The sequence below is a fragment of the Prionailurus viverrinus genome, chromosome C2 (genome assembly GCF_022837055.1).
Source record: "Prionailurus viverrinus isolate Anna chromosome C2, UM_Priviv_1.0, whole genome shotgun sequence".
Taxonomy (NCBI): domain Eukaryota; kingdom Metazoa; phylum Chordata; class Mammalia; order Carnivora; family Felidae; genus Prionailurus; species Prionailurus viverrinus.
The window spans coordinates 75,730,136-76,018,493 of NC_062569.1; the positions used below are offsets into that span (position 1 = coordinate 75,730,136).

At 41.4% G+C, this 288,358-nt stretch overlaps 4 protein-coding genes across 15 annotated transcripts; 1 reads left to right on the forward strand and 3 right to left on the reverse strand.

Annotated features, from left to right (window-relative positions):
* Nucleotides 1-6,326: 6,326 nt before the first annotated feature.
* Nucleotides 6,327-122,838, forward strand: YEATS2 (YEATS domain containing 2). Of its 3 annotated transcripts, none has more exons than XM_047874250.1 (31): nucleotides 6,327-6,511; nucleotides 28,645-28,762; nucleotides 32,345-32,442; nucleotides 32,990-33,082; nucleotides 36,366-36,611; nucleotides 38,997-39,112; nucleotides 50,453-50,614; nucleotides 55,741-55,852; nucleotides 61,862-61,906; nucleotides 64,629-64,809; nucleotides 69,076-69,315; nucleotides 70,951-71,109; nucleotides 72,745-72,848; nucleotides 74,471-74,578; nucleotides 75,094-75,276; nucleotides 83,068-83,326; nucleotides 86,358-86,519; nucleotides 88,662-88,834; nucleotides 89,615-89,773; nucleotides 93,146-93,322; nucleotides 96,230-96,413; nucleotides 103,576-103,704; nucleotides 104,195-104,293; nucleotides 111,623-111,725; nucleotides 112,620-112,693; nucleotides 114,465-114,544; nucleotides 115,658-115,859; nucleotides 117,401-117,627; nucleotides 118,777-118,851; nucleotides 119,582-119,655; nucleotides 121,078-122,838. In XM_047874250.1, the coding sequence occupies exons 2-31, from the start codon at nucleotides 28,663-28,665 to the stop codon at nucleotides 121,184-121,186; spliced, it is 4,233 nt and encodes a 1,410-aa protein (XP_047730206.1). In that variant the 5' UTR covers nucleotides 6,327-6,511; nucleotides 28,645-28,662; the 3' UTR covers nucleotides 121,187-122,838. The 3 variants fall into 3 exon arrangements, with proteins under 3 accessions (XP_047730206.1, XP_047730208.1, XP_047730207.1); XM_047874252.1 differs by lacking the exon at nucleotides 6,327-6,511 and adding an exon at nucleotides 6,640-6,705; XM_047874251.1 differs by lacking the exon at nucleotides 6,327-6,511 and adding an exon at nucleotides 16,972-17,065.
* A 1,145-nt stretch (nucleotides 122,839-123,983) lies between these two features.
* Nucleotides 123,984-131,810, reverse strand: MAP6D1 (MAP6 domain containing 1). Of its 2 annotated transcripts, XR_007155494.1 has the most exons (4): nucleotides 131,423-131,810; nucleotides 126,670-126,787; nucleotides 125,513-126,166; nucleotides 123,984-124,558 (listed from the first exon to the last, which is right to left on the reverse strand). XR_007155494.1 is itself a non-coding variant. In XM_047874255.1 (3 exons), the coding sequence occupies exons 1-3, from the start codon at nucleotides 131,797-131,799 to the stop codon at nucleotides 126,086-126,088; spliced, it is 576 nt and encodes a 191-aa protein (XP_047730211.1). In that variant the 5' UTR covers nucleotides 131,800-131,810; the 3' UTR covers nucleotides 123,984-126,085. The 2 variants fall into 2 exon arrangements, 1 of the variants encoding a protein (XP_047730211.1); XM_047874255.1 differs by having other exon boundaries at nucleotides 123,984-126,166.
* Nucleotides 131,811-135,249: 3,439 nt separating this feature from the next.
* PARL (presenilin associated rhomboid like) lies at nucleotides 135,250-186,244 on the reverse strand. 2 transcript variants are annotated; one of them, XM_047874253.1, is made up of 10 exons: nucleotides 186,100-186,244; nucleotides 173,149-173,344; nucleotides 172,521-172,661; nucleotides 169,878-169,926; nucleotides 156,434-156,529; nucleotides 155,254-155,403; nucleotides 153,505-153,575; nucleotides 139,320-139,421; nucleotides 139,083-139,180; nucleotides 135,250-135,577 (listed from the first exon to the last, which is right to left on the reverse strand). In XM_047874253.1, the coding sequence occupies exons 1-10, from the start codon at nucleotides 186,222-186,224 to the stop codon at nucleotides 135,466-135,468; spliced, it is 1,140 nt and encodes a 379-aa protein (XP_047730209.1). In that variant the 5' UTR covers nucleotides 186,225-186,244; the 3' UTR covers nucleotides 135,250-135,465. The 2 variants fall into 2 exon arrangements, with proteins under 2 accessions (XP_047730209.1, XP_047730210.1); XM_047874254.1 differs by lacking the exon at nucleotides 153,505-153,575.
* Nucleotides 186,245-205,484: 19,240 nt separating this feature from the next.
* On the reverse strand, nucleotides 205,485-286,627 carry ABCC5 (ATP binding cassette subfamily C member 5). 8 transcript variants are annotated; one of them, XM_047873946.1, is made up of 30 exons: nucleotides 286,475-286,627; nucleotides 282,010-282,193; nucleotides 262,018-262,175; nucleotides 261,671-261,826; nucleotides 260,849-260,996; nucleotides 255,694-255,927; nucleotides 255,360-255,533; nucleotides 254,436-254,583; nucleotides 251,339-251,487; nucleotides 250,839-250,946; nucleotides 246,421-246,777; nucleotides 243,346-243,417; nucleotides 241,064-241,188; nucleotides 240,869-240,941; nucleotides 237,788-237,991; nucleotides 236,794-236,937; nucleotides 234,344-234,446; nucleotides 231,477-231,661; nucleotides 230,947-231,093; nucleotides 230,511-230,640; nucleotides 228,910-229,063; nucleotides 228,697-228,825; nucleotides 226,334-226,520; nucleotides 224,958-225,047; nucleotides 222,773-222,962; nucleotides 218,883-219,042; nucleotides 211,642-211,720; nucleotides 210,307-210,420; nucleotides 209,552-209,716; nucleotides 205,485-206,941 (listed from the first exon to the last, which is right to left on the reverse strand). In XM_047873946.1, exons 2-30 carry the CDS (start codon nucleotides 282,136-282,138, stop codon nucleotides 206,840-206,842), a joined length of 4,314 nt encoding a protein of 1,437 aa, XP_047729902.1. In that variant the 5' UTR covers nucleotides 282,139-282,193; nucleotides 286,475-286,627; the 3' UTR covers nucleotides 205,485-206,839. The 8 variants fall into 8 exon arrangements, with proteins under 8 accessions (XP_047729902.1, XP_047729904.1, XP_047729905.1 ...); XM_047873948.1 differs by lacking the exon at nucleotides 286,475-286,627 and adding an exon at nucleotides 284,328-284,437; XM_047873949.1 differs by lacking the exons at nucleotides 260,849-260,996; nucleotides 261,671-261,826; nucleotides 262,018-262,175; nucleotides 282,010-282,193; nucleotides 286,475-286,627 and adding an exon at nucleotides 256,376-256,478.
* Nucleotides 286,628-288,358: the final 1,731 nt, after the last annotated feature.

The window sequence follows — 288,358 nt, forward strand, 5'->3', positions numbered from 1 at the left end:
TAATCACTTATTTTTAACTGCCTGAATGTAATTCCCAGGCACTAACAACAGTTTGCTTGGGGCTGTAAGGAAGTGAGATTCTCATTTAAGAAGTCTAATTAGTGTCTGCAACCTATAAGGGAACGTCATTACCTTAAGGGCTCTGGGGCTCCACTCATGTTAATTTTAGGAAGGGTGGGTGGATTTCCCAGGGAGTAGGCCAGGATACCTGAATCTCCGGGTCAGAAATTAGCAACAATTTTCCACCTGAGCCAGCTTCTGCCTCAGGCAGAATTTTGAGTTCACCATCCTTTCAGACTTTCCTTGTTTCCCTGATTGCTGCTTTCAGTCTGCCCATAGGGCTCCTTGCCACTGGAGCCTTGCACAAAGCTGTTTGGCACTTCTCCCAGAGTAAGGCCCCTCCAACTATCCTGGGTCAGTGTCAATGCTCTTGGAACCTACTTGACAAACTTCAGTAATAGTTTTTTTTTTTTTTTTTAATTCATACTTTACATTAAACATCCATATCTGCCATTTTCCTCCCACACTTTTACTGAGTAAGAGACCAGTGAGCAACCTAAACCACCAACCTCCCTTTCTCTCTCTCTCCTTTCCCACCTTTGCTTTTCCCGCTTGAGAGGCCATAAGACCCCAAACTGACTATATTTTTTTCTGAGACTTGAAAATAAGTGTATTGTCAAGATCTCCCTGATCTCAGCCTGATTTAAATAAAACTGTTTGAAATTTAAAACTTAGGGGCGCCTGGGTGGCGCAGTCGGTTAAGCGTCCTACTTCAGCCAGGTCACGATCTCGCGGTCCGTGAGTTCGAGCCCCGCGTCAGGCTCTGGGCTGATGGCTCAGAGCCTGGAGCCTGTTTCCGATTCTGTGTCTCCCTCTCTCTCTGCCCCTCCCCCGTTCATGCTCTGTCTCTCTCTGTCCCAAAAATAAATAAATGTTGAAAAAAAAATAAAACTTATTTAACATTTTAGTTGCCGTGGCTCTATCATTTTAATCTTATCTACTTGAGAATAAGAGATCACCTCTGAAGTATGATTGTATCAGAAGCATGGAAACATAGGTAAGAGTTTCTCATACATATTTAATCTGAATATTAACCTGTTTTTACCAGTTTTATCTGATCAGATAACATACAGAAATTTCACAAATGATTTAAAAAAATTTTTTTTCAACGTTTATTTATTTTTTGGGGGGACAGAGAGAGACAGAGCATGAACGGGTGAGGGGCAGAGAGAGAGGGAGACACAGAATCGGAAACAGGCTCCAGGCTCTGAGCCATCAGCCCAGAGCCTGACGCGGGGCTCGAACTCACGGACCGCGAGATTGTGACCTGGCTGAAGTCGGACGCTTAACCGACTGCGCCACCCAGGCGCCCCCACAAATGATTTTTAAATTCTTACACATAGAAGTTAGACATCTCAATTTTAATATTTTTAACTTTCTACTCGGTATAGAGAAATAATTCTCTAACATCAGAAAACAGCAGCGCAAGTAAAACAATAAAGGGCAACTGACACTCAGTATGGAATGGGGGTGGGCAGGAAGACAATGGGGAGTGATGGGACCATCCCCTGAAGGCCATAGGGTTTCTCTAAATGGGACTGCAGCTTTCCAGCTGCATCCATGGCGTGGCAGCTAAGTTCTCAGACCCTGGTGCCAGACGGCCTGGGTGTGCAACCCAGCTCCTCCACTTCCTAGCTGTCCGACAAGTTACTCAACCTTTCTGGGCTTTAGTTTTCTCTTCCTTAATAGAGAGGAAGAAGAAGAAAGTTGTTATTTAGATTAAATTTGTGATGTGCTTGGAACACTGCTTGATACATACATAGTGTTAGCTAATATCTGATTATAGCAAGGTAGGTCCAGGTTATACAGCTTCTGGTTTTTCACAGAAAGAGAAATCCAGGTTATTATGTGAAATTTCTCAACGTTCAGAGTGTTGGCTTGTTTAAAGCAAAGTGTGACATTGTAGGCTATGACTGCGCAACCCCTCTAAACTATACTTTTCTTAAAATTTTATTTAGTTAACATACAGCACAATATTGGTTTCAGGAGTAGAATTCAGTGATTCCTTACTTACACACAACACCCAATGCTTATCCCAACAAGTGCCATCCTTAATACCCATCACCCATGTAGTTCATCTCCTCCCACCTTCCTCCATCAACCCTCAGTTTGTTCTCTATTGTTAAGAGCCTCTCCCCCCAACCCGCCGCCACTTTCCCATATATTCGTCTGCTTTGTTTCTTAAATTCCACATATGAGTGAAATCATATGGCATTTGTCTTTCTCTGATTGACTTATTCTGCCTAGCATAATACATTCTAGCTCCATCCATGTCATTGCAAATGGCAAGATTTCATTATTTTAATGGCTGAATAATATTCCATTATATATTATATATACATATTACATATAATACAAACACACAACGGCTTCTTTATCCATTCATCAGTCGATGGACATTTGGGCTGTTTCCATAGTTTGGCTATTGTTGATAATGCTGCTATAAACATTGAGGTACAGGTAACCCTCCAAATCTGTATTTTTGTATCCTCTGGGTAAATACCTAATAGTGCAATTGCTGGATCCTAGGGTAGCTCTATTTTCAGTTTTTTGAGGGACCTCCATTTTGTTCTCTAGAATGATTGCAGCAGTTTGCATTCCCACCAACAATGTAGGAGGGTGCCCCTTTCTCCGAATATTTGCTAACACCTGTTGTTTCTTGTGTTGTTAATGTTAGCCATTCTGACAGGTGTGAGGTGGTATCTCATCGTGCTTTTGATTTGTATTCCCTGATGATGAGTGATGTTGAGCATCTTTTCATGCGTCTGTTAGCCATCTGGATGTCTTCTTTTATTTTTGAGAGAGAGAGCAAGTGGGGAGAGGCAGGGAGAGAGGGGGACAGAGGATCCGAAGTGGGGTCTATACTGACAGCAGAGAGCCCGATGTGGGGCTCAAACTCACAAACTGTAAGCTCATGACCTGAGCCAAAGTCGGATGCTTAACCAACTGAGCCACCTGAGTGCCCCTTTCTAGATGTCTTCTTTGGAAAAATGTCTATTCATGTCTTCCACCCATTTCTTAACTGGGTTAATTGTTTTTTGGGTGCTGAGTTTGAGAAGTTCTTTATAGATTTTGGATACTGACCCTCTATCCAATATGTTATTTGCGAATATCTCCCATTTCATAGGCTGCATTTAGTTTTGTCGATTGTTTCCTTTGCTGTACTTTCATTGCAATCTCACCAACTCTCACCAACTACCTGTTAAATGGTATTTTGACAGCACCACCCACCAGTTCTCCTCTGAGCCCCAGGGTCCTATGTAGGGATGCCTGTTTCATCTTGTCAGGGGAATACTTAAAATGTCCCAAAGGGAATTATTGATTCACCCAATCCCCAACACACAAAATCTGTTCTTCCTCCACTGCCCCTCTTCTCAGTAAATGGCACTCAGCCATCTCAGCAAATCCACTGTTTGCCAATGCCAGAAACCTGGGAGCCACCCTCCATTTTTCTCCCTTCTGATCTTCTCCTCCCAGGCCTACCTCCACTTGTGCAGGTGAATGCGGGCTGAAGAGGCCTGGCTAAGGAGGGGCCTGAAATCCAACCTCCAGCGTACAGGACTGTGTCTGCCTAAAGGATTGGGTCGGTTTTTCTTCGTGCATTTGACTTAGCAGAGTTCAGTCTCTCCCCAATTCATTACCAAGTCTCTTGGTATTTTGTCCACAATTCTTGAATCTATCTACTTCCCTCCATCTCTGCTGTTCAGTGTAAGCCATCTTCATTTTTCGTCTGGGGGACTCAAATTGCTTTCTAACTGTCTAGCGGCTTCTTTGTTCACACACCCTTCCAGTCATCCCCACCCATTCGCCAAGGTAAGCAATCTTTTTAAAAGGGCAAATAAAATACATTACACCCTGCTTAAAACTCTTTAATGACTTCCTGTTGTTCTTATGGCAAAGATCAAAATCTTAACACCATCTCCTGTGTGATCTTGCTCCCAGCCTCATCTCCAGCCATTTTACTCTTGCTTAAGTTACCCTGGGCTTTCTTCTAACCTTGTCTTAGGCATTATTATCATGCCCAAACAGCTTCTACTGCCTTCAGGGTTTCACTTAATGTCTTTTCAGGGAGGTCTTTTCTACCTCCATATTAAATGTGCTCCCTCTGTGCTGTGCTGTCTTCACTATGCCCATTTCCTTTATAGAGCTTATCTCTGTTATGAAAATGTGCACACTGAGTGCATATGTGTAGAAATTTGTAGCTATGTTATTTCTTATTAAATGAGGCAAACTTTTTTTTCAGAGGCTGTCATTGCTCTTGGGGACTGGGCTGAACTTAAACTTGCCAGTTAAAGTTATCTGGTCTTAAAAGATCTCATTTGAGGTAAATATTCTGTCAGCTTAAAATTGCAGTCCTGCCAGAACTTTCCCTTCCACACCTTGACTTCCCAAGATGGCCTGCAAGATCAAAGGGAAGGTTAGAAGCAGTGGCCAGAGGGGTCTCAGATCTGTGTGCAGAGTTAAGAGCTGTAGCCAGGGTCCTCACTGGCTTCTGCTCCCTAGTCACTCCTGATCACCACAGCCCTGAGGTTGTTGACTGGCAAGCTCGTGATCTATTGCTTCAGCACCTTGAAATTCAGATGTCTCACTTTCTCACCCCAGCCCCTCCAATCCCTGCTCCTTTCATCAGCTGACTTGGGAACCCTTTTGCTTTTGCTGGAGGCTTCAGCTCTGCTCATCCTTGGGGTCTTAGTCACATTCTCCAGCCATTCCCTGCCATTCAATCCACCACTGCCCCTGGCTTAGGATCACCTAGTCCCTGGCACATTGTCCCATGCATGGCTCTGAACCATGCTATTTTGCCTGTCAGGGAGCATCGAGAGAAGTCTGGGTTTCTGGCACACCATCTGCAAGGTGTGGACAACTAGCAGCATCATCCTTTCTCTCCCCAATACCCCTACTCCTGAGCCCTGCTCAATGTGAGACATTTGCCAGAATTGTTCAGCCTTCTAAGCTGGGCTAGGGGAAGTGGGTTTCTAGCCCCACCCAATCCCCAGTCAGCTATGCCCCTTTCTCAGGGTTAGACCTCAAAATCAGGGGAATATTGACCCATTCATGCTGGCCTCTTACCCTACTTCTTTCTCTATGAAATTTATTTTTTACCTCCCCAATTCCTATTCTCTCTTTGGGTCTTAGCTTCAGGATAAGAGAAGCCTTTCCTGGCCTTTGAGATCAGATTGTCTGTAAATTTCACAAGGGCAGGAACGGTTTTGTTCCTTTCTGATCCTCGGTGCCTAACATAGTGCTTGGCAGACAGTGCCAGAACAGAAACGCAATAAAAAATTTGCTGAACAAATATTGTCAATCTGTCTTTACCCCTGATAGACTTTAAGGTCAGGGGGCCAGGGGTGACATGTTATAAATCCCTCAATTTCCTTATCATACAGAGTTTTGGAGTCAGTTCCTGGTCCTATTAACTCATTCCATTCAACAAATACTTTTTTAGTGCATGCCACATGCAATGCACTGGGCTTGCTATTGGAGATAAAGGAGTGAACTCTTTAAAACATTTTTATGAAACATTAAAAATTGATAACATATGTAAAGTATAAAAAATTATATAGGAAACTCTCTCTAAACTTATCACTCAGCTCCAGTGGTAAATCTTTACATAGTGACTTGAACAGATTGAAGGGGAACAGAAACAGATCCCTGGACACCGGTTGGGCGGCTACAGCAGTCTTGGGCAGGAGATGATGGGGTCTGGGGTAGGGCGGTACAGGGAGAAAGAAAAAGGTGGGCTCAAAAGATATTTAGCAGGTAAACTATACTTGATGGATTGTCACTCACTAGTTGTGTAAACTAGTTAAATCCCAACCTTTTGGAGCCCCAATTTCTGCATCTGTATCATAGGTTAGTAATAACTATTGTTATTTGTATCCCTAGCACCTAGCACAAAGCTTGGTACAAGATGATACACATACACAAATCATAGCTACTGTTACTACTGTAGAAGCTTCACATATGCCGGCAGAAGGAATATTCTGTCAAACTTGAGGCTGGAACTTGCCATCTTCTAGGGAGGAAAATGATAAATGATGATGGTGCCTTTGCCAGAACCAACATCCATACTCCCCAGGCAGTGCGGCAGCACCGGCCGGGATCAGAGTCTGGGCCACCGCCAACCACAGCTCCAGCCCGGCCAGCCTCGGCCCCAGCACCAGCTGGAGTCCTGGCCCCGCCCACATCTCTGCAAGTTCCGCCCCGGGGGCCGCGCGCGCGCGCGCGCGCGCCGCCGCCGCGCGCGTCCCGCCCCGCCCCTGCTGCTGACGTGCGGGGCCGAAAGGGAGGGACGGACGGGCTCCGCCGAGCCTTGTGCTTCCGCGGGCTCTGGGGTCGCTGGGGCCTCGTGGCGGGGCGGCTCCGCGGAGCTTCGCCCGCTTTCGCACCTTCCTCGTGTCCTCTCGCGGCGCCCAGCGGGCCCTGCGCTTCGGCGGGAGACCCGGCAAGGGTGAGTGTTGGCGGGAGCGGGTTCCGGCCGGCCGGGCGCGCGCTCCGCTCTCCCGGGCATTGTCTGGGCGGGGGCGGCGCGGGCACGTGCGCTCCCCTCCCCCACCCGGCTGGCCGCGCGGTCCCGGGCGGAGCGGAGGGGGGGAGCGAGTGACTGCGGATGGAAGAGGACCGGAGGGGCAGGCTGGTTCCGCGGTGAGTGTGTCTGTCGGAGGAGTCTTCGAAGCGGCAACCTGGGATTTGGCTGTGTGGGGGGGTCCTTTTCTAAGGGGCACAGTGCTCTCTGCGGGGATGGGGTCCCTTGAGCCCCAGTGGCCGGAGCTTTCAGGATGTTAAGCTTGGTGGCCTGTGATGGGATCGGAAATGAGATTTGGCTCCGGTACCAGCAAGTTGTGGATCTACCAACAAGAACGGTGAAATCTACCTCCAACCTGTCGCCATCCTTACCGCCCCCCTCCCTTGTGAAGCAGGAGTGGGATTTAAAAAGGTTGGAGGATCTTCCAGGGATATGCCCGAGTTAAAGCACCAGATGTGTGAGACAGTGCGAGGTTAGAGTGGAAAGCTTGGGAAAGTGAGTACTTGGAAGAAAGACTGGTTCGGTGGGTTGTGGCCAGATTGCAGAAGACAATGAATGAGGTTTATCTCGTAATCTTTTTTTCTGTTGTGAGTGTAATTATGTTATAAAATAGAAAGTAGAGGAGGAAAATATCACCGATAATCCCATAGCCCTGACACATCATTCTAACAATGTTTGTTTGCTAGTATTTTCATCTAAGCTTATAACAGTTACAGTTAGAGTTTACCTAAATTTTCCATTTTCTTTTTTCCTTAAGGTGTAAAAATGCGATGTAATACACAGTATTCAACAATATCATTTCCTCTTAATAAGCAAGTATTCATCATAGAAAAGTTTAAAAATACAAGCGAAATGAGGAAGAGTATTCATAGTTTTACTGCCTAGAGATGTTATTGTATATTTTTGGTTGTGTATATTCTTTCAAAGATAGGAGCAGATAATGCCCTGATTAGGAATTTAGTTTTCATAGGAATCCTTTGAAGGTTTTAAGAAGGCAGGTAGCATAATATGACTGCTATGTGGAGGAAGAGGGCAAGAGTGAGGAGCTGGGAGATCAGTTAGGAGGCTGTTTGCAGTACCTTGGACTAGGTCCATGGCAGGGATGAAGAGTAGAAAGATTTGAAAATATTTTGGAGGTAGAATGAACAAGACTTGGAAGTGGATTGATGAGGGAATGGGAGAATTCTTTGCTTTTTAAAATATATATATATCTATTTTTTAATTAAGTAAACTCTGTGCCCTACGTGGAGCTTGAACTCATGACGCTGAGAGATCGAGTCGCATGCTCTACCAACTACTCACTGAGCCAGCTGCATTCCCTGAGAATTCTTTGCTTTTTGGTATTTGTTTTGAGCAACTATGATAAATGGTGGCATTTACTGAGGGAGAAGAATGGAACAGAAGTTTGAGGTGGGAAAAATCATGAGATCTATTTTGGGTGTATTAAATGTGAGATGCATATCAGTTGTGAAGTTGGTAGTTGAGGAAGCAATTGGGTGAACAGGTTTTGATCTCATGGAAGAGAGAGCCAAGAGCTGTTAGATAAAAATTTGGAGTACTCAGTACATAGATGATATAGAAAGGTATAGACTGTATGAGATCACCAAGGTAAAAAGTATAGAGAAATGAAAATTGGCACTTGGTCCCCCCAGTACTTCAAGATGTAGTAGAGGAAGAAGATTGAACACAGGACAGAAGAAATAGCCAGTGAGGTAGGTGGTGGGGGGGGGGGGGGGGGGGGAGGAGGTAGGTAGGGGAGCAAAAGACTGGTGTGATGGAAACCAAGAAAAATAAGTTCACAGAAGACAGAGAATTGGTCCATCCTTGCTTCTGAGATGTTTAATTGGTTTTGGAGGTTGTTGGTTTGGTCACTGGTATTACTTTTTTTTTTTTTTTTTTTTTTTTAATTTTTAAGTAATCACACTCAGCATGGGGCTTGACTCACAACCCAGAGATCAAGAGTCTCATGCTTCACTGACTGAACCAGCCAGGCACCCCTGGTCATTGGTATTATTATTATTATTTTTTAAACGTTTATTTGTTTTTGAGAGAGAGAGCATACATATTGCAAGCGGGGGACGGTCAAAGAGAGGGGGACAGGATCCCAAGCTGGCTCTGCACTGACAGCAGCGAGCCCGGTGTGGGGCTGGAACTGACAAACCGCAAGATCATGACCTGAGCTGAAGTCACTTATGTTCAACTGACTGAGCCACCCACACCCCCCCTTTGTCATTGGTATTATTATCCAGTGTTCTAGAAGTAGGAGGTGGAAACTAGATTGGAATAATTGATTGCGGCTTGAGTAAGTGAAGATAATGAGTGTGAATTACAAAAACCTGGGCCTTCTTCAAGATGCCTTATTTCCATCTGCTCCACAACTAAATTCGATAGGTGAAAAATGGTGTCTTGTTTAGTATTTTATTCCTTGATTACTAGTGTGTTTCAAAAATTTTTCACATATATTGGTCATTGGTGAATTTCTGTTTCTGTCCTGTATCTTTTTGTGTTTATCACTTTTGGGAATTGATTGTCAAGAGTTCTTTTAGATATTGAAAACATGTAGTTTTACGTAGAGCTTGCAGAATTTCCCCCTTAAGTATTTTTCCTTTCTGGGAATAAATGAGTTTATTATATATGCTCCATCAGGAGAGACATGTCTGATCCCAAGTTAATACATGGTTAACTTCTATATATGCTTTTTTTTTTCAATTGTAAAATACACATAGCCTAAAATTTACTACCTTAACCATTTTTAAGTGTGCAGTTCAGTGGTATTAAATCCATTTGTAACAGTGTGCAACTATCACCACCATTCATCTCCATCACTCTTTTCATCTTGTAAAACTGAAAATCTATACCCATTAAACAATAACTCCCCATTCCTCCTTTCTTCTAGTCCCTATAGCAGCCGCCATTCTTTCTGTCTTTGTGATTGATTTTAACTACATTAAGTACCTCATGTAAGTAGAATCATACAGTATTTGTCTTTTTCTGATGGGTTTATTTCACTTAGCGTAATGCCCTCAAGATTCATCCATGTTGTAGCATATGTCAGAATTTCCTTCCTTTAAAAAAAAATTACATATTTTAATTAATTAAATCATTTTTATTTTTTTAAGTAGCCTCTATGCCCAGCATTGGAGCCCAATATGGGGCTGAACTCAGGACCCCTGAGATCAAGAGCTGGCCACTTAACTGACTGAGGCCACTCAGGTTCCCCTATTTTAACTAATTTTTATTCCAGTTGACATACAGTGTTATATTAGTTTCAGGTGTAGGATATAGTGATTCAACAATTCCATACATCACCGTGCTCATCAGGACTAGTGACTCCTTAATCCCTATCACCTACTTCACTCATCCCCTCACCTCCTCCCCTCTGGTAACCATCAGTTTGTTCTGTATAGTTAAGGGTCTGTTTCTTGGTTTGTCTCTCTCTTCCTCTCTTCCCCTTTGCTCATTTGTTTCTTAACAGTTTCACATGAGTGAAATCATAGGGTATTTGCCTTTCTTTGGTTTATTTCACTTAGCATAATAACCTCCAGGTCCATCCATGTCCTTGCAAATGGAAAGATTTTATTCTTTTTTATGGCTGAATAATATTCCATTGTGTTTATATATATCACATTTTCTTCATTCATCAGTGGACATGGGCTGCTTCCATATCTTGGCTATTATAAATAATTCTTCTATAAACATAGCGGCACATGTTTCCCTTTGAATCAGTGTTTTTCTTTTAGTAAAGAACTTTCCTTTTTTAAGGCTGAATAATATTCCAGTGTATGTCTATATCCCATTTTATTTCCCCATTCATCTGTTGATGAACACTTGGGTTGCTTCCATCTTTTGGCTCTTATAAATAATGCTGCTAAGAACATGGGTATACAGATACCTCTTCAAGGTCCTGCTTTTAGTTCTTTTGGTTTGTATATACCAGGGGTGGAATTATTGGATCATACAGTAATGCTATTGTTAGTTTTTTGTCGAACTACCACACTTTTCCATAGTGGCTTGCACGTATATTCATATATTCCCACCAACATTGTACAAGGGTTCCAGTTCACATTCTTGCTGACACTTGTTTTCTGGGGGGTTTTTTTGTTTGTTTGTTTTTGATAGCCATCCTAATGGGTGTGAGGTAATAATCTCACTGAGGTTTTGATTTGTACTTTTTTCCCTAATATTAGTGATGTTGAGCATCTTTTCATGTGCTTATTGGGCATTTGTATACCTTTGGAGAAATGTTTATTCAAATCTTGTCTATTTTAAGTCAAGTTTTTGTTGCTTTGAGTTTTACTAGTTCTCTCTATATATTCTGGATGTTGATCCCTTATTGAATGTATGATTTGCAAATATTTTAGCTTTCTGTGAATTGTCTTTTTACTCTGTTGATAGTGTCTTTTGATGCACAAAATTTTTAAATTTAAAAAAAATAAATTTTTTTTTCAACGTTTTTAATTTATTTTTGGGACAGAGAGAGACAGAGCATGAACGGGGGAGGGGCAGAGAGAGAGGGAGACACAGAATCGGAAACAGGATCCAGGCTCTGAGCCATCAGCCCAGAGCCTGACGCGGGGCTCGAACTCACGGACCGCGAGATCGTGACCTGGCTGAAGTCGGACGCTTAACCGACTGCGCCACCCAGGCGCCCCAAAATTTTTAAATTTTCATGAAGCCCAGTTTGTCTATTTTTTTTTTTTTAAACCTGTGCTTTTGGTGTCCTATCTAAGAAATCTTTGGCAATCCAATGTTGTGAAGCTTTTAACAGTTCTGTTGTTTTAAGTCTTATATTTAAACCTTTGATCCAGGGACGCCTGGGTGGCGCAGTCGGTTAAGCGTCCGACTTCAGCCAGGTCACGATCTCGCGGTCCGTGAGCTCGAGCCCCGCGTCGGGCTCTGGGCTGATGGCTCAGAGCCTGGAGCCTGTTTCCGATTCTGTGTCTCCCTCTCTCTCTGCCCCTCCCCCGTTCATGCTCTGTCTCTCTCTGTCCCAAAAATAAATAAACGTTGAAAAAAATAAAATAAAATAAACCTTTGATCCATTCTGAGTTAATTTTTGTATGTGTTGTTAAGGGTCTGACTTCATTCTTTCACGTGTAGATATTCAGTTTTCCCAGCACCATTTGTGGAAAAGACTATTCTTTCTCCATAGAATGGTCTTGGTACTCTTGTCAAAAATCATTTGACCATATATGCAAGGCTTTGTTTCTGGGCTCTCTTCTCCATTGGTCTGTTTATTTCTGTTTATGGCAGTACCAAACTGTTTTGATTACTGTAGCTTCTAGTAAGTTTTGAAATCAGGAGTGACTTCTTCAGTTTTGTTCAAGATTGTTTTGGTCAGGGTCCCTTGAAATTCCATATGAATTTCAGGATGGGTTTTTCTATTTCTGCGGAAAATGTCATTGGGATTGTGATAGGGATTGCATTGAATCTGTAGATGGCTTTGGGTCATACTGAGTTTTAAACAGTATTTTTCAATCCGTAAACATGAGATATGTTTCCATTCAGTTGTGTTGTATTTAATTTCTTTCAGCAATTTTTTATAGTTTTCATTGTATTACTCTTCGACTTCCTTGGTTAATTCCTAAGTACAGTTGGCCCTTGAACAACATGGGTTTGAATTGTGCAGATCCACTTATATGTGGACTTCTTTGGATACAGTATAGTACTGTAAATGTGTTTTCCCTTCATGATTTTCTTAGTTTTTTCTCTAGTTTATTTTATTGTGAGAATACAGTATATAATACTTATACAAAATATTTGTTAATTGTTAATGTTATCGGTAAGGCTTCTGGTCAACAGTTGGCTGTTAGTATTTAAGTTTTGGGGGAGTCAAAAGTTATACATGGATTTGACTGTGTGGGGGTTGGTGCCCCCAATGCCTGCATTGTTCAAGGGTCAACTGTATTTTATTCATTTTGATGCTGTTATAAATGGAATTGTTTTTGTAATTTACTTTGCAGATTTTTTAGTGAGTATAGAAATGCAGCTGATTTTTGTGTGTTGACTTATATCCTGATGTTTTGCTGAATTTATTACAGTTTTTTTTGGTGGAATATTTAGGGTTTTTACATATAAGATCATATCCCTCCATATTAAAAACCCTTCGTATTCATTCATTGGATACACTATAATTTGTCATCGACTACTACCAATTTTTTATTATAAAATATACAGGAAGAGGAGAACTAACACTTAAACTATAGATCTGTAAGTGCAGCTCACATATGAGTAAATTGAGAGCAGTTTCTTAGGATAGATTTCTCAGAAAGAGGATTCTCTTCTTATTTAACCAGAGATTTTTATTTGAATTTTCACTGCCAATCCTTAAATTCACCCCCATCTCCCTACCTTTAATCCTGGCCCCCTTTTATCCTGTTTTCCACAGTGCTACCAAGTGGTGGCTGCTACCAAGTGTTTTCCACACTGCTACCAAGTGGTGGGTACATTTTTCCCTCAGAAAACAAGGCTTATGAAGCAAATTGTGCCTGTAACATCTGTTTTGTGGGAGTTAGGAAAAAAAAGTTTCTGAAGGCTGGAGTGCATTTCATGGATGAGTTGGAATTTAATTGGATTTCTTGAAAGTCGAATAGCATTTCAGTAAGCAAGAGAGAAGGTAGAGGTGAATATGAATCCATTGAAAGGTAATTGTGAGATGTTCAGGCATGAGATGTTCAGGCATTCGAACTTTGATGACTGCAGACAAAGAGAGGTAGAACTAGTTCTCCAGCCAAGGATTGTTTATTCTGTTTATCTGAAGAACGAACTGTGGGGGTGCATGGGGATGGGGGAGATGTGTTATGTGTTGGTAATAAAGGCTGAGGGTGAGGAGAATGCCAAGGGGAGTTACTCTTGATTTGTATGTTTTTAGTCATTGAGTTAATGAATACATTGGTGATTGTTCTCTATTTTGTTTATAAAAAATTACTTTGAGGGTACATATATTTTTTAAAATTGACTTATTCACTTAATGTAAAATTCACCATTTTAAAGTGTATAATTTAATGGTTTTTAGTATATTTACAAGGTTGTGCAACCATTACTACCATCTAATTCCAAAGTATTTCCATCACCCCAGGAAGAAACCCCGTACCTATTAGCAGTCAGTCCTTGTTCCCTCTCCCCTCATCCCCTGGCAACCACACTGAGTCTATGGATTTGCCTGTTTCTGTACATTTCATATAAATAGAATCATATAACACATTGCCTTTAGTATTTGGCTTCTTTCACTTAACATGATACATTCAGTCTGTCTGTGATATAGCATGTGTCAGTACCTCATTATTTTGCTTAGTAATACTCTCCTGTCTGAATATACCCCATTATGTTTGTCCAGGCATCAATCCATGGATATTGGGTTGTTTATACTTTTTCGCTATTGTGAATAATGCTATTATGAACATTTAGGTGTAACTTTTTGTGTGAACATGTGTTTCCAGTTCTCTTGGATATATACCTAAGAATGGAGTTGCTAGGTCATATAGTAAATCTGTTTAACTTAAAAAAAAATTTTTTTTTTAAAGTTTATTTATTTTTAGAGAGAGAGTGCAGGAGGAGCAGGGAGAATCCCAAGCAGGGCATGGAGCCCCATGTGGGGCTGGAACTCATGAACCATGAGATGACCTGAGCTGAAATCAAGAGTGGACATCTGACTGACTGAGCCACCAAGGCACCCCACTTTTTTTTTTTTTTTAAGTTTAGGTTTTATTGTTTTTGTTTTGAGTTATCTCTACACCCGATGTGGGGCTCAAACTCATGACCTGAAATCAAGAGTTGCATGTCCTTCCAGGTGAGCCTGCCAGACACCCCAGTTCTGTTTAACTTCTTCAGGAACTGCCAAACTTTTCCACAGCAGCTGCACCATTTTACATTTCCACCCACAGTGAATGAGGGATCTCATTGTTTATACTTTGTGTGTTTCTGGCAGACTGTATTCGAAAGTTTTATGTTTTTAAAGTGTCATTGAGGTACAATTGGCATCTACAGACTGCACAAAATGTGTAATTTGGGAAGGTTCAACTTATTTATACACCTGTGAAACCATCACCACAATCAAGATAGTAAAGATGTATCATCCCACAAATTTTCTTTTTTAAATGTTTATTTGTTTATTTTGAGAGACAGGGAGAGTGTGTGTGTGTGAGCAGGGGAGCTTCCTAATGCATGATGTGAGCATTAGTCTTCCTAATGTTGATTACCCAACTGATGGCTCTGCCCCTTTGTAAATGCACATATAGCATGCACTCATGTACTTGGGGAAGGATAATCTGTAAATAGATTTTTGTTTAAGGTTAATGTATATTGGGTTTGTCTTTTTTTTTTTTTTTAACGTTTTATTTATTTTTGAGACAGGGAGAGACAGAGCATGAACAGGGGAGGGTCAGAGAGAGGGAGACACAGAATCTGAAACAGGCTCCAGGCTCTGAGCTGCCAGCACAGAGCCTGACGCAGGGCTTGAACTCACGGACTGCGAGATCATGACCTGAGCCGAAGTCGGCCGCTTAACCAACTGAGCCACCCAGGCGCCCCTGGGTTTGTCTTTTTTAAGATTTTATTTTTTAATTTTTTTTTTTTACATTTATTTATTTTTTGAGAGACAGAGACTAGAGCACAAGTGGGGGCGGGGCAGAGAGAGAATGAGACACAGAATCAGAAGCAGGCTCCAGGCTCCAAGCTGTCATTACAGAGCCCAACACAGGGCTCAAACTCACAAACCGTGATATCATGACCTGAGCCGAAGCCAGACGCTTAACTGACTGAGCCACCCAGGTGCCCCAAGATTTTATTTTTTTTAAGTAATTTCTACACCCATTGTGGGGCTTGAACCTACAATTCCAATATCAAGAATTGTATGCTCCACTGACTGAGCCAGTGAGGTACGCCATCATTGTTATTTTTTTTTTTTAAATGTTTTTATTTATTTTTGAGACAGAGAGAGACAGAGTATGAGCAGGGGAGGGGCAGAGAGAGAGGAAGACACAGAATCTGAAGCAGGCTCCAGGCTCTGAGCTCAGTCAGCACAGAGCCCGATGCGGGGCTTGAACTCATGGACTGTGAGATCATGACCTGAGCTGAAGTCGGACACCCAACCGACTGAGCCACCCAGGCGCCCCATCATTGTTATTTTTTATAATGACTTTTGAGATCTAATTCACATACTGTAAAATTCACTGTTTACAGTGTAAAACTCTGTGTTTTTTCTTTTAGTAGATTCACAAAGTTGTGCAGCCATCATTATATCTGGTTCCAGAAAATTTTTATCAGTAGGTAGATTTTTATAAATAGTTTTTTAGACTAGAGAGTGTTGATTTAAAGAAAAAACCAGTTTCTAAAAAATGTCCCCTTTTTAAGTTGCTTGTTTCCTTTTAAGAATCTCAGCTTCACATGGAAAAGCATGAGACTTATCCCCATAGAATGTGTTGTCGTTGTCCATTTGAAAACTCCAGTGAAAAATCCCTACTTAGTGAAGTGTGCAAGATTTGGCTCAGTTTATGTATTCTCAGTGACTGTGTCCAAGAGTTTGACACAATCTTGATCTGGTCCAGTCCCTTCCTTTTTCAACCTGGAATTGTAGACCAGCTTTGTTTCCTTTTGCTTCTTTTGGAAAAAAAAAAACTTTTAGGGCTTCACAATTGAAACAGGATTCTCATATGAAATCAGCTGTCATTTCAGACTATTCCAGTGATCTTTGTCTGAAAGTGACACCAGGGAAGTCATTGGAAGGTTATGTACCCTCCCTTGTTTCTTTCTCTCTTTTTTTTTTTTTTTTAAGTTTATGTATTCAAGCAGTCTCCAACCAACTGTGTACTCGAACCCATGACTCTGAGATCACGAGTTACATGCTTCTCCAACTGGGCCAACCAGGTACCCCTATATGGTGTCTCCCTTCTGTCAACTTAAGAATTTGCTTTAAGTATCTCAAAACCTTTAAACAGCTCATGTAGGTCACTCTGTCCAGAGAAAGTGTATGTTGAAGTCCTGGAGTAAAGGAAGGGTAAAGCTTCCTAAGGCCAGCTCTCCAGTTGTTGCACTAATGGATAGAAGCAGTGGCATGGATACTTTAGAATAGTTGTTTTATTCTAGATTTTCTTTCACGTTGCTTTGCACATTGGAGACCAAGTATTGGCCTGCATGAATCCTGGGGCTGACCTTTATAGCAACTTATATGGTCTTTAGCAGTTTCATTTATTAATGGAAAGTATGTGTTTTTGACCTGGAAATATATAATACTTAATATAATTTTTTTTGAGCTCAGCTATCTAGCTTTTCCATTTTGCTCAGCTCTTTACATGTCATACTGGGAGATATCCCTGGGCACAAGATCATGTTCCAGGGACTTTTTTTCTTTTTCTTTTTCTTTTTTTTTAATAGGCTTCGTGCCGAGTGTGAGAGCCCAACACAGCGCTTGAACTCATGATCCTGAAATCAAGACCTGAACTGAGATCAAGAGTCAGATGCTTAACTCACTGAGCCAGCCAGGTGACCCTTATACTGGGAATAGCCCATGTCAGTATGATGCCATGAACTGACCTCCCATCAGCTCCCCACCATTCTGGTCCAGTGTAAAATTGTGATCGTTTTTACTTAAAAGACCTTCCCCCCTGCCCCCATACCAGATGAGTTGAAGAAACAGTAATTATGTTGACCAAGAAATGAGAGTGTATTCAAATGGTCTTGTGTAAAAGATCTTAGAACAATTAGGATACAGAATTTTTGTCAGTACCAACTTAAATCAGAACCGAATCTTCTCCCTTTTAGATTTCCCTTGATCTGAGTCTTTTGTATAAGCTACTTCAGATTGCTTGTATTGTGGAAAAAAAAAAAAAGCATGATTTTGGGGAGAAAATTATTTGTGTATATTTTCAGTTACCTTTGTCAGTGAGAGATGACAGTTCTATGACTAATCTTCAGAAGAAAAAATTTAAGTTGACATTGAAATATATTTTGATTTTTAAGTTTATTTTTTTAGCACCCAACATGGGGATCGAACTCATGACCCCAAGATATGAGTTGCATGCTCTTCTAACTGAGCCAGCCAGATGCCCCTTTATTTTGATTTTTTTGATAAGACTTCTTTATGCAAATGATTTTTCTCAGTATAGCTTTTTTTTTTTTTTTTTTTTTAATTTTAGAATGTTAAGCAGGCTCCATGCTCAGTGCAGAGCCTGATGAGGTGCCCTATCCCACAACCCTGGGATCATGACCTGAGCCAAAGTCAGGAGTTGGGTGTTCAACTGACTGAGCCACCCAGGTGCTCCTAAAAGCTGCTACATTTAATTCCCAATATATAATTTATGAAATGGATCATATATACTTGGATTACTGAAAGTTAGTGGCATTAATATATTCCTGAAGGTTCAACATTAGACATGTGCATTGCAAATCACCTTGCTTCTGAATCTCCTAAATACTTTGTTTATTGCTGGTAATGAAAGCTTCTAGGGGTGCCTGGGTAGCCCAGCTAAGCGTCTCACTTTTGATTTTGGCTCAGGTCATGATCTCACAGGTTCATGAGGTCCAGCCCTGCCTTGGCCTCTACACTGATAACGTGGAACCTGTTTGGGATTGTCTCTCTCCCTCTCTCTGCCCCAACCCTTGGCTCATGTGGGTGTGCATGAGCACTCTCTCTCAAACGTTAAAAAAAAAAAAAAAATAAAATAAGTCGGGGCGCCTGGGTGGCTCAGTCGGTTGAGCATCTGGCTTCGGCTCAGGTCATGATCTCACGGTTGGTGAGTTCGAGGCCCATGTCGAGCCCCACGTCGAGCCCCACTCCGGGCCCTGTGTTGACGGCTCAGAGCCTGGAGCCTGCTGTGGATTCTGTGTCTCTCTCTCTGCCCCTCCCCTGCTCATGCTCTTCCCTATCTTGAAAGTAAATAAACACTAAAAAAAAATTAAAAAAAAAAAATAAGTCTAGTTATTTTTCTATTTTTTATTTTTATTTATTTATTTTTTCAACGTTTATTTATTTTTGGGACAGAGAGAGACAGAGCATGAACGGGGGAGGGGCAGAGAGAGAGGGAGACACAGAATCGGAAACAGGCTCCAGGCTCTGAGCCATCAGCCCAGAGCCTGACGCGGGGCTCGAACTCCCGGACCGCGAGATCGTGACCTGGCTGAAGTCGGATGCTTAACCGACTGTGCCACCCAGGCGCCCCATATTTTTCTATTTTTTAAATACCCTGCTGGATTGGATTTGTGTCTGTGTTCACTAATGAAAACTGGTCTGTCATTTTTCGCTGCTGATGCCTTTGACCACATCTTCTTAGGTTTAGAAATATTATGTTCTCTTTGTTGCTAATTTTAAAATACTCTTATTTTAATTTTCTCTTTGAGCCATGAGTTATTTAGAAGAGTATCTTGTTGGGGCACCTGGGTGGCTCAGTTGGTTAAGCATCCGACTCTTGGGTTCCGATCAAGTCATGATCTCATTCGTGAGTGCATGCCCCACACTGGGCTCTGTGCTGGCAGCGCGGAGCCCACTTAGGATTCTCTCTTTCCCTCTCTCTGTCCCTCTCCTGATTGTGAGCTCACTCATTCTCGCTCTCTCTCTCTTTCTCTCAAAAAATAAACAAACTTAGAAGAGTATCTTGTTCTCCATATCATAGTGAGTTCTTGTTAATGATTTCCTATTTAATTTTGTTAGGATCAGAGAATATGGCTGTAACATTTCCATGTTTTTAACATTTATTCATTTTTGAGAGACAGAGCATGAGCGGGGAAGGGGCAGAGGGAGAGGGAGACACAGAATCTGAAGCAGGCTCCAGGCTCTGAGCTGTCAGCACAGAGCCCGATGTGGGGCTTGAACTCATGAACTGCGAGATCATGACCTGAGCTGAAGTCGGACACTCAACCGACTGAGCCACCCCGGTGCCCCATAACATTTCCATGTTTTGTAATAATTGTGACTTTCTTTATGTTCTATCTTATGTTTCAATTTCAATGAATTTTTATAGATATTTTAAACAGTATTCTCTGTTGTGTTCAGAACTGTATGTAGCTGTTAAATCTGGCTTGTAAATTGCATTATCTGTATACTCTGTATTTTTATCTGTTGTTTTCTTGATCTTTTAAATTTCTGAGAGACATATGTTCTGATTATTTTGTAATGATTGTGATTTTTCTTAAATTGTCCTTGTACTTCAGGTTTATTTTGTATGTTTTGATGTTTGATGTCTAGTTTATGACATTTTTATGATTGTGTTCTTTAGTAACATAATCTTTATTATATTAAATGTTTTTTTGCCTTAAATGATTCTATTTGTTATTAACCATGCCATGCCAGCTATCTCTTCATCTGGATGTGCTTGTGTATAATAAATTTGCACATCCCTTTATTTTTAAAATTTAGCTATAATACCTTTGGAAATGTAACATTATCAAATAGATTTGTAAGTATTAGGCAAGAGTGATGAAAGTTACTGAAGGCTGGTAGGTATGTTCCCTTGGGTATTCATATTTTGGCATATATTTAAGTTATACCTTTATTTATTTAGGAAATAATTTATTGTGAGCTTCCAGGAACTTTGGAAGGAGAACATGGGGAAAGCTGTGTTGAATAGTATGATTAAGGAAGGCCTTTGATAAGGTGGGCATTTGAGCCTGAGATCTAGTGAAGCTAACCTGGGGAAAGAGCATTCCAGGTAGAGGGAGCCTGAAGTCCAAAAACCCTAAGGAGGGGCACCTGGCTGGCTCAGTCAGTAGAGCATATGATTATTTCAGGGTTGTGAGTTCAAGCCCCATGTTGGGTGTAGAGCTTACTTAAAAAGAAGCCTGGGTGGCTCATTTGGTTAAGCGTCCCACTTAGGCTCAGGTCATGATTTCATGATTGGTGAGTTCGAGCCCTGTGTTGGGCTCTTTGCTGACACTGTGGAGCCTGGAGCCTGCTTCAGATTTTGTGTCTCCCTCTCTCTCTGCCCCTCCCCCCTCATACTCTGTCTCTCTCTCTCTTTCTCTGTCTCTCTGTCTCTCTCTCTTAAAAATAAACGTAAAAAAAATTAAAAAAACAAACAAAACCAAAACCAAAAACCCTAAGAAAAGATTGAGGTGTATTTGAGGAACAGAAAGAAAACCAGTGTGTCTTGATGCTAATGGTGAAGGATGGTGAGGGAGGTAGGGCCCAATTCATGTAAGATCTTGTAGGTCATGGTAAGGAGTGTGATTTTATTCTAAGTGTTGTGGGAAGCCACTGGAAGGTTTTGAGCAGGGGATGACATGATGAGATAAATATTTTTATAGCCCTTTTGTAAGTTGAGCTGTAATTTATACAGTGAAATGCACAGATTTTAAGTGTACTTTTGGGTGAATTTTCACATTGCTTATGCCCATGCAACCCATACTCTTATTAAGATAAAAAATTTTCTCTGACACCAGGAAGTTCCTTTATTACTCCACCCAGTCAGTCCCCACCACCAGCACCTGAACAGCTACTCTCTTTTCTTTCACCATAGATTAGTTTGTTCTAGAACTTCGTATAAGTGGAATCATTCACATATGTACTCTTGTGTCTGGCTTCTTTTACTTGCCAAGATGATTTTGAGATTCATTTCTGTTCTTGCTTAGATCAGGAGTTCATTGGGTATACACAATTTGTTTATCCATTCTCCTCTTTTTTTTTTTTTTTAAAGTAATCTATATGCCCAACATAGGGCTTGAAATCACAGTCCCAAGATTAAGAGTTGCATGCTGTATTGGGCCACCTGGGTGGCTCAGTCAGTTGAGCGTCTGACTTCGGCTCAGGTCATGATCTCACGGTCTGTGAGTTTGAGCCCTGTGTCGGGCTCTGTGCTGGCAGCTTAGAGCCTCGGGCCTGCTTCAGATTCTGTGTCTCCCTCTCTCTCTGCCCTTCCCCCGCTTATTCTCTGTCTCTGTCTCTCTCTGTCAAAAATAAATAAACATTAAAAAAAAAAAAGTTGCATGCTGTATTGATTGAGCCAGCCAGGTACCCCTCCAATTTTTTTTCCCCGTTTTGTTTTTTACAGACATTTTCAAATGTTTCTTTGGCTAATAGAGAAGAATGGATTGTAGATTCTCTCTTTCAGATATTTAATAAAGAAACATTGGTTGTCTTGTTTACAAAGGGGAAAACATTTTGTTTGAAATGAAGAATTTAGAAAGGATAGGGCCAAAGAATGATAAAGTCATTATTAACATCTTAGAAACATCTGTCTGTATGGAATCAGGTAGAAAATGATTGTACTGCTCCTCCCTGGCTCCCCTTTTAAATCAGATGTGAAAAGTTGGTCTTGAGTGAGCACAAAATTCAGGGTTCTGATGAGATTCAAATGCATGAGGATCATAGAATTTTATATTGAGAAGATACCTCACAAAGTACATTGCAAATTTTTCAAGGACCTTATTTATAAGATTTTACTCCTTTCCCCAGAATTGGCCACATCTTGTAAAATTATTTGCAAGACAGGATTGTAGGACTGGGTATGCTGTGACATAAGAACTAAGATCTTTTACTAAGAATTTCTGGTGACTGTATTACATAATTGTATTTTTAATTATACAGTTTCATTTTAAAATTATTTTTTCTTTCATATTTAAAGATAGAACATTACCAGGTTCAGTTTTGCTTTTGGTCTTTAACTTTTTTCAAGAACTCAGACTTGTTATTTGAACAGGTATGATAGGGTAGTTTTGCTTTCTTACATTGTATGTAGGGGAAAATATGTATTTTTTTTTAAGTTTAAATTGACATCATTTACTTGTGTGTGTGTGTGTGTGTGTGTGTGTGTGTGTGTATGTATATTTTTATTTTGAAAGAGTGTGTGTGTAGAAGTCGGGGAGGGGTAAAGAGAGAGGGAGAGAGAATCTCAAGCAGTCTCTGTGCTGTCAGTGTAGACCCTGATGTGGGGCTTGATCTCATGAACCCTGAGATCATGACTTGAGCTGAAGTCAAGAGTTGGGTGCTTAACCGATTGAGCCACCTAGATCCCCACTTTTTTTTTTTTTTAATGTAAGCTTTACCCTCAATGTGGGGCTTGAACTCAACCCCAGGATCATGAGTCACATGTTCTACCAACTGAGCCAGCCAGGTGCCCCAACAATGTTTACCTTTTTCTTTTTAATCCAAAATGTGTTTATTGCTGAGGTACCTGGGTGGCTCAGTCGGTTAAGTGTCTGACTCTTTTTTTTTTTTTTTTTTTTTTGTGAACCTTTTTTAAGGTTTATTTATTTTGAGAGAGAGAGGGAAAGAGAGAGAGAGAGAGAGAACACACATGGGAAGGGCAGAGAGAGAATCCCAAGCAGCAGCTGCACTGTCAGTGCAGAGCCCGACGTGGGACTCAAACTCACAAACCTCAAGATGATGACCTGAGCTGAAATCAACAGGTGGATGCTTAAGTGACTGAGCCACCCAGGCACCCCTAGATTTCTGACTCTTGATCTCAGCTCAGGTCATGATCTCACGGTTGGGAGTTCAAGCTCTGCATTGGGCTTTGCACTGGGTGTAGAGCCTACTTAAGAACAAAACAAAACAAAACAAAATGTGATTATTGGGATTGTGTTCCACTCATCTTGGTTCAGGCTGCTTTTAGTGCTGCTTCCATCTGAAGGAGCAACTTCCTGTAACCTTGCTCTTCCTCCTGTAGGCTTGCAAAGGACAGTGGAGCAGCCAACACACAAAACCTACCGTTTGTGCATGGCTAAGAGGATGGTGATTTTGTAGCATGCTTGGCACTTCACATCCATGACATAGGAGTTGGGGCTCTGAACCAGGTGCTTCTTGTGCTTCCTCCTCTCTTCCGGGAGTGATGAATAGAGGAGGTCCTTTGTGAGGAGTATGTTCTTATGGAGAGGTCCTCCCCGCTGGAAAGACGTTCACTTTTTATAATGAGTCTGTTTCAGTGAGATAAAAATTCTAAATTAGAGGAATCAGCATTATGTATGTTTCTCTATGTTTCTGTGTTTGGCGTTGGTCCCATGGTATGGAGAAAATCTTTTCTCAAAGTCAAATTATAAACAGTAACAGATTTTTTTTTTTTTTACCAGTTCACATTTACCATCTCCTTATTCTTTTAGTTTCATCTGATTCAAAACCAGAGAAAATTAGTAGGACATTTTGTTTCTAAGTTGAATCTGATAATATCTAGCAACTGTTCATAATTTTCTTTTCATAAATCTCAAAGTCAGACAAGAATCCAAAACTTAATATGACCATGGGTCATTTGTTACACATTCCATTCATGCATTATTACATCATGGTGAGAGCATGCCTCAGCACTTGTGCCTAGCTTAGCTAGTGTATACTTGAATGTGGCATGTGTATACTTTAGTATTGTTCTTGCTAGACAGAAGCAGACCTGAATTATTAAAAAGTTCCCAGTGTGGACCTAAATCTTCCTAAACATGTTTTTTGGAGGCCCAAATTTATGCCCAAATATGACAGGAAAAGCTTTCTTACATAGGCTGCATGAAATATGAATAACCTTGGCAGCACAGGTTAACTCATTGGGGGTTTCTTCCTTACCCACCCCAACCTCTCTACAAATTCTTCTCTTTTTTCCCTTCTGTTTCCCCAGTTTTAGAGCAAAAGTGAAAGAGTTTTGCTTTATCGCTTAAGTGAAGGTGAAATAAAATATTGTTTTCTTCAAGGATCCCCAGCCTTTCTGGGGAGGAGCCGCAATTACTCTTGGGAAGTAGGAGGAGAATATTCAGATTATGAAGTCCATAGAATGGATGAGTGAAGATGATGCTGGACTCACTCATCTTTACAGAATAATCCCATAAGGCTCTGGCAAGCTGTAGGAGACAGGTGGTCACCAAGGAAATGGTGTGGTGCAGAAACAGATTTGGAGATCTGCTGGGATGTGTCTGTCTGTGCTTCTAGGTTTATTGGAGAATAGGAGGTGTGTTTTTTCCCGTCTGCATTAAAGAAGAAAGAATGAGGTTTATTGATTTTTAGGAATGTATTCTTTTGTTTTTAGAATGTATTCTTTTTTTATTAAAAATTTTTTTAATGTTTATTTTTAAGAGAGAGAGATAGTGTGTGTGTGCACAGGCAAAGGGCAGAGAGGGTGGGGAAGACACAGAATCTGAAGCAGGCTCCAGGCTCCGAGCTGTCAGCACAGAGCCGGACATGGGGCTTGAACTCACGAACTGCGAGATCATGACCTGAGCTGAAGTCGGATGCTTAACCGACTGAGCCCGACCCAGGCACCCCTAAAACAATTTTTTTAATGTTTTTATTCATTTTAGAGAGAGAGAGGGAGCATGAGCAAGGGAGGGAGAGAAAGGGAGGGAGACACAGAATCTGAAGCAGGCTCCAGGCTCTGAGCTATCAGCACAGAGCCTGACTGAGGCCCAAACTCAAGAACCTCGAGATAGTGACCTGAGCCGAAGTCGGCTACTCAACTGACTGAGCCACCCAGGTGCCCCTAGAATGCATTCTTCATGTAGTGACCCAAGGTTTTTTTCAGGTTGTCTAAAACTAGTTGCAGACCAAATGCGACCTTCTTCTTACTTTTCAAAGAAATGTTTTATTATTATTATTTTGTTTTATTTTTTCTTAGTAAGTTCTACACCCAAAGTGGGGCTTGAGCTCACAACCCTGAAATCAAGAGTCGCATGCTTTGCCATCTGAGCCAGCCAGGTGCCCCATTATGTGTCACTTTTTATAAACTTTTTTTTTTTTTTTTAATTTTGTTAATGTTTGTGTTTTGAGATAGCGACAGAGTGCAAGCAGGGGAAGGGCAGAGATAGAGGGAGACCCAGAATCCAAAGCAGGCTCCAGGCCCTGAGCTGTCAGCAGAGAGCCTGATGTGGGGCTCACGAACTGTGAGATCATGACATGAACTGAAGTCAGAGGCTTAAACCAACTGAACCACCATGTGCCCCTATAAGCTTTAAAAACAGAAAATAATAGTTGGATTCAGGGCCTCTATAAAAGTAAAGATTCATTTATGGCCTAAATTAAAGCAGTTATGTAATGATAGTGAACAAACATTAAATGGCTTGATTCAGGATATTTATAAATGCTAAAGATTTTTGAACATTTTTAAGCTTAGTGATATTACACAAGGTAGCAATTACAGGAAAAATGATCTCTTAGATCTAGGTTTTAAATATATATCATTACATAATGGGTCTCTCTCCCATCTGATTCAAGTAAGCCTGTCTCTGGGATGGATGAAAGAACTGGACTAAGCTAAGAAACTTTTTTTTTTTTTTTTTTTTAGGAAAATATTTTTAAGTAATCTTTACACCCAATGTGGAACTCAAACCCACAACCCTGAGATTAAGAGTTAAATGCTCCACTGACTGAGCCAGCCAGGCACCCCTAAGCCAAGAAACTTTTAAATTGTTATTTCTATTTTAACTGAGTCAAAATTTTTGGGTTAATATTTTATTTTTATTAATTTTACTTTGAAACTTTTTATTACCTCAAGGCACCTGGATGGCTCAGTCAGTTGAGCATCCAACTCTTGATTTTGGCTCAGATTGTGATCCCAGCACTGTGGGATTGAGTCCCACGTCAGGCTCTGTGCTGAGTGTGGAGCCTGCTTGGAATTCTCTCTCCCTTTGCCCCTTTCCCCTGCTCACACTCTCTGTGTAAAATAAACAAAAAACAAAAAACACACTCTTTTTATTGTCTCAATAAATACATATTGTGTATTTTTCTTTTGGTTAGGTAAATAACCATTAGCAGTAGAACACAGGTCTGGAAATCAGGGAGCTCTTTCTTTTCTGTGTCATGGATTATGCTCTATGACATGGCAACTCATGTAACCACCCTAGACCTGTTTTTTTTAATCTGTATACTGTATCAGTAGGCCCTTGCTGCCCAGTAAGGGAGTCACTAGGCACAGGTGGTACTAAGCCTTTGAAGTGTGGCTAGTCCAAACTGAGATGTGCTAGAAGTGTAAAATACACACTGGATTTTAAAGACTTAGCACAAAGATAAGAATGTAAAACTTGGGTACATTGGTTAAGCAAAAATATTATTAGAATTAATTTCACCCATTTCTTTTTCCCTTTTTTTTTTTAATTTTTTTTTTCAACGTTTATTTATTTTTGGGACAGAGAGAGACAGAGCATGAACGGGGGAGGGGCAGAGAGAGAGGGAGACACAGAATCGGAAACAGGCTCCAGGCTCTGAGCCATCAGCCCAGAGCCTGATGCGGGGCTCCAACTCACGGACCGAGAGATTGTGACCTGGCTGAAGTCGGACGCTTAACCGACTGCGCCACCCAGGCGCCCCCCCCCCCCTTTTTTTTTAAAGTAATCTCTTTGAGCCCAATGTGGGGCTCAAACAACCCCGGAATCAAGAGTTGCATCCTTTACTGACTGAGCCAGCTAGACTCCCCTCTTTTTCATTTAAAAAAAAAAAAAATTTTTTTTTAAGTTTATTTATTTTGAGAGAGTGAGTGAGCAGGGGAGGGGCAGAGAGAGAAGGAGAGAGAATCCCAAGCAGACTCCTCGCCTGCAGCACAGAGCCCGATGTGGGGCTTGAACTCACAAACCATGAGATCATGACCTGAGCCGAAACCAAGAGACTTGGTTGATGCTTAACCAACTGAGCCACCCAGGTGCCCCTCTTTTTCCTTTTTTTAAAGTGACTGCTAGAGAATTTTAAATTCCATACATGGCTCACATTATATATCTTTTGGACAGTGCTGATGTGGACAGCATTTCCTAAATCAACTCATGAAATATTAATAAATGCTCAATGAAACACAGTTTAGAAGGGGAACAAGGTCCAGTAGAACTTTTTGCAGTGATATAAATGTTCTCTATTTGCACTGTCCAATATTGTAGCTCTAAACTACTGACGGCTATTGAGCACTTGAAATGTGGCTAGTTCTGAAATTGAAAAATTGAAATGTGAAGAAAGGAACTGAATTTTGAATTAACTTTATTTTTTTATGTTTATTATCTTGAGAGGGAGGGAGGGACTGAGCGGTGGTGGGGAGGTGGGGGGAGGGTGGGCAAAGAGAGAGTGAGAGAGAACAAGAGGGGAAGGGGCAGAGAGAAGGAGAAACAGAATCCCAAGCAGGCTCTGCACCCTCAACACAGAGCCCTATGTGGGGCTTGAACCCACAAACTATGAGATCATGACCTGAGCCAAGATCAAGAGTTGGACACTTAACTGACTGAGCCACTGAGGCACCCCTAACTTTATTTTTTTTAATTTTTAAGTTTACTTAACACCAAATAGCAGCATATGGGTAGTTGCTAATGTATTGGGACAGTGCAGACCTGGAAGATTTATGGGATTGTTTTACTCAAAGACCTGTGTACATAGGACTTGTTTACCAGATTGCAAACTTGCTGTCTTAATATAAGTCTGTGTTTATTATGAATAATGATAAATGATCAATATTATTGAGTACCTGTTATGTAGCAGACACGTTTAAGTAGCAGAAAGAGGATTTGTATGATAAATTATTTATTGAGAGCTTAACTATATATATTGCTCATTTTTTTAAGTTTAAGAAATTTTTTATTTTATTATTTTTTGAGAGAGAGACACACACACAGAGTGTGAGCGGGGGAAGGGCAGAGAGAGACGGAGACAGAGAATGTGAAGCAGACTCCAGGCTTTGAGCTGTCAGCACAGAGCCCGGCGAGGGGCTCAAACCCACAAACTGTGAGATCATGACCTGAGCCGAGGTCAGATGCTTAACTGACTGAGCCACCCAGGTGCCTCTCATTTTGTAATATGGTAGATGCATTGTGAATTCCAAAGCTATTTGGGCTTTAACCATGTTGTCATCAGAGTCTGGTTTCTTTCCTTTCGTTATGAGTGCCCTTCATTGAAAGACTGGCCCCTTTTAAAAAGCCTGAGTAGTGTGCTGCCTTGTTAAAGGATTTTCTCTTGAAAGGCAAACCTATGCTTTCTAACAGATGATGATGACTTTTTTCCTTAAAGTGAACCTTTGAAGGTAGTTAATGCTCTTGACTTTAACAGGGATATGTACGTGTTTACAGAGACTTATGAATTATCAGAATTATGTAATATTTATTCCCTTTATATATGTGTATACATGTATTTATAAGTACTAGCATCAAACAGTTTATTTATTATTACTTGTTTATTTATTATTACTTCACAGTGAAGAACGAATGTCGTGATGTCTGGAATCAAGCGGACAATCAAAGAAACCGACCCTGATTATGAGGATGTATCTGTGGCCCTTCCAAATAAGCGGCATAAAGCAATTGAGAATTCAGGTAGAAATTCACCTCCCTTAGGAAATTATTTATTTCTTTGTTGAGATCTGCCTCCCTATAAGATTTACAGAAACTAAAACAAAATGCATTTCCACTGCTGTATATAATTTGAAGAGGGATTAGTTAAGTGCTCTGTTAATAGCAATACGCCATTTGTGACATAAGAGGCCAGGAAGACAATCAGGTAGACAGTGAAGTGTCAGTAATGAGACTGGCTGTAAGTTTTAGTTATCGTTGTGTGTTAGGTATAACCATAAAGTCCTATAATATGTATACTGCAGTGTGGTAGATGATTATAGGTGGTACATTGGGTTAAGTTTTTTATTGTAATTGTTGCATATTATTTTAATGTCTATTGGAAAGATGATGGTCTCATCAAACTTGTAATTTTGTGACTACTTTTGCTTAGGATGAGGCTAAAATAATGTAAAAATATTAATTGTGTTAATTAGGTGTTTCATAGGGTTCTCAGATGTGGTGTAGGTAACTTAAAGGTGGTATACGAATGATACATATTTGAGAAATAGTGATCTAGTTTAACTCCTGCACTTAGTTGCCAGTAGTTAAGGGGCATTAAACTACTTGCCCATATGGTTGAAGAGCAAATCATCAACTGTGTGTAGCTACCCAGAATGTTTTAAGCTCTCTCAGAAAAAGTTGCTAAATTTGAGTTATTTTATTTTAATTTTTTTAAATGTTTATTTTTGAGAGTGAGAGCGTGAGTGGGGGAGGGGCAGAGAAAGAGGGGGACAGAGGATCCAAAGTAGGCTCTATGCTGACAGCAGAGAGCCCTATGCGGGCCTGAACTCACAAACCACAAGATCATCACCTGAGCCAAAGTCGGATGCTTAACCAGTTGAGCCACCCAGGTGCCCCTGAATTTGAGTTCTTAAATTATTGCTGAAATTCATTACCGTTTATTTAAATAGTAAGTCCATGTAAGTTAACATTTACAGCTGGGTAAAGAAGCAGCCAAGTCATAAAGTGTTGTAGCTCCACAAAGATTAGTGCTGCTAGAATTGAAGTAGTGAAAGAAAATTCCTGTCTCTCTCAGTGCAGTCAAGTCATATGTACCACAGAAAGTCTTTGTGGACCAAAAATTATCAAATTGAATTCCAAATAATGAAACCATTTCATTCACTTCAACCTTTCCCCTCATTCAGTTGTAATTTTATTTATAAGGAAAAGTCATTTCCTTTCTGTAATAAGCCAAATAAATGTGAAACTTATATCCATTACTCAAATGCATCACATGGCATAACTTTTTTTTTTTTTAAAGAAAACTAAGAGTAGGAAAAACTGATTGTTTTAGTAAACATCATAATTTCAGTTTAAATCTAGTGTAAGTTCCCAGATACTCAGCCTAAGCAGGGATGGTTTTTTCTTACTGAAAGACAGTTTGCTACTCTTCTTTTTGATGTCCATACTCTCTGCCTAATCCCAAGCCATGTTTTTATTTTTCAGAATTTTTCTCAAAGTAGATTTGGTAGGATGCTTCCCTTTGCTTATATTGTTTTGTTTGTTGTTTGTGTTTTTATTTATTCCATGAAAGGGATAATTTAGAAGCGTTTCTTTCTGAGGAGCTTATGATAAAATAGCCTTCAGTGATCACAGTTTCTGACTTTTCAGCCTTCCCTAAGAGTATCTGGTGGTTTCTACAGACGGGGACATATATATAATAATACTAGAAAATACTTTTCTTTTTCATGATGAGAAATATCAGTCATTTGCTTCCATGCAGACATATCCACAAGAATGCTCTCTTATTCCATTACTAGTATACATTGAAGTTTAATGGCAACATTGAAGTTGCCATATAATGGCATGTTTTACAATGAGAAACTGATATGCCCATCAGAGTATCCAAATTTTCTCTGCAATTTTTCATATACTTCAAAACATGGGTGAACATCATTTTTTCATGTTAAACACAGAATCCTTTTGCAAAATTCCAGGTTTTTTTTTCTTTTTGAAGATTTTATTTTGAAGTAATCTCTCCACCCAAAGTGGGGCTTGAACATAATTACAACCCCAAGGTCAAGAGTTGTATATTCTGTTGACTGAGCCAGCCAGCTGCCCCCAAATTCCAGGTTTTTCAAGCAGTCATTTGGCTCTTTTTTTTTCTCTTGTATCTGATATTTTAGACTCTGAGTTGCATATTATTTTGAGTAGTCATCATCTGAATTCTATCACATTTAGAGGCATTTTCTTTTCTTTTTTTCTTTCCTTTTCTCTTTCTTTGTTTAAGTTTTTATTTAAATACCTGTTTAATTTTCTTTTTTAACGTTGATTTATTTTTGAGACAGAGGCAGAGAGTGAACGAGGGAGGGTCAGAGAGAGGGGGACACAGAATCTGAAACAGGCTCCAGGCTCTGAGCTGTCAGCACAGAGCCCGACGCGGGGCTCGAACTCACGGACTGCAAGATCATGACCTGAGCTGAAGTCGGCCGCTTAACCGACTGAGCCACCCAGGCACCCCTAAATACCTGTTAACACATAGTGTAATACTAGCTTCAGGAGTAGAAGCATTTTCTTTACTTTTGAATTCTTTATTTGCTTATTCCTTTATGTAGTTGTGATCAGAAACTGCTGAATTGCTTGCCATATCCTTCTCTACAGAAGGAAGCTACATGCCTTTTTATGAACTGCTCTTATATCACAGACTGCCTCCCCTCTAGCTAACTGTATTTTCTTTGTCCTTGGACTGTGGTTTTTCACAGGTCAACAAATGTTTCTCCTGGAATTTTAATAGATTTCATTTTTTTTCCCCAGTAATTTTATTTTGATACAATTCCAAACAGAATAATTGCAAGGAATACTTGCATGTCTTTTATCCAGATTAATTTGCCAGTTGTTTATATTTTTGCCTTATTTGATTTATCAGTCTTTCCCCCACCCCAAACACACACACACACACACACACAAACACGTACACAGTCGCACAAATGCATGCATTCAGGTATATATGCACATCATTCTTTTTAAATCGTTGGAGAATAAGTTGGACACCTGTAAACACAGTGTTATTTCCTAAGGAGATTCTCTTATGTGATCATAGTACTATTATCAGAAGCAGGAAATTTTAACATTCATCCATTACATTGTGTAACCTATAGTCCATATTCAACACTTGAATAACAGGGACTAGCTGTCCCAGTATTGTATTTTATAACGGTTTTCCCCTCTCCAGGATCCAGTCCAGGATCACACAGTGCATTTTGTTGTCATATCTCTAATCTCCTCAACCTTTCTGTCTTTCTTGACTCTAATATTTGAATCATATAAGCCAGTTACTATGTGGAATATCCTTCAGTTAGGTTTGTTTGATGTTCCCTGTGATTAGATTTAGCATTTTTCACCAGAACGGCATAGAGTGATGACATTGCATTATGTTAGAAAACACATGAGGTCAGTTTGTCCCTGTATTAGTGATGTTAACTTTTCATCATTGATTAAGGTGACAGCCACTAGGTTTCTCCACTTAGGAGTCATTGTTTCTGGGTTTGTTCTGTTGCATGCTGACTTAAATCAAGACAGTCACTGATTAATTAGACCTTGGATTATTTTATGTTCTTTTTGCAGCTCGAGATGCTGCTGTGCAGAAGATTGAGACTATTATTAAGGAACAATTTGCACTTGAAATGAAGAATAAGGAACACGAGATTGAAGTCATCGACCAGGTATAATGGTGATAATGGTGATATATTTAAAAAATGGTGATAAATTTAAAAAAACAACAAAGCTATTGCAAAAAAAATCTATACATGATGAATTAAAAAAGATCTGTTGAGATAAAATTATGTTTTTTTTCCCTTTGCCGTTCTTTTAAAGAGTTTTCTCATTCTGGAAAAAAGGCATTTTTTTTTTTTTCTATAAATGAAACTGCAGGAAAACATAATGAAAAAAAATTACCTGAAATTCCATCCCAAAACATAATTCTTCTTTGCTCTTGTGCCCAGTTTCTTTATGGACGTTTCTCAGTGAATATGCATATATACCCACAGATGTTCATATTAACATGTCTATATTCTCTTGCAAACATTGGCTTTTGTCATTCTTTTCAATCCTTTGCCAGTTTGATAGGTAGAAATAGTCATGTTTTTGCTTTCCTTTGCTTATTAGAGAAATTGAACTTTTGGTCATTTGTATTTCTTATTTTATGAAAATTTTTATAGTGTATCTCTTCTGTCATTTCCATTTTTTTAATGAGTTAACATTTGTTTGTAGCGATTGATTGAGGCAAGAAGGATGATGGATAAACTTCGTGCCTGCATTGTTGCCAACTACTATGCTTCTGCAGGCCTTCTAAAAGTTTCTGAGGTAAGTTTTCCTCATATACAATCATTTCTGGCCATCCATATTTGTTGTATGAAGGGGAAATCAGTGTTAATGTGAAATTCCTGCCTTTGAAACGTATCTTGTATTGGCCTTCAGAATTCAAGAAGCCTCGCCTCCCTTCCTGGGAAAATACATAAACTGTCAATAATCCCAAGTAACATTTTTGCCTTTTTATTTAATCCTTTTCCAACTAATATTCAGCACTGTTGCTAGGATTTGCAGATACAAAGTTGAATGAGACCCTGTTCTTGCCTTATTCTTCATTTGGTTATGGTTGGCTTTGGAGCAAATTATAGGTAGATTGATTTTCCTAATGAACAGCAATTTGTAGTTTCAGTATATATACCTTATTCAGGAAACCCTGATTTTTTTTCCCCCAGTCTTTATGAAAAATTTCAAGTACACTGAAGAGGTGAAATAAACACCTGTTTATGCATGCTTAGATTCCATACTTTAACATTTTGCTTTATTTATTTTTCTCTAGAACATTTGAAAATAAGTTCCAGGCATCATGACACTTCACCCCTAAGTACTTAAATCATTTATTTCCTAAAGGACATTCTTTTGTGACTTCCTGATATTATTTGATAACCAGTCCATATTCATATTTTCCCAGTTGTCCCCAAAATATCTTTTAAAGATTAAAAAAAAATTTTTTTAATGTTTGTTTATTTTTGAGAGAGAGAAGCGTGCACGCACACACAAGAATGGGGGAGGGGTAGAGAGAGAGGGAGACAGAATCTGAAGCAGGCTCCAGGCTCTGAGCTGTCAGCACAGAGCCCGACGCGGGTTTCGAACTCATGAACTGTCAGATCATGACCTGAGCCAAAGTTGAACACTTAACTGACTGAGCCACCCAGAGCCCTGTCCCCAAAATATCTTTTAAAGCTTGTTTTTGACACGGGATCTAAGATTCATGGGCTACATTTGGACGTTTTGTTTCTCTAGACTCATTTCATCTAAAATACTTCTTTTACCTTTTCCCCATGATATTGACTTATTTGAAGAGAATAGTTCATTTATGTTTATAGGATATCCCACATTTTGGGTTTATTATTTTTTCCCCTTGGGTTATTCCTTCATTCCCTCTATTTTTTTGCAAACTGGTAGTTGGGTCTAAAGATTTGATTAAAGTTAGAGGTTTTTGGCAATAATACTTCCTAAGTGATTCTGTATACCTCATGATTATATCACATCAGGTGACATAGTAATCAGGTTGTCCTATTGTTAAAGATATTAAGTTTAACCACTTAGTTAATGTGATTACCACTAGATTGGTCCAGTTATAAAGGAATGGGGATAGGGTTCAACTGAAACAGAAGTTCTTGTTTGACAGTTTGATAATTTCAGCATAACTTTTCGTTTTTCATTTTAAAATTCCTTTTTCATAAGTTTTCTCAGATCATTCTCTTGGACAGTACTGGCTCAGTGAGAATGGTGGCAGGGCTGGGGAAGGTGTGACGGCATACTGCTTTCTTTGCATTGTTCCCCATGGTTTTTACAGATAAGAGGTGCTGTGTTTTGGCTTTCATGTCATCCTTGGAGCTTAGGGTACCTGGCATTGGTGGTACTCCTGACATTGTCTTGGAGAAATCTGAAGCATTATTTGAGTTTAATCTTAGGTAGTTGTTTCTTCTAGTTTAGGAATTTCCATAATGCATATTAGAGCCTAAACTATTTTTTAACTTTTTTTTCTAAATGTTTATTTTTGAGAGAGCACATGCTCGAGCTGGGATAAGACAGAGAGGGAGACATAGAATCCACAGCAGACTCCAGGCTCCAAGCTGTCTGTACAGAGCCTGACGTGGGGCTCGAACCCACGAACCATAAGATTTACGACCTGAGTTGAAGTCAGACCCTTAACTGACTGAGCTACCCAGGGGCCCTGAGCTATTTTTTTAGAGCTATCATAACAAATTACCACAAGCTTGGTGGCTTAAAACAAGAGGAATTTATTATCTGATGATTGTGGAGACTAGCAGTCCTAAGTCAGGGTGTTGGCTGGACCATGTTGTCTCTGAAGGCTGTAGGGAAGAATCCTTCTTTGTCTTCGCCTACCTTCTGACAGTTGCTGGCAAACCTTGGCATTCCTTGACTAGTGGCTACATCACTGTAGTTTCTGTATATCTTCACATGGATATTTTCCCTCTTGTGTATCTTCTTAGTTTCTCTCTGTCCACATTTCCCTCTTAACTAGGTAGGCCCTAAAGCAGTATGATTTCATCTTAACTTGATCATATCTGCAAAGAGTCTATTTCCAAATAGAGTCACCTTCAAAGTTCAGGGTGCATATGAATTTTTGGGAGATGCTCTTCAATGCAGATTTTAAAGTCATTTCTTATAAGCTAGCAGCTGCATGGTATGGGGCTTGTAGTTATTCTGTCTGAAGAGGTGGTTGTCCATTTAATGTTTTGTTGCCTTTTTTTTTTTTTTTTTTTTAAACCATTAGCAGTTCTGAACTGTTATTTGGTGGTCTAGAAGTACACTGATTTTTTTTTTTTGCTGTTCTGATTAGGATTTATTCAAGGATATTTAGGTGTATTTTTGTCTATTACGATCTGCCATTTAATTATTTTTAGTTTGCTGTAACAAAATACATCATAGCTCTAAAAAATACCCTTTATTATTGAGATTCAGCAGTTTTGTTGCTTTGAAATCCTAGTCTCTGACTCCTTTTCTCTCACTAAATGATTTTAATAGCATGGTTTTTAAAAGCTGTGCTGCCTAGGAACTGTAGAGTGAATCACATTATAACAGAGTACACTGTATTTTGTATCCAAGTAACAAGATACACAAAAATATTCCAGGCTTCAGTACTGGTCTGATAGCAAATATATGTAAGTATTAATCATTTTACAGCATTCTATGCTACATTTTACTCCTGTGTGGGAGCCATTTTACATACACATTTAAAAAAATCTTTATGTCTCTTACAGGAATGTTTTATTTAGACAGTTGATGAGTTTGTGTTAAAGCATTGTGAGACTAATTTTTTAAAAGTCAGATCTTACTTTTTATATGTTACTACCTATTCACTTTGATTTCTCATTTTCATAGAACTTGCATTTTTAACTTTCAGTGTTAGGACCTTCACACAATTATTTATCACTTTCTAGTTTTTGTTTTGTTGACCCAGACCACGTTAAGGAGCTTGGACTTCGTTTTATGGGTGTGGGGAGACTTTGAAGAATTTCAAGCATGATCCCTAAATAGATAAGGTTTTAGAAAGATTAAAAGTTTAATTTGCTTGCTTTCATTTTTGCAGGGATCAAAAACATGTGATACAATGGTTTTTAATCATCCTGCTATCAAGAAATTTTTGGAATCACCATCTAGGTCATCCTCTCCTGCCAATCAGAGATCAGAAACACCATCAGCCAATCATTCAGAAAGTGATTCTTTATCTCAACACAATGACTTCTTATCTGACAAAGACAATAACAGCAATATGGATATAGAGGAAAGACTCTCAAACAACATGGAACAGAGACCAAGTCGAAATACTGGAAGGGTATAGTTGGATGGGTGGGAGGGAGTCAGAGGAGAAGGGAACTAGTATTTTCTAAGTATGTATTATTTCATTTTCTCTTCATAAGAACCCTAGGAAATAAGTCAATTATATCTCTTTTGGAGATGGGGGAGCCGTCTTGAAGAGGTTAAAGTTCTGTTTGCCCACAAGTATCAGAATTGAGAATTAAACTTAATTAAGCTGAGAATTAAACTGAATCAGAACTGTGTACCGCACAACTCCTAGATGCCATCCACATAGATATGAGAGAAACCTTGAGGAATTGGCAATTCTGTGACCTTGTCCAAAGTCTTTCCATTCTGTCATGTTTTATTTTCTTTTCAGCATTTTCCTTTGTGGAACTTTAATGCTTTAAAAACTGGGGGAAACTTGACAAATAATAAATAGAATTGAAAACCATTTATTCTTCTTTGATCCTGCCAGTTTCTTATTTGAGTTCCTGTATCAAACTGCTCTGAATTTCTCGGTATATATAATATTTGGCTATAGAGCCCTTACTGGATGATTTTCCTAGCCAGGGGTTCTGTGGTAGAGGAAATCTCCAGGTTGCTTTTCACATACTCAGACATCAAGGATTTTATTTATTTATTTTTTCAATTTTTTTTAACGTTTATTTATTTTTGAGAGCCAGAGCACGAATGGGGGAGGGGCAGAGAGAGATAGGGACACACAGAATCCGAAGCAGGCTCCAGGCTCTGAGCTGTCAGCATAGAGCCCGATCAATGCAGGGCCGGAACCCACAAACTGTGCGATCATGACCTGAGCTGAAGTTGAACACTTAACTGACTGAGTCACCCGGGTGCCCCAGATTTGATTTATTTTTGATAAAAATCAAATTAAAATTTTCTGATTGTGAATCTGTATGTGTTCATTGTTGAAAAATTTACAGGAAAGTAAAAAACAATAGAAAAGTCATTCATGATGCCACCACCCAAAAATGAAAACTCTTAATGTTTGGATTTACTTGTTTCTAACCACTATTATTTCTGAGCAAATACTGCATTTTTTTTTTTTTTTGTACGTGTGTGTGGTTTTTCTAAGATTTTTTTTAATCTCTAAACCCAATATGGGGCTTGAACTTACAACCCCAAGATCAAAAGTCATATACTCTACTGACTGAACCAGCTAAGCACCCCTTTTTGTTTGTTTTTGTTTGTTTGTTTTTATATGTGTGTGTGTATTTTTTAATGTTTTATTTATTTTTGTGAGAGAGGGAGAGTGGGGGAGGGGCAGAGAAAGGGAGACAGGATCTGAAGCAGGCTCTGTGCTGACAGTGAGCCCCATGTGGGGCTCGAACTCACAAACTATGAGATCAAGACCTCAGCCGAAGTCAGATGCCGTTTTTTGTTTCAATTAAAAATAATTTAGGTAATACTGGTCATAGGATTTAGAAACTTACCATCTTGTATGTAATATACATGCTCATGTTTATGTAACAAATATTTAGTGTTTACTACATATGTACCAGGCACTTCTCTGAGAACTGTACAAAACAATCATGTGGCACAGGTACTGCTATCTTTATTTTTTATTATTTTTTTTAGATTTTCTTTTTTTAATGTTTATTCGTTTTTGAGAGACAGAGATAGAGCGCGAGTAGGGGAGGGGTAGAGTGAGAGGGAGACACAGAATCTGAAGCAGGCTCCAGGCTCTGTGACAGCAGTGAGCCTGATGTGGGGCTCAAACCTTGAGATCACAACCTGAGCCGAAGTCGGGCGCTTAGCTGACTGAGCCACCCAGGCGCCCCTGATTTTTATTTTTAAGTAATCTCTATACCCGATGTGGAGATCAAACTTACAACCCCAAGATTAAGAATCTCATTCTCTACTGACTGAGCCAGCCAGGCATCCCTGTTATCTTTATTTTATTAATGAGGAAATTTTGATAGAGAAGTAATTACACAAAATTTCACATCTGGTAAATGAAGAGTCAGGATTTAAAACCTGGCAGTCTATCTCTACAAAGTTTAATCATGTCTATGTTATTTCTCATTGAAAAAATTTTGATTATACAAAAGGTTGAAAAGAAAGTAAATTCCATTGACCTTTCCCCGTTTCCATTTCCCAGGAGTAACCATTGTAATAGTTTCTTGTGTATCCTTCCATATCCTATTTGCATATACGAAGCAGAGGTGTATGACTGTTAAAAACACACATACATATGGAGTTATAGTGAACAAGCATAAACTATGCAAAAGATCAAGTAAAACTACTCTTTAATGCTCTGAGAGGTACCACAAAGCCAGAGAATGTGGTAATTAAAAAAAAAAATCTGAGTTACTCTATTCATACCTTCTGTGATTTTGTGGTTTCTGCCTGTTGGAAATTGTCCACATTGAAAGTAAACATTGATTGTGATTTCTTTCAGGACATTGCTAGTATTACTGGCTCTCATAAAACAGAGCAGCGGAATGCTGATCTTACAGGAGATGAGACTTCACGTCTTTTTGTAAAGAAAACAATAGTAGTGGGCAATGTGTCCAAGTAAGTATCCAATTGAATTCTCCCATTTTCAGCTCTCCATTTATGTTAATACTCTTGCATACTTTTATTATTATAGTATTACTGTAGGAAGAGGCCTTAAGGATTTTTTTTTCCCCCAAACTCTTTGTTGTTTTAAAAGTAAACTGAGTCTAAAGACTTGAAACTCTTGCTTCAGGGTGTCTGTTAATCTTTGACATAGAGTAAAATTGTGCTTGGTAAAAATTTCTAAGACATGAGCTTTTATACAAATGGAGTGTTATTTTTTTTTTAAGATTTTATTTTTAAGTAATCTCTATACCCAACTTGGGGCTCAAACTCACAACCCCAAGATTAAGAGTCTTGTGCTTCACCACCTGAACCAACCACGCACCCCATATACAAATGGCGTATTTTATCAAGTTTGTTAGTGTGGATAAATTGGAAGAAGTTTTGACTTTTTATGATCTATGAACTAGTTCTATTTTCAGGGGCCTTAGCTAATTGCTAAAAATATTTGTTGCCCAAATTGAAGTCTTTTAAATTTTTAACAAAAAATTGCAGAGCATGTCTTGAAGACAGAATTTCTCCAAGCTGAGGGGCTAGCTCTTTAACTATGATTATGGTTATATATATGATTATATGTTATATATACTTATGTATATGATTATGTAAGTATCTCAAGGTGTCTTGTGGGAACACCATCATTTTGCCAAATATCTAGGAATGGATAGACATAAATCTTCAAATAGTGTAAGAATGTTATTTCCTCACAAAGTATTTATTTGCCCTTCTCCTCCCTCATGAAGTATATTTTCCCTATGCTCTCTTGTCATCTTTATCATATAATCATTTTCTGTTTTTATGTAATTTTCCCAAATCAGACTGGAATCTCTTTAGGGTAGAAAGTATGTCTTGTTTGTTTTGTACCTTATAGCAGTTGATTTTCAGTAAATATTTGATTGTTGAATAAGTTGATATATTTATGAAAATTGTAGTTAGATTCAGTTATTGAAAATAAAGGATTCAGGCAGACAGCAATTATTTTGGGGGGGGAAATCAGATTGGGGGAGAAGTCTTCCAAGCCCCAGTTAATGGATCACAAATAACAAACAAGTACATTAAAGAGTCTCAGGATAATAAAAACAAAGATTTCTAATGGTCTGTGTGATAGTATTTAAATGGAAGCATAAAGGGGTACCTTGGTTGAATGTCCAACTCTTGATTTTGACTCAGGTCATCAGCCCAGGGTGGTGGGTCGAGCCCCGCATTGGGCTCCGCACTGAGCGTGGAGCCTGCTTAGGGTTCTCTTTTTCTATCTTCCCTCCCCCTACCTCCTGCCCCTCTCCCGAACTCACTCTCAATAAATAAATTAAATAAATAAATGGAAGCATAAAATATGATTAAGGCAATTAGATTTCTGTTTTATAGATGATATTAAAGTGGGTATGCATTTAGGAAAGGGAACTGATACACCATGTGAAGTGTTAAGAGTTGGGGCTTAACAATAGTACAAGACCAGTCAGCTCAGAAAAGTCCAAAACTGGAAATATAGATAGACCCACCATTCCACAAGAAGACTGGGAGAAACAGTCATTGACATTTCAAACAAGTACATTTAATTTGTACGTTTTTAGGTCTTTTGAAGACTAGCTAGAACTAAAATACTGGTTAACTATGGTTAATTATGGTAAAGAGGGAATGGTTGACATGAGAGCTGTAAAGTCCTTGTTTGTTGTGGAAGAGGGAAAAATTACTGATTTATTTTAGACTTGTTAAGAATGCTTGTTAATCTGAGATAATAACTAAAAGAATAGACATATGTTTTTATTTTATTTATTTTTTAAGGTTTATTTTTGTGAGAGAGAGAGCAGGGGAGGGGCAGAGAGAGAGGGAGACAGAGGATTCAAAGCAGGCTCTGTATCAGCAGCAGAGAGCCCAGTGTGGGGCTTGAACTCATGAACTGCAAGATCATGACCTGAGCTGAAGTCTGATGCTTAACAGACTGAGCCATATATATATATGTATATATATATACGTGTATATATATATACACACGTATATATATATGTATATATGTGTGTATATATACACATATGTATATATATGTATGTATATATGTTTGAAGTCTACTTTAAAAAAAATTATATATATATGTATACATATGTGTATATATACATATATATATAATTTTTTTTTTTTTAAAGTAGACTTCATGCCCAGCATGTGAGCCCAACATGTAGCTTGAACTCACGACCCTGAGATCAAGGCCTCAGCTGACATCAAGAGTTGGATGCTTAAGGGCACCTGGGTGACTCAGTTGATTGAGTGACTGACTTTGGCTCAAGTCATGATCTCGTGGTTTGTGAGTTCGAGCCCTGCATTGGGGTCTGTGCTGACAGCTTGCTCAGAGCCTGGAGCCTGTTCTGGATTCTGTCTCCCTTTCTCTCTGCCCCTCCCTCACTCACATTCTGTCTCTGTCTCTCTGAAAAATGAAAAAAAAAAAAAAAATTGAAAGGTTGGACACTTAACTGACTGAGCCACCCAGGCTCCCCTAGAGATTTAAACTTTAAAAGTAGTAAGAGGAAGGTGGGGAAATTGAATGAAAAAAGGGAAAAAAAACCCTGATTCCATAAGAAGGCAAGCAGGGATAGGAGGAGGGATTTGATGAAGTGAAAAAAACAAGGCAAATAGTGTAAAATACTCTAGTAACAACAAATCTAAATATATCAATTATAAAAAATGCCTAGGGATTGTTATCTAGTTAAAAGATACTGTATTGAGATAAAATAATCTAAAATTCAGTTCTCTGTTGTTTATCAGTTACACATCTAAATACAGAAAAATTGAAAGTAAGCAAATAAGTGAGATTTCGCTGGCAGATACTAACCAAAAGAAAACCAGTGTAGCATATTAATATCAGGGAGAATAGAATTTAAGACTAAAAGTATTCATAAAGGTAAAGAGTTATTCTATAATGTTAAAAAGTTCTATTCAACAGGGAGATATTAGATAACAGTGTACTAGACAATAAAGTATCTAAACCAAAACTGAATCACAGGAGAAGTTTCTAAATGCACTAGTATACTGAGAGATTTTATGCACCTCTCTCAGTAATTGGTAGATCAAGCAAAATATCTATATGAATATAAAAGATTTGAACGTCAGTTAACAAAGCTTGATCTGATATACACACATAGACTATTACATGTAATAGTTGAAACATCTTTAAGCATAAGGAACATTTATGAAAATGACCACATAATAAGCCATAAAGCAAGCTCTAACAAATATTGAAGGACTTGTATCATACAGATTGTTTTTGTTTTTGTTTTTGTTTTTTTAAGATTTATTTTTAACCAATCTCTACACCTGGCATGGGACTTGAGCCCAACCCTGAGATCAAGAGTCAGGCTCCACTGACTGAGCCAACCAGGTGCCCCCAGACTACTGTTTTTGATCACTGTTACAGTAAAGTTAGAAATCAGTGACAGTAGGGCACCTGGGTGGCTCAATTGAGCCTTTGGCTCAGGTCATGATCTTGCGGTTCATGGGTTTGAGCCCCACATCAGGCTCTGTGCTGACAGCTCAGAGTCTGGATACTTGTCTCTGTCTCTTTCTACCCCCCTCATTGTGTTCTGTCTCTCTTTCTCTCTAAATGTTGAAAAAGAAAAAAATCAATGATAGTAGGATAACTAGAAAATTTTATGTCTAGAAATTTAAACCACTTCCAAACAATTCATAAGTCAATGAAAAATCACATTAAAATATTCACAACTAAATACTCAAGTAAGAACTTGTAGGATAACACCGAAGGAATATTTAAAGGGAAATGTATAGTCTTAGATGTCTGCAGTAGAGGAAAAGCTTAAAATTAATGAACTAACCATCTCAATTAGAATGATGCAAAGAAATTAGAAAAAAATAAAAATAAAAACAAAACCCTGTATACACAGACTTGGTGAAATTAAGGAAAAAAGACATAGCTACAAATGATGTACTGTGAGGTAAGAAATAATGCCAACATCTTTATGCCGGTACATTTAAAAATTTAGGTGAAATGGAGAGTTCCTAGAAAAATACTGTTTATGACTCAAAAAAGGAAAAACTTTGAATAGTCTTACAACTACTAAGTAACTTTAATTACTGATTTTTAAAACATTCCCATCACAAAACCAAACCAAACTACTAGGCTTAGATTGCTTTACAGGCTGAGTGAACACATAATTTCAGTTGTATACAAAATCTTCTGGAGAGGGCACCTGGCTGGCTTAGTTGGTAGAGCATGCAATTTTTGAACTTGGGGTTGTGAGTTCCAGCCCTATGTTGGGTACAGAGATTGCTTAAAATAAAAAAAAAAAAAGTAACCAGAAAGCCCCCCAAAATCTTCTGAGGATAAAGAGACAACACTTAATCAGGCTATCTTATGAGGATAGCCTAACTTTTTAAATAAAGCCAGACAGTTCATGAGAAAAGGAAAATTATAGGACATTCACAGTTGTGAATAGAAGTGCATAAACACTGAACAAAATCATAAACTGAATTCAGTAAATACAGAAATGATAATACTTCATGATCAAGAAATGCAAGTTTGGATTAACATTAGAAATCAATATAACTTAGCCCGCTGCATTATTAAGGATAACCACAGGCACAGATAAATGTATAGAAGGCTGTGACTGGGGTGCCTGGGTAGCTCAGTTGGTTGAGCGTCCAACTCTTGATTTCAGCTCAGGTCATAGTCCCAGGGTTGTTGGATTTAGCCCTACATCGAGCTCCACACTGAGCATGGGGGATCCTTGGGATTCTTTCTCTCCCTCTGTCCCTCTTCCCTGCTCATGCTTGTGTGCGCGTTCTCTCTCTCTCTCTCTCAAAAAAAAAAAAAAAAACAAAAGGCCATGACAATATTTTCTAACAATGTAATAAGGCCTCATGAAATAAAGGGAGGGCTAAAGATACTAGTTTTACCATGGTCAGGACTTAAGGGGATGGTTTATTTTGGCTTTTCTTAATTTATTTCTTAAAACTTTATTTTGAGAGAAAGAAAAGTGTGAAAGAAGGAGAGAGGCAGAGAGAAGAGAGAATCCCAAGCAGGTTCTGCACTTTCAGCACAGAGTCCAACATGGGGCTCAAACCCACGAATGGGAGATCATGACCTGAGCCGAAACCAAGAGTTGGATGCCTAACCGACTGAGCCACATAAGCACCCCTGTTTTGGCTTTTAAAAGGCAAGAGACCAGTTGCAAACTTTGTGGCAGCAATGAAGAGTTCAGAGTTCTAGCACTTTGAAACCTAAATGAAATCAGCCCGAAAGCTAGAGAGACCCTAGCCCAGGAATAAAATATGCCAGTTTATTTCTACCTCATTTCTACCTCCACTTGGAAAGGCAAAATTGATTTTTTTTTTAATTGGATGATGATAATCAGAAAATAAAACAAACTTTAAGGGAATGCTCCTTAGAAACCAGAATAAATAAATAAGTAAATACTTTTAAAAGATTAGCAGCAAAAGATTCACTTTGATTGGTTAGGGGATAGAACTATTAAATCTTTCTAGAATTAAAAATATTTTAAGTTAAAATATTTTTTAGGGGAGTGGGAGGTATATGCTTCCAGTTATGGAATGAATAGTCATGGGGATGAAAGGTACAGTGTAGGGAATGTAGTCAGTGGTATTGTAATAGTGTTGTATGATGACAGATGTAGTGAGCATAGCCTAATGTATAGAGGTGTTGAATCACTCACTGTGTAGTATACTGAAACTAAGGTAACATGTCAGCTATACTTCAATAAAAAAAATGGTCTCAGCCTTATTGACCTATAATTGACAAAATTATATTTAAAGTGTACATTATAATTTGATATAAGTATACATTTTGAAGGGATTCCTGCCATCAAGTTAATTAACATATCCATTATCACCTCATGTTTACTTTTTACATTTTTTTAGCATTTATTTATTTTTGAGAGAGGGAGAGCAAGTGTGAGTGGGGGCTGAGCAGAGAGAGGGAGACAGGATCCGAACACAGAGCCCAACGTGGGTCTCAAACTCACAACTATGAGATCATGAACTGAAATCAAGAGTTGGCTGCTTAACCGACTGAGCCACCCAAGTTTAAGATTTTATTTTTAATCTCTACACCCAATGTGGGGCTTGAACTCACAACCTCAAAGAGTCACATGCTCCAATGACTGAGCCAGCCAGGCACCCCATCACCTCACATACTTCTCTTTTTTTGGGGGGAGTGTGAGAACATTTAAGTTCTTTTCGCTCAGCAAATTCTATAATGTTATCTACTGTAGTTACCATGTTATACATTAGATCTTCAGATCTTACTCATCTCAAAGCTGAAAGTTTGTACCCTTTTACCAAACTTTCTGTATTTCCTCTACCACTAGCCTCTGGTAACCATATTTCTGTTCTGTTTTCACAAGCTTGACTTTTTTAGATTTCATGTATAAGTGATACTGTGTAGTATTTGTCTTTCTCTATGTTAGTATTTGTTTGGCTTATTTCACTTAGCATAATGCCCTCCAGATCCATCCATGTTCTCACAAATGTCAGAATTCCCTTCTTTCTCACGGCCGAATAACATTCCCTTACACACACACACACACACACACACACACACACACACACACTCAGTTGACCCTTTAGCATTCTTTTTTTTTTTTTTTTTTTTTTTTTTTTTTTTTTTTTTCAACGTTTATTTATTTTTGGGACAGAGAGAGACAGAGCATGAACGGGGGAGGGGCAGAGAGAGAGGGAGTCACAGAATCGGAAACAGGCTCCAGGCTCTGAGCCATCAACCCAGAGCCCGACGCGGGGCTCGAACTCACGGACCGCGAGATCGTGACCTGGCTGAAGTCGGACGCTTAACCGACTGCGCCACCCAGGCGCCCCGACCCTTTAGCATTCTTGAGCAATGTGAGGGTTAGGGGCATCAACCTCCCACACATGAAAATGCACATAAAACTTTTCACTCCTCAAAAGTAACTACTAGTAGACTGCCGTTGCCTGGAAGCCTTATCGGTGACATAAACGATTGATTAGCACATATCTTGCATGTGACGAGTAATAGAGAAATAAAATAGAGAAAAGAAAATATTAAGAAAATCGTAAAGGGGTGCCTGGCTGGCTCAGTCAGTAGAACATGAGATTCTTGATCTCAGGGTCATGAGTTTAATCCTCATGTTGGATGTAGAGCTTACTTTAAAAGAAAAAATAAAAAGTCATAAGAGAAAATACTCTTACGGTATTGTAAAAAAATGACATGTAAGTGGACCTGCACAGTTCAAAGCCATGTTGTGCAAGGATTAACTGTATGTATATGTGTATACATCTTTGCCCATTCACATCTTTATTCAATCATATGTTAATGGACATGTATGTTTCCATATCTTGGCTATTGTAAATAATGCTGCTGTGAACATGGGAATGCAAATAGCACTTTGATAACCCATTTTCATTGTCTTTGCATATATACACAGCAATGTGGCAGTTTTTTTAATTTTTTTGAGGAACCTTCATATTGTTTTCCATAGTAGCTATACCAATTTATGTTCCCACAAATAATGCACAAGGATTCCCTTTTCTCCATGTTCTTGCCAACACTTGCTATCTCATATTTTTGATGATAGCCATTCTAACAGGTATAAGGTGATAACTCATTTTAATGTGCATTTTTCTCATGATTAGTGATGTTGACCACCTGTTTATGTACCTGTTGACCATTTGTATGTTTTGTTTGGAAAAACGTGTATTTAGTTCCTCTGCCCATTTTTAAATAGATTTTTATGACTTCTTTTTTCTATTCAATTGTGTGTGAGTTCTTTATGTATTTTCAGTATTAACCTTTTGTCAGATAAATGATTTGCAGATATTTTTTCTCATTCCTCATTTGCCTTTTCATTTTGCTGGTGGTGTCCTTTCCTGTGCAGAAACTTTATAGTTTGCTGTAGCCCCACTTGTTTATTTGCTTTTGTTGCCTTTGCTTTCAGCGTCAAATCCAAAAAATCATTTCCCAGACCTGTCATGGAGCTTGCCCCTGTAACCTTTCTTCTTACCCTTAAAAGTTTTCTTCTAGGAGTTTTATGGTTTCAGGTCTTTTTTTTTTTTTTTTTTTTTTTTTTTTTTTTTTTTTTTTAATGGTTTCAGGTCCTAAATTTAAGTCATACATCTGTTTTGAGTTGATTTTTATATGTGGTATAGGATAGGGGTCTAGTTTCATTCTTTAGTATGTAGTTGTCCCGTTTTCCCAACACCATTTATTAAAGAGACTGTCCTTTCCCTATTGTATACCTTAGCGCCTTTGTCATAAATTAATTACCCATATATGCATGGGCTTATTTCTGTGCTCTCTTCTAGTCCATTTATCTATGTGTCTGTTTTTATGCCAAACCATAGCGTTTTATTACTATAACTTTTTAATATAGTTTGAAACCGGGAAGTATGATGCCTTTTTTTTTTTTTTTTTTTTTATCAGAAAAGAGACTATTTGGGGGTCTTTTATGATTCCATACAGATTTTAGGATTGTTTTTTCTATTTCTGTGAAGAATACTGTTGGGATTTTGATAGAGATTTCATTGAATCTGTAAGATTGCTTTGGGTAGTATGAACATTTTAACAATATTCTTCCAGTCCATGTGCATAGAGTATCTTTTTATTTATTTGTCTTCAGTTTTTTTCATCAGTGTCTTGTAGTTTTCAGTGTACAGGCCTTTCATCTTAGTTAAATTTATTGCTAAGTATTTTATTGTTTTTGATGCAATTATAAATGGGATTATTTTCTTAATTCTCTTATAGTTTGTTGTTAGTGTATAGAAACACAATTGACTTTCTATGTCGACTTTATATCCTACAAACTTACTGAATTTATTAGTTTTAACAGTTTTTAGGTGGAGTCTTTAGGGTTTTCTGTATTTAATATCCCATTCAGATAGAGACAGTTTTACTTCTTCTTTTGCAGTCTGAATACTTTTTATTTCTTTTTCTTGCCTAATTGCTCTGGCTAGAACTTCCAGTACTATGTTGAATAAAAGTTGTGAGAGTAGGTATCTTTGTCTTGTCCTTGATTTTAGTTAGAGTAAGAGCTTTTAATTTTTCACCATTGTGATGTTAGCTGTGGGCTTGTCATATATGGCCTTTATTGGAGGTATGTCCCCTCTATACCCAGTTTGTTGAGAGTTTTTTCTTTTTTTTCTTCTTTTTTTTTTTTTTTATTAAAAAAAATTTTTTTTCAACGTTTATTTATTTTTGGGACAGCGAGAGACAGAGCATGAATGGGGGAGGGGCAGAGAGAGAGGGAGACAAAGAATCTGAAACAGGCTCCAGGCTCTGAGCCATCAGCCCAGAGCCTGACGTGGGGCTCGAACTCACGGACCGCGAGATTGTGACCTGGCTGAAGTCGGACGCTTAACCGACTGCGCCACCCAGGCGCCCCTGTTGAGAGTTTTTTCAAGAATAGCTGTTGAATTTTGTCAAGTGCTTCCTCTGCATCTGTTGAGATGATCATAGGATTTTTATCTTTCATTTTGTTAATGTAGTATATCACACTGATCTGCAGATGTTGCATCCCTGGAATAAATACCACTTGATCATGGTGTATGATCTTTTAATGTACTGTTGAATTCTGTTTGCTAATATTTTGTTCAGGATGTTTTCATCTATGTTTATCAGGGATATTGGCCTATAATTTCTTGCAGTGTTGTCTGTGTTTGGTATCAGGGTAATGCTAACTTTGTAAAATGAATTTGTAAGTGTCCCCTCTTCTTGTATTTTTTTGGAAAAGTTTGAGAAGGATTGGTGTCAGTTCTTCAAATATTTGGTAGAAGTCACCCTTTAAGTCATCTGATCCTGGAATTTTCTTTGTTGGGAGGTTTCTGATTACTGATTTCAGTCTCCTTACTAGTAATTGTTTTATGCAGATTTTCTATTTCTTTATGATTCAGTCTTGGTAGCATGTATGTTTCTAGGAATTTATCCATTTCTTCTAGGTTGTCCAGTTTGTTGGTATTTAGTTGTTCATAGTTTTTTTTTAAAAAAAATTTTGTTTTTAAGATTTTATTAAAAAAATTTTTTTAATGTTTATTTTTGAGAGAGAGAGAGAGAGAGACACAAAGTACAAGTGGGGGAGGGGCAGAGAGAGAATGAGACACAGAATTCGAAGCAGGCTCCAGGCTCTGAGCTGTCAGCACAGAGCCTGATGTGGGGCTTGAACTGACAAGCCGTGATCTCATGACCTGAGCCAAAGTTGGACCAACCTACCGAGCCACCCAGGCGTGCCCCTTAAGGTTTTATTTTTAAATAATTTCTACATGCAATGTGGGGCTCAAACTCACAACCCCAAGATCAAGAGTTGTATGCTCTACCAACTGAGCCAGCCAGGTGCCCATATAGTTGTTCATAGTTTTATGATCCTTTGTATTTGTGTGGTATTAGTTGTTTGTTTTTTTTTTTTTTAAGTTTATTTTTTTTGAGAGAGCTCACAAGCAGGGGAGAGCCAGAGAGAGAATCCCAAGCAGGTTCCACACTGCCAGCACAGAGCCCGACATGGGACTCAAACTCACAAACTGTGAGATCGTGACCTTAGCAAAACCAGGAGTCAGACACTTAACTGACTGAGCCATCCACGAGCTGTGTGCTATTAGTTGTAACATCTCCTCTTTATTTATAATTTTATTTGAGTCCTTTCTCTTTTTTCTTGGTAAGTCTAGCCAAAGGTTTGTCTATTTTGTTTACCTTTAAAAAAAAAAATAGCTCTTTTTGTCTCCATTTCTTCTGTTTCCCCTCTCATCTTTATTATTTCCTTCTTTCTATTAACTTTGGGCTTTGTTCATTCTTTTTTCAACGTTTATTTATTTTTGGGACAGAGAGAGACAGAGCATGAATGGGGGAGGGGCAGAGAGAGAGGGAGACACAGAATCGGAAACAGGCTCCAGGCTCTGAGCCATCAGCCCAGAGCCTGACGCGGGGCTCGAACTCACGGGCCGCGAGATCGTGACCTGGCTGAAGTCGGACGCTTAACCGACTGCGCCACCCAGGCGCCCCTTTGTTCATTCTTTTGAGATCTTTCTTAATGTAGGCATTTATTGCTATAAATCTCCTTCTTAAAACCTGCTGTATCCCTTAGGTTTTGATATGTTGTATTTCCATTTTCAGTTAAGATATTTTTTGATTTCTCTTGGATTTCTTCTTTGACTCATTGATTGTTCAGAAGCATGTTCTTTAATCTCCATATATTTGTGGATTCCCAGTTGTTTTCTTATAATTGATTTTTAATCTTGTTTTAAGTAGGAGTTAAATGTTTTGCTAGGTTTTTGAAGGAAAAAAGAGTTCAGGCGTCTTTCTTTTTTCTCCTCCAGGTACATACCTCCTGATAAGAGAGAAGAAAATGACCAGTCAACCCACAAGTGGATGGTATATGTCCGAGGGTCTCGTAGAGAACCCAGCATTAATCATTTTGTCAAGAAAGTTTGGTTCTTTCTTCATCCCAGCTATAAACCAAATGACCTTGTGGAAGTTAGGTAAGCACAATTAAGTTATTTAATTTAGGAAATACAGATTTACTGATGTGGAAGAAGAGTGTTTTTACTTGAGAAAATTCCCTTTAATTATTATTAATAATTTACTTAGTTTTGGCTTTTAGTCACAATGTAGTTTTAATTGTGGTTCCTTCATGCAGATTATTGTCTCTCTGTAAAGGCACTATTTCCTCCTGTCAGAATTACATTAGTGGATTCTCCTCCCTTCTGGAAATAGCTGAACTTATTTATGTAGATACAGATGAAATGTAAAAGTTTCCTGTTTTTTATATCAGAATATAATAGAATTAAACATAGGATTCTAACATTACAGAAATACTTAATTTTCAAAGTTCCCATGATTTCAGCCTCTCAGAAGTAACCCCAGTGATATTTTTTCTACATATATTAACCTAGTACAGTTTGTTATTGTTGGTATTATTATTTCACGAAGATGGATTGATTTTATATATATGCTATTCTGAAATTTGTTTCATTTAGGTATTCTTTACATCTTTATGTGATGTTGCATATCACATATACATTCATTGTGTGAAGGTATTGTAGAAGTGGTTTTGGTTTATTATCAGTGAAATTTATATCCTTATCTCTCTTCAGAACTTCTCTCCACTCCTGACTCTTAAACAGAACATGGCTGGGGCGCCTGGGTGGCTCAATCCATTGGGCATCCAACTTCGGCTCAGGTCATGACCTCACAGTTCAGGAGTTCAAGCCCCGCATCAGGCTCTGTGCTGACAGCTCGGAGCCTGGAGCCTGCTTCGGATTCTGTGTCTCCCTCTCTACCTGCCCCTCTCCCCACTTGCTCTCTGTCTCTCAAAAAAAAAATTAAAATAAATAAATAAAATAGAACATGGCTCTCTCCTAAGAACACTGCTTCTGAGAACAACTTTCAAACAACAGTTGTTTTTTCTCTCTTATACCATGTACCGTTAGGTCCAGGGGTGGGGTGTGTGTCTTTCTTGCACATATTTGTGGCTTCTAGATCATCTTTTCCCCTTTTCTGCCTAAAAGCCCTCAGCTCCTTTGGAGCATTGTATCGTCCTCCTTGTTGCAGACATCTACTAATTTCCCAGTTACTCCCCTCTTTCAAAGACAGTTTTAGGGGTGCCTGGGTGGCGCAGTCGGTTAAGCGTCCGACTTCAGCCAGGTCACGATCTCGCGGTCTGTGAGTTCGAGCCCCGCGTCGGGCTCTGGGCTGATGGCTCAGAGCCTGGAGCCTGTTTCCTATTCTGTGTCTCCCTCTCTCTCTGCCCCTCGCCCGTTCATGCTCTGTCTCTCTCTGTCCCAAAAATAAATAAACGTTGAAAAAAAAAAATTAAAAAAAAAAAAAGACAGTTTTAGCCAGTGTCCTGATGTTTCCTGTTGATGTCATTCTCAAGGACTTTGACGTGGAAGTAGACAGTTCACCCAGAACCCTAATTTCTAAATTCATTGATTTCCTCACTTTTTAAATGAGGTTATTATGATACTGGTATACTGTAGAATATAGGCTGAGTAAGGAGAGAAGGAAATTATATAAAGAGCAGTGAGAGGTAGTGAAAATTGGTATGGGTAAGAAGTGGAATTCCCAGTGGGTTCAAAGAATAGTTGGATTAGGAATGGAGCTGGAAAGATAGGAATTGATAGATGGTCAGAAGGGAAAATACTTGGAAATGGGATTTTTTTCTTCATATGGATGATAGTTGTCCCAGTATCAATGATCCATCTTTTCCTTACATTTTTTAAAGATTTTATTATTTTTAAAAAGTTTATTTTGAGAGAGAGCAAGAACATGAGTGGGGGAGGGGCAGGGAGAGGAAGAATCCCAAACAGACTCCACGTTGTCAGCGCAGAGCCCGATGCAGGGCTCAATCCCATGGATTGTGAGATCACAACCTGACCCAAAATCAGGAGTCAGACATTTAACCGACTGAGCCACCCAGGCACCCCAGCATGTATCCTAGATTTAATTGTAACTCTTCATGTTCTTTACATGGATCTTAAGATGTTTTTCACACCAGGTGTCTAAAGTAATTTGATGAGTAGGGGAGACTCTTGGGGTTAATCTTCCCTATAGCTCATAAGCAAATGTGTGTTTCTCATGTACTCTGAATTTCCTCATCACAGTACATTACTTGTAGATTCTGCTAAGAAGCATCTTTTTGACATTTGGTTCAGTTACCACGACCATCCTTAGCCAGCTTCCTAAAGGCTCTGATAGTAAACTTTGCTTTTAGGTACAAGATAGTCACTAAATGCATTCTAGGTCCAGGACTTGATGCAGGGATTGCAAAGATGAAGAACACATGGTTCCTTCCTTTGAGAAGTTTAGTAGAGTATTCTGGTCCTAGTACATGAGTGACTAAAGTTTGTTGTATCTGTTTCATTTAGCTTGAATATAGGAGCTCTTTAGAGCTACACTGTCTAATATTATGACGCACATAAGTAATTTAAAATTTTCTAATTGCCACATTGAAAAGTAAAAACCAAAAAAGTGAAACCAAGTCATTTCACATGGTAATTCAGTCTTAGGCTGTTTGATTAGAGGTAAAGCAGACTTGCTCTACCCTGCATTCTGACAATATCTAGCCATGGTGTTATGCCTCTGGGAGGAGAGTCGTCTGAACAGTAAGGAGATCTCACACCACAGGGATGTGGACAACTAGCGGTTAAAGTGTGGGCCCTGGAGTTTGTTGCCTGAGTTTGAATCTCAGCTCTACTGCATATTTGCTGTGTGACCTTGGGGAACTTAGTTATTCAACCTTACTGTGTCTCAGAAGGGACATTTCGTAATGTGGTTGTGAAGATTAAATAAGTTAATAGATACGAAGGGCTTAAAACAGTGATTGGGTCATAGTAAATATTTAAGTGTCTGCTGCTGTTGCAGGGAATAGAATGTGTTCATCTTAAAAAGAGAAACTTAGGGGATGTTTTAGGTTTTTTGAAGCTCATGTGGAGGAAGAATTTGTGATTGCAAAAGGCATATAGTAGATCTAACATGTAGGAGAAAGGTGAAATATTTTTATAATGGAACTGTTCAGAAATGTGGTAGAGGATCTCATTAAGTAATGAGTTTTAGGTCACTAGAAGTGACCTTGGAAGACTGGTTGACCATTTGAATTAATTACTTGGATAAGGAGTTGTACTCCGTGCTGTATATATCTAGTAAAGCCTTTTTTTTTTTTTTTTTTTTTTTTTTTAACCCAGTATTCTGTGAGTTTTCATTCTTGGTCATTGATACATTTCACCTTCTGTGAGGAATCCAGAAATAAAAAAGTCTGTTTGAGGGAAGCAGTCTTTTTGTGTGTGAGATACGTGTATCTTTTGAAGTTTAACATTTCTATAGGTGATGTCTGTTGGTAAGTCTTAGGTTCCTTTTTTTGCTTCCAAAAATATGGTTAGGGAGAAATTTCCTGTTAAAAGCATTGTTCCTTTTTCCTGGCCTCTATGCTGTTTGTCTGTCTTCTCTGGCAGCAGTCCTTCCTGTTCATTCATGAGAGTTTAGCCAATGTACATAAATTGAGGAACACCGCTAATTTGCAATATCCGTTGTAAGAGAAATTCAGCATACAAACAATATAATTGATGTATTGAAAAATGAATTTAGGCTATCTAACTTAGCTTTAATGGAATTTAAATGACCAAACGTCATCAATAAAACTTTAATTATTATTCTTACATTCACCATGCCTTGCCCCACTTCATCCCTTTTCAAATTACCATATCAAGTCAATCTTCTCATTTGACCCTAAACTTAAAAAAAAATTTTTTTTTAATGTTTTATTTTTTATATTTGAGAGAGAGACAGACAGTGAGTAGGGGAGGGGCAGAGAGACAGAGACAGAATCTGAAGCAGGCTCCAAGCTGTCAGCACAGAGCCCAACGTAGGGCTCAAACACATGAACCACGAGATAATGACCTGAGCTGAAGTTGGATGCTTAACCGACTGAACCACCCAGGCGCCCTGACCGTAAACTTTTTAATTTCTGTCTGGACCTATACCAACATCATAGCTACTTTACTTACTATAATTCACCTGGTGTTCAACTGGTTTCTCCCACCCAGGACACTCTAGTTTTCTTTCTCTCTGTTTTATAACATAGCTATTGCTTTTTCTCCCTTCCATCCTACTCTCGTACTCGTGGATTTTTCCTGACTTGAGCTTTCCTGGTAGCCTTGTGCTTGGTAATTCACATCCGTTGTTAGACTCCTTTCAGGTTGTGTTCTTGGACTCAGCCCTTACTGAATTCATGTCTCTTCTTAGTTTTTGAAAAGCACATCCAGCTGAATGTTTCTTCCTCCCTGTCATCTTGGCATCTTCTCTCATTATAGTAATTCCAAGGTAGTGATTCATAATGAACATTTTCACTTTAAAGCATTCTCTCTCCCCTGTTAAACCATATTATTTTTGAGTACATGAAGTTCTCTCAGTTAAATTTAAAGTATTTTTATGTGGAAAATTCCAAACATATTTAAAAGTAGAGTATCTTGAACCCTTACATACCCAGCATCAATTAATAATTTGCTAGTTGTTTTTTCACCAACTTTCCTTTTTGTTTCTTTCACAAATTCTGTTTTGACTAAAAATTCTCTAATCCAGTTAACATTCACACACATTTCTCTCTATCCACTAAAATCATAATCACTGGGGAAGATCATATTGTGAACATAAGATCTTTTAAATCAGGTTAGTGGATAGTTTCAAATAAATTGTCACTTTCAGATGAGCATTTGTGATCTATTGTTTTTGCCAGAGTGGAGGAATAAACATGAGTGTCTGGGGTAAGGAACATATACCTCACAGCCTGTGTCTGTCAAGTAGCAGGCAAAGATTCTGGCTTCTACTGTATGATATCCAACAAATCACCTTGAATCACTGTCTGTGAAAATAATGATATTGGATTATATACTATAAATATCTCTATTCAGTAATTTAAAGTTTAATGTAGGTTTGAGTTCAGTTTTTGTTTTAGCATCTTAGCAAAATTCATATTGATTTACCTTCAAATGAGGAAATGTAAATGATAGTAAGAGGCTCTGAATTTCTGACTTACCAATACGAGAAAATTTTCCTGTCTAGAATGAGAGACTGACTGTGGCTTAATGTGTTAATACTTGCTTTTCCCTAGAGAGCCTCCTTTTCACCTCACCAGAAGAGGCTGGGGCGAGTTTCCTGTCAGAGTTCAAGTTCACTTTAAAGACAGCCAGAACAAACGGATAGATATCATACATAATCTGAAGGTATTGTAACAAAACATTGTTCCCCAGAAGTGAATTACCTCCTTTTTTTTTTTTTTGTTTTTTGTTTTTTGTTTTTTTAAATTAGAGAGTGTGAGCGGGGGGGGGGGGGGGGGGGACCGAGGGGTGTGGGGGGGGAGAGAGAATATCTTAAGCAGTCCCATAACCCTGGGATCATGACCTGAGCTGAAATCAAGAGTCGGATGCTCAATCAACTGAGCCACCCAAGTACCCCTGAAGTTCCTCTTTGTGTCTGGTTACTTAAAACAATGGGTTAGGCCTCCTGAGAGAAGTAGCTAAGGACAGTGGAAGCAGGATTAATATTTTTGATTGTGTGATGCATACTGCTACAAGACTCCTTTGTTCCCTGAAGGTTGGGGGAGCAGTTGCACTACAGCAGAATGTATGTTCTTTAAAAAGATGAACTGGTCAGAGAATCAGAAGACTTGAGTCTCTGATCAAAGCTCACTGTTACTGTGTTACCTGAGACTAAGTGACTGAAATCTTTAAAAAAATCTGTGGGGTGCCTAGATGGCTTGACTGATTAAGCATCCAACTTTTGATTTTGGCTCAGGTCATGATCTCCTGGTTTGTTAGATCAAGCCCCATGTCGGGCTCTGCACTGAGCATGGAGCCTGCTTGGGATTTTCTCTTTCTCTCTCTCTCTTATGCAATAAATAAACATTAAAAAAAAACCTATATACTTTTTTGTAAAATGAGGCAAATAATAAGCCTGTTTATCTCATAAGGATATAGAATAGAATATGTTTATCTTGGAAGCATTAAGACAGGAGTGACCATATTTTAGAAAGTTGAAAGTACTGTACAAAGTTGTAATTCTTTTGTATTTTAAGAAATCCCTTATTAATATATCCACATGGTTTATTATGCAGCCATTTTAAGTTATATATTATGACGTGTTTTCTATACCTGGGGAAAAACTACCAACTATGGCAAGTGAAAAGTACAGGGTATAATATGTATGTATAGTATGAAGTCAACTGTGATTTTAAATAGGTAGAAAAAACACAAAAGAAATATACCAAAATGTTGGAGTAATTGTAGTATGACATTGTGGGCAATTTCTCCTGCCCTTTTTTTCTATTTTTTGTTTTTGTCTTTTTCTAATTTTGTATAATAAGCATGTTTAACTTTTATGATTGGAAGACCATTTTTTAAAATGTTTTCCTAGTTCCTCTATGTAGTCTCATGTAGATTTTCTTTACATAAGATAAAATTCTAATATTAAACTTCTCCCAAAGCACCCTTACTTTGTGGTTTACCACATTATTCCCATTACTGGCTCCCAAAATTGAACTAAATGAATGTCGGTACATCTGCAGAATACCCTTTGTTCTACAAATACAACTTTTTCTTTCTTTCTTTCTTTTTTTATGCTTGTTTATTTTTGAGAGCAAGAGAGACAGAGTGTGAGCTGGGGAGGGGCAGAGAGAGAGGGAGACACAGAATCTGAAGCAGCTCCAGGCTTCAAGCTGTCCGCACAGAGCCTGATGTGGGGCTTAAACTCACAAACTGTGAGATGAGATCATGACCAGAGCCAAAGTTGGACACTTAACTGGCTGAGCCACCCAGGTGCCTTACAAATACAACTTTTTCAACCTTAAGGCTAAAATTTGCTCTCCATTGGTGACAGCACTGTTAAACTTTGTGTTTAAGTTATATCTGAGAGATTACTATAAGATTAGATTGCATTATAACCTAGCAGAAGAACTGGAATGGAATCAAGCACATACAGCCACTTTGTTCAGAGGGGCAAGATATGGTCCCACTTAATTAGAGGAAGGTCTAAAATAGTTGCTTTCCTTTTATCTTATTTTAAGCACTGCACATACTAATCTTACATTGCACTGGGCCCAGCCCTAATTTCTAAAATATAAGGAATTATTTACATAGTTCTTATACTATTATATTGTCCGTATCACTTAGAGGTCCTGATGGAAGTTTGAGACACAGTTTTTGTTTTGTATTATTTTATTTTATTTTATTTTATTTTATTTTATTTTATTTTATTTTATTTTTTATTTTATTTTATTTTATTTTATTTTGATGTTTTCATTTATTTAAAAAAATTTTTTTTTGTAATGTTTATTTATTTTTGACAGAGAGAGAGAGAGATAGCGCATGAGCAGAAGAGGGGCAGAGAGAGAGGGGGGGAGACACAGAATCTGAAGCAGGCTCCAGGCTCTGAGCTGTCAGCACGGAGCTCAATGCAGGGCTCGAACTTGTGAACCATGAGATTATGACCTGGGCCAAAGTCGGATGCTCAACCGACTGAGCCACCCAGGCGCCCCAAGACACAGTGTTTTTAAAAGGACAGTATTTAAGTTTTTTTATCAGCTTTTCTGGAAAGCTTAATTTTATTATTATGTATTGATAGGCCTTCAGGCCTTAAACACTGTGTTGTGACCATGTGATCTTTGTATTGGAGTATTTTCCCTTTTATTGCTGTGTTAAATCTCAGAGCCATCTTGGATTCTCCCCTCTTTGTTCTAAATATTTGTTCAGTTGCAGACTATTATTCTTTCTTCATCATCTTTCTTAGATTCTACCCTTCTCCTTTCCTGCTCTTGCCTAGGCTATTATTCTAATGTCTCCTGATTAAGTTCTTTAGTTCTAATCTGTCTCCTTTACCCTAAATCCATTCTGAACACCATCAGATTAGTCTTCCTGAAATAGGAAAACCATTATGCTGTTCCTCTCTGAGAAACCTTCATTGAATTCCCTTTACTCAAGTTCAGACTTCCCTGACTCTTCAGGGCTCCTCACATTTTGACTCAACACACTTTTTTCCTACATTATCTCACACTAATCCCCTGCGTGGACATCCTACTCCAGCCAGGTCAGTTATTCACATCCCAGAAATGCCCTGGGCCTTCTTCTCTTGTGTGTTTGTTTGTTTGTTTGTTTGTTTTTAATAATGCCTGTTTGAATTCTTTCCATTCTTCAAGTTCAGATTCCTATGTAACTTTTCCTGACTAAGCCCATAGTGATCTCTCTGTATTTTGAAATGCTGCTGGAATGCTTAACAATCTATATTTGATACTGTAATAATTACATTATGTACTAAGTACTCAAGTATTAGAGGTATGTAAAATTTGAAGTTCCCAGAATCTATGAAATTCCCACATCCTGAATCCCTGATGAACCATCACCATGGAACACAGTAATTCCCAAAACAACCCTTTTATCCATTTTGTAAATAAACTTTTGGAAGATTCTTCCATAAATTTAACTAAAACTGTCCTAGTTTGTCCTAGTTTGATTTTATTTGTCCTAGTTTGATTTCTAGAATAGCACAGGACAGGACTTTGTGTTGTTTTATAAGAATCCTAAAAATGTTTAATGACGGCCTTCATGGCTCTTCTTAAATCCTTTCCAGGCAGAACCTATTCTTCTTTTTTTTTTCCCTTAACATTTATTTATTTATTTGTTTGTTTATTTATAAATTTTTTTTAAAGCTTATTTATTTTTGAGACAGAGCATGAACGGGGGAGGGTCAGAGAGAGGGAGACACAGAATCTGAAACAGGCTCCAGGCTCTGAGCTGTCAGCACAGAGCCTGATGTGGGGCTCGAACTCATAGACCGTGAGATCATGACCTGAGCCGAAGTTGGCCGCTTAACTGACTGAGCCACCCAGGCGCCCCAACATTTATTTATTTTTGAGAGAGAGAGACAGAGCATGAGCAGGGGAGGGGCAGAGAGAGAGGGAGACACAGAATCCAAAGCAGGCTCCAGGCTCTAAGTTGTCAGCACAGAGTCCAACGCAGGGCTCAAACCCATGAACCACGAGATCATGACCTGAGTTGAAGTTGGACGCTTAACCAACTGAGCCACCCAGGCGCCCCCAGGCAGAACCTATTCTTATAACATTCCTTGTACACAGTGCTTTCTAGTTTCTCATGCCATTTGGATAACAGTTCTAGTTTATCAATGTCTCTCATAAAGTATGTCCCAAGAGTGAAACATAGGCCACTACAGATTACAGCGAGACTATTATTTCCATGCTGTGGAGAATATGAACATAAACTAAACAAAATAGGAACAAAAAAGGAACAAAAACTAAAAAAAAAAAAAAGAAAATGGACATAGCCTAAAATTGCCCACGTCATTAAAAAGAAATTTTTTTTAATGGTTATTTTTTGAGAGTGAGAGAGAGAGAGAGAGAGAGAGAGAGAGAGCACAAATAGGTGAGGTCCAGAGAGAGGAAGCACAGAATCCAAAGCAGGCTGGAGGCTCTGGGCTATCAGCACAGAGCCAGATGCAGGGCTCGAACCCATGAACTATGAGATCATGAACTGAGCCGAACAAAGTTGGACGCCCCACCAACTGAGTCACCCAGGCGCCCCGCCCATCTCCTTTTAACAGTCATACTGTTGGCTAAGGTTTAAGTATTAAAATTCTAGATCTCCTCCATGGAACGAGTATGAATTCACCCTGCATTGCCTTTTTTGTTATGAAACTAGTTCTCATGACTGAGTTGTCATGTCTGTGTTGGCTGCTAAGGACCTCAGCCAGAACTTGAAATGTACTTTTTGCAAGTCTTAGAGTTTTCTATTTACTGATTAGTAAATCATCTTTCCTTTTTACCAAACTTAATAGTTTTCCCCCATTGATCTTACTGTGTAATGTTTATATTGATAAGCTCCACAAATCCTCTTTTTTTTCTTTTTTTTTTTTTTTTGGTGAGGGTGGAGGTTTGAGTGCTTTATTGCAAAAAGCAAAAATGCTGTTGAGGAATAAATTGTTTATGCTAAGCAAAAACTTTTTCTGATTTTTATCTTTATTGAAATACAGTTGACATACAGTGTTATATTAGTTATAGGTATACAGCATAGTGATTTGACAATTCTATACGAAACTCAGTAAGTGTAGTCACTGTACAAAGTTACTACAGTACTACAAGGTACTACAGTACATTCCCCATGCTGTACTTTTCATCCCTGTGACTTGCATAACTGGAAGATTGTACCTCTTAATCTCCTTCACTTATTTTGCCCAACACCTTACCCCTGTCCTCTCTGGCAAACACCAGTTTGTTCTCTGTATTTGTAGGTCTGTTTCTGGTTTTTGTTTGTTCATTTGTTTTGGTTTTTAGATTCTACACATCAGTGAAATCCTATAGTATTTGTCTTTCTCTGCCTGACTTATTTCACTTAGCATAATAGCCTCTAGGTCCATCCATACTGATGCAAATGGCAAGATTTCATTCTTTTTTATGGCTAAGTAATATTTGTGTGTGTGTACAGATTATTTTTTTAAAGTGATAGTATAAATAAAATACAGGAATAAGAACTGAGCCTTTTTGTATGTAGGTGTAAATTTTGTTTATGTTACATTTTTTACATCATCTTTGTAAACACCATCTAAATGGCTATAATACTTCACAGTTGATGGTTCAGGATTTACTTAAGCATTCCTCTATAGCTGGACTTTTATGTCTCCAGTTCATGGCTATAGTAAACACCATTTTGTGTAAAACTTCCTCCATTTTTAGATAGTGCTTAGAGGGGCGCCTGGGTGGCGCAGTCGGTTAAGCGTCCGACTTCAGCCAGGTCATGATCTCGCGGTCCGTGAGTTCGAGCCCCGCGTCGGGCTCTGGGCTGATGGCTCAGAGCCTGGAGCCTGTTTCCGATTCTGTGTCTCCCTCTCTCTCTGCCCCTCCCCCGTTCATGCTCTGTCTCTCTCTGTCCCAAAAATAAATAAACGTTGAAAAAAAAAAAAAATTTTTTTTAGATAGTGCTTAGAATGTTTTTAGAAGTATATAGTTTATATTAAAGGTATAATAACTATATGGTTGAGGTTGTTTTTATTAATTTTATTCATCCCTCCAATTCAGAGGGTTTTTATCGAAGTGATGAATAGATATATTATGAAAAAATAGATCCTATGTTACGAAGACTTGTGGTGAAAGGGGTTTTAGATGAGATTGTATGCTAAGATTTATAAGTAAGCTTAGTGAAACTTTACACTCTTCTTTTCTCTTTCAATAGCTGGATAGAACTTACACTGGCCTGCAGACTCTTGGAGCAGAGACGGTAGGTTTTTCCTGCAGTATTATTTGGGAATAAGTAGAATGAAAATTGATCTTCATTTTTAACTGGAAAAAAATGAGTGCTGAATTTTTTAAAGAGTTTTTCTTCTCCCTTTTTAAATTAAAAAAAAAGATTAAAATGCACATAAAGTATCATTTTAACAATGTTTAATTGTACAATTAAGAGGTATTAAATATACTCACATTTTTGTGCATGTATTGCTATCATGCATCTCCAGAACTCTTTTCCTCTTGGAAAACTGAAACTATACCCATTTACAGTAACCATTCCCCTTTCCTTTCAACCCCTGGCAAACACCCTTCTACTTTGGGTCTCTGTGAAGTTTTGACTACTCTAGGCATCATATAAGTGGAATTATGCAGTCTTCTTTTTTTTTTTTTTTTTTTTTTGATTGGCACATTTTACTTAGCGAAATGTTCTCAAGGTTCATCTGTGTTGTAGCGTGCATCACAATTTTCTTCCTAAAAAAAGCTGAATAATATTCCATTGTATGTATATACGTTTTGTTTATCCAGTGATCTGTTAATGAACACTTGAGTTGCTTACATCTTTTGGTTATTTGAATAATCCTGCTAAGAACATGGGTGTATAGATATCTGTTTGAGTCTATGCTTTCAGTTCTTTTGGGTACATACCCAAGACAGTGGAATTGCTAGATCATATGGTAGCTCTATTTTTTTTTTTTTTTTTTGGAAGATTTTATTTATTTATTTTTTTTAATTTTTTTTTTTTTTCAACGTTTTTTATTTATTTTTGGGACAGAGAGAGACAGAGCATGAACGGGGGAGGGGCAGAGAGAGAGGGAGACACAGAATCGGAAACAGGCTCCAGGCTCCGAGCCATCTGCCCAGAGCCCGACGCGGGGCTCGAACTCACGGACCGCGAGATCGTGACCTGGCTGAAGTCGGACGCTTAACCGACTGCGCCACCCAGGCGCCCCGGAAGATTTTATTTTTTAAAGAAATCTCTATACCTAGCATGGGGCTTGAACCTACAGTCCCAAGATAAGTAGCTGTACACTCCACTGACTAAGCCAGCCAGGTGCCCCATGGTAGCTCTGTTTTTAATTATTGAGGGACAGCCACAGTCTTTCTATAGCAGCTGTACCATTTTACATTCCCACAAACAGTGCACAATGGTTCCAGTTTCTCCACCTGTTTTCCAGCACTTATTTTCTATTATTTTGATAGTGGCCAAACTAATGAGTGTGAGGTGGTATTTCATTGTGGTTTTGATTTGCATTTTCCTAATGATTATTGATGTTGAGTATCTTTTCATGTGTTTATTGGCTGCTTGTATATGTTCTCTGGAGAAATGTCTAGTCAGATCCTTTGCCTACTTTTGAATCAGGTGTTTGGTTTTTCGTTTTTGAGTTTTAGGAGTTCTCTGTATTCTTGATATTAATTTCTCATCAGATCATTCTGTGTATTATTACCTATTCACTCTGTTGATCGTGTCCTTTGATGCACAGAAGTTTTTAATTTTGATGCAGTCCAGTGATTCTCTTTTTTCTTTTGTTGCCTGTGCTTTTTATATCATATCCAAGAAGTCATTGCCAAATCCAGTGTCAGGAAGCTTTGCCCTTACATTTTCTTCTAAGTGTTTTACTGTTTTGGGTCTTCTGTTTGGGTCTTTGATCCATTTTGAGTTAATTTTTGTATATGGTGTGAGGTAAAGGTCTTCTTTCATTCTAATGCATGTGGATATCCAGTTTTCCCAGAACCATTTGTTGAAAAGACTGTCCTTTTCCCAGTGGTCTTGGCATTTTTGTCAAAAATAATTTGGCCATATATATGAGGTGGCATTTTATTCCAGTGGTCTATATGTCTTCTCGATGCTAGTACCACATGGTTTTGATTACTATAGTTTTGTAATAATAAGTTTTAAAGTCTGGAAATGAGACCTCCAACTTGGTTCTTCTTCCCCATGCCCTTCCTTCCACTTGTTTTGTTGTTGGTAGTGTTCATGCTATATCAGCAGTAGCCATTATAGTTAGAATTAGCCAATTAAACCTTATTCTGTTTAGGGAAATGTGCTCTGTTGTATCAAAAGATACTTATTGAGCATGTACTATATAGGAGACATTGGTCCTGGTAATGGGGATACAGAGAGATAGCTGCTGTTCTTAAAGAGTTATATTCTTGATAGTGTTGAGAATGGGAAGAAGATATAAAGATACTTATTGAGCATGTACTATATAGGAGACACTGGTCTTGGTAACGGGGATATAGAGAGATAGCTGCTGTTCTTAAAGAGTTATATTCTTGATAGTGTTGAGAATGGGAAGAAGATATATAGTAAACAAAAGGAAATAAGTGATACAAAGAAGAGAGTAGCTGGGGGACAAGGGAGTTGCTTTAGCTAGGTTGGTTAGGGAAAGCCTCTCTGAGAAGGTGACATTTGATTGAGACTTGATGAGAAAGAGGCAGTCATACAGGGATTTGTGGGGGAAGAGTGTTCTAAGGCATAGAAACAGCAAATAGTCCCAAATTATGTGATTGGTTTCACTGGGTTATTTATCTATTAAACCAAACTAGATTACATTCTGGGGTAAGTCCTTTAGTTCTTAGATTGAAATTGCCTTTGAAGTATGATTAAAAATCATTTGTTACATCTCTTAGAGTACCACGTTCTTAGACAAGCTTGGGGCTTTCTGTGACACTGATGATGGATTCATGAGTCCAATTGTTGCCTGATTGTGTAGGTAGTGGATGTTGAGCTCCACCGACATTCTCTTGGAGAAGACTCCATTTATCCTCAGTCTTCCGAGTCAGACATCTCTGATGCCCCACCATCTTTGCCTTTGACCATTCCAGCCCCAGTGAAAGCTTCCTCACCGATAAAGCAGTCACATGAGCCAGTACCTGATACTTATGTGGAGAAAGGTAATATATTTTTCCTTATATGGAAATGAATTTTTCCTTGTACAGAGGAATCACTCTCTGGGGCATTCCTTTCTCTCATTTGCATAATATGATATTGAACTGCTTCCTGTAGAGACTGAGGAGTGTATGGAAAATAAGTTTTCCATAAATAGGCATGCTGCCTCTACCTATACAGTCCAGTTGTGAAAATAGCCAAATCCTTATTCTCAGAAAAAATTTTTTCATGAAGTTCTACATGTTTTATAAAATATAAAACTTACTAAAAGACATTAAATGTTCATTTTTTGATGATTATAATGGTTTCTTCTGATATGTTACAGGAAGAGTTTTTGGTTGTGTGTCTAGTTGTGTGAACAAGAAACTGAATGTTAAGTATCTATTTAAAGTACAATGTAACAACTGACACCACAGAAATACAAAGGATTATAAGAGAATATTATGAAAACTATTTATGACAACAAATTGGACACCCTAGAAGAAATGGATAAATTCCTAGAAACATAAAACCTCCCAAAACTGAATCAGGAAGAAATTGAAAATTTGAACAGACCAATTACCAGCAGTGAAATTGAATCAGTAATCAAAAAATGCCCAACGAACAAAAGTCCAGGGCTAGACAACTTCACAGGTGAATTCTACCAAACATTTAAAGAAGAGTTAATACCTATACTTCTCAAACTATTCTAAAAAATAGAGGAGGAAAGAAAGCTTCCAAATTCATTCTCTGAGGCTAACATTACCCTCACACTGAAACCAGATAGACACTACAAAAAAAGGAGAACTGCAAGTCAGTATCTCTGATGAATGTAGACACAAAAATCCTCAACAAGATATTAGCAAATCACATCCAGCAATTCATTAAAGAAATCATTCACCGTGATCAAATGGGATTCATTCCTGGGGTGCAAGTGTGGTTCAGTATTTGAAAATCAATCAGTATGATACATCACATCAACAACAGAAAGGATAAAAACCATATCATTTCAATAGTTGCAGAAAAAGCTTTTGACAACATACATCATTCTTGATAGAAACCTTCAACAGAGTAGGTCTAGAGGAAACATACCTCAACATAATAAAGGCCATATATGAAAAAACCCACAGCTAACATCCTACTCAATTCCCCTAAGGTCAGAAACGAGAAAAGGATGTTCACTCTCACCACTTTTATTCAACATGGTACTAGAAGTCCTTGCCACAGCAATCAGACAAGAAAAACAAATCAAAGGCATCCAAATTGGTAAGGAAGAAGTAAAACTATCACTGTTTGCAGATGACATGATACTATATATAAAAAACCCAAAGACTCCACCAAAAAACTACTAGAACTGATAAATGAATTCAGTAAGGTTGCAAGGTACAAAATCAATATACAGAAATCTGTTAACATTTCTATACACTAACAATAATAATAATAAGCAGAAAGAGAAATCAAGGAAACAGTCCCATTTACAATCATACTAAAAGAATAAAATACCTAGGAATAAACTTAAGGAAGTGAAAGATCTATATTCTGAAAACTGTAAAACATTGATGAAAGAAATTGAAGATGACACAAGCAAATGGAAAGATACTTGATACTCATGGATGGAAGAATAAATAATGTTAATGTGTCCAGACTTCCCAAAGCAATTTAATGCAATCCCGATGAAAATACCAACAGCATTTTTCATAGAACTAGAACAAACCCCAAATTTGTATGGAACTATAAAAGACCCCCAAAGAGCCAAAGCAGTCTTTAAAAAGAATAAAACAGGTGGTGTCACAGTCTCAGATTTCAAGATCTGTTACAAAGGTGTAATAATCAAAACACTATGGTACTGGGACAACAGCAGACACATAGATGAATGGAACAGAATAGAAAACCCAGAAATAAACCCATGCTTATATTGTCAATTAGTTTTTGACAAAGGAGGCAAGACTATGCATTGGGAAAAAGACAGTCTCTTCAACAAATGGTGTTGGGAAAACTGGACAGCAGCATATAAAAGAATGAAACAGGACCACTTTCTTTCACTATACACAAAAACTCAAAATGGACTAAGGGCCTAAAATGTGAGACCTGAAACCATAAAAATCGTAGAAGAGAGCCCAGGCAGTAATTTCTCTGACACCTGCAGTAGCAACATTTTTCTAGATATGTCTCCTGAGGCAAGAGAAACAAAAACAAAATAAACTGTTGGGACTACATCAGTATAAGAGCTTCTGCACAACAAAGGAAACCATCAACAAAACCAGAAGACAACCTAGTGAATGGAAGAAGATATCTGAAAATGACCTATCAGATAAAGGGTTAGTATCCAAAATGTATGAAGAACTGATACAACTCAAAAAAAAGAAATAATTCAGGTAAAAAAATGGGCAGAAGACATGAACAGACATTTCTCCAAAGAAGACATACAGTTGGCCAACAGACACATGAAAAGATGCTCAACATCACCCATCATCAGGGAAGTGCAAATCACAATCACAAGGAGATATCACCTCACACTGGTCAGAATGGCTAAAATCAACAATGCAAGAAACAGCAAGTGTTGGCAAGGATGTAGAGAAAAGAGAACCCTTGTGCACTGTTGGGGGGAATGCAGACTTGTGCAGCCACTGTGGAAAGAACAGTATGAACGTTCCTTAAAAAATTAAAAAATAGAATAACCATATGTATGATGCAGTAATTCCACTACAGGGTATTTGCCCAAAGAATACAAAAGCATGAATTTGAAAAGATACACACAGTATTATTGCAGCATTATTTACAACAGCCAAATTAGGAAGCAGCCCAGGTGTTCATTGATGAATGGATAAAGATGTGCTATATATGTACAATGGAATATTACTCAGCCATAAAAAGACTCAAACTTGCCATTTGCAACATGGATGGCTCTAAAGAGTATTTAAGTTCTTTTAAGTGGGTTTTTTTTTATTTAACAAGTGAGCTATTAATTAGCAAAGTTGTCACAAAGCAAAAACAGAAGTCAGAATCTCATATGGAAATAGTTAAAAGGAAAGAAATGAAATTCAAAGCAGTCAAGTTTCATCTCCAGGAATTGGTGCAGGTAAAATGTTTACTAGGATGTATGGTTTCAGCTAAGGTAGAGATTAAGTTTATGGATTATATATAGAAACCAGAGTGACTAGTAATAAAAAAATAAATAAGTGGAAGTCCGAGAAAGACAAATGCCATGTGATTTCACTTATATGTGGAGTTTTAGGAACAAATGAACAAAAAAAGGAGACCAACAAAAACAATAGACTCTTAATTATAGAGAACAAACTGATGGTTACCAGAGGGGAGATGGATAGGGGAATGGGTGAAATAGGTGATGAGGATTAAGGGTACACTTGTGATGAGCACTGAGTAATGTTTAGAGTTGTTGAATCACCATATTGTACACCTGAAGTTAATAGAACACTGTAATATAAGATTCGTCATCAGCAAATGTATTTTGACTACGGTATTTTTTCATTTAATAAGTATATAAGTATATCATTAAATCACTTCTGTTATATAAAACTGGTTCTAAATGGCATCAATTTACTCTCTCAGCCTATATTTTAATGTGATGTTAATAATTTAGTCCTTTTATAAATTTTAACTATTCTTTAAATATCAGTTGCATCTTCTTCATGGGCATTTAGCAAAATAGGGCATTATTAGATTAAGCAAATGCTTTCTTTTTTTGTTTTTAATTTTTTTTTTTAACGTTTTTTAATTTATTTTTGAGACAGGGAGAGACAGAGCATGAACAGGGGAGGGGCAGAGAGAGGGAGACACAGAATCTGAAACAGGCTCCAGGCTCTGAGCTGTCAGCACAGAGCCCGACGCGGGGCTCGAACTCACGGACCGCGAGATCATGACCTGAGCCGAAGTCGGACGCTTAACCGACTGAGCCACCCAGGCACCCCAACAAATGCTTTCTTTTGAGTTTTTCTTTTTTTGTAATTTATAGTTTTTCAGTTCATATAAAAAATGGCAGAACATAATACACTTGTGTACTTTTTATATTATACATGCTTTATAGTTAATATTTTCTAATTTTTTGAAAGAAGCATTTTAATAAAATGATTCTAAACATAATAATTTACATTTCATCCAAAAATGTATAAAGGGTTCGTACATATGCCAATTGTGTTTTTTACTAGTGAATGGTTTAAAGATGATTGTTGAAATAAGGGATCTTTATTGTTTCATTCTTTTCCCACGATAGTAAGGTTTTACGATTTCTAAGCAATTTCTGACTTGTCATTGACCTGTTTCCTTTCAAATAGGATTCCCAGCCAACACTGAAGCTGAGAGACACACTACATTTTATTCTTTGCCGTCTTCATTGGAACGGACGCCCACCAAAATGACAACATCCCAGAAAGTTACTTTTTGTTCTCATGGCAATTCAGCTTTTCAGCCAATAGCGTCAAGCTGCAAAATTGTGCCACAAAGTCAGATTCCTAATCCTGAGTCACCTGGAAAGTCCTTCCAACCCATCACCATGAGCTGCAAGATTGTTTCAGGTATATAGGTGATGTGTGTCAAGTTGATGTGTATAAAAATTGTTGGAATGACAGAATGTATTATGGCTTTCTTTTTTTAAGTTCTTTTAAGTAGGGTTTTTTTTAATTTAACAAGTGAGCTGTTAATTAGCAAGTTGTCACAAAGCAAAAACAGAAGTCATCTTATATGGAAATAGTTAAAAGGAAAGAAATGAAATTCAAAGCAGTCAAGTTTCATCTCCAGGAATTGGTGCAGGTAAAATGTTTACTAGGATGTATGGTTTCAGCTAAGGTAGAGATTAAGGTTATGGATTATATATAGAAACCAGAGTGACTAGTAATAAAAAAGAAAAATTAGAGGCCTTTTGGTGTGGAGTTAAAGCTTTAAAGGTGGGAATTGGTTTGGGATTGAAATGTCTTTTATACTCTCTAACCACACAGAACATTACTCATTTCTGTTATCAGTGGGTAGTTCTGAGCCTTCACTTTCACTAAAGTTGAATTGTCCATTGTCTCATGACAGTCTCATGTTAGGTAGGCTTCTGGTAGGAATATACTTTATGGTTTTGACTGTACCACTTCAGAAAAGACATGAAAGAGAGTCTGCAGAAATATCTAGGCAGTGGGAGCCTTCTGTATATGAAGGGAGAGAAAAGGAGTCTTTGGTGCTAAAAACAGACAACTAAGCAGAAATATCTAAGTTTTTGAAATTCATGAAAGGTGAAGGATGTATAATTTTACCTACAAGTTAGAAGCATTTTGGAACTTGCTGCTTCAGAGGTGAAATAGGCTGACATAGAAATTGGTTTGAAGTTTAGAGAAATTCATGGATGACACATTTGATCGATACAAAAACCATTGAGGATTTTTTTTTTATTTTTTATTTTTTTATTTATTTTTTATTTATTTTTATTTTTTTATTTTTATTTTTTTATTTTTTTATTATTTTTTTATTTTTATTTTTTTTTATTATTTTTTATTATTATTTTTATTTTTTTATTTATTTTATTTTTTTTTTTTTAATTTTTTTTACCATTGAGGATATTTAACGATACGTGGGTAACCTTTGAGAGTATTCTGTGGGAACAGGTACTCCGGATTGTAGCTCTGACATAGTATTGGCAGACTTGTTTTGGGTGGGTGAATTTCCTATTTACCTATTGGAAATTAATTGTAAATCAAGACTCCTGCCTGGTTTGTGAGTCTGGCTGTTCACTTACTTATTTCCTCTAATTTTAGTGTCTTTGAGTGTAACCGTAATTATAACAATCTGCCCAAGTTGTTAAGAGTTTTATTTAGGGATTCAGCGGTTTCACGCTGTTATATAAAGCTCTGCTTTTTGAACTTTAATGTGCCTTGGGATGGGTGTATGGGGGAGAATCTTGTTAAAGTACAGATTTATATTTAGCGGGTCTCGGCTAGCATCTCAGAATCTGTTTTTCAAAAGCTCCCTGCTGATGCAAAGATGTGGAGAGGGAAATACACTAATCCTTGCTTCAGCTACACTGCTGCTGTTGCTCATTGTCTGAAATACACAGTCCCATTCTCTTTTCCCTGGTAGACCTGCCCCTCTTGCATTATCTTCATCACCTTAGATGGGTTGAGTAGATCTCTTTTGTTTATTTGGTTTCTCTTTTCTCTTTTTTATTAATAAAGGTTCCCCCATATCAACTCCAAGTCCATCACCGCTGCCTCGAACCCCAACTTCCACTCCAGTCCATGTGAAGCAAGGCACTGCCAGCTCTGTCATTAATAATCCCTATGTTATCCTGGACAAGCCAGGGCAGGTTATTGGAGCCACCACTCCCACTACAGGTGTGCGTTTGATCAGTCTTTGTGTTATCCCAAAGGTTTGATCTTTCGTAAAGATGAAATCTTAGTGTGGACTTAGTAGTCATGTAATGGAGTAATGAAATCTTTATAAAAAGAGGAGGGGATCTGGAATAGTAACTCCAGTGCGGTTTCTTTGAGGGAAGATGTACTTTTTGTAAAAGTTGTATTTTTTAGGAATTTTTCTTTTTAATTTCTAAAGAGTAAAAGTGGGCCATAATTAATTTTCTTTAAAAAAAAAAAAAAGATGTTTTATTTTTATTTGGAAGATAATTCTTTTTTGGGCCTGCAAGCAATGTAGTTATTTTCCAAATTAAACTTTAGAAAAAGAATACCTTTGTGGACCATGTATGTGTTTCACCAGTCAAGTAAAAAAGTGATCTCTACTTTTCTGTGAATAAGGTAAATTTTGTGTATGGGAAGGAAGTTGAACTCTGCAGTTCTAAAAAGGGACCTCTGATAGGAAGAATAAGAATTGGATTCATTGTGTTTGTCACCATAATCTATAACTACAGAGGGCTTTTCAGGTTTTTTTGCAGTATTTTCATTAACATTATTTTATGTAGTCCCTTCAATTAAACTATGTAAACACATGCTTCTAAGTTTCTGTAGCTTTAAGAGAAATAGTGAAAAGAGAAGTGACTACAATGAGACTGATTTTTTTTTTTTTTTTTTTAAACATAATTGATTTAACACATGAATGTATGTTGGGTCTTTCCAGGTACTTTTTTTGGAAAAGTTAGGTCCTTTAACCATGATTGTAACTGTGGAGCTCCTTTAAAAATGCTGCTTTCAGGGGTGCCTGGGTGGCTTAGTTGGTTAAGTGTCGGACTCTTGATTTCAGCTCAGGTCATGCATGATCTCACAGTTCGTGAGTTTGAGCCCCATGCGGGGCTCCACACTGAGCATGGAGCCTGCTTAAGATTCTCTCCCTCCTGCTCCCTGTGCCTGCGTGTTCTGTGTCTCAAAATAAATAAACTTAAAAAAAAAAAAAGGCTTTCAGAAATTACTTAATAGCCTTTTGGAATGTATTTAGAGATGCCAAATAGGAATCTTTGAGGGTGTTTAGTTTTAGGAATCAGCCAAAAGTCTTTGTAGGCAAGTTTGGTAAATGGAGCAGGTGATCAAATACCATTTTGGTCTTGATTTATTGTTGGCTACAGATAATGAGACTTACTGTTATCAGTCCCTAAAGGCAGTTGTATAGACGGAATATAAAATGTTTAATGTTGGCAGCACTTTGGAACAGGTCTAGCCTCCTGTGAAACTACTTTTATGGAGCCAGCATTCACTTGAATGCATACATTTGGCACATTGTTAAATAACCAATATCATTATGTTCTGGTGTCTCTATTTAAATAGCAGAGTATATAATGTTTACTTATTTATTCTTCTACATGTCCTTACTAGTTTCTTGTCTATTTTTAGGTTAATGAGGTGGTTAACTTCATAGGAGGAATCTCTAAGCGTTTTTTCTATAATAATTTCATGGTTGTGAGTTTTCAACCTTTGAAAATGAAAAATATTGGGGGAAAAGGGAAGGTTGATGGAAAATACTTTAAAGTTACATTTTGTAAATTTTACTTTGTGCTTTATTTTTAAATATGCCTTGCTTATCAGGAAGTCCTACAAACAAGCTCTCTACTGCTTCTCAGGCCTCCCAAGGAACAGGTTCCCCTATTCCTAAAATTCATGGAAGCAGTTTTGTAACATCTACTGTCAAGGTAATACTCTTATTGCATTATTACACTTTGCCAGTTTCTAAAGACAGTAAGTTCAAGCTCAGCAAGAATTTAAGTAGAATCTTCAAGCTAGTAAGAATCTTGAAGACCATCTACTCCAGACTCCCCTACCTTACTCTTGACCTTTTCCTAGTGTAGAAAGTGTTTTCTCAATACTTCCATCAGTTGGACAGTTGGTATCTATTTGAAAACTTACTATGATGAGGAGGCAGCTATTTTGAGGGGGGGGAGGGGTCAGTTTTGTTACACATTTCTCCTCATAAAATTTTTCCTTATTCATCTGGCAGTATATGTCTTTTCTTCCTATATTTGTACCAATAAGGAGTAAATACATTTTTTTCTAGGTGTCAGCCATGTAGTTACTTGAAAATGATTCTTATCTTTCCACAATTTTTTTCTTTGTCCTCTCCCCCGCCTTCTTCAGAGTAAGAAGGCCTTTAAAATTAGAACTTCAGGTATGCTCTGACTTGTTCATCTAAGAGTGCTAGGTATCTGCTCATTGTTTAGCAAAGATAGTCCCTACTGTTTGGTTAGTTATTCAGCTTACTCATCATGGTCATGGCTGCCCAGAGACTTTGAGGTATAAACTCATGTGTGAGAAAGAACTAAGAATTCAGAGATCATCTCCTATGTGACTAGTGCTAACACAACATTTCTTATATGTAAGCAGTTAATGGTGATGCTGTTGAATAGTTTTCTGGTCCAAGGTGACATTTTTCCGAGTTCAATGCTGTCTGTGAGCACTGTGTTACATGAATGCCTAAATTGTAATAATTGCCTTGAAGGCTGTAATTCTCTGCCAGTCTGTTTTTTAATGTTTGTTGATCTTTTCATTACACAGCTAAGCAGTGTTCTTAACTTTGTTACTTGTCCCTAATTTATGGCAAATTGCCTCTGAAATTTACAATTTGTATTTGAGAATTAGAGACAAGTGACAGTAATTTTGAATGTTGACCTTCATTGTTTTTGCATTTAATAACTCTTCAGGTTCTTTTTGTTGTCTTTTAAATACTTATTGAAAAATTTCTGCCTGTGTTGGGTATTTATTTGGAGTAAAGATAAGTCAAGTTGTGTAAGTACTATTGAAAGGGTATAAGTACTAAAACACTCTAACCACCTGTTACATTTATTTATTTAGTGCCTAGACTCTAGGGATAGAAAAGAAATAAAGTACAGTGTCAGTCTTCTTCAGTGGCTTACGACCTGGCAGGGGACTAGACATGTACACCAATGAGTCAGTCAAATGTTAGATAAGACTACATTGTTGGATAAGAGTCTACATTGTATCTACATTGTAGATAAGAGTCTACAAATGTTAGATAAGAGTCAAATGTATGATAAGAGTCTTTCCAGCCTGTGAGGGGCACAGATGAGTAGGTTCTTGCCAGGTTATAGCCTTTCCTTGCATTTGGTTTCTAAGACAATATTAAAATGCAAGTGTGGGGGCTTGGAAGACTCCAAAGAGTTTTGAGCTTTTAGTTTTCTTTTGTGTATTGGTTATGTTGCTAGAGGATGTCACAGATTTATATTAAATATAAGTGACTGGGATATCTGAAATCACTTATTGTATCATAATTGAACAGTGTATATTTTTACATACACAGCAGGAGGATTCTTTGTTTGCATCTATGCCACCTCTTTGTCCAATTGGGAGTCACCCTAAGGTTCAGAGTCCCAAGCCTATCACTGGAGGACTTGGAGCTTTCACAAAAGTGAGTATTTGTTAGGGCATTATCCCATGAGTTGATATGGTTTTGTTACATAGTAATTTTTGTGGCATATTGGAGTTGACGGACACTACCTTACTACACGTTACTTTTTAGTATGCCTTAATTCTTAAGATCTTACTTCTGCAACATGTTTTCATTTATTCAGTAGTGTCCACAGGGCAGCCTTTGGAGTCCAGCAAGATGGTAACTCCAGAGAGCACAAACGTTGTGTGTGTTTGTTTCTTCTGCCATTTGCCACCAAAATCCAGAACAAATGGACTAGGTTGCAGAAATACAGGATCAAATCCAGATCCTACTTGTGGTCCTTTTGATAGCTCTTATGGGCTATATTTAAGCGGGATTTTTTTGTTTGTTTTGTTTTTGTTTTTGTTTTACTCTTCTGGTGGGATCAATTTTTATAGAGCTTCATTCATTCATTCATTCCTACAAGCTGAATAGATTCAGATATTAGTGGCTTTTTTCATGGAATGTTTATTCAGTGTCATGTTTGTTGCCAGGTAATCATCAAACAGGAACCTGGTGAAGCCTCTCATGTGCCTGCAACAGGAGCTGCCAGCCAGTCACCACTCCCTCAGTATGTGACTGTGAAAGGGGGTCACATGATAGCTGTGTCCCCTCAAAAACAGGTCCTAACTGCTGGAGAAGGGACATCCCAGTCACCAAAGATTCAGCCCTCCAAGGTTTGAATTGGGTAGGGATGGGGAGGTCATTATGTAATTGAACATTATTTGCCTAAATAATAGGCAGGTGCTGACAAGATTCAGGTGATAGGATTGCTGATTCCAGGAAAACCTGTAGATGGAAGCCATGTTGGAGAAGCAAGTCAGTCAATGTTAAACCCATCTGCTCTTGGAGTAATCTTTGACAAGAGCAGGGGTGTGTCATGTAGAGGGCCCCAGAACAGTTGAAGAGGCAAAGGGACACTGTCATCTGACAATAAAGGTGATAGACTTCATGTACACAACTTCCCACTTGATTCAAGTGTAAAGGCCACGGGACCAAGGTCTACTGTTTTCTTTATTTCTGGTAGGCAAGTGCTACAGTTTACACCTCTGATGTTCAGGCTGTGTGATCTCTTTACTGACTCTTGACTCTTTTTTTTTTTTTTTTTTTTTTCCTGATTCTTGACCCTCGAGAGAATTTATTTGTTTCATAATTTGGAGATGTGAGGAATTAATATATCGAGAGAACTATAAAATTGCATGTAGATTCATGTTTTCCTGCATTGGTTGTGCTTATGAGTGCCTGTGTGTGTCCTCTTCTCACACGCTGTCTGTAATTTTCAAACAGCCTTGTAAGGTGGATACTCTGAACCCCATTTTACAAACAAGGAAGCTGTGGCTCTGAGGGGTCAACCAACTTCCTTAAGAGTATATAGCTAACAAGTGACACAGGATTTGAACCTAGGTCTGCTGATTCCATAATCTTCCATTGCAGAGCTAATTAAAATTTGTGAGCCATTGTCTGGAACCTAAACACGCTTTTAGAACATAGTTAAATTATCTCATTTTGGGGGCAGATACATTGTAAAGCTATCCAGAATATTACATGAAGTGCTTTTCAACTTGAAAGCCAGCCTATCTAGGGATAGATGAATTGCTTTGAGAAGAGTACTTTAAAATAGAAAAATGGTTTTAGATATCTTGGTTAGTTTAGATAGCTACACATGAATTGAGACAAAAATTCATGTTCTAAAATCTGTATGGTTCTAAAATTTATAAGAATCCATTAACCACTTTCCCAAATTTATCTGGTCATGACTCATCTGATGATTAAAATATATAGATACTGACGCTCAGTTGGTTAAGTGTCCAACTTCAGCTCAGGTCATGATCTTGTGGTTTGGGAGTTCAAGTCCTGCATTGGGCTCTGCACTGGCGGTGGGGAACCTGCCTGGGATTCTCTCTCCCTCCTTCTCTGCCTCTTTCCCACATGGACACGCATTCTCGCTCTCTCAAAATAAGTAAATAAATTAACTTTAAAACGTATAGATGTAGATACTGAGGCCCCCATCTCAAACTTTCTGAATCAGAATCTTCTTAGGGGCCCTAGGAATCTGGATTTTTATTAAGCTATCCTGCTGACTCATGTGATTAGGCAAAATTAGGAACCACCAAGCTATAGCATCATATTTGACTTTGGGGCTTCTCTAGCCAGAATCACGAAGACAGGCACCCCCAACTGCTTCCCAGTGCTCCGTTTTTTTGGCCTTAGGGGTAAGCCTTTTGGCAAAGTCCTTTCTGTTACTATTATTTGGGCTTGTTACTCAGACACATTTTACATGTTCTTCAGAATCTAATTTGCTTCACCAAAGATACATGGAATGTCTGGTTTAGGTTTTTGAGTCAATATAGCATTGCTGTTTATGCTCAGAAGCTCTGAGCAAATTAGTTTCACTTTTTTACACTTTGCAGTTTGCACATCCACTCCTCTGTGTTGCTGAACAACTGTATTGGCTTTCTTGTCACATTGCCACCTACTTAATGGCAATGCAGAACTAAGAAAAAATGGATGGGTTTGTGCTAGAATGCCCTGAGTAGAGTTTAAGGGCACCTGAAAAAGGCATAGAAGAGTGTGAAAGAAATGCGCAAAAGCAGAAGACCGTGAGAAAAGACATTTCCTGTTTACCTAGGAAATTTAGTGTATGCTTTGGACTCCAGATAAGGAGCTGTCTACAAGTACAGACTGTCCCTGGTTATTGCTGAAGTGCCTGCCCAGAAACTATGCCTGCCCAGAAAGCAGAAGCGTGAGCAAAATGATACTGTTTTACCTTCCATTCAACTTTGGCACAATAGAAATACAGCTTATCTTTTTTCATGAAAGTAGAGAGGTGCTGTTTTAAGGGACAGCTAAGTACTTAGTGGGTTCGTGTGAGAAAGAACCAGTGTGGCATAGTAAAAAGAATCTGAGCTTTGGAGTTAGAGCCTTTTCCAGATCTCAGCCGCTCCTTGCTTGTGTGACCTGGGCAGGTTTGTCTTCCTAAACTTTGTTTTTTCATCTAGTAAAAGGGAGTAATACCCTCCTCTGCCTTTCAGAGTTATATGAGAATTAGAAACCATTGTACATGAAGGACTTAGCACAGAGCGAGCGCTTAATAAATGATAGTAGCTTAAATGACTACGGACAAATCCTATGTAAATGTGCAGGAGTACCATGTACTTATCATTAAGTACTAAATCATAATTGGCCATACTCTTCAGTGTCTGGAGAGAAAATTGCATACATAGAATCCTTACTTTCTGGTTGTTAAAGTAAATTCTGACTTGCAAAGGTCTGTACAGAGCACAAACAAAAACACTGAATCAGAGCATGAATCAAAGTGAAATATTTACAACACTATAGAACAAAGGGTGTCTGCTTTGTGACACTAAAGGAAGTTAGGAATGCAGAGAGAAGTGTTGTGAATGGGAAAAGTTCACGTTCTAGGCCAAAGTGTTATATTGTTAAAAAAAGAGAAAGAAAGAAAAACTAATTTGAGGTTATAGTGACCTACTTAAGAGTCTTCCTTATGATGTCTGTAGACAGCTGTGAGTAGGATTTTCCCCAGTAGAATTCCAGACTTCCTTATTCTCTCTTTTTTCAAACAAGATGGGGGGAGTTGGGGGGTGCTAATCTTGCCAGTGGTATGCTCCTAGTGGATAAGCTCTGCTAATCAAAACTGCCCTCCTGTGGCCAACTTGGGATACCACATTTTATTTAGCTCTTGGGAGAAATTACATATGTCATATCCTGGAAATTTTGAAGCCGTTGAGTGAGAATAGAGGTTGATACAGCTGAGAAAAGCAAGTTAAGATGCATGGAGTTTTAGAAAAGAAAATAGGTCCAATCCATATGTTTTCCTTTAAGATTTTTTTTGCTTTCTTTGTTGGTTTAGGAACACGAAAATAGGGGCGCCTGGGTGGCTCAGTCGGTTAGGCGGCCGACTTTGGCTCGGGTCATGATCTCACAGCTTGAAGGCTCATAGGTTCGAGCCCCATGTTGGGCTCTGTGCTGCCAGCTCAGAGCCTGGAGCCTGCTTCAGATTCTGTGTCTCCCCTCTCTCTCTGCCCCTCCCCTGCTCATGCTCTGTCTGTCTCTCTCTCTCTCTCTCTCAAAAATAATAAACATTTTAAAAAATTTTAAAAAAAAGGAACATGAAAATAGATGATGTGTAATTTAGTTCATGCAGTGAATTATTAAATTTGATATATTCAGGAAATGTGAAGACTCTTGTCTTGGGAAAAAAAGTTTGACTACTATAAAAGAGAAATACAAAAACCAGAAGCCTAAGTTTTTGTCTCACTCATCAAAGACCAGTAGGCAGTTCTAGTATGTTGCTTCGACAATCATCAAGAATCTAGACACTCATGTCTTGTTGCTCTGCCATTCTCAAAATTTGGTTCTCAGGTTATGGGCTAATATAACCATTTTATCTCATGCCACCATGTTTGCATTTCTGGCCAGCAGGAAGAGAAAAGGAGGTGTAAGGAGGCATAACCCAAAATTTGCACTCATCACTTCTCTTCCTATTCTTTTAGCCAGAAATCAGAAGACCAGCCCTAGGCTAGGAAATATTCTATGTGGCCATGTCCACATAGCTAAAAACTGGGGGCTCTCTTACTATGAGAGAGAAAGCAAGAATGGATATTGGGATTCAACTGGCACTTTGTGCCGTATTCCAAAAATGTTTTCCTATGTTAAGAAACTTTTTTTTCCATAAATACACAGAAAAGTTCTTGATTGGGGTGCCTGAGTGGCTCAGTTGGTTGAGCATCTGACTCTTGGTTTCACCTCAGGTTATGATCTCGGTTTCTGGGTTCAAGCTCTGCTTTGGGCTCTGCGCTGACAATGTGGAACATGCTTGAGATTTTCTCTCTCCCTCTCTCTCTGCCCCTCCCCTGCTTGCTCATGTGCTTGCTCGCTCTCTCTCAAAATAAATAAACTTAAAAAAAAAAGCTGATTAATAAAAAGAGTTTATACTTCCACATCTGTAGGGGAAGTGACTATGCCCAGCTCTGGCCACAGCGACACTCCATGTTGCATTCAGAATGAGGCTTATACAGTCAGAGTAGAGAGATCTGGATTGTTTTAACCACGCCAGTATAGCTGGGAGGATTTTTCTTCTCTAAGTTAACTTGCTTTTCCCCGTTGAGTCTTTGAGTCTTTTCTTCTTCCTTTCCATCCTTCCTTTCCATCCTGCCTTAAACTTACATGAAAGTGGAGAGACTTTTGTAATGAATCCTATAATGCCCATTTACCCAGTTTCAACAATTATCAACATTTTGCTAATCTTATTTCTCTTTCTAGGATATTTTAAAGCAGATACCACCTGGTATATACTTTAATTTCTGTTTGACTAAATGAGTCTAGGATTTAAGACTAAGGTCCTCTGCCCTAGCCAAATGCTTATCCATTTGGCACTCTCTATCCTTTGCATCTCCATGTAGCCTCATAGATTACTGTTCTTCAGTTAATTATAACGAGTGCAATGGGGAGCAGCAGCTATCATTTACTGTGTTCATCATACTGGCTAGGCATTTGATAAACTTATCCTCATTTATGTCTCATGATCTTATCCATGTTTTATAAATGAGTTGTCTAAGGCTAAAGCTCACAAACATTAAATAACTTTTCCAGCTACAAACTAGTGGAACAAAACTGGGAGACCAGGTCTGACTGCTTATAAAGTCCTGTACTCTTTGTTCTTTGTTACACGGTGATTTATAACACTTGATTAGGGGACCGTTTTCTTCACATCAGTCATACTGTCCAAGCATGTGGCCAGTGTGTTTTACTGTATTCACATTCTTTGAAAAGAAACCATGTATGATTTATTAATTATTTAACTTAAAAGTTTCATTCATCAGTTGCATGTTTATCATTTATCTTAGGTAATCCTGTTATTTTTAGTTGAAAAAAGATGCTAAAATTTCAGTAAAATACAATGATATAATCAATACCCATGTATCCTCCACCCCAAATTAACACGTTCATATTTATTTCATCTCATATTTTCTCCTAGTAAAACATGACAGAGTTGAAGTCCACTTTGTTCTTCCCCAGAGCAGCACTATCATGAATGTGAATGTGTAGCTTTCGAGTTCATACTTTGTATTGCATAAATCCATAGCCATAAATAACATGTAATGTTGTATATTTTGAAGATTTACGTAAAATATATTTTTATATATATATTCTGTTTTTCTTCAGCTCCCCTTCCATTCAGGATTTGTACTGTCAGTCTGTTGATGCTGATACATGTAGTTCTAGTGTATGCTATTCCATTGTCTGTCTTATACCACAGTTTATCCATTACTCTACCTGTAGACGTTAAGTATGTTGCTACATGTTATAGGTATTAAGTTTGTTGACAGTTTTTTGTAATTATAAATAATGCTATCTTGGACATTATGTTCCCTTGAGCACGTGTCTAAGATTTCTCTAGGATATATTTCTAAAAGTAGAATTGTTACAACATGGAGTATGTGAATTTTCAATTTTAGTGGATATGCCAGTACCTCTCTGGAGTGGCTGTACAAACTTACTTTTCTTTCATCAGGGAACAGATAGATGTTCCTATTTCCCCAGACCCTTTAGCCACTTCTTGGTGTTATCAGACTTTAAAGTTTTTGACTCCAATCTGATGGGTGAGAAGTACTTATGCTTTCTCATTTTCACTTTTAGAGAGCAGGTCTTTGGTATTCTTTTAATCTTGTAAAAGACTCTTTGCAACTAGTTCCTGGTGAGAAGTTCTTTTTTATGAAATAAAGAACTGGGAAGTGGAAACCCTGACCCAATTTACCATTAATTGAATTGTTTCTTGTAATTAACATCCTCTATTGACTTTGTCTGAAGAGTTCTGTAGTATTTCCTTACTTGAAAGAGTTCACTTTATAATATTTTCAGAACCAGATATTTTCAAGTTTCATAATTTGGGTATTGGGTCTTTTAAAAAAATATTCTTGCTTAGACCTTTTAACCAAATGTTGACCTTTAAGGAAATGAAAAATTAGAAGTATTTAGAAAAAGATGACTTTTCTTAAAAATCAGTTGGAAGAAGGGGCACCTGGGTGGCTCAGTTGATTAAGTGTTCGACTTAGGCTCAGGTCATGATGTCATGGTCTGTGAATTTAAGCCCTGCATTGGGCTCTGTGCTGTCATAACTGCTCAGAGCCTGGAGCCTGCTTCAGAGTCTGTGTCTCCCTTTCTCTCTGCCCCTCCTCTGCTTATGCTCTGTCTCTCTCAAAAATAAATAAATATTTTAAAAATCTTTTAAAATGTATATTAAAAAGAGTTGGAAGCAAATACATTAAAAATATCAAGAGGTTATTTCTGGGGCATCTGCCTGGCTTAGTTGATAGAACATGCAACTCTTGGTCTTGGGGTGGTGATTTTGAGCCCCATGTTGGGGGTAGAGTTTACTTTAAAAATAAAATTGAGGGGCGCCTGGGTGGCGCAGTTAAGCGTCCGACTTCAGCCAGGTCACGATCTCGCGGTCTGTGAGTTCGAGCCCCGCGTCGGGCTCTGGGCTGATGGCTCAGAGCCTGGAGCCTGTTTCCGATTCTGTGTCTCCCTCTCTCTCTGCCCCTCGCCTGTTCATGCTCTGTCTCTCTCTGTCCCAAAAATAAATAAACGTTGAAAAAAAAATTTAAAAAAATAAATAAATAAAATAAAATAAAATTGGGGCGCCTGGGTGGCTCGGTTGAGCGTCCGACTTCGGCTCAGGTCATGATCTCACAGTTCGTGAGTTCGAGCCCCGCATCAGGCTCTGTGCTGATGGCTCGGAGCCTGGAGCCTGTGTCACATTCTGAGTCTCCCTCTCTCTCTGCCCCTTCCCTGCTCATGCTGTGTCTCTCTCTGTCTCAAAAATAAACAAACATTTAAAAAATTTTTAAAAATAAAATAAATAAATAAAATTTATGGGGCGCCTGAGTGGCCCAGTTGGTTAAGCGTCCAGCTTTGGTTCAGGTTATGATCTCACAGTTTGTGGATTTGAGCCCCGCATCAGGCTCTGTGCTGTCATAACAGCTCAGAGCCTGGAGCCTGCTTTGGATTCTGTGTCAGCTGCTCTCTCTGCCCCTCCCCTGCTCATACTCCATCTCTCTCTGTCTCTCAAAAATAAATAAATGTCAAAAAAAAAATTAATAAAAATAAAAATAAGTAAAATTTAAAAATAGGTTATATCTGGAAAAGTGAAAATTATTTCTTTGTATTTCTGTATTTTCTAAGTTTTTTTTAATTAAAAACACATAAAATAAGTTCTAGATAGTAGCTGGGGTTAAGACAAAAACTGTAGCTTTTTATTGTAATACTATCCAAAATGTGAGAAATGTTTTTCACATCTATCATAGGTATCATTCCTAGAGGATTAGATTAAAGTCATAGCTAGGACTTTGCTTTGTTCTTTGCTAGAGCAGAGTGACCGTTCTGTTCGAAGAGTCCTTGAAAGGACTGAGAAGAAGCACTGCTGAATTCTTCTCTATTTTCAACAGGTCGTTGGGGTGCCAGTTGGGTCCACTTTACCTTCAGCAGTGAAACAGGCTGTAGCAATCAGTGGCGGCCAAATCCTTGTAGCCAAGGCCAGCTCTTCTGTTGCCAAAGCTGTTGGTCCAAAGCAAGTTGTGACCCAAGGAGTTGCCAAAGCAATTGTGAGCGGAGGTGGAGGCACCATTGTTGCTCAGCCGGTGCAAGCCTTAACCAAGGCTCAGGTCACTGCCGCCGGCCCTCAGAAGAGTGGATCCCAAGGTTCAGGTAACTGATACTGTTGCAGGGCCCTTTCAGCAGCAGCTCTTTCTAAACTGTTCTTTGCTAGTGATTTTATTCAGTGTTTGGTTCTAAGAAAACCTGTTGGTTAGTGCTATAAGGAGTATATAAAAATATGTTAATCTTCTTCATGTAACATTTTACGTAGAGATCTGTAAGTAGTTTAAGAGGGGTGTGTGTGTGTGTTTTAGCAAGAGTAATAGAAATAGAGGGTTTTTGGGGCGCCTGGGTGGCGCAGTCGGTTAAGCGTCCGACTTCAGCCAGGTCACGATCTCGCGGTCCGTGAGCTCGAGCCCCGCGTCAGGCTCTGGGCTGATGGCTCGGAGCCTGGAGCCTGTTTCCGATTCTGTGTCTCCCTCTCTCTCTGCCCCTCCCCCGTTCATGTTCTGTCTCTCTCTGTCCCAAAAAATAAATAAAACGTTGAAAAAAAATTTTAAAAAAAAAGAAATAGAGGGTTTTTCTTGATAACTGCTTTCTGGTCTGACATAATTTTTGTTTGACCTTTTCTCCACTTTGGGTTGTATTCAGACTTAAAATCTTGGGATGGTCATTTATCAGCAGCATTTTGAGATATTGATGTATCATTATATTGTATACCTGAAGCTCATGCTATATGTTAATTGTACTTGAATAAAAAAATTAAATTAAAAAAAGAAAACTTAAAAACTAAATAATAGGGGTGCTTGGCTGGCTCAGTTGGTACAGCATGTGATTCGATCTCGGAGTTGTGAGTTTGAGCCCCACGTTCGGTGTAGAGATTATGTAAAAATAAAATCTTAAAAAAAAACCCAAAACTAATTCCAGAACCAACTTTATATATTCAAAATAAAATAGGGGCACCTGGGTGGCTCAGATGGTTACACTACCAACCCTTGATTTTGGCTCAGGTCATGATCTCACAGTTCGTGAGTTCAAGCAGGTTCTGCCCTGACAGTGTGGAGCCTGCTTGGGATTTTCTCTCTTTCTCTCTCTCTCCTTGTCCCTCTCCCTCCCTCCCTCCCTCCCTCCCTCCCACTCCCTCCCTCCCTCTCTCCCTCTCTCTCTCTTTCCCTGTACCCCCTCCCCCCCAAAATAAATACACTTGAAAAAATATAAAAAATAAATATAAAAGATTCATAAGAAAGAAGAAAAAGAAGGTAGTAGATGTCCAAAATAAAGATTTCAGAGGTGATAAATTGCTGGTGATGACAAAGTCCATTTGTGGCCTTAAAAAAGAGTGCTTGAGATAGATTGGAAGAAATGATCTTGGGAGTTTAGAAAATGAAGTACCTGAGAAGCCAGAAAATTAAACAGGTCATCTGCAGTGCTGTTACTGAGGATGACAGTTGTTGGCATACAGCAAGACTGAGTCAGGAGTCAGTCTTTAGCAAGTGAGGGGAAGTGACTAGGGGTTCAGTAAATGAGAGTAGAAAAGCAAGGGGTAAGGTGGTAGAGCCATGCATGATCCTAACAGGAGCCAGCAGGTTTTTCCTCTGGAATGAGGGGTGGTAATGGTCTGAAAGCCAAACTGGAGAGCAAAAAGGCGTCTCTTCTAGTCCTGGCCCTCATACACTGAGGTAAGATTAAAAAACAAAAAACCAGCTTTTAGCTAAGGGGCTGCGAGGAAGTCCTATCTTCAGAGGACTTTTAGTGTTTAGTTACACAAAAAGACATTAAAGTTGAAAGAGGTGGAGATTCTAAAGGGTGTAATTGACCACAAAGGGTGTAATTGACCACAGCAGGAATTCCTGGGGGCTTAGTGAAAGAGATGGGGGAGGAGGAGGGCCTGAGAAGGTGGACTCAGATCAGGAATGGAGAGCAGTTTGGGGCTGGACTTCCGGGTAAGGGTGACAGACCAGAGAGGTTTGCTGAGATGCATATGGTGTAAAGTGGGATTAGTTCTGGCAGTAGTGGAGAGATAATGGCACTCAGTTTTAATATCAGTCCCTGATGTTTTGGGGCAGCTTCTAGGTTCTTGGTTCCCCAAACCTTGCACAGTGAAGTAGTAATGAGAAGGAGGACTAGTCCAGCAGGCTGGAGGAGGCCATGAGAGTCCTTTGCCTCTGGTGACTCACATGGTTCTGTATGCTTCATTTTGTGGGGATTTGGATTCAGAGCATTTGCAGAAGTTTTGATGTGTAAGTCTCCATTTAAGAATCTCATTTAAAGGCTTACAGCCCTGTGCATCGAGAAGTAAATTCTAAGGGATAAGCGAAAGCTCTTTGACATAGGTAAGACTTTAAAAAGCTGAATTATAGTTTCATAGTATATGTGCCAGTGTTAACTGTGGCATTTTCTTAGTTCTTAGAAAGTGAGAGAGATAAGAAGTCTAGTTTCAAATCAGTAGATTCATTCATCACTAGCAATTGATTGAAGGGGCTTTAAACAATTGGGAGGAAATATATATTCATCCATAAATAAGGTGATTATTTCATTGACTGTCTAAACTATAGTACTTGTGAGAGTAAAAAGAGTTACTATTTTATTTTATTTTATTTTATTTTAATGTTTGTTTATTTTTGAGACAGGGAGAGACAGAGCATGAACGGGGGAGGGTCAGAGAGAGAGGGAGACACAGAATCCCAAACAGGCTCCAGGCTCTGAGCCATCAGCCCAGAGCCCGACGCGGGGCTCAAACTCACGGACTGTGAGATCATGACCTGAGCCGAAGTCGGAGGCTTAACCGACTGAGCCACCCAGGCGCCCCAAGAATTACTATTAATAATCATTGGGACACAGTTATAAACTGGAACTGTTCTGGGCAAACTGGGACATATGGTCACCCTGTTTATGTACAAATACTCCTTTCTAGTTTACAGCAAGCTCTTCTAGTATATAGATTATTTTTTAGGTAGCAAGATATTTAAGACTGTCCACCTTGTGTATTTAAGAAAACTGTAGAGTTTACTGTTTATGTTTTTCAGTAAGTATCTTACTACGTCGTTTTAATTTTAGAGATAGCATTGACCTCAGTTCAAATTTATCATAACTGTTTTTCCTCTTTTTTTTTTTTTTTTCCTTTTCCCCTTTACCATTTTAGTAATGGCAACATTACAGCTACCAGCCACTAATCTGGCCAACTTGGCAAATTTGCCTCCTGGCACCAAACTCTACCTTACAACGAACAGCAAGAACCCTTCAGGAAAAGGAAAACTGCTGCTGATCCCTCAAGGAGCCATCCTACGAGCTACCAACAATGCTAGTTAGTCCATCATTAAATCTTTGGTTCTTGGGCTTCTGGGTATGTTCATTTCACCCACCCAGGGGCAGCTCTTACCTGTTTCAAGAAGCATTTCCATAGCTCTGTGTATGATGGTAGTATTTGCCCACATGGATTTAAAACATACATATAATTTAACTAGAAGTAGGCTTAGTCCTAGGAGGTGATACTGTTATTTTGCATTTATCTACTCAGAGTTTGGGATCAGATACAAAGTACATTGGAGAGGTATGGCTACTAAAGGTGTGTTGAGAGAAACCTGTCCATGTGAACTGTAAACAAAAAAGAGTTCTTCCTTTTCAGTGATATCTAGAAATGTGACACCTGTGGAGAAGTTAGCTGAGAGCCTATATTTATTTTGGAGGGGATAGGAATAGGAGTGGAATCAAGTGTCTCTGCCTGCCATTATTTAGATGTGCATGTTAAGTTTGCTAGGTTTGGAGATGGAAAGAGAAATAGAGAGTCAGCCTTAGTGTACAAGCCTTAAAACCCCAAGGAAATTAGGTGGTTTATCTAGATTGACAAACTTTTGTTGTGACATATAGAGAAAACAATTTGGTGTTGGAAAGGAAACGGTAAAGGGAATTATTTCCCTCTCAATCAGAAGTAAAATTGGTATCACCTCACACCGGTCAGAGTGGCTAACATGAACAAATCAGGAGACTATAGATGCTGGTGAGGATGTGGAGAAACAGGAACCTTCTTGCACTGTTGGTGGGAATGCAAACTGGGGCAGCCGCTCTGGAAAACAGTGTGGAGGTTCCTCAAAAAATTAAAAAGAGAACTACCCTGTGACTCAGCAATAGCACTGCTGGGAATTTACCCAAGGGATACGGGAGTGCTGATGCATAGGGCACTTGTACCCCAATGTTTATAGCAGCACTTTCAACAGTAGCTAAATTATGGAAAGAGCCTAAATGTCCATCAACTTATGAATGGATAAAGAAGATGTGGTTTATATATACAATGCAATACTACTTGGCAATGAGAAAGAATAAAATCATGCCATTTGCAGCATTGTGGATAGAACTGGAGGGTATTATGCTAAGTGAAATAAGTCAGAGAAAGATACCATATGTTTTCACTCATGTGGATCTTGAGAAACTTAACAGAAGACCATGGAAGAAGGGAAGGGGAAAAAAATAGTTAACAAACAGGGAGGGAGACAAACCATAAGAGACTCTTAAATACAGAGAACAAACTGAGGGTTGATGGTGCAAGGGAAGAGGGGAAAGTGGGTGATGGGCATTGAGGAGGGTCCTTGTCGGGATGAGCACTGGGTGTTGTATGTAAGCCAGTTTGACAAATTATGTTAAATAAGATTTAAAAGCCCCCCCCCCCCCCAAGTATAATTGGTATAATAGGTTCACTAAAAATTAGCCACTCTTGCCAAAATGTAGTGTGTGAGCTAGTCACCATTTTGTTCACTAACTATAATGGGTGATTTCTGCTCTCTCACCCTGGCATTTTTTTCCTCCTACTTAAGCTGTAGTATATAAAAGATATGTAAGAAAAGGACAATGTGAGTATTCCACAATTCACCCAGAGAGCTATTTAGGTTTTAGTTTGTATATATTATGTCACCAAGTGGGAAGTAAAAAAAAATTCAAAGGCTTTAAAGTAGAATTTTAAAAGGAAAAAAAAAATGGGGCCCTGGAGTCATTATAAATGTGAAGAAAATCAGTTTTTTCTGGGACAGAGGACAACAGAAAAGGTACTGTAAAATTACACTAAATTCCAGCAGTTTCACTGAAATCAAATGAGATGCCAGAATGTTTATAAGCACTTCTCTGAGCACATTCCAGTCAGCACTTGGTTAGAAATGTCACTATCACACTTTCTTGATGTCCCACACTAAGTCAAAACTCTTGTTAAAGTTAAGTTCTTCATTGTACCGAGAGCTGAACTAGTCAACTGTCCTTCAGTTGGAAGTAGATCAGTCTTCAGTTCTAGGATGTTCTTCTCACTCTTGTCACAGAATAGATACATTACAGAAAAGAAAGGAGAAAATAGAAAAGGGAAGGAATGTCGCTGTAAGGGAAACATCCCTCTGGGCTCATCTATCTTTCTGTTAAGCCTCTTAATACCTTTTCTGATGTTGCTGTCATTTCATTGTATTTTCAGACCTCCAGTCTGGCTCAGCTGCGGGCAGTGGTAGTGGCGGAGGCAGCGGTGGCAGCGGCAGTGGCAGCGGAGGTGGAGGAGGAGGAACAGGAGGAACTCAGAGCCCTGCAGGCCCTGGAGGGATATCCCAGCACCTGACTTACACATCTTATATCCTAAAGCAAACGCCTCAGGTCTGATCGTTTGTGACTGGTGTCTTTTAAATCCTTTGGTTCCTTAATAACTGACTTTAATTATAGTGGATTTATCTTTACATCTCTGGGATCAGGAGTCAATACTAACATTTTAGCTATGTTATGAATCTGTATTATTTTGGGCTTGTTTTATGTTGAGACAAGAGGTCCTAGACATTCAGAAAGACTTAAGTAACTTTCCCAAGATGTCTCTGCTAAGCCAATGATAGAATTTGGATTTAAACCCAGATCTTTCTGACTCAAAGAAAGATTTTTCCTATGCTTTTGCCTTCCAAATCCATGAGTTAGTGAGTAGTGTTCATGCGCAGTTGAAAATTTTCTCTTGGAAGGGAGTAACCAAAGAGGTACTATCAAGTTAAGGTATTTGGAGTTAGGTTGGATTCATGATTAGGAACAAGTTTCTACTTTCTTTCCCCTCATTGCTAAAGTCTTGACTCCTCTTTAAGAATTTTTGTTCTCAGTGTTCTTACTAAGGATGGATAGTTATGAATCTTGAAAATTAAATCCAGATTTAAAGACTCGGTTGTAAAACTTGAGTTTTTAAGCAGCCTGCTCCACAGCTACTGTGCAGAGTTCTAAAAGTGGGGAGAGCTTTTGGGAGGGACCCTGAGAGCAGAGCTGTTCCTTACAATTATTTTGGCTGAGTTGGAGAATTCAAGGGGGGCATTGTAGCTTGTAACATGGGACCTTGTGATTTAAAGGGTCAGGACAAGTCATTTGAACTTAATAATTACTGAATAGGTCTTTATTTGTTTCTAGGGCACATTTTTAGTTGGTCAGCCATCACCCCAGACATCTGGAAAACAGCTGACTACTGGGTCAGTGGTCCAAGGAACGCTGGGAGTCAGCACATCTTCTGCACAAGGGCAACAAACATTAAAAGTCATCTCTGGACAAAAAACCACTTTGTTTACCCAGGTAAATAAACACATACCCCAAATACAAGGTGGTTATGGCATTTATTAAAACTTTTACAGCTTATCCTTTTCCACAAAGAAATTAAGGTTGCCCAAGAAAATCAATAGTAACGGGCGCCTGAGTGGCTCAATCAGTTAGGCATCTGACTTCGGCTCAGGTCATGATCTCCAGCTTGTGAGTTTGAGCCCCACGTCGGGCTCTGTGCTGACAGCTCAGAGCCTAGAGCCTGCTTTGGATCCTGTGTCTCTCTTTCTCTCTCTGCCCCTCCCTTGCTCGCACTCTATCTGTCTCTCTCAAAAAATAAACATTAAGAAAAAAAAATGATAATAAAACAGTATAGAAAAATAAGAATAAAATCTTGAAATTTGGGAAAATACAAGTAGAATGAGAAGATAAGGCCAGAGTTATTAGATATGCAAACAGCTATGTCCTATATAATTAATAAAATTTGCCAAAGCAAATCAGAAGCATGATCAGTTTTAAAATTCAGTTTGTGAGAGGCAAAACAATACCTACATATTTCCTTAGAAGAAACAGGTTTTCTTGATACTTCATTCTAAAATGTCTCTGGAGGAACTTCGTATGGGAGATTCTGGGTAGTGTAGTAGGTGATGCCATCCACAGTATCCATGTACAGTTGATCCTTGCACAACAGGGGGTGGGTCAGGGGTGCCAACCTCTCTCACAGTGGAGAATCCTCATATGACTTTTGACTCCCCCCAAACTTAACTATTAATAGCCTACAGTTGACCAAGAGCCTTACCAATAACATAGTTGACTAGCACACATTTTGTATGTCATATGTATTATATACTGTATTCTTACAATAAGCTAGAGAAAAAATGTTACTAAGAAGATCATAAGAGGGCACCTGGTGGCTCTGTTGATGGAGCGTGTGTTCTTGATCTTGTGGTCATGCGTTCAAGCCCCATGTTGAGGGGTAGAGATTACTTAAAAAACATTAAAAAAATTTTTTTAACTGTTAAACCAGCCCTGCATTCCTGGAATAAGCCCCACTTGTTTGTGACATGTTATCCTCTTTTAATGTATTGCTGGGTTTCATTTGATAAAATTTTGTTTAGAGTTTTTGTAAGAGTTATTGGTCGGTGGTTTTCTTTGTAATTCCTGTCTGGTTGTGATATCACATAAGTGAATGAGTTAGAAACTTTTCCCTCTTAAAAACAAAAAACAAAAACTTTTCTCTCCTTCACTTTTTGTGTAAAAAATTTTATGTAGAATTGGTATTATTTTTTCTTTAACTAGAATACACCAGTGAAGCCATAATGACCTGAAGTTTTCCTAATTGGGAAGGTTTTTAACTACAATTTCAATTTATTTGTAGATACAGAACTATTCAGGTTATTTGTTTTACCTTGAGGAAGGTTTGGTAGGTTATATCTGTAAAAAAGGGATTTTTTCTCCATCATATATATTTCATATTAGTACTGTTTCATTTCTTTGAGTACTAATTTCCCTTTGGTCAGATGCACTTAGTATTTTAAACAGATATGAGGCCCTAAAATTCTTCAGGCAGTTCTTTAAAATCTTAGCTTATTTCTTCCTACCTGCTTATGTTGCAGCTAGTGGAGTGGCTTCCTTCCTGTTCTACCACTGCAGAACAATTACTGTTGCTTTTTTTCTTTTTTTAAGTATATTTATTTGGGGGGGTGGTGAGAATGAGTGGGGGAGGGGCAGAAAGAGAATCCCAAGCAGATTCCATGCTATCAGCACAGAGCCTGACGTGGGGCTCAATCTCACAAACCGTGAATTGATGACCTGAGCCAAAGTCAGGAGTCGAGCTTAACTGACTGAGCCACCCAAGCGCACCTGTTGCTTTTTAATAAGGTATTATTTACATAAAATAATGCATAGACCATATGTGTACTGCTCAATGAGTGTTGACCAGTGTACAAACTCATGCAAGCACTGTCCCAGTCAAGCTACAAAACATTTGTCACTCTAAAACATACCCTCTTTTTTTTTTTTTTTTTTTAATGAACTATACTATTATGAACATTCTTGTATAGATGTTTTATACTGTAAAATAGCTAGGTCCTAGGGTAAGTATATGTTAATAAGAAAGTTATAAGTTGGCGCCTGGGTGGCTCAGTCGGTTAATTGTCCGACTTCAGCTCAGGTCATGATCTCGCAGTCTGTGAGTTCAAGCCCTGAGTCAGGCTCTGTGCTGGCAGCTCGGAACCTGGAGCCTGCTTCGGATTCTGTGTCTCCGTCTCTATCTGCCCCTCCCCTACTCACACTCTGACTCAAAAATAAATAAAACATTAAATTTTTTTAAAAAATAAGAAAGTTTATAAGAAACTGACAAATGGTTTGCAGAGTGGTTGTACCATTTGACTCTCCCATAAGTAATGTGAGAGAGTTATAGTTGCTGTTCATTCTCACCAATATGGGAGACTGTCATCCTTTTTAATTTTAGCCATTTTTGTATGAAGTGATATCTCATTCATTGTGGTTTTAATTTGCATCAGGCTCCAATGGCTACTATTTCTGCATTCTAATTATGGCGCTTCCAGTTACTAACTGTATGACCCTGGGAAAATTACTGAGCTTAACTTCTTCATCTGTAAAATGGGACTAAAATCTACCCTATAAAGTTTATGAAAAGATTCATTGACATAAGATACATGAAAGTGTTTTTGCCATTACTGACACACAGTTCTAGGGACTGATAAATGGTATCTGTTTGTGGGGTGTATTAATCTGGGGCAGTAAGCAGTCATTTAGGCCACAGGTCAGTGAACTGTGCCCAAGGCTTCCTATTTTTATGAATAATATTTTACTGGAACACAACCACACCCATGTAACAGTAGAGTTGAGGAGTTGAAACAAGGACCATATGGCCTTCAGTGCTGTAAATGCTTAATGCCATTTATAGGAAACGTTTGCTGAGCCTTAATTTAACCCACTAAAACTATAATTTGTTAATGGTACTACATTTGTTGAGCAATAATAATATGCTAAGGTACTAGCCTAGAGCACTTAACTTACCCATTTAAATCTGGCCCATATTGTTTAGATTTTCATGTTTAAAGATTACACATATATTTAAGAGCATTTTAGACTCCATTATTTTGATAACAAATGACCTAGTATCTTTGAAGTCACTATTGCCAAATAGTGACTTGTAAGTGCATTCATTCACTTGTTCTACATTAGAGGTAAAGGAACATTTGTATGTAAAACGTCATAAACTTGAGTGTTTATTGGAAAGGTGCACAAACACCTCCTATGTTTTTGATTAGCAAGACTTTCTTGGATGTGCTTTAATTCTTGGGGCCTGTGTATGTAAGGAATAAATTGTGCCTATAAACCAAGGCAACATTATTACTTCAACCGATTTTGTTTCTGCAGGCAGCCCCTGGGGGACAGGCATCACTAATGAAAATATCTGATAGCACACTGAAGTCTGTACCAGCCACTTCACAGCTCTCAAAGCCTGGAACCACAATGCTGAGAGTGGCAGGAGGGGTTATCACAACCGCCACTTCCCCAGCTGTGACCCTCTCAGCAAACGGTCCTGCACAGCCGGTGAGAATTAGCACAACAGTAGAAAACCATAATGAAACCTAAAAGTATTAAGGTATTTAGCAGGTATGCCAGTGGGCCATATTCTATTAAAAAAAAAAAAAAAAAAAATGGAGTGGGGTGCGCCTGGGTGGCTCAGTTGGTTAAGCATCTGACTTCGGCTCAGGTCCGGATCTCATGGTTTGTGGGTTCCAGCCCCATGTCGCACTCTGTGCTGACAGCTCAGAGCCTGCAGCCTGCTTCAGATTCTGTGTCTCCTCCTCTCTCTGCTCCTCCTCTGTCTCTCAATAATAAATAAATGTTAAAAAAATTTTTTTTTAAATTGGAGGGGCACCTGGGTGGCTCAGTCGGTTAAGTGTCCAACTCTTGATTGTAGCTCAGGGCATGATCTCGGGGTTCATGAGATCAGGCCCCATGTTGGGCTCTGTGCTGACAGTGCCTGCTTGGGATTCTCTCTCCCTCTCTGTCTCCTCCTGCCCTCCTCATCTCTCTCTCAAACTTCAAAAAAAATTAAAAATTAAAAAAATTAAAAATCAATAAAAAATTGAAATATAATTCATATGCTATAAAATTTACCACTTTAAAGCATACAGTTCTGTGGTTTTTATTATATTCTCAAGGTTTTGCAACCATCACCACTTTCTATTTTAGAACATTTTTTTAACATTCCTAAAAGAAACTCTATACCCACTAGCAGTCCCTCCTACCCCCAGTACTAGGCAACTACTCTTTGTGTCTGGCTTCTTTCTCTTAACAGTATTTTCAAGGTTCATCCAGGTTGTAGCATGTATCAGTATTTTTTTATACCTGAATAGTCGATATCCAGTTTTATGGCCATACCACATTTTGTTTATTTTTGAGAGACAGAAAGAGAGTGTGAGCAGGGGAGGGGCCGTGAGAGAGGGAAACACAGAATCTGAAGCAGGCTCCAGGCTCCGAGCTGTCAGTACAGAGCCTGATGTGGGGCTCGAACTCATGAACTATGAGATCATGACCTGAACTAAAGTCAGATGCTTAACCGACTGAGCCACCCAGGCGCCCCTTGTTTATGTATTTATTAGTTGAAGGACATTTGGGTGGTTTCTACCTTTTGCTTATAATCAGTAATGCTACTATGAACATTTATGTTCAAGTTTTTGTGTAATGATAGGTTTTTGGTTTTTCTGGCTAATTGTAGGAAGGAATTGCTGGATCATATCATAAACTATGTTTAACACTATGAGAAGCTGCCAGTTTTCTCAGGCAGCTACACCATTTTAGACTCCTACCAGCAATGTATGAGGGCTCCCGTTCTTCTACATCCTTGTTGACACGTGTTCTTTTCCTTTTTTTGTTGTTATATCCATTCTAGTGTGTGTGAAATGGTAATCATTGTGGCTTTGAGTTGCATTTCTCTGATAGCTAATGATAGTGAGCATCTTTTAATGTACTTATTGTCCATTTGTGTATCTTCTTTGGCGAAATGTCTATTCAGATTCTTTGCCATTATTATTCTAGATACAAGTCTCTTACCAGATTTACAAAAAATTTTCTACCACTCTGTGGTCCATCTTACCACTTCCTTGATGATACTCTGTGAACCACAAAACTTTTTAATTTTGATAAAGTCCAGGGTATTTCTTTTATTGCTTATGCTTTTGGTATCATAGCTAAGAAACTATTGCCAAATTCAAAATCATAAAATTTAAGCCAACGTTTTCATCTAAGAGTTTTATAATTTTAGCTCATATATAGGTCTTTGATCCATTTTGAGTTAATCTTTATATGGTGTGAGGTAAGGGCCAAACTTCATTCTTTTGGATGTAGACAGTCAATTGGCCTACCAACATTTAAAGTCTGTTTCCCTTTTGAATTGTCTTGGCACCCCAGGGACTTTTTTTAAAGCTGATTTTGCTTGCTTTTTAGGCTTCATCTCCTACAACTACTACGTCTCATGCCTGTTATCACTCTACTTTGCATGTAGTCCCATGAACATAACCATGTTCTTTCATGCCTCTCTTTCTACCTACTATCTTCTGCTAAGAAACATTTATTTCCCCCTTTTCCTGTCTTGAATCTTGAAGATCCCCCTAAAGTGCCATTTTTGTACATGAAGCTTTTCCCAATACTCTCCTCTCCCCGGGGATCCCTAGGCAGAAATAGTAATTTTCCTCTCTGTTTTTTTTAAAGCATACTTATTTATTCTGAGAGAGAGAGAGCATGGGCAAGGGAGGAGCAGAGAGAGAGGGAGAGAGAATCCCAAGCAGGTTCCATACTATCAGCGCAGAGCCCAATGCAGGACTCGCTCTCACGAACCATGAGATCATGCATGACTTGAGCCGAAATCAGGAGTTGGACTCTTAACCAACTGAGCCACGCAGCATCTCTTTTCCTCTCAGTTTTAATGGTGCCTTGTACCTATGCCTACTATACCATTCGTCAGTCAACCTGTTTTCCTTGAGGGTTTTTCTCTCTGGGCTTTAGGATTTAACACTGTGCCTGCCATGAAGTAGATGTTGGTTGAATGAATGTGACAAACATTATAGTGAGTTTTTAATAAAGCTCATTTTATTCCACTTTTATATTCTGAGATTATGTCCTCCTTTATTTGGTATTGAAATATCCTTTTATAAAGTGACGTAGTAGGTGGTGAGGTTTTTTTTGTTTTGTTTTTTGTTTTTTACTGTGATAACACAATGATGCCTCCTTGTTTTATAATTTTTTAACTTTTCCTGGTCTGTGAAATCTTTAAAAGTTTAGGAAACACTAAACTAGAGAGGCGCTCTTTTTAAATGCATGGTATTTAATAGGTAGGTAATACAATAGCTAATAGATAACATGTATTGAGTATGCTATCTGCCAGTTACTGTTCTGAGTAAGTTACATTGCTTTCTTCTTAATTTCATTATTTTCCGCCCTGTTTGTGAGCAGTCAGAAGGAGCAGCTCCCAGTTCATCATCTGCTGTAGGCCCTGTAATAAAAACTTCTGGGCAGCAGCCAGTGTGTGTGAGCCAGGCCCCCATGGGAACCTGCAAGTCTGCTGCTCCCTCTGTCATCAGTGCCACGTCCCTGGTGCCCACACCAAACACAATCTCTGGAAAAGCCACCGTATCAGGTCAGTTGTATCATAATATTTTTTCTCTCTCCCTTCTTTGCGCTAGAATATTTTGGTCTTAAGCAGTATTTTGTATAAGTTAAAAAAAATTAACCCAGCAACATTTTCCACATAGCTGCTTTTCAGATAATTTATTTTTCTTTAAAATCTACACAAATGGGGCGCCTGAGTGGCTCATTCGGTTAAGCATTGGACTCTTGATCTCAGCTCAGGTCTTGATCTTAGGGTCGTGAGTTCAACCCCACATTGGGCTCCACACTGGGCATGAAGCCTACTTAAAAAAAATAATAATAATAAAATAAAATCTACACGTGAATTTTTAAGTCTGAGCTGGTTTCTTGGATTGAATAATAACTTTTAAGTGACATAATAAAACTTTAGCCACCTGGAACTCTGGAGTATTTTAGCTGCTTTCATAATGTAATTTTGTGGAGAACTGAGAGTTTACTCTCCTTAAAGTAACATTGTCTTTTTTTTTGTTTCATCATCAGTTTTGAATGGAACATGTTACAAAACATTATCCATACTCTTTGCTTTCATAAACAAAGTATAAATTACCCTTGATGACTCCAAGTCATGATTTTTAACATTAGTTATTATATTGAGTAGTGTTAGAGTGATGTGTATGAGGCCTGGTAAGGTGTATATTTTTTGTGCCAGCACTAAATGGTCCCAGAAGAGTGTGTCTTTTACTTCTTTGGTTAACTTGCAGCATAAATCCTGGAGCCAGGTTGCCTTAGTTAAAATAACTTGCTTCATTTTCCTTGGCTGAAAATCAGGTTGATAATAATACCTACCTCATACAGTTGAGAGAATGAAATGAGTTGATATGTAAATGGTTAGAATGCTGTCTGACATGTAGTAGCTGTTATATAAATAATGGCTGCTATTAGCATGTTTAATGTTGTGTAGTCCACATTCCTTTTAATTTTAAGATCTGAAAAGCTGTGAAAACCAAAGGTTTTTTTTGTTTCTTTTTTTGCATAACTAATTTTAGTGTGAAATCTGACCTTCATTGACAGGCTATTTGTACAACTTAAAATGAAAATTTGTGTTTTGCCACAAAAATACTAAGGTGCTTGGATGACACTGTGTGGCCCCACATGCCAGGGGACTGATATAATATACAGCATTGCTTCTCAAACTTGAAAGATCAGTTTTTCTGCTTGTTTTTCTACAATCTAATACAGACAGATACTTCTGTAAAATACTGTAAGAACGTCAGCAGGGGTGCATGGGTGACATTAGTCAGTTAAGCGTCCAACTCTTGGTTTCAGCTCAGGTCATGGTCTTGCAGTTTCGTGGGTTTGAGACCCACATTGGGCTCTGAGCTGGCAGAACAGAGCTTGCTTGGGATTCTCTCTCTTTCCTCCTCTGTCTGCCCCTCCCTCCACTTGCGCTGGCTGTCTCTCTCTCTCTCTCTCTCTCTCTCTCTCTCTCTCAAATAAACTTTTTGAAAAAATTATTTTTAAAAATGTCAACAGCAGTGTCACAATGTTACAAAAGTTTCCAAACACTCTTAGTTTTTGTATTGCCTTGTTGTAGATTGATAAAAGCTTATTGGGTTGCACTGACAGAAAAAACTGTCGCTGAGATATATGTTACACACACACACACACACACATACATTAATACATGCATGCACACACATAACCTTAGTACCCTTGGATAAAAGATTGTGGATGTTGTTGTTCTTATAGCTGTTATTACTACATTCCACACACAACTCCAAATCAAGCCCCTGTGTCCTTTTGTTTTTTGGATAGTTCAAGACCAAAAGATTAAAGCTGGTAGAGTTTCCCATGACTTCCACCTACCTGCCAGTTACCATTGACGAAGTTCTAGTACAGGGAGTGCTGTTCTTTGCTCATAGAATGTTCGCAGGCACCATGTTAAGCCCGGAGTAGAAATTACAGAAATAGAGGGTTGCTATTATGAGAAATAAATGCCCTCCCATTTTCTAATTAAGTATTTTACATGAAATAAATGAAATCTTCCTGCTTTAAGTTCTGATATCCTGGGATGCTGCTGATGAAATTTTCTGTATATAATGTTTTCATAAAGTAATCAAACTATTTTCTGCTGCTCATTAATTTTTTGTGTGGGTGTTGACTCTCTTTATGTAACTGAGGTATAATTATTAATTTTTTAATTCAATTTTTTGTGTACATTATGGACTGTTCTGAACAAGGTCATTATTATGAGTGGAGCAGAGTGAGCAAGGGAGTCAGAGTGATGGGGGCCAAGTCACATAGGGTCTGTGTAGGTCATTTTAAGAACTTTGACTTTCAGGGGAGTCTGGGTGGCTCAGTCAGTTGAGTGTCTGCACTTGATTTCAGCTCAGGTCATGATCCCAGGGTCATGGGATCGAGCCCTGTGTCGGGCTCCGGGCTAAGCATTGGAGCCTGTTTAAGGTTCTCAATCTCTCTGTCTCTCCATCCCTCTGCCCCTCTCCCTTACTAGTGCGCTCTCTCTCTCTCTCTAAAATTAAACATTAAAAAAAAATTTTTTTTAAATAAAAAGATCTTAAGAACTTTGACTTTTACACCAAGGGAAGCCATCGGAGGGTTTTAAACTAAGGAGTAACATTATCTGCCTTACCTTTCAATAGAATCACTGGCTGCAGCATTTAGACTAAACTGTGGGACACAAGATAGAAGCAGAGAACAGACCAAAAAGTAGACACTAAGAAAGAAAATTCGGTGATGTGTCAGGGAGTCCTGGCAACATCAGACTAAAAGGAGTTCCAGAAAGAAAACAGGAAATAGTGGGAAGAAAATGATCCAAGAAATGAAACAGTTTATCTCAGAATTGAAAAGAACAAACTCCCAAGTTCAAAAGACAGTGTCCAACACAATGAATGAAAGGTGCTTCACACAGAGGCACAGTTTGTTCACAAAATCAGAACACCAGGGACAAGGTGAAAATCTTACAAGTTGTCAGAAGAAGTAGAAAAACTCAGAAATTACATTATCATTGGGCTTCTCAGCAGTACTGGAAGTTGTGATACTGCTTTTCAGAATTCTAGGGAAAAATTATTTTCAGTTCAGAATTCTGTAGTCAGGCAGATTGTTATGGAGAGTGAGGGCAGAAATATTTTCTGACAGGCACAGTTCTAAATGTATTCCCTATGTGCCCTGTCTCAAGGCATTACTAAAATACATGTTTTTTATCAGAGCGAAGAGGTGTAGACTTAGAAGAAGAAACAGGGTCCGATATAGAAGGAAGGTAAAGGGAAGTCCCAGGGTAATGGTGAAGAATGTTTGCAGTATGACAGCTGTGCAGCAGGCCTAGGAAACAGAGTGGAGCAGATCAGAGCTCTTCAGAAAAGATACCTCTTATAAAAATGGAACCATAGAGAGATTTGACTGCAGGGAGAATTATGTAAAGGAGCAGCTTATGGCATTTTTGAGGGAAGTGGGAAGACTTAGTAAGATTTTGAAGGAGAGCTAAGCAACTGAAAAAGGAGGAAATGTGAACACCAGAGAACAAAATGGAATCGTTGTATGGTATTCTTTGAATCAGTAGAGAACCGTTCTTGGTGGACAGGGAAAGAGAAGGTTATAAGTGTCTTAAAATGCCCAGATCTACACTAATAATAAGTCAATGTGTAACATCAAAATGTTACATCAAAATTAGTCAAGGCCTATAGTATACATTTTCTTTTAAAAATACTGAGATATAGGGGCACTTGGGTGGCTCAGTCAGTTGAGCGTCCGACTTTGGCTCAGGTCATGATCTCATAGCTTGTGAGTTTGAGTCCCGTGTCAGGCTCTGTGCTGGCAGCTCGGAGCCTGGAGCCTGCTTCAGATTCTGTGCCTCCCTCTCTCTCTGCCCCAACCCACTCACATTCTGTCTCTCTCAAAAATAAAAAAACATTAAAAATAAATAAATAAATAAATAAATAAATAAATAAATAAATAAATAAATTAAATAAATAAATAAATAAATAAATAAATAAATAAATAAAATGCTGACATATATATTAAAAAACAGGGCCAAAATGGTTGAAAGTGGATACTGCTGGGGAACTACATGAGGATAGGAAGGTGGAGGAAAGGATGACTATATTTAATTAAAAGCCTTTTCAGCACTTTTTTACTTTTCAACTGATAAGCATGTAATATTTTGATAAAAATAAGAATTTGAAAAATATGAAAAATCGAGTCATTGTCCTTTTTTTTAAATAGTTTATTTTTTTTTAAATAGTTTATTTTTTAATTTATATCCAAGTTAGCATATAGTGCAACAATGATTTCAGGAGTAGTTTCCTTAATGCCTTTACCCATTTAGCCCATCCCCCCTTCCTCAACCCCTCCAGCAACCCTCTGTTCTCTATATTTAAGAGTCTCTTATGTTTTTTCCCCCTCCTTGTTTTTATATTATTTTTGCTTTCCTTCCCTTATGTTCATCTGTTCTGTATCTTAAAGTCCTCATATGAATGAAGTCATATGATATTTGCCTTTCTCTGACTAATTTTGCTTAGCATAATATCCTCTAGTTCCATCCACATAGTTGCAAATAGTAAGATTTCATTTTTGACTGCCGAGAAATACTCCATATACCACATCTTTATCCATTCATCCATTGATGGTTTTGGGGGCTCTTTCCATACTTTGGGTATTGTTGATAGTGCTGCTGTAAACATTGGGGTGCATGTGCCCCTTTGAAACAGCATACCTATATCCCTTTGGTAAATACCTAGTAGTGTAATTGCTCGGTCCTAAGGTAGTTCTGTTTCTGATTTTTTTGAGGAACCTCCGTACTGTTTTCCAGAGTGTCCGTACCAGTTTGCATTCCCACCAGCAGTGCAAAAGAGATCCTTTTTCTCCACATCCTCGCCAACATCTGTTGTTGTCTGAGTTGTTAATGTTATCCATTCTGACAGGTGTGAGGTGGTATCTCATTGTGGTTTTGATTTGTATTTCCCTGATGATGAGTGATGTTGAACATTTTTTCATATGTTGGTTGGCCATCTGGATGTCTTCTTGGAGAAGTGTCTATTCATGTCTTTAGCCCATTTCTTCACTGGATTATTTGGTTTTTGGGTGTTGAGTTTGATAAGTTCTTTATAGATTTTGATACTAATCCTTTATCTGATGTGTCGTTTGCAAATAATTTCTCCTATTCCGTCAGTTGCCTTTTAGTTTTGCTGATTGTTTCCTTCACTGTGCAGAAGAAACTTTTTATTTTGATGAGGTCCCAGTAGTTCATTTTTGTTGTTTCCCTTGCTTCCAGAGACGTGTTGAGTACGAAGTTGTTGCAGCCAAGGTCAAAGAGGTTTTTGCCTGCTTTCTCCTCGAGGATTTTGATGGCTTCCTGTCTTACATTTAGTCTTTCATCCATTTTTAGTTTATTTTTGTGTACGGTGTAAGAAAGTGGTCCAGGTTCGTTCTTCTGCATGTTGCTGTCCAGTTTTCCCAGCACCACTTGCTGAAGAGACTGTCTTTATTCCATTGGATAGTCTTTTCCTGCTTTGTCAAAGATTAGTTGGCCATACGTTTGTGGGTCCATTTCTGGGTTGTCTGTTCTGTTCCACTGATCTAAGTGTCTCTTTTTGTACATCATTGTTGTTCCTTTTGAGGGTACATCTCGGTATGAACTTACTACCTAGGGGCACCTGGGTGGCTCAGTCAGTTAAATGTCCAGTTTGGGTTCAGGGCATGATCTCACAGTTGGTGAGATCGAGCCCTGAGTCAGGCTTTATGCTGACAGCATGGAGCCTGCTTGAGATTCCCTGTCTCCCTCTCTCTCTGTTCCTCCCCTCCTTGTGTGTGTGCTCTCCCTCCCTCTCTCTCTTAAAAATAAATAAACATTAAAAAAAAAAAAACAAAAACAACTTACTATCTGATTTGACATTCATCTGTTCCAAAGAAAGATTTTTATAAGGCTTTGTTTCAGAAAGGTTTTAAGATTATTATTTTCCTTTTACACATACATACCCTCTGCTTTCCAATGCCTTAAAGTATCTTTAGCCTCTAAGCTGTTTTTTTTCCTATTGCTGTTTTTAAGTGTGTGACAGCATGTTTGTGTTGTGTCTTTTGTGCTGTCTCACAGTAACTGCCTATTGTTTTTACCGGCCTCTGAATGCCTCCAGTAGTTGAATAGTGGAAATGGGAATATGGAAGTTTAGCCTAAAAGGAAAGTGGAAGAGGGTGACCCTTTCTACAATGACAGGTGGAGGGGCACCTGGCTGGCTCAGTTGGTAGATTATGCGACTCTTGATCTTGGAGTTGTGAGTTTGAGCCCCACATTGGGGGTAGAGTTTACTTAAAAATAATAATAGGTGGAGAATGTTTGATGTTTGAAAGATGAGAGCTGCACACAAGTAGGAAATTAGAAGGTATGGTGAGTACACAGATAGGAGTATTTGATCTATAAGGATGGTGTGAAGAGGATGCAGATAAACTGGGATGAGCTTAAAATGGACTCTGAATACTTTGAAACTAATTTTGGAAACATTCTCTGGGAAGCCAGGAGCCAGAGAAGGTTTTAAAGTAAGAAAATGACAGTTATCCAAATCAGAATACAGAATTTTATATTCAGTTTGTACCTGTCACAGCTATATACAAAACACAGAAATTGTCACAGAAAACAAACATGGAAAGAACTGTCTTAAAATGTTAATACTGTTCTCTCTGTGGTTGGGCTTTGGGGGATTTTTTTCTCTTTTTTTATTTTATTTATTGAGAGAGAGAGAGAGAGAGAGAGAGAGAGAGAGAGAGAGAGAGAGAGAATCCCCAGCAGGCTATATACTGCCAGAGCCCAGTGAGGGGCTTGAACTCACAAACTGTGAGATCATGACGTGAGCCAAAATCAAGAGTTGGATGGCCAACCAACTGAGCCATGCAGGCGCCCCTACTTTTTCTCTTTTTTTAATTTTAATTTTTTAAATACTTTTTCACGTTTTCTCTTGTTGATTAGTGTTGCTTTTCCAAAAATTTCTGTTACTTCATGATTGCAGAGCAAAAATAAATCATCACTGTCACGGCATTGTTTTCATTGTGAAATCTGTCACATCCATTGCTTCCAGCTTTCCGTTTACTGAAGGGGTAGATGTCCTAAGAACTTCCTCCTGTGAGGAAAGGTGAATGCTGAAGAAGGCAGGACTTTCAGAAAGCATCTGATCTTCAGCTTGGCCTTATCTTCCAACTTATTTTAGGATTGCTAAAGATTCACTCCAGCCAATCCAATCCCCAGCAGGCTGTCCTGACGATCCCCAGCCAGCTCAAGCCACTCAGTGTAAATACGTCTGGAGGTGTACAGACTATACTGATGCCTGTGAATAAAGGTGAGTCCTTCACCCACGGGTTGCGGCTGCCACCAGGACTGTTGGCAGAGGCGTCTGGGGGGTGGCTCCCAGGCTCCCCTCCCCATATGGTCTTCCCTTTAGCCATCAGAGTTGTCCTTGGCATTTTGAACTCTGGGACACCGTAAACCCCAGATGACCCATCGGCTTCTAAGTAACTCCCCATTTCTAAAGTTGAGTAGCAGGGGAACATTTTAAGTGTTCAGGAGAGTTCCAAGCTAATTGGATTTTTATTTTCTTAGTGACAAGCCCCCATTTCCACAGTGGAAGATAATAAAAGCTCAGTTACCCTGGTGCTAATAGTAAACAGCCTACCCTACCTTGTCACATCACTGTATTAATAAGGACCTTTTTAATGTACTGAAATTGTTCTTGTGCCTTTAGTCTAAAATGGGGCCATCACCTGGGAGTTAGATCATCATTAGAATGATTTCTGTATTTCTTACATCCTCTCCCTTTTTTTCCCTGTTAGTGGTTCAGTCATTTTCTGCCAACAAATCACCTGCCATTCTGCCTGTAGCTGCCCCAAACCCAGTTGTCCCCAGCTCTGCTCCAGCAGCTGTTACAAAAGGTAGGTGTTTCTCACGGTATTTTTGCCCAGAAGTTTCGTGCAAGGCGTTACTATAATCTGGGTCCCTTCAAGTTTCAGCATCTGTGAATCAGTCCCTTCAGAAATACTTAGAGTGTTTTTAGAGTAGACCTGACATTGAGGGAAATGCAGAGATGTTTAAAGCAGCATTTCTGTCCTCCAGGAACTTGCAGTCAGGTTGAACTGAGTTGTAGACAGCAGGCAGTGATCGATAACTCCAGGATAAGTGAGCTGGAAAATGTGAATGTGAAGTGTTTTGGTCTAGGATGTCTGGTCAGGGTTGGTGGGGTGTGGAGTGGGTGTGGAGGTGTAGGACTTTGTGCGGGGCAAGGATTATAACCTAGATTTAAGAAGGGTGAAGCATGTTAAGCTGTGGAGGGGGAAGGGGTGTGCCAGATTGAGGGAGCAGTAGGGTTTGTTTGGGCGAAGTAAACCGATTAGGGGACTCACCTAGGGTGTATCGTTGTAAAGGAGCTTTAGGTGGGGCCAAACTTTGGCAGGCTGGCAAGGGGGACATTTCTGACTACTAAGTAGATTGAGATAATGCAATGGGTTAGAGCAACACATTTTTATATCTATAACATCTGTAATAATGATAGCTACCATGTGTTAAGAGCCTGAAGGATACCAGGAACCTTGCTGGCTACTTTATATATATCACTAATTATCACAGTCCTTCAGGATAGCTATTATGCCCGTATTACAGATGAGGAAAGTGAAGTTTGGAGATAGTAAGTATCTACTTCCCAAATCTTGAAAGTTAAAAAGTGGTGTAGTCAGAATTTGAAGTAGGTCTGCTTTTCAGGCATGCTGGATCTTTCACAGTAGTCTTGAAGAAAGGTGAATTTGTTACTTACAGCATGACCAACTAAAACATGGATTTGCTGATTACAGTCCCTGCCTGTTTTTAAAAAAAGGTTTTTTTTAACATTATTTATTTTTGAGAGACAGAGCATGAGTGGGGGAGGGGCAGAGAGAAGGAGACACAGAATCCGAAGCAGGATCCAGGCTCTGAGCTGTCAGCACAGAGCCTGATGCGAGGCTCGAACCCACAAACTGTGAGATCATGACCTGAGCCGATGTCGGATGCTCAGCCGACTGAGCCACCCAGACGCCCCTCCCCTGCCTGTTTTTTAAATAAAAGTAATTGGCACCTAACCATTCCCATTTATTTACATATTATCGGTGGATGCTCTGCCACCTCAGAGTTAATCAGTTGCACCCGGGGTCATATGACCCACAGAGCCTAAAATATTTACTGGTTAGTCCTTTATAGGAAAAGTTTGCCAACCTCTGATCAAAAGATTGCTAATAAAAGAATTGGATTAGTCTGGACCAGTAGTTCTCCTCAATAGTAGTTATATTTCATAGGCCTTCCTCATGCAGATTCTGATTCAGTTAAATTTTTTTTTAGGTTTATTTATTTTGAGAGAGAGAGAGAGAGACTGCACAAGTGGGGGAAGGGCAGAGAGAGAGGGAGAGAGAGAATCCCAAGCAGGCTCCATGCTGTCTGCCCAGAGCGCGACATGGGGCTCACAGTCAGGAAACTGTGAGATCACGACCTGAGCCGAAACCAAGAGTCAGATGCTCAAGTGAATGAGCCACTCAGGCACCCCTGACTCAGTTAATTTTGGACTGGGGTCAGGGCATCTGTTTTTATTTTAATTATAAAGTTTTGTATACTGAAATGCAAAGATAATTAGCATACCATTTGATGAGTTTTATTATAAACCCATGTAACCTATTTTCCGTTCAAGATACAGAAATTTTCATCACCTTGTGCTCCTTCCAGTTTCCAACCCCTATAGGCAGCCACTGTTCTGATTTCCCTTAGAATAGACTAGAATAGAATAGTGTGTCTGCTTTTTTTTTTTTTTAACTTTATATGAATGGGAGCACATGCATTCTTCCACGTCTGGTTTTATTTACTCACCATAATATTTTTCAGATTCATATTTATTGTACCTGAATAGTATTCCACACTGTAGGAATACATCATAATTTGTTTATTCTTTCTCCTATTGGTGGACATTAGGGTTGTTAACAGTTATTATGTATAAGTTTTTAAGAGCATATGTTTTCATTTCTCTAGTAGAATAGCTGTGTCAACCTAAAAATGCTAACAGTATAATTCTATAGTTGTTTGAGGGCCAGATTAATATAAGTGTACTTGCACCTGTAGAACTAGAACTTTTTCTGAAGACTTCCTTCTGTGTCTTTTTTTTTTTTTTTTTTTTAGTTTTTTATTCTTGAGAGAGACAGAGTGTGAATGGGGGAGGGGCAGAGAGAGAGGAAGACCAGAATCTGAAGCAGGCTCCAGGCTCTGAGCTTTGAGCACAGAGCCTGACGCGGTGCTTGAACTCACGAACCATGAGATCATGACCTGAGTGGAGGTCAGACGCTTAACCAGCTGAGCCACCCAGGCACTCCCTTTCTGTTTCTTGAAGTCTTGAAATCACTAGGGAGTGGGGGAATATATACTGCCAACAATGAAATTAGCAAGGTCATTTGATATAAGTCAATACATAAAAATTTAATTTTTATGTAGAAATTAAGTGCTAGCAACCTACTAAACAGTTCTGAGAGAAATTAACAAGACCTAAATAAATGGAAGGAGGATATTCCATTATAAACATAATAAGTTATAAATACAGTTGACCCTTGAACAACACAGGTTTGAACAGTGCAGGCCCCCTTATACACAGATTTTTTTTGCAATATAGTACTGTAAATATTTTCTTTTCCTTATGATTTTCTTAATTTTTTTTGTCTCTAGCTTACTTCATTATGGGAACACAGTATATAATATATATAACATGCAAATATGTATTAATCAATTGTGTTTTTGGTAAGGCTTCCAGTCAGTAGTACGTTGTTAATAGTTAAGTTTTTGGGGAGCCAAAAGTTAAACACATGGATTTTTGACTGGGGGGGGGGGGGTTGGCTCTCCAGTCCTGCAAGTTGTTCAGGCCTCAACTAATTTCTTACAAATATGATAAATTATGTTAACTTACTAAAAACATGATGTGTTATCCTTTCTCCCCCCCCGCCAAAAATGGACAAGCTAAATCTAAAATATACATGGGAATGCAAAGGCCTAGAGTAGCTGAGGCAGTTTTGAAGAACAAAAAACTAGGGAACTTGGACCGTCAGATATATGTACGCTTTAAAGCTACAGCAAGGGGTGCCTGGGTGGCTCAGTCGGTTGAGCGTCCGACTTCAGCTCAGGTCATGATCTCACAGCTCGTGAGTTCGAGCCCCGCATCGGGCCCTGTGCTGACAGCCTGGAGCCTGCTTCAGATTCTGTGTCTCCCTCTCTCTCTGCCTCTAACCCACTTGCATTCTGTCTCTGTCTCTCTCAAAAATAAAAATAAACATTAAAAAAAAATTAAAAAAAAAAAAGCTACAGAGATAGGGGCGCCTGGGTGGCTCAGTCGGCTAAGCGTCCGACTTCGGCTCAGGTCATGATCTCACAGTTTGTGAGTTTGAGCCCCGCATCGGGCTCTGTGCTGACAGCTCAGAGGCTGGAGCCTGCTTCAAATTCTATGTCTCCCTCTCTCTCCTCCTCCCCTGCTCACGCTCGGTCTTTCTCCTTCAAAATAAATAAAAACATTAAAAAAAAAAAAACAACTTAAAGCTGCAGAGATAGTGTTGAATTGGTTCAAGAATAAACAGAATAATGGAATGGAAAAGAGAACCCAAAAATAGACTTCCACGTATATGGTCACCTGATTATGACATTCAGTAGGGAAAGGATGTTCATTACCATACGTAATGCTGGGTTAATTAGATATATCCATTTGGGAAAACACTGAATCTTACACCATAAACAAAAATATAATTTGAGTTGGATATAGAGCTAAATGTGAAAGGTAAAACAATAAAGCATCTAGAAGAGAATATCTTCATGACCTTGGGCAAAGGTGCTTTGTAAACAGAACAGGTAAGAAAACTAGCCATAAAAGAAAAGGTCCATAACACTGGGAACCTCACTTCATTAGAGGTACAAAATTAAGAGTGAAAGTCAAGCCACATACTCAAGATAGTGGTGATTGATACATCTAACAAAGGAGTCCTAGCTAGAGTATACATACGCAGGCCATTGAAAAATCAATATGAAAAATATGGACACTAACTTTTCTTTAAAGAACTGTGAACATGGCACAAAAACAGACACATAGACCAATGGAATAGAATAGAAACCCCAGAACTAGACCCACAAACGTATGGCCAACTCATCTTTGACAAAGCAGGAAAGAACATCCAATGGAAAAAAGACAGCCTCTTTAACAAATGGTGCTGGGAGAACTGGACAGCAACATGCAGAAGGTTGAAACTAGACCACTTTCTCACACCATTCACAAAAATAAACTCAAAATGGATAAAGGACCTAAATGTGAGACAGGAAACCATCAAAACCTTAGAGGAGAAAGCAGGAAAAGACCTCTCTGACCTCAGCCGTAGCAATCTCTGACTCGACACATCCCCAAAGGCAAGGGAATTAAAAGCAAAAGTGAATTACTGGGACCTTATGAAGATAAAAAGCTTCTGCACAGCCAAGGAAACAACCAACAAAACTAAAAGGCAACCAACGGAATGGGAAAAGATATTCGCAAATGACATATCGGACAAAGGGCTAGTATCCAAAATCTATAAAGAGCTCACCAAACTCCACACCCGAAAAACAAATAACCCAGTGAAGAAATGGGCAGAAAACATGAATAGACACTTCTCTAAAGAAGACATCCAGATGGCCAACAGGCACATGAAAAGATGTTCAACATCGCTCCTTATCAGGGAAATACAAATCAAAACCACACTCAGGTATCACCTCACGCCAGTCAGAGTGGCCAAAATGAACAAATCAGGAGACTATAGATGCTGGAGAGGATGTGGAGAAACGGGAACCCTCTTGCACTGTTGGTGGGAATGCAAATTGGTGCAGCTGCTCTGGAAAGCAGTGTGGAGGTTCCTCAGAAAATTAAAAATAGACCTACCCTATGACCCAGCAATAGCACTGCTAGGAATTTATCCAAGGGATACAGGAGCACTGATGCATAGGGCCACTTGTACCCCAATGTTTATAGCAGCACTCTCAACAATAGCCAAGTTATGGAAAGAGCCTAAATGTCCATCAACTGATGAATGGATAAAGAAATTGTGGTTTATATACACAATGGAATATTACGTGGCAATGAGAAAAAATGAAATATGGCCTTTTGTAGCAACGTGGATGGAACTGGAGAGTGTTATGCTAAGTGAAATAAGCCATACAGAGAAAGACAGATACCATATGGTTTCACTCTTATGTGGATCCTGAGAAACTAACAGGAACCCATGGGGGAGGGGAAGGGACAAAAAAAAAAAAAGGTTAGAATGGGAGAGAGCCAAAGCATAAGAGACTGTTAAAAACTGAGAACAGGGGCGCCTGGGTGGCGCAGTCGGTTAAGCGTCCGACTTCAGCCAGGTCACGATCTCGCGGTCCGTGAGTTCGAGCCCCGCGTCGGGCTCTGGGCTGATGGCCCAGAGCCTGGAGCCTGTTTCCGATTCTGTGTCTCCCTCTCTCTCTGCCCCTCCCCCGTTCATGCTCGGTCTCTCTCTGTCCCAAAATAAATAAACGTTGAAAAAAAAAAATTTAAAAAAAAAAAAAAAAAAAACTGAGAACAAACTGAGGGTTGATGGGGGGTGGGAGGGAGGAGAGGGTGGGTGATGGGTATTGAGGAGGGCACCTTTTGGGATGAGCACTGGGTGTTGTATGGAAACCAATTTGTCAATAAATTTCATAAAAAAAAAAAAAAAGAACGGTGAACAGACACTGCACTGAAGAGGATATCCAGATAGGTCATAAAGATATGCAAAGTTGTTCAATGTCATTAGTCATCAAGGAAATACAAATTAAAGCCATAGTGAAATGCTGTTACATCACCAAATAAAACACTGGCCATTCAAGTTTTGGCAAAGATGTGTTGCAGCTGGAACTCACATGCCCTGCTGGTGGGACTAGAAATTGATATAATCACTTTGGAAAGCAGTCTGACATTTTCTGATCTGCCAAACTGCGGGTTAGATTCTAATAAATCTTACATTTATTAGATTAGGTTAGATTTCTAATTAGATTAGATTTCTAATAAATCTTATTAGATTCTAACTAATAAATCTCCTACATCTGCCCTCCATTCCAGCAAATACACTTCTAGGAAGTGCACACATATGTCCATCCACCAAAAGACATATACAGGAACGTCCATTGCATTGTTGTTTTTAATAGCTAAAAAGATGCTGATGCAAAGGATTATGTGCAGTAAGATTCCAGTTATGTGAAATTCAAAGTGGACAAAAGGTGATTATCTTTGGCAGGGAGGAACTACCAAAAGCATAGGGAGCCTAGTTGAGGACTAGAAATAACTCTATATCTTGATTGGAGTGGTGTACATGGGTGTAGACATAGGTAATTGAACCATACCCTTAATATTTGTACATCTTTTGCAAGCTATGTATCAATAAAAAGGAAGAGAGATGTATAGAGATGTATTAGTAGATCTCATTTGTAGACTCTGTTACATAGGAAAGTACTGAAGGATGTTAAGTATGGAAATGACACTAAAAAGGTCACTTAGGAAAATTTTCTGGTCCGTATATGCAAGGTGAGTTGAAAGGGAAGGATTGAAGGCAAGGAAGCTGATGCAGAAGCAGAAACTGTGTGGTCATGGTTTTTTGACCAAAAAGACGCAGAAATACAGGGAGACACGTGCTCCTGAGACCTTGCTATCTTCTGTCAGTAGATTTAGTAAGATTAAAGCCTAATGTGATTGGCTTGGTTATTTCCAAGCACAGCAGATCTGAATTTTGCTTATGCCTTGTGTCTCAGAACACTAATGCTGAAAGTTGATAAACTTAGCTGGAGAGATGATATCCAATAGGATATTAGAACATGCCAGCATTGTATTTTAATGTGTGTGTGTGTGTGCGCGCGCGCGCGTGCGCGCACGGGCCCGCACGCAAGACGGGGTGGGGGGGGGAATCTCACATAGTGGTGTGGTTGGCCCTTTAAGAAATATATAAAAAGCCATTTTATTGCCCGCCTTGTCATGAGCCTAGAGTTGCTCCCCCTGAGACCCAGGGTAACAGTTCTTCCCTTGTCTGCTGATCCTGTGATGATGGGTGCCATCTCAGTCCCCTGGCTGTGTCTCTGAAGCAGCTGCTGTGGCAGTTTCCTCCCTGAGTTTCAGTGGAAGAGCTTTTGTTTCTGCCTGCACATGTCCTTCCGTCATTGAAGGCTTACAGCTCTCTTTTGTTGCTCTTCCCTTGTAGTAAAGACTGAACCAGAAACGCCTGGGCCAGGCTGCCTCTCTCAGGAGGGTCAGACACCAGTGAAAACAGAAGAAAGTTCTGAACTGGGAAACTATGTCATTAAGTAATTATTTCAGTCCTTTCTAAGGGAGTTGTGATTTTGGTGTTTTTATGATACTTCTTAAAACCCGTTCCTGTGACAGCTGAGTATGTGCAGAGTTGTGTGTGTATAGAAGCCAGCCCCTTGATGGGTGGGACCTTCTGTCCATGTGCAGTTGAACAAGTGTTACCGCTTGATGCGCAGCTCAGGAGTCTTCAGTTAATACGCTGATGTCACCTAGGGGCGGGAGGCACTGGATTTGTTGCCTTGGAAGCCTCAGGTGGTACAGATCTCCCTCCAGTGGAGCTTGACAACATGTACTTTCTTTGCTGAATCCTTGGGTATGAAATTTCTGTGGGGTAATTACTCAGGTGTGTATACATTTTATGTCTGAGTATCCATACACCTGCCTAACTTAAACAGTTGCCTTTTCATGGGCCATACACAGTCATTGCTTTTTCTAAAAACATTTCATAAGATTTTCTAATTTCCAAATTGGGAACCCACCTCTGCCCATGTATTTTGAAGCATGTCAAATTACTGGGGACAATAGAAACTTAGCCACTTTCACATGATAGGTGATAGCAAGAGCTGTAATAACCCTAAGAATAGGCATTTGAATATAGAAAATTTTCTGCTCTAGTAGCATTAAATTGAAAAAGGTATGTGATTATTTAATTTTAAAACATAAAATTAAACATATTTGTGTAATTTGCCATTCCTGGGGTTTCATCTGGTTTATGTTTAAAAGGCTATCCGTGAAAGGAAAGACCTGCCTAGTACAATTGGTTATGTTTTAATTCCCTTGGAAAGAGGATATGTACATAAATTCGTGTGTGTATGTGCGTATGTGTGTATATATATGTGGCTAGAAACCACTGTGTGTGTTTACTACCTTAATTTTTTTTTTATTCTCAGGATAGACCATTTAGAGACTATCCAGCAACTCTTAACAGCAGTGGTAAAGAAGATTCCCTTAATCACTGCAAAAAGTAAGATAATTATACTGAATATATGGATGCATTTTTAAAGCTGTGAACTACTTGGTTTATTGAGTCAACTTAAATCATATTGTAGTGTAAATTAATACTGATGTAGTAGTTATCTTAGGAGGTTTTAGTTACAACTATAGTTCATTTGCAGGATTTTAGAATTCATAATATCTTGGTCAACCAGTTGGCCTTTTACTGTTAACACTATGATCTATGGAAGGAATTTTTTACATTTGTTGTATGTAAATCTTAGTAAATCTTTTGTATAAAACTGCATTAGTTTTTAATGCTTATTAAGGCAGATTAGTCTTTGCCTGCAATGTGCCAGACTCTGTGCAGGCTCAGTATATTTACTGTCTCTTGTGGGATGAGTGGTATTATCTCCATTTTACAGATGAGAAAACCAAGGCTAAGTAACTTACTCAAAGATCACTAGCAATGGGTAGTGAGGGAGGATACTAATCCAGGTCTGACTCTAAAGCCATTAATCTTTTATCCCTCACTATCCCACTTTGTACAAATGCACAATTGTCAAGACTCCCAACAGTGAAGTCTGTTCTGTCACTACCCATCGTCAACAAGACTGAAAAACTTGCCTCTCAGTTCTTTGGACAGAATCAGCTGCCTTTAGGGGGCAGATAGCCTGTTGATACTCAGGCATATGCTCTTGGGCAAGATGACTACGAACATTTAAACTTCCTTTTTTTTTTTTTTTTTTTTTTTAAGTTTATTTATTTATTTTTGAGAGTGAGAGGGAGGGAGGGGCAGAGAGAGAGGGATAGTCCCAAGCAAGCTATGTGCCATCAGCACAGAGCCCGATGCAGGGCTTGAACTCATCAACTGTGAGATCATGACCTGAGCCGAAATCAAGAGCTGACGTTCAACCAGCTGAGCCACCCAGGCACCTTGCAGACATTTATAGGGAAGGGATGAAATAGATTATCATGTTACATTCATGGGAATATGAAAATGACAGGCCAAGTACAGCCTGCCCTGCTTATTTTTTTCTAACAGCAAAGAAATTACCTCTTTTTTTCTTGGTTGAACTCAGGGGGGTCATTCTCAGGTAGTTCAAAGGAAACTTTCAGGGACATTTTTCTAGCCTGGCAGAAAAAAATCAGAAATCTGTTTTTTATATTTACTTAAAAAAAATTTTTTTAATGTTTATTTTTGAGAGAGACTGCACACGAGTGGAGGGGCAGAGAGCAAAGGAGACACAGAATCTGAAACAGGCTCCAGGCTCTGAGCTGTCAGTACAGAGCCCAACATGCAGCTCAAACCCACGGACTGTGAGATCATGACCTGAGCTGAAGTTGGATGCTTAACCGACTAAGCCACCCCGGTGCCCCAAAAATGTTTTTTAAAAACTTAGATACAAATATAGAATACTAGAACTAGAAGGCAGGTTAGAGACCATCTGTCCCAATGGTCTCATTTTACAGATCAGAGAACTGAAGCCAGAGGGGTGCTATAGGATGCCTGACACCACTTAGTTCATGGCAAGGCCAGGGCTAGACCTCAGACCTCATGTTCCTAGTGGAATGCCATCTCCACTGATTTTAATAGGTAGTCGACTGCCATGAAGGTTGCTCTGCCAAAGAAGCCGATTTCCCAGAGACTGATGTTGTTTTGTATATCCATTTTGCCCAGTAAGGAATGTATATCCAATAAATAGGTCTAAAGAAACTTTGGGATATATCCCTCGCAGATAAGGTTTGATTTAAATCATAGCAACTTTATTCATAGAGTTTGCTGGATATGTGCATTCTAGGTGAAGATGCCAGCTGTTTTTCTGCGAAGTCTGTTGAGCAGTATTACGGCTGGAACATTGGAAAAAGGAGAGCTGCTGAGGTAATCCTTTGTCTGCCTGTTTGTTACACAGGCTGCCACTGAGTCTGGGAAGAAAATAACCAGAACACATGTGCATTCAGGCTGCTTCCATAAACCTTGTCTTCTGGAACAGTGACAAAATTTGCAACATATTTTATTAAATATTTAGTGGTAGAATTTTTTTCCTCCATTGAAAATCTCATTTTTTTAAACACTTGGAGCTAGCCTTTGAAAGGTCTACTTGTTTATCCTGCATTGGTAAAAATTTCTAAAAATCTTGTATGAATTTCAGTATATTAAAATGAAACCAGGTATTTGTTGAGTACTTCCAATGCAGCAGCTCCTATGCCAGATGATGGGGTTACAGGAGAAATTGGCATGTGTGAAGGTATGCTCTGAGGAAGTTGGTGTGATGGGTTTGGGGAAGACTGGGGGAAAAGGGCACTAGGAGACCATGGGTCGAGACCAGGTGAAAAGCCTAGGAGTTTCATTGTTATTTCATAAACATTTGATATACATTCCTTGACTTCTTCTAAAAAAATTTTTTTTAATGTTTATTCATTTTTGAGAGAGATAAGAGACCGAACATGAACGGGGGGGGGGGGGGGGGGGCGGGGCAAAGACAGAGGGAGACACAGAATCCAAAGCAGTCTCCAGGGTCCGATCTGTCAGCACAGAGCCCGATGTGGGGTTCGAACCCACGAGCTGTGAGATCATGACCTGAGCCGAAGTCAGATGCTTAACTGGGTGAGCCACCCAGGCGCCCCTCCTTTACTTCCTTTAAAAACTTTTAGGGGTGCCTGGGTGGCTCAGTCAGTTGAATGTCCAGCTTTGGCTCAGGTCATGATCTCACTTGTGGGTTTGAGCCCCGCATCGGGCTCTGTGCTGACAGCCCATAGCCTGGAGCCTGCTTCGGATTCTGTGTCTCCCTCTCTCTCTGCCCCTCCCCTGCTCACACTCTGTCTCTCAAAATAAACATTTAAAGAAAAAAATTTTTTTAACTTTTAAAAAGCACAATCAGATTTAAAAAAAAATAATTCTAACAAGTTAGCATGGTAATTTACAGTTGGATGATTTATTTTAACACATTGCTAAGTTGAAATTAATTGTGGTTCAAAAAAATATTTTTTTAAGTGGCAAAGAGCAATGACAATGCGAAAAGTCTTACAAGAAATACTGGAAAAGAATCCAAGATTTCACCACCTGACTCCCCTTAAAACCAAGCACATTGCTCACTGGTGTCGCTGCCATGGCTACACCCCACCTGATCCTGAGACACTGAGGAGCGACGGGGACTCTATTGAGGATGTGCTGACCCAAATCGACAGTGAGCCAGGTACACCTTCGGTGGGGCTCACTGGGCACCATCAGTAGCCCGAGAGGTGTTTCCGTGGAACACGCTCTCATCCCTTCACCCTCCACGGTTCTTGGACCACTTCAACCCCAGAGGACTTGAAGAGCCACCTTAAAGAACATGAGCATTTGCTCACCTGTAGCTGTGTGTCCTGTCCTCCCCTGCCCCAGCCAGGAATGTTCCAGCCTGTGACATACAGCAGGCACACAGTTAGATCATTTCTTCTTTGAAGACTTTCCTAACCCACCTCCTTTCCTCCAGATAGAACTGACTTCTCCTTCCTTTGTAACCTTGCAACCACTCATAGACAAGTCTACCCAATCTCCTTGAAGATGGAGTTGCTGCCTTATCCATTACTTTATTTCCAGACCTAGCTAGGAAGTGCAGCACCTAGCATTGGAGGCTCAGCTGGAAACAACTAATAATGTTGCAGACAGGATGAATTGTTTTATGGTAAAGAAACCAAGAGTTGTGCTGTATGGGGTGGGAGCAGGGCATAAAAGATATTTTGAGTTTCACCTTAATAAGAAAGGTTGTTTTCTCCTCCCAGCTCTACACTACTTGTGTAGAAAAGCAGAAGCGCCACCTCCCAGTCTGAGGGAGCCTGGGGTCCAGGGACAGTGTGGGAGACCTTTGAGACACAAGTTCAGTGTTCTCCCTGAAGCTTTCCAGAGAGCCCTCATGCAGGACGACCTCTCCTTCCTCTGAAATCCAGCAGCATTTAGTATCAAACCTTCACAGTTTGTCAGAAAGAAATATTTAAGTTCTTTGGAGGACAGAAACCATACTGATTATCTCCATACCTCATTGGTGGCATACATGAAGCACCATACTTTACATATACAATGCTTTCTGTTAGTATGGCCGATTAATTTGTAAGTACCCAGTCAGTGAAGCAGAATAAGCCAGGAGCTGGTGCCCTGCCACCACCCTGCTAGGCACCCCTAAGCCCGTCTTGTGCCTGGTCTGGACCTCACTTCCTTATCCTGAAGTGAAAGGCATGCATTGTAAGATTCCCAGGTCCTCCTCTTCTGGCTTTCAAGTTCTAATACTCTTTGTTAGACTTTGTGTAAATCGACTTACTAAAAATGAAAATGTTAACAGTACTTAACCTCTGAGCAGTGAGAGGTGCTCATGTGGGTGATTTTTATTTTCTTCACTGTGCACTTTTAAGTTTTCCAGATTTAAAATATGAAAATCAGTTACTCATTAGCATTTGGGGCTTGAGGGGATGGCCTAGTTTTGGGTGGCGTAAGTCAGAATTGTGTAGTGTCTGCTTTGTCTTAGATTGCAGTCACATCACATATATGTTAACACGAGATGCCGGTCTCTGTGCTTGTCTGTCTCATGAATCACTAGTTCTCACAGTTACAGATCCATAGAATTCTAGAACTGGAGAGAAGGTCAGCTCCCCTGATACTTATCCCTTCTTCTCTGGGTCTCAGACTGTTGGTCTTACAGAGATGGAAAGTCCTTTTCTTTTGCCACCACAACTGCCCTAAGACTAAGTACCTCTCATTTAGAGTGCCCGTCGTCATTCTCCTCTGCGGACAGCCTCTGCCGGAAACTGGAGGACCTACAGCAGTTCCAGAAAAGAGAGCCAGAGAATGAAGAGGAGGTGGATATCCTCAGCCTCCCAGAGCCATTAAAGATCAACGTCAAAAAAGAACAGGAAGAGAAGCAGGAAGAAATGAAGTTGTACCTGCCACCCACACTGGGGTCTGAATTTATTGGTGACATCACACAGAAGGTAGGGGCTGTGGCCTGTTGTGTTTTTTGGTCACAAACCAGGTGCTTCATGCTCAGACCCTCAGCTTTATAAACCGACAACCAGACTTTCCTGTCTGAAATGTGTGAGTCACTTCTGCCTGACGGACTTGGGTTATGCTCTCTGCATGTCCCCTTTGCTACATCAGGGCAGGAAAACTAATTACATGTGGAAAGGTTGCTTGCTGGCCGTGGAACTGAAGCAGAGGCAGCTAGGTGTGGACACTCTCTACTTTCATCTTTGCTCTCATTCGCCTCGGTATAGAAGCACCTCTCCCTCCTGAGGCACGCGGTAATATTGCCAAGTGGTACTTGAGAGGGTCAGCTCGCCCTAACATCTTATAGCCCCCACGTGCCCTGCCTGTGGTGTGGGTGTGGCACACACACTACCCTGCAGTACTGGAGAGAGTTCTTTCTCCTCCTCTGGTGGAGCTCAGCTGCTCTTCAGCATCTGTCACCTGTACTTGGGACCCAGAGGGGAAGAGTCTTTCTTTACAGGAGAAAATGCCAGATGGGGCAAGACTCAGTTTCCAGGTATATGTTCATCACCTTTTGCAAACAGGGCCTGAAGTCTGATTCCAGGCTTTCCAGTGTCTTAATCCTACTATCAGAATTCGTGGCAATTCTGACCATGATCTTCATGAAGGAGATTTGGGGGTAAAAGCAGGATTATAATAGTATTTTTTTTTTTTAATTTTTTTTTTTCAACGTTTATTTATTTTTGGGACAGAGAGAGACAGAGCATGAACGGGGGAGGGGCAGAGAGAGAGGGAGACTCAGAATTGGAAACAGGCTCCAGGCTCTGAGCCATCAGCCCAGAGCCCGACGCGGGGCCCGAACTCACAGACCGTGAGATCGTGACCTGGCTGAAGTCGGACGCTTAACCGACCGCGCCACCCAGGCGCCCCTATAATAGTATTTTTTAACAACCACTCAGAAACAAAGAGAAATAGGATAGCGTATTCTTCCAGTTGTTACATTTTGTGTTACTTCCCCTGAGTTTTGTCCAGATTGCTTGAGAGTTATTCTTTCAAGTGGACATCCCTTTGGGTATCCAAGAAGTGTGCTTGTTTGGAGAGATGTTCTTTGTAGGGTAGAAGGAGGAACAAATGGCTTTATTCTCCTTTTCCAGATTGGGATCACCCTGCAGCCCGTGGCACTTCACAAGAACGTGTATGCGTCTGTGGTAGAGGACATGATTTTAAAGGTGGGTGCCTGCTGGCAGCAGAGGGCCCATGAGCTGCCTCCAGAGGCTGAAGCACTGAGGTGCCAGCCAGGCAGGATAGTCTGGGTCCCAGGCTGTTTTGAATAAGGGACAAAGGCAGAAATGGAACATCGGAGATGTGTTTTTTCATCTTATTCAGGCTTAACATTTCCTTTTTTTTCCTCCTTCTGATTTTTAAATGAACTAAATCACGGGTCTTCTGAGTGTTAAAGCATCTCCAAGAATTTTTGCGCTGGTGTCACTCTAATGATACTTCTTAGTGCCTTTTGAAGCGTTCTGAGGTGAGCATGCTCTCAAAGCAAAGCCTTGGGTTTTCTCCACATGTCACAGCAACAGAGAAATAACCACAGCCGTGCCCTCCCTGGGCAAGAGGATGACAAAATTGCTTCCTTACCTGGCCCGAAGCAGCTCCTTTCCTGATGGACCCCTCTCGCAGCAGATATCACTCACAAATAACCCACACCTGTTTTTTCCTTAAAAAACAGTGTCTGATTAATGAACGTTATCCCCATTCAAAATTTCTCAGAATCATGGGCTTTATTTTTGTGAGCTAATATTCGTGGTCTGTTACTTGAACGTTGAGTTTTTTCTTAAGGACTTTTGATCCTGAGATACAGTTTTCCAAGTTTTGTGTATGGGACGGGGTCAGATGTGTCCCTTCTTACCAGCAGGCAGGTGGCCGTTTCTGAAGTAATCACGTCTTCTGTCATAGGCCACAGAGCAGCTGGTGAATGACATCCTGAGACAGGCTTTGGCAGTTGGATACCAGACAGCATCTCACAACAGGTACTCCTACCTCTTTAGTCCGTGGTACTAGGTTTACAGATCTTTCCTGACAGTTGAGTTGCCCATCCAAAGGTTTTATACTTACTGAAATCAATCCAGTTGGAGATGGAGGTGGCCGTGCTTGGGACATTCTCAGAGGCAGACAGGCTCAGGGTTCTGCTTGGTCATTTTGAGAGACTCTCTCGTTGTGAAAGCTCACTGTTTCCCCAAGGTCTGTATCTTTCCAGTCACTACTTCAGACACACTGTTCCAACACTACAGGGTTGAACAAATACCAACTCTTTGCAATTAAAGATAATAATACTGTCTGTTATGTGTCAGATGTTGGGGTCACACATTGCATATGTTACCTGATTTATTTTCCATTGGAGAACCGTAACCCTGTTTTTAGAAGTCAGGAATCTGGGCTTTGAAAGTTAGTGTTCCCTGCCTTTCCCTGCACATGTGTGATAGAGAACCTACATTCACCTCAGACCTCACTGGCTCTAAAGCCCACAGGCTCACCACTGCTTTGCTGCCTCCCTAATTATCACTGATCAGGACATGGAATTTTGCCTTTTCCTAGTCCCTGAAGAATGGCAGACAGGCTTTTCTTTGTTCCACATCCTGGCATTCCTTTCAAAGGAAGCAAGTATTTTATCCCAGTATATATGCTTAAAGCGTGTCATAAATTTGTAAAATTTACAGATGTATGAGTGTCTGAGGACACGAAGAGGCCTAGATCAGAGGACCGTTAGGTCAGACATCACAAGAATATAATACATTGGGCAGTGTGGAAGACGTCTTTAAAAAGAAGGAAGGGGAAATGGGAGTTCCTGGAATGCTCCTTTCCCGGCATGAGATCCAAGAGTGGGCTGAGGGCCTTCTGCGGCCCCTGCTCACTGCCGTGGTCCTGGCTGTGCAGATACAGGGTAGCCTGGGCGCTCTTGATGAGAACATTTAACATTACACTGGCCTGGCAGGACTCCACCTCCCATCTTCCCAAGACAGAAACAGGGGCCCACACTACTGTGGTCCTTTGACTCAGCTTTTAGTCTAAGATTGAATTACAAAAACATTCTGTTGTGCTGTCCACTTTACTTCCTTCCTCTTTCCTCAATCCTCAGTCTTTTTTCCCCACTCAACCAAGTTCTTGAAATCCATCTCATACCTGTGACTGGGAAGTCAGATTTGAGTCCTAAAGAGGGCTGGCAGTGAAGAGGGCAAACCAGTCTTGGCCGAAGTGAAAGAAATGAATAGGGAAGGAGAACCAGTGAGAGGACGCACCTGGCCTCTCTGCACCCCATGTGGCCCTAAACCGGGTGTCAGCATTGTCCCCTTCCAGTAGGGCCTATGTACGGGGTGGTCTGCTTGATAAATGGATTAATTCAATTATTAAATGCCTGAGAAAATTGCACCTAATATCCTTTGTTTTTTTGACAGGATTCCCAAAGAAATCACAGTAAGCAACATCCACCAGGCCATTTGCAACATTCCTTTTCTGGACTTCCTCACAAATAAACACATGGGGATATTGAATGAAGATCAATGAAGATGCCCTCGGAAAAGCAGGATTTGAAGATGTAGCCGAAGCTTTGAACTGTGATGTCTCCTCTTTGGGGAAGGAGGTTATTTTCTGTGTGCCTCGGAATATTATGGCTACCAAACCATTGTCTCCACCTAATTCTCTGTAACACCAGAGTGTTCAGTCCCAGGTCAAATCCCTTCAGGACAGAACCTTGTTTCCTGATTCTAGAATGAAGCTGTGAGTGGATGTGTGCTCTGTCAGCTGGCATTTGCTCACTCTCTGTAAAGAGAATCTCAGAGCTGGGCCAGGCCATGTAGCAGGTCCTTCTCTGGGCGTCAAGGGGCACCTTCGGCTTGAGTGTAGGCAGAGAATAAGACTGGCACCAGAGGTTTTCACCCATTCTGAGGTTACAGGCAGTTCCAGCAGTTACCTGGTAACCTCTGGAGACAGACTGGGCTTCGGCACTCGGTGGCCGTGGTGCAGAGGACCCAGTCAGCTATAGGAAGCAGTAATGCCTTGTGGAAAATAAGATAGTCTGGGAGCCTGCACGCTGAGCAGAAGTCTTTGTTCATGGAGCACAGGAACATTACTACAGCCAGGCTCAGAGAACTATCCAGGAATAGATCCCAGCATAGTCAGGGAGAGGTTTGCTATAGTCAGGAAGCTTTTAAAATATGTTAGTAATCGAGAACACCCACAAACTCCAGGTACCTGGCAGACTTGTACCAGCTTTGCGAGTGTGCGTGCGGGGCGGAGAGTGGTATGTGGGAGCACCTGCCACTGAGCCCCTGTTGAGTGCCTGGTGGGGGGCAGCCTCTGGGGCAGGCCTGCTTGGACCGTAAGTCCTGTCAGTGGATTTAGTGTCCTGTTCTTTTCCATTCAGTCTTTTCAAAGAAGAAAAGCTTTTCAAGGAAACACTGAGTGCCTTAAAGAGAAATAACTGCCGAAGCCAAGAGGCAGGAATGTCAGTGCTCAGAAGCAGTGAGAATAGGTTGTATCCATATGTGGAGCCCTCTCGGTGGGAGAGGTGAATAGAAGAAGGGAGGTTTGCAGTGCCCGCGTGACGTCCAGTTCCATTAAAGATACTCTGTCCTAATCTTCCTAACATAGTCTGTGTCGAAGGAAAGGAAAGAATTTATTCTGTTACTGGGAATCTGCTTGGAGGAAGTTTGAAACCTGTGAGTCAAACTTATCCAACCAACATAATTCACATTTTCATGAGTTCTGTAGGCGTTTGGGTCAGGAACGGAAGACAGGATAGTGACTGAGAAACCTGCACTTCTTTATTCAACATCTGAGGATTGCAGATGCAGAAGGAAATCTATTCGGTAAGGCAGTGGGAGGCCCAGGCTTAGTAAAAAAAAAGAAAAAAAAAAAAATTTGAGTACATAAAGGCTCAGGTACTCTATACATGAACTGCTGCAAGCAAGGTGAGTGGGCAAGTGCACAGAGTTATTCAGCAGTGGACTGTGACAGATTTACAGGAAGATTTGGTCTAAATGGCAACAGGTTCATTTAGTACATGTATGGAAGCCTAAAGTAATTATCTTTTTGCAAATGAAATATTAAATGATTTAATAGTTCCCATATGTGTTAATGTTTCAAATGTGTTTGTATCATAACATGTAACATAATTGTGTAACAGAAGTCTGCAATAAATCTTTTAGTATTTGTGATGGGTTCTTCGGAGTTTGAACACTACACTTGGTAGGGTTCTTACATTAAGTCAGAGCTGGAATGGGGCAGAGGTATAGGTATTTGTAGGTTTACATTAATTATTCCACTTCCTTCCAAAAAGAATTTACAGCTCTTCAAGATAAAGGATTACAGTTACATAAAAATCTGAAAAAAAAAATTGGAAGATGCATGTTGACTGTGGAAGTAATTATTTCTGACAGCTTTGGGGCAAAGGAAAACTACCTAATTGAGCTCAGAGCCTACTCAAAGCCAAGGCCAAGAGGGAAAACAGCTCCTATTGTCTAACAAAGCACACTGGATTTTCCGGAAAGATAGAATTGGTCTATGCTGAGGTCTGGAAGAAGTTACTCCTGTGACACAGTCCTGCTGTGACCATCTGCTATCAGAATGTCTAAAAAAATTACCAAAGATGCAGAAATATTTCAGAACTGACCACTTTTTACATTCACCCTTAGTAAGAACTAAGGGCTTTGGAAAGCTTTGGTTCTTCAAAGGCAAGAAGTTTGGAAGGGAAGGACGTGATGGGAGTCCAGGTACGTAGCTTTCTTGGGACCAGACTTCACTTACTGTCAGCCTCTAGGGAAGTGAAGTGTCTGGAGGAAGGAGAAGAGGGGCAGTGCTTAGGCTCCTACCCGAGTGTGTGCCTCAGCCACAGTTTTGACCGGAGCCATGGGACAAGGATTTGTGTCACAGGCACTCCACCTCAGTTGGAGACTCCCTCTTACTTAAGCCTGTGTGCACAGGGCTGGCAGAGTTGATCCCACTCAAAGGGGAGGTTCCCCCATCTTCCTCAGGGTGGGCTGCAGGGTCAAGGTTTTCTCAAAAGCTGCTTTTTGGAGTTTGGCCTAAAATCCTGGTGTTAGTACAGGTGTGAGAGTATTCCCATTTGTGATGGGTTTTTCTGAGTTTTGAAGCACCATGGAACAGAGGCCAGACCTTGATCGAAATGTAGGTGAGGACTTTGGAGGAGCCTCCCTCTGGCTGGGCCTCACGGTGCATCCTCAAGGCCGATCAAGGCGGCTGCCGGCAGTGCTAACATTGGTTATGGAATCATTGATTCTGAACTCTTTTGGCTGAAATTAGCTAACAGATTGAACTTTTTATTTTTAAAAACATTGCTCTTTACAGAATTAATACAAAAATGCTTATGTAGAAACTTTAGCAAATATAGCAAGGTGTAAAAAATTTGTTACCCATAATTCCCCTTCCCGAAGATAACCACCATTAGTATTCCAATGTATTTTTCTATCTTTATCTAGTTTATATAGATGTGTAGGACATATGTTGGGGGTTGACACCACACAGTTGAGACTACGGTCTCAGGTGCTTTGGAAGGCCACTCCAGTAACAAGAGGGCAGGCTTTACTGAGACCTAGCATGGGTGGAGGAAGTTCCTTCTTCAGAACCCAGATCTCCTACTAATGAAGATCCTCCACCATAGTGAGGACAATGATTGGATTGGGGGTTTTGTGAAAAGCTGTCCTGGTACATTCCAGAAAGGTTCCTTGGGCACACACTATGCTTTCCAGAGGCAGGCCCCCATTACCCTGCTGAGGTACTGCACCAGGGCTCGGCTGCAGGGAGGGTGGTGATCTCCGTGAGGTACTGCATCCAATGCCAGTGTGGAGGGCAGTCCAAAGGGGGAGTCCCTAAGATTTGCAAGCCTCCAAGGGTCAACCAGCAGTAGTTGATAAAGTCCTTATTACCAAGAGGAGGATAAAGACATATGAGAAGGTGCTCCATGTTTATAATTAAGGAAATAAACCATAACAGTGCATTTTCGCATTTTAGTAAAATCAGATTGTACGGTTAATCTGTTCATTTCCCACAGAATGCACAGCAGCAGGCAGTCTCTTTTCCCTCAGAAACCTTTAACATGCAAACCAATGAAGTCTGAAATAATGGAACTCTTTGTGTAAGCATATGATTTGGGTTTTCTGGCTTTAAAATGATTCAGAGCATCTCCTTTGCAGGACTGAGGGAAGGCTGTGCCAGCCAGAGCTAGCCCCTCTGAGGGACCAGGTTCCCTCCAGCTCTCAGGGGCTGTGAAACCTGAGTGCCACTGCAGGCTGCTTAAGTAAATGTTCTCCAGAGCCCCTTGGGGCTGGAGCGGGATAAAGATCCAAAGGGAAATCCTTGAGTTTCCTTTACCCAAAACTGCCATTACCTTGTGCACCCTAATCTATAAGAAGGGGCAGAAACCCCTTCAAAGGTTTGACCACCTGCTGTGCAAACCCGGGCCAGGCTGGCTCCCTGTGGCCACATGGGCTGGGACTTACTGGGAAAGGAGGCAGCTTTCCAAAGTCAACAGCTGCTTCCTCACAGCTCCCTGTGACTGAGAGAGCAGGGTGGGAGTCCAGGGGCTGGTAGAGATGACACTCTACAGTCTCTCAGGGAGTAAGGCTAATGACACTTCTTACCCCAAAAAGCTCCCAATGCTTAGCAGGTGTGTACCATGTTCCCTTCTAATCCACTGTTAAGGGAAAAAACTGGAATTAGTAATAAACTATGGGGCTCAGAAGCCCCAAGATAAATGTCATTCACTCAGTACTTAAAGCACTCAGCACAAGAAACCTTTTGTTAAAATGTAAGGGTCATCTTGGCTCTAAAATATGCCTTTGAAATTGAAACCATATAACTGATACTCTGTACCTTTTGGAAATGTCATCCTGGTTACTCAGCATCATGAGTCACATGCAGGTGATTACCTAAGATTTCTTCTACAACCTGAATGGTGGGGCCATTTGTAGGAATATCCAAGGACAGTACTGTGGGTGGCCATAGGTTACAAAGTTTCCATGCGGCCTGGGAAAACGAGAAGGTGGACCTTACTGGTTTCTTTCGAGCAACTGTTCTGTCCCTAGTCCTCAGCCCCCGTGGACCAATTCAGTTCACAGCAGAATTGATCCTTAAGTTCTTCAGATTTAAAAACGGAAGGGTGGCCAAAAGAGGCAATTTAAAAAAGATCTGAAGCCTTCTATACTCGCCTTGAGGAACAAGAGGATGGTTGAGGCCCAGAGCCCAGCTGTGTGGGGCCATGTCCATCTGCACCTCTGCTCTGCACCAGGCCTGCAGTCCGGGTGGCAGTGGGGGAGAGTGGTGCCCGCAGCAAAAGACAGGCCTTTCCCCTGGGACAGCAGGGAACCAGTCCCAAGATCTCACCCCATTCCCCATCTCAGCAGCACTGTGTTCCAACTCCACTATGGCACTCTTCCTTGGTGGCAGTCACACGTTGAGGATCCGGGGAGCAGGAGCATGAAAGATGGCTGACGGGTTAGGGGTGAACTTCTTCCTCCCCTCAGTAGCCTGAAAAATGAAATGTGGCCCCGTATCAGTGTGCCTTTCCATCAACTTTCCCTCTTCCCCCAGTTCCAGGAAGAAAATTCCCTCCTCCTGTCCTCCAAGAGTTGAGACTGCTGACCTAAAGGGTCCAAGGGGAAACATATGCAGGGGGCAAGGATTTTCCATTCTGCTGAGGCCTGAATCACCTCCCTCCCATCTCCTCTCACACAAACGCTAGGGACTTGGAAGGCTCATCGCTAGTCCTCACTGGTAATGGGTAACATGGATTTAGGAGGGGAGGGGACACTCAAGCCAGCACTAGGGAGATGCCCACCTGGCTGGCAACAAAGGACCATCTTGGTTCTCTGTTGGGGGATGACTGGGTGCTCAGTGCTGTCCGTGGCTATAATGACATTTTGCACCATCCAATCTGACTCAGTCCCTAGCCTGGGGAAAAGGCCTCTGTTCCCACACCCGGTGCAGCCGGGAGCCCAGCCCCTTGCCCCACAGCACCAGTTTAGCCTGACCTGGAAGCTGACCCCAGGGCTGCCGTCCCAGCCGGAGCTGTGGGTTGTGAGGACCGTGGCAGGTTTTGCCTTTGTGGATCTCGATGGCTTCACTCCAGTCCAAGCCTGGAATTCCTGTCTGCAACAGAGAACACGGACCCCCCTTGCACAATGTCAGTCGTCCCTCCTGACTCTTCAGGGGCCACTGCCATTGCCCCGTGCTTCCTGGAATGCCCTGGCCAACCTCCACCGCTAAAATCCTGCTTTGGATCCAGACGCAAGCACCTAGTAGGTGCTGGGCATCAGAAACCACATCCCAGCCCTTCCTTCAGTGCTTCCTGTTTTGTCTCCAAGCCACCCAGAACCTATGATGGTCGGTCCCCAGCTCACTGGTGGCCCTTACATCCACAGGATGCCAGCCTAGACAGCACCCAGCGCAGCAAAAGTCTTCCATACCTGGTTCCAACTGAGAAGGAAAAACAAGAGTATCATGTTTATGTTTTAATAATTTGTCTTATTAACTCCTACAGAGACAGGACAGATTGGAGGGGTGACTCAAAAAACTACAAGCTGGTCTGGCTCTTGCATGGCACCGTGCACATGGGTACATCTGCCTGCGTACGGGAAGGAAGGTGGTGGGGAGGTTGGGGGGGGGGGGGGCGGCTCCCGGGACAGAAGCGACAAGGCAGGCACAGATTAGCTCCATGTTCCCGGAGTCCATTTTTTGATAAAGATTTAATTCCTCAATTCCTCCGCACACAAAAAAGCCCTCCTTAATTCTATCAACTCCCCTGCTAGAAAGCTCAAGAAGGCAGAGACCTCCTGTGTCCATAGGAGCACCTGGCCAAGGCAATGTTCTATAGGAGAGAGTCCAGCTGGCCAGGGGCAGCACCCACATGTGGGCTGGGTCCATTCTTGTCTCATCCCACCCACAGCCCTGGCTGGGTTTCAGGCCCAGAAGTCAACAAAGCTGCCTCTTCTCCTTGGTGGCAGCAGCACAGCTGGGCACCACTGGGCAGGCCGCTCATGGAGGGAGCAGCTGTGCCTGGCCACGGTCAGCACTTGGGGGTGCCAGGAGGCAAGTGGGGCCAGGGTCCTATCACATCACTTTGGCTTCTGAAGCTGCAAGGTTCCAAAGACCAGCTGCCTGAGCCATCTGCCATTCTGTTTCTCCTGCGGAAACGGGTCCTCCCCTGGGCGTGCCCTTCTGTCCCCAAACTGAGCTGAGCCTTGGGCCTGGCAGCCTAAGCCTGCCACCCTACGGTGGCTGCAGGGGTCCCAACATGGAAAGTGACCAGAGCCAGGAGTGAGAGTGATGCCCATGGCTGCTCCTGGGGCAAGGCTGGTGCTGGAGACCAGTGAGAAAAGACTGCAGTGGGATGGAGAAGGGACCTCAGAAACCGGGTGACTGCCTGGGAGAGAAGGCAGGCAGAAATGGCTCTGGCAAAGAATAAGAACACAGCCACATACACCATGTGCCTCCCCTGACCAGGCTCCGTTCCCATCCAGCTCGTTTGGGCCTCAGCTGGACCCTGGCGGTGGCAGTCCCACTGAGGGTCAGGGGCCACCTGTGGCAACACCGAGAGCCCTGAGTTCTCAGCCCAACAGGGCTTCAAAGCCATTCGTTCCTCTGATCCTCAGTTTCCTCATGAAAAAGGCTACTGACACACGTGTACAAGGTTATGATGAAACTTCGTGCTGGGCACTTCAATGGTTGGACCTTTGACTCACCAAGGAAGGATAAAGGAGGATGACTGAGGAAAGAGGTCTTCTAGAGTGGGTGGAGCTAGAACCTGGGCCAAAGGTGCCAATGGCACCGAGAGAATTCCAGAGGGGAGGCTCTGGGAACTTCTCAGGAGAGACCCAGGCTGGTTGTGAAAGCAAGATTCCTGCACCCATCTGGCCAAGCAAGTGAGGCAGATCAGCTTTCACAGGAGCAGCAGGGGCTGGTGAGTGGCCACAAATATTCTGGTATATTTGGATTCCCTGGATCTGTTACTTTTCCTACTGAATTTCTTCAAACTGTTTGCTCAGATAACATGCATCTTACGAGGAAGAGTCAGGATGGAGTTGCACACGTCAAGCCCTAGAGTGGGGAGGTGAGGGGTCCCAGAGGTCAGCTGGCATGGTGTTGGGGAAACCAAGTTCAGCAGTGGTCGTGGGTCTTGGCCAGAGTTGGGATATGGGGGCCTAGGGAGCCAAGCTCTGGCTATTTCTGTTTTACAAACAAGGAAAGGGTCAGAGAGACCAAGTGACCCACCAAGTTTATACCCCAGGAAACCAGAGCTCCAGTGAGTCCCAACTCCGGGCAATACCTTTCCACCACTGCAGGACACCTCAAGAAACTAAAGGGCTCAGAGGTGGCAACATCTGGGGGGTGAGGTCTTGGGGAGATAATCTATGGGAGGAGGTCCTGAGCCTGGTGCCTGGTACATGCTAAGCAGAGAATAACGACTGGTACCTTTGGCGTTACTGGAGCTGGGAAGACCCAGCAAGACATCCAAACCCACCATCTGCTTAAGACAAGTGAGGGGCTGCTTCTAAAAGCCCAGTCTTTGCCTGAACGTTCCCAGTGAGGAGGAGCTCAGCACACCCGAGGCAGCTCACACCACCCTCCTTCCATGCGAATTATTAGAAAGCTCTTCCTTTCCCTGAGCTGAAGCTAGCTCCCCACGGGCTCTGCCCCGGGTCCTGCTCCAGGTCTGGAACATCAGCCATTTGAAGGGGTGCACACCCAGGCCCTCTGGCCTTCCAGACCTCTCACCATCCAGGCCCCTCCAGCCGGGCCTGGCACACAGCAGTCAGAACCATCCACAGCCTGGCTAGGGCCTGAGCTGGACTCCGTGTTTGCCCTGACATTCCCCTGTGAATTTCGGCAGCTTGGCTAGAACATGCATCAGTGAACGCAAGACCCATCCTGCAACTACCATTCCCCTATTAAGTTCCTGAAAAACTGCACACCCAGGAAGGAACCTCTGGGGAGATAGAATGTTCTACATATCTTGAAAATTACTGTATGGAAATTCTACCTTAACACCTTTGATTTTAAAAATAATAAAACTGGGGCGCCTGGATGGCTCAGTCGGTTAAGCGCCTGGGCTCTTGGTATCAGCTCAGGTCATGATCTCAGTTTGTGGGTTCAAGCCGCGCATCAGGCTCTGTGCTGACAGCATGGACCTGCTTGGGATTCTCTCTCTTCCTCTCTGCCTCTCCACCACTCGCTCTGTCTCCCTCTCAAAATCAACAACAGACTAAGGGAGAAAGTTCATACCTTTTTGCCCCTTTAATTCTGTTTATACTAATGAAATTGATAAGAGTAAAGACAGCTATAAAGATGCTTATCACAAAAGTTATTTTTTCCTCTAAAAAACTTTTTTAAAAGGTAGTATGTGTACATGTTTAAAAATAAACAGTTCTTCAGAGAATGAAAAGTCACTCAGTGCCCTTCCACCCCTGGCAACATCCCTTCCTTCTCCCCACTCTGCCTCTGTCCAAAGATTCCTGTTTTTTCACATATCCATCCAGAGATAACCTATGCTTATTTGAGCAGATAAGTGTATATCAATACCCTTTTTAAAAACACAAATAAGAAGCACACTGTTCTGGGTTTTGTGGGTTTTTTTTGACACATACCCATCCAAGATCTTCTGCCATCAGTACATTCTAGGCCTCCCAGTAGCCCATCCTCTGGGCTATAATTAACCAGCCCCTACACATCAGTAGGGCAGTGGGACTGTTTCTATCTTCTGCAGTACAATGTTGCAACATACCTTATACTCCTTAGCTCCCACCCTACTTTCAAGGATACTTGTATGGAAAACTCCTGGAAACGAAGTACTGGATCAAAGAAAGTGTTTTTAATGGTCCCAAATTAGAAACATCCCAAATATTCAATGATACGACAGCAGATTAATAACTGGACATATCAATACGTGGATAGTATATCCCTAGGATAAAATACTGCACATCGATTAAATTCACGTTGTAAAAGAACATCTAGTAACATGCACAGACACCCAAAATAGATGGAAAAATGTGTACAGTAAGGATCTAACCATAGAAGAATTACAAATGGATATACACACTCAAACGTTAAGGATTAGAAAGAACTACCAGTTTGGGTAGGATTAAGGGAGTATTAACTTGTTGTAATGTCTATAATTTCCAATTTTTCTATGGTGAGTTTATGTTACTTTTGTAATAAGAGAAAGAAAAAAGGAAGCCCTCAGTTGTCCAGGGGCAGAGCTAAGGTGGGGGCAGGGTGGACCCACAGATCTGTCCTCAGCCAAGGCCAAGTCACTGGCTCTCGGGCACTCAATGAGATCCCGGGGACCACCTACTGGGAGCTCCGTGTGGTCCTCACCACCAGTAAGTCCACAGTACACTGGCCAGAGGGAGCTCACGCAGTTGGCCTGCACGCCCCCTGCCTATCGTTAGGCCCACTTGGTGGAACTTAAAGCAGATTTTAACTCAAAGGCAGGTATTTCTGACAGGACTGCCCGAGAGGAGAGCGGGCTGTGAGCGAGGTAGTGAGCTCCCTGTCAGCAGAGATGCTCGCTCATTCACTCAGGCTGGTCAGGGAGCAGCAAAGGCGACGCCTCCCGTGCTCTGGGACCAAAGGGGATGGCCTCCGAGGCCGCCTCCCGGAGTGGTGTGCGATGGGGGCTCCAGGCGCCTCCTCCCTCCCACCCAACGTGGTCCTCAAGGCTCTCGGCTTGTTTCCTCCCACCGCCGGGTCCCGACTCCAAGCACTCCCCTGCCTGCAGCCTCATACCTGTACGACGTGGTCACCGCTGCAGCCGCATCCGCGTCGCCGATGGGGAGCACGTAGACGCCCCGGCTGGGGGCCGTGGGGGGCTTGCTCCTGCGGCCGCTCGCACCGGGCCCCCGCCCTTGCGGCGCATCCCTGGGCCCCGCGGGCGTCCACACACCGAAGTCCCGCTGGTACTGAGTGAGTGGCACGTCCCGGCCAGGGTCCCGGGCGCCTGCAGGGGACGGGCCCCTGCGCGAGGCGCCGCCGCCCGGGCCCGGCTCCTCGCTCTCAAGGTCCGAGTAGTTGTGCAGGGTCAGCGGCACCGCCACGTCGGAGCGGTCCAGCTGGTTCCAGCGCCGCGCCAGGCAGCAGAGGCGGCTGATGCAGGGCCACGCCATGCCGGCCCCGGTGCCCGCCGCTCGGCTCCCCGCGCTCCCGGCTGCACCGCCCCCGCCCGGCGTCCCCGCCCCCGCGGCCCTCCCCGCGCCGCCGCAGCGCCGCCCCCTGGCCTGGGGGTGGCCGTCCGGGGAGGGTGGAGGGCTCGGCGACAGAGCTTGGCCTGGGCTACAGCCGCGGAAGAGCGCGGTCGGATGGGCGCAGAGACGGGGAGGGGGTTAAGGGAGAGCGGAGGCAACCGAAACTGCCTGGAGGAATTTACCAGCGTCCAACTTGAAGGTCTCATAATTTAATCAAGTTCCCTTTAACGCTGTCTTCTAAATCGGACCTGGCTTCGCAGAGAGCGAGGGCTGGGTGGCAACGATGCCTTGCTGACCGCAGGCCGCACCTGCCAGGGTGGCGGTCCTGCATTTGTGCTCGACTGCTCCGCGGGGAGTTGCGGGCGGGCGCACAGAACCGAGGTGCCACGATGCGGGGATCACAGGGCAGACGTGGGGCCATGCTTCCCAGAGAACACGTGTTTGAATCGGTCAGTGCGTCACTGTTTGCCTTTATGGTGCTAAATTTGTAACAATCAATTCAATTTTCGTTGAGAACTGGCATTAGCCCTCAATTGACCTTTCCCTGGATTTTAAAATTCCTAATTTTAAAGCAGGGCAACAGAGAGTTTAGTGTTATAAAGCTGCCGACAAATCTTTGATCATTGTGCTTTAAAAATTCTCTTCCCTCCTGCATGCATTCTTTTTTTATTGCAGAGCAAAGTTTGGGTAATCCTTCAGGCTAAAGGTCAGTCTGTTTAAAGCATGACAGGGCATCAGAAGGAACTCCCTGGCCACACAATAGACTTCCTGAGCATTTGACCTGTGACCTCAACGTGCACTGCAGAGCAATGACTAATTAAGCTACTGAAAGAGCATGAATTACCCACAGCTCCATCTCAAGCATATACTTGGACAGTATCCAGTCTGCACCTTAGAAAAGAGAACTGCAGTACAGCCCTGACCAGTCAGGACTCCTCTCCCAAACCATCGCCTCTCTAAGCTTCCAGTCACAGCAGGTGACAGGGCAGCTGCCCTACCAGGCCATGACCCAAGAGAAGAGAAGCACACTGGAGACACTGGGAGGTTACACACCTGCTCTCCCTGGGTGGGGTAAGCTGTCTTTGTGTGACCTCTGTGCTCCTGGGTTAGCCAGTGGAGACATTTGGTGACTACAGTATTCCGTCCTGCAGGAAAAAGAAAAAAGAAAAAAGAAAAAAAAAAAAAAAAGGCAGCTCTTCTATTTCTTCATTCATCAACCAACCAAGAGCACTTCTATGTGCCTGGAATAATGCTGGGGGGCCCCAGAAGATTGAGGCAACAACAACTGGATTAAGGCAAGTGGAAAGAGGGTGGGGAGGCTGGCCTCGCCACCTGTAACGAGGGGCCCTGGGTCAGGGTGGAAATGCAGGGTAGGGGGTCGGGAGGTTCAGCAAAAGGCAGCAGAGATGGGACCGGGCAAGCCTCAGGAGCCATACTTAAAGCTTTTCACGGGGGACACAAGGGAAGGACGGAAGTGTTTTAGCACTATGTGGCCAGATGGAGACACACAAGGAAATTTTAGAGACCAGCTGGAGAACAGTCTCAACAGTCCAGGTTAGAGACAAGGGACTGAACTAAGGCACAGGCACTGGAAATGGAAGGGGCATTGGATTCTAGAAATAAGAGATGAGGGAAGGAAATCTAGAATGGCTCTGTCTCTGGCTTCCAGTTGGTGAGACTGCCCCTTAAAGCCAGGAGTGATATTTGAGGTGCCAGCCTGTGCAGTGGGGTCTCAGCACCTGAAACCATACCTGGCACGCAGAAGATGCACGTACTGAGGACGGAGGTGGTCTGTGGGCCTGGAGCTCAGAAGACATGCTCATGAAGAAAACTGAAGCCAGGGGAAGTGCAGGGAGAGGAGAGCTGCATCCCTAGGGACACCATACTTACCAGACCAGTAGAGGCGGCACGGCCTGAGAGGCACAGGAGCCAGATGGAGCACGGCCTTCGGGTGCTCACATGTCAGCAGAGAAGCCACAGTGAGCAAACACCCTGGTGGGCAAAGAGCAGGGACCAGCGCCAAAGCTGTAGACAGTAAGGCTGGGGCTTCCAGAGCTGGGCTCTGACCCTTCACAATGCCATTCACGGAGAAAATAGCACTTGGGCTGTTCAAAGCCTCCAGCACTGAGGTATGTTATGGACAGAAAAGTGATTTAAGGGACTTGACCTTCTCAGTGTTCCTTCCCTAACCATCACAAAGCAGGAAGAGACAGGTTTTCATGGCCTGTGCTCCTAGCCTTCCCACAGCAAGACATAAATTTCACTGTGGACTCCATATGGAATGTCCATGTGATCTCAGCCTCCCATCCCAACTCTGAAAAATGCTTCTTGCCTCATCTGTATTGTCACAGGGTTGTTAGCATAATGTAGTCAGAAATGTCAAAGCACAGCAGTGTGACCCTGAGCAGTTCCCACACGCAGCCACCCTGGTTCCTTCCTGGCAAAATGAGGGTTGGGTTAAAAAACAACTCTCTCCTGGATGTGATATTAGTTTAGAATAGAATCCTTTCTGCCTGGTAAAAAGAGGCACTTCATACTAGAGAAGAATCTGGGGGAAAAATATAAAGAATCGCCCAATCCTGGACAATTCCTATGTGCAGGCACACACTGCCATTCAGCTCTCAACACCACGTGAGGTGGCACGACTCACTCCTTTCCCTACAGCCCAATGCTCCATGCCCAGCACCACACAATGCAGATGGCTGTGCTCCTCTCCCATGCAAGGTGCAAGATCTTGCATTACCTTTCAAGGCCACTGAAAGACTGAAAACTCTCCTGTAAATCTTCTCAACAAATACTTTTAAATTCAAAAGGCATTTCTTAGAAGTAATTTTCAATCACAAGGGCAACAAGAGTTCTGCTATAGTGAAGCTGTTACAATGACCACTGTCTATTTCAGTAAGATGCTTCAGTTCAAGAGTGTACGTTTTCAAATGTAAGATGCAGTCAGGCTCAGATTCAAGTCTGGGTTATCCGTGATAGTTCCTTCTAACTCTTAATTTAGCTACAATTTTAACCTAGAAAGCAAAGCCTAAAAATAGCTTTTTGTATATGCCACTCACTACCAGAAAACATTACCTTTCTTGGGAAAATGTGGAAAATACTACAGCTGTTGTTTCAGACCAAGCCAGACAGGAGATACTCTTAACATTTTTTTTTTTTTTTTAAACCTGTAGACCAACCAAAGAAAGGGGTAGGTGAGTAAGCAGAAATGCAAGAAGGCCAAAGCACAAACACCTGCATTTGTGAATATCATGTCTTTCCCTGTGCACTCCTGCCAAGTCCACAGCTTAAACTATGTCAACTGTAACAACTAACAGCAAAGATTCCAGGGCACCATGAGTACTCTTCTAAAGGGACACACACCCTCTGTTTACAAACTAGAGATATAAACCTTTATTTCACAACTTTGTCATAATTCACTTTCTAGTAAGACATGTGCTGAGGACAGTTTAAAATACTGGGAAAGCTAGATGCTGGGTGTCTTCCGGGCAGGAACAAAGATGTGGTCACACTCCAGGGCCAACGTATTCCTGGGGCTCTCCAGGCAGCATGGGCCACATGCACCAGGATCATCCAATCCCAGTTTTACTTGGAGCCACCTCCTTTTTTGGGGCCATTAGTCCTCATTTCATGCCAAATTTTCACTAGAGGCTCTCTGTTCTTCCAAATGAGTTCATGACCATAAGTGATATACCATCTGGGGAAAAGAAAAACAAACCAGGTTCAACATTCAAACAGTAGGACATACAAATGTTAAGTATAATGACGACATCAAGTTGACATATAAAACTGAATGCCACTATCATTTACTATCTCGCTTATTAAAATAGCTGATGAATTTATTTGATGGAGATCAATGATTTATCTTTAATATGGAATATGTAAAAGGTCGAAGTGGGATGGGATTGTGTGTGACACACACTACCTTTGATTCACCACTGCAATGAAGCCTCACCTCCTTTCAGAAAAAGCAATTGGTTCAGGGGCTAACAGCTTTTAAGTGGTTGATCAAGGACTCACCTGAAGGTCACAGAGATTCTAAGCCTGGACTCTTTTTTCTACATGAAGTGTATGAAATGTCAGAATTAGAGTTCACTAATGATGGCTTTAATAGTTTAAATGCTTCTCATCATCTTCCATCTGCCTACACAAAGGGTCATCTGCTAATCCAAATTCTGCCCACCTTTTATTTCAACGTTTATTTATTTTTGGGACAGAGAGAGACAGAGCATGAACGGGGGAGGGGCAGAGAGCGAGGGAGACGCAGAATCGGAAACAGGCTCCAGGCTCTGAGCCATCAGCCCAGAGCCTGATGCGGGGCTCGAACTCCCGGACCGCGAGATCGTGACCTGGCTGAAGTCGGACGCTTAACCGACTGCGCCACCCAGGCGCCCCTCTGCCCACCTTTTAAAATATAGCTCCAATCCCCATTCTGCTGTTAAAAACTGCCTACACAGCAGCCAGAAGCAATGAGCTAAGGCACCAACAGGTTTAGTAATGTAACTTGCCCAGGCCACACAACTAGGAATCAACAGAACTAAGACGAGAACCTAAATCTGCCTCTGAAAGCTATACCCAGACCACCGCTGGGGAGTCTAGGGGCACCTGCTGTAAGTTCAAGCACACACAGTTCAGTGTCCAATGAAAAGGGCCTGACTTTAAACGCCCATGGGCCTAGGTACTACAAGACCAGGAGCTCTACCTGAGAGGGAAGCACAGGCTGCAAGCCTAACTCAGGGGCATCTACCTCCTCTTCTCCTGGGCTAGGGGAAGGCTGAGGGGGCCTCCTGGAGGAGGTGGGGTTGATGTGGAATGGCTGTTACTGAAAGCTACTATGACTGAAGCCTTTATTTCTGCCCTATTTTGCCCAAACAGATTTCATGTTCCCTGAGGCAGAGACCAGACTGTGTTGTTCTTTCCATCTCCCCAAATGACTAAAAAAAATGCTCTATTTAAATGGCTTAGATTAGTATCAGAATAGCAGTTTAATGTTTTGATTTTTTTTAATGTTCTGAGTATGTTTACCATACAGTACTTGAATCTTAATAATCACTAAATATAGTTAAAATACGAACATGAAAATAGTCACCATTAAAATTTTGAAAAACAAAAAAAAAGACATGTATCAGGAATGTTACAAAATTCTTTCAGACTTAGTCAAATTCTGTGTGGAACTTAGAACAACAGAAAAAGGATTACCTAAGATTCAAATGCAATCGTAAAACTCTTGCAAGAAATGAATCATTTGTCAGGAACGCTCCATTAATAAAATGTCTTCCCAAATCTCTGTAACCCACTTATTTCAAGCAGAGAGTTAAATACTTTAATGTTACAGGTAAACTATTCCAATCATACTTAGAAATTCAAATAGGTCATTTGGCTAAATTAAAATTAGGAAAACACTTTAAAATGACTAATTTCTAAGTTTTTGGGTTTTTTCCCCCTGTTTTGCGGCAGCCTCACAGCCTAGTGTTCACTCTGAAACTCCACTCTTCAAGGACCAGCTGTGTGACCTCCAACAGTTTCTTTCTTCAAAGCAGTTTCCCTTCTATAAAATGGAATACCTCACAGGACTTAAGAGTATTAAGTCAGGCCTTAGGTTTCGGCTCACAGCAAATAGCCAATGGATGTTGGCTCTTATTATTATAAAAGTACGAGGTAAAGACCTTAATACCTGTGAGGGACACAGAGTCAAGGAAACATGCAGGATGAAACTAATGGAATCTTTACCATTATTAAGGATTTCTAAATCTTTTGCTTTATAAGTCTAATTAAAGATGTTAGAAAAGATGAATTTTGGATAGGACTGAGATCTAGTAAACGAAAGGAGTTGAAATTAGAAACAGCAAAGAGAAAGGATTCCTTTGCCTTTCAGATCATGGACTTTAAAATACATTTGATCCAATTATTTTCAGAATGGAAAAGGTCATCTAATTATAGTTCAGAAGAATAAAAACCTGCTGGGGAGAAGATCCTTTAAGTATACATGGGAGGATCCAGAGAGATAAATTTAGAGTTCATAAAACAGAACTCTTTTTCGTAAGTCTTTATGTTTCTCATACTGTAATACCAGGTCAGTTTCTACTATTTATAATGTGCTGCTGTTAAAGCTAGAACTCACATATGCTATTCTTTAATCATCACTGAAAATTATAAATGGCATAATGGCATTTAGTTCCACCGCCTACTGGGCAAAACTGCTCCACTTAGAATAGATTTTTCTTTCTTTTTCTTTTTTTTTTTTTTAAATCAAAAAACTTCAGTTTTCTATTGTCATGAAAGAAAATAAAAATCAAGTAAGGGCAAAAGGCAACATTTATGCAGGAAAAGATAGTCTATCAGGGGAGCCACCGTATCAGAATAGACAATTACTCTCATGGTCAGATGGGCCCCAGGAGTTCTGAGCAATTTCTGCGACAGTCACTCTAGCACTACTATGTTTTAGGCAAAAGTCTGTGGTCTGAAGCAGAAATGGAAGATCTTGTGAACACAATGTTACTGTACTCAATCTGGTGTGACAGGGGCGGGAAGGGCTTTGGATCTGGGTTTAAATCTTTGCTCTGCTCCCAGCTGTTTGACCACGGGAAGATCATTTCCGGCCTGTGTCCCATCAGTAAAATGGAAGGAGTAACAGTGGAATGTAAACCACTAGCTCAGAGCCTGCCATGAAGAAGGTGCCCAGTAAGTGGTCAACACTGGCTTATGATCCCCAGCCTCTACTAATTCAGACAGCACACACCTACACACTTGCCACAGGCAGAGTGTCCATTCTCTGTCTGCCCAGCACCAACGACAGGCAGGTGTGAGTGGTGGCAGGAGACAGGAGGCCTGAGAGCAGGGAAAGAAGAGGACAGCACACACCAGGGGCTGGGAAACGGTCTCCAAGCAGGGCTAGGCATCCTGACCACTCACAAGGAATCCTGACCGCTCACCTCAATCCTAAACTGAGGTTAAGGTCAGAGTAAAGGCATAGTCTCTCTACCGACAACTAAGGCTGGGGCAGGACCGATCCTCTCTCCTCCCACCTCACATGGTGAAAGTGGGCAAGGCCAAAGCAAACCACGTTGAAGTTTTCTCACCCTCCTAACCCTACCTGCTCCTGCTTCCCTCACACAGTTAACTGCCTTGCTCTGCCTTCCTAAGGTGGGGGGATGGAGAGCACCTAAGAAGGCAGTGTAGCGATCAGTTATATTCAAACTTACATTCCAAAGAGAGCTCCCCCAAGATGTGCTGCATGATCAAAAAATTTCCATCCCAGGATCATTCCTGCTGTATCCATGGCAATAATGGCTTTTAGGGCCTGAAAGTCAGCAAAAGAGAACAGAACTGGTACAACTTTGATTCCTCCAGCATTGACATTTCTAATTTAAGGGCAAGAATTCAATGAATGTAAAAATATCACCACTGTCCCCAGCACTTCAATTCATAAAAATACTCACATTCCCTGCTGTGAATGTGAACATTGGAAGGAAGATAATGGCGAGCCTCCCTTCTGGGATCTTTGTGCACACAGCAGCAAGGACGGTCATGATAGCGCCTGACTGCAAATGAACACACGTGAAAAGGTCAAACTCTGAATGTGCAACCGTTTAGTGACTACAATCTGAAGTAGCAATACTTTTTCCAGAAAGTTTATAAGCCACACATTTCTAGGTTAGCACAAAGCTTAAAAGTTTTTTAGTTACTAAGGTACAAAGTATCAGGCAAAAGGGCTCCAGTCCATTACACAGTTAACCTGGAAAGAACAAGGTGTGTAGCAAACAGCATGTGAGTGCTTAATGAACTTCAGGGACAATGTTAAGCATGATTATGCATCATTCAATAACTATAAAAGAAATTCTCAAATTCCCACAAAGCAAAGCCATTTCAACCAGCGTGTGCATGAATTTGCCCAAAGAAACCCAGACGTGTGGAATTTCTTCCAAGTAGAATGCTGTTTATAAATAAATAAATAAATAAATAAATAAATAAATAAATAAATAAATAAATAAATTCACATGAAATTTCCATACTACTTCACAATAAAACTAAGCGCTTTCTTTAAAACCTTTGAGCAAATGTTCTGCTCCAGAAAAGCATGCCATGTTTGTCCCATGGCTCTGCATGACCCACCCCCCACAGCATCCTTCCAGGGACACACATGCACCTGCCTGAGAAGCGCTTCCTCCAACAGCCTCAGATGAGGCAATAAAAATCTAAATGTCAGGGTGACTGGCTGGCCAGCTGGTAAAGCGTGCAACTCTTGATCTTGGGGTTATGACTTCAAGCCCCACGTGGGGCCTAGAACTTATTTACAAAAAAAAAAAAAAATCTAGGGGTGACTGGATGACTCAATTAAGTGTCTGACTCTTGATTTCAGCTCAGGTCATGATCTCATGGTTTGTGGGTTCGAGCCCCATGTTGGGCTCTGCGCTGGCAGTGCAGAGCCTGCTTGGAATTCTCTCCTTCTCTCCCAAAATAAACAAACATGTCTACATTGTCACAACCTTACAATCAATCATCCATTTATTATAACTGAAATTATAATGATAATTTAAGTTTTATTTATTTTGAGAGGGACAGTGAGAGAAGGGCAGAGAGAGAGAGAGAGAGAGAGAGAGAGAGAGAGAGAGAGAGAGAATATGAGAATCCCAAGCAGGCTCCACACTATCAGCGTGGAACTTGACGCAGGGATCGAACTCACAAACCGTGAGATCATGACCTGAGCCAAAATCAAGAGCGGGACGCTTAACCAACTGAGCCACCCAGGTGCTCCTGGCTGTATTTTTTATTTTAATCATGTGTTTTTCCAGGTTGCTACATAATCTTCATAATTTAAATGTATAATGGCTATATCTTGATAAATAATGCTAATTTAAACTCAATGTTAGACATGATCCCACTTCCTCTAAATGGTAGAATACTTGAAAAATTAGATCATAATCCCTAGTTAATATTAAGTCTCACAATAATCATTCATCCAAATACTTGAGGCCTACTTTGCACCAGGCACTATGTAAATGTTGGGGGTACAGAAAGGAACAAAACCCACATCCCTTCCTTAATGCAGCTTACAGAGAAGAAGTAACAACAAAACATGATCAGCTATGATGATGAAGCAGGGCATGCTCTGGCAACACATGGAAGGGAGAGCTGATAGAAGCTCAGGGTTCGTAATGACATCAAGTTTTGCATGGAAGGGTCACCAGGCGCTGGCGAAGTAAAAGGGGAAGAGATGGGAAGAGTGTTCCAAGCAGAAAACCAAGTTGAACCAAGCCTGTGGGTGGCTGGAGACCAGTGGGAAAGCAAAGGGAGGCTGGTGCTTTAAATATATTTGTCTTCAGTCAAAATTCTAGGTTCTTAGTCACTTATTAAAAATAATAAAACTGGGGCACCTGGGTAGCTCAGTCAGTTGAGCACCGACTTCGGCTCAGGTCATGATACCATGGTTCATGGGTTCAAGCCCCGCATCGGGCTCTATGCTGACAGCTCAGAGCCTGGAGCCTGCTTCGAATTCTATGTCTCCCTTTCTCTCTGCCCCTCCCCCACTCTCTCTCTCTCTCTCTCTCTCAAAAATAAAATAAAAACATTAAGAACAAAAACAAACAAACAAAAAACTCCAGGGCACCTGGCTGGCTCAGTTGGTGAGGCATGTAACTCTTGATCTCAGGGCTGTAAATGCAAGCCCCAAACTGGGTGTACAGATTAAAAATAAAATTTTTAGGGGCACTTGGGTGGCTCAGTCAGTTCAGCGTCTAACTCCTGATTTTGGCTCAGGTCATGATCTCATGGTTCGTGGGTTCAAGCCCCATGTAGGGCTCTGCAATGACAATGGGGAGCTTGCTTGGGTTGTCTCTCACTCTCTCTGCCCCTCACCACCTATCCCCCCTGCCCCCCCAAATAAATAAATAAATAAATAAATAAATAAATAAATAAATAAATAAATAAATAAATAAATAAAATCTTAAAAAGAAAAGTAATAATATAACACTTCCATGAGGGCTATTCTACAAAACATCTTCCCACTATTCTTCAAAAAGTTTCAAGGTCATGAAAGACAAAGACCGAGAAAGCACCACAGACTGGAGGATACTGAAAAGACATGATAATTAAATGCAATGCGGTATCCTAGAACAAAACAAAGAACATCATGGAAAAACAGGAAATCCAAATACAGTCTGCGGTTTAAGTCTTATACTGGGGCGCCTGGGTGGCTCAGTCGGTTGAGCATCCAACTCTTCATTTCAGCTCAGGTCAAGAACCCAGGGTTGTGGGAGAGCCCCATGTTGGGCTCCACACTAGGCATGGAGCCTGCTTAAGATTTTTCTCTCCCTCTGCCATTCTTCCCCTGCTCATTCACTCTTTCTCTAAAATAAAAATTTTTAAAAAAGGGCTATGCCAATGTTAATTTCCTAGGTTTGATAAGTTATGGCTATAGAAGATGTTAACATCAGGGAAAACAAATGAGATGTACTATACCGCCAACCATCATTCACCATTGTAACAACCATCACAGCAAAAACTGAGTCAAGCTACAATAATCAATGGATGCTATTTCAGGTGGGTGAGAGGGGTCGATGAAGAGATCACAACACTTACATAAATCACAAAGTATCCCCTCACACATTACACATTAACTTTAAAAGGTAAAGGAAAACAGCAACTTTATAGTAGAGAAGCTGAATAACAACCAGTCAACAAATGGACATTATTGCCTCCAACTGTAGTACCTAAGGACATAACACCACTCATGTAGCATTCCAACCAAAAACACACACTCAGAATCTCATCATGAAGAAACAGACAAACCCAACCGATGACCATTCTATAAAATAACTGGCCTGTACTGTCCAAAATTGTTAATTCCATGAAAAATTTTAGAAAGGCTGACCAAAGGCAACAAAAGCAAAAACAAGTAGGACTACATCAAACTCTAAAGCTTCTGCACAGCAAAGGAAACCACCAACACAATAAAAAGACAACTTACCAAATGGGAGAAAATATTTGCAAATCCTATCTAAGAAGGGATTAATTTCTGATATATATAAAGAACTCATATAACTCAAGAACAAAAAAACCACAGTCCATTTTAAAATGGGCAGAAGAATCTGCACCTTTTTCCAAAGACATCCAGATGGCCAACAGACACATGAAAAGATGCTCAACGTCACTAATCATCAGGGAAATGAAAATCAAAACCACAATGAGATTATTACCTCACCCCTGTTAGAATGACTATTATCAAAAGGAAAATAACAAGTATTGGTAGGGATGTGAAGAAAAGGAAACCCTTGTGCGCTGTTGATGGGAATGTAAACTAGTCACTAGGGAAAACATTATGAAGGTTCCTCAAAAAATTAAAAAGAGCATTATCATGATCCATCAATTCCACTTCTGGGTACTTATCCCTCCAAAGACACTAACCGAAAAAGGTAAATAAACCCCCATGTTCATTGCAGTTATTTGCAATAGTCAAAATATGGAAACAACCTAAGTGTCCAACAATGGATGAGCAGATAAAGAAAATGTGGTATGTACACAAACAGAGGAATATTATTCAGCCACAAAAACATAAGGAAGTCTTGCCATTTGTGACAAGATGGATAGACCTTGAGGGCATTATGCTAACTGAAATGAGTCAGGGAAAGACAAATACTGTAAGATTTCACTTATGTACAGAATCTTAAAAAAAAAAAAAAAAAAAAAAAAAAAAGCCAGCCCATGTATGGAAAGAACAGACTGGTGGTTGCTAGAGTTGGGGGTGGAGAGACCAAAATGAGTTAAAAGGGTCAAAAGGTACAAACTTCCCATTTTAAAATAGATAAGCCAAAGATGTAATGTACAGCATGGTGACCACAGTTCATACTGTGTTGCATATGTGAAAGCTAAGAGAATAAATCTTAAAAGTTCTTATCACAAGGAAAAAAATTTTATTAACTATACACAGCGACAGTCTTACTGTTAACTATGTTAACTAGATTACCTCTGGTGACCATTTTGCAATATATACAAATAGCGAATCATTAGGTTGTACACCTGAAACTAATACAATGTTATGGCAATTATACCTCAATTAACAAAAATGGCTAAGGAAGGAAATGTTCCAGCTTTTAGGAGACCAGAGGAACATAACCTCTAAATGTAATACATGATCTTAGAGGGGGAAAAATAACTACAAAGGACATTACTGGGACAACTGACAAAACTGGAATATGTTAATAAGTTAAAGTATTATATCAATATTAAATTTCTTGAACTTGATAACTGGAAAGAGTAAAATATTCGTATTCTCAGAAATATACACTTAAGTATTTTAGGGGTAAAAGGGCATCATATATGCAACCTACTTGCAAACAGTTCAGAAAAAAAAAAGCGTGAATAGAGAAAACAGTAAGTGAAATGTGACAAAACGTTAAAAACTGGTGAATGTGGTTCAAGAGCATTTTGCTGCACTTTCAAAGTGACACAAAGACCTAGTGTGAAAGCTACAATAAAAACTTCTAAAGAAGCCATAGGAGGAAACTCTTTGTGACCTTAAGTTAGGCAAAGATTTCAGTTATGAGACCAAAAAGGATGATCCATGAGAAAAAAATTAATAAATCAAACTTCATATAAATTAAAAACTTACAGTCTTCAAATGACACTGTTGAGAAAAGGCAAGATACAGGCTAAAAGAAAATATTTGCATCTCAAAAATCTGATAAAGGACTTGTATCCAGACTATGTAAAGGAAAATAATTAAAATCTTTAACTGGGCAAAATATTTGAACACTTCAGAGAAGATATATGAATAGCAAGTAAGCACATGAAAAGATGAGTCAGGAAATAAAAATTAAAACTACACAGGTATCAGTACATACTGATTACAAACTAAAAAGACTGACCATTCCAAGTGTTGGTGAGGATGTGGAGAAACTGAAAATCTCGCATGCTGCTGATGGGAAAGTAAATTCTATAATCACTCTGGAAAATTGCTGGGAAATTCCTTAAAAGTTAAATACTTATTTACCATTACGATCTGGCCATTCCAAGACATATGAAAGCACACAAACAGTTATACACAAACGTTCACAACAGCTTTTTTTGGTAACAGTTAAAACTAGAAACCCAAATATCCACCAGGTGAATGGATATACATATTCTGGCATATCCAAATAACGGAACATTATTCGCTCATACAAAAGAACAGACTGATATACACAACTTCATGGATGAATTTCAAAATAACTAGAGTAATGGAAGCCAGAGCAGTAACAAAAAGGAGTATATGCTGCATGATTCCATTAATACTAAACTCTAGAAAATAAGTACAAATGAAATTATCATAACAAAGTAGAGAAGCTGTTGCCCAGGAAGGGGTTAGAAGCAGGAAGAAGGGACTACAGAGGAGCACCAGGAAACTTTCAGGGATGATGACTGTATTCATTATCTTGATCCACACGTCCAAGCTTTCCAAATTATAAACTTTATCTTTTAAATGTTTATTTTTTTCAGAGAGAGAGCGAGAGAGAGAGAGCGAGCGCGCGCGCAGCGAGGGGGAAGGACAGAGGATCTGAAGAGGGCTCTGTGCTGACAGCAGAGAGCCCAATGTGGGATTCAAACTCACAAACGGCAAGATCATAACCTGAAGGCAGACGCTCAACCCACTGCATCACCCAGGCATCCTGAAATGGTAAACTTTAAATATGTGCAGTTTTTTCCATGTCAGTTATACCTCAGTAAACCCTAGTGATTTTATTTTTTAAAAGACTTAGAAGTCCTTTGTACTGAAAATTTTCTGTAAGATTTGAATTATTTCTGGGGCTCCTGGGTATCTCAGTCGGTTAGGCATCCAACTCTTGATTTCAGCTCAAGTCATGATCTCACTGTTCATGAGTTCAAGTCCCGTATTGGGCTCTGTGCTGACAGCACATAGCCTGCTTTGGATCCTCTCTCTCTGCCTCATGTTTGCTCTCAAAATAAATAAACTTTAAATAAATACATAAATAAATAATTTCTAAGTAGGATGTTAAAAAAGACCTCTAAGAGAAGAATGATTTTTATAAAAGGTGCCCTATAACTGATTACCCCTATAAATAAAAGGAAAGGTTCCTACATTTTTGTATTAAAAATGCTATTTCTGAAAATATTTTTTAATTTAAATTTTTTAACTTAATATTAAATTTTTTTAAATTTTTTAATATTTATTTGGTGGGGGAAGGCAGAGTGGGGGAGAGAGAGAATCCCAAGCAGGCTCCACACTGTCAATGCACAGCCCGACAAGAGGCTTGATCCTACAACCGCAAGACCATGACCTGAGCAGAAACCAACAGTCAGATCTCAACTGACCGAGCCACCTAGCATCTACCTAGCTAGGCACCCCTAGCATCTACCACTCTTAACCACCATTTGTACAAAGGGTTGACTCAAAACACAGGATTATGTGACATTTTAGTAATTACTAATATTTTAAAGTGTTAGGAGTCCCAGGGATCCCAGATATCCCAAATCCCTAATACACAGTTGCCAACTGACCCAAACAGGGAAACCTGCTCAGGCTGCATTCCCAGGAATGGGCTGGGATAACTGCAGGATGGAAAGACAGTATGAGTATCCCTTGGAAGGAAAACCAAAGATCTCAGTGAAGGTAAGTAGACAAAAAACAAACAAACAAACAAACAAACAAACAAACAAAACAAAAAAAACCTAGTGCTCTATATGTTAACTAACCTGGATTTAAATAACTAAATAAAAATATTTAAATATTAAAAAAAAAACCCTAGTCCTTGGGCTGAAAAAGTGCTAAGACCAACAAGGAAACAGTAACCTCAACTGCATAGTAAAGGCAGGTGGTGGTGGTACCTGCAATTATGCAGTAGGGGTTAGGAGTCAGAATTCTATCTTATTTTTTTTTATTTTTAAGTAATCTCTACACCCAATGTGGGGCTCAAACTCACAACCCTGAGATCAAGAGTCACATGCTTCACCAACTGAGCCAGCCAGACACTCCCAGCATTCTATTTTCTATATTTTTTTTTAAATTTTTTTTCAACGTTTTTTATTTATTTTTGGGACAGAGAGAGACAGAGCATGAACGGGGGAGGGGCAGAGAGAGAGAGGGAGACACAGAATGGGAAACAGGCTCCAGGCTCCGAGCCATCATCAGCCCAGAGCCTGACGCGGGGCTCGAACTCCCGGACCGCGAGATCGTGACCTGGCTGAAGTCGGACGCTTAACCGACTGCGCCACCCAGGCGCCCCTATTTTCTATATTTAAGATCAACTCTCTGCTACTGCATATTGGACCAAATTGGCTTCTGTAAAAGTCTAACTGTAACCACACAAGGTTCTTCCAAAATCCTGACTTCCCTTAACAGGGAGATTACTGGTTGTATGGAAACACACATACGCACATACACAGCCTCCATAACTTGTTCACCTTTCCCTGGTTCCCTACTCCAGGTCCTAAACGGGTTCACAGCAAATTTTCAGGATATCAGAACCACATCAGAAGATTGCAGGTTTATTTCCTCACAAACTTGCTGGGTCATGGTACAACATTTTATACTGGCCATATTTATATTTATTCTGAAAGATCTGTTCTGCCTAGAACATCAATATCCGCTCCCCAAAACTATCAGCACGTGCTATATTAATATTAAGCACAGTAGATGTCAATGTCACTAAGAATTGTAAAGTTGGAGTGAACAGTAGCTCATCACCTTCCAGGTTTTATTGCATACAAGCAACTCTAGTATCCTAGGTTTATTTTTAAACAAACTAAAAATGTCAATTCAATGAGGGGCGCCTGGGTGGCTCAGTCGGTTAAGCGGTCGACTTCGGCTCAGGTCATGATCTCGCGGTTTGTGAGTTCGAGCCCGCGTCGGGCTCTGTGCTGACAGCTCAGAGCCTGGAGCCTGCTTCAGATTCTGTGTCTCCCTCTCTCTGACCCTCCCCCGTTCATGCTCTGTCTCTGTCTCAAAAATAAATAAACGTTAAAAAAAAAAATTTTTTTTTTTACATGTCAATTCAATGAAACTCCAAACAAATCAAGCTGAAACCTTATTTTCTGAGAGGGAAAAAACCCAATAAAATTACACTTTCCCTCAAATGAAGTCAACAGAGTTTGACTGCTTGATGTGAAAGAAGAACATTAAAATTCTGTTAGGTGCCTCTACATTATTTCTCCATAGATGATTATGCTCTCCATCTAAAATGCTCCTTACAGATATTTTAGTATGAAAGAAAATTCTCATTACTGTGCATTTCTATGTAAAGCCAGTTTCTCTAACTATATCTTATTGTTCTTATACATTATTTTAAAGATAGAAGGCAGTTCCATTGTCCTAGAATTTTCTCAAAGTGACCTTTACCTACACAAATGTAAACATTTATGTATCTGAATAAATCCCAACTTCCTTTTTTGACAAATGTTTGGGCCTACCTCCATGCACAGATTTATTCATTCATTCATTCTCTTTCTTTTCCTTTCCTTCCTTCCTTCAAGTTTATTTATTTTGACAGAGTGCGGGAGAGGCAGAAAGAGGGAGAGAGAGAATCCCCGACAGGCTCCACACTGGCAGCACAGAGCCCAACGCAGGGCTCGAACTCACAAATCCAAGATCATGACCTCAGACAAAGGTGAACACTTAACTGATGAAGCCACCCAGGTGCCCCTCTCTTTCTTTCTAGTTCTTATTTTGAGAGAGAGACAATATCCACTCTCAGCATGGAGCCTGACACAGGACTCAACCCCATGACCCTGGGATCATAACCCCCGTCGAAATCAAGAGTCAGATGCTCAACCAACTGAGCTACCCAAGTGCCCCTATTTTTTTTTTTTTTTTTTTTTAACTTTTTCTAGTCAGGGGCATTTAAAAATACAGTGAACAGGGACCCTTTCTCCTCAGAAAAATTTCACATTCATATATGTTTTAGGTACAATCTCAGGGAGTTATTAACCCCAACTCACACAGACTCTAGACACCTGCCTCCTTGGTTGGAGATGAAGATCTTTTATTCTCCACCAACAATTTATGTACACTGGTTATGTACTTGCAATCAATATATGCCTACAATTTTTTTTACTTATTTCATAAGTAAATAATTTTCATAAATAATTTCCTATATCTATATAATCTTCATATCATATTGTTTACATGTATGATTTTTTTTTTTGCACCATAAATTTTAAGTGAATTTACTCTAAGGGGTTTTGTGCTTCCATAAGTACAGCCAAAAACCTTGGCACTACATGTAAAACAAACATAAGACAACTCTGAAAGGCTGAGAAAGAAAAGGAGAGTGGCTAAGGAACCCTGGGATCCAAGGAATGACACAGTGGTGAGTCCCCTGGGTTTTCTTTTGGCCTCATACAGCTCAGACTTGGCTCTGGAGAAGCTCATGACCTGGAAATCCCAATGAACTCAGACACAATAGGTCTATCCCCATCCCCTAAAATGCTCTCTCTAGCCAAAGGACCAAGAAAGGGTAGCCTAATAAGACAGTCAGCTTTTAGATAATAACACTCTACTCCAGCCAAACAACAGAAAAGCTTGCAGCCCAATCCCCAACAACAAAGGCTGAGTGGAGAGCCTAGACTTCTACCCTTGCAGATGGCAACGAGGCATCATGATACCGCTGACGGGGTAGTGTCAGTGGAGGTCATGTGGGCAGCAGTAACAAGGCACCCTGTTCCTCCTAGCCAGGAAAGGTCTACATAAGAGACTGAACTTCCAGAACTCCAAGTCCTGCCTCCTAGTAACCAGAGTCCTTGTACCCTAGGTATCAAAAGAGGCTGAGTAAAGAACCTGGACTTTCACCTCACCAGACAGTAATGGTCAAACTTCCCCTCGTCAAAGCAGTGGCAGGGGCAGCCTCATGAACAGATTTAAATAAGATTCAAAGTCTCATAATATCCAAAATGTCCAGGTCTCATTTAAAAATCACTCAACAGGGGCGCCTGGGTGGCGCAGTCGGTTAAGCGTCCGACTTCAGCCAGGTCACGATCTTGCGGTCCGTGAGTTCGAGCCCCGCGTCAGGCTCTGGGCTGATGGCTCGGAGCCTGGAGCCTGTTTCCGATTCTGTGTCTCCCTCTCTCTCTGCCCCTCCCCCGTTCATGCTCTGTCTCTCTCTGTCCCAAAAATAAAAATAAAAAAAAAAAAACGTTGAAAAAAAAAAAAATAAAAATCACTCAACATACCAAGAACCAGAAAAACCTCAACCTGAGTAAGACAACAGAAACAAGATGACACAGCAATATTAAAACTGACACGTATTTTAAAGCAGCAATCATAAAAATGCTTTAATAAGTAGTTACAAGCATGCTTGAAATGAGTGAAAAAAAAAGCACAGAAACAGAAAGGCCCAAACAGAAGATACCAAGAACAATGTAAAATTTAGAACTGAAAAATACAATAACCTAAATAAAAACAATAGGGCCCAAACAGAATGGAAAGGACAAAGAAAATAATCAGTGAACTTGAAACAGAGTAGCAATTACCCAATCTGGACTACAAAAAGACAGACTTAAAAAAATTAACTGAATTTCAGAGACCCTAGAGATTATATTAACATCATGTCATCATAGTTCCAAAGAAAAGAAAGATGAGGCTGAAAAAGCATTCAAAGAAATAACAGGTGAAAATTTCCCCAAAGACATAAACCTCTAGTTTCAAGAAGCTGAGCAAACCCCAAACAAGATCAACATAAAGAGATCCATGACAACAGGGTCAAACTTCTGAAAACTAAAGACAAAGCAAAAAATCTTCAGAGAGATCAACACCACCTTACCTACAGGGGAAAAGCTATATATATTTTTTAATGTTTGTTTATTCTTGTGAGAGAGAGAAGGGAGGTGGGGGGTAGAATGAGCAGGAGAGACAGAATCCCAAGCAGGCTCCACGCTCTGAGCTGTCAGCAGAGAGTCTGATGGGGGCAGTGAGATCATGATCTGAAGTCCAGCTATTTGAACAACAAAGGATTTCTCTTCAAAGACTATGGAGGCCAAAAAGAAGTGGCACAACATTTTTCAAGTGCCAAAAGAAAAGTCAGCCTGGAATCTTTTTTATCCAGTGAAAATATCCTTCAGAAATGAAGGGGAAAATCAAGACATTCTCCAAGAAAAACTTTTCCTCCTTTGGAATTTTCTAAATGATGTTTAATGGTTGAAGCACAAATGATAATAACAGTAGCCAATATTCTAAATGCACACAGTGGAAATATTTAAGACAATTATATATTATAATTTGGGGAGGACACAGGGATGAAAAGGGAGGTAAGGTTCACTTCACACTGGTAAAATGACACTCCCACCAGCAGACTGTGATAACTGAAGTACAGATATTGGAAAAGCCACTAAGAAAGTTATACAAGAGATATACTCCAAACACGATAGATAAATAAAAAAGGAATTCCAAATGAATCCATTCTAGTGACCATTTTATTTTACTTGCAATGCTGTAAGAAGAGACTAAAGATACTTTCCTTAGAGAATTCAGTTTAAGAACAGGTTAAATCAGTGATACTTAAATCAACGAAGTTACAGTAAGCAAGTTATTGTATGTTAAGCAAGCTTCAATTTGGCCTGTGATATACGTCAAGCAAAAAACACATCTCTAACATTTTAACAAATGCTGTTTCCTACCGCAAACATTTCATTGATCTTTGCCATCTCAAAATTAAGGGTTACATTTCACAGAAAATACATTTTTTAAAAGCAGGTTAAAGCTTCCTACCAATAACTAAGAAACAATTTTTAAATGAGATTCAGAACATCCAGAGCTCTAACTAAATAAAACCCTTACCAAAATCCAGTACTCTTGCTCCCTAATGCCAATATGTCAACTGACAAATATTCTTTAGCCCTTCATCCTTTAACACAGGATTACGAGGAAGCCAGTAAGACCAATACTTCATATTTTCTAACATAACTTTGTCAACAGTATTTGTTTCTAGATTTCTCATTAAAAATATTATTATACCTGGTGACTTAGTTTTCTTTAATTTTAACTAAGAATGAATGAAAATATTTGGGGATAATAATTTTATTCTGACATGGCTCTACAAAATTTTGATGACTGAACAGGAACTACCACTACCACGTTTTTTAGTACATGCTCCTTATTATGCTAGGCCATCTAAACACACTTGCACTGCAGGTCAGAAAGAGATGTATTGTCCCCATTTTATACAGAAAAACAGAGAGGGTTGGTAATATGTCTTAGAAATCACAGATAAGTGGCAGAGCTGGATTCAAACCCAGCCTAATTCCAAATACCATCTGTCATACTCTTCTCATCTTGGACTTTAGTTTCTTATCTGCAAAATGAGAATAACACCTGTAGCACATCAAAATGCCCTCCAAGATCCTCTCATTTAATGAAAAAAGTATCCCTACTCTCAGAACCCCTGAAGTCCTCTAGAGAACACTCAGCCCTTTTAGCGTGGTCTTCGTTGCCTTCACATAACAGGTGCTTAGGCGGTGAATGAGGTAAAAGATTTGAAATATGTAAATTACACCAGCACCAAATCTTGTATATAAAACATTCCATGAAGGAAAAAACAGGGGCTTAAGAAATCACGTAGGTGACAGGACAAGATACAGGTCTCATTAGGAAATTTAAGTATAAAAAAAGGACAATTAAGTATGCACAAATCTGAGGAACACACACATTATGGGATGATTACATAAGAATTCTCTTCCAAAACCTTCTTAGTTTCTTTAAATATGAAACTCTCTATCTGAATATATTTAAGTGCATTAGTGTTTAAACATGTACAAAATGAATGTGTAGTCTTTAGAGAGATGTTATACAAAGATTTCCATGTGCCTAGAAATTTCCATTAAACTAAAAAAACAAAAAACAAAAACAAATAACACAACACTTTTTCTGTTTAAGCATCCAGAACATAGCTCAGGAAGAGAATTGTGATCATCTTGCTCACTGGTATATCCCCAGTTTCTACTACAGTGCCTACTAGTCTAATCTGCACAGAAGACACTCAAATAGTGACTAAACAGAGGATATAGTACCAGATTCAAATCTGTAATTATTGAGAATTTTCCAATGCTCGATTAGGCTGTCTGGTGTTGAGGAATGGATACCCACTGTTCTGACTATGCTCTTGATTTGCAGTCTGTTCTAGTAAGTACAGTATATGTAAATGACCAATGGTTAAAAGCTATAGCCTGAAGTTTACAAGGCTCCATAAATTGTATTTTTTAAATTTTTTATTATTATAATAAAGTATTGGAAATACTTTATTATTTTGAGACAGAGACAGCGCAAGTGGGGGAAGGGCAGAGAGAGGGGAACAGAGAATCTGAGGCAGGCTCCACACTGCCCACATGGAGCCCAACACAGGGCTCGAACCCACAAACCATGAGATCATGACGTGAGCCAAAATCAAGAGTCGGACACTCAACCGACTGAGCCACCCAGGTGCCCCAAGACTCTATAAATTCTAAATTAGACACAGATTAGTTAGTATTGTTTCAATGTTAACTTCCTGTCTTTGATCATTCTACTGTGGTTCTGTACTTAACAGTAGGGTAAAGGGTATATAAGAACTCTTTGTAATAATTTTGGACTTTTCCATAAGTCTAAAATTATTTCAAAATGAAGTTAAAGACTAAATTAAGAAAATTTACATTACAAATACTTACTGCACCAAGTGATGGTCCATATCTTCCTGTCGCGACTTTACACACATAACTGACAAAATTGGAAATAACGCCTGAGAAATAAGTCACATTTCAATAATTTTAGTGTAGTATAAAAATGGTTTCCACCCCACAGAGACTAACAATGTTGGATTTCTACCTGGATCAGTACAAGGTGCAGGTATGAATACTTATCCTATCACTTCAGATATTTTGTAAGTGTGACCAACTACACAACTTACTGAGTGACACAGGGTCCTTCACTTTACCTCTCAGTTCTCACTTTCCTTATCTATAACATAAAAGAGATTAGTTTCAAACTCACCAACTGTCAGGGAATCCTCTGGGCTGCACTCCAAACACTAAATCGGATTCTTGGGAACGGGACCAGGGAATCTATATTTTACCCAGCTTGCCAAATGACTCTGCTGCAATTTAGACTAGATGCTCTTTTACAAGTCCCTTTGGCTCCAATGTCATCTAAGCTGAATGTGGCTCATTTTAAAAAACTTCCTGTAGAGCAGGAATTAATCATCTGAAACAGACCCATGTGTAACCTACAACAATACAACTAGTGCTTGGGGAAAAAACTATACACTTCTGGCACAGGCCAAAGATGTCGCTCAGTTTCTAGTTTTGAAGGACCAGCTACATGGGTATTTAATTAACAATGACTAAGCACCCATTTTTGATGCCTTGTGGTAGATGTGTCTATTTAATCCTTTCTACAACCACTTGTCATGAGAGAGTATCATTAGCCTCAAAGAGGTGTTATTATGGTCTTTTCTGCAGTATCACACAGCAAGTAGCAGAAATAAGATCCAGTAAAACTAGGTCTTCTGTCTTCAAGCTCTCACGTGCTTTTTTTTCCATACTACAATATGACTACAGTATGATGTACTGTTTTTTAAATAAAGAGATTTCAGGGACACCTCGCTGGCTCAGTGTGAAGAGCATGCAACTCTTGACCTCAGGGTTGTAAGTTTGAGCCCCATGTTGGGTGTAGAGATTACTAAAAAAAATAAACTTAAGAAACATTTTTAATAAAAAAAAAATAAATGAAGGGACTTCAGAAACGAATTTTCATGCCATGTGGTTTTTAATTCAATACATTTTGCAAATAGAGAGGTAAAATTTAACAGACCAATTGCCAGTTTAGTAGCATCTAGGAACCTGGAATCCTTTACTACCACTTCCTAGTTGAAATAAGGAAACGATGATATCCCCAGGACCACAACTGGAGTGGTTCCAGACTAAGATATATGCTTTCAGAAAAGAGAAAAAACTCATTCTTCACGATCTTATTACAAAGCTCTGGTCTAAAATAAAGCTTTCTGGAAACTGAACACACTGTGGGAAATGAGCCTAAGGTTATTTAACAAAGATCCAGATGATTGAGACAGCCAGGAAGTCTGGGAAGAACTTATCTATAAAACAGTGGGCCTGAGCTAAAGTAGCCAAGGCCTAATGAGATAAAAACGACATGCTTAACTTCTCCACTAAATCTTAACTCCTGTCTATCCTAATTTAAAACTAAACATACCTAAATAATCTAAGAAGAAATCGCGAAACAAGAAGCAGGAAAGCCAACAACCCCACCAGCCTGCGATGTCCTTCTCTACAGACAGTATGTATAATTCCCTACATACAATCCTCATATGTAGAATTCAGCTATGATCGTTCCCTTTGTTCCTTCTCCAGATAGGTTAGCGTGCTCGTACTCCAAAAGATCCTGAGATTAAAGCTTATTACCTGCAGATAAGTACACTGCCATGAACTGTTCTTGACCCAGAATGTTCACTATGCTGGAGGAGAAGCTCCACAAAACATACATATTTGCTGCCATGTGAAACAAGGAGAAATGACTGAACGTTGACAGCAACATTGGAGAACAAAGGACCTCTACAAGAGAAAGAAAAACAGTCTGGTAATCATAGGACACACAGCCATGACCTAAAAATTATCTACTTTTGATTTTTTTCATTATTATTATGAAACAACTCAAACATAGGAAACAAAAACAGAGCCAGTTCAAAAGCTTAAATAAGATGGTTTAAGGTAGCATTTTTTGGGGCGCCTGGGTGGCTCAGTTGGTTAAGCGTCCGACTGCAGCTCAGGTCATGATTTCACAGCTTGTGAGTTCAAGCCCCACATCGGGCTCTGTGCTGATAGCTCAGAGCCTGGAGCCTGCTTCAGATTCTGTCTCCATCTCTCTCTGTCCCTCTCTTGCTCATACTCCCCATCTCTCTCAAATATAAATAAACATTAAAAAAAATTTTAAAAGATAGCATTTTTCAAAGTGGTAAAAAGTTATCTTAAATCTCTCTCTTCTACTTAGTAAGCAACCAATAAAAATTCTCAGTTCAATGAAAGCAACTTGTCCTCGTGGCAAAAGTTAGTTAGAAAAAAGAATTAGTAAATTATTTCAAGTACAGATATAAAGTTGTATATAATAATCTCCTCAAAGAGTGAACTTGTAGTGATCACAGATCTTACGTCATTAAAAAATACATATCTACTGGGGCGCCTGGGTGGCTCAGTCAGTTAGGCATCCAACTCTTGATTTCAGCTTAGGTCATGATCTCACAGTTGGTGAGATTGAGCCCCACATTAGGCTCTGCACTGTCAGATCCCACTGCTTGGGATTCTCTCTCTTTCTCCCTCTCTCTGCCCCTTCCCCCACTGGTGCTCTCTCTCAAAATAACAAACATTAAAAAAATAATACTTATCTGATATGTGCAAGGCACATTTTAGGTACTTGAGCTATAACACTGAGAGAGATGGGGTCCTTTTCCTCAGGGAGCTTATAGTCTATTTTCTGGATATTACTTACAACTGTTGACAAGCAACTCATCCTCTGCATTTCAGTTAACACAAAGCTTATTTCTTTCATATTACCTCTATCTCAAAATAAAGTCATAAGGAGACTTACTTGAGGCTGGATTGGATGTGAAATATCTGATCATTGTCCGCTGTAGAGAAGGTACTCTCCATAAACAGAATACAAAAACATTCGCAGCTATGATACCTACAAAATAAAGATTTATAATTTAGGGAGGTTAAAAATTGGAATAAAGAAAGTCTGATCAAAAGTCCACCTGAATAAGATTTTCTACCACAATTATGTAAGAGTATTATATACTTGGGGCAGGGAGAGGGTGAGCTAAGGGAAAGTAAGTGAAATCAATGTTTTTAAGTATCAAACTATGCCCTCGTATAGTCAGAAAATTCCTAGAAAATTGCAAATGCTCTAGAAGCTGACTTCCTTCGCTCAGATCCTTACTTTTTTTTTTTTTTAATGTTTATTTTTGGAAAGATAGAGAAAATGAATGGGGAAGGGGCAGAGAAAGAGGGAGACACAGAATCCGAGGCAGGCTCCAGGCTCTGAACTGTCAGCACAGAGCCCGATGGGGGGCTTGAACTCACGAACCGTGAGAACATGGCCTGAGCCAAAGTTGGATGCTTAATTGACTGAGACATCCAGGTGCCCCCTTATTTTATTTCTTCAGAATGGTTCACACTGTACCCAACAATCATCAGATCTATAATTATTGTTTGAAAATGGCCAAACCAAAGACAACTAATGTACAGAATTGGGTTCTCTGGCTAAGACTAGAAAAGCTCTATTACATAGCATGCTTCTTTTTCCATAGGGAATAAAATACCTCTTAAACTTAGGGAAACACCTACGTATCAACTGGGTAAATAAAAATCCACTTGTCTGAGAAAATACATGTTAGATAAGAATTCAGGAATAATCTGGAATTTTGCAACTGCTTTTAAAACTGTTTACATGTAGGAGCTGGAGGACGGTTTCATTTTTCTCCAAGAACAGATGCTGCTAGAACTACCACTAAACGGAGGTTTATTATTTAATGATAGTTTCTTCACTAAAATGTGACTGAATAGTTAATTCTAAGTTATTCTTAAAAACTATGAACTTTAGGGGCGCCTGGGTGGCTCAGTCGGTTGAGCGTCCGACTTCAGCTCAGGTCACGATCTCGCGGTCCGTGAGTTCGAGCCCCGCGTCGGGCTCTGGGCTGATGGCTCAGAGCCTGGAGCCTGCTTCCGATTCTGTGTCTCCCTCTCTCTCTGCCCCTTCCCCGTTCATGCTCTGTCTCTGTCTCAAAAATAAATAAAACGTTAAAAAAAAAAACAAACTATGAACTTTAAAAACCACACTAATTGCAATGTACCACAACTCTGTGACCATATAGTAGGCACTCATCTACTTGAATTAATTAAAGGAATTGCTAGCAGGCAACTAGCCCTTTCAACTCCTTCAAGGACAATAAGCACGGATTCCAGCAACATTCTGGTAAGAGGATTTATTTTAGAAGATATTCATTGTATAATCCTCACCAGCTGTTACATCTTTAGCTCTCAGCTATCCCTTGGCATTACTAGTCTCTCCAGTTTTTCTCTCCCTTCTGAGAGGTAGGAAAGGAAGCTATTATTTTTTAGATTCTAAGACATCTCCTTTTTAATATCTGTAATCAGGATGCATCTTACAACTGGTGGTATGTCACAGATGAGCTAGAAACATTTTTTTCTCCATGGCACATGAAATGGTATTTTGTTGTATTTAACTGAATTGATTCCATTAATTCTATCATATGTCTTACTAGTGGGGACTGACAGCTGTTATACATTTTCAGTAAATAACCAACTAGAACTCCTTCAAAGATGGTGAGAGGAACAGTATTCATGAAAGGATGGGGAAAAGGGGTCATAAGGAAGGCAAGTAAGAGTACTATGTATACCTCCCAATGAGGAGCCTGGAACCCTGGAACAAGGGAGGTGGGGAGAGGAAGGGCGGAGTCTCCGAAGACAGAGGAACAGACCAGGTTTATTCTATGAAAGTGAGCAGTGATTTATTTAAACATCTTTATTACCCAAAGAATCCTCTAAGGTCTAGGTTGCTGTACATAGTGACTGGTATCTCAGGGTAAGGAGGACCTGAGAAGAGTTTGGCCCCAGGCTGCCATGATCATGAAAATAATTGGGGCTATACAATTTGCTCCAATTGTGGTACACTGCAAAGAAAGCAAAATGGGGTCCTGGATCCTGCCTGCTGGGCTGAAAAATGGCAACAACTACTCTGCATGTTCCACAGGCTACTTTCTGAAACCAGTGACATACAGCAGACAGTTGTGGAAACTGCAAGCAGCATAGTACCGCAGAGTCTAGTCTCTGGCTGAAGAGATTACAACTAGGGAAAAGCCTTGAGAAGGGGAGAGATAACCAAAGATATCAAGGTTAACAGTAGCCAAAGAGTTAATATTGCCAAATTCTCACCCCAAAGAGGCCTTTTTGGTAAATTAAGACAGAATATCAGCACCAGAACACACTGTACTTAAAACTCTCACTTCACAGGGGCACCTGGGTGGCTCAGTCGGTTAAGTGTCCGACTTCGGCCCAGGTCATGATCTTACAGTTTGCGAGTTCGAGCCCCGTGTCAGGCTCTATGCTGACAGCTTGGGGCCTGGAGCCTGCTTCAGATTCTGTGTCTCCCTCTCTCTCTCTCTGCACCTCCCCAGCTCATATGCGCACTCTGTCTGTCAAAAATAAATAAACTTTAAAAAAAACCCAAAAAACAAAAAACTCTCACTTCATAGACCTGTGGTCTACGGTTAAGAATCCCATCAGTAAACAACTGAACATATATACCTAAATTATGTACACAAATCACTGTAATTCATTCTAAAATACACTAACAAATTTTAAATGAGAAAAGCAAAATGCAGTTATTTTCCTTGATGCACATCCCATTTTGAAGGCCAATTATAGATGAAAAAACTGAGGCTCTAAGTAAGAGATATAAATTTTTAGAGAGCCAAATTCAGTGGCCAAGCCACAATTCCTAATGTAGGGCTCTATTATACACAGACATAGGTAGCCAATAGGATTTCTTTTGACCTTGGTCACTCTAGGATTTCAGATCAAAGGGCTCTTTATCTAGGAAACAGCAGGTTGGTCCCCAGAAGCCAGTGAATAGGACAGGATGTGAGGTAATCCTAGGCCTGAGGCAGCACTGCACGTTGCCTAAAGGCATGGGTAAAGGAGTCTAGCTGAACTGACTGTCCTACTTATAACTTAGGGAAGAGGCCTCTAACCTCTCAGCCTCAGTTTTCTCTTCTGGCAGATAGGGCTAATAAAATCTACCTTAAACAGTTGAGTGTGATGAAATGAGAAAGCACAATTAAATGCAGCAGTCACACGGTGAAAACACATAAATGAAAACTATGGTAGAAAGGGAACAGCCTTCTCCAGTCTGGATCCTACATATGCCACTTAGTAGAGCTTTGTGGTCTGAAGCATTTCATCTCCTTCACCTCAGCTTCATTTGTAAAATGAAGATAAATACCTCGTATACCTTACAAAAGTTGTAGTGAGGCTTAAACAAAATACCACACGTGCCTAGTATGCAGAAGCTCACATAATGGTTCCCTCCTTACCCTTTGAGAAATAGAACTGCTTAAAGTCTTTGTATCTCCATTTAGAGCGAGTGTCACTTGCCTCCTCCCTACTCAGTCAACTCTTGAACAAGCTCGACACTGCTGATTTAAGACTGCTGCTGGCTCAACACCTACCTTTACCAAAAGGGAGGCAATGGATTACATCAATGAAAATAATGAAGTAAGGACCTTGAAAAATTCTCCCCTTCACAAAACAATGAAAAATTGGCAAAAAGCTGTCAGAAGCAACTTTTTCACAGTTCTGGAAACTAGCTAAAAGTTTGCAGCAACTCAACATTTAAGGAAAATGGCTGAATCTCAAGAAGAACAGCAATTCTGGGGCACTTTAGCTTGCCCTGGTCCCATCCTCCACTTTCCAGCTATAAGTTGAAGCTATAAGCTATGAAAACAATCCACATTCCTCGTACAGCCTAGCAAGCACTAGAGATAGTACAATGGAGCTGGAACTCTTTCAAAGCGTCATTCCCAAAGAACTATTATTTGATGTTATAATATTTCCCTGCAAAGCCCCACTTGCAAGGCTGTCTATATTTGACTTGACTGAGAGCTCAAGTACACAATTCCTTTTTCCAGGGGGCACTTGTCAAAAACAATTACAGGCAAGTGTTTTAAGTCCATGGCTACCTGCAGTGGGGGATAATATTTGGAGTAAACAAGAGACCAAACAACAATCTTAAAAGGAAAAGCTGAGGAATGAGATGTCCATAGGAGCTTATAAAACCTCAATATATTCCTGGGATCTTGTACACCACAAGCCTAACAAGAAAAGAACATAGATGATCCTAACAATAGAATCCCAAAATATAGGAAGTAAAAACTGAACTCAAGAGAAATAAACAGTTTAACAATAATAGTTGGAGACTTCAATACCTTATTTGCAATAAGAGATGAGATCATTGGCAAGGAAACAGAAGACTTGAACAAAGCTATAAACCAGCTACGCCTAACAGACATCTATAAAACACTAAACACAAGACAATACATTCTTTTCAAGAGCACATGTAACATTATCCAGGATAGACCATATGTTCAGCCACAAACAAGTCTCAATGATTTTTTTCTTTTAAAGTTTTATTGATTTATTTGGGGAGGTGGTGCAGAGAGAGGGAGAGAGATTCCCAAGAATCTGTCGGTGCTGAGCCTGACAACAGAGGAGAGCCTGAAGTGGGGCTTGATATCACAAACCATGAGATCATGACCTGAGCCAAAATCAAGAACTGGATGTTTAACCGACTGAGCCACCTCAATAAATTTTTAAAACACTGAAATTATACAATTACATTCTCTGATCACAATGAAATGAAATTACAAATCAACAAGACATAGGGAAAGTCACAAAGATGCAGAGATTAACACACTCCTAAATAACCAATGGTCCAAAGAAGAAATCGTAAGGGAAATCAGAAAATACTTTGAGATGAATGAAAACAAAAACAGGGACTGAATTATGTTCAGTGGGTTAAGCAACCAACTCTTGATTTTGGCTCAGGTCATGATCTCACACTTTGAGCACAGAGCCTGCTTGAGATTCTCCCTCTTTCTCTGCCCCTCCCCTGCTCACACTCTGTCTCTCTCAAAATAGACTTAAAAATTAAAATATAAATAAATAAAAATAGGCAAAGGACTGGAACAGACATTTATCCAAATATAATGTTCAAATAGCCAACGAGCATATGAAGAGATGTGCAACATCATTAACCATTACAGAAATACAAATCAAAACCACAATGTGTTACCTCACCCACCCATTAGGACGGCTGCTATCGAAAAAACAGAAAAGGAAATAGTGCTGGTGAGGATGTGGAGAAATTAGAACTCTTATGCACTGTTGGTGGGATTGTAAAGTGGTGCAACCACTATGGAAAACAGTATGGAACTTCCTCAAAAATATTAAAAATAAAACTACCATAAAATGCAGCAATTCCACTTCTGGGTATATATCCCAAAGAACTGAAAGCAGGGTCTCAAAGAGGTATTTGCACATCCATGTCCACAGTAGCACTATTCACAATAGCCAAGAGGTAGAAGAAACCCAAATGTCTATCAATGAGTGAATGCATAAACAAAATGTGATATATACGCACAATGGAATAAAGAGATACACCCAACAGCCATAAAAAGGAAGGAAATCTTATCACACACTACAACATGGATGAACTCTGAGGGCATGCTAAGTGAAATAAGCCAGTCAAAAAAGATAAATACTGGGGCACCTGGGTGGCGCAGTCGGTTAAGCGTCCAACTTCAGCCAGGTCACGATCTCACGGTCCGTGAGTTCGAGCCCCGCGTCGGGCTCTGGGCTGATGGCTCAGAGCCTGGAGCCTGTTTCCGATTCTGTGTCTCCCTCTCTCTCTGCCCCTCCCCCGTTCATGCTCTGTCTCTCTCTGTCCCAAAAATAAATAAACGTGGAAAAAAAAATTAAAAAAAAAAAAAAAAAGATAAATACTGTTTGATTCTACTTAAATTAGGTATATAATCAAATTTGTAAAAATAGAGTGGCATGATGGTTACCAGGGTCTGCGGGGGGAGGGAGGGGTGCAAAGTCGTGTAATTGGCATAGAGTTTCAGTTTTACAAGACAAAACAGAGTTCTACAAATGTTTCATAACAATGTAAACATACCTAACACTATTGAATTGTACACTTAATGGCTAACATGGGGGTGCCTGGGTGCCTCAGTCAATAAAGCATCTGACTTTTCAGAGCCTGTTTCAGATTCTGTATCTCCCCCCCCACCTGCCCCTCCCATGCTCATGCTGTCTATCAATAAGTGTTTAAAAAAAAAATGGCTAACATGGTATATTTTGTTTTTACCACAATTTTAAAAAGTTAAAGAGTACCATGACCCTATGATTCCACTCAAGGTATATTAGCAAAAGAAATGACAACATGTCTACATGAAAACGTATACACAAAAATCCACAGCATTATAATAACGAAAAAATGGAAATAACTCAAACGTCCATCAACAGATAAATAAACAACATAATGGAATATTCAGCCACAAGAAGAAATGAAGGACAGATACATCATGCCACAACATGGGTGAACCTTGAAAACATTACACTAAGTGAACAAAGCAGACACAAAAGGCCACATATGTGATTCCATTAATATGAAATGTCCAGAACAGGCAAATCCATAGAGAAAGAAAATAAATTAGTGTCTGCCTAGGGCTGAGGGGAGGAGGGGAATGGGGAGTGACTGCTAATAGGTATGGAGTTTCTTTTCGGGATGACAATGTCCTGGGATGATGACAGTTGCACAATACTGTGAATACAATGAGAACCACTTGAACTGCATACTTTCATGTGGCAAATTATAAGATATGTGAATAATATCTTTTTTTTTTTTTTAAAGATTTTTTTTTTTTCAACGTTTATTTATTTTTGGGACAGAGAGAGACAGAGCATGAACGGGGGAGGGGCAGAGAGAGAGGGAGACACAGAATCGGAAACAGGCTCCAGGCTCTGAGCCATCAGCCCAGAGACTGACGCGGGGCTCGAACTCCCGGACCGTGAGATCGTGACCTGGCTGAAGTCGGACGCTTAACCGACTGTGCCACCCAGGCGCCCCTAATAATATCTTGATTAAAAGAAATATATACTAATTTGGGAATCCTGCTTGGTTCAATAATCTCAGTCCATTTTCCTCCTTAGCCCAACGAAGGTAGTACAACCTTTTTTTTCTCTTTTCCTAAAAAAGGACCCACTATCCCACTTGGGGTTCAGTAGCTAAGTACAGGATCCCCTCTGCTGATGAGGTGGGCCAGCTCACCACTCCACAGCTTCTCTATCTGAAGGAAGCTAAACCTGGCCAGCCCAGACACTGACTCGTATATACAACCATGACAACCAAAGAACTGAGCTCAAGTGGCCCCTACCTCAGGTTCCCTAGGAACCAGGACTATAGGCACAGGGATCATCCTGTTGGCTTCACACAGTGACTACAATTTCTCTTCCTGGGCAGTATGGACAAAACTAGTTAAGGACTGGTCCCACAGCTTTCTAGAGTCAAAAGAAAATCCAGAAAGACCACCCATCTTCAATCCTCCTGCCAGGAGACAAATAGAAACTGATAGGGGTAGATGAAAAGAATAGGGCAAATCCACAATAAGGGAGACAAAGACCTTTACAAACTAACCACAAAAGGGGTTATTTCTCTGCACCCTCCCTGCAGATGAGAATATGTAACCTCCTCTGTGAGCAACTTTTAGAAATAAAGGACTTATTTAAACTCTGTATGTTAATGGAGGATGTTTACATTGGTATACAACTTCAAGACAACTTTGACAATACGTAAAATTTTAAACATAAATACTCTTTGACCCAGCAAATCTATTTCCAGTAACTCATCCTAAAAATGAACTTGCAAAAGAGTACAAATATCTCTATATAAGGATATTCACTGCAGTGAATATAGAAGACTATAACCTATTAAAAATCCATTAATAAAAGACTTGCTACATAATATTCATTTCCATGAGTTACTACAATGTTATTAAAAAAGAACATTCTGAGCCCAAGGTGCTGGTAATTTCCATTTCTTGATCAGGTGCTAATTACATGGATATATTCAGTTTGTGAAAATTAGTTGTACATCTGAAATGTGCATGTTTTTCTATGCACATTATACCTCAATAAAATATAAAGAAGCAATAGACCTACTTGTATTGATACAATGTCCTTTAAAATATCAAGGGAATAAAAAAAAAAAGGTGCAGAGAAGTATAAATGCCTATTTAGAAATAGATGCTTGGGGCGCCTGGGTGACTCAGTCGGTTAAGCGTCTGACTTCGGCTAAGGTCATCTCACGGTTTGTGGATCCGAGCTCCGCGTTGGGCTCTGTGCTGACAGCTCAGAGCCTGGAGCCTGCTTTAGATTCTATGTCTCTCTCTCTCTGACTCTCCCCCACTTGTGCTCTACCTCTCAAAAATGAATGTTAAAAAAAAATTTTTTTTAAAATAGATGCTTTAATAGAACATACAAGTTTAACTAAAAAGGAGTGGTTGTTATGGGGACAGAAACTGCATCACTGGAAGTCTACAGTGAGAAAGACTTATTTTTCACTTTATATATTCTTTACCACTATTTTAATCTGTTTACATGCACATTTATTCATTTTACAATGGCAAAGACTAATCTAAGTAGCCAAAAAAGGGCTCCCTTTTATCCCAGCCATCCTATGCCAGCCTGCCATTTCGGGGCAATTTGCTGCAATTTGGGCTGTCAATAAACACCCAAATACCTGGGATGGGAGTAGGCAGTGTGATTCACCAGAAAGGTAATTTAGTGATGATCTGCTATAGTTGAAAGTGAAAAGACGTAATCAAAAGTCTATTATTTAAACTAAGAAGGGAGTGTGTTCCCCATCTCCAGCTAAAACTGTGTGGTATCAGACAAGTTATTTAACCTCTCTGACCCCCAGTTACCCATTCTGAACAATAAGGACACCACTAACAGGGCTCTTTCAATGAAGACTAATAATAAGGATAACAGTATGTATGTAAAGTACCTATCCTAGTACTTGAAGCCTAACTGGCACTCAACCATTAGTTTTATCTTTACCCTATAAAAATAACTTGTCTCGGGGTGCCTGGGTGGCGCAGTCGGTTAAGCGTCCGACTTCAGCCAGGTCACGATCTCACGGTCCGGGAGTTCGAGCCCCGCGTCAGGCTCTGGGCTGATGGCTCGGAGCCTGGAGCCTGTTTCCAATTCTGTGTCTCCCTCTCTCTCTGCCCCTCCCCCGTTCATGCTCTGTCTCTCTCTGTCCCAAAAATAAATAAACGTTGAAAAAAAAATTAAAAAAAAAAATAACTTGTCTGCAGACTGAGAAACCACGAGTTTCAGGAAAAACAGTGACAAATTAAAAGGTTAAGATTAACTAGAAGACCAAGTAAACACTGCCTTATGAACAACTTCAGGAACAGGGAAGCAGACCTTAGTCTAGGAAGTATAGCTCAAAATCTTTGAAAGGTATAAGGGGAAAGAAAATTGAAACTAAAAAATAAAGTAATCCTGGTAGAAGCAGAAAGCAAAGGAAAAACAGACTTTAGGGGCACCTGGGTAGCTCAGTAGGTTAAGTGTCTGAATTTGGCTCAGGTCATGATCTCATGGCTCATGAGTTTAAGTCCCACATCAGGCTCTCTACCATCAGCACAGAGCCTGCTTAGGATCCTCTGTCTCCCTTTATACTCTGCCCCTCTCCTGCTTGTGCGCACACACGCTCTCTCTCTCTCTCTCTCTCAAAAATAAACAAATGTTAAAAAAAAAAAAAAATAGACTCTAGAAGTTGGGGCAGAAGGGTCAAGGCCCTAGGGTAGCAGTGCCTAAACTTTGGGGCTGACAATAAATATAGACGGGGCACTGTTTTCTCCAGTCTTCTCTTCCCATCCTCCCCCTTCCTGTCTCCTCCTTCATCAGATACAATAATTTGGTAGGTTCTTCTCTCTCAGCTTTACCAAATAGTAAAGTAAGCATTCTGCTGGGTTAACAGGAAAATCCGGCAAGTGTCTGAAAGCTAGAAAGTAGAGGAAATCCTCTCCTTAGAGGCTGCCTAGGGACTTCAAGTACAGGTTTAAAAGCCTTGCAGATCAATGCAACAGAACAGGAGAAGAGCTTAAGTGTAAAAGCTTCAGGCACAAGTCTAACCTGAAGAATGCTATCTGATGCACCTACAAATACCAAGTGAACATATAAAAACTGTTCAAAGAAATGTGAAGTTTGGGGAGAGATTTCTGTGTAGTAATTAAGATTAATACCAAAAATTAAAAAAAAAAAATCCCCAAAATAACCAAACAGGGAGGAAAAACAAGGAGCAAGACCAGTTCTCTAGCACACTTGAAAAAGGGATTCCCAGGGACAGGTTGAGATTGAGTCAAAACCAGGGATTCCAAACTGGACATCATCAACTCTAAGGCAGGGAGGTTTTTCACCTCATCACTGGACTCTACCTTAACAATAAATTACAGGTATCCTTTATGATTTGTTCTTATCTAAACCTAGGAACCAAAGAGATATGGGTAAATCTGAGATACCCCTTGCTATCTCAAGCTCGGGAACCAAACATTTCCTATGCCTCAACTATGTGCCTGAACTTCCTATATCCAAAATCTTGCCATCCAAATTCAGGAGCTCATTAGATTCAGACAGCAAGGAGTCCTTATGTGAAATGTTCAATGTAACAATCAGACATCCTTAACCTACCAGAGCTTTCATGTTGCCACTACCCAGGAGTGAATACTACAAAGCAAAGAAACACACTGGTCTCAAAGAGCTTTGAAAGGACTTTTCAAGTTCTTTCAAAATGCAAAAAGGAAAACAAAACAACAACAACAGAAAACATGTGCTATCCAAGAAAGAGAGTGGTACAGAGTCCATCTGTCACCCCATAAATCAATCCTCAAATCAAATCAGGAGCTAAGCCAACCTCATTTAGGATCAGCCCAAAGGAAGCAACTGGGAGAGCTAAGCAAGGAAGCTGGATGAATGGACACTTCTGAAGAGACAAGACGTAACTGTAATCGTGAGAATAGCACATAAACATGAGACTTAGTATATAGTTAACTTATTAAACATTACTAACAAATGTTGTATAGCTAGACTCACTGCTACCAAAATAATTATTTCCTACAACAGAAGTCTGAGGTGACACTGAATGGATCAAAGAGCATTTCCTCAGCTTTTAAAGTCACTTAAATAACTTCACAATAAGGATTTGGCATGACTGCTCATGTTTATGTGGTTCAAAATACTTTACATACAAGCTGCTAGTTAGATTAAAAACATCTGTCTCTTCCTACTGCTACATCCTATGTGCCAAATAAATGATTAGACTAAAAGAAAAGAAAAAAGCTAGGGGAAATTCTGATTTTCAGTTATCTCTAAATACCAATTTCTTTGAATACGCTATGTACTGGCATGAGAAATATTTTATTTTTTTAATGTTGATTTTGAGAGAGCACATGCGTGAGCAGGGGATGGGCAGAGAAAAGGGGAGAGAGAATTCCAAGCAGGCTCCACACTGTCAGCACACAGCCCAACATGGGCTCAATGAACCGCTAGATCACAACCTGAGCCAGAACCAAGAGTCAGATGCTTAACCAACTGAGCAACCAGGCAGGCACCCCTGGCATGAGAAATATTTTAAATTCTGACCCCAAGTTTCTTCAAATATTTAATGGCATAAAATCTGAAAATGTCAAAGGAAATCAAAACTTTGCTATCCCAAGGAAATACTGTTAATTTTGGTTACTTTCAGAGAACAAGCAAACAAACCAAAACTCTCCTGTTAATCCCAATGGAAAGAGATGTGCTAGTATAGAGCTATCTTGAAAGGTATCATATTTATTAAATCTCACTGACTAATCAATTCTACAGTATGGCAATATACTTTTGAAAAATCTCAATCCTTTGATTCAAGAGTCCATTTAACATTCATTCACTTAACAGATTTTCATCAAGTGCCCTTACTGTGTGTGCAAGACATGTGCTAGTTGCTACAAAAAGTGAAAGAAAAAAAAAATCTCACCGTTGTCCTTTAGGATGCTGCATGCACAATTACTAAGGCAGGCTGTGTTATAAATGATTAAAAAGTGCAATGAGTTCAAAAAAATGAAAGCACTTCTGTTACCAGCAAGACTCCCTGAACTCAGGAAACTCCCAGAAGCTTCTGCCTAATGGTCACTTTCATCTTTTAGATACTAATGAACTGCTGTAACAGGAGAAGACACATGTGAGGGGAAGCCTGTACAGACAAATCACAAAGTGCCTTCTCAATATTCATCTCAAGCCCTGGTGAAAGGAGCCTGCTTGCCCCTGTCAGAGAGTCATGGCTTCGGAAATTATTCCCCATGGTCTCCTTATTTGTACAATAAGGATAACCTTGTGAGGCAACTCCACCTGTGTAGTAGGTCTATAGCTCAGCAAGGAGCAGACCCACTTCAGTCCAGTAACATTTCCTATGAGAAGAAATGTCTGAAGCATAAGCTTAAAAAACCAGTTCAGGTTCCAACAAGGAGACAGAAAAAGTAAACCTTCCAGGCAGAGGAAAGAGTCCAAAGGAAGAAAATAAGCACCTTTTCTCCACTTAGGTAGGTAAAAAAATTAGGAGTACCATTAAGACTAACTGTATTTGAGAAAAAGTAGTATTTTGCTATTTTTCTAGGAAGATTTTTTTTCCTATCTGTACAATTGTTAAACTTTCAAATCCATTTCCCCAAATTTCTCAAGTAACTAAGTCCATAAAATATTGTGTAAGCGTTACTTTGAAAAGTCAGCTTTGTCTGTCATAAAAATTTACAAAGAACAAAAATTAAATTATCATGGTGACATGCATGGCATGCTTATATTTATTCAAAGAGGATTTTATAAACAGCATGGTAAAGAGAAAATCAGCTTCAGAATGAGACAGACCTGGGTTTTGCAACTTAGCTCTACTACTTACTAGCAGTGTGACCTTTGGAAAAGTTCCTTCTCTGAAAGCCATTCCTTATTGGTAAAAAGGGAGATAACTACCCGGTAAACAACCCTGTGAGGTAGGGAGAGAATGTGTATAAAGCATTCTGCATAAAGAAGGTGCTTAATCAATATCCCCTTTAATTTCTTTAATAGGGAAGTAATAAATACAACCTATTACACAAGCTAGGATTCTACAACAAATATAGATTATTTGATCAGTGTCATACTATGTCAAAATTAGAAAGCAATTGACCCACAGCATCATGTATACCATTATGCCACACTACTTGTTATACTATTACATTAGCCTGAAGGTACAGAGACTCTGTCTTCTAAACCACTGGTGAGCAGAGTACAAAAGCCATTGACTGTGACATACTGTACCTTTTGGTTTGATTTCTCTTCCCTTGAATGGCTAAAACGTGTAAGCTAACACAAACCTGTCACAGTCCGCTGGCCATCACTTAGGTTATTCCACCACTTGTTAATCTAAAACAGAAGGAAAATTGCCTATCACCATATGGTAAATACTTTCGGGCTAGGAAAATGAAAAGCCAGGGAGAAAAAGCTTTGTGCATAAGAAGATCCCTCATGTGTAAAAATACCCATAAACAGGGACGCCTGGGTGGCTCAGTCGGTTAAGAGTCAACTTCAGCTCAGGTCACGATCTCATAGTTCCTGAGTTCGAGCCCCATGTCAGGCTCTATGCTGACAGCTCAGAGTCTGGAGCCAGGAGCCTGCTTCGGATTCTGTGTCTCCCTCTCTCTCTTCCCCATCCCTGCTTGCACTGTCTCTCAAAAATGAATAAACGTTAGGAAAATATTTTAAACTTACCAATAAACAGACATAATAAATATGTGGCAAAACAGAAAAGCAGGTGCTTTATAGCTAGCTCACATTCTCTACAGAGCGACTGTCTAGCTCTGGGACATCAGACAAATTACTCCTAAACTTGTTATCTGACATATGAAATGCAGACAGTAAACAGACAAGTGGCAGTACTGCTGTGAGAAATATCAATAACATAAAGCACCTAGCAAACTATCAGATGTAGATAGGTATCAAATTTAAGTGATTATTCACCAAGGTCCAATCTAGTTGTAGAATCCTAACCAAGAATATTTTCTAAAATTACCTTTTAAGGTATGATAATTTGAGATTTAGAAAAAAAGACACACATCAAAATAAGCCTAGGATTTGCTTTACAGTAATCAGTGGTGGGGAGAGAAGGGAAACAAAGTTGGCCTTGTGTCAATAATCACTGAAGATGGATGACAGGGGTTCATTATATTTTTCTTTATTGTATCTGTTTGAAATTTTTCCATGACGAAGTTTTAAAGTAAAAAATATATTTTTTAAGTTTATTTATTTGAGAGAGAGAAAGAAAAAAAAAAAAAAAAGACACGCACAGAGAGGGGCAGAGATGGAGAGAGAGTCCCAAACAGGTTCCACGCTATCAGCACAGAACCCAACATGGGGCTCGATCTCACCAACCATGAGATCGTGATTGACCTGAGCTGAGATCAAGAATTGGATGCTTCATCAACTGAGCCATCCAGGTGCCCCTAAAAAACAAATTCTAACTATGAAATTGAACCATACTTTGTACAGAAAGAAATCCAACGTTAAAAAAAAAAAAGTTACAGATCAGTATGTATATTGATCCATATACAATGATTCCATTTTTGTATTTATAATTCAATTGTGTATGAGCTTTCAGACCTTACTCCCTACAATATACAGTGGTGTGGCAGGGGTTCCCAGGGCTTTTGCTCCCCATGTTATATTTATGTATCGTTTTAATTTTCTTAAATGGGCATGGATTTTATATTTTATAACCTATCATTTGTTTACCTAGTATAAACAAATGCATCTTTGGAAAAGATTATGTATATTGCTTGTGTCACTTTTCACCATTCTAAAGAACCAACTGGGCCATCAAAACTTTATAATACAGCCATGTGCTGGAAACCCATAGCATTTTAAGGAATCCAAGATTATGGAATAGGTCAGTGTTATTACCTCCTCAAACATATTGTACTGAATAAATCACTGTTAACTATTGTAGCTTTCACCTGCAAATATTACACCCACTGTCCTTCTGACACCAGCCTCTCTAAAACAGGTACGGCTCATGCTACTTGCATGTCTATGGGGAAACGAAGAATGAATACTTCTTTGTCCTTTGAAGAACGCTGAATTATCATTAGGAGAAAATTAAGCAGACATCAACTTTCTCTCCCAAGTAGAGAGGCATGTGTCACACACAAAAAAACCAAAGGTGCTTGAAAACCAAATGAACCTGGATCCACATATTAACTTAAGGCCTCAGTGCTCAATAAGTATTGCCAAATGACATAAACATATTTTACTTGAAAGACAGTATTTGTAAAACAAAAAAAAAAACAGTTAAGAAATTGAAAGAAAGTCACCAACTTACATGTGAAATAATGAAAAGTTCTAAAAGCTCTATATTTGTACCCTTTTCTTGCATCCTCATGCCCTGAGCAGTTACAAATACTCCACAGAGGGTATTTATCAAAGGTATGTAAACATGTCACCGAGCTTTTTAAAATCCACATAATAGGGGTGCCTGGCTGGTTTGGTCAGTGGAGCATATGACTCTTGATCTCAGGGCTGTAAGTATGAGCCCCACACTGGGTGTAGAGATTACTTAAAAATAAAATCCACATAATATTTCTATACCTGAAGCATAAATGTTTTGAAAAACTGCCTATGATTCTAATATGGACTCTAAAATAATCCAGCAAGGTGATACAAAACAGTAGCCCTTCAACTTTAGTAGGGCTGAGAGAGACACCACAACATTAATTTTTAGCAACTTGATTTTTGATACATGTGGGTAGAGGTACAAACTTCCTGGAACACTGTCAAGTACAATATTGCCAGACATACAAAGCATAAGTAAATACTCACCACAATGAAATGACTCTAAAGAAGAATATTAAATTCACTAACTACATATTTGCTGATCTAAAGGTCGTCAGTCACTAAAAAGACTTCACAAATAACCAGACTTCAAAATTTATGATCAACTAGAAGAAAGCCATGTTTATCTTTACCTCCTTTCTGAAGTCTCCTTCCTTCTGTGGTCTTATGCTATCCAACCAATCAGCTTTTATACCATCAAAATAACTCTGGACCCTGGATTTCAGTGATTCATATTGCCAAATGGCAGCTGATCCAAATGCACAGCCTGTAAACTACATAAAATTAATATATCACAAAACAAATTCAAAAGAGAAATAGATCTACACATAGTTCCAAGGACAATATTTCATTTTCATTGCTTCTTACAAAGCAACAGAAGGAACAGGAACATCTGGCACAGTAAAACCTATTAGGTGAAAAGAATATTTAACTGTTCCCACATTTTATTAACTCCACAGTACCCTGGAGCCTGTTTACAGCCAGAAATTTTCAAATAAAATTCAAAGTATCAACTTAGTATCACATGAAAAGTTACCCCAAATAAGAGGCCCATAAGTTTCTTCTCCAGGGCTTACATAAATGAACCAGATTCTAATAGTAATTATTAAATTCACATTCTCCTGTAATCATTCATGACCCGATACCCAGATCCTTTAAATCCCCCTCCACTTGCCTTTAAGATAGACCAAATAGGACAAACAGTACTTCAACACTACACCAGCAGCAAGTTAGGTGACTCCTAGTGACATGAGCACTTACCCCAACAGTGAAAAACAAGGGCTTTATAAGGGTCCTTATAGGATAGGGAGAAGGATAAAAGACTGTTTCTTCTACAGGAGGAATCAAAGCACTTCTCTTGTATGTTTCACCAGTTGTTCCAGTGTCTGATCTTCTAGGTTCAACCTTCCTGGGTGCTTTTCTGAATCCACATTTTTGCTGAATAAAAAAGTTAAACCTTTAAGGGGAAAATAAGAGATTACCAAGAGCACTGTCTTGGAAACATCAACCTCTATGAGCCTCACCCCTGGCCTGCCATCAACATCTTAGTTCATTCTCACTCTGTAGCTCCAAAGAAGCCAAGATGCCTACTCCCAGGTAGAATTCTAAGTCAAAACACTGAACTGTGCCTTTCTAGAAAAATATAGCAACTTTATTTATTATTTTTTGTAATGTTTTTATTTATTTTTGAAGGAGAGAGAGAGGGACAGAGCATGAACGGGGGAAGAACAGAGAGAGAGGGAGACACAGAATCTGAAGCAGCCTCCAGACTCCAAGCTGTCAGCATAGAGCCTGAAATAGGGTCTGAACTCATGAACCGTGAGATCATGACCTGAACCGAAGTCGGACGCTCAACCAACTGAGCCACCAAGGCTCACCCAGGTTTTGTTGTTTTAAGTCCTCATAGCTTGACCTCAAAATATTTGACACTATCGATGATACTTACCAGCTCTGCCTAGTTCCCGTAAGACTGCATTCCCTATTCTTCAAATTCACTTTCCTCATGGTTCCTCTTTTTTCCTATCCCTTAGTGACAGATATTCTCAAAGGCTCCTATAGTTCCTCTACACACTCTCCATTCAACCGATACAAATTCATGAAGAGTTTTTTTTTTTCTTTTGTAAAACTCTAACTTCTCCTAAGTAGACAATGTAGAATCCCCTTTCTGTTTGTTCCCATTGTACTCTAAACATACCATCTTTCCAGACTCAAAGCTCCTTGAAAGCAGAAATCTGAAAGGCCTTCCAAAACTTTGAATAATAAATGTATTTCTGTGGCCTGGATGACTTGTAAGTAAATGATTCAAATATATTTCTTTAGTCTTAACTTCCATCTTCTATATTGTGTTTCCAACCATATACTAAATATTTCCATTTGGATATGCTCCCAATTACTTTAAAACCAATGTATTAAAAGAAAACTCTGCCTCTATAAACAGCTCCATTTTCTGACATCCTCAATCTTTTTATTTTTATTTTTTAATTTACATCCAAGTTAGTGCAACATGTAGTGCAATGATTTCAAGAGTAGATTCCTAATGCCCCTTACCCATTTAGACCATCCCCGTACCCACAGCCCCCTCCAGCAACCCTCAGTTTGTTCTCTATATTTTAGTCTGTTTTGTCCCCCTCCCTGTTTTTATATTATTTTTGCTTCCCTTCCCTTATGTTCACCTGTTTTGTATCTCAAATTTCTCATATGAGTAAAGTCATATGATATTTGTCTTTCTCTAATTTCGCTTAGCATAATACTCTCTAGTTCCATCCATGTAGTTGCAAATGGCTGACATCCTCAATCTTTTGGAGAGACCACAGTTCTTTCAATCACTGAGGTTAAAAAATCTAGATGTCATTTTGGAGTTCTCTCTCTCCTTTACTCTTTCCATCCAATGAAAAACAAACTCTGTCAAATAAAAATATTTTTTTCATTCTTAGTCCCTCACCTCATGCCTGGATTACAGCAACACCTTACTTAACTCCAAACATTTTATCTTAACATACTGTTTTTTCTCCTACCACTTTTTCTCAAACATTCAACAGTTCCTCAAATGCCTCTTCAGAGGGCCAAAAATCTCTCCCCAATTCCAATACAACTCCTTAGTTCATCCCTTCTGACTTGGAATACTCTACTATTTTCTAACAGGTCTCATTGCTTCTAATATTGTCCCACTCCAATTCACCCTCCACATTTTATTAAGCACAAATGTAATGTCATTCTCCTGCTCTAAACCCCACAATAATTTTCCATTCTTCCATCAAACTCAGCAGGGCTACTCCTCTGTCTGGTACCTCCCTTTGGTACCTTTATCTCCTCCTCCAGGAAGCCCAGAGTGGGGGTCTCCTTTGGACTCCTAGAGTCCCAAAGCAACCTGTATAGACTCTTTTACTTACATCAACTATTGCCTCTACCACAACTGGACAATTCTGTAGTCACTGTACCTCTATCACTAAGCCCAGTCCCTAACAAAGGTCAATAATTATATTAGAAGGAGGTCAAGAATGATTGTTAGTTCTATTAAGAATAACTGAAAGGAAGATGGTAGTATTCACCAAGACAAGGGAAATCAGAAGCACTAATATAGGAAACTGGAAGATAAAACATGAAAAATTCCATGTTGGGCAGTGTTCAAAATGCTTGTGGTCATGGCAGCTCTATTCTAATAGCCAAAGAACTGGAACTTCAATTTCCATCAAAAGGGGAAAGGATAAACTGTGGAATATTCATACAATGCAGTACTACTCAACAAAAAACTACTGATCACACATTATGGATCAATCTCAGGAACACTGTTGAGCAAAACAATGTTTATCTTTCAGTGATGGTTCCATATGTGTATACATTTGCCACAATCCATGGGCCATACACTTAACACTTACACACATCAAGTATTGTTAGCATTGTAGGATACCTAGATGGTGTCTAGTAGGCATCTGGAAACAAACGAAACTCAGAAAAATGGCATAGTGACTATTATTACTATTACTTGCCTAGTATGCTCTTTCAAAATTCTGAGTCCACTCCACAAATCAACTTCTCAGAAGTCACATAGTGAGGGTGGGCAATAGTGATAAAGTAATTTACCTCCAAATCTTTAATAACTCATAACTTATACTTCTAAATAAGTGCTATTCTTTTCAAGGAAATCTATTTTGAAAAGTGATGAACTTATTCAAACAAAGCCAATGTTGCCCTGACTGGCTCTGAACTTCCTTCAGAGCCCTGTTACCAGAATTATGAATATACTTTAGCAAATACTGTTAAATAGCTAATCCCAAATCTATGTCTAGTTCTTTTTCTCTTGCCTTTTTCTGCAGAGACTAAAAAAGATAAGTATCTTCACTTTTCCAGCATCTTTTATGGCAGAAGGTGGCCATATTACAGAATTCTGACAAAATGAGAGAGAAGAGTTTTTTAGGGGTTCCCCAGAGTGACTCAGTCGGTTAAGCATCTGACTCTTGGTTTCAGCTCAGGTTATGATCTCAGTTTGTGGGTTGGAGCCCCATGTCAGGCTCTGTGCTGCTGGCATGGAGACTGCTTGGGATTCTCTCTCTCCCTTTCTGTCCGCCCCTCCCCAGCTCACACTCTCCCTCTTCCAATAATAAATAAATACACTTAAAAAAAAAAAAAAGAATTTTTTAGGTACCTCTTGGGAAGATTTTGCTTATCTGATAAAAATTGGCATATCACCAAGGTCACACCCCTCCCCCCTTCTGTTTGCCTTGAATGGGGATGTAAATGCCTAGATTTGGGGCAGTCATCTTTTTTTTAATGTTTGTTTATTTTTGAGAGAAGGAGAGACAGAGCGTGAGTAGGGAAGGGACAGAGAAAGAGGGAGACACAGAATCCAAAGCAGGCTCCAGGCTCTGAGCTGTCAGCACAGAGTCCGATGTGAACTGTGAGATCATGACCTCACCTGGAAGTCCGGTGCTTAACTGACTGAGCCACCCAGCTGCCCCAGGGCAGTCATCTTGAATGCCAAGAGATTCTAAATACTGACATTTTTGACCCACTGAGCAGACAGTAGCCACTTACCTCTATCTACTTAAACTACTCCCCTCATTTATTTTTAATTTTTTTATGTTTTTATTTTATTTTTGAGAGAGAGAGAGAGACACAGAGTGTGAGTGGGGGAGGGGCAGAGAGAGAGAGGGAGACACAGAATGTGAAGTAGGTTCCAGGCTTCAAGCTGTCAGCACAGGGCCTGACGCAGGGCTCAAACTCACGAACCATGAGATCATGATCTGAGTTGAAGTCGGTTGCTTAACCAACTGAGCTACCCAGGCGCCCCAAACTACCCCCCTCATTTAAACAATAAATTTACTTACAGTCAAATGTATTCACGACAACACCTTTAAAGTGGCAAATATTGGGGCACCTGGGTGGCTCAGTTTGGTTAGCGTCCGACCTCAGCCCAGGTCATGATCTCATGGTTTGGGCCCCACGTCAGGCTCTGTGCTGACAGCTCAGAGCCCGGATCCTGCTTCGCATTCTGTGTTCCCTCTCTCTCTGCTCCGCTCCTGCTCATGCTCTCTTTCTCTTTCTCAAAATAATAAAAACACTAAAAATATTTTTAGGTGGCAAATGTTAACACTCTACAATTGAATTCTTAAATTATTTTTTAATGTTTGTTTATGTTAGAGAGAGACAGAGACAGAGACAGAGACAGAGAGAGAGAGAGAGAGAGAGAGAACAAGTGGGGGAGAGGCAAAGAGAGAGGGAGACAAAGAACCTGAAGCAGGCTCCCAGCTGTTAGCACAGAGCCTGACTTGGGACGGGAACTCACGAACTGTGAGATAATAACCTGAGGCAAAGTCAGACACTTAACCAACTGAGCAACCCAGGTGCCTCTGGATTTAATTTTTATTAAACAATTCAAAGCAACACAGAGCTAGGTTAATAAATAAAGTAACATCACCACTTTGGGCCAAAAAACAAAAATGTGACATAAAGTAACAGGAATATCTTCCCTTTAAAGACCACAAGTTGTAACCCAGTGTTGTTTTCTGGCATTACTTTTTTTTCTTATTAAACCAAGAAAGATGAAGAATGAGACTTCTTTGTATCTCTAATGGTATAATAGAAGAAACGTACTCAATCAGATCTAATGAAAGATTACTTCCACAGCTTATCGACTTATTTCAAATTCTGAAGTGCAATGTTTGAAAAGGATCACAAACACACCAGGTCGGGAATCTAAACTTGAAGCAAACTCAGACCTTTTGCTGAGAATAATATTCACCTTAGAAATAAGTATGAGGCCAAGGACACCAAGAATATGTGACACAAGTTGGCTCCAGGGTTAAATTCAGATGCAGAGTACATATATTAAGAATACACACATGGCACAAAAACAGACACTCAGATCAATGGAACAGAATAGGCAACCCAGAAATGGACCCAGAAACATATGGCCAACTAATCTGTGACAAAGCAGGAAAGAATAGCCAGTGGAATAAAGACAGTCTCTTCAGCAAATGGTGCTGAGAAAACTGGACAGCGACATGCAGAAAAATGAACCTGGACTACTTTCTTACACCATACACAGATACAAACTCAAAATGGATGAAAGACCTAAATGTAAGACAGAAAGCCACCAAAATCCTCGAGGAGAAAGCAGGTAGAAACCTCTTTGACCTGGGCTGCAGCAACTTCTTACTCAACACGTCTCTGGAGGCAAAGGAAACCAAAGCAAAAATGAACTATCGTGACTTCTTCAAAATAAAAAACTTCTGCACAGCGAAGGAAACAATCAGCAAAACTAAAAGGCAACCAACGGAATGGGAGAAGGTATTTGCAAACGACATACCAGATAAAGGGTTAGTATCCAAGATCTGTAGAGAACTTATCAAACTCAACTCCCAAAAAACAAATAATCCAGTGAAGAAATGGGCAAAAGACATGAATAGACACTTCTCTAAAGAAGACATCCAGATGGCCAATCGACACATGAAAAAATACTCAACATCACTCATCAGGGAAATACAAAATCACAATGAGATACCACCTCACACCTGTCAGAATGGCTAACATTAACAACTCAGGCAACAATAGAGGTTGACAAGGATGTGGAGAGAGAAGATCTCTTTTGCACAGCTGGTGGAAATGCACACTGGTGCAGTCATTCTGGAAAAGTATGGAGGTTCCTCAAAAAATTACAAATAGCACTACCCTACCACCCAGCAATTGCACTACTAGATATTTATCCAAGGGATACAGGTATGCTGTTTCGAAGGGACCCATGAACCCCAATTTTATAGCAGTGCTATCAACAGTAGCCAAAGAATGGAAAGAGCCCAAATGTCCACCAATGGATAAATGGATAAAGAAGATGTGTGTGTATACACACATACACACAAGGGAGTATTACTTGGCAGTCAAAAAGAATGACATCTTGCTATTTGCAACTACGTGGATGGAACTAGAGGGTATTATGCTAAGCAAAATTAGTCAGAGAAAGACAAATATCATATGACTTCACTCATATGAGGACTTTAAGATACAAAACAGATGAACATAAGGGAAGGGAAGCAAAAATAATACAAAAACAGGGAGGGGGACAAAACCATAAGAGACTCTTAAAAATGAAGAACTAACGGAGGGTTGCTGGAGGGGTTGAGGGCAGGGGGATAGGCTAAATGAGTTAGGGGCTTAAGGAATCTACTCCTGAAATCATTGTTGCACCATGTGCCAACTTGGATGTAAATTGTAAAAAATAAATTATAGAAGGTAAAAAAAATAAATATATGTATCTTGAAGGTGAAACCAAAAAAAAAAAAAAACAAAAAAATAAACAAAAAAATAAACACACACAGAGGCTCCTGGCTGGCTCAGTCAGTGGAGCATGCAACTCAGGTTGTGAGTTTGAGCCTGACAACGAGTGTACATTTAAAATCAAAAAAAAAAAAAAAAAAAAAAAGTGTGTGTGTATATGTACACACACACATAAAGAACATATTATTGGGAATTACAGTTAGACATACAGACCTTGTTGGACAGAATTAAGTACAATGTATTGGTTCACTGAACATCTATTCCTATTACCCAGCACATATTCATACACCACAGGGGCTGGAAACCTAAAAACTGTGTTTTCCAGGTATCCTTTCAGTTAGGTTCCAGATGTCCTTTTGATTAGTGTTATACCTATTCAATACCTGAAGTCAAAACTGAATAAGAAGGCAAGACATAAGGCATCAATTTGCAAGCGAAAATAATGGTGAAGGCAGCATAGTTCTTACTTGGGTCAGCAGATCCTGATTTGGCAGCAGCTTCCCCAGTTTTCTCGTTTATTGTTGCATCACAAACCACCCCAAAACTTAACTGTCCTGAAACCATAATTATTTCTCAAGACTTTCTAAGTTAGCTGCCCTCAGGAGGGCAGTCCTTCTGGTCTCACCTATGGTCACTTACACAACCCGTCCTTTGAGTGCTCAACTGGAGCTGGGCAGTCTAATATGGCCTCACTCCCACACCTGGGGCCTGTATGGGCTATTGGCTGGCCATCTCTCACCAAATGGTCTCTCAGTAATCAAGCTAGTGGGGGCTTCTGTCATGGCAGTTGGGAGTGTTCTAAGAGGGAAAAGGTGAAAGCTGCAAGGCCTCTCAAGGCTCAGACTCTGGACCTTGTACATTATTTCTGCTACAAGCTACTGGTCAGAACAAATCACAAGACCAACCCAGCTTCAGGAAATAGAGAAATAGATAAGAGAAATGGGTGACAGGAGCTGTGAATTACTGCTGCCATGTTTTTTAATCTACCATCAGTTGCGGCAGAGGCAGCGATGACGCAAAGCTTAGTCTCAGAACAGTAATTCTCAATCCCGGCTCCTGAAGAGCAGAACATGCCACCATGGCATAAGGACTGTTTTGAGCTGAGTGCAAATGAGAAGCAGATATAAGAAAAACTCTGCCCTGCCCCCATGTGCCTAAAAGTATGATATAAATTTGTAAAGGTGTACCCACTATCCTCTACCAGGAAAAATAGAATCATGAGACAACTCTAGACCCTTATGTGCCCAGAGAAGGCACCAGAAAAATCTACTAACAGCCTTATATCCATTAGCTCCCTCATATATTGCTTCCCCACAGTTTGCTGTCCTAAAAACTCAAAAGTCCTTGTCCCTTGTCTTCTCATTTCTCTAAAACTTTGTTGTTTTTCAAATGCTATATAAACCCAGATTCTAACTTTGTGTTATTCATCAGGGAGTACCCCCACGTGTATGTGCAATGCACATGTTCACAAGCTTGTTTTTCTGTTGCAAATCCATCTTTTGTCAGTCTATACAGGGCCCTAGCCAATGAGCGTTAAGATTGGTACAGGGAAAACAGCTTTTCTTTCCCTATACTACACATAAGAATTGCCTAGTGAGCTCTTAAAAATACTGTACTATGGGGGTGCCTGGGTGGCTCAGTCAGTTAAGCATCTGACTTCAGCTCAGGTCACGATCCCATAGTTTGTGAGTTCAAACCATGCATTGGGCTGTCAGCTCAGAGCCCCATTCGGATCCTGTCTCCCTTTTTGCTTCCCCCCCCCCCACAAAAGTGCATACTCTCTTTCTCTCTCGAAAATATTTAAAAAAATACTGTACCATGGCTCCACTTCATACCAATACGTCTCCAGAGGTGGCATGAAGGCATCACTAAAGAGCTACCCAGCTGATTCTCATGTGCAGCCAGGGTTGGGATTTACCACAGGTTTGGGAAAAACTTCAGTATACATACAAATCACCTGGGGATCTTGTTAATATCAAATTCCAAATCAGTAAGCCTGGGGTGAGGAAAATAGCAGATTCTGCATTTCTAAACAAGCTTGCAAAAGGACAAACTTTGGCCTGTAGGGTGGATTTGGCCCTCCAGCTAAGTTTTAAATTTTTAAAGATTTTTTTTTTTAAGTTTATTTATTTGGGGGGGGGGGGGGGAGGGCACATGAGCGTGAAGGTAGGGGAAGAAAGGGAGAGAGAGAATCCCAAGCAAGACCCTCAGCTGTCAGTCCAGAGCCTGAGGTGGGGCCCTATGAACCATGAGATTATGACCTGAGCCGAAATCAAGAGTCTGACACTTAACAGAATGAGCCACTCAGGTGGCCCAAAGAGTTATTTAAAGGAAAAGAAAGAGTATGTGACAGAGACTATATGTGGCCTGGTCATTTTCTATCTGGCCTTTCACAAAATAATTTTGCCACCACGGTCCGAGATGCCTAAGCATGGTTCACAAACCACTTTCAATAGCAAGGAGCTAGAACCTAACCCCCCCTCTCCTAACAATATTTCTACTTCAATTAGAATGGTTATGTATAGGGGCATCTGGATGGCTCAGTCAGTCAAACATCCGACTTCAGCTCCGGTCATGATCTCACGGTCTGTGGGTTCGAGCCCCGCATCAGGCTCTCTGCTATCAGTGCAGAGCCTGCCTGGGAAAGGTCTCTCTCCCTCTCTGCCCTTCCCCCATTCACACATTCTGTCTCAAAATAAACTTAAAAAAAGGTTATGTATAGGTTAATCCTATTTAACTAGGACTAACAAAAATTCAGATTTGTAACAAAGAATTTAAACACAAAAATTTAACTAGGGCTGACAGTAGTGAGCATTCCTCACTGACCCCCAGCATCCATGGCCTTTTCTCCCTCTCGTAACAGTGTCCTAGAATTTCTAGCCATTTGGTTGGGGGAGGCACCCAAGCTCCGGACTAGCTTAAGCTAACCTACACACCCCACTCTCTGCCAATTTCAAAGGATTCAAGGATGGGCATGTATCTCAAATCAGGCCAAGCTGGTCCAGTGAAATTCAATTTCAAGACTTTGAATACTGGAGAAATTTTTCTGCTGGATGTGAACCTAAAAGTATATAGTCCCAAGAGCTGTTAACAGTCATTTTGAGATATGAGAATGACACAGCATGCTGAGAGAATAAAGCTAACACTTAGGAAGCAGAGCCAAGCCATAAAGAAAAATGGAATCCTGGTGGCAATCTGAAACACCAAATCTTGTTTCACCAGTCCTGCTTCTGGACTTTTTTAACTGCAAAAACCAATAAATTCCCCTAATCACTGAGATTGGTTAGAGTACGGTTTTCTGTTAGTACAATTTTTTTTTTTTTACAAAAATGCTTTTAGATGGAGTACTTCATCACACATTATACAACAAGGTACACTTGTCCTTAGGGGGAGTTTTGTGTTAAATTTCTTAAAATGCAACAAGAAGGAAAAGCATGATAAATGTCTCCAATTGCAAATGTTAGAGATATTTACAAGCTTAGGTTCTTTAGCACTACCCATTCACATCGGTACAAAAGATGGAAAAGATGACTTAATAAATCACTTACCTTAAGTAAATTCGGAAAACAAAAACACGATAAAATGGATGGTGTTAGGGGAGAGCGGAATGGAGGAGAGGGGTATTAGAAGCATATACCATCTCATAAAGACATGCCTGCCATTTAGCTCTGCTGTTTTGGTCCTTCCACCAATAACCAGTAATTTGTGAAAGCAGTCTAATGCACTCAAAGTGGGAAGATCTCATGAATACCTGAGTCACTACTGGTCATATAATTGTTATAGTTCAATTTTTTAACATGATCCCATAACTTTTAAATAGAAAAAAGTATTATCTGTGTATTAGTTGGCATAATGATGAATTGTCTTGTGAGTTGTTTTAACAGTGCAACTTGGATATAAGTACAAGTCGACACTAATGTCTATGTTATTAAAGATTTTCATGGATAAATTGAGTAGAAATGGCCTAATGTTCAAATGGAGACAGCATGTGTCCAAGGGTACACACAATAAAGTCATTCCACTTAAAAATAAATGTTTTTAGGGGAGAGGGGATTTTGACATAAACACTTGCATGACCAAATTATTTTCTTAAAACCTATCCTGAGTTAACAGATGGTAAATTAAACAGGGAAAATAATTGAACAACCAACTATTCTCTTAGATACTTCCATACAAATGAAATCATGCAGGCTTCTTTCAACACTAAACCATTTCTCAGAAGTGCTGCCAGAAATTTGAAAATGGTAAACCTTCTGAAGAGCCTGATATTTTTTCCTTTTTCTGTAAAAGAACAGAGACTAAATATTTTCGTTGAAGAAACATCTGTCACATATTATTTTGCTTTGCAACCCTTTAAAAATGTAGAAACCATTTTTAGCTGGTGGACCGCCTTAGACCTGCCAGTTTACAGAACTTCTATATCACTACCTGTAGTGCAAATTCTCAGCCATGCTTCAGGCCTATCATAACAGAATCACAAGGATTAAGCCCAGAACTCTGCCTTTTAACCTCACCTCTAGCTTCATTCTTCTGTATACTAATCTTAGAAATACAAGAAGTCAAAGCAGACCTAATAAAGTTACATACAAGGTAACTCATTCTTCCTATTAACTTTAAAGTGCTTGTTTCCAGAGGTGAGTAGGCATATATACTATTTCAGGCTTACTCATATTCTTTTGTAATGCACATTTTTCTACGCAACCATAAAAATGTCCTTTTCCAACTCTGCAAATAAATGGCAAGCTTAAAAAAAAAAAAAAAAAAAAAAAGATGAGGAGTACCCGGGTGGCTCAAGTGGCTGAGAGTCCTACTCTTGGCTTAGGCTCACAGTACATGGGGTCAAGACCTGCCTTGGCCCTGCAGTGACAGCACGGAGTCTGCTTGGGATTCTCCCTCTCTGCCCTTTTCCCTACTTACACGGGCACACGTACACTCTCAAAAATGTCTTTCATTTTCCGTTCCTTACACATATTTTTAATATTAACACACCTGTTGTTTCCTAATAGCCATATTAATTTTTCTTTCCCCTCAAATCATGCAATTCTGATAGGGATTTGGGATAAACTATAGAACCTGGACCCCTGAAATCTATTACCACCTCCACCTGACGTTCTCATTCTCCATCTCCCCAGGAGTTTAAGATTAGTGCCTGAATCTCCATGTTAAGGTGTATCATGAAGTTAAAGTACAGTGTGTATGCAAGTTTTCACAAATCCCTATCCTGATTCACTTGCAGTCCTTGTAAGAACTACAGGCTCTTCCACTCCCTACCCTCCTTCTGAGTTGATGGGGTGGGGCCTGGAAAATACATTCTACAAGCACTCCAGGTGATTCTTAAAATTGGGTAATGGCTCTACCAGTACGGACCCTCAATATTTGCTACTGGCCGCCCCTCTGTCGAACGCTCTACCTTTCCTTGCTACCAACAATCAGATGGATTCCAGGCATCTGGAACCAACTCCAACTCAAACGGGGAAGGATGAAACTCTGGATTAAAGAACAGGAACAAGGGGCACCTGGGTGGCTTAGGTGGTTGAGTTTCCCGCTCTGGATTTCGGCTCAGGTCATGATCCTAGAGTAGTGGGATAGAGCCGGTGTCCGGCTCCATGCTGCGCGTGTAGCCCACTCGAGATTCTCTCCTTCTGCCCCTCTCCCTACTCACTCTCAAAACAAACAAACAAACAAAAACCCAGGAACAAATTTCAAGTTAAATACACGTCAAAATCTTGGGCAGCTGAGGGATTTTTCTCTTCTCTTAATTTAGAAGTGAATAAACAAAAGCAGCAAACACTGATAGACAACACTCTTCATACAGCTTCTACTCGGGAAAACCAGTACTGTAGTTTTCTTTCCAAATCATGTGAAAACAAAATATTCCAGGGTCTCCATTCTTAAAAAAAAAAAAAAAAAAAAAAGCCTTTCCTACGACTTCGTAGAAGGCAAAGGGATGCCCTCTTCTGACCCCGTCTTCCCTTAGTTCTTTCTCTTAACGCTAAAGAAAATAATTTGTAGAACAGAGGTTTATAAAGACTGACAGAGAATAAACTCTCAATTCTGCTATTCTAACACCTGTGTCACCGCTTCACTTAAAAACATGGTACCAGTAACTTCCTCGCGGGATTACGAGGGTTGCACGCCCTCAGCCCTCAGAGACTAGTTCCCCTTCCCCCCACGTCCTTCCTGATGGGAAAAGGAACAGCCCGCGCGAGCTCACGGAGGGTAGGGCCGGTCACTGTGCACCCCGGCTCGGGGCAGAGTGGCGCGGCGAGAAGCAAGGACTGGACGGAGGAGAGAGAAGAAAGCTGGACGGAAACCGGAAGGGACGGGTGAGGAGAGGGGTGAGCGAAGGCAGCTCCAGAGACCCCACGGCTTGCACCCCCGAGGATGCTCGGCCAGAGCTGAGGAACCGAGGAGAAAGAAGCCAGGAGAGGCGATCTTTACCTGCGTCCGAGCAGTCGCGGCGGGGCCAGGGCCACAGTGAGCTCCTCGCAGCTGCGGCCGCCCGCCGGCGGAGCCCACGCCCGGCCACAGCCCCAGCCTCTCTGCGCCCAGCCTCGCCACGCCATCTTCCCAACCTCTGCCCCCCCATGGCCCGACCTTACGAACCCCTGCCGCGGAACCACTTCCGGGGCGGAGGAAAAAACCACAGAGCGCCGAGGAGCAGCCTAGAGCGCCCCTGCACGGCTGAGCGGAGGCCCAACGCACCCAAGGGTTCCGCGGGCGCTCGGGAGAGCGGCGCGGCCTCCGCCCCGTTTGCACATGAGGTCCAGAGGAAAAAAAGAAGGAAAAACTAGCACTCGTTGAGTAATGCCACGTACCAGGGACTTTACCGAAGTTACTGCGTGTAATCCTCGCAAAACTGTTGAGGCGGCCATTATCACCGCTGGTTTACAGAGGCTCAGAAAGGAGTGGAAGAACCGTCATTGCAACCCAAGTTTTCTTTTCTTTTTTTTTTTAATTTTTTTTCAACGTTTATTTATTTTTGGGACAGAGAGAGAGACAAAGCATGAACGGGGGAGGGGCAGAGAGAGAGGGAGACACAGAATCGGAAACAGGCTCCAGGCTCTGAGCCATCAGCCCAGAGCCTGACGCGGGGCTTGAACTCACGGACCGTGAGATCGTGACCTAGCTGAAGTCGGACGCTTAACCGACTGCGCCACCCAGGCGCCCCAACCCAAGTTTTCTTATATTACTTCTCTCTTTTTCTGATCTCTTAGTTTCATGTTATGACATACTTAAGAGGATGTGCCTCTGATCTTTAACAAAAAGTCCAAACCTGAAATGAAACTCCGGATTCTAGGTGAAATACAAACTTCATGAGTCAACCTTGCCTGTCAGGCAGCTTTATTTCCTGCCACTCCATCCCGCCCTCCAACCTTAGCTGCAGTCAAACTGTATGATTTGCAGTTTCTTAAAGGCACCTGCTTCTCCAGAGTTCATATACCATTCCCACTGTCTGAAACACCTTCCCCTTCTCTCCCTACTCAACCTACCTAACCAACTTGTCCTTCAGACCAACCTCAATTGTCATCTTTTCTAGGAAGCTGTAGGGGAGGAAAAAGTTTTCCTCCATTTTCTTGAGGTCCCTGGCCAGGTCTGAAAATTAAACTGATAAATATTAACAGGAGGAGTGCCTGGGTGCCTCAGTGGGTTAAGCACCTGACTTTTTTTTTTTTTTCTTTTTTTTTTTTTTTAACGTTTATTTATTTTTGAGACAGAGAGAGACAGAGCATGAACGGGGGAGGGTCAGAGAGAGGGAGACACAGAATCTGAAACAGGCTCCAGGCTCTGAGCTGTCAGCACAAAGCCCGACGCGGGGCTCGAACTCACGGACGGTGAGATCGTGACCTGAGCCGAAGTCGGACGCTTAACCGACTGAGCCACCCAGGCGCCCCCTGACTTTTTTTTTTATATGAAATTTATTGTCAAATTGGTTTCCATACAACACCCAGTGCTCATCCCAAAAGATGGCCTCTTCAATGCCCATCACCTACCCCCCCCCCCCCACTCCCCATCAACCCTCAGTTTTTCTCAGTTTTTAAGAGCCTCTTATGCTTTGGCTCTCTCCCATTCTAACCTCTTCTCTTTTTTTTCTTCCTTCCCCTCCCCCATGGGTTTCTGTTAAGTTTCTCAGGATCCATATAAGAGTGAAAACATATAGTATCTGTCTTTCTCTGCCTGACTTATTTCACCTAGCATAACACTCTCCAGTTCCATCCACATTGCTACAAAAGGCCATATTTCATTCTTTCTCATTGCCAAGTAGTACTCCATTGTGTATATAAACCACAATTTCTTTATCCATTCATCAGTTGATGGACATTTAGGCTCTTTCCACAATTTGACTATTGTTGAGAGTGCTGCTATAAACATTGGGGTACAAGTGCCCCTATGCATCAGTACTCCTGTATCCCTTGGGTAAATTCCTAGCAGTGATACTGCTGGGTCATAGGGTAGGTCTATTTTTAATTTTTTGAGGAACCTCCACACTGTTTTCCAGAGTGGCTGCACCAGTTTGCATTCCCACCAACAGTGCAAGAGGGTTCCCGTTTCTCCACATCCTGTCCAGCATCTATAGTCTCCTGATTTGTTCATTTTGGCCACTCTGACTGGCGGTGAGGTGATATCTGAGTGTGGTTTTGATTTGTATTTCCCTGAGGAGGAGCGATGTTGAGCATCTTTTCATGTGCCTGTTGGCCATCCGGATGTCTTCTTTAGAGAAGTGTCTATTCATGTTTTCTGCCCATTTCTTCACTGGATTATTTTTTGGGTGTGGAGTTTGGTGAGCTCCTTATAGATTTTGGATACTAGCCCTTTGTCCGATATGTCATTTGCAAATATCTTTTCCCATTCTGTTGTTTGCCTTTTTGTTTTGTTGTTTCCTTTGCTGAAGCACCTGACTCTTGATTTCAGCTAAGGTCACAATCTCATGGTTGATAAGATCAAGCCCTGTATCAGGCTCTATGCTAACAGCACAAAGCCTACTTGGGATTCTTTCCCTCTCTCTTCCCCTCCCCTGTTCGTGGTCTCTCTCTCTCTTTCTCTCAAAATAAATAAATAAATAAACTTAAAAAACAAAGATTAACAGGAGGCAAAGCATACAAATTTTATTTTATTTTTACATGTACGTAGGAGTCTTCACAATAGAACAAAGATCTGAAGAAGAGACCAGGAAATTTTTATATCTTTTAGACAAAGAAACAATAATTTGTGAATAATTGGCAATGAATTTCAGATTATAGGTAGTCCAACTAGGGCTAGGTAGTTGCTAGCTACCTAGCTTCCTTCCCACCTAAAGATAAGGGTTAGTTTTACAAGGTTTATTTGCAGATTACTCCGGTCCCTGGTCTCTGGCTTTTGGGCTGTTAAGAGTCTGTCTCGAGGAAAGGAGACATTTCCTGCCTTTAGGCAGAAAAGGGGGAGCTTTTTCTGCATTTACTTCTTCTTAATTGCCTTCAGCTCAAAATAATTTTTATGTCAAAGAGACATATTTTGGGGTGACTTTCTGGCTTCCTTTGAGATATTTCTCAGACCTCCACTCTGATTTATATGACCTCTATTTGTGATTTCATACTGCTTTATGCTTATCACTCTAATACTGTATTCATCCAATACATATTTATTAAACACCTTCAGTATACCAGGCAATGTACTAGGATGTGTTTTGGAAGACACTATCTCTGACCTCCCAGAGATCCTGCTCTATTGGTGGAGAAAGGAGCAAGTAAATAAACAGGCAATTACAACACACTGCAGGAAGTGCTATGAGCCAAGAAACAGAAGGCTCTATGGGAGTTTAGAAGAAGGAGGAAATACCACAGTTTAGGGAGGAGGAACAGGTGACAGGGAGAATGCTTCCCAGAGAAACAGATGGAGGTGACCAAAAGTAGGGAAGAACTGCAATGTTCTAGGCAGAGAATAGTGTTTGTGATGTCCTTCAGGGCATGATTTGTTTGAGAAACTAAAATAAATTCACTTTGGCTATGTCATAGGTGTCGAGTCTGGGATTTCATTTTACCTTATTTGCAAGCCAATGAGTTTGGTTGCTGGCAGAAAACAGGAGACTCCAGAGGGGCTCTAACAGGGCAAGAACTGACAGAGGCTTAGGAGAGGGAGGCAAAAAGGGATTGGATTAGGGATCCTGGATTAGGTGTTTCCTCCACCCTATAGCCTGCCTGGGCCACAAACAGCTGCCAACCTTGAGGAAGGGATGGGGGAGAACATCCCAGGCAGGAAACCCCCAGTCTTTCTGCTACTTTCTGGGACCCAACATGCTCAGTGGGGCCCAGTCTGGACTCTCCAGGCCATAGGTATGGTTCCACACAGAAAATGAGTTGTCTGTGAGAAAGCTTCAAGATTTCACAAAATCTAGAGGAACTGGTAAGCTTGCCTGCGAAAAGGCCAGAGGCTAATTAATACATCAACTTTCCTTAATTCTAATGGGAATCGCCCAGCTCAGTGTAGCAGCAACGATTGATATCCTACTAACTTGAAATGTTGATGAATTCATATGTACATCTTCTAAATACCTCAAAGGAGAAAAAAAAAAAAGACGTGCCTTTCTTAGAAGTCAGATTTATTGAGACATGATTTATATACAATGAAATTCACCCTTTCAGGTATATAGTTCTATGACTTTTGACAAATACATTCCACATAGAGCCATCACCAGTTATGATACAGAACATTTCCATCACCCTGATGTTCATCACCTGATGTTCCTTTACAGTCAACCCATAACCCCATTCCCAGACTCCAGCAACCACTTATCTGATTTATGTCCCTATAGTTTTGTCTTTTAAAAAGTATCATAGAATAAGAGACTCTTGGGGCGCCTGGGTGGCGCAGTCGGTTAAGCGTCCGACTTCAGCCAGGTCACGATCTCGCTGTCCGTGAGTTCGAGCCCCGCGTCAGGCTCTGGGCTGATGGCTCGGAGCCTGGAGCCTGTTTCTGATTCTGTGTCTCCCTCTCTCTCTGCCCCTCCCCCGTTCATGCTCTGTCTCTCTCTGTCCCAAAAATAAATAAAAAATGTTGAAAAAAAAATTAAAAAAAAAAAAAAAAAAAAAAAGAATAAGAGACTCTTAAAAACTGAGAATAAACTAAGGGTTGATGGGGGTGGGGGGAGGGGAAAATGGGTGATGGGCACTGAGGAGGGCACCTGTTGGGATGAGCACTGGGTGTTGTATGGAAACCAATTTGACAATAAATTTCATATTTTTTTTCAATGTTTTTTTTTTTTATTTATTTTTGGGACAGAGAGAGACAGAGCATGAATGGGGAGGGGCAGAGAGAGAGGGAGACACAGAATCGGAAACAGGCTCCAGGCTCCGAGCCATCAGCCCAGAGCCCGACGCGGGGCTCGAACTCACGGACCGCGAGATCGTGACCTGGCTGAAGTCGGACGCTTAACCGACTGCGCCACCCAGGTGCCCCTAAATTTCATATTTAAACAAAGTATCATAGAAATAGAATCATACAGTATATCTTGGTGTGGACATGTTTTCATTTCTGTTGGGTAAATACCTAGGACTGAGATGGCTGGGTTTTATGGTATAATGTTTAATTGTACAAGAGATTGTCAAAACAATGGTTGTACCATTCATTCCCACCAGCAGAGTATGAGGGTTCCAGTTGCTCTGCACCCTTTCCAGTACTTGGGATTGTCAGGATTTTGTTTTTAGCAGTTCTAAAGCATGCGTAGTGGTATCTCATTTTTATTTTAATTTGCATTTACCTGGGGCGCCTGGGTGGCTCAGTCGGTTGAGCATCCGACTTCGGCTCAGGTCACTATCTCACGGTCCGTGAGTTCGAGCCTCGCGTCGGGCTCTGTGCTGACAGCTCAGAGCCTGGAGCCTGTTTCAGATTCTGTGTCTCCCTCTTTCTTTGACCCTCCCCCGTTCATGCTCTGTCTCTCTCTGTCTCAAAAATAAATAAACGTTAACAAAAATTTTTTTTAATTTGCATTTACTTAATATAAGTCAATCTTTTTTAAATAAACAGGCCTTTGTCTGGAGACACGATGTTTCAAAACTTGGCCAGGGGCTAGGGAGAAGGAAAGAGAGTGCTTGCTAGAGAATTTGTTGAGAACAGTTGGCATTGGTCGCTGGTTTTGCCTGGTAACGGACAAGATCTCCTGTCTGCAGTGACCTGCACTTCTTCCCTTTGGTCAGGAGAGGGCAGGAGAGGGCAGAAAATAAACTGCCCAGTCTTTGGCTTCTTAGGGGCCAGCATCCATAGTATTTGCCCTCAACATTATATTTACAGTTTTTCTCAAATGTCTTTCCCTCTAAACCTATTTAGTTGCTACCTTGTGGGTCTTGACTCCCCAAGATAATCTTGTCAAATGATTCAATGCCAAACCTTAAGTAACCTTGTAAAACCCTTTCCTGCCAAAGCATAACTAACCCAAGACTGAGCTACTGAAGCTATTATAGAATCCTTATTAAGTCTACCCTCTAATGTCACTCCATAGAGCCTGTATCAGGGGATCCATGAGCAGCTGAGCTGGGTAAAACCCTGCTTTTCTTCTACAATTTTGCAGAAGCTGAGAGAGACTGAGGAAGGACTTTGTGGGAGGACAGGTCTCCAGACCCTCTGCTGGCTACAGACCCTCCCCACCTAGGACCTGGGCTAGGGCAGCTCGGATGGGGCACTGCACAGATCCTCGGGGGCTGGGGCTGCAAACTGCCCCAAATGTAGTCCAGCCTGAGCCCTGGGCTCCTCCAGCAGTTAAAACCAAAAGGTCCTGAAGAGGGTAGCAAACATCAGGAAGAACTCCATCTGAGCCAGCTGGTCCCTTGGGCACACTTGATGCCCTGGAAGCAGAGGGAAAGGTTAGATGGTGGCAGCTGTCTCTGTGGCTGTTCCATCACACCCCGTACCTACCACCCATAACCCAATGTTTTGTCCAGTATCTGCGGAGAATGGCAGGAAAGCCTCATTGACCAGGAAGTTTCCATCCTTGTCTGATAAGTGGCCTGGGTTGAGCTGTTGTGTGTGTGGGGGGGAGGGGGGGCGGTGTCTCCCAACACTCAGGATCGAGGAGCACAGAGACCAGGTTGGGCAAGATGATGGTGCTTTGCAGAGAGACACTGGTGTGGCTTCAGGAGCGTCAGCTGGTCCAGCATCTACCCCTGACACTGGGCTAAATGAGCTGTGAGAACACCCATTGTGTTGGTGAGAGTGACCCAGGGGCAGGAGGCCTCCAGAAGATTCAGCAGCATCTCTTTCTGGGTTTCTTTTGTCCAGGCTCACATCAGTGAAGTTGCTGAGCCTCTTACTTTCCTGGCTAAGGGCCACCTGTCTTTATCCTGAAGACTCCCAGCCCAGATCTAGAGACACAACTGCTGTCACTTATGGAGAAAGCCAGCAGCTGTTGGACATGACTGAAAAGGACCAGGTTCTGCATAGGGCAACAAATATAGCATGAGGTGGGGGGGAGATGAGGGGAGAAACAGAACGGCAGAGAAAGAAAAACTGAGTGATGAGGCAGAGGAAAGGGGATGAGACAAAAAGCTTCCCTCTTTAGGACCAGGGAGTGGAGAACATGAACCCCAACTTAGCCCTAGCCCTAACCCTAACCTTAACTCTTTTGGGGGGTGGGGAGAGGAGAACTTGAACCCTAGCCTAGTCCTCACTCCAACCTCAAAGGAGGAGTGATTGGAAGGAGAATCGGCCTGATCAGGTGGGAGCATAAAGGAGCCAAGTGTCCCTACAGGGTGACTTCTGCTCTTTACCATGTGGCCCTGGGCTAAGAGGAAGGTCAAAGTGGAACCAGGATGGGGTTGGTCATGCATCCAGGACTTGGGACACTCAGCTCCAGGGATTCTGAGGAAGGCTTCATAACTCACAGCTCATTTAACTAACACCCGAGAATTAAATTAGCCACTCCTGTGGAGGCCAGAGGACTAGCCATAGGATTCTTGGTTTCAATAAGGGTGTCTTGGAGTTGAAAACAAAAACAAAAAACTTAGCAGTTTGATGCCTGTATCCCAAACAGAAGCAAATTAAGAATGCAGAAATTCAGCCGATGTAAACAGTACTTTAAGAAGTCACTTTTCTTTTTTTCCCCTTTTTAAAAATAAGCTCTACACCCAATGTGGGGCTCTAACCCACAACTCTGAGATCAAGAGTCACATGCTCTTGGGGTGCCTGGGTGGTTCAGTCAGTTAAACATCTGACTTCAGCTCAGGTCATGATCTCATGGTTTGTGGGTTTGAGCCCAGTGTTGGGCTCTATGCTGACAGCTCAGAGTCTGGAGCCTGCTTCAGATTCTGTGTCTCCCTCTCTCTTTCTGCCCCTCCCCCACTGGTGCTCTGTCTCTGTCTCTCTCTCTCAAAAATAAATAAATATTAAAAAAGGAAAAAAAAAAGAGTCACATGCTCTACCAACTGAGTCAGTCAGGTGCCCCTTCATTTCTTCTTTTAAATTTTTTTAACGTTTATTTATTTTTGAGACAGAGAGAGACAGAGCATGAATGGGGGAGGGTCAGAGAGAGGGAGACACAGAATCTGAAACAGGCTCCAGGCTCTGAGCTGTCAGCACAGACCCCGACGCGGGGCTCGAACCCACAGACCGCGAGATCATGACCTGAGCCGAAGTCAGCCGCTCAACCGACTGAGCCACCCAGGCGCCCCTCATTTCTTCTTTTAAGTTGCACTACTGCAGACTTAAGGTGGGGGGGGGGGCGACCCCAGCCATCTGAACCACCAGGCTGGTCTATGGCTTTTAGCAGAGGCATTGGGAGGCATATGTTCTGCCTGAGTGAGCGATATATTTCTTAATTACAGCCCTGGGAATTTCCCCCTGTTTTCCCTACCTGGGATGAAGGAACTTCTGCATTATAACATTTACTAATAATCATGTTTAGATGCAGAGGGCCCTGGCAAGACTCTCTTTTCCACCCGAATTTGTTGTTTCCTGTTCTGGGTGACATTCTGGATTCCTTGCAAAGTGACTGATCATAATTCATGGAACAGCCCCAGAGTATAACCTATCCAGTACACAGAAAGGGCAGCTCAAATTACAGAGCCATCTGCCTGATGGGTACCCCCTGTGGACTCCATGTCAGCTTCTTCCCAGGAAATGACAGTTGGGAGCTCATAATCAAATAGAATGTGTGAGAAGACAGGCTTGAATGCCATCCCTGTATTAGAGATCGTGCTGGTGCTGCTATCATTTGGCTTGATGGAGTAGTTAAAAACAGTTTAGGAATACCTGTAACATTTACTGATCTGCTGGCAAGCTTTGATTTCTCTTTCAGAAAGCATCTCCCACCCAAGCTGCAATAGCTCAGTATCGATCCCAGGCTATTAATGGCTCCTTGGAGCTCTTGTTACAGAATAATTTCCAGAATGAAACTGGCAGAAATGAGCTCTTAATACGGACATTTCTGATCCTAAGTGGCATAAAACAACTGAACTCTGATTCTCTCCTTTTTAACCTGATCTAATTTGACACAGCTTTTAGACCACCAGGGCTCAGGGCCTCCTACCTGCCAACAGCAAGAGGACCTGAGGACACGGTCCATGGTCCTGTCCTCACATCCTAGTAGACATTTGTCAAACCTATGAACTTGCTGGCCAGTTACTGCCGAGCACAGTTCAATATCCTTTAGTGAGGACTGGATGATATCGTGGGTGCAAAGCCCTTGGCACCCAGTACACCTTGGCAAAGAGCAGGAATCACTGTGTTATTGTCCGGTCCATGTCAGAAACCTGCATAGAGACTGTCTCAAGCTGGGTTGCCAGAGAGCTACAAAGCTCAACGACATATTTTTTGACTTCGTGTAGGAATGTATTCAACTGGGGTGCCTGGCTGGCTCAGTCGGTTGAGCGTCCAACTTCAGCTCAGGTCATGATCTCACGGTTTGTGAGTTCAAGCCCTGCATCAGGCTTGCTGCTGTAAGCACAAAGCTGCTTCAGATCCTCCACCCTGCCCTTCTATGCGCCTGTTCTCTCTTTCTCTCAAAAATACACATAAAAAAAGAAATGTATTGAACTTGATGTTAAACTTTTATCTCTTGAGAGGTATTAAGATAAAAAGCAGCTACCATTTTGAAGAATATTTCTGCATCTTTCAAAAACTCCTACTTAAGGCACCACCCAATACATTGTCCACTGGCCCTCAAAAGGATATTGTGAATAATGATCTTCATAATAAGGGTTATAACTAATTAGAGATTCTTGTTTTTTTTTTTGCCTTGACTCCAAGGAAGCTCAGACTGAAGTTTTATGTACATGTACAGTAGGTGTTCTTGACCTAAATATTTTGATACAACTCTCTTCCTCTATCATGATTTGGTGCTTGTTATCTTAACCTTGTTATCAAATGAAAAAAAACAAGATAGGCATTTCTACTAGAAATCAGTTCCAAAGAAATAATACAAAATGCAGACCAAGCTAAAGGCACGTAAACTGCAAATAGCCTAAATGTTCACCAATAAGGGTTAAGAATTATAAAACATCCATTTGGTGGAATGTTATGCAGCCATTAAGAGTGATATTGTTTTTTTTTAAGGTTTTATTTTTAAGTGATCCCTACACCAACATGGGGTTCAAACTTAAGCCACCCCAAGAGTGATATTCTTAAACAGTGATTTTCAAAATGTGGTCCCTGGACCTGAAGTATCAGCCCTGCCTGGGCCCTGTCACAATGGTGAATTCTTAGCCCCCACCCCTCACGCCCAGACACTGAGGCTGGAACCCACAACAATGTCCATTTTAGCCAACCCCGTGGAGACATGGGTCCCAGGGCTGTAGAGAAAGCCCAGCTGGTCCCAAACAACCCTGGGACCTTCCTCTTGGTGTGAATCTCCTGCCTTCTTGCACTCAACACTCAGTTCAAGTGCACCTTCTCAGAGCACCCCCAACCCATTCCTCACACAAGCCAAACCCACAGTCCACATTGGTGCCAGCTGTGCACTTAGAATCGCCAGGAACCCAGCACTTCAACACATAGCATCTTGTTTGGACCCCAACAGTCCTGGGAGGTGATCTACCCGTTTTACAGATAATGCTAAATTGTAAGTATACTTTTCTTCAGGGCTCAGTGTCCAGTTGGACTTTCCATACATTACATGAGTCCACCATAAGCGTAAGTGTTGAGGTAGGTATCATTATCTCCATTTTATGAGTTAGAAAATAGAGGCCTGGGGCACCTGGGTGGCTCATTCAGTTAAGTATCTGTCTCTTGATTTCAGCTCAGGTCATGATCTCACGGTTCAGGAGTTCGAGCCTGACATCAGGCTCTTCGTGGACAGCGTTGGAGTCTGCTTGGGATTTTCTCTCTCTCTCTCTCTCTCTCTCTCTCTCTCTCTCTCTCTCCGCCCTTCCCATACTCTCTGTCTCTGTCTCTGTCTCTGTCTCTCTCAAAAATAAATACATAAACATTAAAATAATGAAAGAAGAAACAAAGAAAGAAAGAAGGAAAGGAAGGAAGGAAGGAAGAAAATAGAGGCCAAACAACAAAGCAGAAGATAAGAGCCACGGAAAACCCAGGTTTGCCAACTCCCAGTGCAGTGCTCTTCTCATTGCATGAGAAGCCTGGGTCTGTCATCTAGTATGCTCCACCAAATCTTTAAAAAGTATTTAGTCAGGGGCACCTGGGTGGCTCAGTCAGTTGAGCATCTGACTTCTGCTCAGGTCATGATCTCATGGTTCGTGGGTTCCAGCCCCGTGTCGGGCTCTGTGCTGACAGCTGGAAGCCTGGAGCCTGCTTCGGATTCTGTGTCCCCCCCACCCCACCCCCTCTCTGCCCCACCCCTAGCTTGTGCTCTGTCTCTGTCTTTCAAAAATGAATAAACATTAAAAAAAATTTAAAAAGTATTTAGTCAACATTGATTGAGGGCTGACTGCTGTCATGGGGAAGGGAATCGTTCTCAGCAGCCATTCACCTCTGGCTTGGATTTCAAGCCCCACTTAACAGAACAGAAGCCCTCCAACCGATGAGATCCATCTACCCTAGAAGATGGCTTAGTATAGAGTTGTTTCTTGGGTGTGCCCTCATCCCACGTGGCTTTTCAGAAAATCCCTCCCATCCATAAAGGCACCCTCCTGAGCAGAATCCTGTTAGTTTTCCCTGCTGCGTTACGTCCATGGGCAGCGGGCTTCCACCAGCTCAGAATTTTCTGTGCAGATGTAGGCTCTGCACAGTCCTAACCTTCAACTTTTGCAATCCCCTCCCAAATCCCACATTTGAAGGGTGAAGAAACTGAAGGTCAAGGCCGCAGAGTGAGTGGCAGGACCAGGATTCACCCCCACGTTTCTGACCTCAGTTCCTTCCTTCTAGTGTCCCTGGACTGAGAGAGGGAGGCTCATCTGCCTACCCCTTCAGGACCTCCAATCCAGGACAGAATTGCCACCTGGAGCAGTGTCTCTGGGTGCAGCTGAAAGCTTGGCTGCCACAGGTTTCCTAGGATGGGAAGGGGAGGGAACCAGCAGGAAGTGCCCTTCCTCAGGAGAAGGTGCCAAGTTTCCGGAGCAGGAGGCCAACGTGAGTAAAGCCAGCCTGTTGAGCAGGGGCTACATCTTGGACCTGCACCTCCCCTCACCCTCTGCTTCCTGGTCCCAGGGCTTCTAGTTCATTCCAGCCTCCTTCTTAGCCCCCTCTGGCCACCTTCCTCGCCCACCCTGCCTGACCTCAGCATTTATGCCAGCGCTCTCAGCCGGTGGTGTCTCGGAGGATTGGTGTGGAGGGACTCAAGTTCCGGAATCTTTCCCAATGGAGCAAATCCATCTGGTCCTACCAGTCACACTCAGGCCCTGCTGCTCAGTCTGAGGCAGGTTGAGATACTCTCACTCTCACAGTAACCTCACCTCTGGCCCATGGAGCCCAACCCTAGTCAGCCTCCTTTCAGCCTCTACCTGGGAGTCTCAGCTGGCTGCGTGGGTCTGCTCAGGGAGGGATGGGGGCAGCCCCTGGAGGGGCATCGTCTCCCTTCAGGATATGCTATTCCTGCTATGAGGAAACCCGAGCTCGTGGTTCCTTCTCTCCTCTGACCAGGCACTAAGCAGCCCCCCGGAGGCCTCACCAGCACCCCCTGTCACCGTGCTCCACCCAGCTCTAAGCTCTGGTTGGCTTGGACCCTTACCTTGCCTGGGGTCCCCATGTTCATCAGTCGTCAGGTTCTGCAGCCTTTGCTTTTGTCTCAACTGTCCTGGAGCCGGACTGCTGGGTCTAGATCCTAGCTTTTCTCTTACTAGGTGAGTGACTTCAGGCAAGTTATGCAGCCTCCATTTAACTGCGCGTGCTCGTTTGTACAACTGAGAAAGCCAACTGCCCTCACAGAACTCTATACCTGTACCAGTGGCGGCAGGAGGCAGACGGTATGCTCAGGTTGAGTAAATTGAGGGTCGTTTAATAAAGAGATGGTTTACAAGAAGGTGTGTGGGCAGGGGTGAGGGGAACCATAGAGCATAGCAGTGCTCAGGGCTAGCCACAGTGAAGGGCCTTTTCCACCTGAGGCTTAAAGAGTCAAGGGACATTGTTTACTGGGTGCAGAATTTCAGTTTGGGCAGATGGGAAAGTTCTGGAGATGGTTGCTGGTAACGAATGCACAACAGTGAATGCACTTTATGCCACTGAACTGTACACATAAAAATAGTTCAAATGGTAAATTTTATGTTATGTATATTTTACTACATTAAAAATTTTTTAAGTTTATTAATTTTTGAGAGAGAGAGAGAGAGAGAGAGAGAGTGCTCAAGTAAGGGAGAGGCAGAGAGAGAGAGAGAGAGAGAATCCCAAGCAGTCTTCACACTGTCAGCGCAGAGCCCAATGCAGGGCTCGAACCCACAAACCACAGGATCATGACCTGAGCTGATACCAAGAGTCAAACACTTAACTGACTGAGCCACCCACGCGCCCCAAGGGATTTTATTTATTTATTTATTTATTGACTGACTGACTTATTTACTACTATTTTTTTTTTTTTAAGTTAAAGGAAAGGGATGTTGGAAGAACCTGGAGCCCCTAGCTTGGTGGAGAGGGTCACTGGCAAGAGCTCTGGCTTTTGATAGAAGAATGCGGCTGGTTCATGCCAATTCTGTAGGGATAAATACCCCATCCTCACTTTTCCTTCACTCTCCGATCAATCTAATTAGCAGCTGGAGGGTGAGTGATCCCATAGAGAATGTAAAATAGTGCAGCTTCTTTGGAAGCAGTTCCTCAAATGATTAATTACAGAGTTTCAACATGTAAACCAGCAATTCATCTCCTAGGTATATACGGAAAAGAAATGATAATATGTGCACACAGAAACCTGTACACATATGTTTATAGTGGCATTATTCGTAATGTCCAAAAAGTAGAAACAATCCAAATGTCTATCAGGTGATGAATGGGTAAATAAAAATGTGGTATAATCATACGGGGGAGTGTTGTTTGGCAATAAAAAGGAATGGAATACTGATACGTGCTATCACAAGGATGAACGTGAAAAATCTATGCTAAGTGAAAGAAGCCAGTCACAAAGAACATATTGATTCCATTCATATGAAATGCCCAGCATAGGCAAATCTATGGAGACCAAAAGTAAATCAGTGATTGCCTAGGACTGGGAAGAATGGGGGGATTAGACCTTACGTGTGGATAATGTACAATGCTTGTACAATATTTGTTACTGCTGCCATTCCCACAAAACTGCTGTTTGTTAGAACTTCCCTTCCCTTCTCCCATAAGTCATGTTCTTCTTCCTCATAACATTGTTTCCGAAACTAACCTCTCCGAAGACTTCTCTAGTCAACCCCACCAATCCCTCACCACTTTCGCTAAACATGCCAACCATCACCTATAAGGACCTGAGGTCCGTGCCTTGTTCTGGGTGACTCCTCAGCTCTGTTGACCACGTTTTGTGCCTCCTCCATCTTTTCCACAATATGACAAGCTCCTAAAGGCGGGTACCAGGTCTCCCTTTCTTTGAGTGTCTCCAGCAGTGTCAGAGTCCTCAGGTGTCATTGGGTGATGTGGACTCGTTGACAGAAGGACATGGCGGCCCCCGGGACCCAGTCCCACAGTGCACAACCTTCCTCCGTAGCACACCAGTGACCTATTTATAGGAGCTTCTACATTGGGGCTCCTTTTGTATATGCCCAGACTCTTTGACCACTTCCTCTCCCACTGCAGCATGAGCTACTCAAGGCCAGCAACCATTCTCAACTGAAATATTACACATGTAGCCTAGAATACTCTTCTAGCCTTCAATGAAATTCAGACAGTTTGGTGGTTTTGGTATATGTGGATGGTAGTTGGGGGTGCTAGTAGTCATGGGGGTTTTGGTAGAGGCTTTAGCGCTGATGAAGGTAGTTGGGCAGGGGCTGTGATGGTAACTCCTACTTTTGGAGATCGGGGTGACATAGAAAGATGGATCTTTCATCTGTCTTTGACTCCACTGACCACATTCCATTTGGCTTCAGCTGTCATTTGGGTATCTTGGCCGGGAATGTTGTCCAAAACCTCCTCAAAATCAGATAGGGCATTTGAGGACTTTTCTTTAAGTTGCAGAAATGTATTACCCTAGTGGGAGGCTTGCCTACTCAATGTTCCCAGATGTGTTGAACTTTAAACTCCCCCTCCTTCTTCTCTTGCCCAAGGTCACACTGTCTGGCTGCTGAGGGTGGGATGCAGCTCCTAAGCCAGAGACACACCCAGCACACAAGGCCTGACAGCCTTCAGATTCCAGGGATGGCAGGTCCAGGGACGCGGATCTGGAATGGAGACCCCAGCAGGGTACCAACTCCATTTCTTGGCCAAGGCCCTCAGTGTCAGACTGTGTGCTGTGGGCTCCTGAGTGAGATGGTGGAGGTGGGCCACAAGGTACCCACCTGAAGGGAAGCTCCCATGCAGAGTATATCTGACGCCGTGGGAGTCCACCCTGAAGCTGTACCTTCATAGGCGGTCTCCCTGTGATTCTAGCCATCATTGCCACCCAAGCCACGGGGCCCCCTGTTTTCTCTTTAGGATTCTAGGCCAAGCATGGACAAAACTCAGACCCCTCTCTCTTGGTCCTCTAGGAACAACTCAAATCAACTAAGATGTTTTGGCTGGGCACCTTCCCTGCATGAAGTATTTTCACATCAAATTTCTAAACCAGTCCCCTCTATACTACTGTGAAGAAAACTGCTTCCCACTTTACAGATGAAGAAAGCAAGGCTTAGAAGGGTGAACTGATTTGTTTAGTAATCCAGATCTTCTGTCTCCAAATTCAGTTTTCTCTTTCTACAGCTGCCTCCCAGCTGGGACAAGCCTGCATACTCAAAACGAAGTTTGTTAAAGGCTAACAGAAAACAGATGTTTTCTAGAAGCTAGTCATGCTTCTAGAGGCTCTGATGCAGCTGTAGGGGACTCCTTTGCAAGGCCTCACCTGTCTGATGCTGGCCTCAGAAACCCCTTCTTCAGAGCCAAAATGCCCTTTCCTCTCTGCCTCCCTTCTCTGCCCACAGACCTCCATCCAGGTGAGAGCCCTTTCTGTGGCCTTTGAAGAAAGTGGATAAGGAGTGCACATCACAGACTCATCCCAGGGGGCTGTGCCCCAGGCAGGAGCCATTTCCCGTGACAGACTGCCCCCCACTATAGAGCTCTCAGCCCCCACCTCAATAGATGGGCTCAGGTGGCTTCTCCCACCTCTAGATCTACCCAAATCCAGTGCCTAATCCATGTTCAGTGCCTAGAGGATGTTCCATCCTGCCCCCCACATCTCCATCCACGGGAAAGAACCTAAGTATCAGGAGATACAGAGACCACTAGAGATGGAAGAAATGAGAGTTGAGGCAGGAGAGGTCCCCAAACTTATCTCCATACACCTGAACAAAGAGGGGCCTTTATTTCTTGTTTGTGTTTAACTTGTGCAATGTGCCCCAGTGTCTCATGGGAGTGAATGGAAACAAATACAGGTGGCCTGATTGGCCCTGGACAGTTAGGTAAAGTCCCCAAGGGACCGTAGCTATGACTAGGGAGGGTTGGAAGACCCAGGGACCTCTAACCAAAGGAAGGATTCTAGTCTCAGACACTATATCCAGGCAACCAGGGCAAAGGTCAGTGCTAGAGGGCATGGCACTGTTTTGCACATTTTATTATTAAACTTTGTTTTAATGTTTATTTTTAAGAGAGTATATGTGTGTGTGTGTGTGTGTGTGTGTGAGAGAGAGAGAGAGAGAGAGGGAGAGAGAGAGGGGAGGGGCAGAGAGAGAGATGGAGACAGAATCTGAAGCAGGCTCCAGGCTCTGAGCTGCCAGCACAGAGCCCAACGTGGGGCTCCAACTCACGAGCCATGAGATCATGACCTGAGCCAAAGTCAGACGCTTAAACCAACTGAGCCCCTCAGGCGCCCCTGCACATTTTATTATTATTTGTGCCTTCCTTCACTCTTGCAAGTATCTGCTCTGCTTCCTGTAAACACTCTACAACTGCTGACTCTAGTCTCCAGCCTTTCTAGAAGGGGAAATAGTGATGTGACATCTGACAGTTTGCAATGAACTTGGCATTTAGAATTCTGCTGAGTGTTCCAGGAAGCTTCCCCACAGGGAGCTGCTCTCTTTGAACCTCAGCTTTAAAGGCAGGGCAGCACTATTCAAGAGTCAGCTGAGTAGCATGACAGTTATTAAGCACCCACTATATGTAAAACATAGTATTTAAGCCAGGAATTATAAAGTATACAAAAATAAGATTTGCTGCCTCTAAATTTATATTCAGATAGGTGGCTCAGTCAGTTAAGCGTCTGATTCTTGGCTTCAGCTTAGGTCATGATCTCACAGTTTGTGGTTTGAGCCCCACATTGGACTCTGCAATGTCAGCATGAGGCCTGCTTGGGATCTCTCTCCTTTTCTCTCTGCCCCTCCCCCACTGGTACTCTCACTCTCAAAATAAATAAACTTAAAAAATAAAAATTTTATATTCATGGGCAGAAATATAAGAAAATGATCCATTATAATATGCAAAGAAAACAGAAACAAACCCTAAAATAGATGCGTAAGGAAAAGGTTATAGGAACCCAGAGGGATGTGAAGAGAAAGGTTTTGTGGGGGAGATAATAGTTGACCAGAGTTTTAAAATATATAGTTTATTTATTTACTTTAGGTGCATTCTATGCCCAACATGGGGCTTGAACTCATGACCCCAACATCCAGAGTTGCATGCTCTACCGACTGAGCCAGCGAGGTGCTCCAAAACATGGCTTTTTTAAATAAGAGAGATTCCAAGCTAATAGCCAAGACTTAAAGGTGTGAAAAATATTTTTAGGAATACTGAATAGAAAAGGAGGGTTAGAGCCAGATAATGGACACCCTCAATGCCAAGCTAAGGAATATGGGCCACTTTATAGGCAATTGTTCCTTGAAGATTTTTGGTGGGTAAAGCATTTGACCAACTTGCATTTTTGGTCAGCATTTGGGCACTAGAAGGACAATGAGGCAGGGAGACTAGTTATGAGCTGTAGCTACAATATGAAAACAAGAAGGGAGGTGGGCCTTAATTAGGGCAGAGAGAGAGAGAAGGGGGTAGTGGTGGTGATATGTAGGACCTGGAATGACAGAATTTATTTGGGAAGAGACAGGAGAGCAGAAATAATTCAAGGCTTCTAGTCTGGAAGACTAGGGAGGCCCTGGGACTACTAATTAAGACAGGGAGCATTGTTAGACTTTCGAGAGGCTATTTGAGGCACCTGGAGGACGCCAGTGGCGATGCTCGGCGCTAAGACAGGCCAAGCCCGCAGCTGAAGGTATGTCACTGTGCCTGTAAGAGTGAAAGATCCACGCAGGCGAGAAAAGGCAGGAAACGTCTCCATTTAAGGGGCAAAGCAGGGAGAGGGAGGTGAGAAAAGACCAAGAGAAATAAGAGAACAGCACCAAAAGGAGGGACACTGGAGGAAGGGTTGCATGCAGCAGGGGGCTTCAACAGGGTGACCGTGTAGGGGCTCTTCTTGCTGACTCTGTCACCTTCTTGGAAGGTAAACTCAGGGAATCAAAAAACGTGGCTGTTTACCTTAGTGCTATCCAACGGAACATTCTGCAATGATGGGAATGTTCCATACCTGCACCGTCCAGGCCACACGCGCCTACCGAGCACTTGCTACGTGACAAGGAGCTGAATTTTTTTTAATTTTAAAGTTTATTTATTTTGAGAGAGAGAGAGAGAGGGAGAGAGAACCCCAAGCAGGTCCTGCACTGTCACCACACAGCCCGATGCAGGCTCGATCTCACAGGTCATGTGGGATCATGACCTGAGCCGAAGTTGGATGCTTAACTGACTGAGCCACCCAGGAGCCCCAAGGAGCTGAATTTTTAAGCCAGTAGTTTACACAAATGGCTAGGCTTAAGATACGATTTCCGCTGGTGGTCAGCAGAGCCAATACAAAGAGTTTAAAAGCTTTCTTGGCTGCATTCAACACAATATATCGAGAAACTTTACAATGAGTACCTTTTGAATGGTACTTAATTCTCAATGAGTTAATCTGAATGAACTGGCTGAAAGGGCGATTGCATATTGTTTGAATTGCTGAGAATTCTCGACTAACTGTTCATTTGAAATCTACTTCACCACAATTTCCCACCTCCCCACAGCCATTCACCCTGCCCTTCTGCACCTCTTATTAGCCCCACAGGAACTTTGTCTGGTGACCATGCCCAAGAACACAGGCTGTAGGGACTAAAGCCCACCACAGAGGATTCCAGGCATGCCAGGCCCCGCCCCCCTTGCCAACCAGCCCACTCCGTTACGGGTCTTTCTGGCACGTGACTCCCTCGTTGGATATTCAGATCCAAGGCTCTTGTACACCAAAGCCATTACAAAGACATCTTGCTCCCTTCCCAGAAAACTATTTTCTACACCAAGAGTTTTACAAAATCCAAAATAATTTTATTCACTTTTTCAGATTTTTGCTTCCACGAGGTGTTCAGCAAACATGCTAAGGCGACAGAATGTCTAGTTGGTCACGACATGCAACTCTGACCATTCAGTTGATGACAGCAGCGACCACGCCCACCTGAGCTACTGGTCCCACAGCACAAAGGGGGTTTGCGGGAACACACGGAACCACACAGCAATCAGCAACCTGAGGTAGGTCTCTTTACAGTACAAAAAACTTCTACACCAGTGTGAGACACTGATTAGCAAGAGCTGCTTAAAGTCGCAGACTTTGGAGAGAGACAGAGACTGTGTGACAACTGCAGGGAGAGAGAACAGACCCACAAACTCCTGAACCCTGTCACTGAACCGTGGAGGCGTGGGACCAGGCAAATGAAAAAGTACCACTGAAGAAAGCAGCAGCTGGCTCCCGGGTTTGGAGCCAGCGGGTGTAGGAGCTGGAGAGCTCTGTGCAGTGGCCAGCGTTAGGAACCTGAGGCAGTGGGACACTCGGAATAGACTTGATTCTGGTTAAGAAACAACAGCAAAAAGAGGAAGGCAGGAAAAAAAACGCCCCCTGTCCGAGGAATGCTCTTCTGTGATTCTCATTCCCAACGGAGGGAGTGAAAAGGGGTCTGAGGCTTTACCCCACTGCTCTCCTGACAGAAACAGTGAATGACAACAGGACAGAAAGCAGGAGCCCTGAGAATTCACGGCGCTCTGCATGGCCTCCAGCCGCCCCCTCTACCCCACCTGGGAGTGGCTGGGCGGAGGCGCAGAGGGGGCCGCTGGAGGGCCTGCTATTGCCACACATCTTCCTTTTGGACATCCAGAGAACCCGGCACCGTGAAACCACCAGCTGAAGAACAGTATGCTACCCTTCCTACAATCTAATAGCAAAATCAGATCTCTAGTACAGCAAACTGTACAAAAATGATAGAAAGGAATTTGCACTGTTATCAGCACAGTGCTTATTTTAATATAAAATAAACAGCTTACATTTTCACTGTAAATATAGGCTATGTACAGAATTATATATAGATATAGCTACACGTATAAAGCTTCATTATAGGCCTCTGATACATTTATAATAACGGTTCCCTGAACCTTTTAGAGTGCAATTAAGAACAAAAACTAAATTTTGTTTACATGAATATGGAATAAATACGATAATCAAAATATGACTCTCCCTAAAATTGAAACACATAAGCCAATCCTGAACTGCTGTGCGAAAGATAAAATTGGGAAAGGCAAGGTTTCGGCAGGAGGACGTGATGAGGGGCCCGCCCTAGGCAGGGAATGGCAATGCTCCAAGGAAAAGAGACGTGGCAGCAGCAGGGAGGAGTTAGCCCTTGACAGCGACCTTGTTCTCCACAGCGGCAAACATGGCATAGAACCGGGAGCTGTCATTGGACAGAAGGACTGATGGGGTGTCGAACTCCACCACCTGCAAAGGAAAGAGACACATCACTTGGGGTCATTCAGAGGACCACTGCCAGGAAGGGGGCAAACCCCAAGTGCCCCTGGGAAAGAATCGCAGTGACACTTTGATCAATCCTGCCACGCCCAAATGGGTTCTGCATTTGGTTTTTTGTTTTTACTAACTAGGGTATAAGGAAAGGTTAGGGACAAAGACATCCAGACTTCCTTCACATAAATCTCAGGGGGGGAATAAATTACAGCTCAAGTCAATGGCATAGCAGGCAAATCTCATCTTGTTATACAAACTGATCCCAACCCAATGATGGAAAAAGAACAGCGCAAAATACTGGGTCGGTGGAATAAAAAAGGAAGTAAGGGATCCATCCAGTCGATTATCCATTCTTATGACAGACTTCAGTGTAGCCACTGAAAATCATATTGTAGCAAAAAAATGAATGATATGCTGGCAGAGCCTGCCTTCCACCATAGAGGCAGAAAATGTCACATATTCACTTTGCCAGCTTTTCTTGCTACAGGGCCAAGACATGGGACATAGCCTTGACCAAGGAGCAGTCTCTGCGGTGCTTCTAGGAAAGGCTGTCCTGCCCACTAGATACAGACATAAGGACAAAGCCTTCCACAGGATTGCCTGTGTGAGGATATGACATTAGGAGCTAGAGCAGACATCCTGCACCATGAGGGGGAGGGAAGGTAGGAGCTGGCTGGAAGCTGACGTTGCTGGGCTGCTGAATAACCAACCATCAGGCCTCCTGCCATGGGATAATGAACTCCTGCCATCCAAGCCTCTTTCATTCTGGTATTGTGTGTCTACAGCAAAGCACATCCTATCTGCTGGAGTCTGTGTGCATACAGGCATGAAAAATGCTGGCAGGGTGCAAATTAATGTATTAATGATGCTTATCCCTGGGGACGTAAATGACTTATTTTTGCTTTTATGCTTTTTTTTTTCCATGTTTTCCTAAAATTACAAGGAATTTTAATGAACACAAAAATTAAGGGATGGGAAGGACAGAGTTCCTCATTAAGAGCCAATCAATCCCCATTCCAAAACATTGAGCCACTCATAGAAACAAAGTGGTGTGCATGTGTGTCTTTAAGAAAGAATTTCCCAGAAGGTGTTCTTGGTCCCATCTACTTTTATTTCATTATATTCTATTTAATACTTATGTACAGAGTAGTAGCTCTGTATATCCAATGTGTAACAGAATCTCACTAAACATTTAGGATAATGCAAACAAAGATGGTAACAAAAAACCATTAATGTTAACATAATTTCAATATGAGGAGAAAAATCATTAACCCTATGTTCTCTCAAACCAAGCTGTGAAGCCCAGACTAAATCTGCAGTGTTAGATGTTTTTCTCAGTACTTCTCTACAAATAGAGGGATAGTGCAGTCCAGTAGTGGAAAGCATGGTTTTGGAGTCACTGGCCTACCTTGCCTCCAACTCTCCCTTCCTGCGGACTGGAGACAGGTTAAATTCCCTGAGCCTGTCTCCTCTTCTGGAAGGTAGGGTTAAAATATCTGTATCTTTCTCAGAGGTTGTGATGATTAGTTATATATTGAGAGGCAGTATATAAAAGCACTTAGTGCGGTGCCTGACATATAATAAACATCCAATGAAAGTGGCTATTATGGTAGTGGCTATTATGGTAGAAAGTGGTATTATGGTAACTTGTCTCATATAACACAAGACAAGTTATATATCGTAACTGGCTTGTTCCTGCTACCATCAATTTGCTGCCATCCCAGGGGCACACAAAGGAGGTACCCAGCCAACACAAATCTACTTATCATCTTAAGTGACATACTTAACGTCTATCATGTGCAAAGAACACAGTACAGAGCCCTGCCAGGGACCCAAAGATGAATGAAGTATGACCCATGACTCTAGAGAGCTTACAGTCTAATAGGGGAGAAAGAGCATTAGCCAGTTACCATCAGAGGAGGCAGAAGAGGTACACATAAAGTTTAAGGTGGCAGAGGCAATCAGGGCATTTAAGCCGTGTCTTTCTTGAGAGACAGGCAGGCTGTATGCAGACAGATGTAGGGATGTGGGCGAGGGGACAAGAGGAAAAGGTGCTGGAGGTAGATGGAACCAAGTGAGGGAAGAACAGAGGAGAACCAGCTTAGGGTATGCAAGACTGGTTAGAGCCACCGGCACCTGCAAGGAGAGAGGGGGAAATGAAGGCGGCTAGGCTGGGCCAGATTGTGGGAAAGTTTGGAACAGCCAGATGAGAAGTTTGGCAACACTACATGATTGCAGAGAGCAAACAGAAGGTGGCTGGTCTCAATATGTCTCGGGCAATTCCTGCCTACGTGAGTGAGTTAGTATGAACACATGCTTTCTGACCTAAGTCAAAGTGTCACTTTTACAAGCAACAAAAAAACAGGTAGTAAAGTACAATGAGAACCCAGGAAGAGTGCTCCTACTCAATCTCTTGATTGGGGGGGCTGTATCCCTCCGTGCAGCCGCCAGGTTAGAGCTGCTAAGGATGCTTATCTGAAAGCTAAGAATCGCCCTGAGATGGCAATCAGCCCAGTCCTGCCAGGGGCCAGTTTTCCTCCCAGACAAGGCCACATGTCAAGCCACGGTCCTTCAGGGGCTCAGTACCTGTCCCTGGGCCAGCACCATAATCCTATCGGAGCCTAGGACTGTATGTAGGCGATGGGCAATCGTCAGCATGGTGCAGTCAGCAAATGCTTCTCGGATAGTCTCTTGGATTAGTAAGTCTGTCTCCGTGTCCATGGCGGCTGTGGCTTCATCTAGAATCAAAATCTGCCAGAGAAGAGAGGAGAAAGAGAGATCCAACCAATTTCTTCCTAAGCATTCTACTTAATCTAGGTTTCACTAAAATGTATTTTATTATTTAAACCGTAATCTGTTTTTCCTAAGTAAGTACACACATATGCAAAAGAACCATTTTGCTTAGAACGGAGACAACTTCAAACCCATGTGTTCGCCTTCATTTCCACAAATAAAAGGAAATGCGTGTAACACTGATCTAACAAAATGCTGGCTCCTGCTTGCTCTGTGACTTGGAAAAACATCTTTCTGGATCTTCCTCTTCTGGTTTACAAAACAAGGCGACTGGATTTGATGGCCTGGATATCTCCAAGTCTATGGTTTCCAACAGTACTACAGCTACTCACTGGTCAGAAACAAAAGTCACCTTGGGAAATTAAAGGCTCAGGGAAGTCTGAAGGTTCAAAAACACTCGTATACCCAGATCGCGTCAAGGTTAATTTAGAAGCCTCTCTGGGCATGCTCCTAAAATGCTCCACTGGGCTTCGTGCCAGGAATGCCTTTGGTTCTCTTATGACAGAGAAAGGCTGTTCTTCCTCCCCACCGCTCACCAAACCACCTACCTTACAGTGACGGAGCAAGGCTCTCGCGATGCACAGGAGCTGCCGTTCCCCCACTGAGAAGTTATCCCCGTTCTCCATCACTTCAGATTCAAGTTTCAGAGGTAGCTGAGCAATCTAAGGAGAAAGGAAGGTCGGGACTTGAAGAGTCCAAAAGTAAATTTTGAAAAAAAAAAAAAAAAAAAAAACCCCAACGAATAAACAAAAACTATACTAAATTTTGTCAAAACTCCAGTAGCAAAAATAAATTATTCTGAAATAGATGAAACAATTTTTAGCCACGAATCTGGCTCATCTAGAAAGAAGGTACAGGTGTTACGATCACATGTACGAGGACCCTCATTTTTTTTTAATGTTTATTTATTTTTAAGAGAGAGAGAGACACAGAGCGCTAGTGGGGGAGGGGCAGAGAGAGAGGGAGACGCAGAATCCAAAGCAGGCTCCAGGCCCTGAGCTGTCAGCACAGAGCCCGACACGGGGCTCAAACTCACAAGCCGTGAGATCATGACCTGAGCTGAAGTTGGACGCTTAAGTGACTGAGCCACCCAGGTGCCCTGAGGACTCTCATTTTCTAGGACATTCCATATTTCAGATAGATTATTCTGTTAGCCTCATACCATTAAAAGGTCCTAGAAATTCCAGTATTTTCATGTCCCCAGATCCTGTCCGATGGCGGCCCTAATTTTGGTTCTGAAAATATGGTCATGCAAAGAGATCACTCTTTCTGAATTTCAAAGCTATAGGTCCATGGCTGTTAAATTTTGCCTTTAAAATAAGCTATTGAGCCTACTCTTCAAATGAAATTATTTGAGGAAGGTCAATATATAAGTGATAAAGGCACAGCTGATCTAGTTGAGTCAGGGCAGGGGATCCAGAGCTTTACTCAACTCAGGGGCATGAGAGATCTACTCCAGGTCAAGGGGATCACCTGTGGCCTTGGGAGGGTACATACTGAGTTACCCCAAGAAGTCTATGACTCCATATGCATGCTGCATGCTTTTTGTGGACTTGATACGTATTCAGATGCTTCAAAAACATGTTATACTGTCATGATGAATAAAATAGAAATTAACTTAAAAGCATTACAGAATCTGAGTGGTTGTCATTAATATCTTTTTTAATCAATAGGGAGCAAAAGGGCAATATGACCATGGTCCAGAGATATCAACTTTTATGCCCTTTCTGAAATGCCTGGGAAGCCTTATCTAAAGTGCTCCTTCACAGGATTTCACAGACATCCTGGAAATAGAGCAACAGGCCAGGCTGGACACACGTGTCACTGCAATCCCCCGCTGCCCCCAGATTTCCAGCAAAGTGCTCCCTCTGTGCTTTACTTACACATTCTTTCATGTGTGTCCTTTCTAGGGCATCCCAAATCTGGTCTTCAGTGTACTGGTTGAAGGGATCCAAATTTGATCTGGAGAGAAACACAGTAGGAATTTCACAATGATCCAACATGTAAGTGACCATCTTGCAAAGGTTATCTGTCATAGGATCATACATGGGAACAGGCCAGACCTGTCTTCTTCTTAAGTTTATTTATTTTTGAGAGAGAGAGAGAGAGAGAGAGCGCGCGTGCACGCACATAAGCCCAAGTTGGGGAGGGGCAGAGGGAGGGAGAGAGAAGCCCAAGCAGGCTCCACAGTGCCAGCATGGAGCCAGATGCAGGACTCAATCTCACGGCCCCAGGATCCTGACCTGAGCCGAAATGAAGAGTCGGCGCTTAACCAACTGAGCCACCCAGGCACCGCCTCTCTGTCTTCTTTATAAAACTTTATTTAACTTTTATTGTTTTATTATGTAAATAATACAAGTTAGTTACAGAAAAATTAAGAAATACAGATATGTGAAACACAAAACCAAAGCCAATTGACATTTTAATCACTTCTAATCTGACCCCCCAGAAACAAACACTGTTAGCATTTCGACATATACATGTTGAAATACATCTCTCTGTATGTTCAAACTTAGAAAAACATCTTGATGCACCAGGGTGAGAGCCTGTCACTGAACAGGGACTCGAGGTCAGCTGGCTGACCAGGAGGAGGAGCTGATCCAGTAGAGGAGAAAGAAGAGCGTGAACAGCAACTCAAGAGGAAGGAGTTTACTGGAACAGAAAAGCAGGTTGGGGACTATTCTTACTTACTGTGCCAATAGTATCTGCCTTAAGAACATCAAGGATGATACCAAAAAATTGGCCTAGACATTTCTGGAAATCTTAAAAGACAGGGGAATCAGCTCTTTGTCCTAGAGGATGAGGGTAAAGTGGTGGGGTGGAACAGATAATTGATAGAAATTGGGATGTTACATGAATTTTGCAGTGCCTTGTCTCCATCTAAACACGACATTTATAGTTCTAGTAACCTGAAAGGTATTAGGTATAATTTGCTTTGTCCATAAAATTATACTTGGCATACAGGAAATAGGAAAGTCTTTGGGAAAACTTTAGCTCTGTGTCACATCCGTCTCCATGCCTGGGGTTAGCAATTCCAGGCACATAAATGCAAGCAGGACATTATCCCAAAACTCCACCTGACAGGAGGAAGCACAGGCTGGCACCGATCTCGCTCATCCCTTTGGGACACTTGTGGACTCTGCTGGGAGATTCTAACTGGCTCTGCTCTCTTATGCCCTTTGAACATGTGCACCTCTCCCCACCCTTTTGCTTGAGAGACACTGGTAAAAGAAAGGGCTCTGGGACCAGACTTGCTGATTCCTGTACAGCTTCTATTACAACTGTGTGACCCTGACCAAGTTAGCCTAACTTCTCTATACTTCAGTTCCCTCACTTTTTTATCCCCATCTTAAATAAAAAAGCACTTGTCTCTCTGTTCATTTGTCTGTCTCCCCCAGTAGATCAGGATCCTTGTCTGGATCTTATTCACTGTTGAAACCCATGTATATTGTCTACTATTTGTTGTAAGAATAAAGGAACACACATTCTTATTTGACTTCCTGGTAAGAGGCATTAGTGTGTCACAATTTAAGCATTTTCTGTAATCACAGAGGCGAAGAACAGTATGATGCAGGGAGGGTGTGAGTACACAGAATCCAGGCAGATTGGGCTCAAATCCCCACTCTGCTTCTTACCATCTGCATGACCTTGGGCAAATTACTCCTCAGTCTCCTGCTCTATAAAATGGGGATATAGTGACATGACTCAGTAAGTTACTGTAAACATTAGAGATAATATACCTACAGTGCCTGGAACAAGGCAGACATTCAATCACTGGCAGCTGTTAAATAGACAAGGTACGTGTGGACACATTAGCTGTCTCATTCCAATGCTTGGTGGCTTTCTGATTCATATATTCAGTGCATTTTCCAAGTGGATACAATAATCCAGGATCCTGAATACCAGGCTCAGAAAGAGTTCTGATAAAGTCCTATCTGTGAAAAGTCTGGATGAGGAAGACTAATCTTCTATAAGCATACCATCTAATATCTACTATCTCTGTGGGCATATCTCTTAAAGAAGAAGGTAGTCCAGGGGGACTTAGGTGTCTCAGTTGGTCGAGGGTCCAATTCTTGATTCAGCTGAGGTCAAGATCTCACTGTTCGTGAGTTTGAGCACTGTGCCAGCAGAGCCTCCTTGGGATTCTCTCTCCCTCTCTCTGTCCCTCCCCTGCATATGCGTGCACGCATGAATGCATGCTCTCTCTCGCTCTTCAAAATAAATAAAACATTAGGGAAAAAAACAGTACAGTGATGCCTATTGTTATGGGTTGAAGTGTGTCCTCTCCAAAAAGACATGAAGTCCTATCCCTCAGTATCTAAGAACGTAACCCTATTTGGAAATAGGGTCATTGCAGGTATAATTAGTTAAAATGAGGTCATTCTGGAGTGGCAAAGTAGAGTGGGCCCTTAATCCAACATGACTGGTGTCCTTATGAGAGAGGGTCACGAGAAGGCCAGGTGACAATGGAGGCAGAGATTGGAATGATGTATCTATAAGCCAAGGAGCATCAAAGATTGCTGGCAAACCACTAGTGGGTAGAAGAGACAAGGGAAGGATCAGAGGAAGCATGATCCTGCTGATACCTTGATTTCAGACTGCTAGCCCCTAGAACTGTGAGACAATAAATTCCTGTTGTTTTGAGCCACCCAGTTTGTGGCGCTTTGTTGTGACATCCCTAGGAAGCAAATACACCTAGGAAGTTCACCACATACCTCTTATCAGACACAGAGTATGCACACAAGGGATACAGTTACCTGCTCACTGAGGAGCCTGCCCCAGCGGATTGTCTGTGGGTGAAGACTCAGTGGACACATGGATAGGCTCCACATTCAACCCTCTGAGGCTCATCACACCAGCTGATGGAGCCGCCGAAGGCTGAGCAATGGGCTCCAGATATATAAGGAATATTTACATACACCAGTAGGTGGTGTACATACACATTAAGACAGACCAGACTGATCTCAACAGGGAGCTCAGTCAGGAATAGAAAAAAATACACTGTCATTAGAGAAGCCAGATGGCCCCGAGTCTAAGCCACAAACAGAAGCAAAAGCAAAGTTGCGCAAGCACAACATCAAAAGTTGTAGCTGGACGGATGGATGGGTGGATGGATGGATGGATGGATGGAGAAAAAAAGCACCTGAGAATGAAGACACCTATTTGTAATAGTCAGAATTCCTGGAGTCCTGGGGTACCTGGGTGGTTCTGGTGGTTAAGTGTCTGACTTTGGCTCAGGTCATAATTTGCAGTTCATGGGTTCGAGTCCCACATCAGGCTCTGTGCTGACAGCTTAGTCTGCTTCCGATCTGTGTCTCCCTCTCTCTCTGCCCCTCTCCCATTAGCACCATCTCACTCTCAAAAATAAATAAACATTAAAAAAAAAAAAAAAAAAAAAAAAGAACTCCTGGAGTCCTAATGCTGCCAGAAGTGCATTTTCATCTTTGGTCTTTCATATTTTATTTTTAGCAGTATTCTAAGCTTGCCTGGTGGCCATGGCTAAATGAGGCTGAGAGTACCTCTGAGAGTGTGAGAAGATACAGGAGTCCCCTCCGCCCCCATACATGGGAAGACACTGCTATGCCACACCGTCCTGCCACGGTGGGGGTGGGGGTGAGGGGGCTCCTGAGCAGCCTGGGGCCTCAGAGCAGGGGACTTGGGACCTGCAGACCTTCTTCTGCTATCAGGAAGCTAAAGCAGAGCTCTAGATAGTTATTCAGAAATATGGACTGGTTGTTAAGAGTAAAATTAGATAGAAAAAAGGTTAGAAGTGGAAAAAGAGATATGGGGAACGTAGAGTAAATGAAAAAGACTCAAGAGAATAGCAGAGAGTGCATATTTTTCTTTTTTCAAGATAAGGGAAGCCTGTACAAATCTGGAATCAGACGAGATTTTGAAGATGCTAGAAAAGAAAGGTAACTAAAAGTAAGGCCCCTGAGGAAGCAGGTCTAACTCTGGTTTTTGGAAAGACAGGATACCTCCCAAGGTCATGATTATTAGCAGGTGTTGTGATAACTTCAGGAGGCAAAACAGTGAGTGTGGCACATAAGAGCCCTGACAGCCCAGGTTCAGATTCCTACCTTTGGGCAACTTACTTAACTTCTCTGGGTTTCACTTTTTTCATCTATAAAATCGGCATAATAATAGTACCTACCTCATGGGGTTTTGAGTATTTGATGAATTAATACAATTAAAATGCTTTGGACAACATCTGCCACATCCTGTTCTGTTGTTCTTTAGAGCAACAGTATCTGGCACAGAATGACCTCCCACCCCCCCCCCCCCTTTTTTTAAAGATAATTTTTTAAGAGCCAATTTAGCTTCACAGCAGAACTGAGAGGAAGGTAAAGATTTCCCATATATCCCCTCTCTCTGGAATGACTTCAGCAAATGTTAGATAACATCTAGTGTTCTTGATACAATTATTCTAGACTTAACATTACTTTCTGATGTTGACGCTAAGGAGCTTTTGGGAAATCCCAAGTTCCACAGGGACTAAGACTATCAAAATAAAAAAAATTAAAAAAAGGAAAGGGACACCCTTTCTTAAAATTTATTTTATTATTATTATTTTTTAATTTGAGAGAGAGAGAGAGAGAGAGAGAGAGAGAGAGAATATCTTAAGCAGGCTCCATGCTCAGTGCAGAGCCTGATGCAGGGTTCGATCCGGTGACCCTCAGATCATGACGTGAGCTGAAATCAAGAGTCAGCCGCTCAACCAACTAAGCCAGCCAGGTGCCCCAGGCTTTCTAGTAGTCTAAGAAAAGCAAAAGAACACCAAAAACTGAATATTCCTTGGGATAAAACCTGGTCTTATGTAAGACCTGAGAAGATAAAAGGAAGAATATCATAGGTCTGTGATTTAATTTCACCTCAGCATCTACTATTGACTTAAAAAGCCAAAATTACAGCTGGCAGAAAATGAAACTCACAGGATTCCCTAAATTTGTACAGTGGATTGCCCAAATAGCACTCTGAGCACAATAACTAAAAACTCAGGGCAGTAGCACACCAGCCATAAGCTTGTCCATCAAGCAGCAACATGTCTCTGGAGTTGATAACAAACGGCCCCAACTCCCAGAAAAGCTGCACTTCCATGAGGGTTTACAAATACCAGCTGCCATGCCAGCAGGTCAGTTCTTAACCATTAATTCTAGCATATGTGCTGCCAAAGCTAGCACTTAACCATCAACTCTAGAAGCCCCTGATTCACAGCCCCAAATGAAGTGCTGTAAAATTTGGAGATAAAACATGAGGCATGTCAGTGGCAGTGTCCTTAACAGAGTCAAGTTTAACACACTTTGTTTCTTAATGTTTTTCCAAGTGATGATAAAAAAAAAATGGTTCTTTTGTCCGGAGCCAAAAATTGTAAGGCCAATTATATTCTCAAAGGCATTCCTTGTGGCATCTAAAGGAAGAGCAGATTTGGCAACAACTCTCAATTTCTTCATTTTAGACCCTAGTCTTCAGTAAATTCTAATTCTCTTCTAACATTTGTTTGACTTTGTTATCTCAGTTCCTAAAGGGAACGACTGATCCATTCTATGCTGCCCAAATTCATTGAGAATTTGCCAATAGAGAAAATGCCAAAATAAACACACCCAAGAGTGTTGACCCTACATGTGTATAGGAGAGAATTCATTTTATCTACCAAACCTCTTTGAATCAGTGAGTTCAGGTGCCATTTCCGAAGAAAGGGAGGGGTCCTCATTTTTTTTTTAATGGTTATTTATTTATTTTGAGTCAGAGAGTGAGAGCGAGAGAGCGAAAGAGAGAGTGAGAGAGAGAGAGAATCCCAAGCAGGCTCTGTGCTGTCAGCACCAAGCCGGACACAGGGCTCAATCCCACAAACCGTGAGATCATGACCTCAGCCCAAATCAAGAATATGACGCTTAATTGACTGAGCCACCCAGGCGTCCAAGGAGGGGACCTGATTTTAAAGATAAGTCTGTGGTTATTTGAAATTAAGTTGGTACCAATTTTTTTATTTTGAAGACCACTAAAAATGAAAGAAATGGCAATACTACTTTCAGAGTGACTAAAAAAAAAAAAAAAAAAAAAAAAAAAAAGAAGTCCAATCTAGGTCAACTATATAGTTAAAGATATTTTTAGTTCAAAGGAGAGGCAACTTGAATAGAAATGGACATGGATTATGGAAAGCCATTGTTTCCAGGAGGCAAAAGCTTAAAGCTAAGGGCAAGGGTGGGATAATTTATAAGGAAAGATATGGGGCTTAAATATTATTTCCTTCTTAGTTACTATTTTAACAGGTTGAGAAGAGGAATTTTATCTTAGGCATCCTGGCAGATTTCAGAGAGGCATCATCCCAGAGGTAGAAAAACACGAGGAATAATAAGGTCAGAAAACCATCACGAGAACTGCAACTTGGAGCATAGCTAGGGGAGATGACAACGTGGAGTGGGAGGAAGATGAAGGATGATGGTGGTGAGGCTGATGAGCTGCTACTATTCATTGGATGCTCACGGTTTGCCAGGCTCAGTGCTTATATAATTTATATGGACCTATCCAACCTTCACAATGAAGATCATCCCCACATTTAATTAATTTAATATTAATTTAATATATCCCCACATTTGGGACACCTGGGTGACTCAGTCAGTTAAGCATTGACTCTTGATTTCCGCTCAGGTCATGGTATTATGGTTGGTGAGACTGAGCCCACACTGGGCTCCATGCTGAGCATGAAGCCTGCTGGGGATTCTTTCTCTCCCTCTCTCTCTGCCCCTCCCCACCATGTGTGTAGGCTCTCACTCTCTCTCAAAAAAAACATAAATGAACAACAAAAAAAGTTTTTTAATCTCCATTTTACAGATGAGGGAACAAGCTTAGTTAGGTATGTTCAGGTAACTTAGTCACAGGGCAGAGATCTGAGCCCAGATCTCGCTGACTTCTTTACCACCATGCTGCAGGGCCCATGGGCCCTGTTTCGTTAATGAGGTGGCTTGTGCGGGGGAGCTGCCCCTCACTTCTGCACTAAGAAGCACAGGGTGGTTCGAAAAGCACTAGACTAGAGGTCACTAGATCTCAGTCCCACATGGAGGCTCTAACATGCCCATCTGGCCTCGAAATGCAGCACGAAGCACATGGGCGCTCAGGTCCTTACCTGACAGTGCCACTGAACAGCACTGGCTCTTGAGGAATAATGGAAAGCTTGCTTCGCAGGTCGGCAAGGCCAATGTCACTGATTCTCACTCCATCAATCTTGATGCAGCCTCCAGATAACTCCACCAGACGAAAGAGGGCCATCCCTAGAGAGGACTTCCCTAAGGAGTCAAAAGACATGCAGAAAAGTAGCTCAATTAGCAAATTCCGTGAAGACAAAACTGGTTTATTCTCAGGGCAAAATCATCTAATTTTCTAGTTCTATTCGAACACTATTTCATCTGATTAGTTAAGATAATGTGGAAAATGATAGCCAGAGGGGCACCTGGGTGGCTCAGTCAGTTAAGTGACTTCAGCTCAGGTCATGATCTCATGGTTGGTGAGTTTGAGCCCCACGTTGGGCTCTGTGCTGACAGCTCAGAGTCTGAAGCCTGCTTCAGGTTCTATCTCCCTCTCTCTCTGTGCCTCACCTGCTTGTACTCTGTCTCTGTCTCTCTCTCTCAAAAATAAATAAACATTAAAAAAGAAAAAAAAGAAAGAAAATGATTGCCAGAAATAGCAAAAAAATGCACTTTCCAGAGCTACCAAGCATATATATTTAAATCACACAGCTTCAGCCTGAGAAGGAGTTTGAGGGACTGTCAGAATTTCACAAGAGTAAATTGGAAAAAGGCCTGCTTTTCACCTTTGGGGTGGGCACACAGGCTGAAATGCATCTCAGGCAAAGTGAGAAGAACAGAGAGCTTATAGCAAGGAACTAGTGGGGCAAACCAGAGGACACGATGTCTTCTCTCTTTTCTGTCCCCGTATCACAGCCCAGAGAGAAACAAGACAAGGCCTTTCTACCACTGCCACAGCAGCTGGGAACGGAAGAAGTTCTGGGGTAAACACATAGGGAAGGAGGCTTCGGCTTAAGTAAGTGGCTGTAGATAACTACTGCGATAAGGAACTGTGATAGAAAAGCAGGTCTGAGGGAGAAAGTGATGAGGTCAGAATAGCTTTTCTTAATTGAATCTTCATTTTAAAAGTCATATAAGTAATTCAAGGAGATAATGTTAATCTCCTATAATCTCACTACTGTTATTTTTGATACATTTCCTTTCAGTCTTTTTCTCTGAATTGAGATCACACCAGAGATACAATAATATAATCGCCTTTTCCCACTTATTATATAACAAGCACTCACCATGTTAAAATTTTTTCAAAATAAAGTTTTATTGGCTGCAATATATTCCACCATGTGGATGTGCTCTTGCTTACTTGACCAGTCCTCTAACATTGGAAACATATTTAATACTATAATAATGTTATGGCATGCTCAAACTGTGCTGCCACCTCAGATGATTTCCTTGGAAGACATTCTCAGAATTACTATGTCAAAGGATATAAACATTTAAAAAGCCATAGTGCTCCCACCCTCCAAAAACTTAAGACATAGTCAGGTCTGCCTTTCTGAAACTCAGACCCGTGGTTTAGATTTAGAACCACAGGTTTTTAGCTTTTCAACGACTTTTCCTTAGCCAGATGCCTGGTTCTTGACCCCCCCTTACTCTTCTTCTGCCTCCATGTTTTGAAAGTCCTCTCGTGAGAACTTCATGACTTTGTCTATTTAGCAGTCACTGAGGGCACAAATATCCTGCCTTCTCCCCAGTGTCTACAGCCACATCTCCACTGTCTGGGTTTGTCCCTAGGCAGACCCCTGTCAAATAACTAACGGGGACCCTGAGAAATGTCCACCTTCCTGAAGCAGTGATCCTTACATGCATCTATTAGAAATGAGCTGGGAAACCGGGTCCACTCAGCAGGATTCTTAAGGAGGACTTCTCCTCTTATAGGTAAATGCCTTTGTTCAGAATTTGGGGGGGGGGGGGGGGGCGGGGCTCTGGTTATTGGTCCCGTACCCTCATACAAGGAAGGCAGGGAGACTCTCCCTTAGTGTCAAGGCAGTGCTTTAAGATCTAAACCAAGGGGGGAATTTTCCTCAAATAAATAGATCAAGTTGTTCCACCTTAACAAAAGATGCTACCTGGACTGGAAGATCCTACAGTTCTCTGAATCCAGACTACCTTTGCACTGATGGAATGTACTAGTAAAAGAGGCCATGAAGTCCTCACAGTGATGTCCTTGACTATAGCCATGGCAGAGTCCCGGTCTAACAGTCTTTGCAGAAGCTTGTTAGAATTAGAGTCTAGGGGCGCCTGGGTGGCGCAGTTGGTTAAGTGTCCGACTTCAGCCAGGTCACGATCTCGCGGTCCGTGAGTTTGAGCCCCGCGTCAGGCTCTGGGCTGATGGCTCAGAGCCTGGAGCCTGTTTCCGATTCTGTGTCTCCCTCTCTCTCTGCCCCTCCCCTGTTCATGCTCTGTCTCTCTCTGTCCCAAAAATAAATAAACGTTGAAAAAAAAAAAAAAAAAGAATTAGAGTCTAGATTTTGCAAGTCGGCCATTTATAATTATTTTATTTTTTCTTATTTTTCTTCTGTCACTCCTTATGGCTCAATGAAGTCTCAGTGAATACTTCAGTCTGTCTTACCTGTGTCAAAGGGAATCACAGGGGGGGATATCAGTTAGAGCTTTCAGGGGAGCTGAGTACCCCTGGAAGCCAATGTAGCAGAGGGAATTTGAGGGAGGAAAGCATAGGCAGAGCTTTAGGGACAGCCTAAAGCCTTGGCCAAGGCTTTAGGACAGCCTAAAGCCAAGGACAACCCTCCTTGGCTGAACATCCTCCTGCCAGTGTAAAAAAACCTACAAACTGCATTGTTCTGACATGAAATAATTCCTTCAAGCAGGAAGCAGGAAATGGCGCTTTTTTTTCCTCTCTCTTCTTAGCAGGTTCTTTAAAGTAAATTGGCCAGAAAAGACACTAGGCTTTTTTTTTTTTCTTTAATGGAAAGAAACAGACCTGGAAGAGTTCTGATGCCAGGGAAGCATGGAGCCCCAAAAGCTAATGAGAACTGAACTAGAGAGACTGCTTAAACCAGGTACACCAGTCAGTAAAACAAAACAAGACTCAATGTTTGAAATGTTATTCAGGAAGGAAAGGGAAAGAAATGAATTACTCAGTTCTTAACCCTAGAAATCTAAAGGGCACATAAGTAATATGATACTAAGGGCAAAGAAGAACGCCTAAAATGAGGGCCAATTCTCAATTTCTTTGCAATCGATATCAGGTTAAGAAAATAATTTCTGTCTTCAAAGGGACACAGGTTCCTTATTTAGAGCTGTGTTGGCTTCTGGTAAATATGAGGCAACACTGGCAATATGTCACAGAAAACTTAACTTTTTTGTGTATTTTGACCTCATAGAAATAAGGATGTTCACTGCAGTACTATTCATAATAGTGAAAAATTGACAACCACCTCAATTCCCCACAACCGGGGATTGGTTAAATATAAATTATGGTATATCCATAAAATAGAATTTTCTATCATGCTGCATAGAATTCATGTCATAGGCTATTCATTGACATAGAGAAATAACTGGTAGACTTAAAAGCAGCTCATGAGATGGTGTGTGTAAAATGACCCCATTTGTGTAAACATATTTTTTTGATAGAAAAAGCCTGACAAGATACCCACCAAAATATTAATAGTAAATATCTCTGGGTAGTGGAGTTATGGGTGCTTTTCCCCCTTTTGCACTTTGCTATATGCTCCAAGTGTTCTGCATTGAGAAAGTACACTTTTATGATTAGAAAAAGCACTAAATATTACAAAAGCAGAGTTAAGAACACATTTAGAAAATTGGCTTCAGAGACACCCCTCTCCTCATTACTCATCTAATACAGAACTGGTTTGAAGGGATGAGAGTGATAGTCAATAAAACAGCAAATCATGGGCCCCAAGCTTAACTCAGATAGGTTCAAATGTTTCTCCAGAGGCCTTTGCATTCTTACCTGATCCGGTCCGTCCCACAATGCCAATCTTCTCCTTAGGTTTGATGGTGAAGGACACTTTCTTCAGAACCAGAGGGAGATTTTCTTGGTACCTCATCTCTGCATTCTCAAAGGTCACCTCTCCTTCCTGGGGCCAATCAGGGGAGGGAGCCTTGTTCTTAATTCTGGCAGGTGCTTCCAAAGAGAGAGTCTGGGGAGACAGAAGGGGCTGGATCAGACTGACCAGATTCTGTGGGGGCTGAAAGGCCTTCAAAGAGAAGTAAAATCAGGACAACCATAGCAGCCACACAGAGGCAGCTGCTACCCTGTCCCCGCCCTATGAAAGGGAGCAAGGGCTTATTACCACTAAACCAGACAGTGCACAATGGCTACTAGCTTTTCAGTTAGCAGTTTACAGTGGCTACTAAGCAGCATCTTGGGGAGGACAGCAGCTCTCAAACAGTTTTCTGTCTTACGGAATTTCTCCACAAAACCACCTTGGAGGTTAATGGTGGGGCATGAGACCTTTCACTGGCTCTTCACACACAGCCGTTTTGATTGGAATTCTTTGAAAATATTCTACTTGAAACAAGATTCCACCATTTGAAAGCCAATGGCCTAAACCCAAAGGAAGGAAACTACCATTTACTAAATACTTGATCAGATCCTGGCATTCTGACGTATCAGTCACCCCAGGAGACATGGGCTGTAATCCCAGTTTGCCACCAATAGCTGTGTGACCTGGATATATCACTTCTTCACTCTAGGTCTTAGTTTCTCATCTATAAATCGTGAGGACTGGATTAAAGAATGGTGGAAATCCATTCAGCTTTAAAATGCTGTGTTCAATGTAACTGCTTGGGTGATGTTTGTTACCAACAGCCCCACCTTGTAATGTTTGAAAATTCTCTGGCAACTAGTCATGGAGCTTTATAGCCTCATAGGGAAGTGAAAGCCAAGGGCTGTGGTGCTCTGGGCAGCAGTAGGGGTGGGGGGTGCGGGTGGAGACTGAAGTCTCAAATTCCAAGCTGGAAGGACTCCATGCCGGCACAGGCATCCAGGTTGGGGACTGGCAGTGGAGTCAGTCCTCAGAAACGTGACTGGTTTGTGCAGGGTCCACTCTGGTATGGCTGACCATCACCCTGACCTCTCCAGCAAGAGACTCTCACCAACAGCAATATTAAATCAAACACTACACACCCGTATATACACCCACATATTATCCACAGACATGAGCACTGGGCAACGAGGCTAACAGATAAACATAAGGAACAGCTATTAGCAGATATATTAGATGGTTATCTGCCATTCTGAGAATAACAGTTTGTAAGCTTAAGAAGTATCCTACAATTAATGAGGCTCATTGTCAAAACAATTCAGTGATGCATGTGTGCTGGCAAATGTAGTTTACATAATATACTAGTTCTCAATGGAAAGGATAGTTTTTTAACACTATGCTTGTAGGTCAATTATTGGGAAGTTGGGATATATTCTTCCCATGTAAACAATGATAAAGTCTCTGAGCAGTTCACAAAATAGGTAACTCCTGAGAACTGAGTTAAATTTGCGAATCCTAACTACTCATGACTCTGCTTCTCTCTATAGAAAACTGCTTTCAGAGCTCCAGCTAGGACACCAGCAAGAGGCTGTCTCCTGGCAGCACTGCAGAGAAGGTGGGAAGAACTAGATCATCTCAGTATCCACTAAATTAACTGGTTTCTAAACTATGAGTGCAGTTTAGAATTAACTAGAGGGCTTCTAAAACTTCAGAAGCTGGGGTCTCACCCCAGACCTACTGCATCGGAATCTCCAGAGATGAGGCCCACATCTGTCTCTGCCTAAAGCTCAGTCGGGGACACCGATGGCCTTCCCTGGTTAAGAGCAAGTGAACTAGGCTAAGATTTAAAACAATACGTGGTTTCAAACAGGGTAAAGAAAACGTTACAGTAGTCAGCTTAACCGAACTAACAAAATTCTGAACATTTTAGAAGTTAGCTGATGAACCTACGTTCTCAGACACAATTCACAAAAGTATTTAGAAACTCTTAAGCTATTCTCTTCTCCATTCCACACATGCTGAAGAGTCCTCCCTGTGGAACAAGGCAGAGAAAACAAGCATCCTCCCTGCACATCCAGCTGAGGCAGTAAAAGGGCAAAAGGACCCCATGAAGGGTCACATCACAGTAAAAGGACTTCTCAGCCTGACCTTGATGTAGTGGTTGATTCTCTCCACTGAGGTGAAGCGGGCTTCTGTCTCAGATGCCAGTCTGACGGTAAACTGGAACAGCCCCGTTAGCTGATAATGGAAAGCAAAAGCCAAGGGAGAATTCATTATGAATACATGTCAGGCCAACAATAGAAAACCTGCTCCATCTAGGGGATTAGAGCTCAATATACGAACTAACTGGGCACCTGCAGCAGCTAGTTTTAGGGACTGAGTCATTCTCTAAACATGTAACACAATGCCTATTATCCTCCAATCAACTGCAATTCTCAGTGAATGTAGGTGGCATTGTGGTACTGCACGCGCTAACTTTCCTGTATCCAAAGGATTTCCATCCATCTTTACATTTCCAGTACACATATCTGCAGCTGAGTAACTTCTGGGCTTCATACTTGCACCTGCACCTGCTCTGGCAGTCCTCTCCTCCTGAGAGGAACGAGTGAGAATGCAGAGCCCCTGTGTACCTCAGACTGAGGACCCTCAAACACAGCACATATAACACATATTCTTCCCCACCCAATAATCAAGTAAGTCTGCCTAACACGGACAGACGTCTTTGGGAATCTGTGAAGATACATATGTCCTCTTGGTCTTCTTTTGCTACTTATTTATTTTGATCTTTCCCATAGGGAAAAATGTCAAACAGATACAGGAGTAGAAAGGGAAGTATAATGAACTCCCATGTACTTAAAAAACTGTCAACTTACAGGCAATATTGTATCATTTATACCACGCAACCCATCTGTATTATTTGAAAGCAAATTCCAGACATCCTATCATTTTATCCATAAATACTTTAGCTTACATCTAACATATAAAGACTCTTTTAAAAACACAATACCATTGTCCAACACCATGATGACACCTTAACAGCTTCAAATACTTAGTGCCCAAGTTCCCAATTGTTCTTTGAGCTTTTCAAAGACCTTAGACTACCCCTAGGGGCCAGGTCTCCACGTGTAACAGTACTGGGAAAATCAGGGGCCTGAAAATAAAATGCATATAAGAAGCATACTGAGGACACAGTATTTTTTAGAAGACCAGGAAAAGGCCAGAGATGGGAGGGTGGTGAACGTAGAAACCTACAATTAACAAACTATTTTCAAAATCATGTTTATTTATGAAGAAACAGCACCTATTTCTTAAACACATGCAACAGACTTAAATCTCTTTGTTCCTATATAGCACTTGGATCTCTCTCCCATTCTCCCTGCCCAACCAAGCCTAGGTTGTTACTAACAAAGAGATGGACAGAAGCTCTAAGAGTCAAAGGCTTAGGGAGAGCCCCCTACCATGCCTCTCCTAGGGCAACACAGGACTCAAGTGAGGAGAGGTAATGCTCCGCCCCAGAGACTGACCTGGACAGCATAAGAGATGGCAAGACCCGAGTAGGCAGGGGGAATCTGCCCATGCATGAGAACAATCATCAACCCAGTGGTGGTGATCAAGGCAATGCTGATCAGGTCCAGCCGCACAGCCAGCCACCGCATTGCACACGTGAACAAGAAGAAAGGACCTTGGTTGTTATCGAGTAGCTCCTGGTACCTGTGAGGGAGACAGAACACCTAATAGGCCAACAAAGCACCACACAGTCCTGGGGAGGGGTGATGTCAGAGTTCTGGTGGATTATGGATGGAGGGCTAACTTTTAAGTACTTCCTGTGTGTCACCAGGAAAATGCTATGGAAACCTAAGGACTGCAGAGTATTCCAGGCTCCATACACAGGACAACTTGTGGTTTTCCAGTTTTACTCCTTCAGAGAAACTAAATTTGTTAGGGAAAAATATCTACGTTAACGGCACAAGGAATGCACGGGGAAAAGAGACCAAATAAAGAGGCTGGTTAAGCTTTAGCAAAATGTCTTAGGTCAGGGGTCATTTCCTCAAAGAAAGAGAGGTTACACAGGCAAACTGCAGAAATGCCCTAGGGCCTGGAAAAATAAACTCACAAAGTGAATATGGTAAAATGGAAAATGTCTGCTGGGGCACTGATGTTGGGCAAAACGGTGCTTGTTTCCCAAGGCCGCAGAGCACAGAACCAGGAACTAAACCACAGCAAAAAAAAAGACCTGGACAACCTTTGCCACTGAAGGAGCGAGACACTACTGAACCTGGGGTCCTAGAGAGCAGATCAGACACCATCCAAAGGCTTGCGTGTCACATACAACTACAACTTCAGAGCAGGGAGTCTTACCAGGCAAATGTGCTTTGTTTAAAAAAAAAAAAAAATCTCTTTTCTTCTTTATATATTTGGAGAAAATCTAGAAAATGTAGTAAAGAAGAAAACGCAGTATTCTCACCACTCTGTTAAAACCAGGGTTAATATTCTGCCATATCTTCTCTCAGTACTTTTTCTAATACACTTAAATTTATGTGTGCGTGTATATACACACATACAGTGTATGTTACTGTTTTTCTCTTAAAGTTAGGATTATTTTTCTGAGTCGTTTAACCTAGACTTTCCATTCTAGATTTTCTTTTAATTAATTACCTAATTTTTGGAGTAGACAAGATATGCACAGAAGATTTAGAAGGCATAAAAAAGTTTTTTTTTTTTAATATTTATTTATTTTTGAGAGAGAAAGAGAGAGAGAGAGAGCACAAGCAGGGGAGGGAGGGACAGAGAGGGAGACAGAAAATCTGAAGCAGGGTCCAGGCTCTGAGCTGTCAGCACAGAGCCCGACGCAGGGACTAAATTCTTGAACTGTGAGATCATGACCTGAGCCGAAGTGGGACACTTAATCAACTAATTCACCCAGGAGCCCTGGCATAAAAAGTTTTACCATGAAAAGTCAGTCTTTCTCCTGCCCATCCTCCAGCTACTCAGTTCCCCTTTCCAGTGGCAGCTAGTAGTTCCTTGTGCACCCTTTCAAGGATATTCTAAATGTCATCTATATAAACATATACTTAAAAGGGAGCATACCATGCACACACATCTGTATCTTGCTCTTTCACTAATGTATTTTATTCATTTATTTTTTTAATATTAATTTTTGAGACAGAGAGACAGACAGAATGTGAGTGGGGGAGGGCAGAGAGACAGAGGGAAACACAGAATCTGAAGCAGGCTCCAGACTGAGCTTTCAGCACAGAGCCCGATGCGGGGCTCGAACTCACAAACATGAGATCACGACCCGAGCCTAAGTTGGATGCTTAACCAACTGAGCCACCCAGGCGCTCCTCACTAATGTATTTTAGAGATCATTCCATATCAGTACCTATAGTACTGTCTTATTCTTCTTAAGGGCCACAGAGTATTCTATATGGGTATACCATAGCTTGCTTAATCAGTTCTGTATTGAAGGACATTTAAGTTAGTTCCAGTCTCTTGTTAATACAAAGCTCCAAAATGACTATCTATGTAGATAAATTTCTCATATAAACAATCTTCAGCAGCTAAAATAAAAATGTCAGTCTAATGTCAATGTTCATCTTCTACTGTTTCAAAAAAAGAAAAGAAAAAAGGAAAACTCCTTCATATATAGCCATTTAGAGTCCAAAGCCAATAGACTCCAAAACCTGTATTTTGCCTTCTCATTTGCTTAGAAAGGAGTTCCAGCAAGTGAGTGAATGAATTTTAATCAGAGACCATTAGATCACTAATACTTTTTTTGTAATGAGCTTTACAATCACCAACTCTGGCCCTGAAAGGCTTCTTGGACTTATTAAATGTTGGTGTGTTGACCCCCCCTTTGAGCCCTCTGGCCACCATCAGCACTAACCTGTGCAGAAATTCCTGCCCTTTGTTGTAGGCATGGATGGTGGCAAGGCCCTGTATGCTGGATGTGATGTGGGAGAGGAAAGGTGACTGTGTGATATTGTCCAGACGCTTCAGCTCTCGAATCAGCACCCTGGAGAGAGAATGAGTTCCATGTCAGAGTGGTAGACCAGCAACTCTGGCTTCATGCTGGAAGATGTAAACACTTCTTGTTTACCTGGAGACAATGTGCAGAACTGAAAAGAGGATGAAGAGGGGCCCCACCGCCACCAGGAACCATGGGAAAACTCCAGCGATCATTCCAACACAGAAGAACACCAGGATGACATTTTGGATGAACATCTCAGCCTGGAAGGGCAGGCGGACATCAACTGCGGAAATCATAAAGGAACAGGGAAAATGAGACCAAAAATTTAAAAAAAAACACAAAAAGATTCCACAAATTTTCTGTCTGAAATTTGTGTGTTGTCTTTTAAATCAAAGAAAAATCTAGAAACCTGGTTGCTCTAATTTTTCTTGTCCCAGGAAATTCTAAGTGATCTTTCTTTCCCCAGTCCCTCTTTTGGGTTTACCATGCCACCCAATCACTTTAAACATTTTTTCCCTTTACAAAATAAATATGCTTGTTGCAAAATATTTAGAAAATAAATATTCAAGAAGGAAAATAAAAATGATCTTTATTCTTACCAGTACCAACAAACTGCTGCTAACATTTAAGAAATTTTTCATTATGAAAAAATTTAAACGTACACAAAAATCAAAGGAGTATAGAACCTTCAACAGTTAACAACATTTTCTTCATCTCCTTTTAGTTATATCCTCTCCCAACTTTTTCTGTTTTTTTGTTTTGTTTTGTTTTTTTGTTTTTGGCTGGAGTATTTCATAAAAATCCCAGACATGTTGATATCACTGATTTTTTTCTTTCCATCTTTTCTCCGTGTGTGTGTGTGTGTGTGTGTATGTGTGTGTGTGTGTGTGTGTGTGTGTGTGTGTAGAAGAAATGGGATCGTGTCATGCATCAGTTCTGTATATTAGTGATGGTTCTGATCCCTTGTTACTTCTGGTCATAGCTTTACATTGGCTTATCAACATCTGAAACATGTCCTTGGAGGCAACACAGGGTGACAGTTAAAAGCATTAGCTCTAGGGTGAAAAGATCTGGGCTCAATTCCCAGTTTTGTTATCTAATAGCTGTGTAATCTTGGGCAAGATGTTTAACCTTTCTAGACATCAGTTTTCCCATATAGTCAGTGGATGAAGCAATACCCACCCCCCTAGGGCTACTCTGAAGATGAGGATAATCCATCTAAAACATTCAGTACACTGCTGGTTACACAGCAAGCCATCAATAAATATCAGGTGCCACTACTATTATTCTGGGCTATGAGAAGTATTTAAGCTCTGGTGCTGGCACAGCCCATGTGACATCCAGAAAACCTGCCAGAGGTTGTAGGTGTCCAGGAAGCAACACACTGCCCTCAAAGTAAACATGTTTTGGAATCTCAGATGCTCCCATCCAAAGCATTTATGCCAACTGAATCCTCAGAACTTATTTTCAGGTTTAATGAGATCAAATGAGAAGTTAGATGGCAGGTAAGAAATCAGATGGGTCCTTAGCCTAAGTACAAGTTGCAATCTGGAGAAAATGCCAAAACTAACATGTTCCTGGTGTGGACACCAGCACACCTGGTGAGAGCCCCTGTGCTCTCAGAATCTAAGGCTGGATAGATATGCACACCTGGTGAGCATCTAGAAGGCTGGAGAGCACAGGGAGCTGCAGCTTGGGCTCCAGAGCATAAAAGAAGAAGTGAGAAATACCTTCATCCATGTCTTTGGAAAACCTGTTGAGAATCCTCCCTGTGGGGGTGGTGTCAAAAAATTTCATAGGGCTTCGAAGGATCCTTCGGAAAAGTTCATCATGGAGCCGGGAAGAGGCTCGCAGTGTGCCCTAAAGAGCAGAGGACAAAGTGATCATGGCTCAGAGACCCAGGGACTCAGGCAGACTCAGTTCCTATTTATCCAGGTCACAACTCCACAGAACATCCACTCCCAAAGCTGGAGAAGGGCAAATGGTCATGGAGGAACGAGGTGGGTACTAAGAAAAGGCTGGGGCTAATGGGATACAGGTCATTTCAGCTAGGGCCATCTTGCTTCAGAGATGCTCCCCTGCTCAGAATTGACCTGAGAGAAGCCATGCCAAAGTCTGACCACGGAGTTACCAGGGAGAGGATGAGCAGAAGTCACCACTGCATACCTTGACAAAGACAACTCCTCGAATGGCTTTCAGGATCAGCATGACTGCCATGGAGAGGGCGTAGATGCTGGCATAGTACTGCATGAGAGGATTGTCCTTCATGCTGCTGCTCATAGAGGTCTTGTTCCCTTGTGTCACTGTGGTGTTCTGTTTGGAGGCAAGGCTGTGTGAGGCAAGACTCCTATGGACAGCAAAGAACTCCTACTCAGGGCCATTCTCAGTTCAAGGGGAGGTGCAGAATAATGACCATGGGATCTGGTTGTGGCAAACACAGGCAGGCTTTGGCCCCCACTTCTCTCTTTTCTAAATGAGGGCAGACAGCTTTCAGGTGTCCTATTGCTGCATGAGCTGGTTAGGGAGCAACTATCTTGTGAGGTTACATTAGGGACTCGTCTTTTTTATCCTGGGTAATCCTTGTTTATTGGTTCTTTCAATCAAAAACTGAGCAGTTTCCCCAAGAACACCCAGAGAATACAAAGAAATGGCCACATTATTAGACATATAATTTTCCCATTAATGAGTAACCTTACCCCACTTCCTTGCTTGATCCAGTAACTCAACCACCAATTGCTGAAAGCTGTGCTGCCCACATTCAGCATGAAAAGGGATATAATGACTAGGAATGCCAAGGGGCCCCCAGCAGCCTGGATGTAGACACCATATACTGACCAGGGCACTGAACCCTGCCCCTTTTCTTCCAGTTGCACCAGCTGCCCTAGGTAGGAAAAAACAAACAAACAAAAAAAACACCATAAACTCAGCAGAAAAAGGCTACTTTTCTAAAACTGAGTCACCTATAGAAGAGCAAAATCAAAGAAAACCAATAGTTTCACATAGCTCTAGATCAGAATTATTTCCTCCTTATTAGAATATTATTCCCTTTAACATTTACTAAGCACCTATTATCAACCGGGCCCCAGATGAGTCCCTGGAGCAGTAAAGAGGATTAAGACTATGTCCCTGCCCTTAAAATCTGGCTGAGGATCCTTCCACAGCCTGGTAGGACAGACGGATAAAACAAGCACATAATTATAATAAAATGTGCTAAATGCCATGTTAGAGACATATGCAGGGCAACATGGGAACATCCAGGTGTACCTAAACTATTTGGGGGAACTGTTTCAGGGAAGACTTTCTGTATGGTCTCAAAAGGTATGCCAGGTTTGACCAGGTGGGGAAAAGATGGGCACTGGCCCAGAGGTGGGAAAATAGCACAACCAAATCAGCCAAATCGGCAAGGCTAGAATATTAAGTGCAGCTAAGAGTAGCAGGAGATAAGGTTGATAGTAGGGAGGCCGTGGTCAGAGGATAAAGGCATTTGAACTTCATCCTTCAGATAAGAATTTCTCCCAGCAGGGCACCTGGGTGGCTCAGTCGGTTAAGCATCCCTGCATCCGGCTCTGTGCTGATAGTTCAGAGCCTGGAGCCTGTTTCAGATTCTGTGTCTCCCTCTCTCTCTTCCCCTCTCCCACTTGTACTCTATATCTGTCTCTCTCTCAAAAATAAACATAAAAAAAAATAATAAAAAAATAAAAAAATAATTTCTCCAGGTGCCTGGGTGGCTTAGTCGGTTAAGTGACCAACTTCAGCTCAGGTCATGATCTCTCAGTCTGTGAGTTCGAGCCCCGTGTCGGGCTCTGTGCTGACAGCTCAGAGCCTGGAGCCTGCTTTGGATTCTGTGTCTCCCTCTGTCTCTGCCCCTCCCCCACTCACACTCTGTTTCTGTCTCTCAAAAATGAATAAACGTTAAAAAAAAAAAAAAAAAACAACTTCTCAAGAGAATGGGCTACAGGTGTGTGGAGATTTGACTCCTGCCCAGGCTACGGATGGCCAGATCAGCCGCCTCAGGCAGCCAAGAAACCTCATCCTGTTGTCCCTGTACAAATAACAGCATTTTCTACGCATGCCCTATCAGGACAAGGATTAGGAAACACTGCTTTGAAATGGGAGGCTCCTGAAAAGACTTCCTGAGGGAAAGTGAGTTAGTTGGTCTCCTGTTTTTAACTAGATCTCTCAGCTGTCTGTATGGAGGACAGATTTAAAAGGAAGTAGCTATAATACTCTAGGTACAAGATGATAAAGGCCAGAACTAGGGCCGTGGCAATGGGGATGGAGTTTCAGGAGGTACATTCATTCAGACATGGTGATTGGCTGAGGAGGAGAGAAAAGTTCAACGGTCTCTCCTAGCGGCTCCCAGGGATCAGGTGACTGATGCTGGTGCACTAACACAGAGAAACAGCTCTACAAAAAGCCAGCGCCTCTATATCATGGTCAATGTTTAATTATCTTGGAGCAAGCCTCGTGTGCCTGGACTACTTGAAGAGTTATGAGTAACCAGGTCAGGGGCTCTGCAGATGAGAACAAATGTTCCCTAAGGGTATTCTGGGTTTTTTTAATACTGCCTATGGCAGGAACCAACAGATGACTCAGGCTTCTGTGCTATGTTTGCTTCCTGTGTAGAGGTATCTTACTTAAACCACACCCCAATTCAAAGTCTCATACATGGTTTATGAAAAGGAAGAAAAGCTCCAGAGTGTACTAAATCAGGGTGGTTAACTCCCAACACCAAACATCCACAGCTTTAAGAACAAGGAAGTGAAAACGGGCCAGGGCCAAAGCACAAGCAAACCCAGGGAAGGTCCTGGATTCAGAACACTAGGTGACATGATGACACAACAAAACCAGAGCTTTAAAACAGACACATTCCTTTCTTTCCTTTCTTATTGGTAAACTGATATGCAGCTTGAAATTCACAAAGGTGAAAGAAAAGACCTAAGGTATTGTAAATAGCTTTCCTAACTCTCAATATTTGTTTTATTGCTAAGATAAAGGATTTAAAAAACAAACAAACAAACAAAACAAGACTCCCCAGGACTTGTTTCCCCAGGACTCCCCCTGGGGAAAGTGCAACAGGAAAAACCTACGCTATCAACTCTTCACCACAGCCCAGCTGCAGCCTTGTCAGAAAAAGCCAGGAGTGTATCATCCTAACGAGGGGGCTACTGAGGATACAGGCACTGCTGGTGCTGGAACATCTCTGCCTAGACTGGCACTGACTTCTAAAGAGCAGAGGTGAATTGCAGGAGGAAGGGTGTATCTCTAGCCATTATTCCATTTTTCCTCACTCAAGATGACTCAGCTGATTGTTGACACCTGACCCACACTGCAGAGACAGGAGGCAGAGGATTAAAGGTCCTTCTTCCTGCTTTGGTCTGTTTAAGCAAACAGAGGGTGCACCTCATGATCTCCCAATATTCTGTAAGACTTTGTTATTCCAGAGGTAAAAGGCCAGAGACTCTAGAACACACAATGCTGTCAAACATTATGAATCACTACTTGGCATAAAGTTCCTAATAAACTTTAATGACAAATCTAAGAGGTCAGAAAAGGTCATTACCTTCCTCTGGCTTCGCTGCTTTCTCCTTCTTTACTGATCCTGTTTTAGGACCCTTGTCTTGTGATTTCTTCTGTGAACCGCTGGTTTCTTTTTTTGAATTAATCTAATAAAAAAAAAAAAGTGTCTCCAGTTACAAGGCAGCCATTCAGACAAAGGTCCATAGGACATACTCGAGAATTCATCTGGCAAGCTGCTGCTACTCTTGAGAATACATCAAAACCTCTCAAAAGGGCCACCTATTCTCATTTCTTGTGCTTCCTCAACTCCTTCAATCTTTGAGATCTGGGTTCCTACCCTTGTCATTCCATTGACATTGCTCTCCCCAATGTTCTCAGCCACTCCAACTTGCCCAAAGTATTAGGGCTGGGGTCATTTCCATTCCTCTCACCTCTTATCTCCACATTACTAAATCAAATCATAGATCTGATCATTTCCCACTGCTACTACAGGATAAAATCAAACTTCTCAGCCTGATCTTGCAAAACCTCCATATTCTCACCCCAGCCTAACTCTACATGTTTCTCTCCCATTCCCATGGCTTCTACTCTACAGCCACATTGGATTTCATACCATTCCTCACACCACACTGCCATTCTCTACTTCTGGACCTTTGTCCACAAGGGTTTTTCACTTGGAATACCTCTCCCCTCATCCCAACTCAGTTAGTTGTTCCCATTCAGAGGGATTCAAATCTTATATCCTCCCTGAGACAACTTAGACTCCTCCAGAAGAGAGCTCACCCCTCCCCTGTTCTCCCAGGCACTTGTTCTCCCAGGCATGCTGCTGTAGATGTGACCTGGTATTACAGTTCCCTGTAAGAGCATAAGAGCATTGATCTTTCCTAGGAGAATGTCAGTCCCTCAGGGATGGAGAGGATGTCGGACTCATGGTGATAACCAACGTTCACAGGGCCGAGCTCTAAGCACTGTCCATAATAGGGCACAAATGGACTTAATATAAACACTCATCAGGGGCACCTGGGTAGCTCAGTGGGTTAAGCGTCTGACTCTTGGTTTTGGCTCAGGTCATGATCTCATGGCTCATGAGCTTGAGCCCCCATTGGGCTCCTCACATCGGGCTCCATGCTGGCAGTGTGGGGCCTGCTTGGGAATCCCTCTCTCTCTGCACCTCCCCTGCTTGTGTGTATGCTCTCTCTCTCTCTCTCTCTCTCTCTCTCTGAAAATAATAAACTTGAAGAAAAAAAAAGAAAAAAAAATGAGGAAACTGAAGCTCAGGAAAGTTAAGTGACATATTGGAAGTATGTTCTCTTTGCTGCAATACACTCTCAATATTCTTTTATTCCTCAGACATTTCCTATTTTAACTTCTCTCCCTCTCATTTTCCCCTCCATGTCTACAGGAAGGAGGAAAACTTCTGAAGAGTCTAAAGATACCCTAAGACTCATAAGGAGAGATCATAAAATCCAAATCTAGATTCTGGCATCTCTATAGAAGTTCCTGGTGACACTCTGAAATGCTTGAGTTATCCCCAGAGGCCTAAAATACATTGGTCACGAACAATTAGTTGTTCTGTATCTGAAATCAAAGAGGATGACACCCAAAGACTGAAATAGGACTCCCAGAAAAGGCCCTAATAACTCTGCTTTTATCATGCATAGACATCAAAATGGTAGCTAAGAAGTTGCTTTTAGGCTAGCCTGAGTGCACCCCCAGGACCCAAAGTGACCACAGAATAAGGAGTTCAATATGAAAGCAGGTTGGTAAGAAGGACAAACAACGTCTTTGGTGTTTGCCTAACTTGGAGCCCGGAGTAAAGCCATGGAAAGCCGCCATCTTTCTGTGCTGCCACAGGAGGCAGGGTAGCAAGGCAGAAACAGCACCGTGGAGTCAAATCACCCCCTTGTTAGTGAGCTGCTTAACTTTTCAGATCTTCCATTCCCTCAGCTGTAAAAGTGGGGGATAATCCCCTTTTGCCACAGAGTTCTATTAAAATGACTAAATGGGATGACATCTATAATGTGTCTAATCCAGTAATTGGGACACAGTAGGTGTGAGTTAGTGAGTGCCAAGTCAGCAGTCAAAGCACCACGGATCATTTTCAAATGTATGCAATATTTAATTTCTCTTCCCTCACTCCTTATTCTCTCTTGTTTATTTAAAAAGGAGCTCCATAATGCTTCAATCAGGATTGGTCGCGTTTATGAAGCTAAGTTATGACTGAACAACACTGAGCCCATATATCCATCTCCCTGTCATTGCCTTATTAATAAGTTCTCAGTGGCAGAAGACACTGGCTCACCAGCCACATAATCCTGCTCTTCTAGAGTAGAAACAGTATGTGAACCAGCACAGCAGTCTGGTCACCAGAAAATAGGGCCCCTTCCAATAAGACAGACACTGAGTTCAGCTGAGATCTCTCCATCAATCACTATGGTCGTGTCTCCCTTGCTAGAAAAGAGGGGGCACACACAAACACCATGAGAATCTTACCTCAACTGGGGGTGTCTCTCCCAGCAACAGGTTATTAAAAATGGTAGCATAATCACCATTTAAATTCATCAGCTCCTCATGGGTGCCTCTTTCTGTAATACAGCCCTCTTTCATGAAGATCACTTCATCACAATCAGCCAGGTACTGGGGACAAAGGCAGGGACAACACAGTGTTGCTGAGATTTGTGCAAATACATTCAATACCTATACCTTAGTTCAGAGGTTCTTAGCTGGAGGCAATGGAGCCTCTCGGGGGACATCTGGCAATATCTGGAAACCTTTCTGGTTGCCACAACTGGGGGCAGGGTACTGCTGTTATCTAGTGGATAGAGGCCAGGAGCTCTCTGGGCCCAAATGTCAATAGTACCAAGAGCGAGAGAACCCTTGCTTTAGTTTATTGTGGCTTGTGACGTAGTTCAAAAAACATCTCCCATTTTTGGCATAAATCTGCTGATGGAGCCACATAAGCCTTGCATTAAACTTCACACCCTTTTGTTGCACTCAGAAGTGCATACAATTACAGACTTTCTGTTGCAGAATGGGGGATTAGCCCCCTAAACTTGACGACATATGCAAAGCAGATGGCAACATCCTGGAGCTGCTCTCCAAAGTGGCTGCTTGTCTTGGAATGACAGAGGGAGAAGAGCTTGTTTTCCTTAAACAGTTCCCACTTGCATACAGATATTAACACAAGCTTTCCAAACTATCTCATACCCAAACTCCAGGTTTAGCCTACTCCTCTTAGCCCTTTTACTTACTGATTTACATGCAAAAGCTAACATGCTCCAAGGATCTCTAATTCAGATGGCCATCTGGTACACCAGTACAATGAGTTTTATTGGTACATTGGGCCAGGAGCTATTTGCTGAGGAAATAAACACTGATGACTCCAGGAACCTCTAAGGAGTCCCGTGAAGGTACCTGGACCAGGCCCACCTCCCTGTTTCTAATTTTCCAAGCCAAGGTGGGCAGCCTGAGGAAGAATGCTCCATACCTGTAACTGGTGGGTAACAAACAGAACTGTCTTAGACTTTAAGTGCTTCTGGATAGCACTGTTGAAGATGTGGTTGCCCACATGGGCATCTAAGGCACTGAGGGGATCATCCAGGATGTAGATGTCCCGGTCACTATACAAGGCCCGGGCAAGGCTGATCCTTTGGCGCTGTCCTCCACTCAGGTTCGCTCCTCGCTCGCCAATCTACAGGAGTCCAGAAAGCATAGTGAAACGTCCAGTTCAAGTCCAGTACCTTACTTAGTGATCACCCCAGTCACTGCTCCTCTGTTCCATCCATACCAGCTGCTTCTACTGAATTCCCCACCTGGATGAACTGCAACTCTTGATCCTCCAGGCCCCACACCAGAACCGGGGAAGCCAGCCCAGAGGAAGACAACTCTTCCTCTCCCATAACCAACTGGTTACTACTCAACCTTACTACCTCTGGCTTTACACTCCCCCTTGACATACCATCCCAATCCATTATCTATGGGCAGAAAGATCTTTCCAAAACACAAAGCTGACCATGCCCCACTCTCGCTTAAAACTCCCTTTCAAGGGGCGCCTGGGTGACTCAGTCAGTTAAGTGTCAGACTTCAGCTCAGGCCATGATCTCACAGTCTGTGGGTTCAGGCCCCGTGTTGGGCTCTGTGCTGACAGCTCAGAGCCTGGAGACTACCTCAAATTCTGTGTCTCCCTCTCTCTCTACTCCTCCCCTGCTCACTCTCTGTCTCTGTCTCTCTCTCACTAAAATAAATAAACATTAAGGGGGGCGCCTGGGTGGCGCAGTCGGTTAAGCATCCAACTTCAGCCAGGTCACGATCTCGCAGTCGGTGAGTTCGAGCCCCGCGTCAGGCTCTGGGCTGATGGCTCAGAGCCTGGAGCCTGTTTCTGATTCTGTGTCTCCCTCTTTCTCTGCCCCTCCCCCGTTCATGCTCTGTCTCTCTCTGTCCCAAAAATAAGTAAACGTTGAAAAAATAAATAAATAAATAAACATTAAAAGAAAAGAAAAACCTCTTTTTCAAGAGCCCTAAGAAATAAAATCTAAACAAACATGTCACAGAAGGCAGGCCCTTTGCCACCTGGCTCCACCGCCAACCCTCTCTTCTACTCTCTGGGATCTAAGCCATTTTAAATTGCGTGTGTATCTGAACCCTCACGACTACTGTCATGCCTTTTCTGTTACCATATCTGCTCAGTTCTGACATCCTCTCCTCTGTGAAACATCTCCCACCCTCTTCTCTACTACTACCCAAAAAGGGGGTGACTTTTTTCTTTTTTTAATTAAAAAAAATTGTTTTAAGTTTTGAAAGGGGACTCTTTCATCAGCTTATTTTGTGCCTATTCAAGTATCTCATCCTCCCAGCTATAAGCTTTTTGAGGGTATAGATCATTCTCTTATTGCTTTAATTCCCCAGTGCCCAGCTGTTTCTGTCTATGTAGCTGGCACATGAACACGTGAATAAATCAATTGTCAAATGGTAACTGGCTCTGTACTTAAAAAACCATTCATTGAATTCAGAGGTTTCAAATTTGAGCATGTATCAGATCACCTGCAGGGCTTGTTAAAACAGATGGTTGGACCCTGCGCCTATGATTCAGTAGGCGTGGGGTGAGGTGTAAGAATCTGCATTGCTAACAAGTTCCCAGTAACACTGCTGCTGCTGATCCACTATGAATCTGGGAACTAAGATTTGAGTACCAGTGAACTAAAGAAACCATTCTGGTTTGAAGGATTTAACTTAAGTCAGATGAAAAAAAGTGCAGGCCCCAAAGACCTCCAGGGTAGGTCATGGGAGACAAATATCAACAGGGAAGGACACAAGCCAGTTCCAAAGACTCACCTCTGCAAACTGCTCCAGGGCAGAGAGCCAAAGAAAGAGGCCTTTGTGCTAAGGCCTCTTTCTTTCTAATTGAAAAGGGCTCTCTGCAGACTGTATATCAGTAAGGATATACAGGACTCTGGTCGACAGAATGAAGTTCAGAGAAGCTCGACAAGCACATGCTTGACTTAGGGTTTTTTAAATGAATAGTGTGGAAAACATGAACTCTGAACCAACAATGGGATTTTGTTTAAAATTTGTATGACATACAGAATGGCTAAAATTAACAACCCAGGCAATGACAGATGTTAGCGAGGAAGCAGAGAAAGGGGAACCATTTTGGCACTGCTGGTGAGAACGGAAACTGGTGCAGCCACTCTGGAAAACAGGATGGAGGTTCCTCAAAAAATTGCACAATCCAGCAATTGCACTACTAGGTATTTATCCAAAAGATACAAAAATGCTGATTTGAAAGGGCACATGCACCCCAATGTTTATAGCAGCACTACCCAGAATATGAAAAGAGCCCAAATGTCCATTGACTGATGAACAGGTAAAGAAGATGTATATATAATATACATATACAATGGAATACTACTCGGTGATCAAAAAGAATGAAATCTTGCCATCTGCAACAATGTGGATGGAACTAGAGGGTATTATGCTGAGCGAAATAAGTCAGAGAAAGATATCATATGATTTCACTCATAAGTGGAATTTGAGAAATGCAACATATGAATATAGGAGAAGGGAAGCAAAACTAAGATAAAAACAGAGAGGGAGACAAACCATACAGACTCTTAAATACAGAGAACTGAGGGTTGCTGGCGGGGTATTAGGTGGGGGGATGGGCTAAATGGGCGATGGGCATTAAGGAGGGCACTTGTGGGGATGAGCACTGGGTGTTATATGGAAGTGATGAATCACTAAATTCTACTCCTGAAACCATTATTACACTACATGTTAACTAACTTGGATTTAAATAAAAAATAAATAAATAAAATGATATGCAGATAGGGAAAAAATTCAAATGACATATAAAATATTTATACGTTTAAAACAAGTAGTGTTGATAACCCCTCCCTAAGGAACACATGCTTTCCTAACATAAAGTTTCAATGAAAGCAAAACTCCCTGTGTGGGTACTCCTGCATTTAAGATGCATTACTAGTAGATGGTTCTGGCACAGCCCCGCAACCCATCTTCCAGAATCCTCTCTGTTAAACACATTGCCCCAACAGGGGCAGAAGGCCTGTACCTCAGTCAGGTCACTGTTGGGAAGAATGGCCAGGTCAGGCCTCAGGCAGCAGCTGTTGAGCACAGAGTTGTATCTGAAGGACATAAAGAGACTAAGCATCAGGGACATGTTTGGAGTAGAGCCTGCTGCCTTGGGCTGCCTTGAGTCTCACACGGCCAAGATGGGAAAGCATGAGAGAAACCAAACATTCCTTGCCTTTCTTCATCAAATTCCTTCCCAAAGAGGATGTTGTCTCTCAGAGTGGCATTGAGGATCCAGGCCTGCTGGGCCACATAAGCGAAGGTTCCACTGACTGCAATGCTGCCCTCTAGAAGTGTCATCTAGGGAGACAGACACCATCCAATGGCATCATGATGCAAAAACACCACCCTAAGCCAACAGAACCCCCCACATTGCACAATGGAGTTCAAAGTTTTGGCAATCTTCTTGGATGCTTTTGGACCCAAATCCAGACCTCACCTTTGTTCCACAGAGAGAGCTACAGCAGCAAAGAAAATCAAAGTTCTCCTTGCTTATGTGTGATGGGAACCCAGCATAACCCATGACCTGAATGAACAAACACTTCATTCAGCAACCCGTAAGCTACTCGATATCCTGTCTCCCTAACTGAAAACTGTTTTAACTAAGGGAAGCACTAGAGTGGAAGGTCCTTTCAGAATTCCCCTGGGGAGGATGCTGTAAGGATTTAGAGCTAGTCCCTGCCTCAAGACCGGGGCAGGCCAATTCATCTATAAAATTAATTACTCCAGGCTGTTGGCTAAACCAGCTGCTTCTGTAAAATGAGGACCAAAAGGAAAAAAATTTGTTAGACATGAACTAGTATTGCAGAGTATCCATACGATGAGGATGGACCCTCTCGTTCAACACGAAGGCACTGCATGATGAGCCATGTGTTTCGAGTTGTGTTTTCACTCACAGTGATTGATATGATTTATCCATTTTATCCTCTTTCGGGGTTCCTTTTGGGACTGGCAGTAGACATCTGTCTTGAGTTAGGGATGTTATAGCTTGAAACAAAGGTTCATTAGCCAGCCTGCACATCGAAGCTTGTCCTCTCAGACACTGTTAGCAGACAGTGTATGGAGAGAGGTGCACCCACCACAGACCATAACAGTGGTATTAACTGCCCAGAAACTGGTAAGCATGCCGCTATGCACCCAAAGTGTTCCGAAACCCACGGAGGGTCTACCGCAGAAACTCCACACCCACACTGCGGACTGCCAACACAGAGTTCAACTCCAAAGAATCCAGGGCCACCAGCTTTACCAGCCTCCCTGTCAAAGAGATCGCTGTCAGAGATTTGTTCTAAAAGCAAAGCCCCACTCTGCTTTCAACCTAACCACCACCCACTCAACACCACTGCCTCCTGCCCCCTTCATTTCCTCTGTGTCTCTCATCATTGACCCTTAAATCTGACCCCTAAGTTATCAGAACATCTAGGAGAGGTTTTGGCTTTTTACAAAGACCAAGGGCTGAGCCTAATCAGTAGAGTCTCATACAGCAGAGGGGTGAGAGGGTTGTCATTCCAGATGATGTGAACGCAGCCTTCCTCAGACCACACTAGGTACCACGGCTCTCGAGGAGAGCCACGCTCTACCAACTGTGACAGTGACACTCAACAAGACAAAATATTCCATAATTGGACGCTACAAAACACTCTTCCCCAACTCCATCTCACATGAGTTTAATCTCCTCAATATGGATAAATAACTCATTGGACCTCATTCACCTGCGGGTCAGAATAAGCTCAAGTTTATCCTTATCTCAACCTTGTAAGTCAAGCTGGTTCAATTCAAGATTAAAAGCAGGTGGAAGCACCTTGTGTTTTTTCCCTATTATTTGGTTTTAAAACACGGTAAAAGATAATTTGCCTTAGCTGGATGACCTTTTCCCCTGACAGCCCTGGGCTGGCCTCTCGGTATACCATTCACTCTCTGCCCTGGGCTATGCTTGTGGGTCTGGAAGGCATAGCTCCTCAACTAGACCACCAGCTCCTTGAGGGCATAATTCTTTCCACAGTTAGGTTGAAAAAGGAGTGCGGCTTTGCTTCTAGATCAAATCCTGATATCAATCTCTCTGACAGGGAGTCCGGTAAGGCTGGTCTGCCCAGTTTCTTCAGCTTGTGGGCAGTATTCGGTTTGTTCACCTCTTATATCTGACATCTCCCAACACACCATCTGGCATCATATGCCACTTAATAAATACATGCCGAGTAAAAGAAGGCAGGAGAAATAGAGGACTCCAGCTAGACATCAACCAGTCATTCGTCAGGCGTGCACTGAGCCCGCTTCCAGATGCAACACCATTAAGGGGTGGAAATGTGGGGGTGGGGGCAGAGGGCATAACGCAGACCAAGGGTTCATTTTGTTTCTGCCTTTCCTCTCTTCGAGAAAAGTAGTTCATTTTCCCCAAGACTCTTGTTAAGCCAATTCCAGAGAAAGAAGCAGAAAATGCCAAGGACAATAACAAAATATTACCTGGCCTAAAATGGCTGAAATGAGAGAGGTTTTTCCACTTCCCACACTGCCACAGATTCCAACCAGTTTACCCTGCACAAAGCACACAGAGAAAGGAGGGTCATTACAGGACCACTGACCACTTATCTCTAGGGACTGCTGATTTCTTCAAGGAAAAAGACATTAACGACAGGCCAACAATATGGGAACTATCATCCTGATGACTCTGCATGTCACTTACCTCTGTTTCCTCCCTGTCAGCCACCTACTTCCTAGGGTTTCTGTGGGGATACACGGAGGTAACAGATGTGTAAGCCTTTTAGAAAAATTAAATATGCCGCACACATGAAGGTCTCCCACATCACTTTTAGAAAGGCTCAGCCTCTTTCCTACTTTTTTTGGCAACCCATGTTTTTTGATTATTTTTGCTGTTGTTTTGGAAATAAGGGCAGGACTCTTAAAAAATTATTTTGTTGATTTTCATTTTATACGATTTTTTTCCTCTAGGGTCTATAAATTATTTTCAATAAAAACTATGTGCACTGTTGTTTCCATTTTTCTACAAAACATTTCCAAGAATCTGAATATTGATACCATCAATCCCACTTAAAAATGGGGGGAAAAAAGCCTGTGATGAACTGAATATCCTAAGGCAAAATAATGAATTCTCTTGACAGGTGGTGCTAAAAGTTTTCAAGGGCAGACTGGTGATTTTGAAAAGGTCACTTATTTAGCAAACCTGCATCAGCTCAAGCCTCGCAGCAAAGGAAAGAAGAGTGGTATGTAGAAGAACAGGGATTCTGGAGGCAGACAGGTCTCGCTGTGAACCCCAGCTCCATTAGAACCTGCCAAGTGTGTGATCGACGTCTGGTTACTTACACTAACACCGTCTGTCTCTCACTAGGCTTTGAGCAACTGGAGGAAAGGCGTTAACTTTGTAGAACCAAGTACTTTGTACAACCAAAGTATCTTTGTCTCAGACAAAGTATGTTGGACAAAGTTTTTGACGCTGTCCTGGAGTTTGAAAGATTACAGCCTAGTGGTCATGAGGAGACCAAGTCACGGGTTCAATCAATCTCTGCTCAAGTCAATTAGGTTTACACAAACAAAACCCTGTTCCCAAGACTAAATGGCGACTAACAGAGATATCAACAAGGAAGTGCACGCCCGGGGTGCAGACAAATATTAACTTCCCTTCCCCTCCCTGAAGAGGGGGGCCGGAAGAATTAAGGTATCCCTCTCCAAATAGCTAAAGGTCTGTCATGTGAAAGTGGGCTCTAAAAGGGCAGAATGAAGATCGAAAGAAAGTAGAAGAGTACATTTCAGCTGAATATAAGGAGTAATCCTCTAATAGGGCTGTTTGGAAATGTAACAGAGCTGCCGCACTAATCAAAATCATTATTAAATGAGAAGTCTGTTGTCAAGAGTTAACTGAAGTAAAGAACTGATGTCAGTGGCCTCCAGTGATAAACTACACTAGTGGTTTCAGGTGTTTTCACTAAGGACCATCTCCTGCTCTTGTTTATATCTTTCAAGAGCTGGGAGCCTTTTGTTCTCAGAGTCTATCTCTGGGTCTGTGTAGCATACGTTAGTCGGTGGCTGACTTTGATACACACTGCATTAAAACCCACTGCTCCCCACCTCCAGTTATGTAGGTAAAGTCTCACCACCACCCCTGGTCCAAGAGACACTTCTGGGTTAACTGGTCTCCTTTCTTGTTTCCCTACACACTCTTTTGACTCCAGAGGCTAAAATATTTCTCTTCATACATGAGTCAGATCATATCATTCTTCTCCAAAGCCTCCAATGGATTCTCTCCCACTCAGAGTAAAGCCAAAGTCCTGTAAGGAGGCTCAGACACCCCAGCTGCCTCTCTGCCCTCAGCATCTACTATTTTCTCCTGTGCCACTCAGTACACTGCAGACTCAGGGCCTTTGTGCTTCTGTTCCTTCTGCCTGGAATGTTCTTCTTCCTCCAGATATCCATATGGCTCAGTCCGCCACCTCCCTCCTGCCTTTTGCTCATATATTAGTTTTTAAATGAGGCCTTCCCTCAGGCAGGCTGTTAAAATCGTAACCACACCTGCTCCAGGCCCCAGCACTCACAATCTTCCTCACACAGCCTTTATCACCACCTGACATACCATGTATTTTACTTGTTTATTATCTGTCTTTGCCCACTAAAACATAAGCTCCAAGAGCACAGGGACTTTTGTTGGTTTGGTTTTCCACTGCTATAGCCCCAGCCCCACAACAGTGTCTGGCAGAAGGCTGGCACTCAAAAAAATGGCTGATGAATGTATGTATGTGTATATATATGTATGTAATATATGTATGTACATACACACACACACACACACACACACACATCTCAGACCCTCTAAATGGTGCACCCTTCAATATGGTGCTGGTGGGAACCAGTCATAGACTGTATTTGCAGAGCCCTGAAGTGGAGTCTGTTCCAGCCACTCTGTGCAGGAACCGCTCTGAGAGACTCTAGTCCTGTGCTACCTGGGCTGTGACATCATACACCATAATGATCCTTCATTTACATTAAAAATAAACAATTACAGAATCAATACGTTGTATGCCTGAAACTAATTTAACATTGGCTGTTAATTATACTTCTGTAAGGGTATACAAATAGATAAAAAATTACAATAGATTTGTCACTAATAGTAGCACTGAGAGTTCTTCCTATGGGCCAGGTTCTGTGCTATGCACAGCTTGGTGGTAATGAGAAGCTCACCCAGAGTTATAATAACCAGAAATAATTATTACAGCTCACACACAACTCTAACAACTAGAATCTATTCAGAGCAAGATCTTGGAAAATCCACTTGAATGCTTCATTTCCTTGCTTGCAAAATGAGCATCTCATGAGATCAGTTGATATTAATTTCTATTGTTAGATGCCTAAATATGCCTTTGTAGAGTTGGAGCTGGCCAGATTTGCTCTTTAGCTCAAAATGAGTCCCCAGCCACAGAGGACTTTGCTATAAGGAAAGCAGCTGCCTACTCCGGCCGGAAGAGACACCCGTAGACACCTGCAGATGGACGGAGCGCAGGTGGGGAACGGGGGAGGCGGAGGGCTTACCTCTTCGATCTCCAGGTCGATGTTGTACAGGGTCCTCTGCAAGCGGAGGATCCCCAGGTGGATGTGCTTGCCCTCCTCCTCCTCAGGACTGGGCCTCTCATCGCTGTCCAAGAGGAGGTGGCCTTTCTGCTCTGCCAGTACCGCCTGCTGCTCAGTGCGCTGCAGCTGTCTCACCTTCTCTTTCTTGCCCCTGGCAGCCCTCTTGTCTTTTTTCGTTTTGGGGGTCAGCTTGGGTGAGTTCTGGACACTGCAGTGGGAGGAGTCCCATGCCAAGGTGGCATTTCTCACCTCTATCTTGATGTGAGGGCTGGCTGGTTTTTTCTTTATCATGTGAACCTCTTCCATCAGAAACAAACTCTGATAGGAGTTGTGAGAGAGGTGCAAAGATGAGACACTGGATCAAGACCAGGGGGACAAGCCTAGGGCGCACACTCACGTAGCAAAACACATCAGGCTATACAGTGGAAGGAAGCTGAAGGGCAAAAGGTAGCTCATTAGTGTAGCCCAGCCTCAGGCCCATCGAGAGGTCACAGGGGTGTGGGGACACCCTCAGAAGGGACAGCAGCCGTCTCAATGGCCCAGCGCTCCACGCTGCCAATCACATCCTAACCTACCTTTTCCTTTCTACCAATCTATCGTGGCCAAAGCACAATTAACTAACCTGTCTACAGCCCCTCGTTCTCACCCATGACTTGCCAAACAGCAGGTAGTAAAATGCAAGCAGAAAAACCAAAGGGCATGCTTCTCTCCTGAACAGACAGACCCTCATCACTCTGTTTCCCTTCCAGAACACTCCTGTGGAACCTCAAAGCCTATGTTCTTCCCTCACCTACAACATGGCTCATGTCTGGCAGGAAGAGGGAGCTGAGATCACGACCACACCTAGCTTGATGGGTCGGAAGGGAGTACCTAAGCCTATATCACAGGCAGAATGCCTCTTCTTGGCAACAAGTTCTCATGTCTTCAAAATCCTGCCTAGAAACTTGAGAGGATTCAAACAACCAAAGGAACAGACTTGGGAGGAAGTGAAGGCTATCTCCTCCCTCAGAAACATCCTTGGGAAACAACAAGATTTTCCTCCCACTTATTCCCAGAGACCCTCTGAGTTATGCTAGGGGAAGAAAAGAAGAATGATTGAAAAGCTGAGTGTTTCTGAAATTAGATTCAAAATACTAACTGCAAAAAACCTTATATGTGCCCATGATTTTGAATCCACTTCTGACAGCTCTCTTAAACTGGAGATCACAGAATGCTATCCCAGTTGGATTTCCAATATGATAAAAATAATTTTTTTAATAAAAAAAGGTTAAACATTACAAAGAAAGCACCTTTAGAGAAAAAGGTGACTTTCAGGGTCAGGATTCTGCTTATTTACTGAGAACCCCCAACTATTTTAAAGTTTGTGGGTATTTTTTTTAATTAATTAATTTATTTTGAAAGAGACAGAGAGGGGCGCCTGGGTGGCGCAGTCGGTTAAGCGTCCGACTTCAGCCAGGTCACGATCTCGCGGTCCGTGAGTTCGAGCCCCGTGTCGGGCTCTGGGCTAATGGCTCGGAGCCTGGAGCCTGTTTCCAATTCTGTGTCTCCCTCTCTCTCTGCCCCTCCCCCGTTCATGCTCTGTCTCTCTCTGTCCCAAAAATAAATAAACGTTGAAAAAAAAATTTTTTTTAAAAAAAGAAAGAGACAGAGAAAGAGTGGGGGGGAGGGGCAGAGAGAGAGGGAGAATCCCAAGCAGGCTCCACACTGTCAGCACAGAGCTCAACGCAGGGTCAAACTCACAAAGCTGTGAGATCATATGAACTGAGCTGAAATCAAGAGTCAGATGCTTAATTGACCGAGCTACCCAGGCACCCTTTTGCCAGTGTTATTAAATGTAACATATAATCCCCTTCCCTAAGAGCGAGCCCTTTCCCCTGGATCTTAAACGTGTAGCTTCCTCTTTTCCTTCCTTTGATTACAACACCTCCTATCCATTCCTAATCTCCAATCTTCCCAGAAGTGTCATGGTTCTAAATATCCTTGATAGTCTTCACTCTTGATCAACCTTAGGTTTAATTTCCAAAAACAGCTGTTGGTTTCATTTGTTCAGAGCCTTCTAGAAAGACCGAACTAAGAACAACATGCCAAATATCTTGACCACCTTCACAGAGTACACCCATATGCTGACAGATCTCCCACCATTGTTCTCCCCTAAGGAAATATTAAAAGGCTCTTTCAGGCCTCAAAGGACGATTAAAAAAATAAGCCTTTGCCTCTAGTTTGCACAGCTCCTTCCCCACATCTCCTTCCCATGGGCTCCCTGCAGCCTGCCTCCTCCTGAGACATGCTGAGGCACACAAGGGCCTCATAACACTTGAATTTATATCTATCTGAACTGGCACCTACCAGGACAACAGACTCTTAGAGGTACATAAACCATAGACCTCGGGTGCCTGGGTGGCTCAGTCAGTTGAACGTCTGACTCTTGATTTCAGCTCAGGTCATGATCTCACAGATCATGAGATCAAACCTGGTGTTGGGGTCTGTGCTGCAGGTGCGGAGCCTGCTTGGGATTCTCTCCTTCTCCCTCTGCCCCTCCCTTGCACATGTGCTCTCTCTCAAAATAAATAAATAAACATTAAAAAAACAAAACAAAACACCAAACCCATAAACCTCAACTTTACCATAGGACAGTATCAAAACACAACCCTCATTCACTTGGAATGTATCTATTGAGCAGAAGAGGGGACAGAGGGTCGCCAGATAAAATATAGGACACCTAGTTAAATTTTGACTCTATACAACCATTGAGTAATTTTATAGTATAAGCATGTCCCATGCAGTTATTAACTAACTGGGTGTCTTGTCTTTTCATTTGCTAAAACTGGCAACCCTATACTGATGACTATCTTATCAGAAAAGTCACAGGGTGGCTTCTTACTGCCTTTTTACATGTTATCATCCTCCTGGAAGGAGGAGAAGGAGGGGTAAGGGGAAGGTGAGAGAGAGGAGGGGCTGGAGGAGACTGCTAAGAAGAATAAGACAGAATGGAACTGAAGTCTCATGGGGCATATAATACAGCTGTGAGTGATTTTGCTTCTATTATTAACTCTGAAGTTCCCTGGATAGAGGAAGGAGCTATGATGTGAAAAGCCACCTGCTAATACCAAGTCCTCACCAGTAAATGAAGACAAGAAAGCTCTTGAAAAACATGGGGAGGACAAACCTATACTATAAACTCTTATTCTTTCATCCAAGATGCTACCAAATCCATCCACTAACAAGGACAGAGGGACAAACTTATGGTCAAAACATTTACTTTCTTCCAAGACTAGATACTGTAGATTGGGCAAAATAAAGCTCTGATTATAATTAGACCATTTCTTTTATATAGCTCTGGCTCTTAGCCTTCTAGCAGCCAGGCTGGAATGAGGGAGGGTACAGAGCTGGGGACGCATTCTTGAGGACTGGCTTTCTTGCTCAAACAAAATTCGCCTTGTTAACTGTAAACAAATAGGATATAAATAAATCACAGAAAGGTATATTGCATTCTTCATATTCTCCATCATGCCAAATTTGTTTTCTCCTGAATATCTAAGGTGAGGATATCAATGCCTCAAACATCTGAGCCCCAAACCTTCAAGCAACAAACATTGCTTTTGCATTGTTCTCACTAGCCAAGAAGGCTTAGCAGGAGTCCAGAAGCTACTCCACGCAGGGGCATTGTCAAGGAATTGCAGCCCACACAGGTGCTGTTCCTTTTTTAAAAAGTATTAACCATGATTTTCAAATATCCCTCTACCCTCCTCAACATATCTCATCTCTTTGTATTATTCTGAAGGCACAAAGAACACAACTGAGGCATGATCAACTAACCACCCCCAGAAAAACCCTGCTATCTCCTTAGTTGCACTTTGCAATGTGGTCTCATTTTATGACTATTCCCATATCACTGCATTCCCTGCATCATGAGTGGCAACTACAGGGCAGGGAAAAAAGTCAAAAAAAGGCTTAGCATATTGACCAAACAAAATAACAACAGCATTTTAGTAGAGGTAGATGCTAGACTGAGGTGAAGAAAAGCTGACAGTCACATAACATTTCTGATCTTCCAGGTATGAATCACTGAAAGGCCTAGGAAGTTACGACATATACCCATATAAGGGCCAGGAAGAAAGGCTCAGCTCTGAAGGGGAACACAAATCCTGGGAGCCCAGAACTAGGTGGGTCATCAATAAAAGGTAAATTTCACGTTCACGTGAAAAGGTAACTAGTCTCGTCCCTTAATTCACTCTCCTCCACTACCCTCTTTCTTACCAACTTGCCAAAAGGTGAAAAACCAAGTGCAGCCAGCCTTGTGTGGCCCATTGGAATAAAGGCAGCGGTGAGCTTTGCCAGGGATGGCTCCTGACATGGAGGAGGGGAAGGGAGCCACTCACCTTAAATCTGTCAACAGCAACCGATGCTTCCGAGAGGGATTTTACAGAGAATGGTGTTACTTTCAAAGCAAAAGTCATGGAATTGAAGACGGTCACCACTGTGAAAGCCTGAAAATAGGAAAAAATAACAAGACATCATCACTTTCCTTTCAGGTTTAAAGGAGGCTGAAACTTGATTGTCAAGTTGGTATGAGTCACATATGCTTTTTTTAAAGGTAGAGCTTTTATGAGACCTTCAATTAAAATTCTCAGTAAATCTGAACCAAAGGATGATCTGTATTTTCACAATTAAATCTGAAGTTGGGTTGACTTAAAAAAACCCATAACTTTATTTGTGCTTAGACCTGAGTCTTTACTCTTCTTACTTCTCAGTTTAATCACATAAAAGAAAAAATACCTTCTGATTATTGGGGGCACCTCGAAATCCAGAAACAAGAGGACCAGAGTATCTCTATATGTGGTATTTCTAATATTTTCCCAAGCCCTGAGGGCTCACCGACCTGTGCTGCCGTCAGGTCAAAGCCAAGGGTCATGTGAACAGAGAATGTCACCACGCTGGCAATCACCATCACAATGGGAGCTACACCAACAGTGATGCTCTGAAAGTATCCAGCTTTTTCCAATATCCGACGTTCCTCCTCTCGGATTTCTAAGAATAAAAAGCAAGCCAAATGCTGAAAAGCAAGCCAATTTGCTCCTCTGTCACCAAAGACTTGGTAGGTCTTCAGCCACACAGGTTTTAAAACAACTCTTTGGGGTGCCTGGGTGGCTCAGTTGGTTAAGTGTCTAACTTTCGCTGAGGTCACGGTCTCATGGTTCGTTCATGAGCTCCAGACCTGCATCGGGTTGTCTACTGTCTGGGCAGAGCCTGCTTTGGATCCTCTGCCCACCTCTCTCCTTGCCCCTCCCCCACTAGCATGCACATGAGCGCGCTCTCTCTCTCCCTCTCTCTCAAAAATAAACAAGCATTAAGGAGTGTCTGACTGGCTCAGTCAGTTGAGCATCTGACTTTGGCTCAGATCATGATCTCACAGTCTGTGGGTTTGAGCCCCATGTTGGGCTCTGGGCTGACAGCTCAGAGGCTGGAACCTGCTTTGGATTCTGTGTCTTCCTCCCTCTCTCTCTGCCCCTCCCCTACTTGTGCTCTGTGCTCTGTCTCTCTCTTTCACAAACAAATAAACATTTAAAAATAAATAAATAAATAAATAAATAAATAAATAAATAAATAAGCATTAAAAAAAAAAACAAACCCAACTCTTTAACACCTATAATATAAAAACCTAGGTCAACGTGACTATCAATTATTACCATTAATGCTGGTATACAAGCCTGAAATGGGATCAAGTCATAGGAACAAATCTAACAGAAAGCAGTCCCTACATATCAGTGCAGTGATCATCTTGTGCCTTAGTCTGATTTTTCTTGCAAACATCTTACATCTAAAAGGAATGAGCAGAGTAACTGCATCTGCAATCAGCAGTTTTGTTTGCTTACCTGCGTGTTGTTTATTTCCTGCCCAGGTAATTACAGAAAAGACCAGCACAGTAATGGAGAATTAAAAAAGAACTCAGGTTTACCACAGTGCCTACTGTATGTCAGTGCTGGGTAAAGGCTTTCACACAAAAAGCAGTGAGGATGATTGAGAGAAAGTGAGTGAAATACAACTTTGGTAGGCAGAATGATTTTTCTTAAATATTTGCAAAACTGCCACCTTTATTAACAGAGCAACCCTAGAGTGCTGAAGACCACGGAATAGGAAGTATGACAACAAAGTGGTGCGTTTTGTGTATGCAGGGTTTTTTAATGTTTATTTTTGAGACAGAGAGAGAGAGGGAGAAAGTGTGCATGCATGCGAGCAGGGGAGGGGTAGAGTGACACGGAGAAAGAAAGAATCCCAAGTAGGCTCCATGCTGTCAGCATGGCGCTCGACTCAGGACTCAATCCCGTGAGATGTGAGATCAAGACCTGAGCCGAAATCAAGAGTAGGATGCTTAACCAACTTAGCCACCCAGGCACCCCTATTTTTTTTAAACATATAAGCAATTCTGAGAAGCTTTGCACTGACCTTAAAGGTATTACCACTGCCCAAGACATTGCGAACTATCCTCAGAGCTAGCTCCTAAGTCATATTTTTACAAATCTAACTCATTGCGTTCACATTTACTGTATAACTTGCCTAAGTCCATAATGAGCAAGAATGCTCTTTTCAAACTAACACACACAGGTAAAGACACCAGAGTCAGGGGCTGAAGAAAGAGTGGACTCTCAGAAATAAAATTATGAAACCACAGAGTGAGAGAGCCAGAAAGGACCGTGGGCAGTCACCTTGCCTAAAACATGCTTGGCAGATATCCAGTTAGCATCCATTTATTCCATTCTATTGGCAATGAATTCACTACTTAACAAAGCTGCCTAACCCACTGCTGGACACCTCTGAGTGGCCACCTCCGCCTGATGACCACTGATAAATAAGCGTGTGAACTGGACACAATGTTCCTAAAGATTTAATCGAGAAACCAAGCAGTAAAACTAAAATAGCTTCCTTGCTCTGAACACTGTATTTCTATTCAACCTAAAATTGCATTAACTTTTGTCACTGTAATGTATTCAGGTTAGCTCACTATGAGGTGATGGTCAATTAACAGCCCACATTTTTTATACTTAAATTAAGTTTAAATGTAAATACATCTTCTTTTTTCAACTCCAAAGTGCCTTTAAATATATCCTTCTTAAATGTCACCTTTTTAAAAAAGTTTATTATTTTGAGAGAGAGAGAGAGCACTCACAAGTAGGAGAAGGGCAGAGAGAGAGGGAGAGAGAGAATCCCAAGCAGGCTCTGCACTGTCAGCACATGGCCCGAAGTGGGGCTCGAACTCATGAATCGTGAGATCATGACCTGAGCAGAAGTTAGACGCTTAACCGACTAAGCCACCCAGGCGCCCCTAAAGATCATCTTTTTTAAGGTCCATCATTTGGCATTTAAATATTAGACAAGTCTCTGCATTGAATTTACTGATCATGATAACCAGGATAGGGCCAGGACAGGCCTTGTGACTCAACATAAGTCAATTGTTTGAAAAGATAAAAATAAAACAACAAACCAAAAACCACGATGAGTGAGGAGCTGAGCTAGACCCAGAGCCCCGCTGTCCTGACCCCCTGCCCGGCACTTCTGCTCCCCCAGGATCTTACACTTCACTCATTACCTGTGGTGTATGTGCACCTGTGGTGGGGAGGGGAGGGCGAAGCCCTCAATAGCCACTTGATACTGTTTTCTGTAATGTCTTCATGGCTAGGCCACAAAATAATGGGCAGGATGACAGTATAGATAGGCGGCTTTGAAACTGAATGAATTACTCATAACTGGCTTAGTTATCTTGGGAAAAATCACAATTTTCTGGTCTTAATTTCCTCCTGTGTAAGAAGAGATTATGGGTTCGAGTCTCTAAGATCCCTTTCAATATAAGATCATAAGCTATTATAAGAATATAAGATATTATGATCCTATGACATTAGGATTCCTAGCAGCTAATGTGCTCAGGAAGCTAAGACACTAAAGCCCTTCTGCCAAACGCACATATAAAATCTTAAACTCACTTTGTACAATTTGAGAAAATGCTTTCACCCAGGCATACATTTTAATAAATTTAATGTAAGTGAGGACTTCATTCATCTTCTGGACACGTTCATCAGTGGTGGTCACACATTTTCTCCTGAAATATGCAGTGATCCGGGATACAAACATCTGAAAGGAAAAGCAATGTTGTGCCAAGTCAGGGCCTATTCAAACTTAAGAACCGTCCAGCCTTTCTGGGAAATAAATCTGCTCAAGATTATTATAAATAAAATGAGCATCAGGTAGGTGTACTGCTTTTTAATAAAAGTGGTCTATTAAATTAGAATAAAATATTATTTAATTCTTACATCTTTGGAAGGAAGTTAAGACAAGTATTTGTTTTCATGGTAATTACAGATATTGAATGCTACCAAAGGGAAGCAGAAGAGCCATATCAGTTAGTATCAACTCGAGATGAAGAGACTCAACACTCCTGTGTTAGCTGGAGGCCTCCTCCTTCACTCAGATTCTCTTTTTTATTTTATTTTGTAATGTTTTTTAAGTTTACTTATTTATTTTGAGGAGAAAGACAGAGAGAGCAGGAGCAGAGGAGGGGCAGAGAGAGAAGGAGAGAGAGAATCCCAAGCAGGCTCCTCACTGCCAGCACAAAGCCTGATGTGGGGGCTCAAACTCAAGAACCGTGAGATCATGACCTGAGCCGAAACCAAGAGTCAGACGTGTAAATGACTGAGCCACCCAGGCACCCAGATTATCTTTCTTAAATCTCATTAAGAGCCATGGTCTTTATTCAAGTGACACCTTAGAGTTTTCCAAACCAGGTACCTGCTTTGAGGAAATTTCCGGTCAGAGATGTGATGCCTCAGTGGTGCCTACTACATAAAACCTAATGGAAATAACTCATTTTAAGGAAAAGCTGCTAAAATACGGGAAGGAGTCTTACTCACCATTGCTGGGTAAAAGAGGATAAAAACAGCTGATCCTAGGAAGCCTGTTGGTCCTAGAATAATTACATTATAAATCATGCCTAAGATGGCAACAATGGGTCCTCCAGCCAACAAGCTGCCAACGGCGGCTGCCTCAAACATCCTCTGCCCGTCATTGGAGCACATGTTGATGAGCTACGAGACATAGAGAGCAGTGAGAGGACCCCGCGAGGATGCTGGCCACTCAGCCACTCGTCTCAGGAGGAAGAGGCAGGACAAAGCAGAGATCCAATGGAAAGAAAGAGCTCAAGCTGGGAGCTTTCCCTCTGCCCTGAAGCAAACACCCTGTACTCACCTCCCCCACGGACTTCTCTTTAATGTTCTTTAATTTAAGGATCTTCTTAAATGCCATGGTTAGGATGGCCCCTCGCAAGCGGACGCCCGTTCGGTAATTCAATGCCCAAGTCAGTGCAAGTGACCAGGAGCGCACGACTTCCGTCAGGAGGAGGCCCAGGACTAAGAGCAAGCTGTACCGGAGGTTAGAGTCTGTGACCTGGGTGTATTCCAAGAGGTGTTTCACCACGAAGGCCTACAGGGAGAAACACACCCCACTGTCAACATCTCCACAGCACCCACACATCACGCCACAGTTTTATGTTAAGTTAGAAAGAGGAAGCAGCTCCACTGTGCAGTGGTACATACGTACATAAGCAGAGAAAGACCTTGAAGGACCAAATCTTACGGACTACGTGGCCTGCGGGTATTAACTCAGGGCATTTCGCAGGAGGTATGTCTAATCTGAAATTTTCTTCCTTCAGGACACCACCAAAACCGTTACTCTTTCTAATGTAACATAAACCTGTCCATGAGCTGAAATTAATTCTAAACACACGGTCATTAAAAAGTATCTATTTGACCTTACTCCAGTATCTCCACACACTGATACATTTCTTTAAATGAAATTAAGACCTTTTTTTTTTTTTTTTTTTGGATCGTTTCAAACGTGCTTATTTGATAAAAAGGAACAGTGTACCTACAGTTGGACTGGGGAAGAGTGAGAAGTGCATTTGCAAAACATTCCTGAAAATAAACATCGGCAGTTTAATAGTACAGAAGACAGCAAACAAAGCAGACTATCCAAAATCCAGAAACCCTCCCACGGACCCTCCCCACTCCCCACTCCCTCCCAAAAACAAAAACATGTTACCTCAGGTAGTATATGTCTAACACCACCTGCAGTGAGGGAAGGCAGCCAGCCCCCAAGAACCACCGAGTGCCACCTCCAGCTCTGAGGTCCTGCAACGCCGGAGCACACACTCACACAAGGCACATTCAGCAACAGGATTAAATACCAGGAAGTGGGAGGTAATGTACTTTTATTGAAAATGAAAAAAAAAAAAAGTACCATCTTCAAAGAGCATCTCACAGACACTGTACAACAGGAGGAGCATTGCGGTAACATACATGGGAACATACAGAGTCGAGTTATACAAGGCTAGCCGTCTAACAGGTCATCGGGCCTCCGACTGTTGTTTTAGCTACACACAGTGGAAATACAGAATAGAACCGATATCTGTTTCCAGAGTCCGGAGTAGTACATCAAGCTGACAGCACTTAATCGATTAAGGCTCCTGAAGCTGCAGGGAGGCTGCAGTGGAGGAGATTCTCCAGGAATAAGACCTTGCTGCTAAGGAAAGAGAATTAAAAAACAAAAAAACAAAAAACTAAAAACTCCCCAAAGAGGTAACTCTGCTTAAAATCACTGGCGCTATTGGTTCAGCAGGCTGTGATGAATGACTTCTGTTCAGGACAGAATACAAAAATCTAGGCCTCAAGGAAAAACTGGTGGGATCCTTCAGAGTCTTTTCAAGTCCTTGCAGCTAAAATCGATCTTGCCAAAAATGAAAGAAAACAAGCCACGACAAAAGAAAGCCAAACCAATCCCCCACCCTGAAGGAAGAAAAAAAAAATTAATGAGAAACCCATCCACCCAACTACCCCGGATCCTTATAGCAAAAGGTACTGTAGATGGAAGCCAGCTCTGAATGACAGACAAAAATGGAGGCCAGACACAATTGTCCTGAGGCGGCTAATACTGAATTCCAGAACCCAGACGCTCTCTGGTTAACTGGCATTTCTCATTTTTCCTGAAAGGAAATTAATACCAGATGTCCACTAGTTCCTAAGAGATCCCCACCAATCAGATTTCTGTCAAGTGTCGGCAAATAACCTGATCAAATAAATGAGATTTCAGATTCCAAGCACTATTGTATTCCACCTCTCCCCTCCCTCAGATTTTTAGGTTTATATCCATTGTTTGGGTCACCACTGCATACAGCTGGGTTGTTGGTTTACTAGCAAGAAGATTGGCTTCTTTTCCAGTATGCAATCCAAAATGTGGAACTGAGTCACTGAGTGGCAGGGTCAAAACCCCATTTTTCCTCATGTGAAGCAACTCAGTAAGATGGCGATGCAGTAAAGCATTTTCTCACACACCTCGGCACTGATGGAACAGTCTCCAAAGGAAGGCGTGAAAGGACAGCAGGTTGTAGTTTGGGGTTCCTTCCTTCCCATACCTTTACAGTGCCATCTTTCAGCACCGGGCAATAGCATTAGTACCTCCCGGAGGTGAGGAGCCGGGGGAAAGTCAAAGACATAATGAAGGCTTACATTATGTAAAACTTTCAGAGGGTGGGGGGAAAGAGGAAACAGCAGATTAAAGAATTTCCAACACACAGGGTTTAAAAAAAAAACAAAAAAAAAAACAATTACATTTCAAACCATTTTGCATGGGATAAAGAAAAAAAGGTTTTTCATGAAAAATCCAACCAAAATTTAGTTTTAAAAAGTTACAAACTTATCATTTAAATGCAAACAAACTGGGAGGAAAACTCGAGATTGTCAGAATAGCTGTCTGGCTGTGGAAAGCATTCCCAGTGAATAAACATTACCTTACCTGAACTCTTGGCGAGAGATTCTGCCCAGCTTGACTCTCTCATTCTGACCGCAGAATACAGCCATCCTGAAAATTCTAAAGAACAGCTTCTGTCACTGGTTCCACTACAGAGAGACTCCCCCCAAATCCAGATCCTGACAGCACCAAGCAAGCTGCAGCTGGGGAGAGGTGGGGAGGGTGGGAAACTTACCTCTCTAGAGGCTATTCACTGCCCTTTCCCCAAAAGGCCCTGGAGCAGAGTTAGCATTCACCGAGATGTAGTGCTGCAGGAGGTAGTCTTCTCTTGCAGATCTACAGGGTGGATGCTAATTCTTTACACAAAAAAATCATAGGTCAGGCCTGGTCTTTTTAAATTGTTTGAATCCAAGGAGGTCACAACTTTAGCAAGACCTTAGCAAGTCTGGCCACTCATGTTAGGTCAGGACCATACCCATATACGTTCTGCTACTCCGTTAACACTACTGTGACCTTTGGACACTCTGCACAGAGCTCTGGTCCACCGGCATCACTGAAACCTTGGATCATCTCGATGTACAAACGTCCAGCCAGTTAAAAAACATACACACACATTAACTTCATTGTTTCATATATTCTGCATGTGGCTACCAAGGTTCAGTGAGGCCTGAGAGGAGATCAGAAATATCCCCATATTTGGGGAGTCGGTTCTTACATAGATTTCTAGAAGAACAGACTGAGCCAGTTTGAAAGTCGTGCCACATTAGAAAATGTCCAAAAATCTAAAATGGATGTTCTTCGAAAGGATTTAAATCCACAGAACAGAAGGTATGCTCATTGCTAGTACTAATCTCAAAACCAGCCTGATTCTTCAATTTCCAATTAAAAAAAAAATTTATAAGAACTGGAGCTCCAAAAAAAAAAAAAAAAAAGAAGTTTGCTTTGCTTATAGTTTTAAATCTTTTTATCATTTAGTTAGACTACGGGTGGGACCATTGCTTTCTCAATTGTTCTAGGATGGAATCACATGAAATAACACAGGCCTTAAGTTGCTCTTCCCCAAGAGGGTAGAGAGAAGGAAAGGCGTGCTGCAGTTTTCCTATTAAAGGAAGGCTCTCAGTGTTCCCTGGCATCTAGAAGAGTTTACTAGAGTTAGCAATCCAGTACGCAGTGCCTTAAAAGAGAGATTAAGGAATATGCAGATGCTCGAGGGAGTGACTGTAGGCCCCAAACTGAACATGCATAGGTAGCTTTTTTTTCCCCAAATAAAAACTTAAAATTGTAGTAATCTATGGAATTTCTTCCCTTTCTTCCTTTCTTTTCTTTTCTTTTTTCTTTCTTTCTTTCTTTTTTTTTTTTTTTTTTGTATGGGGGGGAGCCAATGAACTTCTTGCACTGGCCAAATGGAATCATGAAAGCCTGTATACTGTGCTATCCAGCTCAAGGAATTCCACAGAAGATCCAGAGCAGCCACCAGCCCTGTAGTGAAACAATGACAGAAGCTCTTCTTGGGGGAAGCTGGTCCTATGAACATGTTTGCCATTTTGGTCAATAACATAATATTCAGGTACATGGTCTCTCTTACTTAAAACTTATACAAAAGTGTGTTAGTTGGTCAATTAATATAGAAACCTAATACCAGGAAAGTAGTGTTCTCTGCTTCAGAAAAGAGATCAGAACTTTTAAAAAGGCATCAAACATTAAAAAAAAAAACCAAAAAACAAAAAACAAACAAACAACAATAATGACAACAACAAAAAAAAACACAGAAAAACTGCAAATTAGTTTTACCTAATCACCATGCATCTTAGGCATATACTTACCAAAACCATGAACCTCCAGCTTACCCACACACGGAAAATGCACAGTATAAGTAGCACTACTGCTCCGATGCCTCAAGGCAAATATGCAGAGAATAGATTTAATCAAAGTCTCAAGTGTAAGGAAGCACAGCAGGTGTAAGAAACAGGTGTCCAGAGAACAGCGTGAACATCACTCTCTTACCTACCCTGCTTCAGTACACACTAGGAAAAAACCATGGCTACCACCCCGACACCTACAGCACAGTTCACACCATACACCAGAACTCAGCAGACTCCAGGTCAGACTCTAAAAACCTCAACGCTCCTCTAGTTTCTTCGGGCTCATTTGCCACGGAACCGCCAAACACGTGACAACCCTGCCTCCAGGCATTCGGTGTGACTCCAGCACTGGCTCAGCAACCTACGCCACACAACGCCGCTCTCGCCCACTCACAGCACCGTGAGACACCATCTTCCCAAACCAAGACTGTCATTTCATGTAGACACGCAGCAAAGAAGCACAGTCCTGCACAGGGCTGGAATCATTCATTTTCACCCGCCCCAGGAAAGCAAGCCAGGTCCAGCTCTCCTCTGGCAACATGGCCCCTCATCCTTCCAGCTGCTGACAAGCCACCATTCACTCCAGAATCGACTGTTCCCTTTCAACAGACCTAGAGGCAACTCTAAGGCTGCTAACTAGCCCAAAGGTGAGCACAACCCCTGCAACAGAACAAGAGTGTTAGAGCTGGCCATGGCCGGGCCCCTGGAGACTGTCAGAAAGGATGGTTAGAACTTACTGGTCCACTGAAGCCAGCCAGCTGTGTGATCATCAGGCACACGATGGAGAGGATGAGCCTGGTGCGGCAGAAGATCCACACAACCCTTCGGAGGGAAGCGGCGTCTGGCCCAACTTCATTCAGCTCTTCTTGCCACAGTCTCTCTAGTCTTAACAAGGGCACATGTCCTCGTTACACATCTCCCCAGGTGAACAGACACTCCCTAGATTCCCTCCTGCCATTGCTTTTTGCCTCCAGGCTTTGACACCACTCACACGAACCTCTCCTTTAAACTGTGTACACGGACTTCACCTTCTGGGAAAAAAATACCCTTCCTGGGTAACTACATATTTACCCTGTATAGGGAGCCCCTCATGACATAGAAAATAATGAGAACAAAAGTCCTTCCTTCCCCCCAGAAAAATTATCCCTGAACAGAATTTGCTCATGGCTAAGAGCTCCTTCCTCAAGGGTCCCCAACCCTTTCTGAAGAATCCTGTAGTCAAATGTAAAGTTGTAAGCTAGATTTTAATCATGATAATCAGCTACCACAAAAATGTATTCTGTCACAAGGCAGCAACATAATTTCCCTGTCGACTCAGGAAGAGAAGCGGGGCTGAGAGAGAGAGAGAAAGCCCGTGGTTAAAACAGGATTAAAGGTGAAATAGGAGATAAAGCAGAAGAGCAAAGAGAAAATCATCCCCAGGCTACCCTCCCTCCAGAGGACAGCTCAGATCCTAAATGAACACAGAGCTGAGGGCGTCACACTGCCGGACCCACCCTCCTAGCTCAGGCCCTACACACCCAGTATGTGGGAGACCAGGGTGGACCAGAGACGCCTACCTTCTGCAGTTCACATCGGAAGACTCGTGTTTGGACAAAGACCACACGTCCTCCATTGAGAGCTCTCCCTTCCTGTGGGCCACACGGGCCAGAGGAGAAAGCCAAGAAAAAGTCATGCAGGAGAAGAGCCCAGCATTGTCCACTGGGTGCTGGTGTCTAAGGAGAGAAAACCCAAAGCACAAAATTGTCAGTGCACACAGACAGGCTAGCCAGCATTTATAATACACTGTTTAGCAAACGGTTCCTGACTATAAATGGGTCTTCCCAAATGGTCTGATCTTAGCCCGAATTTTCAAAAATGCTTTTGGTGCTTCACAGACAAGTCATTAACTGGCAGAGCCTCTTACTTGGAAGTGGTCCGGATGGGCTTCAGAACACTTAAGCTGTGATGGTACTTTCCCTTGGGATGTTCCTCATCCAGGATTCTGAGCTGAGAATGCATGGAGGCATCCAGGGAAAGACCCTCAGCTCGGGCTGCTGTTTCCAAGGCATCTTGGCATTCCAACTGTTTTAACAGATAAAGAAGGCAGGGGCACAGTTAATGAACATTACAAAAACAGAGGGGCAAATCTACCTGACATAGTAGCTCAATCTGCAAACCAGATTCATCTTACCTGAGAAATCCCAAGACTCGGGGTTAAAACTAACTTGTATGATAAGAATTTGCTGAGGAACATTAAACCAGTTACATAGAACTTCCAAACTCTTGAGCACTTTTAGGTTCAGAAAAATTGAGCAAAACGTACAGAGAGTTCCCACATACCTCCTCATCTCCCCACCTCTTCCCCATCTGTTTCCTCCACTAGTAACATCCTTCCATTAGGGTGGTACATTTATTAAAATTGATGAACCAATACTGATATGTTACTATTGACTAAAATCCACCATTTACATTAAGATTCACTCTTTGTGCTATATATTCTAAAATTTATATATATTTTAAAGTGTATTGTATTTATTTTTTTTTTTTTAAATTTTTTTTTTTAACGTTTATTTATTTTTGAGACAGAGAGAGACAGAGCATGAACGGGGGAGGGTCACAGAGAGAGGCAGACACAGAATCTGAAACAGGCTCCAGGCTCTGAGCTGTCAGCACAGAGCCCGACACGGGGCTCGAACCCACGGACCGTGAGATCATGACCTGAGCTGAAGTCGGACACTTAACCGACCGAGCCACCCAGGCGCCCCTATTTTTGAGAGAGAGAGCATGAGCAGGGGAGAGGAACAGAGAGAGAGAGGGAGAGAGAGACTCCCAATCAGGCTCCATGCCCGGCGCAGAGTCTGATGCAGGGCTCGATCTCGGGGATCATGACCTGAGCCAAAACCAAGAGTCGGATGCTTAACTGACTGAGCCATCCGGGCGCCCTAAAACTTATATTTTTATCACCAAAATGTTTTATCTTTCATTTTCCAATAACTGAGAGTCAGTTATTTCACTACTAACTGCAAATTCTGTCGCCCATTTTCTATGACAAGAACTTCATAATCATCCCCAATTAAACAGCCCTTGTCACACAGAAAAGCCAGTATGTACACATGTCTCCCCCCTTTCTCCTTTATCAGCAGCAGGGAGAGCAGAATAGGGGCTTTCACCTGGCTGCACAGCTAAGAGCTCCAATACCCAGATATCTGCAGCATAAGGCTGAGGGTCCCATGAGTTGAAATACAAAGTTAACCAACCATATTTACCACAAAGCTTTTATAAATACCACTTAATCACATTAACAGAAATACATGTAATTCAAAGTCTGACTGAGGCAGAAGACGGTGGGCCAAGAATTTGAACACCTGTATCCTTGTCTAGTCTAAAAGTAATTAAAAGTTGACACTTTCCTGTTGCAGAAGAGAGGTGTTATTTTCCTCAGATATGGATTATAAGCACATCATCCTTTTCTCACACTGTCACAAATATTTCCAGCAATGGTTATGAAACAGCAAGAAAGAATAGATCCCCAAATCAAGAAGAGTTAAGTAGTGCAGCACCTAACACACCGTCTTACACAAAGCAGAGTCTCCGTTTTTATGCACCACTTCTTTTCCACACAGAACAGAGGCCACTCAAATGTTGGCGGAAATGAATTCATGCATGGAGGTTACCTGGATGCCTAGGTGGCTCTCTCCTCAAATACAATAGCTTTAGTTCACAACACAGTTATGCATCTTCAGATAAGATAAGGTACTGCTTAGTATTGGGAAAGTACACAGCCTTCCCAACTGGGAAACACATTTTTTCCCTTTTGATAAAGGCAAGGTAGACCAGTTTCAAGAACATAACAACATTAACATAATAAATGAATCAATACCAAGAAACGAATTAACTTAAAAAAATTTCTTTTAATGTTTATTTATTTTTTTAAGAATGAGAAAGGCAGAGCGTGAATGGGGGAGAGGCAGAGAGAAAGGGAGACACAGAATCCAAAGTAGGCTCCGGGCTCTGAGCTGTAAGCACAGAGCCCGATGTGGAGCTCGAACTCACAGAACATGAGATCATGACCTGAGCCAAAGTTGTATGCCTAACCGACTGAGCCACCCACGCGCCACAGAATTAACTCTTTTATAAAGTACTTAGGTATTAGGTGAACACTTATTTTGTGGTTAGGGACTATGGAACCTAATAACAAACTAAGTACAACAAAGGTAGGTTTTTTGTGTTTTTGTTTTTTTGTTTTTAACTTTTAGGCTACCTATAACCACAACAAGAAGAAAGCCATTGGGTTGAGAAAGGAGAAAGATATACTAAAAATACAAACACACCTACTATAAGGAAGTAGAAACTGGGAATACGTACAGAATAGGTATAGAATGTTGTGAGGACCAGCCTTAGTTGGATATCCAAAGCTTCAGAAGAAGATAAAAATTAAAATAATACCACTTCAAGTGCACACTGGATATTTGCCAAAACGGACTACATGCTGGGCCCTAAAGCAAACCTCAACAAATTTCAAAAGACTGACATCACATGGTGTATATACATTGACCACTTTGGAATTCAGTTCAAATTCAGTAACAAAGAACACAAGAGAATCTCCAGATATTTAGAAATCATGCAACATACTTCTTTTTTTTTTTTATGTTTATTTATTTATTTTGAGAGAGAGAGAGAGAGAGCTGGAAAGAGAGATAGAAAGCAAGCAGGAGAGAGGCAGAGAGAGAGAGAAAGAATCCCAACCAGGCTCCACACTGTCAGCATGGCGACCGATGCAGGGCTTGAACCCACAAATTGTGAGATCATGACCTAAGCCGAAACCAAGAGTTGGACACTTAACCAACTGAGCCACCCAGACACCCCAGCACACTTCTAAATAATATGAGTTAAATATATAAAATGGAAATTAGTAAATATTCTGAACAAAATGCTAAGAAATTATAGCACTTCCAAATTTGTGTGATGGGGCTATAGCAGAACTTGGAGTAAAACTGTGAACGTTTTAAAATCATATATTAGAGGGGCGCCTGGGTGGCTCAGTCTGTTAAGCATTTGACTTCGGCTCAGGTCACAATCTCGCGGCTCATGAGTCTCAGCCCCGCATCAGGCTCTGTGCTGACAGCATGTAGCCTGGAGCCTGGAGCCTGCTTCAGATTCTGTGTGTCCCTTTCTCTCTGTTCCTCCCTGCTCGGACCCTGTCTGTCTCTCTCTCGCTCAAAACTAAATAAACATTAAACAAATTTTTTGGGGGGTGCCTGGGTGGCTCAGTCGGTTGAGCGTCCGACTTCAGCTCAGGTCATGATCTCAGAGTTTGTGAGTTTGAGCCCCGCGTCGGGCTCTGTGCTGACAGCTCAGAGCCTGGAGCCTCCTTCAGATTCTGTCTCCTTCTCTTTCTGCCCCTCCCCACTTGTGCTCTGTCTCTCTGTCTCTCAAAAATAAATAAATGTAATAAAAAATCTAAAAAAAATTTTTTTATCATGTATTAGAAAAGAAGAAAAAGTGAAAACTTGGGGGAAGAAATTTTATTATTTCTGTGACATCCTTTTTTTTTTTTTTTTTTAATTTTTTTTTAACGTTTATTTATTTTTGAGACAGAGAGAGACAGAGCATGAGCAGGGGAGGGACAGAGAGAGAGGGAGACACAGAATCTGAAACGGGCTCCAGGCTCTGAGCTGTCAGCACAGAGCCCGACGCAGGGCTCGAACTCACGGACCGTGAGATCATGACCTGAGCCGAAGTCGGCCGCTTAACCGACTGAGCCACCCAGGCGCCCCTGTGACATCCTTTTTAAAATAATAATTAGAATTATGACTGAACCAGGACATATCAGATTTTTAGGAATTGTGTACAATTTCTGGAACAACATAAAGAAAGTTGAGCATTACTTCTTATTTGACAATGCTTCCCATGAAATTTAACAAACAAATTAAGCCTAATTAGTTCAATGTCTTCCTTTCACAAGTACAGAGAATACATCTTTTGAGATGTTTCTAGGGACCCTCTGAAAAATCCCAAAGTTAGTTCAAAGTGAACAAGACTTTATTAGAATTAGATTTGGGGTGGGGCACCTGGGTGGCTCACTCAGTTAAGCATCCATCCAACTTCGGCTCAGGTCATGATCTCACGGTTCATGGGTTTGAACCCCACATCAGACTCTGTGCCTCCTGCTCTCTCTGCCCCTCTCCTGCTTGTACTCTTTCTCTGTCTCTCAAAAACAAATAAACATTAAAAAAAAAAATTAAAAAGAAGAATTTGATTTGGGGGAAGTTTGTCAAAAATATCAAAAGGCTTAAAACACTTGATTAGATTACAGCCACCATGAAACAATACTTAGTTACCCATTTTGCCAAAGTGACAATTAAAGACTTCAAAAGCTAATACAGAAAGCTACAGAGTTGTAAAAAACTTAGCTCTTTTAATAGAGAAGACTCAGTTTTCTAAAATAAAGGTAACATAAGGTGCAATAAATTATTTTCATAAACCATAGAATCTTTGTTTTCTAGGCAGATTACTTAAAAGGTAAAGAAAAACCTTTCACAGTCTCATCTAGACCAAACCAATAGTTCAAGAAAACTTTGTCCTTTTAGCAGATGAAATAAAATTTTTTCAGTTTTACAGAAGTATATTATTGATATTTAAATTTATTTTTCCTGAAGCCAATTAAATAGAACTCTTTTACATAGTAATTTTGGCAATGCCCTCTGGAGGTAGAAAAACACCACATATGTAATATATGTCCATAGACCTACATAACATGCAGACACAGAGACCCTGTAGCTTTCATTCCAAAACTCTAGCTGTGAATCAGGTATTTCTCACACGGCCAAAGCTTTTTTTTTTTCTTCTTCTTTTTTTTAATGTTTATTTATTTTTGAGAGAGAGAAAGAGAGAGAGAGAGTACGCATGAGCACAAGCTGGGAAGGGGCAGAGAGAGAAGGGTACAGAGGATCCGAAGTGGGCTCCACGCTGTCAGCAGAGCCCAGTGTGGAGCTCAAACTCATGAACCGCGAGATCATGACCTGACCTGAGATGGGATGCTTAATCGACTGAGCCATCAGGCGCTCCATGGCCAAAGCTTTCTGAGGCAAGGGAGCTTCTATAGCGGTCAGTATTTTGAAAAGCCTCTTTTTCCCTATTTAAAAAAAAATTATTTAATGTTTATTTATTTTTGAGAGAGAGAGAGAGAGAGAGAGGGAAAGAGGCAGATCGCAAGCAGGAGAGGGGCAGGGAGAGAGGGAGACACAGAACCTGAAAGCAGGTTCCAGCCTCTGAGCTGTCAGCACAGAGCCTGACATTGGGCTCAAACCCATGATCCATGAGATCACGACCTGAGCCGAAGTCAGACACTCAACAGACTGAGCCACCCAGGCGCCCCTCTTTTTCCCTATTTTTAAATTCACTCTCTGTGGGCAGTGTTTTGGTTATCTCCTGGGGTGTTTACATTTCAAAGACATGATAAAATTTACAACGTTAAGGGGCAGAGAGAGTACAAGTTTTCTCTTAGGAGTTTTTTGAGTAATTGCTATTTGGAACTTTCCTCTGTATTAAGGGTTGGACAGCCTTGGGCATTTTGTCTATTTCACTGCCAATCACCATAATATTCTCCCCTTCATTCTCTTCACTTTCCAGCAATTACAACTCTTAGATCCATTTTTTTTTTTTTTAAAGAAGGTTCCATGCCCAACATGGGCCTTGAACTCAAGACTCTGGGATTCAAGAGGACCCTGGGATCAAGAGTAAGATGCTCTACCGACTGAGCCACCTCTTAGAGTCCTAATCAGGCTTTGTCACAAGTGCTCAGACCTCAATCCACAGAAGCCTACACCCTCCTAGCTTTGCAAAATGGCAAAATGGCAAAATGGAGACTAAGGTCTCCAACTTATTATCCTGCTCTCCCACCTAGTCTGCCAGTCCCAAAACTGAATAGTGGACAACTGCATGTCCTTCTCTAACTTCAGCCCTTACCCAACTTTCTGATCCAAGCTTCAGCCTCTAGTTTATTGGGCATCAGTGGTCAGCAGAGCTGCCCAGACTAGAGGCCAGCTCACAATGAATGCTCACTGGGCAGAGTGAGCACAGTGTGCTATGTGTAGTTTCTCAAATGTGTATCAGACCTGCTGGCATTTTCAGGGTGTCCTAGTACTCACATGGTGGTCCACAAGCATCTAACATACAGGCCACCACTCCCCACATCAATGTAGATAGCCAACCAGGGATTTCCCCCAAGGAGGATGCCTCTTTCCCAAGGCCATTTCTTTGGTCTCCTGACTGGCTTGCCAACAGTTGGTTTGTAAACTGGCCCCCATACATGCAGGGCAAGGAGAGACCAAGGAAAGAGGCAAACCACCTCAGATTGGTAGGTGGCAGGTTTGATAAGCAAGGGAATTTACATATGAGACTTTTCTTGAGTGACAAGATGAGTACATCTCCACACCCACCTTCCAGAGTCTTAAAAGTTTAGAAGCCCTAACCAGGTTCAGTCATGTATACAGTCCAGATGGTCTCAACAACACATTATTATCTCAAGGCTGTGTTCCTCGGGAAGCTTCTGGGAGAGGGGAAGGCAAGTGGAAGCCACATTCCAAGGATGGGGGAGGGAGTGAGGAGCTTCCAATTGTAAGGGTCCAGTTCACAGGTCAACTGGCAGTTGCATCCTCTTGATAAACCTTCTTCCCCCACTACTATTAGCTTTAGTAATTTCAGTTTTATTTTGTTGACCTAAAGCTGCCTCTATCCCACCTACCCCAGGACTTTAGCAAGAAATAGAAGAAGCTAGAGTAATTGTCCTTGTTTATAGCCAGATCTCATGACTAGCATTTATCTGTAAAGGCAAACAGCTTACTTACCCAAAGATGACAGGAATATCTGGGCAAATTAATTTATAACAAGTCAACACAGCATTTCTATGTGCCAAGCATTGTTTCAAATACTTTTTAGGTATTAACTCATTTAAATCCTCATAACAACCCTATGAGGTAGGTACTATTATTTCTCCTATTTTATAGCTGAGGAAAGGGAGGCACTTAGATGTTGAGTGGCAGCAGGGATTTGAGTCTAGGCTCCAGAGTTGAGGCTCTTAATCACTATGCTATGACGCTTTCAAACAAACAAACGAAAAAAGCAAATAAACTATCACTGTACAAGATGACCTCAAATGTACCCTCATAAACAGCTCTCCTCTTTCCCCAGGGTGAGTATCAGATTAAAATAAACTATGACTCTCTAACTCTAACTCTCTCAACTAACCTCATGACAAGCAAATGGTAGTTTCAAAGTCAAAGTCACAAGTACATGATTAGAATACTAGAATGCAAAAAAACTATTTTATTTAATTGCAAAAATAAAAAATGTGCTTCCTCATTATTTTTAAACCAAAGATGAACAGATGTTAAACACAGACACATTATAGACTTATACTGAAACAAAATAAAATTATCTTTATACCACCCTGTCAGTAACCACACAGATGTCTCATCTTTCCAACTATTTGATTGTAGGCCTAACTTCTCCTCTCTAGCCTTCCTAAAAAGCTTACCTGGCCAAACAGGCCAGGAATAAAAGAGTATGTCTGTTTAAAGATAAAAATAAACTTATCCCACCACATTAACATCCTGTAAAGTGAGTTATCGACATTCTAAATTTGAATGGATTAAAGATGGAAATGAACCAAGAGAAAAGACTTAACATATTCAAACTATAAGTGTTTGTTGTATGAAAGCATAAATAACAGGGTAGAGAAACATGATTCAGTGAATATTGTTGGGAAAAACAAATAACAGATTAAAGATGAATTCATTGAGATCCAGGTTTCACATTGTGATACTGTGATTTATAAGAAATGTATATTTGGTCACTCACATAACCAAAATACATTTCTCGTATATATTTGGTCTTCAACCATAGTTACTGGATCATAGCTCCAAAACCCCTTAGCATTTCCTAAGTGCCAAGAGTGATGAAGGTGTCTTTTATTGTCTTAATGAAAGTGACTTTTGGACCTCATCCAAAGCTGGGGGCTGGATGTTGGGAGGACCAACCACGTGATTAAAGTGTTGGAACTTCCAGTCTTGCCCCCTACCAGGGGACTGCAGGCTGAATCAGCCAATGGCCAATAACTTAATCAATAATGACTGTGTAATGAAACCTCTGTAAAAACTCAAAAAGACTGGGTTTGGAGAGCTTCCAGGATGGTGAACACATGGAGATTTCAGGAGACTGGTGCACCTGGGGATCCATGCTCTTTCCCCACACCTCGCCCTGTGTTTCTCTTCGTCTAGCTATTCATTCATATCTCTTAACATGTCTTTTATAAACTGATAAATGTAAGTAAGTGTCTCCCTGAATTCTGTGAGCTATTCTAGTGAATTAAAAGAACTTTAACGAGGAAGTTGGTGGAACCTTCAATCTATAGCCAGTCGGGTCAAAAGTAAAGATAACAAACAACCTGGGGCTGGCGACTAGTGTCTAAAGTTGAGAGATGGAGGGCAGTCTTATAGGTCTGAGCGCTTAACAGGTAGAATCTGATGCTGTCTCGGGAGAGAGTCAGAATTGAGTTGAACTCTCAGACATCCTGCTGGTATCCAAGAATTTCTTGGTGTTGTGGGGTGGGGGGTGGGGTGGGGAATGCCCCCCACATTGGAAATTGGCAACTCCAACATCTAAAAGATATACCACACATTAATCCATCTGGGATTAACCCAAAAAGTTACATTAAAAAGATGAAATAAGGGGCGCCTGGGTGGCGCAGTCGGTTAAGCGTCCGACTTCAGCCAGGTCACGATCTCGCGGTCCGTGAGTTCGAGCCCCGCGTCGGGCTCTGGGCTGATGGCTCAGAGCCTGGAGCCTGCTTCCGATTCTGTGTCTCCCTCTCTCTCTGCCCCTCCCCTGTTCATGCTCTGTCTCTCTCTGTCCCAAAAATAAATAAACTTTAAAAAAAAAAAAAAAAAAAGATGAAATAAATAGAAGAAAGAGAATTAAATTGCTTACTTAGTTGAGCTATGGGAGGAAAATAGTCTCCATTTTCCCCCAAAGCCAGAAACTTATCAAAGGCAAGATGGATGAGTTTAAATATAAAAAGGAAAATGTTTGCATAATGAAATTAACATTAAGGGGAAGGGGAATAAAGCTAAAGAAATGACAAGGTAACTGATATATTTGAACAGCCAGTTTTTACTGAAAAATATATGATTTTTAAAATCTATTCATTCAATAAATACTTACTGAAGGACCTACTATGTGCCAGGTACTGCTCTAGGTGCTAGGGATGCAAGAGTGGACAGACCCCACACCTCTAAATCACTGCCTTCATGCAGGTTACTTTCTAGTATTCACAAAAGGTCGAAATTCAGAACAGTCTGCTAAACTGGTTCAAAAGCTTCTTTCAGCCTCTAAATGCAATGTCATTGAGAAATAAATTATATTTTAAGATACAACTCTATATACCTCCCATACAAGAAGGAGGGAAGTGTTAACACAAACATACATCATCTGAATATTGAACTGATTTTTTAAAAATCAGTCTTCCTTTTGCTCTTTTTTTTTTTTTTAATGCTTGTTTGCTTATTGAGAGAGAGAGAGAACGCATGCAGGAGAGGGGCAGAGAGAGGGAGAAAATCCCAAGCAGGTTCCACGTTATCAGTGCAGAGCCTGACTCAGGGCTCAATCCCACAAACCATGAGATCATGACCTGAGTGGAAATCAAGAGTTGGACACTTAACCAACTGAGCCACCCAGGCGCCCCTGAACATTGAAGTGACTTTTAATATGCCACTGGCAGGTACTGAGGAGAACAAACTGGTGATACGTAACACTCTACATATTCTCTGTCTTTATAATAGTAATGTATGAAGGAAAATTTTCAAAAGAAAAAAATAATTTCAATCCAATGGTTTATTGGGTATGAAATACCTAATACAAAATTAATGGCTAAACTACATTTGATCAATTAGATCAGTTCAGTGCTGTCCAATAGAAATATAATGCAAGTCACAAATGTAATTTAAGTTTTTCTAGTAGCTACATTAAAAGAGTAAAAAAAACAGGTGAAATTAATTTTAATAATATATTTTACTTAATCCAATAGAAAATATTATCTTTTAAATACATCATTGATAAAATTGTAATAATGTAATGTTATTTACATTTGAATGTAATATATAATAAATATTACATTAATTATGTAATGTGAAAATATAATAATAAAAATTACTAATGAGATGTTTTAACTTTTTTTTGTACCAAGTCTCTGAAATCTAGTGTGTATTTTTTTTAATGTTTATTCATTTTGAGAGGGAGAGAGTGTGAGCAGGGGAGGGGCAGAGAAAGAGGGAGAGAAAGAGAATCCTAAGCCAGCTCCAGCTCCACTCTATCAGCACGACCATGAGATCATGACTTGAGCCACAAACAAGAATCGAACGCTTAACCGACTGAGCCACCCAGGCATCCCCACTGTGTATCTTATATATCTAGCACATCTCAATTCAGACTGCACATATTTCAAATGCTCAGTGACATGTGGCCGCAGTATTACATAGTGTATGTAGCCCCACAGTTCTCAAGAGAGGGTGATTTTGCTTGCCCAGGGGACATGTGGCAATGTTTGGAGACATATTTGGTTTTCACAAATCCTGAAAGGTAAAGGCCAGAGTTTGTCCTGTAGGTAAAGGCCAGAGATGCCGAACATCCTACAATGCAGAGAACTACCTCCCCCCCCCGCCCCCCCGCCAAACAAAGAATTATCTGGCCTCAAATGTCAATAGTGCTAAGGTTGTCCTAGACAGCTAAACAGATTATATCATTAGTATTTGACATATGCTGATCTAGGGGGGAGTGTATTTTATGACGCCTATTTGTTTTTTATGTTACAGTATTTTAAATCCTTTTTAGAAGTAACTTTTTACAGTTTCTCCTGAGATAAGAGTGCCCATTTCTCCTTATTTCTCTTGACAGGCACTGCAGACAGAAAGGCTTTCCATGGCCAGATGACTCGGCCAGAGAAAGGCCTCTGCAGCAGTCGATTCATTCCAAAGGGAAAAATACTGCTTGATCCAGGAGTTGACAAAACATTAAACAAGGAAATACTACTGACATTTATATCTTCCTGAGGATTATGTAGCTACAAGATACTGAGCATTTTTTGTCCTACCAAGGCAACGGTGATGGGCACAGTGGGGGGTATTGGGGAGCTAAAAGGGGTCAATGAAATCCAGGTTCTGCTACAGTTCAAATAAAGGTCAGGGAAACACACAGTCATATTCATGCCCATCTGGTGAGGGAAACAAGGAACATTTGATCCATAAGCAAAGGGAGATAACTGCATAAGAGACTTCCCCTCCGCTGTGCACACTAACAGCATCCCAGTGGCTGTGATAATTAGCACACCTATGGCACAGCATGGCCACCGCATAACTAGTTTGTCCCATCTCATTTTAACAGGCTGCCAGAGCGGAATGTCTGCTGACAGGGCAACCATGGGCTGTCCCCTGCATGGAGGCCCCTGGAACAAGATACTAGAGGCCAGAAATCATTCCCCAGGCTGAACAATCCCTTCCTGACAGCAGGACAACAGCAGGGCAGCCTTCCTAAGCCTGGGGGCTGAGGATTCATCCAAGTTGTTCCTGAATGTGAGGACGGCAGGAATCAACTGGCAGTTCAGAGGCCCCTCTCAGCTTTCAAGGGGATTAAAGGCTACAGCACTCCTGTCTGGCACACTCCACAAAGAAAGCAGTAATTGGGGGTGCCTGGGTGGCTCAGTCAGTTAAGCATCCGACTTTGGCTCAGGTCATGATCTCTAGGTTTGCGGGTTCGAACCTCTGCTGCCAGCACAGAGCCTGCTTCAGATCCTCTGTCCCCCTCTCTGCCCCTACCCTACTCTCTCTTTCAAAAATAAATAAATAAACTTAAAAAAAAAGGCAGTATTTGGGGTACAATCAGAATAGACTGGCCTCAGACACTACAGCATATTCTCCCTCTCTTCTCCTTAATTCACAAGATCTCCTTAATTCACAAGATCTTAATTCACAAACACAGAATGGGTAGCCTCTTATAAACTTTTCTGGCCCAAGTAAAAGTTTTTCTGAGATGTCCCTCCCCTGAAACTGCCTTTATGACAAACATCTAGATGGATAAACTTTTTAAGGGGAACTCTTGTATGATCAGACACAGGTTTCAAGAGACTCAAAATACTAAAAATTAAATCAAAAAGAAATTAAAATGTGTTTTTAAATCAGAGAAGAAATAAAAAAGTTGATGCCCTCCCAAGACCAGCTGACTTTAGGCATTCCCATCCTCCCTACCTGCAACAAGTTAAAGAAAACTACAAAGGACATTTCCTCTCCTAATTCTCATCCCATCCTTACTGCAATAGGTTAGGAACATGATCCTGACCATCTCAAGCTCTTCCCTTAAGAACTTAGTCCAATAGTGGCCACTTCAGTCAAGAGGGATAGCAAAATTCTAGAAGGCAGGCTTCATGGATTCATCCATAAAACCAATGGATATAACTTAACACCAATACCATGGCAAATAGGTATTTTTCTGCAGTTCATAATCTAGCATTACCCAATAATTGGCAGGAATTTGAGAGTTTTTAGCTGCTTCATATAAAACTAAATTCCAAGGAACTTATTCAAAGTTTCTATTACACTGGGGAGTGAGATTAACTTTGTTATTACAATGATAAGGTTTCAAAGGATTAAACTGAAAATGAATCAGAAGGGGAGAAAAAGACTTACAGGAAACACTTAGAGCCCCACTGGTGGAGGGGATAGAAGAAACTTTATTCCATGAGATCCAGAGCAGAGATTCTCTGTGCTGGCTACATTACGATCACCAGGGCAAATTTACAACAACATGGATGCTGGAACCCTAATCCAGAGAGTGGTTTAATCAGTCTGGTTTAGGGCCCTTCATAGGTATGGTTTTTAACGGTTCTTCAAGTGATTTTCATATGCAGTCCGGACTGAGATTTAGATTTAGATAGAATTTTGATATTTTGCATTTGACAAAAGCTCTTTAAGACTGTCAGGCTTTAGCTTTAGGAAAAAAAAAAAAAATCTGGGCACCTAGGTGGCTCAGTCAGTTAAGCATCTGACTCTTGATTTTGGCTTAGGTCATGATCTCACAGTTTGTGGGATCCAGCCCTATGTAGGGCTCTGTGTTGACAGCATGGGGCCTGCTTGGGATTCTTTCTCTCCCTCTCCCTCTGCCCTCCCCCCCCCCACTTTCTCTTTCAAATAAATAAATAAATGTTTTGGGGTTTTTTTTATCCAAAGTATAATTCACAAATAAAACTTCCTCCAGGGGCACCTGGGTGGCTCAGTCAGTTAAGTGTCTGACTTTGGCTCAGGTCATGATCTCACTGTTCATGAGTTTGAGCCCCGCTTCGGGCTCTGTGCTGACAGCTCAGAGCCTGGAGCCTGCTTCAGATTCTGTGTCTCCTTCTCTCTGTCTGTCTCCCTCTCTCAAAAATAAACATAAAAAACAAAAACAAAAAACTTCATTCAGCACCTTGTACCATACATAGACCCATGTTCAATGCTTAGTATAAGATGTTAGTATATGACGTTAGGGTTCTGTCATGTGACCCCTGTGCTGCAGAGCCCCTACAACTGCTGACAGTGGTGAGAAGCAAGAAGTGAAGATTGGGGCAGTCTGGCTAGCTTTCTACTGTGAGAATACAACATTTAAGAAAACCAAGATATAACACCATATCTGCTTTGGTAAACACAAGTTTTCATCTGATACCTAATAACAGAGTGAAGTTGATTCCTTGAAAAGCTAATTTACACAATAATCTTAAATAATTAAAACATATGTAAGATCTAATTACCTAAATAGGTTAACTCCCTAAAGGGAGGATAAGAAGGGAAGGGACAGACAAGCTTAATTCTGCTAATTAGTGAATTTCAGTGCACCAAATTAACTTCACATTAATCTGTAATTTTGATATTGACACCAGTTCGATCATTGACAAAGACCTCTGAAGGCCCAGTTTCCTGTTCCTGGCATTGACCTGTTTATTTCTGATTAAAAGAAAGCAGAAGAATGGCGAGACATTAAAGAAACCATTAGCAGAAGGCTACCTAAAAGCAGAACCAAGATTTCATCAAAAAAGTTTTCATTAACCATTTGTAACATCCAGATCATACATCTTAACCAAATAAAAGCTTAGGTATTTAAAACTGCTTAGAATACAGGAAGCTGGTTTCAATACTCTTCTTCCCTTTTGACAGAAGCCTCCTTCAGCTCCAGCCAACAGGCTATATTTATTTCCCTGAAGCAGCATTTCCTAGGAAAGAAGCAGCAGCCTCACTGCAGACAGCGTAAAAGAGCTCATGATCACGGCAGCAGGCCAACCTCAGGAGACCCATGGCCCTGTAGATTCATTTCACCATGCAAGAAAGCCACTGGGCTCTGCACCAATAGGAGTGCTGTTGTCATCTCCAGCAGAGGACTCCGGGCTGCTATTGGAAACCAACACCTGGCACCAAGCCAGATAACCGTATCACACCCGTACTGAGCTTTATAAAGCTTTATGGATGCCGACAGGGAAAAGAAAAGGAAAAAAAAAAAAAAAAAAAGCAGGTGTTCTTACTCATCCTATCACTGACTGTCCAGAAAATCTGCTGAATCACCGAGTACCAATCAAGAGAAAAATAATGCAGAGTCTGCAAATACTAATCTCCTTCATCCCTCTCTCCTTCCAAAAAGCAAGTAGACTCACAGGTAATATTCCTGACTCTGAAAACACAAGGGCATAGACAAATTCACACACCCTTAGTCCATACAGAAAAGTTTTCAGAGTCAAATATCTGAAAATATAATGTACTAGACAAAGCTATTTTTTTACTTAAAAAAATTTTTTTAATGTTTACTTATTTCTGAGAGAGAGAGAGAGAGAGAGACAAAGCGTGAGTGGATGGAAGGGCAGAGAGAGAGGGAGACACAGAATCTGAAGCAGGCTCCAGGCTCCGAGCTGTCAGCACAGAGCCCCACAAGGGGCTCGAACTCATGAACCATGAGATCGTGACCTGAGCCACCCAGGCACCCCAGAACGTGACCTTTTAAAAACACTTGACAGTTATGCATTCATTTTAACATATATAAAAAAACAGACAGCATAAACTTATGATTTTATTTATTTATTGCTTAGGTCAAGGCTGAGCAAAAATAAAAAATCCAGATTAAAAGAAATACTTCAAGTAAGAAAAAAGTTCTGAGGGCACAAGGATAAGATAAAAATCATGAAAACAGTACTCAAATTTAAAAGTCTGGGAAACATGAAAGGATAGTGAAAATAAAGTTTATGTGGACTCTTGACATTTTATAAAAGTAGTAACAGCCTTCCTGTTTCTTCAAGATAAGACTCGATCACATGAAGGAAACTTGCTGTCTGGCTCCTGACTTAATAAGTTAGGGGACAAAGGGCACAGTAGTGATTCTATTTACAGTTCTTCTCCACCTGGAGAGGAAAAGCTGGCTGTTGCCACTGTACGTCCTAATGTCACTTCTACTGTAACCAACTGGGTGGGGACCCTGTCTCCAGAAATTTCACCAGACTACCCACATACAATAGCTTCCCAGCTTCCACCTTTTTTCTGAGCTATAAGCCATCCTTGCTCACTCCCAAGGCTTCATCTATATGGATGCACTAATGACTTCAAATTTTTCTTCTCCTACCTTACTTGCCTGTGCTCTATCTTCTGATCATTTTATCTGGATGCACTCAAATTCAACATGTTCAAAGTAAACTCATTCTCACCTGAATCTTCTTCTCTTCCTATACATCCATTAGTAGTTTTAAACTCTTACCACCAATCCCAGACCCCCCAATACTTCCTTCTCCTTCCAGAGATGCCCCTGTCTCTCCTCTCTCATCTCTCCTCACTATTATGCTTGGTTGGATGCAGACTCCTGGCCTCTCTCACATAGATTGGCACAGGAGCCTCCCGACCGCTCCCTATATTTTCTCTCTCTCCTATGCAGGTTTTTTCTACATTGTCTCAAAACTAATCTCCCTAAGATAAAAATCAAGCCTTAAAAATCCCTTCTCAGCTCCATATCATTAGCCCTTGGGTAACACAAATGAAAACCACAATGAGATATCAGACATACCTATCAGAATGGCTAAGATAAAAATAACACCACCAAATACTGCCAAGAATGCAGAGAAACTGGATCACTCATATATTGCTGGTGGGAATGGAAAAGTATATAGCCAGTCTGGAAAAGAGTATTGAAGTTCCTTATACACCGAAACATGCACTTACCATATGACCCAGCAACTGCATTCCTGGGCATTTATCCAGACAAATGAGAGCTTATTCACACACAATCCTATATATAAATGTTCAAGGCAGCTTTATTTGTAACAACTACACACTAGAAATAACCCAAAATGTCCTTCAACAAATGAATGGTTAAGCAATCTATGGTTCCTCTATAACATAGAATAGTACTCACAATGAAAAGGAAAGAACTACCTAAAACATGGAGTACGACTCACAAAAAGAAAATACTGATCCACATATCAAACGAGATGGATATCAAGGAAATTATGCACAGTGAAAAAAGCCAATCTCAAAAGTTACATGCCACGTGATTCCATTTATATAGTATTCTTTTTTTTTTTTTTTTTTAAGACAGAGCAAGCAGCAGGGAAGAGGGGCAGAGGGACAGAATCTCAAGAAGGCTTCAGGCTCAGTGCAGGGCCTGACATGGGGCTCAATCCCACAATGCTGGGATCATGACCTGAGCCAAAATCAAGAGTCGGGCACTCAAACGACTGGGCCACCCAGGTGTCCCTATAGCATTCTTAAAATGACAAAATTGTCAAGGTGGAGAACAGATTAGAGGTTGCCAGAGACTGGGGGCAAGGGGAAGGGAGGTGGCTATGGCTGCAAGGGAGGTGAGAGTAGCATGAGAGATGCTTGTGATGGTGCTGTTTTGTGTTCTGACTGTGGTGATGGTCACAAAAATCTACACATGCGAAAAAACTGCACAGAATATACACATGCAAATGAGTATACACAAAACCATAAAACTGGGGAAGTCTTAATAAGGTGGGTGGATTGTTTTAATGTTGAGATATGGTGCTATAGTTTTGTTTTTTATGTTTATTTTTGAGAGAAAGAGAGCACAAGCAGGGTAGGAGCAAAGAGAGAGGGACAACACAGAATCTGAAGCAGGCTCCAGGCGCTGAGCTGCAGGGCTCGAACCCACAAGCAGGGAGATCACGACCTGAGCCGAAGTCGGACACTTAACCAACTGAGTGACCCAGGTGCCCCTATGGTGCTATAGTTTTCTGCAAGAAGTTACCACTGAGGGAAGGTGGATAAAGTGTATACAGAATTTCTTTGCATAGTTATCTCAAAATAAAAAGGGGGGGCAAAAACCCTCCTCAATAACTTCCAATAGTTCCCCAGTGCCCATAGTAAAAGATTCCTTAGCATGACATGCAGAATTTTCTCTTTCACATCCTAAGCTCTAGACAACTGGTTCTAAGATCTAACATTTAGAATGTTAGAACGCCATCTTAGAATGGCAGGCATCAGTCTAAGCATTTTATATGCATTATCTCATTTAATCTTCAATAATCCCATGAGTCAGGTTCTACTATCAATACCATTTTATTCATAAACCATCAAACCACAGATGACATAGTAACTTGAAAGCATCCCTACCTAATCATCCTTCAAAGTCCTGCTCCAATGTCACCTTTGTGACTTTTTCTAGAGTTAAGTGCATACTGACAGTGCCTGGCACTCAAAAGATACTCACCACATGGTTAATTAACATAAGGGTTAGACAAACAACACAAACCACAAACAAGTTATAAAACTGGCACCGTAAGGATTTGACAGTGATTACACTGACTGTTTTCCAAAGTTCAGCTTGAGTAGGAAAGCACTATATAATAAACAGTGGGGATGGAGCACCTGGGTGGCTCATTCAGTAAAGCATCCAACTCTATTTTGGCTCAGGTCATGATCTCACAGTTCGTAGGTTCAAGTCCCATATCAGACTCTGAGCTGGCAGCACACAGCCTACTTGGGATTCTCTCTCTCCCTGTCTCTGCCCCTACCCTCCCTCCCTCCCTCTCTCTCTCTCTCAAAATAAATAACCTTAAAAAATATATATACGGTGGGGACAGAAAACACCTATTACTGAGAAAATGTTGTTTAATAAGGCAACAGCTTTCAGATACCAAAGAAGGACAGGTAATGTCAGGCTAATGAAACTCCAGTGTCAGCTGCAAAGTTTTTCTGATTCTCAAGTTTTCACATAACAAATACTGTACATGAATACAAACCTTACCTTCCTAAACCCAGTCACCCCCATTCTTCCTGTGCAATTGAAGAAAAGGTATAATTTTTTTTTTTCAGAAGAAAGATATTTCTTCCATTTTAAAATGTATACTCATGGCACACCTGGGCATCTCAGTTGGTTAGGTGTCGACTTCAGCTCAGGTCTTGATCTCACACCTGTACGTTTGAACCCTGCATGGGGCTCTGTGCTCACAATTCAGAGCCTGGAGCCTGCTTCGGATTCTGTCTCCCTCTCTTTCTGCCCCTCCCCCACTCACACTCGGTCTCTGTCTCTGTCTCTTTCTCTCAAAATAAATAAACATTTAAAAAAACTAATTAAGGGGCACCTGGGTGGCTCAGTCAGTTAAGTGGCCGACTTTGGCTCAGGTCATGATCTCGTGGTCCGTGAGTTCAAGCCCCGCGTCGGGCTCTGTGCTGACAGCTCAGAGCCAGGAGCCTGTTTCAGATTCTGTGTCTCCCTCTCTCTGACCCTCCCCCGTTCATGCTCTGTCTCAAAAATAAATAAACGTTAAAAAAAAGTTTTTTTTAATAAAAATAAAAAAACTAAAAAATTTTTAAAATGTATTTTAATTATTTCCCTTGGAGAAAACAAAATTCTTATCTAAAGACTCCTTCACATCCATGGATTTCCTTGGAAAACTTACTTATCATACTACCACAGTCTAGAATTGTTCCAGTACTCTGAAATCTGCAGGAGTCCCTCCAAAGGATTCACATTTTAAACACAGACAACAGAGGCAGAGGCAAAAAACAAACAAACCAATTTTAAGTACATGAATTAAGTTTGGGGGGGGGGGGGTTGTTTCTGTTTTGTTTTGTTTTATTTGAGAGAGAGAGAGAGAGAAAGAGAACATGAGCAGGGCAAAAGGAGAGACAGGGAGAGGGAGAGAGAAGATCTTAAGCAGGCTCCACACTCAGCACTGAGCCCAACAAGGGGCTCGATCCCACAACCCTGGGACCAGGAGCTAAGATTAAGTCTGATGCTCAACCGACTGAGCCACCCAGGTGCCCCTAAGTACACGAATGAAGTTTAATGGTTCATATTCCCTCTCTTCCCTCTTCAGCACCCCCACCCCCACCCCTACAAGGTGACTTCTCTCAAGCAAAGCCTTTTCAGAATTCACCACAGGGCGGTACAAGCAGGAGAGAGGAGAACTCAAAAGGAGAAATAGGTGGCAGGCTGAAGCCAACCGACCGCTCCTTTTTTATATGTAACCATAAATTCTTACCACTGATCTAAAGCCAACAACAGGGATGCCTGGGTGGCTCAGTGGGTTGAGCTTCCAACTTCAGCTCAGGTCATGATCTCACGGTTTGTGGGTTTGAGCCTGGCATCGGGCTCTGTGCTGGCAGCTCAGAGCCTGGACCCTGCTTTGGATTCTGTGTCTCCCTCTCTCTCTGCCCCTCCCCTGCTCGTGCTCTGTCTCTCTCTCAAAAATAAACATTAAAAAAATTTTTTTTAATAAAAAAATAAAGCCAACAACAAAAATGAAATTTCGTTTTAATTATGCATTATATGAAAAAAGAAGGTGTAGTCTAATACAACAAGTAGGTAAGAAAAGGAATTCAGGAAAAGGAATACTGACCGGTCGATTTCTCTTATATTTGGAGTCCTCTCGGTCTCTGTGCTGCCCGGAAGTGCTGGTTCTCTCTCTCACGTTTCTATAACCAGGACTGGGGATGATATACTCTTTTCCTATGTCGATATCCTTCATCTTCTCTGAGTAGAGGTGCCAGGGCTCACAGACTTTTGGTTTCACTTGAGAATTTCTGAAATTAAAAATTCATCAAAGAATAACACTATATGTTAATTATACCAGAATTTTTTAAAAATTTTCTTTATTTCCTTAAGGAAAGAGATTTCCTAAATTTGTACTTAATCATATGCAAAAGTACTTTAAACTAGAAAAAAAAAAAGGGCAAAAGCATTAAAGTTTACTACCATCATACCTATAAAAATAATTTTTCAGAAATGTTTAAAGTGCCATTTCATTTTTTTTAAAGAAAAAAATATCAGTGTAATAGAACCAAGGATTACCACCTCCCACCCCTAAGGGGGAAAAAAAGATTAGAAAAAAATAAACACACTAGTAAAGAGATATCATCACCTTCAACTAAGCTCAAACCCATGGAAGGAGCATTCAGATAAGTCTTTCAAAAAAAAAAAAAAAAGACATCTTTTAAGTTTGTTCCAAGCATTATAAACTCCACAATTTTAAAATGGATATTATTTCTCCTACTAAATGTTACTAAATGAAAATTTACAAAGCACTTATTCTACCAATGATATATCCCACCTCTGCGTTTTTTTTTAAATTTTTTTTTTCAACGTTTATTTATTTTTGGGACAGAGAGAGACAGAGCATGAACGGGGGAGGGGCAGAGAGAGAGGGAGACACAGAATCGGAAACAGGCTCCAGGCTCTGAGCCATCAGCCCAGAGCCCGAAGCGGGGCTCGAACTCCCGGACCACGAGATCGTGACCTGGCTGAAGTCGGACGCTTAACCGACTGCGCCACCCAGGTGCCCCATAGTGTATCTTGAATTCTGGCACTTGATGAAAAGCCTATGATGAGGCTGTGGTGGAAAGCTGACACCGGGCCAAGAAAGGTCCTTCTAAGCCATTAGGAATGCTGAAGGTTGAAGGCTCTGCCTCTCCATTATGTCAAAGGCCTTGAAACCTGGGGATATTTATTTTCTTGCTGTCAGTTTATCACAAGTACTGCTCTTAGACTTATCAGCCATAATTTGGATCGTTTAAAAAATTTTAAGCTGTTTGAGCTGTTCTGTCAGGCTCACAAAAAGAAAAAGAAGGAAGGGAATGAAAAGAAGGGCTGGTTGAGAGAGAGAGAAGAAATGGGAGACTTTGAGAGTTCAGGGCGTGAGGAAACAGGCTCCAGGCTCTGAGCCATCAGCCCAGAGCCTGACGCGGGGCTCGAACTCACGGACCGCGAGATCGTGACCTGGCTGAAGTCGGACGCTTAACCGACTGCGCCACCCAGGCGCCCGTCTGCGTTTTTATAATAGGGTAATTGGTTTGTTATTTTAAAGCTCCATGAAGTTACATAAATACAAATACAAAACAAATTTATACTTGAAATGCAAAACAAAACAATATTATCACACCTTAACTTAGAAAAAAAAATTTTAATGTTTATTTATTCTTAAGAGAGAGACAGAGACAGCACGAACAGGGGAGGGGCAGAGAGAAATAGAGGCACCGAATCTGAAGCAGAGTCCAGGTTCTGAACTCTCAGCACAGAGCCTGACACAGGGCTCAAACTCCCGAGCTGTGAAATCATGACCTAAGCAGAAGTAGGATGCTTAACTGACTGAGCCACCCAGTTGCCCCAACAATAATACACCTTAACTTTAAAAACAAATTCCCCTTGGGGTACTGAAAGTGTTCTAAAATTAGACAGTGGTGATGGTTGCCCAAGCCTGTGAATGTACTAACCCAAAACTGAGTTGTAATACTTTAAAGGGGTGCATTTAATGGTATATAATTTATATCTCAACAAAGCCGTTATTAGAAAACAATAACAAAAAGAAATTCCCCATCCTGTCCAACAAAATCTTACCTAATATTTACCTGAAACTCTGTTCTAAACCTCTGCTTGCCTGGCTAACTTTGATCAATATACTGCATCAACTCTGGTTAATTCTGAAAAAATAAAACACACACATTTCCCCCACTCTGAGATGGCTCAAAGTTTCCCAGATACAAGCTGAGAAAACGCCTTTCGCACCAGCCTCACTAGAAATTAAAGAAGTGTAGCTGTGTTGCCTTTTGGATTCCATAACTTCCTAGCTATCACTGGGTCTTAAAAGTACTACTCTGCAGACAAAATTCTGACCACTACAATTCATTTTTCTAAGGTATCAGAGAAAAGGAGAATACTTACTAAATAAAAAAGAACTAAATCTCCTCCATACAGACGTGTTTCCAACACACTTCTTGCCTTTCAGAAGTCTAGTTCAACTGCCCTGAGTCGATACTGCTAAATTACGTATCTTAAAAAAAAAAAAAAAAAAAAAGTCACCTTGTCCAAGGACAAACTGCACCATAAAGCACTCCGGCTTACAACCAAGAGCACAGCAATCACGTCACTGAGACCTCATTAAGCCTAAACTATAAACAGACCTGGGCATCTGCCTGTGTCCCCAATGTCAGGTTGCAGCTGCAGATCAGAGTAATCCTTCTTGTTAGAGGGATCACTGAAGTCCAACCTTCCTCACAAAAGGCTCCCTAACCTAGCTGATTGTGTGGAAGCTGAACAGATAAGTCCCATTTTGAAAAAAGGCAAGAGGAAGGAAGTGGGTGTGAAAGGGGCACAGCCCAACCAACTAATTCACAATTCCAAATGCCATATCAAGAAGAACATAAAGTTCATCCCAATTGTCTAAGAACTCTTGATAACCAAAGTGTGTTTCAATCATTTTATTTCAAGTTATTCTACGTACGAAGGAGGTGGGGAGCAGGTTTCCATTGCCTCTAACACTCTTGTTTCTTAGCTTCCTGGGAAAAGAGGCATAGCCATGAGAGCAGGCAGGCCTTGAGTATGCACAAAGTTACTATCTCTTGGCCTTGAATATAAGAATTCCATCTTCTGTGTATCAGGATTATAAGACCGGCCACCCCACATAGAGGCCCCCCAAGAGCTAGGAATCCCTATGAGTTTTAGAAAGAAAACAAGCCCAAGTCTGAATAAAGCAACCAAGAAAGGATCACTATAGGCTTGACTCTTTTTGACTCTATTTGTACTTCCCTATTTTCTTCTGTTCTCCTTTTGGGTGTTAAAAAGTTGTTTTGCAATGCTAACTTGACTCAGCTGTCAAGAACGGAAAAAAGGAAAGGATTTTTTTTTTTCTTTTTTGAGTCAGAGCTATACAACGACATTAGCAGAACAGCCAAAGTGGTAGAACCCCAAAGAAGTGTCCAGATTCAAAATCAACAGAGTTGAGGCCAGACAACTGCCTTTTTTTTTTTTTTTTTTTAAATCAAGGTTCCCCTTCCAGTGGTAAAAGTGTAGACATTCTCCCTGCACAATGATGCAGAGGAAACTGCATGGGGGAGGGGGATTGCAAGAACTGGAACTAGCCAGACTGGTGTTTCCAAATTGCCTTCATTACAACATTCCTTAGGTATCCAACCTCAGGAATTTCATTCAGGCCCTGAAGCTGCACAAGAAGACCTGAAGCTATTTACCACCCTCTGATAATCCACTTGTTGTGCTTCAACCTTCCGCACCCTTCACTTAGGCAACAGATTCCAGTATAACCTATCCATCTTGTCCTTCAAAACCTTCTGAAACTTTGCCAATCATTCCTGTGCCCTTCTGCCTCCTGCCTCCCCACGTCTGTGCAGAAGCCAGATGACCCCTGTGCAACAAACACAAAGCAACATGCAGCTCTGTGTGGTGGAAGTGGAAAGGCACTGATGACAGTCAAGAGATCAGGACTCCCTCCATTCCTGGCTCTGCCCAGGGTTTGCTGTGCGTACTTGTGTCACGAACCTCCATTTACCCGTTTGCAGAAAACGAGAGGATGACTTTTAAGGTCGCTGCGCTGGCAGCTCAGAATCGCTGGTATAAGACTTGAGCGGGGTGTGCCCCGGGCCGCCCTCCCCACAAGCATGAGGATGGGGGCTTCTCTCTCGCCAGCTTCACCTGGGATGCCTTGACCCTTGGGCGTTCCCACGGCCAGTTTGGGCCTGACGAGGCCACAGCGACCCACACCCACGGGCCGCGGACGCAGCACCCCCTGGTGGCCGCATCCGGGTATGTAGCCAGCACTCTCGACCACTCAGCCCACCCTACCTGCCTTCCGACGCCAGGACCTCAGCACCAGCCAGCCCTCAGGGATTGCGTCCCGAGGAGGGGGCGGCGGAACACTAGAAAGAGGCCAGGCTGAGCTTCTCAGGTCTCCGGATTCCCCCCCGAACCTCCTCTTATCCCCGATCCCAGTCCGCCACCTCGGGTGGGAACATACAGGGGTGACCCCCGTGACAACCAACAGAGAAGTAGGGGGTGCGACGTTAGCTGCTACCTACCTGTGCCCCGGCTCCAGGACGGCCGCACCGGCCACTCGACCACGCTCCCGAGCATCAGCCCCGGAGCAAAACAAGCCTTTATAGCGGCATTGGCCGCCAGACTGCGCAGGCGTGCTGCACAAAGACTCCCCAAGACTGAAGGGAATTGTAGTCCCTCTTCTAGGAGCCCGAGGCTCGACACGCGGCAAAGGACTATATTTCCCAGAAGCGCTGCAGAAGCCCCGGAGGAGGTGCAGGCTGCTCCTCCTTTCCACCGCGCTCCTGGCTCTGCACCATCCTTCTCAGAGCTTATGCGAGCCTGTCTGGAATCTTCTCTGAGGCCGTGTGCCCCAGTGGGTGGCCGGGAGGGTTGACAGTAGCCCTTGGGGAAGGGTGGGGGGCGCAGCTTGGTGTTTGCAGGCAGGACGGAGCCGACGGTGTGCGACCATTTATGCACCAGAAAATATCATGAAGGTCATCAGCTATCAACTAGCCCCAACTCGTGTCTTTTATGGCAGTTAACATTTTACGATTGTTCGCTCAGTATTCGACCTGCATCCTGCGCTGATATCACCTTTATCAGTTTTATCCCATTGCCCGTCACATAACCTTGTGCTGCCTGGTTTCCATATAATGAAACGCCAGGATCACAATTTCTACGGTAGCAAGAGCCTTGGAAACGATGTACCAACTCACTCCTTTTTGTAAATCAAACTGAGGTTCCCAAAGAGACTGATCACAGTATTTCTCTTTGTGTTTCATCTGTACCTTCAACATGATCGTAACATCACTACTGTCTGTTGAGTGCCTACCTACTCTGTACGTGGTGCTTTACATGAAATTCTTGTTTCTTTTAATCTCCACAACCACACTGTAGGTATATCTTTTCCATTTCAGAGATTATTTTTAAAAAGGTAAAGTGGCTTGTTCATCTTTATACAACTAGTTAGTTTGAAGACACTAAAGTATCATAATTAATTCACACGATGTTCCTGAGTGAGGATGGATTAATAGGCTTATGCAACACCACAAAGAGGCTGGGAACAGACTCATGCATATGTGTAAACACGATCTGTGACTGAGAAAACATTACAGATCAGTAGGGAAAGGAAGAAGTTTGGATAAATAGTGCTGGGACAATAGGTCATCTGTATTTTTAAAAACTCAGGGATTACTACTTCAGCCCACACAGAAAAATCGATTTCAGGTAGATCAAAGACCGACCTGTGAAAGGGAAAACTTTAAAATGTTGGGAAGAAAATGTGAAATAACTTCATGACCTTGGGAGTAGAGAAGAACCTCTTAAACAAGTTGCAAACACAAAAAATAAAGGAAAGATTGATACATTCTTACTATAGTTAAATTTAAATTTCTGTACAAGAGCCATAAATTGAAAAGCAAAACCACAAGTTATAACCAACAAAATTTTGGATACAAAATATACAAATAGTTTCTACAACTCAATAAGAAAGGGCAAATCACTCAGTCGGAAAATAGGCAAATGATATGAACAGACAGTGAACACACTGTAAAGGAAACCTGAACAACCATTCAAGCATGCAAAGACACCCAATCAGGAAAAAAAAAAAAAAAACAAAAACAAAAACAGGGAAATTCAAGTTAAAATAGCAATGAGATACTGTTTTATGCCCTTCTCATGGGAAAACATAAAAACCTGACAACACCGACTATTGTCAAGGATCTGGAAAAACAGGATATTTTGCACATTGCTGGCAGTGTATCAACTGATAGAACCATATTAAAGAGCAGTTTGGCCATATTTAGTATATTGGAAAAGGGCTATATATAGGGCAGTATTGTTAGATCGCTGGCAGACACCTAAAATTTAGTGGCTCGGAGTCAAGAAGTTTATTTCTCTCATAAATAAAAGTCTTAGGTAAGTAT

Bases quoted from the DNA above. Each gene is read 5' to 3' on its own strand.
- YEATS2 (XM_047874250.1), top strand. From the start codon at position 28,663: ATGTCTGGAATCAAGCGGACAATCAAAGAAACCGACCCTGATTATGAG. The intron at 36,612-38,996 runs GTATAGTTGGAT...GATTTCTTTCAG, and splicing joins CAAGTCGAAATACTGGAAGG to GACATTGCTAGTATTACTGG. The intron at 118,852-119,581 runs GTGGGTGCCTGC...CTTCTGTCATAG, and splicing joins TAGAGGACATGATTTTAAAG to GCCACAGAGCAGCTGGTGAA.
- MAP6D1 (XM_047874255.1), bottom strand. From the start codon at position 131,799: ATGGCGTGGCCCTGCATCAGCCGCCTCTGCTGCCTGGCGCGGCGCTGG. The intron at 126,788-131,422 runs GTATGAGGCTGC...TCTCTGTTGCAG, and splicing joins GCGGTGACCACGTCGTACAG to ACAGGAATTCCAGGCTTGGA. The intron at 126,167-126,669 runs GTCAGGCTAAAC...TTCATTTTTCAG, and splicing joins GCCCTGGGGTCAGCTTCCAG to GCTACTGAGGGGAGGAAGAA.
- PARL (XM_047874253.1), bottom strand. From the start codon at position 186,224: ATGGCGTGGCGAGGCTGGGCGCAGAGAGGCTGGGGCTGTGGCCGGGCG. The intron at 172,662-173,148 runs GTAAGTGCTCAT...AATTTTATGTAG, and splicing joins CCTTGTTTTTCACTGTTGGG to TTTACAGGCTGTGCATTTGG. The intron at 156,530-169,877 runs GTTTGTGTTAGC...TTTATTTTGTAG, and splicing joins TGGCCAGCGGACTGTGACAG to GTATCATAGCTGCGAATGTT.
- ABCC5 (XM_047873946.1), bottom strand. From the start codon at position 282,138: ATGAAGGATATCGACATAGGAAAAGAGTATATCATCCCCAGTCCTGGT. The intron at 255,534-255,693 runs GTGAGTACAGGG...TATGTCTCGTAG, and splicing joins AAGAGAAGTCCGTGGGGGAG to CTCATCAACATGTGCTCCAA. The intron at 228,826-228,909 runs GTAAACAAGAAG...TTCTCTCTCCAG, and splicing joins GTTCTGCACATTGTCTCCAG to GGTGCTGATTCGAGAGCTGA.